The sequence below is a fragment of the Siniperca chuatsi genome, linkage group LG3, assembly GCF_020085105.1.
Source record: "Siniperca chuatsi isolate FFG_IHB_CAS linkage group LG3, ASM2008510v1, whole genome shotgun sequence".
NCBI lineage: Eukaryota > Metazoa > Chordata > Actinopteri > Centrarchiformes > Sinipercidae > Siniperca > Siniperca chuatsi.
The window spans coordinates 21,778,895-21,988,831 of NC_058044.1; the positions used below are offsets into that span (position 1 = coordinate 21,778,895).

Consider the following 209,937-nt stretch of genomic DNA (forward strand, 5'->3'; position numbering starts at 1 on the left):
AACATTACACGATGATATTTACCAAATGTATGGAATCAATGTGTTGAAGTTAACCTCCTGTACTTTGAGAAATGCTGTGTGTTTATAATCAATAAAAAACGATTTAAAGAAGCTTGTGTCTCATTGTTTGTTTTCAAAACCCTAGAGAGGGCAACCAGAAACATGGCTGAAAAACGTGTCATGAAAAAGTGTATTATAAGCCCTCACATCCTGGTAGTTTTTGGGAGTGGAGCGACTCACGCATGAGCCGTGCAGGATGAAATGGGGAAAAAAGTCAACGTAGAACGGGTCAAAGATTTTTATCGGAACAGGACTCGTATACTCTGCATAAACCGGCCAGGATACATTTTGTCAGAAATAGAGTGTTTGTACCACGGCCTCTAAATCAGTTCCAGGCAGACCTTTGTGATATGCAGGCCTTAACTGAACACAATGACGGGTACAATTATTTACTCACGGTCATCGATGTATTTCAAAACGGGCTTATGCCAGAGCTTTGAAGACAAAAACAGGGGCTGAGGTCTCTAAGGCCTTTGACTCTATCTTAAAAGAAAGTCGGATCCTGAAAAGTTACAAGCGGACGCGGGCAAAGAATTCTTTAACAAAAGCTTTGAGGGGTTGATGAAGAAACGAGGAATGAATCATTTTGCAACAGCCAGTGAACTGAAAGCGTCTGTTATTGAAAGATTTAACCGAGCGTTGAAAACACGAATGTGGAGGTATTTTTTCTGGCTACAAACACCCGTGAGGAAGTGCGTGGGCGTCTTACAGGAATTGCTTGACAGCTACAATAACAGTTATCATAAAAGTATAAAAATAGCGCCTATGCAGGCGACGTCAGAAAACGTCTCTCGAGTGTTTGAAAACCTGTATGGAACATTTCCCATACGCGACAAAAACAAATTAAAGATGCATTTTAAGGAAGGGGATTTGGTGAGAATATCCAAACTGAGAGGAGTGTTCGATAAAAAATATCAACAGAGTTTTACCGACGAATTGTTCACAGTAACCGAATGTATACCCCGCCAACCCCCTGTGTACAAACTGAAAGATTATGACGGAGAACCTATCCAAGGCTCGTTTTACGAAGCAGAGTTGCAAAAAGTCAAGGTCGGTAAAGACAAAGCGTTTCAAGTTGAAGAAATTCTGGACGAGCGTGTTTTCAGGGGTAAAAAACAAATGCTGGTGCGTTGGAAAAACTGGCCTGAGAAATTCAACAGCTGGGTCAAGGCAAGCGACCTGAAAAATGTATAAAATCAAATAGGTACGTCGAATCTGAATCATTAGAACATGGACCAAATCACAGGAGAAGGGTTCTACGTTGTCCTACCCTCCAACGCCAGTCGCAATGTATTTAAAAATAACACGAGCTCCAGCTACCACGTTGATTTAGCGCAGCATATTGATTTAGAAGGCCCGTGGGAGGTAGCTCTGACAGAGATTTCATACCCCCACACCTGGTTTAACATTTCTAGGGAGGATGCTTATTTTGAATGGAGGAATAAACCAAAAGATGATGATAATGATGCTTCAAAGAGTGAGGTGTTCACCCGTCAGGGTTTTAGGGCAGGTTATTATCACGATCTGGAGCAGCTCAAGACAGAGCTGAACGCCTTCCTTAGAAAAATTAACTCTGATATTTATTTAAGGTTTAGCTCCATTCAAAAGAGATTTGAATTTCAGGCAGGAGGTCAATATCATTTACGATTTTACCCCCTCTGGCTTACATCATGGGGTTAACCGGGAGAATGGGTTATTTTTAATGAAAGGATGTCTCCGTATCCGGCTGATATAAAGGGTGGATTTTACCATATGTATTGTTATAGTGATGTGGTACGACATCAGCTGGTTGGTGGCTACGCTCCGCTCTTGAGAGCGATCGCTATAGAAGGAGGCGTGCGGGGGCGTCATCACGCAGTATTTTAATCCGCCCTGCTACCTACCGGTGGTCAAGCAGCACATCGAAAACATCCACATTGAGATAAAGACGGATCAAAATAAACCTATAAATTTTACCTTTGGGAAGACTATCGTGAAACTCCATTTTAGACCTTCCAAAAAAATCCTCTGTGACAAAAACAAAATGATGCATCAGAGACACGATCCTCACCGCTTTGTGAGTTATTATGAGAATCAAGTAGGAGGCGCTCTCCCGGTTTTACGGGCGCCTGTTATGTACGGGAGGAATCGGTTCGATTTTTTCTAAAATATTTCGTTTTGTATCGCCGTTGATGAAAAAGGATTTGCCATTGCTAAGCCTCATCTTAAATCAGCCGCAAAAACATTGCCTCGGAGGTGATAGGCCACGCTGTTAGTAGAATAGGGGTCGATCGGACAACGGGCTCAAGAAGGATCCGGCGGTATGATGGTTTTAGCCAGACGACTGAGGAAGAGACCTCCGGGGCAATGTTTTTTGCGGCTGATTTAAGATGAGGCTTAGCAATGGCAAATCCTTTTTCATCAACGGCGATACAAAACGAAATATTTTAGAAAAAATCGAACCGATTCCTCTCCCAGACATAACAGGCGCCCAGAAAAACCGGGAGAGCGCTCCTACTTGATTCTCATAATAACTCACAAAACGGTGAGGATCGTGTCTCTGATGCATCATTTTGTTTTTGTCACAGAGGATTTTTTTGGAAGGTCTAAAATGGAGTTTCACGATAGTCTTCCCAAAGGTAAAATTTATAGGTTTATTTTGATCCGTCTTTATCTCAATGTGGATGTTTTCGATGTGCTGCTTGACCACCGGTAGGTAGCAGGGCGGATTAAAATACTGCGTGATGACGTCCCCGTACGTTCCTTCTATAGCGATCGTTCTCAAGAGCGGAGCGTAAGCGCCACCAACCAGCTGATGTCGTACCACATCACTATAACAATACATATGGTAAAATCCACCCTTTATATCAGCCGGATACGGAGACATCCTTTCATTAAAAATAACCCATTCTCCCGGTTAACCCCATGATGTAAGCCAGAGGGGGTAAAATCGTAAATGATATTGACCTCCTGCCTGAAATTCAAATCTCTTTTGAATGGAGCTAAACCTTAAATAAATATCAGAGTTAATTTTTCTAAGGAAGGCGCTCAGCTCTGTCTTGAGCTGCTCCAGATCGTGATAATAACCTGCCCTAAACCCTGACGGTGAACACCTCACTCTTTGAAGCATCATTATCATCATCTTTTGGTTTATTCCTCCATTCAAAATAAGCATCCTCCCTAGAAATGTTAAACCAGGTGTGGGGGTATGAAATCTCTGTCAGAGCTACCTCCCACGGGCCTTCTAAATCAATATGCTGCGCTAAATCAACGTGGTAGCTGGAGCTCGTGTTATTTTTAAATACATTGCGACTGGCGTTGGAGGGTAGGACAACGAGAACCCTTCTCCTGTGATTTGGTCCATGTTCTAATGATTCAGATTCGACGACATCTATTTGATTTTATACATTTTTCAGGTCGCTTGCCTTGACCCAGCTGTTGAATTTCTCAGGCCAGTTTTTCCAACGCACCAGCATTTGTTTTTTACCCTGAAAACACGCTCGTCCAGAATTTCTTCAACTTGAAACGCTTTGTCTTTACCGACCTTGACTTTTTGCAACTCTGCTTCAGTAAACGAGCCTTGGATAGGTTCTCCGTCATAATCTTTCAGTTTGTACACAGGGGTTGGCGGGTATACATCTGGTTACTGTGAACAATTGGTCGGTAAAACTCTGTTGATATTTTTATCGAACACTCCTCTCAGTTTGGATATTCTCACCAAATCCCTTCCTTAAAATGCATCTTTAATTTGTTTTTTTGTCGCGTATGGGAAATGTTCCATACAGGTTTTCAAACACTCGAGAGACGTTTTCTGACGCCGCCTGCATAGGCGTCATTTTTATACTTTTATGATAACTGTTATTGTAGCTGTCAAGCAATTCCTGTAAGACGCCCACGCACTTCTACGGGTGTTTGTAGCCGTAAAATACCTCCACATTCGTGTTTTCAACGCTCGTTAAATCTTTCAATAACAGACGCTTTCAGTTCACTGGCTGTTGCAAAATGATTCATTCCTCGTTTCTTCATCAACCCCTCAAAGCTTTTGTTAAAGAATTCTTTGCCCGCGCCCGCTTGTAACTTTTCAGGGATCCGACTTTCTTTAAGATAGAGTCAAAGGCCTTAGAGACCTCAGCCCCTGTTTTTGTCTTCAAAGCTCTGGCATAAGCCCGTTTTGAAAATACATCGATGACCGTGAGTAAATAATTGTACCCGTCATTGTGTTCAGTTAAGGCCTGCATATCACAAAGGTCTGCCTGGAACTGATTTAGAGGCCGTGGTACAAACACTCTATTTCTGACAAAATGTATCCTGGCCGGTTTATGCAGAGTATACGAGTCCTGTTCCGATAAAAATCTTTGACCCGTCTTCTCGTTGACTTTTTTTTCCCATTTCATCCTGCACGGTTTCTGCGAGTCGCTCCACTCCCCAAAACTACCAGGATGTGAGGGCTTATAATACACTTTTTTCATGACACGTTTTTCAGCCATGTTTCTGGTTGCCCTCTCTAGGGTTTTTGAAAACAAACAATGAGACACAAGCTTCTTTAAATCGTTTTTTATTGATTATAAACACACAGCATTTCTCAAAGTACAGGAGGTTAACTTCAACACATTGATTCCATACATTTGGTAAATATCATCGTGTAATGTTCTCAATTCATTCCAGGTATTCAGATACATGTTGTTTTGTACACAATAACTCATAACGTCTACAAATAAAGTGTAAAGAGTAAACAGATGAGACATTTTCATGCAAGAATCTTTAGTCATCTCTTTTATAATTTTACAAAAGGTATCAGATACAGAGCATTTGTTTACCGTTAGCAATGTGTCACTTACTATCTGTTCCCAATTTTCAACATTTGAACAACATCCAAAATCTTTTCTAGTCTTGCGACTTTCGTCTCTAAAGTAAAAACATTGTCATCCGCAACATGGGTGACTCTGTTTTTAATCACCTGATCTAAAACAATGATTAACTGGTTAACGATTACACGCGCCTCTACATAATTTAGAAATTTTCTGCAAAAGTTACCCATTTTTTTTTTTAATTACTCAATCCCCTTCCAAAAGTCCGCCACATTGTTCATCAGTTCAATCTTTTCTCGTCTTGACCGATCAGAGCGTCAGACATCTTCTCCAATTTCTCTCCGATGCGTCTTGTCTTTTGAGGTTATGAAGAAAGGCCTCGAAGCGCCATGGACTCTGTATGCAGACACGTGGATATGGCATGCCTGAAGCGCCCGTTGAATGGCTTTGATGAAACGATCCGTCCAAAGCCGCTTCGTCAACTCGTTATAGTGCCGATGGAAGAAATAATCTGGCATCTCAAACAGACATTCGTGTTGTAGCTGGCTCGGGTGATCAATTTGACAGCCGTTACAGATTTCAGATCTGTACACGGTCAGAACCTTGCTCAACAGGCGAACCACCACGGCTCTCACCGTGTTCAGAAATAGGTCAGAGAGCACCCCGTCATGCTTGTCCTCTTCCTTAGGAGAGGGGGGTGGTGAGGCGCTTGGAGTTGAGGATACCGAAGAAGAAGAAGAGGGCCAGTCAGGGGAGGGAGATGGTGTTGGAGGGGACAGAATCCAGTCAGGGGACCCCGGCGGTGATGGTGGGGGTGTCGTCTCAAGGGTAGGGCTCCCAACACGCTGTGGTGCTGTTGCTGTAGGGGTCCTGAAGGTATCCGGGCTCCCGGGTCGCAGGATACAAGGGAGAGACATGGCTTTTCTCAGAATCGGAGGTGATTCTATGCTTTCTGGTTATGTAGAAGAGGAACAGACATGATTTGAAGAGGAACAGACATGATTTGAAGTTGTAGGGGGTATCCGCTTTAAGCGGAATGAATTACAGGGCGGAGTCAGAGGAGGAGTTGGGGCGGAGTCAGAGGAGGAGTTGGGGCGGTGTCTTCTGTGAACAGAGTCTTTCTTATCATCAGAATGTCTCTCGATGTCTGACTTCTTAGGAAGAGATCCTTCAGTTTTTCTGCTTTTTCAATCATCATTTTCATCCACACTTGAGGGGCAGACGTAATGACGTCTGGAACACACCGCATTCGGTATTGAAATATTCCAAGACAAATTCGTCCGAGTGTTCATCTCCTTCGACCGCCTGATGGCTTGTGCGGTAGAACCATCTGCCGGAACCCGAGCTTTTTCGTCTCCCAAATGCTGCAGGTTACAATTTTTTCGGGCGAGTGCCGGTGGAAATTCCTGTTTAACCCGCACAAACGTTTGCGTCTGTTTGTCTTTTTCGTCGCAGGTTCCTTTCCTTCATTTGTTCTGAGGTTGTTTGACACCACCAGATTCAACACAGACCAGTCCACTGATGTAAGCGCTGCTTTTGGAGTGAGGGGTCCAAACGTTTCTCCTTTCTCCAGCTGGTAAAAACAAAGTTCGTTGACTTCATAATTGAACGCATATCCCCACACGCCTCCATTTTCTAAATCCCATTCCTCCTGAAGCGTGCTGGGGGAGGTGTCTGGATCCGAGCCAAATACAACACCTGTTTCTTGGGTGCGCCCTAGTGTCGCATTTTGATAATGCGTCACAGGCGTCTGGCTGATCATCTTCAGCAGTTTCATCTTGTTTGATGGTTCAGACCGGAAATATTCTGCTTTTATTTTATTTTTTTCACCGCAAGCTCCTCCTAACCTATTTTCCCATTGGCTAACCCTCCCTTTGGTTCACGCAAACTCCGCCTACCCTCCCACATCTTTCCAATTCATTCACACCTCACTCTGCACCGGACAGACAACAGAGAAGGACGTGTCTTTTGCTCCTGAAAGATTAGATTTTACAGATGGTAAATTTGTCAATTATTTTTATACTTTTGATACTATTGATTTCACTTAAATGATTGAATTATTTAATCATATTATTTAATTTCTAGGGTTTTTCATTCCCACGCCTACTTTACTCCCATTCGCTCCTGCTCACCACGCATGCTTCACGCTCATTGGCTCCTGCTAACCACGCCTGCCTCACGCTCATTGGTCCAATGATAAGGCCACACACTTCGGCATGACGCACTTCCGGCGTGACGCACTTTCGGAGGGAGTTCCCGGGGGTTAATCAAAGGTCAAAGGTCACCATCCATCATCCATCAATCAAAAAGTGACAGAAAGTATTGTTTATCTCTCTCTTCAAGCCAATCATGTGCTAATCAGGTACTTAACAGTGATGAGGGAGGCGCAGAAAAAACAATAGACCTGATTACTGGGCCATCATGGAAACAAAAGAAGGTCAGTTTCAGGTTAGACTAGGCAGGGTAAACAGCAGACACTCAGGAAGACTCCTCCCTGAGGGCAGGGCCTAAGAAACACAGAGTAGCTTAAATTTCTGAGTTCTCAGACCATTTTCACAATTGAAAATGACTTCCGGATGGGAGCCGAAATGTCTTGATTCTGAAAACAGTGTCCAGATGACTACGACTGAAACCTTTTCTACGAAGCCACAGGGATGAAGTTTCTGGTCGTGTCGGAGTACTGGGAGAGTACGGCCCGACTCCCACATCCGATGCATCAACCTCCACCAGGATTGGAGCAGAGACGAACAGGGCCTTAAGGTTGTCCAAGGCGGCCTCTGCTTCAGCATTCCAGGCAAAGGGCACCTTGGCAGAGGTGAGCTTGGTGAGTGGGGCCTCCATGCGGCTGTAATCGCGGATGAACCTCTGGTAGAAGTTGGCGAATCCCAGGAAGCATTGTAATTGCTTACGATTGGTGGGTGTGGGCCACTCTGAGACTGCCTTAACCTTGGCCGGGTCCGTCCTCATCTGACCACTCTCCAGGATGTATCCCAAGAAGCTTACTGAGTTCACATGAAATTCAAACTTCTCGGCTTCAACGAAGAGGCGGTTCTCCAGGAGTCATAGCAAGACCTGACGGTTGTGACGGATGTGACTAGCTGGGTCTCGGGAGAAGATGAGGATGTCATCAAGGTAGACAAACAAAACGGTTTAGGAAGTCCCAGAGGATGTCATTCACCAGGGCTTGGAACACTGCAGGTGCATTGGTGAGCCCAAATGGCATGACCAGGTACTCAAAGTGACCCAGGGGTGTGTTGAAGGCAGTCTTCCATTCATCCCCCTCACAAATCCGAACCAGGTGATAGGCGTTGAGTAGGTCCAATTTAGTGAAGTATATTATTTGCTATAACCATAATCTTTCCCTAACCTTAACCATACTGTGTGTAGCCACACACAAATATTGTAGAAAATGAGTTAAAAACTTTGGCATTGGATGTTAAAAAACGTTGGCATTGAACCCAGAGTTTTTCTGAATGTTCCAACATTGACATTCTTGCCTGGTAATATAGTGCGAAATGCACACATACAGTGAATACCATTGATCAAAAGTTGCTCATATTACAAAACTGCTGACATTCAGACTGCGTCTCTTCATCGTGTTCTCTTCTCTACCACTTTATTCACTTGAACCAGATGGACATTGACACAAACATATCATTAATACTTTTCAGATATCTACAATATTTGATATTTGAACTTAAAAGTTTAAAATAATTGATAATGTACTGTGTGATGTTTTGTGTAATACATTTTTGAAGAGCAAAAGAAAAATAGAAAAAAAGAGAGGCAAAGAAATAATTGTGATGCAGATTTTCTGAAATCATACTGGTAATGTCAGATTGTGTTGCTTAGAGACCATTTTTGATATCACTCAATAAAAATAAAATATATATTCAACATTTAGGTTCTCTCAGTTTTCAAACCATGACATTTTACTGCATTTTTAAGAGCAATAAGCCATTCAAGGCCAAGCTTTTACAGTTTTATTCTGTGTGGTCTACAATAACTTGTCGTTGCTCTTCTTAAATCACCGTACAACACTGTGTTGAGTGGTTTATTTCTTAAATATATGTTTGGATTTTTGCTCAGCCTTAAAATACACGCTCTAAGCCAAATATTCTCAGTCTTTCTCTATTTAGCTACTGTACGTGGTCAGCCAGTGTAGAGAGAAAGTGACTGACAGCTTTTGGCTATTTGCTCAGACTTCAGTTCTTACCCTGATTTCTCAATTCACATTTTTGGATTAGTGAATTCCTAACTTAAAAACTCAAGTAAGCTGGTTCTCTGCTGGTTTCTCTGAGAAATAAGGTTTATAAACTTTGTCAAGGAGGTCATGTTTGGTTTTGTCTGTCAGCCTGTCAGCAGAATCCTGTCAAAACCTAAAAGATTACAAATCACATTGTACGGTCAAATACGCCTTTGGGCTTAGACCAAGGATCAGTTGCTAATGTATTAGTGTATTTGTGATTTTGCAAAATATACCAGTGTTTTTTTACTTTTGTTCTGTTTTTTTTTCTGTTTTGTGCTTGTTGATTTCCTGATAATGTGGACATGCTTTAGGTGTCAGTCGGCCCTCTGTTGATTGCTGTGATTTGTAATATCTGTCCTAGTCAGCTGGAGAAGGCAGATTGACAAAACAGCGATCTTTGTAAGTTGAAATAAAATGCTTCTGAGTTACTAGTGTGCAGCTTTCCCATTCTCTTAATTTGAACAATGAATCTTCAAAATGTTTGTCGCGTTCATGTCATATAGGCGTTATTGTAATTACGAGTTTCTGACTTGTAGATAGCATTCACGTCAACATTCAAGCCATAATTTCTTAAGCTCGGATATATCTGAGCATTTGATAATACAAAAGTGCCTAAAAACCAAACAAATGTGGATACCTCACTTCAGCCAAAGATCATTATTCAATGTAATTAGAACCAAATTTAATGGTTGTGGTGTTTTAATGTCCATCCACAGTTTTTTAATCCCCACGCGACCAAGTCTGTAATCATACAACAGTCTTGATGACGTGAACACTCGCAAACTGTTAACATGGGAATCTTTTTCCTTTCTACCATCCATCTACCATCAATGTGCCATAAACAACCAAATATGTTGTTTGTCATTGCCTTCCAAAACAACAGCACAGTGAAAATAAAGTATGAAGAAGGGCCTGGGAAAGAGTACACAGAAATAGACAAAGTTCAGAAAGTAAGTAAAATACACTGGAGACATAGATGGAGAAAATAAGAGAGGGTGACACACAGACAGAGATACAGAGACAAAATGAATGCTATTAGAAGTTTAGAGAGGCAGACAGAATGAAACAATCCAGAAATGAGAATTTAATGAAGACATTTGGCACTTGTCATTTTTATCCTTCTGCATTTCACCCTCCCATTTCTATTTATCTCCCTTATCCCCATCACTCTGTTCACACACAAATGTGACAGCACACAAGCATGCATTCACTTGAAATACACACAGCACACTTAAATTATTCGCTTAAAAACACTGGAAATGCAAAATGGAAATAATTTGAACAGCATTCACTGACAGACAATGTACAAACACAAATAAACCTGTTTGTGTTTTTATCCTAACACATACAGTGCTCAAGCATACAAACACATATATTCATGGAAATGTTTTATTAGTAATGCAAATTAATCTACACACAATATGAATGTATGCAAGCTTTCACAGGCTTGCAATACACATGCAAACAACACAAATGGAGTTCTCAGAGAGGGAATGTTTTCAGTTTGACAACCACGAAGCTAAATTAGCTCAAAGTTTTTAAAATCATTCTAAAAAGTGCGATAATGAGATTATATCACACACACACAGAGAGAGAGAGAGAGAGAGAGAGAGAGAGAGAAACATCAACAGTTTTCATTCATTTCATCAGCCTCAGTGTTTTGGTGAGGTAATAAGAGCCTGTTTATGTGGAAAAAAACCCACAGAGATACAGTGGGTACGGAAAGTATTCAGACCCCTTAAAATGTTTCACTCTTTGTTTCATTGCAGCTGTGATGCCCACTAAAGTGTTATCACATTTGTAACACAGCCATTTGCTAAAATCAAAAAAGTTTGTTTTATTTCTCATTAATGTACACTCAGCACCCCATCTTTACAGAAAAAAACAGAAATGTAGAAATTTTTGCTAATTTATTAAAAAAGAAAAAATGAAATATCACATGGTCATAAGTATTCAGACACTTTGGTGTGACACTCATATTTAACTCACATGCTGTCCATTTCTTCTGATCCTCCTTGAGATGGTTCTACTCCTTCATTGGAGTCCAGCTGTGTTTAATTAAACTGATTGGACTTGATTAGGAAAGGCACACACACACTTAGAGCTCACAGTGCATGTCAGAGCAAATGAGAATCATGAGGTCGAAGGAACTGCCCAAGGAGCTCAGAGACAGAATTGTGGCAAGGCACGGCTCTGGCCAAGGTTACAAAAGAATTTCTGCAGCACTCAAGGTTCCTAAGAGCACAGTGGCCTCTATAATCCTTAAATGGAAGAAGTTTGGGACGACCAGAACTCTTCCTAGACCTGGCCGTCCAGCCAAACTGAGCAATCGTGTGAGAAGAGCCTTGGTGAGAGAGGTAAAGAAGAACCCAAAGATCACTGTGGCTGAGCTCCAGAGTTGCAGTAAGGAGATGGGAGAAAGTTCCAGAAAGTCAACTATCCCTGCAGCCCTCCACCAGTTGGGGCTTTATGGCAGAGTGGCCCGACGGAAGCCTCTCCTCAGTGCAAGACATACGAAATCCCGCATAGAGTTTGCCAAAAAACACATGAAGGACTCCCAGACTATGAGAAATAAGATCTTCTGGTCTGATGAGACCAAGATTGAACTTTTTGGCGTTAATTCTAAGCGGTATGTGTGGAGAAAACCAGGCACTGCTCATCACCTGCCCAATACAATCCCAACAGTGAAACATGGTAGTGGCAGCATCATGCTATGTGGGTGTTTTTCAGCTGCAGGGACAGGACGACTGGTTGCAATTGAAGGAAAGATGAATACAGCCAAGTACAGAGATATCCTGGAAGAAAACCTCTTCCAGATTGCTCAGGACCTCGGATTGGGCCGAAGGTTCACCTTCCAATAAGACAATGACCCTAAGCACACAGCTAAAATAACAAAGGAGTGACTTCAGAACAACTCTGTGACCATTCTTGACTGGCCCAGCCAGAGCCCTGACCTAAACCCAATTGAGCATCTCTGGAGAGACCTGAAAATGGCTGTCCACCAACGTTCACCATTCAACCTGACGGAACTGGAAAGGATCTGCAAGGAAGAATGGCAGAGGATCCCCAAATCCAGGTGTGAAAAACTTGTTGCATCATTCCCAAGAAGACTCATGGCTGTACTAGCTCAAAAGGGTGCTTCTACTCAATACTGCGCAAAGGGTCTGAATACTTATGACCATGTGATATTTCCGTTTTTCTTTTTTAATACATTTGCATAAATTTCTACATTTCTGTTTTTTTTTTTCTGTCAAGATGGGGTGCTGAGTGTACATTAATGAGAAATAAAATGAACTTTTTTGATTTTAGCAAATGGTTGCAATGAAACAAAGAGTGAAATTTAAAGGGGTCTGAATACTTTCCGTACCCACTGTACATTAACAGAACAATCTTTCACACATAAACAGGTGCACATAAACACATACTGTATATGAATATTGTTAACACACACACATTAAATACATGTTCTGCAGCAAAAATGTTCAAAAAGGTGTTTTGCTCCTGCTGAGATTTGTAACAAAGGGAACATGAATGTGAACACAGAGTCTCTGAGGGAGAGAGGGGGGCAAAATAAAAATCTAAGTTGGTGAAATAAGAATTGATTTCAAACTAAAATAAAAGACCATACACACTGGATTATTTATTTAATTTTTTTTGGTTCCCTGGAAACACATTTTTCAGCTTTTTTTTGACATGTCACAGTAGGAAACGCACAGGTGTAAATAATAAAATTAATGATGGTTGAATTCTATTTAGCTGCTTCAGTTTCAGGGTCCTGGTGTTTTGTATGTTGACTCACTGTCAGACTTGCTTACTGAGACACTTGAATAGAACAGAGCCATCATTAATGTTGTTAAAGTCCAAATATCTGCAGTGCAAAAGGCCTATTAGCATCAGGTGAAAGCACCTATGATACTGTATACTTCTGTTTCTGACCCTTTACAGTCATGACTGCTAAGCTGTCCTTATCTTATAGCTCAAAATGATTAAACAACTCGAGAAGCAGCATGTGATAATAGGGTTCAGTGTGTTGACCATATTATTGACAGTGTGAAAACCACAGCATTATCGATGGCTCTGTTAAGCACATGGCTCATTATTTGCCCTTCAGCACACTTGTAGTGTTACATTAATGAACCAATGTGCTTCACTAGAGGCCACCCTGCCAAAGTTTGGGATATTTCACTTGTTCTCTGTGCCAATTGTGCTGGTACGTGCAATTGTGTGTGCGTGTGTGTGTGTGCTGCCTGCAAAGGCAGCGAGAGTATGCTTCATGACCACCAGTACAGAGATAGTTATATTGCAGCAATGAGGAATTATTTTGAAAGCAGACTGAATGATTACAATTTGAGCTGGTGATGCAAGTATCCTTCTGGAGATTCAACCTGCTGTGAAAAACTATTTGAGAACCACACATATTGAGCAAGATTCATTGACATGTTTACATCAATATCTGCACAGCAAAGGATTGTTACTGTACAAGCATTATGGATTATGATGAAGTCAGAGATGTCCAACAGTTATACCTAGCAAGAGTTGTCTGGTGAATGCTCACCACAGTTTATAAGCTGCAATGACATATATTGAAGAGAAGATTACAGCTCACTAAGCTCCAATGATTTTATTGTATAACTGACAAGGAAGGACAATTCTTACCCTCCACTGTTCTTCCCCCGCATCTTCACCCTGTGGTGTCTTTGCTCCCTTTTTCCTGAATGTTGAATGTATCATTTTGAACAATGGCAACCTACTGGTATTATTACACAGCTGAGCAGTCAGCCTTGGAAGCCCAATAGTAGGAGTGGCACTGTTACCTCTCTGCTCCTGAGTTTTCATTCTTCATTCAGTTATCATGTTCTACAATAACCCCTTATGTCAGCACTAACCAATAATACGCTTTACTAACATACCAGTAGTCAAGCTGTGAAAGTAGGAACCACTTAAAAAAATAGTTTGACATGTCCCTTTTTTAATTTAAGCCTAAATATTGTCACGATGTAACCACACAGGTGTTTTCCCTTATTTTGCCTGATTAGAGCTATTCTCAGGACAGAGTGTATGTGTACAGGCTGTGACTGATTGACTGACATTTCCCTAACCCTCATGCTGGTTTTGTTACACCTGCTAAGGCAGGAAAACGTTCACTATTATGGGCCTTTTTTTAATGGCAGACATTTTTGATATGCCATAGCAGGAGCATTAATGACATTAATAATGGCTGCAGTCTGTTTAAGTGTTCCAGTTTCAGAGCCCTTATATTTTACATGCTAGCTCACTACTGGGCCAACTAAATGGAGCAGATCCATTGTTAATATAATTAATTACAACAACAACCATTACAATTATAATTATATATACAAACAATTAATGTGGATGAAGTCCATCTCTTTATTGTTCATCCCACCTTGACTTCATAGACCTTTATCACAGCAGATGTTTTGACACATCATAGCAGTAAAAGCAAAGTAATTAAATAACTAAGTCATTAATAACATTAATAATGACTGCAGTCTATTAGGTGTTCCAGTTCCAAGGCCCTGTTGTTGTGCATCCTGGCTCACTAGTATGGCTTAATGGGACACTGAAACGGAACACAGCCATCAGTTACACCTGTGCTTTTCCTCCTTGTCTGACATGAAAAAGCTCTGTTGCACTGTATCGCTGTTGTTGGCAATGGCATTTGTAAATATGTCTGCAATGTCAGAGTCAGTGTTTTTACAGGCCCTGCACACCCACCCAGGTGTTTTTTCAGTTAATCTGGCTGATTAGACCTCTGCTGGGAAGAGCTATGCTGGGAATTGTGTGATGTCACCAAACACAGTTTACCAATAGGAATGATAAAGTTTTAAGTTGTCCTATTTTAATGGGTACAACAGGAGGGTCATGGAGATGTCAATAAAGCACAGTCTGTACTAAGCGGCAACCACCGGGTCTGAAAAGTTCCTTAAACCTGCATTCTTTCTAATGTCCAGCAGGGGGCGACTCCACTGGTTGCAAAAAGAAGTCAGAAGAAGAAAGAGAAAATGAGCCTACTTCTCACTTGATTTATTACCTCAGTAAACACTTTCATAATGAGTTTATGGTCTCAATAACTAATTTCAAGTTTTCTTCAATACAGCACAATGTTCATTTTGTAAATTGTGGTCCCATTTAGAGTCAAATAGATGATAAAGCAGGTTATGCTTTAGGGCGTGGCTAACTTGTGATTGTCGTTACCACAGCGACCTGTCAATAGGATAGAGTCGATGCGTATCCACTGCATGTGTACATTTAGCTAGCCGTAAACTTGTTTTTGGGTGCTGTCCTTGTTTTCGTTTAAGACCTTTCACAGTGTGTTTCCAGTTCATGAAAGTTACTAACATTTTGGCTGCTAAAAAATGTCTTGTGCAGCATTTGGTTGTACTAAAAGACACTCTAAGGAGTCGGCTGTTATTTTTTTCCGGTAAGTACATTTTGTTTTAAGCATGTTAAGCCAAAATTAGCTAGCCAAAATTAGCAGCCCAATTAATATCACAGTTAACGTGAATTACGCATGCACCTTGCTAACCAAGCTAGCTAGCTCCACCCTCTCATCCAAATATGGTCACTTCTGGCTCCAAATAATCAAGATGGTGACAGCCAAAATGCCAAACTTGAGGCTTCAAAACGACAGTCCACAAACCAATGGGCGCATCACGGTGGATACGTCCACTCCTTTTATACAGTCTATAGTCTGTACAGACTAATCAGGCAAATTAAGTGAGAACACCTATGGGGGGTGATCATGGGTTTGTAGGTACAGTAGAAGCAAAGCACAAGTTCACTTAGTGTGCATTTTCCAGGAGCACCTCTTAAATGAAAAGGAAGACTGCTCAAAGTGAGCTCTAAGTGAAATACAGCCATCAGGATGTTGTATTAAAATGTGTCCAAAATAAATATTCTAACTAGCTAGCTAGCTAGTTTTCAGTTTTTTTTTTTTTTTTTTTTTTTTAATCTGTGTCTGTAATTAGTGACAGGCTAGCCTAATTTATATTAGTTGATAAAAAAGGAGGTTACCAGGAAGTTTGTTTTTGTGACGTTGGATGCTGGGCTCTCGGTGCACTCTGGGACAGACTTGGAGCGCTGAAACAAATCTTAATGAACCTCTGCCAGTGAGATTCAACAATTACCCATTAACTATAAGACATAACTCCAAACAACTACAATGTATTGACTCTAAACCTAAGTCAACCTTTACAACATGCCACCAAAGCCATGTAGCCCCATTCACTCACAAGTCACTTTTTACTAGTTTAGTGGTTTACGGTATTCATTATTTTATTTTATTTTGAGATTTGAAAGCTGTGGACCATTCTGTGAGATTTATGGTATATTATATGAATATACTAATTATAAATATATCATGTAATATAACTAAAACGATGTATATATTAAGGCTGCCCCCCTGAAAGCTGAAGATTCCAATCATCAGTCGGAGACCTCTCAGTCAACTGAGATTCTTCAGGTCGAGCAGTCATTATTTTTATTTATTTTTTGTCAGTTAGTCTGCAGTGTACTTATGAGGATATTTTTCCAGAAGTAACTGCAGAGTGTGCAGTCCTCTATTTCATGCTGCTCTCCGGGGTAAAATCATTCCACTATGTCAAGTCATCCCGTCCGCTCTGTGAAGCTGTCTGCGACAGGTACAGGCAGCTGCAGACCCGGACTCAGGGTGTTTCTGAGTGAGATGGAGGCAGTTGCCCGGAGGAAGAGAGGTCTTGACCAGTCAGACTCCAAAATAACGTTATCTTCTGACTTCTGCTTGTGGTGAATTTATAGCTCACAGCAAAGATTTAGTGATATAGTCTCTGGCTTTTGTTTGGTATCTAAAAAATTTTATATATTCTAGTACATAATGAGTAATATTCCACACTGGTTTACTGGTTCTGTCTGCTACCTGTGCCATATCAGCTGTTATTGTGCAGTAACAGGATGCAGTTCACTCACAAACAGTCTGAACATGTAGGCTATGAATGTCCAGAGAAAGCATGCAGCACACTGTTCCATTTGAATTTTATGTTAATCCTTTGCAGGAACCTTTCCTGTTGAATTATCTAAAAAAGTAATTTTGATATTACATACTACAATATGAGTCTAATGCATTCTACAGTACCAGTCGATTAGATTGTCTTTTTTGGTAAAGCAGGCCTGGCCCTTTGTGTCCAGGTTAGTTTTCTGTCATATAAGACATTCATTAAAAGCCCTCTCAGGTAGAAGTATCTTTTATTCCACTGCCATGTGACTCTGAATAATACATATTTGGTTTGTCAGGTGTGATTGTTTGCAAAACACGTGTGGGACTGTGCATGCGCAATTCACTAAAGATATGTCAATCAAAATATTCCTCAAATTTACATACTGAGATTAAAGCTGCAGGCGGTGAAAAACAAGCACATAAAATATTAATTCTTATGAAGCAAACAATGTCGGGCAGTTTGTGCGAACTATAAGTCATCACTGCAGATTTGATAGGGTGTACACTAGTTGTGAGTGGTGTTCGAGAGATGCCTAATAGACCAAGTGGCGTGCTGACATTGCAGCTCACAGAAAGTTTCAGTGCCATTTCCTCCCCTGCTGCTCACCTGAGCAGGCAAAGTATCTTAGCAACCGGCTCCAAAGAAAGGACAGCCCCAGCAAATTTGGTGTCAGCGGTAACATGACTTTTTTACATTTTCTTTTGCCTCTGATGCAAACAAAAGTCAAGTTTTACGAGATAGATACTGTGTACTGTATGGATTACAAACATTAATATATTTATAAATATCAATGATATTTAACCTTTTCAATTTAAATTCTAAATATCAGATTAATTCTTGTCTTGTCTTTTGCTGAAAAGTTCTTAAATGTAATGATAATACTGGTCTTATTCCATACATACCAGTACAGCTGATTGGATTTTGCTAAAATAGAAATCAATCATAATTCAGTGACAGAGGGAGATACAGATAAGTTAGAGGGGAAGACAGGAGGAGGTTGGACAGAGCTGCCCTGATGGTGATGCTTGATATCTGGGTTTGTGTTGCCACCTCATGGCCATGAGGGGTAAAACAACATGACAAGGCAAATGCGTCACAGGCGTTTGGGCTATTTGTGACTGGAAATGAGGGCAGAAAATAATGGGCTCAGAACATACAGTAACAAGCGCTGTGATCACCCAAATCACTTTAGGAGGAAGTCAAACAGAGAAGCACCGCTGTTGTTGTAGTTGGTGAAACGTGAACTGACCAAAATACCCACTGTTTTTTTGTTAAAACCACTGGTCTGTGCTTGCTTCATGCTGAAACAAGCACTGAAAGCCAATTAAAGAGCTTCAAAATAGTTCTACCTCTGCAAAACCACCACCTACAGAAAAACAAACAACAAAACCATTTCACTTTGGTGAAACCTCAAGTTGAACACATGGGACTGAGGTATTGTCTTTATCAGGTTGTACAAACACAAATTCACGCTTTCTACCATAATGTTTAAAGTAGCAGAGCCAACTGAAAGTTTGCTGTAGCAATAAAACATGAAATGTTCTATGAAAATCATCTCTAAAAAACACGACAATTCCAAAAATGACAGATCCTTGGGATGATTACACACTTAAATCGATGCACTCTAACAGCTGTTACAGACTCTTCTTCTTGGATTCCATTAGTCCTAGGCTTAATAGGGCTGAAGACCAGCTTTGCAGAGCTTTGTTGTTTGCTTTTGCTGTTCTTTTCAAGTGTAAAAGAGTAAAAACATTAGATAATTTATTTTAAGAATAAGCCATAAAATAGGTTTAACTGAACTCTTTCCGTGGTTCAGTTTATTAAAGAGCCCCTCCAGCCACGTTGCAAGATATACGGAAATACGGAATAATAACTTGTGTTTGTTTGTCCACAAAAAAATAAAATTAAGCAATTAACAATATTTAAAAGCATGTCTACTCCTTCTCCCTCAATGAAAAATCCAGAATATATGAATATGCAAATATTGTTTGTTTCAAAAGTTTAACTGCTGGACACAAGACTCCTGCTTCACTGTCAAGTCAATTCTCCATATATGTGCACTGGAGGTTTCTAGTTTCCACATCACACTTACATAAGTTGCATATTGGAGCACAATTGGCTTCCAAACTAGTTGTGAGAAAATGATCATACACGCCTTAAACTCAGATTTAAAGTGAGCATCCAGAAATGTTTTCCCTTCAGCAGATTAATGTGAAAACAGCCTTATAGTGTCAAACTCTGCACATACTGCACATGACTCTGCACAGTGATGCTCAAACATCCACATGAAATAACAATGAGAAAAAAAACACATTTTTGAGTGGAGGGGGACTTTAAAGTTAGCACTACCACTGACTTGAATAAAAGGGCAAAAAAGATTTTCCACTCACAATGATCCCCACATTTGACAACACTACACCATAGTGACTCATTCTGGACCCATCAAGGATGTGGACTGGGTGTGGACAGTTCTTCCATTTAGTAAATTGATGTCACATTTGCCAGCCTTGCAAGTACTGCGATAATGTTCATTCCCTCGCTTTCTCCCTCCACAGTTTCTACTGCATGTTTTAGATTTTTTCTGAGCTAAAAAGAGAGCCATCAGAGATAATGGAAAACCTGGACAGGATCAGTTTCTCCACCATTATGGGGTTTTTTTTATGATTAAGCAGATGAAAGTTGGATGGGGATGCTTTATGAGGAGACGTCAATCAAATAGACACTAAATTTGTGAAAGTTTGATCCAGACGCCTGAAATTTGCATAATGTTAACTCAAGCTCCACTTTCAACACTTCTTCCCCACTACTACACTTGCAAATTTTCAACACTTACCTTCTTTCGATCCTGCAGCGAATGTCTCTGTCTGCTGTCTGCTGTTTGTAATACTTACAGTAAAGAACCGACTTCATATGCTGCACATCAAAAGACATGTATCCACTGATGCTTACTATCTCTCCATAGCTTTATGCTACTTAGCCAGAAGAATTCCCATGGAGATTTAACTCAACCAATTAGCTCATTTCTGCATCTGGAACAGCTCCCTCCCCCTACAAAATTTTGCTGAAGTAAAACTCCACCTTGCTTTTTTAAAGATTAGGCTTATAAGGAAACTCATAATAAATGGACAGTAACAGCCTTTTAGCTCAAAGGTGGGACAGCTAATGCCCCCCCCTTCATAAAATAGCACACACACACACCAAGCAAACTGGATGGATAGACCATCAAAGTGGGGTTAGACTCTAAGGTGCTCAAAGTCCTTTGAGTCCTTAATTATTCCATAAACCTGCAATTTTATTACCGTGAAGGAGCACCAGGCTCACCAAGTCATTGTCCTTGTGCATGACAATGTACTCACTGTGACTTTGACTCTTAATACTGATGTATTTGTCCTTCTGTCTCCTGCCAATTAAATCTCTGCTGTGACAGTTTGGTAGGCAAAGTGTTGACACAGAGATAATAAAAACCTTAAAGGAACCCTCTTGTTCTGTGTTTTTTTGATGATTTTCTCTTATCTCTACACAGACACATCTATTCAACAGCCACACAAAAAGATGAGGAAAAAAATACATCTCACATGAGTATTAACATTTAAAATGTATGTCATGTCAGGTGGTCTGCGAGTTGGCCCAAGCTGTCAACACTAAGAAGAAGAAGGCTTCTTGCGATTTCAAGACCTGGCCAAAAGGACGAAGATCGCATTCATAAGGGATGAGATCAAGGAGAAAACCTGCTTTTTATATTGCAATCAAGGTTAAACTCTTTGCTTTTTTTTGCCAAGAGGAGTAGAGTTAATATATACAGTCTGCTGATTGATGTTCAGAAATAATCAAAGGGCCTGTCTGAAATGACTGACAGACTAACTTTAGCCCCCCTTCCCCGCCTCTTGAGTGTGATCAATGTTAGCCGTGTGTGATGAATATTTGCTGAGCCCCTCAAATCTTCTGCCTTTGTGATCTTGTAACGCTTCTGTAATTGCAGTGTTTGAAACTAGAATATTCAAAAACAACTTTTTTCACTTCATGTATTCCTCTTTCACTGTTCATAACCAACTGCCAGCGCCCCATGCCTGTCACACACACGCAAAGTGATGTCCCACTATTTGTGTGTTCTCCATGTGAATATGTTTGCCGCCTGCTATGAATAATTAGTTTTGCCTTCACACTGTGTTTGTCACACTGTGTTTTTGTGGGCCTCTGTTTGCGTGGGAGTGTTGTCGGAAAAGTTCATTTTCATTTCTTTATATAGAAACACATCAAGCAGACAGTTGGATATTTTAGAAAAAATATCTGATGTTCTGATTCAGCACAAAGTACTGATATAGATTGGAGTGTGTGTGTGTGTGTGTGTGTGTGTGTGTGTGTGTGTGTGTGTGTGTGTGTGTGTGTGTGTGTGTGTGTGTTTGTGTGAGTGAGAGAGATAGATAGTGTCTGTGTCCATAGTTGAATGTAGGGGACAGTTACATTTGTTCTGGCTTTCCCGTGGATATCATGGCATTTCAAACACACATAATAGTACACATGCACACACACACACACACTCTACACAAACACACACCCACCTGCCCGCACATACACACACACACACAATCAAATTCCCTTTTCTTCTTTCACTCCACTCCAAGTTCCACTTAACCACCTTTTGCATCTCGTTGGTAATTTAAAAAGCTAATTATCAACCTAATCAATAATTGATTGTCATTTCACTCCACAAAGAATATGACAGAAATAATCTCTCCCTCCTCTCAGGGCCTCATCTCAGGGCAAGAACGTGTCTTTGGAGGAGTGTCTTTATGGAGATAAATTATCCTGTACTAACTATTTAGACACATTATCAAATCCAGGACACAGGACCAATTCAATATTGGCCCTAGGCCACATTCAACTCAACTCTGCAAATGTCACCTTGATGAAGCCATCTTGAAGAACATTGGCTTTTTAACACAGCACCTGCTTTTGGGGGCAATGGAGATTGGCAGTAATGTCTTTAGCACAGATAGTGAGTGGTAAATGAAATCAAGAGAATGTAGCTTTTACATAAACTGTGAGACAATAATAGAGACTGATAATAATAATTTTTATTTGTAAAGCAGTTTTGTCAAAGCAGCACTAATTTGCCACTTTAAGTTTAGCCACTTGGGGCCAAAAATCCTCAAAAAGCTGAACATCACACACGTTTGACATATTATGGTCTCATAAAGTTGATATCACCAACGTGTTGTTGCAAACAATGGTCTATTCACACATCCAGCAGACATGGAGCGACATTAGCATTTATTTGGAGTTGTGAGAAATATAATTGCTCCACTATGTTCTCCAGCTAGGTGCTAACAGGGGTCTGTTGGTTGGTGCGGGCAGGTAGTTTATCGGAGCTTTTTCTCTGAGATCAGCTTTCTGTTTGTGAGAATAGTGAGTTCATAAAACAAGGCACCCCTCAACATATCGTGTATTGTATTTTATTGCAACACCATGGTATGTACAGATACTGAGTTAATGTTCTCTGTGGTGAGAATTAATATATTGTTGACTTTCATACTTTTTGTATGCTATTGTTTAGTTAACAAATTTTTTATTGTGCTCCAGTTTCGAACACAAAGGCATATTGCTTTATTGACAGTGACAATCGAGAAAGACAGGAAAGGCAGGGGAGAGAGAGGGGATAACTTGCAGCAAAGACCCTGGCCAGACTCGAACCTGAGTCGCTGTGGTAAGGACTCAACCTTGATAAGTGGTATGTGCTCTACCAGGTGAGCTACTGAGGCGCCCTCATAATGCATTTAAGACAGGTGTCGAGACAGTGTTGTTACCAATTTTCGCCACAAGAGGGAGTATACCCCAAGTGCTTCTGTCGGGAGTAAATCATGCAATACACACCTTGTGCTGCAGTGCTGAGACAGACAGAAATGTGTTAACAACAATGTGCTGATATGTGTGTGTAGTTTTGCAGGAAAGCAGGCATGAAATGTGTAATTAGAGGATCACGAATAATGTTGGCGAGTTGGCTGTTTATTCCTCATGAGAACATTTTGGCATAACTTAAGCTGTTGTTGTTAGCCACGTCAACTTAGCCGCTAAGCAAACTTTTGCTGTGTGTTTTCGGACCCTGTCGCAGTACATTTGATGATTATTATTTTTTTATTGTTTTGTGTAACAGTTAGCAAATAAATAGTTGAAAAGGGAAATTGTAAAAAGACATTTATACACACTTTGTACTGCAGTGCTGAGACAAAAGGCTGGGCAGAAACCTGTTAACAACAATGTGCTGTTATGTCTGTGTATTTTTTTTACAGAATGCACAGTAAAAGAAGAAAATCAAAATTTACATATTTTCATCCTTTATTCAAGTGTGCTGCAGAAGTTGCGGCCATAAAAACAAAACAATGAGAAACTAAAGCACTCCGTAGTAGGGAGATAATTCTCTGTGGGTTGGTCACTAGGATCAACTTTTTTTCTTATTACCAAGGGCGTAGGTTTGCATATTTTGGGAGGACAGAATTGCCCCAACCAATATTTGAGCGAACTTGTTGGCTTGACGCAGCTGTTTCTAGACACAATAATTAATAATTTGATTGCATGTGAAACTATGGCCACATGGCAGAACACACTGTAGAGCACACTAACTTCATTAACATTGCAGGAACATGCATCAACATGTGACTTAGGCCCATGAGTCCATCACCCAGTAAACCAGGAGGCTGATGTTACAATATGAACATATGCAAACAAACAGACCCCACAAAAGCCTGGTGGCCCATAATCAACAAAGGAAGCCTGTATGAAAACCAGCCCCACAGTGATTGTATGGGGTGCACTGGCACATACAGGTTTAACAACTCAAAATATATTTTTAAGCATAAGGTCATACAGTGCCTTGAAAATGTATCATTTACTGTACCAACTGTTTGAAAGGGTGGATGGATGAGGGCTCAAGAAAGAAAGAAAGAACAAACTATGTGGGATTTATTGGGCAGTAAACTCCATAAACTGTTCATTCATCATAAATTGATGGATTGCCTAACTTAGACATAGACAGGGACAGAAAGAGTGGGTGGTACATAAAATGTAGTGACAACCGATCAGAGACTATTAGCCCTGTGGGCTAGTTCAATAATTTCCTTAAAATTATATGCTGTTAGAGATGGTGGAGACAGGAATCAAGGGCAGTATAGAACTGAGACGAAGAAAGGAAAGAATGATAAGAAGGAAAAGTGACAAAAGGAACAAAAGAAGTAGATAAGTGTGAAAAGGAGGAGGTATGGGGAGATCACAGATTAAGAGGAGAAGGAAGGAAGACATATGGCGAGTTGAGGGGCAGGGAGAAGAAAGGAAGTCTTAAAAGAAGACAAGAGAGATGAAGGGGCATGAGTGAGACAATATTTAAGAAAAGGGGCAAAGAGACAAATGAGAGATGGAATGGAGAGGGTAAAAGGGGAAAGATGGATGAGAAGGTAAGGGGAAGAGAAGAAAGTTGGGGGGGGGGGATTTCATTATAGTATATTGTAGATGCCGGCACTCTGTGGCAATTACCGACATATAGTGTACGGGAGGGAGGTGAAGTTTACTGTGCCTCTCGGGGGGGTTGGCAGATAGCTGATGCTGTCGTCTTCCCCACTGCACCCCACCAACACCCACTGCATATTTGTGTGTGTGTCTGTCCGTGTGTGCACGCTAACAGAGTTTTACTGGACCGCTCTTTACAGCGCTGCTGTCAGCACTAATTGTCTAAAGTAGATGTAGTGTTGGAGAGTGTGCAAGAGTGATTGGAAGAAGAAAGAGTGCAGGGGGAAGAAAAAACAATTAAGAGACTGAGATAGATTAGGTGTTAAGTGCGTGTTAAGTGCGTGTGTGTGTGTGTGTGTGTGTCTTTGTGTGGTATCTTTATAAGCCCCAAATGGCCTCACACGGTTAGACAAATGAGGAAATCCCTCCAAAGAATCATATCGACAAGGTGCTTCTCAGCGTCAGGGTTCAGGAAAAGGGTGAAGGAAAGATGTTTTAGGTTTCACATATGCTCTATAGAAACTGGACAACAGGACTCACAATTAGGCTGCTAAATGTCATCAGCATATGCTGTAACAATAGGCTGCTGTCAGGTTGTTATATGGCATAGTCCCAATATTAATTATTTGTCCAATATCCCATTAGCTGGTGAATTAAAGAGTCAGAGAAGAAGAAGTCAGAGAGAGGTGCGATAATGGCTTTTAAAGGTTGCCACAAACAGATACAATTCAGACTCAACCTACTGAAAAATTTATTGACTTCAAATTTGAAATAAATTCTCAAGCTGAGAAACTGTGATTTGCCACAACTTATAATCTGAAGCAAAAACAGTTTTTATTTTGTTTAATTTATTTTAAAAATTAACATATCAGCCTCTGGGCCATTCAAAATGTGCAAATGTATATCTGTTAAATACAAGCAGTAACCTCCGGGGCTGAAAAATGAAGCCAACGCAAAGTGTCAAAAACTGCAGTTCATTGAATGGCCACTTGAGGCTAGCAAAAGCAAGTCAATCCACATTGACCCCCATATTAAAATGCCCAACTTTACAGCAGAAATAAACATGTTTACAGCCTGGTACAAAAAACGTTGTTGGTGTCTATAGCTAATTTCCTCCTTCATGGCAACTGTGAGGGGGGTGAATGTTTTTATAACCGCCGACTTTGAGCTTCACAATAGCTCATCGGAAACCAATGGGTGACGTCACAGATACTACGTCCATGTTTTATACAGTCTATGGTTAAATAGTATTAACCCTGCTGAATACAGGGAGAAATAAGGGTTTGTGTGTAGGGGCATGGCCAAAGAAAATACTTGTTTTTCTGTAGTCATTAAAACTGTATATCAAGACCTCTCAACATGTTTATGAGAAACAGATTTATCACTGTTCTAAACTGATGCTCATGAATAACTTACTGCATTTGACTGCAAGTAACCATGGCAACAATATTTATGCTTTAGGGTATGTTAAAGAGACCATAAAACTAACTAAAGGTTGTATCAGAGATAATTAGCAAATCAGCCAAAGTTAAGGAAATTGTGTGAACTTGTCCATTATTTTCTTATATCAGGTGTTGGGATTCAGGTAGGGCAGGTTTGTTATTAGCAAAAATATCACATATATTTGTGAATATTAATAAAAGTATTAATGTTATCAAAATTATTCATATGGATTAATAATTATGGGGCACCACCCTGGAATCAGGGACCAATAACCAAACATGAAAAACTGTCTCAAAGGTGGCTGTCCACCTAAAAATGTTGATATTTAAGGTACTATCTTACATTAAAAGGGGGACAGAGAAGGGTAAGATTCAAGCACTGACCGTTGTAACCAGCTGTTATCACAACACATACACACAATAACCACAGGCAACTGCTCTTAAAAAGATACAATAGCATTTATTTAACCTTAGCACTGATCAATAATCAATAACTTCTACTGTCTAGTCTAAAGACAATAAGCATACAACAATCAGCAAGCATATAAGATGTGTGTGTATGTGTGTTTGTGTGTGGGACAATAGAGCTAACACAGTTAAATGGCCCAAAGGCGTGGTACCGATACAAAATGGAACGTGCTAAACACAAAGAAAAACGCACAGCAATTAGGACACTGTGGTGCATTACTCTCCAAAATAAGCAAAGCTCAGTTCACAACAATGAAGCTCAGATGAAATAACACACAGTTATAAAATCTCTGCCCAGACACTAGCGGTTGTATGCGTTAGTCCATTTAGGTTATCCGGGGAAGTCTTCTCGAGCTCGGATGTTGACGGAGGTCCACACTATGGGCTCCAATGGCAAAACTATTCCTTCGAGTAGCAGCAAGGTGGACGTCGGTAGGGAGAGGGTCTCAGCGGCGATCTTGCTCTCCATAAAGAAAATGGTCAGTCCGTGTCTCTTCCTTCTGCAGGTACAGGATCGTTAAGGGGAATAAACGATCAGGATTTGAAAGTGTGTTCAGCAAACACAAAACAGTCTGTTGCTCGTCCAGCGAGTTAAGACTCTCTTAGGGGAAAAAAGTTCATACAGTGGAAAAGACGACGGGTAGTGTGTGGCGCTAGGCTTTATAGACATGATGTCGTCACAGCTGCGCGCAGAGATTTCATGCGCCATATTGCGCGTCTAGATTTGATTCAATTGATATCTCGCGCTGGCTTCCACCGGGATCTCGCGTCAGTCTTACACCTAGGTGTGAATTAAACGGCTATGGGGACTTGGCACTACTATCTGTCCTTTGTTTCTCAGTCGAGCCTCGTAGTGAAGGCTTCAGCTTTTCCAGGTAGGCCGTGTTTCACACGTGGTGAGGCAAGGTGAGGCCCAACACAGGATATATTATCCTTCATTATCAAATACTTAGCAGAGAGAGAGTTGCAGAGTAACAGTTTTTTGTATTTATTTTCTCAACATAAAGCAATCAGGAATATTTCCCCAAATGTTGTGTCCCCTATGTATCAATTCTGGTGGCATAAATGTGTTATATTATAAAGCAGCTGTATGCATGGAGGCTCTTGGTCCTCCCACTCTAGTCTTCATTTTAGACATTCCCCTCTGGTATGCATCTTAAAATGCTGCTGGCTAATAAAAACCTCCACGAGTCTCTTTGTTGTTCATCCTCCACTTTAACAACAAAGCTAAATGAACTGTAGTTGACCTCTGTGCTGTTTACATCTTGTCTAGATGTCTGCCTCTGTCAGTGACGTGCACAGACATTTTCGAGAGGCAATGGTTCAATTTAAAAAAATAAGTGATATTTTTTGGTCATATTACAAATAGATTGGGTTTTTTTTTTTCTCATAAGGGCTTTTTTCACTAACTATTGTTTTCATAATAGCACTGTACGACTTTTTTCTGTCCTATTCTCTTCTGTTTTCTGACCGAGGGATCAGAGTTAATAATAAACAGCAACAAAGGAGTGTGTGCAAGCAGAAAGAGAAAGGATATTAAATAAATCCAAGTTTATGTTCAATGTGCTGTACATAAAAGGGAAATGTAACGAGAAAACATTAAAGAGAGGAATGACAATATGAAGACGGTGAAATAGAGATGAAGTCCTAATGATAATGATGTTGTTTTCCAATGTTTTTTATTTATGCTGCTAAGACTCATCTGCTCTATACGCCTTCCACTCGAGAATTCTCGAGCCATATGGAACCATGCATATTAAAGAAAGAATATTCTCAGGGTATGAATATGAAAATCATAGTGCTAAATTTAGTGTTGTTTATCTGCATTATGTTTTCCACCGCTGTGACCAGTGATCCCTACACTTTGTGGGCTGCATTTTAAAATGTTGTAAAGTAAGTAAATATTTGACCATGCTATTTCATCTTTGTCTGACCAGGCCAGTCATGGATGACTTTTCTGGACAGTCAGAAATCCTAATGAAAATAACATATATTTATAGTGGGTAGGAGCAAAAACAGCACATTTAACTTCTGTTGGAGGATTTTTCCCCTATGACGAATCCCAACTGCATATTATGATTCACCCACATTTTAATTCCCATTACATTTCTGCTTCTGACAAATGAGAGCAAAATTTTAATTATTTTTCCAAAACTGCACTTGGGAACGAGTTAGAGAGAAACCTTCTTATTGCTGCAGGAACAAGAGTGATTTGAATTTTGGTTCCATCTGAAGTCTCAAGCCACCCAGTGAGAGTTTCTAGAGTTACCATTGCCATGTCATTTATTATGATTAAAAACATGCAGTGATGCTGGCTTACGATTTATGCTCCATCAAGGAGAAAGAGACAGAGAGAGACATAGACATGGAAGAATGAGAGTAAAAGGTCAAGTTAGGGGTCACCAATATCACCTTGAAGCAAGAGAAGCCTTGAGGGGAGAAGAACATGCTTAAAACAACAGTGTCAGTCAGGGCAAAGAGCCCTTCAGCGAGGCACTTTATCCAGACCAGCTCCCGGGGCAAAATGATTGGGTTTCCACACCCAGACAAACACAATGCTGCACAGCGTTTACCCTCAAGTTGGTCAAGTTCCAGCTTGAACACTTAAACTAATCTTGAAATGGCAACTCATTTTAAGTAAGCAGCATCTATAAAGCTGCCAAAGGGAAGAAACCAGCAATCACAGGCACTTTTCAAAAATCAGTATTTTTTAATCTATTAAAGTAAACCAGATATGCTCTTATCATAGTAGGAGACACCTGAATAAGGAACCAGAGATATTTCAGTATTGTCCAGGAGACTGATGCATGAAAACATGTGATCTCATTTACTGTTGGTTCTGACAATCTGTACTAGCTCATTTCTGTGTGGTATCACCACGGTAAAGTTACATGGCAGAGAGCCTATGTAACCTCACATCTCCTCCCTGCCAAAATCTAGATGAAATTGAAAAATTTCATATTTCGGTTGGTTCTCAATAAGTATTTAGGTTTGATACCCAGTCCTAGAGGTCAAGACTAGAAAACAGCTTCTGTCAGTGTTGTAATTAATAGCTTATTTTGCAGAGCTACACAATGACCACAGGTTTTAAGGCGTCAACCATCAACAAGGAACCTTTGCCGCAGATCTTTACTGTCAACTGTCTAATGAAGGCATAAAAAATGCCCCCTAAAATAGTTTATTTTGCAAGCTGAGTCACTAATGTTAATTAGCTGGTACTTGTGGAATATTTAATATGCCAAAATTAAAACAAAACAAAAATACAATACACATTGTCACATGTATTTAATTTTATGTGTGTATTTACTGTCAGAATTAAATTAAAATGTTAGTTAAAAGAATAATTATTTAGCTTTTTGTCTTTAATAACATGACAAATTGTGGCATGAATTTAAATTAAAATCAAATCACAACGCAGAAAACAAATCAAAGAGGCGTATTGCCTTTTAATGCTGTCCAGCAGAGGACAGCATAAACTTGGAAAACCATGGAAACGCAATCACAAATGAAAGACAACCATGTCCAGTTTTTTACTAAGCTACCTGCTATAGCTCAATAAACTCCCCACTGGAAGGGTTTCAGGACAAGCACGGCAGACACAACTCGAGCCACTTTTTTAGTTTTATTGTGCACACATACACAATCAGCATCCACAAGCTAGTTATGTGTAACATTTAGCTCATCAATTAACTAATCAATTAGGTTGCTAGGTTGTAAACCTGCAATGAAAACACAAAACAAACATCAGAATTAACCAATGAAATTACACCATCATGAGACATTAATTCTTATTCTGAATTACTAGCAATGCCAGTTTACAGACACTCACAAGCGTACCAGCCCTGATCAACAACAGAATGAAAAATTAACCGAGGTGGCGCTTGTGCACTGACTAACTTCGCATATACAGATAGACAATCTGGTGACTAGGAACGATAATAAAACATATCTTCTACTATCTTGATAACTACCTACTAATGACATACTACCGAGACGGCATATTAGTTGCTCTTTGTTATGCCATATTGCACCATTCATTCACCCCCAAGTTCGTAAAATATTGCAGTGGGAATGTAGGATAGAGCCGGGATGGACGAGCCCTGCATATTTCTGCAGGAGAGGAGAAAAGAGAAGACAGGAGTGGTGAGATAAGGTGAGAAAAAATATTTAAAACCTTCCTCTCTAAAGGTCCCTTTGACAGCTCAACCCAGAGGCAACCTCTCTCCTCGTCTTTCTCGCTGTCTCTCTCTCCCCCTCTCATAATCGACTTCATATCCAGGTCCTATGCAATGACTCAGGTTACATTTCTCTGCAGCAGCTTCAGGATATCTCCAGACAATCTGAGTGTCAGCCAGACTGACCAATAACACAATGTAGCCATCTGACTCACCGAGACATGCCTTTTTATTGTTGCCAAGTGGACATATATACTTTCTCTACACCCAGACACTAACACATACAGGTGCACACACAGTCATGCTCAGACATACACACGGCATGGAAATGCACATACAGGAGTGCCATCATGGCAGACAGGAAGCCAATGACCTTTGGGTGTTGCTAGTTGAGAAGGAAAGTCAAGCACATATACAGTACACACACTCTTGGTTTATCTGCCTGCAATAAGAAACTCATGGATACAGAAATGCAGAAACAAGGAAATACATATAAATCAGTGTTGGTCACGTCACTTGACAAATGTTAATTCAAGTATCATTTAAAATCAATAAATGCCCTTGGGGCACAGAGTGGAAAAGTCATTTTATAGAAAGAACTTACGGAAGAAGTTACGGAACCGGTCGAGTATGTGCTAAATGCACAAGAAAAAACATTCATTTGTTTATGTTCCTATTTTGGATTTGTTGCTGGAAATAAGTGAGATTCTTCAAACATTATAGAGATCCAATGAATGGTCATTATAGTTAACTTCAAGATGGTGAATAAAACAAACTTCTCACTGAGGAATTCGGCATAGCTCTTGGCTTATACATTGATGATTTTGAACTTTGTAATCTATTGGGGACTTCAAAAAAGAAAGTGTGTGGTATATATTGGGTGATAGCCAACTTACCCATAAGACTTAGATCAACATTATCATCAATTTATCTAGCTGTATTTTGCTAAACACATAAAACAATATGGTTTCTGCAAGGTTTTGGAGCCTCTGATTAGAGTGTTTTTGTACTCATTTGCTGGATTAGTAACTGTAAGGTAATTACTGAATTTCAAATTGTTATCCCTTACACAACACATTACTGAAAAAGTTATATTACTGTAATGTCTCACTGAGTAATGTGTTACTGCCCAACACTGATAGAAATATCAGTGTTGGGCAGTAACACAGGCAGCCAGCCACCAGGGGGGCGATACAGATGTTTTGGCTTCACTTCAAGGGAGCTGTCATGTCATCCATCTGTATACACAGTCTATGGTCAGTGCAGCTGTAGAAAGACACACAAAACGCACAGGGTGAAAACAACCTCAAGACACTGTGACGCAAAAGAGAAAGCAAAAGATTGAAAATGAACAAAATCTGAGATAAAGATAAATGACAGGAAAGAAAGAGAGAGCAATAAAAAGAAGAGAGGGAGAAGTGGCTGAGTGATAGAAAGAGAAAAGTAACTCCCGGCAGAGTTCGGCAATTAAGAGCACCTCGTTAAGGAAGCTCTCAGTGACTAATGGACGAGACACACAGGCACACACACACACACACACCGCAGGGGATGAGTGATGGGCAGATGCAGACATTTAACAGCTTCTGTAGTGCAATCTTTGCATCACTTCCTTTCTCCCCCCCTCCCCCCAGCTTACTTATAATAAAATCTGAAAAACATAACTTTCCCATACGCTTCTGTTTCCCTGCCTGTCGCTGATTAGTCTACACTTTTAACTGTCTATCTCTCCATCTCTTACAAACCTCCCTTGATATTATGGTTTGCACTTCATCCGTCCCAAGTGGCACTGAATGATAATTGGTTGGAAGTTTAGAAGGTCATCATCACTACCAAGAAATCCTGAATGATGATGTCAGTACATTAAATATCTTCCTCACAGTGTGCCACTGATGAAGGTGCAGCTTTTGTTGCTACTTGCATTTCATCACTTTTTGTGTGCAAAGAACATTGTTTGTTATTGGCCATGCTCGACATCAGAGTTTCATTTGGTTAAATAGGACTCTGCAGTGTCTCAATTAGCAGAAATGGGATGCTTTATTTCTGTGTGAAGCCCCACTTTGTGATTTAGGCAGATTAGATGAGTGTATTTTTACATAACAGTCTACTTCAGCATCACTGCAATGGTTGCATCTCCATTTCTGCTCTCTGTTTGTAATGTAGCAATACTGAACTGAAATGAATATAACATAAGTGTGTCTGGCTGAATTCCCCAAACAAATAATTCCCTGTCTTCTCAGCATCAAATCAAAGTAGGGTTCACGAAATGTTTGCTGCATGCTGCTGTCCAGCTCTGTCTGCTTTACCATCTGGCCGCTGAGTCCACCAGGAGCTGTCTCATGTTGTTAGAATCAATTCACTTGCACACACTGCACCATGGCTTGTAGTATCTATATTTATCCACAAGACCTGTGGCTCACAGCGAAGGCCAGACTGGACTGTTTGTAGTCTGGAGATTGGAAAAGCCGGCTTGTGATTGGAAGGTCACAAGTTCGAATCACAGTACAGGCCAGGAAGAAGTTGGTACTGGAAGTTCAAAGTGCTGTCAGTAAAATATGGCTTTAGTAACATCTAGTGGTAGCTGTTGGGAACTACGACAAAGAACCTTTGCCACAGGTCATCCTCCATGTCTCTCTCCCTTTATTTCCTGTCATCTCTTTACTGTCCCTGTCCAAGGCTGCCCTGAAGGCATAAAATATTAGCTAGCTAGCTCTTGTGGCTAACATTAGCTGCATTATAGGTAGCCCCAGTTTGTGTAAAATAGCATAAAGGCAAGACAAAGAGAGAACAAGAGAAGTAAGAAGTTAAACATTCTTTAATATCTTAATATCAATTGTGATTCTGAAGAAGGAAATACCTGAATAAATGTTTAAATTGTAAAAAATATTTCCAATGGGATATGGGATTTTCAATGACTGCAGTTCCTCCACCTTTCAAATGCTGCATGCATGTTTACTCAGGTTTTGGATAAATTAATCAAAGTGTAGAGCACACCATTGTTAGTTTAGGGGAGATTTTAGTATTTTCAGCTAATACAGAGCCGGACAGTTTACGCCTGTCAAGACAGCTTGGAATCTCAGCAGCCACTAACAGAGGAGTGACTGGCATTGATCAGCAGCACTCACTGATAAATTACAGTCACTGTGTGCAAAGGAATATTACAGATTGCACCTCTAGTTGGGTAACCTTCTCCCTGAACAACTTCTGAAGTGTTGATTATACCGAGCTGCCACCAGTGGTGATTGCAACTCCCAAGTGTGAAACGAAGCAAGCTTTTAAGAAGCTCACAAATCCTGTTTTGCAAAGGTAACCAAAGCTATTTCTTTCTGTTCAACCAATTTTGCTCTCATAAACCATATGATATGACTTTAAAATGTCTGTCATGTGTAGGGCTGGGTATTGGTACTTGATACCTTTAAGGTATCAACCGAAATAACCCAGTACTAAGTAGTATCAACAGGTCTCCAGTCAAACAATACTTCAAAATTAGAAAAATAACAGCTTCAATCCCTGAGGAGCTATGTTAGCATTAGTGACGGTTTCGTCCAGTTAGCTAATATTATAGTTCCCTCAAACTCAAATGTAACATTATAACGAAGATGCGTATCAGAGGGGATTTAGAAGTGGGCCAGGGTCCAAAATAACCGATGGCCCTGGGCGAGTACAAGTTTATGCAGGGCAAGTTGACTGACCAGTCACCGGTCCGTCTGGGCCGGTGACGGACTGGTCCCCTTATGAAAAGACAGTCGCTCTTCAAGAACGGAGTGGACGTGGGATCCCAGTATATTACCAATGTGTCATGTCGAAGGTAAATTAAAGTTCAGAACTACTGTAAATCTGCTCATTATACAACTGTTTTTTATAATCCGCTGTGGGATTTGTTTTCAGCAAGAAAACACTTCGACTAATGTTAGGTCAACACTATGCTAACACTAACGCTAGCTAACATCAACTTTTACTGTAGCTGTCTGTCTAATGTCGAGCGCTGTGGGTTTTAAAAGCATCCCTACAATGTACTGTTCTCTTTGACTGTCGGAAGGAACGGAGCCATAAGATCCAGCTACCTTCAAAGAGCCGAAATTCCCAATAGCACCTTTAACAGAGTTACAGAGCACCGCTGGCTTTGTGTTTGTTTTTTTGCAGTTGGTATGCTTGACTCAAACTGTTAACTCATAGTCCCTCAGAATTAACGTTTCCCATTACTCAGCAGTCTGATAAACAAGGCTGGTCTGTTGTGCTGGCTCTCTAACGTTACACTTATCTCATGCACACGAACACTTTCAAAATTAATTTGTGTAAAAATAATTTGGATGGGGAGGAGTGGTGGCATTTTACATAACTGAATGCTTCCATTCACAGGAATGGGTATCGAATGACGTACTCTGTTGGTATCAGTATAACTTTAAGGGTACTGGTATTAGTACTGGCATCGTACATTTTTAAACGTTACCCAGCCCCAGTCATGTGCCTGCCGATAGTGGCTGCCTAAAGAAAATGATAACAAATGATCTTGGAGAGACTGAGTTAAGTTACCTGGATTGGCATGAAAATGAGGAGTATAAAACACCCAGCCACTCTCCATATCCATTGCTAAGAACAGGCTATAATTTCTTTCATATCATTTTAGTTTTGATTTTGAAGTTTTGATTGAATCACTTTCTCATCTGGTGGTGCAATTACATTTTTAATGGGAAGCTAAATTGAGTTGAAATTGTTCCCTGCATTAAAAAACGAAAGGCCTGCCACTATGATTGAAGAATAAAGTCACATTTCCCTCGTCACATTTTCCCTCTCTTTTTCATGTTCACTCTACCTGTCTTTAGAGATTCATCTTATTTTGACGCTGGTGTTTATTTTCACACAATCCTTTGTCAACCATGGCAGCTTTTGAAGTGGCAGACTGAAATGAATGCATGCACATACCATGCCTAACTGATTAATAGCTTCATTTCTGTGTTTGTGCTGTCTGTAAAGTTTCACTTACTTTCTATACATCCAAGTTCTCATCATCAATAATGTTTGATATTGTTTCATAACTCCACTTTACTATATCTTTTTGAAACATGCTCATACGCCACACTCACAATTCACTACCAGCACCGCCTCCAGTGATGGATGGTGATGATATATCATGATAAGATAAATGATGATATCCTGCCTGAACAGACCAAACAGGAGACACACACAGAGAGAGAAAACTAAGGTAATAGTAGACAAAGGGAAAAAAGAATGGGTCTGAAAAAAATAATAAGAGGAAATCACAAAGAGAGAAAAGGGGAGAGTAACAAAAAATGCAGATCCTAAGATGAAGATTCTAAGATAAATCATTGCGCTTTAAAAAATATGATTATTATTATTATTAGGGGTCTTTTTCCCCCACTGTGCAGAAACAGTTTTTTGTGCCTCATGACTGCTTCGATTAATAGAAAATAGGTGAGCAGTATGTGCATCAATAAACGCTAATCATGCCTCCTAATAATTAATTTCCTGTTGTCCTGAGTTTGTATTCTGCTCCTTTTTAGTTTCTGAATATCCATCAGCTAATTCAATGAGACATTGCTGTAATTAGTTCTGTTTTAAAAAGGACTTAAATTCTTGAATTTTATTTTTATCTGACTCTGAAACAAGAAAGCGAGCAAGAGTTCTAGGATTAAGAAGTGAGGGAGTGTGGTAGACCAAATGAAGTGTGTGTGTTAGAGAGAGAGTTACACAGAAAATTAAGAGAGAGTGGTAATACCCTTGTGAGACCTCTGTATTTACTGCACTGTTAAACAGCATTCATTTATCTTGTGAAAAACCTGCCACACACAAACACACACACACACTTACTGTATATACACATATGGCCCAGTGAGGGCCTTCTCCCTAGACAGCTCCTCTAATTAGCTCCATTTAAATGAATGGGTTAAGCAGAGTTCTTTTTACAGTAAGTGCTGGTACTACTGCTGCAGCTTATTTAATTCTGTACTGCCACACACTTTCACAGATGAGTATATCTTTAAAGCACCATTTCCTCCATCTTTTATCAAAAAAATCCAAAAGAAGCATCCAGTTTACTTAATCTGGATTTCTAGGAAGTAGACGAAAAGCTGGCAGGGTTACAGAGATGGAGCTTCTGTTTTCTATTGGTAAGAAACACAAGATTTATTTTGCGTTAGAGAGCATTGTGGGTAAAAAAGTCCAAGCAAAACCTGTGAAAAGTTGCTAGACAGTGACATAAATACCATAGTTGTACATACATAAGAGAGGTAGAAGGAGAGAGTATGAGAGAAAGAAAAAGTGAGGAGCAACGAGGGAAACTTGAGTAAAGGAAGTAAAAAGAAGAAGGAGAGAGAAGAAAGGATGGGTAGACAGGAAGGAGAAGGGGGGAGATAAAGAGAGGGGGACGTTTAGGAGACAGGAAGAAGAGGTGCTGCATACTGCAGCAGTAAGACAAGAGCAAATAAGACAGTAAAAGAGGAAAGAGAGAAGATGGAGTAAGGAGGGAAAGAAAGAGGAGAGGGTAGAGAAAGCCAGGAAGAGGAAGAGAAGGGTGCTGAGAGAAAGAGACTGCAACCAGCTCCTAGTCTGCCACACTTTCACACACCCTAACACATGCATTCACACCAGATGTTAAGGATGTCCTTTTTTATATGTAATATTTGGAGAGAAATTCACATATACAGCGTTGTGAAAAAGTGTCTGCCCCCTTCCTGATTTCTTATTTTTTTGCATGTTTGTTTGCATGAAATCCCTTTTTCACACGGGGCCATGCAAGTTTGGATTTTATTTTCCCTTAATAATAACAACCTTCATTTAAAAACTGCATTTTGTGTTTACTTGTGTTATCTTTTACTAATATTTAAATTTGTTTGATGATCTGAAACATTTAAGTGTGACAAATATGTAAAAAAAAAAAAAGAAATCAGGAAGGGGGCAGACACTTTTTCACACCACTGTATATACCTCCTTCAGACCTTTTTTTTTGTTGTCCCTTTACGTTACATAGAAGTGTATTCTGGACATAGAACATAGACTTTGCTTTAATTTGAAGAGGGACCTTCTTCAGTTTGGTCAACTACACTTAACCACCAGCAAACATCTGGAAGAATTTGAAGTTACAGGGACATGAAAGGACAGTTTCTGTGTAGTCTGTATTTCAGGTATTTAAATTCCTATTTAACAACAAAACAATAATTTAAAAAATCATATAGAACAAGAAGAAACTCCCACAGCAACCGTTTCTTTATTCTCATACTCCCCCTGCTCTGGCACTGTAATAACTACCCATCTCCTGCAGTCACTCCTCTGTATTAAATTCAGTATGTTTTATTGCCATTTAAAGTGTCTTAACAGCTGCCCTGACCCTCACTAGAGTGACAAGAATACTGCTGACAAGACACAAACTTTATTCTTTCACATCTCTGGTTGTAAACTATATACCCATAGCCCTTGAAAGTGTTGAGGGGGACACACTCCTACAACATCCCACCCTTCAGAATTGCAAAATAGTAGCCTACAAAGGTCTTCAGACCCTTTATGAGTTATTTTAAAAGGCAGCATTCATCAGAGTGTCATGGTAAAACTTTAAGACCATTTAATTGCAACATCCCTGGTTCGATTCCAGCCAGGGACCTTTGTTGCATGTCATTCCCCTCTAGTCCTCCAGTGTTTCCTGTCTGTATCTCTACTGTCGCGATCCAATGGAGGAAACAATCTTGAGTGGCACAATAAACAGAAAAACTACCAAAATTCACTGCTAAGCTTCCTTGAATAGCATTAATGTTTTGAATGGCAATCCCAGTCAACTGTGAAAACTGCATTTGTCAGGTTTAGCAGGTAACTAGCCTAAAAACTGTTGAACATGATATTTCATGTCATATTCACCATGGCCTCATTTTGAGGCCAAAGCTACGTTAACCTGGGCACCTACTTATGAAGCCCCTACTGGAAAATATAATTGCAAGGAATAAAATTGCAGTCTATCAAAAAGCTAACACAAAAAGACAACCACTCACAGTCACACCAAGGCAATTTAAAATCTCCAACCTGCATGGCTTTGGACTGTGTAAGTAGTTTGGAGCTGGATTTGAACCCAGAACCTTCCAGGTGTAGAAAAAGATCAAAATCAGGAATATCAAGATCGTTCTATGATCATGAAAGAGTCTGAAACTACAGAAGCCCCGAGAGGCAAGTGAGAAAAAAAAATTCTTAGGTTTTACTCTGTTTTATACAGTATGGTTTTACTCCTAGTTGCTAGTAGCCTAATGCATCGCTACGGTTGCTTCAGAGCCATCTAGAGATAGAGTTGTGTAATCTCTGTTCAATTTCAATTTATGTGGCTTTATTGGCATGACTGTATACAAAACAACATTGCCAAAGCATATTAACACAAACTATACAATCATAATAAACAAAATAAACAATAAACAATTCAATGGACCTTTTTTTACAGCAATGGCGGATCATGGAACTCTGTACATGGCTCTGGTTTGCTCCCTGCTTCTGCTCTGGCAAACCAATCATTGCTGGTTGACCTAAAACGCATCATACCAGTGCACCAGTGCGGGAATGTTGCCACAGACACCAGATTTAAAAACTCCAGTATACTGTGAAATAAAAAGTTTTGCCAGGATAATTTTTCTAACTTTTCTTCATCTGTGAAAACAGGTTAAAAAAACAAAGGTGAAAAAAAGTGTTTGTTATTCTAATACCCATTTCTGCCACAAGAGGCTGAAGTGCACCACTACCCCTTGTTGTGAATAGGACTGAAAGCATTCATCTTTTCTTCTAGGTAAGTTTTGATTTCTCCATGCACTCTAAACACATGGTGCATATTGTAAATTGTGTGTTAGCAAGTTATGTAACATTACTGTCATGTCTTTCTCTTGGCTAGAAATGTATTTTAATCAGTGCTTCACCTGGAAGAAAACATGAATGTTTATAGTCCTATTTTAATCCTAAAAGAAATTTCACCTGCCAAAACTTTTTTTTTTAACCTGGCTTTTTTTGGAACCTGAGGAACCTAGAAAGGTTATCCTGGCAAAGCTTTTTTTCATTTGTTCTTAAGTCATAAACACAGGAGAGAAAACAGATACATTAAATAGATCACCAGAATTTGCCTGCCAGGCCTTCCATATAAAACAGTTCTGAAATGTCCTGGAAATTTTAAGCCAGAGGTGTGGGGAAAAGTTGGATACAAATAAATCATTAAGAAAAAACGATTCTAAGAATTCACCCTCTTAATTAAAGATTCCTTTGTTTATCCCAAATAAATAGAACAGATTTAAACACAAATTGGAAGTAAAACAAAAAAATCTGTAGAACTAACGCATAAAAGAAAGACTGGGAAAGAGACACATAAGATGAACTGTGTGTAAGAAAGACCTGAAATTCTGAGTGAAGTTTATTGCTGTTTATTGAAGTAACTTGAGGACCTGAGTTAACTCGTCAAAAACTTTTAAACAAACTCCATCTTAATGAGCACACTGGAACAAACATACACATAATTCACCGATTACAATTCTCCCCATCATAATGAGTGCAAATTTTTATTATCTCCTTCCATCATTCATCATTCAACATCCTTCTCTGTGGCATTAATAAGTCATGGACATGCTTTTTAAGCATAACACCTCCCAGTGCGGGGGCAGGGGAGGCGGGCTGGTGAGAGAATGTGTGTACCCCCTGAAATATTTAACAGCCCCGTGTTCAACAGCTGTTAACCTGCATGCACACTGTGTGGAGACATATGTGTGTGTGTGTGGGGGGTCTATAACCTGATTACAGCTCTGATTACCTGTTGGGATGCTATGAATATTTTAGATCCTCCCAAACCAGGTCTGAAAGTCAATGATGATGGAGATGATAGTGATGATGGAGGTGATAATGATGATGATGATGATGATGATATTTGTCTGATATAATCATCTAATTACTTATTCCATTTGTTCTCATTTCTTTTGAACTTTCTCAAAGTTTTGGCTGAATAAGACAGATTACTTACTTAAAAAAAAAAGATTAATTCAAGAAAAATGAATGAAACAAGTTGAGCTGTATGGTTCCAGATCCTAAATTGCTACCCACATCTTCCATTTTTTTGAGCAAAATTAATAATGAATCATCAGTGAAAATCGTTGAAGAATGAAGTGAAAATCAAATGGAAATTAAGTATGATTATGAGGCTAGATTTGTATTGAAAAGTAGCTGAAAGCTATGGCATATCAATAGCTAAAATAAATTGTCCAGATTAATATGTTTGTGCTACTGTTAGGCCTACATAGTTACCATCTAATGGTAATTATTATAGCTTTACCTGTTATATATATATATATATATATAAAAAAACTTTGTCCTTCACCCTCCGCGGGTGGTCTCATCCTTCGAGCTCGGGTCCTCTACCAGAGGCCTGGGAGCTTGAGGGTTCTGCGCAGTATCTTTGCTGTTCCCAGTACTGCACTCTTCTGGACCGAGATGTCTGGTGTTCTTCCAGGGATCTGCTGTAGCCACTCCTCCAGTTTGGGGGTCACTGCCCCGAGTGCTCCGATGACCACGGGCACCACTGTTGCCTTCACCTTCCAGGCCTTCTCCAGTTCTTCTTTAAGCCCTTGGTACTTCTCTAGTTTCTCATGTTCCTTTTTCCTGATGTTGCCATCGCTTGGTATCGCCACGTCAACCACAACGGCTTTCCTCTGCTGTTTGTCAACCACCACGATGTCAGGCTGGTTTGCCATTACCATTCTGTCAGTCTGGATCTGGAAGTCCCACAGGATCTTGGCTCGGTCATTCTCTACCACCTTTGGAGGTGTTTCCCACGTTGACCTCGGGGTTTCCAGTCCATACTCAGTGCAGATGTTCCTGTACACTATGCCAGCTACTTGGTTATGGCGCTCCATGTATGCTTTTCCTGCCAGCATCTTACACCCTGCAGTTATGTGCTTGATTGTCTCAGGGGCCTCTTTGCACAGCCTACACCTTGAGTCTTGTCTGGTGTGGTAGATCTGGGCCTCTGTTGCTCTGGTGCTCAGGGCCTGCTCCTGTGCAGCCATGATGAGTGCCTCTGTGCTGTCCTTCAATCCAGCCCGCTCTAGCCATTGGTAGGACTTCTTGATATCAGCCACTTCAGTTATGTTCGGTGGTACATCCCGTGTAGGGGTTTGTCCTCCCATGATGGTCCTTCCTCCAGCACGTCTTCCTCTGTTCCCCATTGCCTGAGACATTCCCTGAGCACGTCATCTGTTGGGGCCTTATCTTGGATGTACTTGTGGATCTTGGATGTTTCATCCTGGATAGTGGCTCTTACACTCACTAGTCCACGGCCGCCTTCCTTACAGCTAGCGTACAGTCTCAGGGTGCTGGATTTGGGATGGAACCCTCCGTGCATGGTGAGGAGCTTTCGCGTCTTAACGTCTGTGGTCTGTATCTCTTCCTTTGGCCACCTTATTATTCCCGCAGGGTATCTGATCACTGGCAGGGCGTAGCTGTTTATTGCCTGGGCCTTGTTCTTGCCATTGAGCTGACTTCTTAGGACTTGCCTTACTCGTTGGAGGTATTTGGCCATTGCCGTCTTCCTTGTTGCCTCTTCGAGGTTGCCATTTGCCTGTGGTATTCCAAGGTACTTGTAACCATCCTCAATGTCTGCTATTGTTCCTTCTGGGAGTGAGACCCCTTCTGTGTGGACTACCTTCCCTCTCTTTGTCACCATTCGACTGCACTTCTCAAGCCCGAATGACATCCCAATGTCAGAGCTGTAGATCCTGTTGGTGTGGATCAGTGAGTCGATGTCCCGCTCGCTCTTAGCATATAGCTTGATGTCATCCATGTAGAGGAGGTGACTGATGGTGGCCCCGTTCCTGACTCGGTATCCATAGCCAGTCTTGTTGATTATTTGGCTGAGGGGGTTCAGTCCTATGCAGAACAGCAGTGGGGACAGAGCATCTCCTTGGTATATGCCACATTTGATGGATACTTGTGCAAGTGGCTTGCCATTGGCCTCAAGGGTGGTTTTCCACAGCCTCATCGAGTTTGCAATGAAGTGTCTTAGAGTCCTGTTGATGTTGTACATCTCTAAGCATTCAGTGATCCATGTGTGCGGCATGTGTGATGCCTCCCTTTCCCATATACTTTTCCAGTACTGTTCCGTTTCCAGCCTTGGTGGGTCTGCTCTGCTGTTATTACCCTGCCATTGAGCGTACACTTTCGCAGGTTGAGTTGCGAACAGCCGGTTTATTCTTCTGGCTTCATTATCTCTCGTGTATCTCTTTAGGCGGCTGGCCAAGGCTTGGAGCCTTTGTTTGGCAGTTTCGAGTGCTTCAGGTATGGGCATCTGGTTGTACTTCTTGGGTACTTGCTTTCTCATTGCACCTCTCTCAGCCTCTGTCAGTTGGCTCACTTCTCTCCGGGCCTCCTTGATTTTTGCCTCCAACCTTCGTTTCCATGGTGGGTATTGTCTCTCATGGCTCCCATGGTTGCTCTTGCAGCCAAGCATCTCTAGGATCACTGCTGCTGAGGCGTATATCAGCTCATTGGTTTCAGTGATGGTTGTGGTAGGGATCGCTCTCAATCCTGCATTCACATCTTCTAGGAGACTTTCTGATGGTACTTCACTTATATATATATATATATATATATATATATATATATATATATATATATATATATATACATATATTTATTTATTTATTTTTTTTTTTCTATCAGGTGGCAACATTCAAAAGAACTTCCAGATGTGCAAAGCATAAGATTCAGGTATTGCGCTTGAAATCATACTTGTACACAGATACACAAATCTCATTTGCAGCTGAAATGGTGGGCCTCAGGTGAGTTCCAATAGTAGTAGTAGTAGTAGTAGAAATGTTATCAGTACAATTGTCACTTGTCAATATTTTCATGAGGAGTAAGGAGACATTCAAATGAGGTGTCTTGTCATGCTTTACACTAAGCAGTGTTCAATACAGCAAATCAGGCAAACCAGTGTGGACTACTGGATCGGCATTTGCCTTTGAATGAGTTTATTCTGATCAGCAGGAGGCATTTTATCATGACTGAGCTCATTAGTGGAATTCAATGCAAATTCAGTGTTAATCAATATTACAATCAACCCACTATTAAATGTCCTTGTGCAATGAAATGTGAGCAACTTAGGTCCCATTTATGCACCTGAACAAGAATTTCAGGTAAACAAAGGACCACAAACAAAAACCATAGGAAGAGTGCAAAAATATGCAAATGAAACATAAAATGGTTGTTAAAAGAGAGAATCTGACAAAAAAACCTCTGAAAGATCTCTTAAGTTCAAAGTCCAGCAGGTTCACAGGGTCAAAACCTATTTCAATCTAAAACTAAGTGCAAAGATATCAACTAATTAAGTGATTAAGATGTTCCTTTTTTATCATTTTAAGCTCACAATTTTCAGCTTTCAGTTATTTTCCACCAAGTTCAATCCATAAAGACACCTTTGCCTCAATCAGTTCTGACCTCAGGGACAGATAACAAAACCAATTCCTAAAACTACCACAGTCATTTCCACCATGTGATTGAGATATACAAAAACACAAATAACTAGGCAGCAAACGTTGAATGGACTTAAAGATAAAAACATAACAATAAATGAATAATAGCAACCTCTGTGTGGATGCAGCAGCCCGGTCACCCTGAACATACTGTACAAGATAGAATCACAAATAAGAGGTTTACGGTCAGATACATTTCAAAGCGCTATCAAACAGAGCTTCCAGGACAAAGAGACACTCACTGCATAGAAAACAAGTTTCTTTTAAGCTTCAAAATGAAAAACACAACTTGTTACTTGTCTTTGTAATTTGAGCACTGAAACTAAGTGAAATCTCATTTGTTGCAAAGTGAAATATTGCTTTGAAAGCAGGACGGGCAGCAAGAGAATGGAAGAAATTGAGTCAGAAGGCTTTATTTGTCTGTATGGGTGCATGTGTGTTTGGACATGCTTGTCTAACTCCTAAATCCTCCGCAAAGTCAGAGGAGTCTTTCATTCCCAAGATGAGTAAACACTGGCCCATGTTCTGTCATCACGACTGCTGCACCTTCAACCAAAAACAGCCTGTTTGTTTTGTTTTCCTCTCTTCCCCCATGCTAACAGTCGATAGACAGCAAGGGGAAATGACTGAGTGTTGCCAAAAAAGACTTTTTAAAAAATGTTGATATTGTTTCTCACCCATCGGCTTAATGAGAAAACTGAAGAAGAAGCAAGGAGATAACGCATATGGGCCATAATGTTCACCCTCCCTTACACACACACACACACACACACACACACACAGCCCTTGCTGGGATGCAAACCTCATGAATAATTCATGTTCCAGATGTAGTAATTATGAAAGCCGTGGTTATGATTTCTCGTATTCTTACCATTCATATGCAAAGTTGTTGTTTGGTTAGCTAGTGAGAGATTCTTTTTCATTTTCTGTTGCCTAGCAGGGTGAGATTTTCAGCATTTATCCAAATACGAGTTCATCACCCATCCTCCCTCTGTCTTATCTTCTCATTCACTCCCTATGGCACCCAGTGGAATCTGCTGCAATGCTGCTATCACATCAGGAAACACGTGCACCTTTTACGCAGCCAATGCAGATCCAGATACAGGAAGCCTTAGAGATTATGTGTCTCTCAATATACTTTAAATATCCTATCCCATCCTATCTACTTAGCTCTATCAAAGCTACACTGAAAGTTTATGGGACCTACAGCACAGTGTTATTCCTCATAACGTCATCTCAGCTTTCTACAGGTTTGCGGGCCACCAGAGCACAGGAGATACTGGGGTAGATATTGGCCTGCTGGAATGTCAGGGCAGTTGTTTGTCCATGAAACACAGCTTATGCTGCACCAGCTGTTTGGAGGAATTTGACAGAAATTTTGTGGAGCTGTAAAAAAATGGCTGTAATATACTAGAGGTTGCCTTGTATATAGAGGGCAATTTGAGAATCAAATAATGGCCCCATCATTTACCAAACCACTATCTTGTCCTCAAAATGTCATGCAAACACAACAAATACTGGTGTGCACCAATGATCATATCACTGTAATGCTTCAGCTATTAAATAGGCACATGAGTTGTTGTTGTCAAACATCATTACTACTGTTTTAGCTATTATTTCAAGGCTGGATTACCAACCAGGCAAAAGCTGTCCCAGAGCCCCGAACAGGGTGGGGCCCCAAAGGCCCGAGGTTCACTGTGTGGGAATTAGTTTGTGGTAATTGTATTAACTAATATAAGCTAAAATGGTAAGTGCCTTAAGGTGGCTCCTGCATTTTAACCTTATCCTGAATTTTTGTGGAGTGGCCCCGTGTCAACATCTAGTTTCAATATAGAAACATATTTTTTGATACAATTTTAATATGTAAAAATATGTGATAAAGGATGTTTTATTAACATTGGCATGAGCAATGCAATTTTTGCTCAGTTTGTTGTCACTACCACCAACACTTGTGGTTCGTTTTTTCTGACTATACGCTTATCATGTAGTTACCAACTGTGCAAAAAGCCTCTTTCTCTTTTCCACTAATTTAAAGTTGAAATGATTTTTTTTGTTTAATCAACTTGTAAGCTAGACAAGGGATGAGGGGTGGCGAATTTGGGCCCACAGATTTTTGTCTCAGGACCTCCAAGCAAGTTATTTATGGTACAATGGCTGTCTGCATTTTGGGTCCAAAACCTTGTGTTTCTCTTGCTACCTGCTTGACAAACCATTTTGTCAATTATGCCTGTTTTCAGCACAACATAGACTCTTCTTGCTCACAATATATGATTTACAAGTGACAATCCATGTCTGGACAAAGACAGGGTAACAATATCCATATATAGATAGTGTAGTTGTCAGTTGTTTTATTTTGTGTGTGTGTGTGCGGGCTCAGTTTCATGGTGAACGCATGTTTCTAACTTTACGCAGCCATCACATGAAACACTGACACGTGCTATTTATTTTTCCTGACATTAGTTCGCTGTCAACAGTGAAATAACAACATCTACAGTCAATATGGATATATCATTCCATATGGATTCATTACCACAAACAAATGTTGTTTGTCACATTAAACTTTTACATTAAATGAAACTGAATTTGGTTTAATGACCTAAACAATGTCTTGGTTATTATATTTGATAAAAAAATATATAATTTAAAGAGTAATTGTGGCTCTAAAACAGCTTTTGTCTGCTATAGATTTACTTTTAACTTTAATTATCCAGCAGTATGTTGCCAAGATGAAAAGGGTTGTTTATTTTTTTCAGGAATATGGTGTTTCACATTTACAGATCCACAAGCCTGGAACACCAAGTTCTTTTACTGTTGACTAATGAGCAGCAGGGCTGAGACGGGGGGACTTTGAGGGAACCATAACAGTACTGACAGTGTCACTCAAACAAATTCCCAAGCCCAACTGGCTCCAGTAATGGAGTTCAGACTGATGAATTTCCAATAGTGTTCTCCAAATCTGGTGTCAAGTCTTGGCTGCCAAAGTTATTGAAATGGGACAACATGCTCAGCTTTTTAATGCACAGTAATTGGGACATAGTTAAAAATTCCATTTGTCTTGTTAAAACCAATAACCGTGTTATTCCACCAACTTCTCATTCTGGTGTTTTTGTTGCTTAAACTGACAAACCTGTGACCGTTTTCAAAGGATGAAACAACACCACAATTTTACTAATTTTTCTCGTTACTGAGGAACTCGACTACATTTACTCATTGAAACGATTTTGCTCCTCAGCCTTTTCCCAAACTGCATATGTTAGTGACTCAAATCCATCCTTGGATATTCATGACCATGTTACAGTTATTTCACTAGAGGTCACTGTTATCTACCTGCCCCACATCTGCTGCACACTCTAAACACAGATATGCAATAAATGGAAAAGTTAAGAAAATCTCAAATGTCACAAAGTTATATTCTGCCCCATGCAGTTCATTCACATAAGAGAATCGTTATTTGGAAGTACGGTATTATTCAAAGTACTTCTAAAAAGTATAATTTGCATCTGCAGTGTCATAAAATTAAACTGACTGTTTTTCTACAGCTGTATGTCATAAACTAAAGACTTTGCACTTTAACCTTGTTTGTCACAATTGCTGTTTCAATTGTCTCATCCGATTTTTAAAAGCAGCATACAGAGAAGTGACTGAGACTAAATGTTCTGTTACTGTGTAAAAAATTTAAAATAAAATTTTCTCTTTGCATTTTGAAGAAGTTTAAGTGAGAGTGAAATCACCTCAGTTTGGCAAAATACTCAGTTGAACCAGGAGATGAGGGCCTCTGCTGAGAGGAAAGGACCTGAAAGCTGGGATGGTTGCGTCCTGGCTTTTCTTTGCTTTCCTCCTCCACACCTGGAACACAAAAACTGATACCAGGGCAGGTTTTTATATCCAATCTGATTTGGTTACTGTGGAGCTGACAACGTTTGAGTGAGCATCATCCAGGCAACAATAAGGTAAACAAAGCCATAAAAAGATAAGATATGAAGTACCAGCCATACCAGGAAGAAATTTGATGTGAGAGCACAGCGACGGACACGCCACGTAAATAGTAAGTGTACGCTTTTCCCTCTGCAAATTTAATGTGATGTTTTGATTATCATCTGTGGATTAAAATTTTCAAAGCACTCGACTTATTCTTCAATACTTTTTGCATGGCAGTCCATGCTTTGTATTTTATGTTTTGAACCAAGTCATGAAAATGAAACTAAAACAGAGACTGAAGCGCACAATAACACAATTAGTATGTATAAAGATTACAATGGATATTTTTAGTCAGTTCAAACTATCAGAAATTAGCTAATGCAATGGACTGTGCAGTCTTCTCTGTAACAGCATGATATGTACACTGTATTTGTAATTTATGACCTTTTTAAAGATATTGCATTTACAGTATGTGTGTCTGCAGGGCAAAATCATAGAAGCAAAACACTTCTGGGTATTTAATACAAAGGATTTTTTTTTTCATTTACAAATACCACAACATTGTTGGATTTTATTAGGCTGCATGCTAATGAGCAGATTGCATGTTAATAAGCAAAATAAGTAATACTCTTAATAATAGGTTGAACTAAATTTACGTTATTGAAATAATGTTTTACACATAAGTATTGTAATATGCACTGTATACCTCTGAGTATTAAATGTGGCCAGAATGCATTATGGATCAGTAAAGAAGGTTAAATTAATCTATACTCTCTGGTTACAAGTTCAAAGATAATCTTTCTGACTTGATTTAACTGTCTGAGAATAACAGCAATAGTCTTATAATTCTGCTCCAGTGACAAATCTTTTTTAAGTGATTAATGCACTACTGTTATCAATAATATAGGAATGATAATGCAAACAAATTTAAAGTAAATTTAAAGTATTTGTCTTTGCAATTACTTTTTACTTTGCTGATTTGTCTTTGTAGCTCTTGTCTTCTATGTGGCGCCTTTTCTGATTGGACTGCATTTTTTCATGTATTTTATATATTTTGTAATTTAATTCCCCACCTGGATCAATTTTTTCATTATATTTTTCCGCTCATTTTAAGTTACAGAGAGAAAGTGAAACATGCATTTACCTGTTAGCTTGTAGATTATCTTTTTTTGAAATTTGAAGTCTGCTTTGGATATTGACCTTTGACCAGGCAGCGATGAAGCTTGATTGACCTGGTACTGGAGCTGTTTCCATTATTAAATACGAAGGTCAATGTGTGTTATTTGTGAAGGGAATTGTGACACAAATAAAGTTTGTCCTTCCCTTTGTCTTTTCATTCTTCCTCCTCTCATGAGAGGATCTTTTTCAGTTCCCCGTTACCATGCTCCAGAAACCTGAGAGGCAGTGGTGGCAGCTCCTGGTCAAACGTGTCCCTGTGGGTTGCCTCATCATCAGTACGATTCTGCTCTACTCTCTTTCAACATTAAAGATTGACCTCAATCCACCAGAGTAAGACTCTCTTACAGCTTTACTCTTCACTTTTAGACAAAATGTCTCAAACTATAACAGCAACTTCAGAAAGTGTTAGAAAAATACAGCATATTGAACGTTTTTAGGAAGATAAGGCACCAGAAAAATAATTACCATAAGTACTGGCCAGTCTGCAGATGCATGCAGAATAACTGCAGAGATAAAAATGTGCAAAGAAATAACACACAATGCAAATGACCTTGTTATAAACTTTTTTGCTAATCTTCTCATATTGGTTTCAACCTTTTTGACATTTTATCTATAGCTTATAAGCTTTATCTTCTAACTTCAGCAGCTTACAACCAAATTATATACTTATTTATGATAATGTGCAGGTCCTTATCTATAGATAATACGAAACGCACACATACATTGGCCTAAATGTAGCCTGTAACAGACTTCTGGCGCCTGGAAATGTGGTGTTAAAACTCAGTGTCTGTGCCTCAATTATTGTTTTTTTCACTGTCTTTGTGAGCCTTCAACCAATATATTTACTTGTATTACAATAAATTTTAGCCCTTTTAATATTCATCACTATAGAACTACTACTTCAATATATTCGCTTAAGAGTTTGAATTTCATGACTCTCAAGTTGCGGTTTCATAAGTAGTCAAACATTACTCTCTGCCTGAACTTTCTTCAACATCATCCATCATTCTTATGAGGAAGGTTCCTCCCTTATGTAGCTGCATTTGGGAAAATAGTCAATAAAATCTGACCTGAAATTTGATTAAACCTCATTGAGAAGCTTTTTTATCTTTGGTAAACTGATTATTTATTGACAGTAATATAGCCTCAGGTTCATATGTGAAGAGGTCACCTAACCGAAAAGTTGAGCATTAGCTACTCATATTTTAATTGCTACTGAACTTTGTTTGCCAGTATAACACACAGTAGCTGTTGTAGCTTCATTTCAGCGTTTTCTGAAACAACAAACATGTCAGAAACATGTAAACTTTCAAAAAATAACTACAAAAGATTATAAAATGATTTCACCTCATGCATCATATTGGCAATGGTATTATATATGATAGACCATGGTATGATTCATAAACTTTGGAATCAAAGTCCAATATACTATTACGCTACTGTGACTATTTACTATAGATTTGAACCAACTCACAAAACTGTGGTCGTCCTGGAGCAATCTGAAGAGGAATCTTACTTCGTCCATGTGTTCCTCATGAGCTGAGTTCCTGAATATTTTATCTTTTTTCCTTATTTTATCTTTATTTATTTCTTCACCACTTATAAAGTGATCGCAAGTTCTGCAAATGCAAATAAAAAGGAGAATATTTGTGACTAGAAAATATTGTGTGGTATGTACAGTATGTGTTGTGTATGGCACCTAAAAGTTAGACAAAATGAACAGTGCTGGATAACAGTCAAAACAATATATCTTGGCATTCCATAATGTATTTACTACTTTTGAGCCATTCTCAATTACAAGCATTGGCACAATGACAGCATTTTTCACAGCATTTAAGTGCAACATGTATTAACTGTTGTAGTGACAGCTGATGCGGTGCGTAACACTGTTACGCGGTTAAACACCAGTACACATTATAGTTTTCACTGCAGAACTGCAAATGTGCTATGACATTCTGACATTTTCTAGGCTTCCAGTGCCTCATTCCTGTGCTCCCCAACCAGACCAGCACAGCACCCAGCCAACCACAAACAGCTCGAGGCAAGACAATAACATCTGTGTTCCTAAAGTGGATATCATGTTTATGAAGACCCATAAAACTGCCAGTAGCACCTTCCTCAACATCCTGTTCCGCTTTGGAGAGAAGCACAAACTCAAATTTGCCTTCCCCAGCGGCAGAAACGACTTCTTCTACCCCTCACCTTTTCAGCACACGCACGTTCAAGGCCACAAATCTGGAATGTGTTTTAACATCATGTGTAACCACATGCGATTCAATGCACCCGAGGTGGCCAAAGTGCTGCCTAGGGACACTTTCTACATCACAATCCTGCGAGATCCGGCAGAGCTCTTTGAGTCGTCCTTTCATTACTTTAGTCATGCTGTTCCTCTGACCTGGAGAATACCAGGTGAGGATAAGATGGCTGAGTTCCTGCGTGATCCTAATCAGTACTTCAGCCCAGATGGATTTAACTCCTTCTACCTGAAGAACCTACTGTTCTTTGACTTTGGGCAGGACAACACCCTGCATCCAGACGACCCGCGTGTAGAGGGGAGTATCAACGTCATTGCTGAGCGTTTTCACTTAGTCATGCTAATGGAGCACTTTGAGGAATCGCTCATCCTGCTTAAGGATGCTCTCTGTTGGGAGATGGATGACCTCCTCTTCTTCAAGCTAAACACCCGTATGGAATCCACTGTCTCTAAACTGACTCCTGAGCTGAGGGCGAAGGCCCTGCAGTGGAATGGCATTGACTGGAAGCTTTACAAACATTTTAACCAGACCTTTTGGGAGAAGGTGGAGGCTTATGGAAGAAAGCGTATGGCAGAGGATATCGCAGAGCTCAGGAGGAGAAACATAGAAATGGTGGAGATCTGCATTGAGGGAGGTCACGCCGTTGAGGCTGGAAGTATTCATGAGGCGGCCATGCAGCCATGGCAGCCCATCGGAGAGAAGTCAATCATGGGATACAATTTGAAAAAAAATTTGGACAAAGCCTATCAGAAGTTGTGCCGAAAAATGTTAACCCCAGAAATTCAGTATCTGACAGACTTGGGGGTTAACATGTGGCTCACTAAGCTGTGGGGACATGTGAGGAAAATCATTAACTGGTGATGAGATACATGACAGACAAGAGCTGAATGAGCTTTTGAGAGAATGACTGAAAATACATTTGAGAGAGATGTTTTCAGAATTTCTGTATGTACTTTTGCTCTATATTACCACACTGAAATTTCTATGACCTGACGTAAAAAGTGATTTTCTATTGCTATCCTTTTATATTGTATTTACTTCACTGATATGAAGCACCTGAAACCAGCCAATATCATCCAGTGCAGAGCTGCAGTGCCCTCAGTTTCAAGCCTCTTACAGTCCAACCTGTGGCACCTAGAAAAAGTAACAGCAGCAGTTTAGACCTTCAGATGGAGACATGCTGATGTGCATCATCTACAGGCAAGGACAGTAAAAAGTTGCGCCAGCGGAATCCTCTTTTTCATACTTCTTGAACTTTATCAGAACTCACTTTAAACAGGAAGGTTCAAATTTGGTCCTTTGCCTCTTACCAATTCAGTGTCAAACTAGGTGGCTCCTTCTTAATATGTGTAGGGTTTTTACATCTGAATAAAACTACTGGTGATTATAACTGGACCATGAGCATGGAATGATGTGCAAAGCTTGACATGCAAACTGCTTTTTGAGACTTTATTTTGAATACCAATTAAAAGTATGTATCTGCTTTAATAGACCTCTGACAATCGCTGATTTTAAAGAGAAATTATCAAAGAACAAAGAGACTGAGCTTCTGGTGTATCAGTCGCAAATTTGGCAAAGTAGCAAGGGAACGTGTTGCTTCTTTAATTACATTTATTTTCAATATCAAAACAGGTTCCCACAAATGTTTGAAAAACATATCACAGAGAAAAACAAACTTCCTTGAAAGTGTGCCATAACACAATAGCTGGCGGATGATAATTTCTTTGCTTAAAAAAGTTGACAAACAGCCCAATCTAAGGTATGCTTATGCATAAAATCCCACTAGATCAGTTTCAGCAGAAACATGTTTTGACTGGATCATATCACTGAAAACTGTGAAAGACAGTCCTGCACTCTTTATTATGAAGTCACTATAATCCCCTTTTCAACAAAGACCTACAAAGCCAAACAATAAAAAAAATACTACCCTTAAATGCAGTTTTACAGCCCCACCGTAGATATAATTAAAATTTTTACCACACCACAACCACATTCCAAAGAAACACTCCTCAATAACTATACCAAATTATATTCTTTGATATTAGAGACTGCTAATTATCAATTTGTGGGATGTTTATGTTATCACTAGACATATGACGAAAGAATTCAAGTATTTTGTATGGAAATTTGCATTTCCAAGGAAGAGCCCGATCATTACTGCTACCTGGAGGTAAAGAGAACTACTTCTGTTCTTCTCCTCCATAAAAGCAGAGTGATAACTGATCTAAATAACTACAACCTACCTCCACTATGTCTTTGCTTGGCAAAAGTTGCACACCATCAGTTGATCATTGACAGACCCTTGTAAATGATTGACTGATGGTGTATTCTATTCAAAGACTCATCAGTCTGGTTTTAGAATTTATCGTGTTGCATAGTTATTGCCATTTCTTTGGTCATTATTGAAACTATCTGCATTAAACAAAGAAAAAGCTTTCCACGACTCATTTTGCGGCTATCTTGTATAACTTTGCAGTTTTGTTTTTTTTTGCTACAGTGGATTCGACTCTTGGCCATCACTTGTCTGCCAGTGGTTTAAGATCTACCTCATATATATGAATGTAGAAATGTGCCATGTTCAATCTCATGGCCATGACAAAAGATCACTACCTACACTGTTTGTCTCTAAATGTGCTAATCTACATCTTTATGCTGTAGTTGTTGTTCTGCTGAGTCGATACAGTTAGCTGTTTGAGTGAAATCTGTCCTTCATGTACTTCCAAAATATTTTAACCTCAGAAACACAGACACATTTCTTTCTCTGTAGGTGATGTAACTGAGTCCTACATTTGTTCTGCAATATCCCTGCAATTAAGCCTGCAATATAAAGGCAATGTTGACACTGAGTGAATTAAGTCCTCTGTGTCATCATAGACTGAGCAATAAAGGCTTCACAAAGATAAGAGTTTTGCATGGTTGTTGTATTGGATGGCATTAGATAGCATGTGCACCTGATAAACTAGAGACGGTGTAAACACACATTTGTTTTCTTTAATCTCTTAAACTCTGTTAGACCTGATGGAGGGTCCATCTTTACAAACTCCAGCATTGTTCAATCTAAGTTCTAGTGAGTATCCCAAAGTTCACAAAAGTACCCAATATGTCAGCCTGAATGAGCATAGCAACATAATGATACACGTCATATATTTACAGTGTCTGTAATGGTGCAGCCAGTCATGATCGGTTTATGTATTTCACTCAGAGTGGGCACCATAGTTTTAATGAAGGGTTGCAGCAATATATCTGTGACATTTGGCATACATTTACAGAAACTGAGGGAATATTTAAGCAGAAAATTAAGATTTCAAGGTCAAATATTTCTGTAATTCTCAGCACCATCATGCGTCACTTCAACCTACATGCTGTCAGCTCAGCATGTCCACTGAAGCAACTGATGTAGAAACATCTGAATGGTAATAGTGAATGGGCAGAGCATTAAACATCCACTTTTCCCAATGTGATTTTCCCATATTTCAATCCAGTGGCCTTTCAATAACTGTCATTTTGGGTGTCATTGGCAAACAACTTATTGTGTCATTTAGGTATGAGGACCTGTTGCTTGAGGTATATGGGGAACCTTTATATATTGGAAGACATGTATGTAGTACACAAATTAAGTTGTAAAATGTCAAATAAATAAATGACAAAATAAGTAAAATGACAAAACCAGGTGTTTGTCTGTACATGTGCTTTTCCACAGGCAGTACAGTAGATGGCGCTGGAGTCCAGCTTTGCTGCTGCTGCTGCAAGGACAAGAGGATAAGTAGCTCCACAGATGCAGATCTACACTGTGACTTTGGTAAAACATGATTATGTAACAGCCATGGATACTGGCATATACACAAACACACACACACTTGGGTACACCCACAAATAAAATAAATCACAGACAGAGTGCTGGCACGCATAGAAGAACACACACTGAAACACATGCACAGCTGTATACACTGTAACATTGTCCTTCTCAGAGAGAGGACATAATGCTCCTCTGAGAGTGAAATGGCTCAGATAGGACAAGCCTAGACGAAGATAATGTGGCCTTCATACATAAACAGCAATGATGGGAAACGCTACCAGCGCAACATAACCGGGAATATGACGCTGTTAAAATTGGAAGCGCGGATAGAGAGAGAGAAGAAGAGATGAGATACAGAGAAAATGTTAAAATTGTTTTGTAAGAAATCATTCAAATTAGACTGGCCAGTCATAGTTCACTTCAAGTTTCACTTGTGTCAAGAATTTTATTAGAATTGGTTGATCATCCTACTGGCAGATTCAGTCTAACAGAAAATCAGTGCCAAAACTTGCTTGATTAGTTATGATGGATAGTTTAACTGTGCAGGTATATCCACATACTGTAGTATGGTGATGAAATAAAATGCAACAGTGAATCATCATCATCATCATCATCATCATCATCATCATCATCATGTGAAGTGAAAAACAGCCTTTATTTCTCCTCAAAAACTAGTGACAGCACTGTGAAGTTGGAAATAAAATCAAAAAGGCCTTTTTCACAGAAGATATTTTGACATGTCACAGCAGGAAAATCACAGGTGTCACACACACACACACACTGTCATGACTTACTGGGACACTTATACAGATCAGAGCCATCGTTCATGTTATTAGTAACCTGTGCTCCAACATGTCTGCGTGAAAAAGGACTATTAGATGCAATTAAAATGTCTTATGTCAAACAATGGATATAGCCACATTGTCAAAACATATAATTCAAAGAATATAGTGATTCAATTTTAAAAGTATAAGCAAAAGCAGTGTTACTAACCAAATTGCACATAGCAAGACTGTTTGCACTACATGGTAGAAAGAATGAAATACAAGGTGGATGTTTTTGTGGATGAGTGAGAGGCTTCCCTCTTTTTCTTTTAACATACAGATAGCTTTGATATACAGATAGCTGTGGTGAAAAATCCCATACAGGTCTCTCTCTCACACACACACGCAGAGACAAGCAGCTGACGACAACACGTGTTTCTTTCTAAGAAGTATCTGTGGTTACCTTGCTGATTCACATCTGGGCTCAAAACTGAATACTTGAAGAAATTCGGGATTTCTTCAATTTTCAGAAACCTTGTTCTTCTTAGAGGCTGGTCTTAAAAAGTAACTAAATGAGACATCGACCATTTCCTTGACGGCCTCCTCCCATAAAATAGCTGCTTGCATGACTACTGAGGTTATGAGTCATTGTAAGACTGCTGCTTACCACACAAGTTTTATCTCCAATTAGAGAACCATGTGGATTCAGTCTGGGTCACATTCCTAAACAAGATGCATTGTTTTGACTTCACTTTTGAACCCAACACATGAGAAGAGCATAATGTTGTCTTCTGGTCTGGACACACAGTATGCTGAATTTCATCCACGTCCTTTTTTAGTATAAACTACATGATGTGGATGGACTCTGCTCAAGGATGAATGGCCCCTCCGGGTTTTTTTGAGACTGAACGTGGCTGACTAAATGATGATGAATACTGTAGATTTCCACATTCCCCTGGCCAAAACCGTCATATAACAAGAAAATCACCAAACCAGCTTACTGTGGTTCTCAATAAAACCCTGAGTCCAAGAACGTGTATGTGTGTGTGTGTGTGTGTGTGTGTGTGTGTGTGTGTGTGTGTGTGCGCAACCCTCTTTACTGTGGGATTTTACTACACAAACCTGATCTCCTAAATGTTTATTTATTCTTACATTTTTTTAGGCAAAGTATATTTCAAAAACAGGAAAAGGGTAAACTTGCCAGTTTCCTTCTATCCCATTATCAATAACTTGTTAAATTAACTGTTTGTCTACATTTTTAATGATATTTCTTTATATTTCATGATGATATTCATTGTGTTTTTTCTTCTCTTATTGTAATTTATTTTTGTCTAATGTAAATGTTCAAATATGCTGTAAAGTTTTTTTTATACCACTACTACTCCTAATGATAAAAGCAACGACAATAATAAAAAAAAAATTTCACTTGCTATTAAGAAAATTACATTTTTCAACTAATTATTCAACCAAACAACTGGTGAAGCTGGGTTTTTTCATCAAAGGATGGAGCACAATTGCCATGCAGCGGTGTTCATCAGTCCTGATCCTCTTCCTTTTCCTTCTCCCAACTTCCCTGCCTCCTCCCTCGTTCCCCCTCTTCTCTCACGTGGATGCAGCGAGAGCAGCATGAGGGGAAATGAAAAAGAGGCTCATGTGTTCTTTATTGAGGCAGCTGTGCTGCTCTGCTGTCCTTTATTTTTCCCTCCTTTCTCACCTTTTCTGTACACCTCAGTGTGTCATGCTGTTCATGATCATTTTATTTCATCTCATCTTCTTTTCATCTTCCTGCTTTTTTGAGTTGCCTTCAAGGTCACTGGCAGAAAACTCATACACCTTTGGCTTTGTGCGTGCATGTGAATGCCCTTGTGGAGCTCTCATTGCCAGATATTTTCTTTCATCTCTGAGATTAATCGTTTCTCGAAGTAACCACCACAGTGACCAATAATAGATCCAGCTGTATAGTGCACTGCTGGTCAAAATTGAAGCCCTTTTTGCATTAAAATTGCAGAAGCTGTTGAAACATATTATTTTGCAAAACCAAAGGCTACAATAAAAACTGAATTCTGTGGTTCTGACAGTTGGACACTGTCTCCATAAAAATTACCAAAGCTCTTAAACTGACAGAGAGCTTTGACTTTGAACTATTGAAAAAAAAACATTTCATCCAAAATGGGACAAATGTTCATGAGCAGAGCGACATTTTGGGAAATTCGTTTTCATGGTGAGAGTTGGTGGAGCAGATTGATACCACATTTGTGTCTGTATGTTATATCCCATTTGTTTATTGTCATTTTTACACTTTTGTGTACATACTTTTTTGTACAGATTAAACAAACAAGATACAACAATAAGCTACAAATGTGTGAACAAGCATGTGAGTGGCAAATATTTTCTTGTGAAGCTCCTCGCAAAAAAGCAAGCACATGTATTTCCCAAAACGTTGAACTATTCCTTTAAAATTCTGATTAGTCTTGCCGTGTCATCATGCCAATGAAGATAATAATAATCCTGGCTCTCCTTCAGTCTAGAGAGGATCGCCTATGTTATTCAATCCCTTTCCTATAAACTCTCTCACTGAGTATTAAGTCCTCCACACGGCCAAAAATAGCCATGGGTTCTCCTTTGGGAACTACAGCAGAGCTTTACTGTAATAATCTGTGTGTGTGTGTGTGTGTGTGTGTGTGTGTGTGTGTGTGTGTGTGTGTGTGCAACAATCCATGTCTACAAGGACGAAGCTATGTTCATTAGCATGAATATATGTGCATGTGTTCTTCCTTCATATTTCATGTTTCAATGCGATGTTCAACCCGCTTCATTCCTCTTCTGTTGAAGTCCCCGTGCTTTAGTTTCAACATCTAGAGACATTTTCACACATTTGGCACATTAATCCTGTGAGAAACAACTGCCAGCAAAGTTTCACTAACTGCCGGATACGTTTCAGAGCTGCAACTATAACCTGTTAGGAAACTATTTATTTCATCACATTTAGATTTCCTAAATGCTCACATTGAGCTTCTCTGAGCATGTCCTCTTTTGTGTGTGTGTGTGTGTGTGTGTGTGTGTACATGAGTAACTTGCATAGGACATAAAATGTTGCTTAATCAGCAGAGCCAGATAGAGGCCCTGACAGGAGAAAACAACCACGGCAGCAGAAAGAGAGAAAGAAAAATATGGGACAACTATTCCAGAAGGTGGGGCGAGAGAGGCAGAAAACAGAGACAGAGTAATTGGACAAACACAACCCAGACCAGAGATTCCTAAAATGGTTTAAAGTCGACAGGCAGATTACAGATTAACATGATTTAATTTAAAGTCTGTTCAAAGACACACAGTGTACAGTTCAAAAATACTTCTAAGGCCTTGTATGCACACACACGGTTCCAGCCTTCTTCAGTCTCTGCCTGCAGGGAGCTGGAGGGCCATCAGAAAGAATTTGGTTTGCCCGTTACATTATATGGGCTAGTGTCAGTCAGCCAGTCTCTTGGTCTCTCCCACTATCATTTGGGTTTGTTTGTTTGGGTTGGTTCAGTTTTGTTTTTTGTTGCACTGTGCAACATTCCCACATTATCATCATCATCCCTACATTATTTCACTTTAATGTAGCTTTCCTTGTCTTTTAGCTGGCTACAAACACATACATGCACACATTTGTAATACACAAATAAACAGCAACAGCAACAACAACTCATACTGATATATACGTACGTTTGAGTTACAAATGAATTATGATGTTTTACATTGGGCTAAAATGTGGCTTTTCTTGGCATTTTGCTACACACGTATGACCCTTTTAGTTGGATTTGTGTTACACAGATTAGTTTTGACACACATCAAATAAAAGTTGTGAATTTGTTTTTATATAAAGTGATCGTCACAGCCCCCTACCCAATGTGGGAACTGAAGTAATCTAAATTTGAGTTTTCATAAATGCTCAAAACTGGCCTGTGAACATAATGTAACGGATTCACCAACATAACAGAAGGGTTCATTTTTTCTAAACTCTCGTTTCAGCAGGACTGAAAACCACGGCCGCTGTGATATTCTCTGGATAAGAATCTACCAAAGCCCCTGACTTTCCAAGTGTGGAAAACGCTTGATTAGATTCTGTGATATTCCTGCAAGCAGTAGGAGACCTAAACAATCAGACTGAGAAAGGAACTGCAGACAGACAGACAGATAGAGAGAGAATAGACAGAGGTCAGTGTGGCCGCCAGCTGTTTGAGATAAATAGACCATTATGTAGAACAGTGGGCGGCAGATGGCTAGTCAGCACACTGACACACACACACACACACACACACAGAGTACATTTTAGAAAGTGGTGGTTGACATGTGATCATTTGTAAGTAAGGACATTTTAATGTAAATAAATACCTGTTTGACTTTATCATTACTGCTAACAGCATGTCTTTACATTTTACAAGTGTTTACGTTTACATTGTCTGGTAGGTCTTACATAGGTAATAATGCTCAGCAAGCAATGCACTGTTTCTACATTTGCGATTTCTTTGGAATCAATACAAGAAGAATTGGACACCATTTGACTAACACGTGATCTCAAAAACAAATTAAGCGCACGGGTCATTTGCAATCACAAATGAGATGAGCGTTAAAAAAGATAAGACAAAATGAAAGCAGAACTTGTAGAGCGATGAGAACGATTTTAACAGAGAGAATAACCGTTTGTATTAAAGGATATAAAAAACTTGTTTACTTAATCTCTCAACACACACATGTATTTAGAAAAAAGATAAAATCACACTCATACACACAAAGATGTGAGTTGACGCAAACACACTCAACCTTAAATGTACTCAGATGTTCTACACACACACACACACAGTGGTCAGGTCAATTATAAGTACACGATGGTCGCCCACTGACAACACGGTATGAATGTATTATGCAACACACTGCATTCAACAAACAGCTTTCACCTACACTAAACTTTGCATTATATGCTGCAGTTACACGCTTCCCTTGAGTATTTCCGTATTAATTGGTCTGTTAAGTAGGTTTTTCACACAAAAACATCTTGAGGTCCACTGTAGCACACATGTGATAAGCTTGTTTGGTAATGCTCTTTAGAGCTAAACACAAATATGTTTCTGTTGAAAAGTTGCTGCGCATGTTATGATGTCTTGTTAGCACCGGCTGGCTTCACATTCACCTGGCCAGAACAAACACAGTCCTTTACTGCTGGCCACTGAGGAGCTGTGGGTTGGTGGTTGTACTGGCGAGTAATTTTGACATGACATCACATGACCCATCCATCATTAACATTTCCAACTTTTATTTCCTGGTAGTCTGGAAATTTGACACAACAGTGAGAAATGTCTTAACAATCATCACAGAATATAAATAAATAGCAAATAATTTGACCTTGGTAGAAGATTTTAAGGTTATACCTTTTTATGTTGTCCCTGTTACTTCCTATAGTGAATATATCTCCATTGATTAATCTTTATACTGCTTACATTCACATATATTAAATATATTAGCATAATGTATTTGTATATAATATATAATGTTACCCCAGCTTTTTTTATTGTACAGTATGTTCATAATTTTCGACTCAAACATTTTTCCTTGATATTCATAACTGTCAGTTGCGTTGTGTGTAAAACCCTCTTTTCCTATTAATTTCTTTGCTGTATCATGCAGTGACCCAGTAATCCCAGCGGGGATTAACAACCTTTTACACAGCAGATAATCTTGACATTTCATTGCAGGTACTTAATAACATTAACGAGGGCTGCATCCCATTTAGTCTTGCCAGTTTCAGGGCTGTGCTCTACTGGTAGCCACTGTTAATGATATTAGTTCCACCTGGGCTTTACCTGACAAGTCAAAATGTCTGCTGCTAAAATAGTCTATTAATGTTTTAACTAATCCAGTACTGTTATATAATTTTGATATTTATACCTTGAAACAATTTTAAAGGATAATGAAATGAAAACCTCTATTCCTTTAAGAAACGATTAACCTAATTCCTAAGTGTTAAAGGACTATGCTCACTTGGGCCTGTACTTGAGCATTAACCCACACCACATGACTCTCTCGGAGCAGAGACTTGTCACTTTGACACATATTGTTGAAGGAAAGAGGATGTTTGCTGATGTCAACTAAGCCCATGGTCAACACCTTGTAGACTCACTAAATGAGCACGAAATGCTCACACACGCACACATAATCTAATGACTCATGAGTCATACTGGCTGCCAGATGCAGGCAAGAGAAAGCAACATGTGAGTGTGTGTTTGAGGAAGGGAGAGTTAATATCAAAACAGTGTCAGGAACAGAACTGATGCATTCATTTAATTTGATGAATCTGACCGTAAAATTGAGCGTGTCTATAAAATATTGTGAAGACATGCCGAACAAGATCGTTTTATATATAGAGGCCTGGGTAATGTGATCTGCTATAGATATTATCTTCAAAGTCACACATGAAATAAAGAATGCATGCAAGAGGGAAAGTCCTGGACGTCCAAGACAAGAGGTCAGCAGTTAGGCTCAGCCAAGGGACAATTTTTTCAGCACTGTTCATGGGAGGTCAACACAGGTGTACAGGTGACACGGACCTCTATATTAAAATTTTTTTGTCTGTTTAAATGTTGTTTTTAAAATCACAGCGATTTGCTTTTATTCTTTTAAAAGCTAGACTGATGTTTGAATTCTTATTGCCCGCTTAGACCTAGGCCTACAGTACAAGACACTATCCATTTGATAGTTTAATTAGGTCTGCCATTAAAAGAGTACTCCACCAATTTAGCATTGCAGTCCTGTAACAGTATCAGACTCGCGATGGAAACTTAAAAAAAACCCAATCAAGCAGAACCAGAGATATCGTCTTTTTTATTCCACACATTCTTCTTCTTTGACAAAACCTGGCGCCTACATTACCCAAAATGCAACTCGACTGCCTACAGTTTGGTCAGATATTTGAGTGTGCTATGCTAGTAGCGGCTAATGTAGCCTCAAGCGACTAGCCTCAAGTAGAGACAAGGAGTGGGCCCCAGATTTTTTTCATTTCACTTCAGCCCCAACCAACGCTAAAGTGACATCACCTGAGGCAATTTATCAGATTTTGTGCAGCTCCTTCTGGAGCCACAAAGGGCTTTATACAACTTTTTTTCACAAATGCAGTGGTACTCACCGAGATCTGTAAACAGACTTTGATGTGTAAAATCGGTGGAGTTCCCCTTTAAGCTAAGCTATAGTCAAAGCCATCATCACTCATGTACCAATGGGGGACACAATATTAGATCTGCTGCGGAGGACCATTAGATGCAGTTAATATTGTTTTTTTGTCAAACTGTTGTTTCAGCAATCAGGAATGAACTTTCATGCACAACAACACCACCAACTATGGCCTCAAAATGACCTTTGATTCAGCACCTCTCTAACAAAGTGTGAAGAAAAATTGAATATTACAAACTTACACAATAAAGAGCATTTGTGTGTGTGTGTGTGTGTGTGTGTGTGTGTGTGTGTGTGTGTGTGTGTGTGTGTGTGTGTGTGAATGAATTCTTTTCAAGCAATACACAGAAAAATATATTCCAATTTCAAACCCAGTGCTGCAACAATGGCCTTATTCATTCATCTGTGCATAAGTAGGACACTTCTAGAGGAGCCAAGGAGCTTCATTACAGCTACATGGGAAATCATTATTCAATATGAGCATGTAGGTCACACAATTGGTGTATGCACAAACACACTATGTACAGATAATTTGTACATGTCTATGTCTCAGGCAACATGTATGTGTACAGTATGTGTATAGGACAAATACTAATTTATAAGAATGTGTCACTAATTGAGGAGTTGGGGAAATTAATAGCAAACTGTTGTTTATATCATACCATCAACAACACACACATATCTTATATCATGCAACAAGAATGCTGCACACAGCAACTGTGAATGATACAATCAGTGGCTCTACATTGGCCTGATTAGGCTCTACAGCGAGATTTTAAGGTTACTTACATTCTTATCTGATGACTTCTTCCATGAAAATGCAAAAAAGAAACTTATTATAATGCATAGAGATCACATTTTCTTTTGGATAGCATTCTGTAATAGCATCATGCATGCAAAAGCAATGCTCCTTTGTTGAGATAGAAATGCCACAGACCTCTGAGAATGCCTTGCCATGTCAAAGCTAATAGACACTGAGTTATTTCATATCCTATCCCTTTTGACCATGTCATTCAGTTCTGATGAGAAAAAAAAAAAACAAAGAGTGATATAATCCATCATTTACAGAAATTCATCGCTAAATTGTGTTAGAAATCGTGTTGGCAATCATTCAAACAGCGTCCCCAATGTCCCTGGATAACTCTCTTACTTGCTGACCTGATCCATCACCAAAAAACAAAAAAAGAGTTGCAGGAACTACCACTATTTATTATAGAATTATCTATAAATATACTGTAGATCCCTGTTATGAAGAATTATGAAGTCACTATGGATTACCAAAGACACAGTCAACATGTCAGTGTTTTTATGGTGATATTAGCCTATAGGGAGATTTAAAACTATCTGGTAGGTACAATGCACCCTTTAACTTCGTTGAAGGAATTTGTGAGGCACATTTAGACTATATTGTGCTGTTCATAGACATTCCTTTGGTAATAAACCTAAAATATTCTGCTTCTTCGCCGCTTTATTTCTGCCTAGTAACCATTTCCAGTGGCTCCGGTGTCTTCATTGTTCTCCTCAGTCGTCCTTAGCCAGGCAGTGACATCATTCCCCTTTCACCCAGTTCTCTGAAGGCTGCAGCACGAGGTAACGAGCGGTCAAACCACGATGGATTCACGCGCTCCTCCAAAAGCTCGTAAATCCAAGTTGCCAGGCTTAATGTAAGACTTGTAAGATAATTTTAATGGTTCTGGTCAGAATAAATAATGACAATAATCAACATATGATTAGACTATTTTATTACACACACAAAAAGTCACGCAGAGCGAGCTCTTAACTTGAATTAACTGTGATGTATTGGCGAATACACTGACTTCCATGTGCAACCACAAAACCTACAAATAAATGAATTATGTATGGAGAAAGCCAGTATTTGGAGATGAGAGGGAGATCGAGCAAGTAATTGAAATTGTATTGTACTACATTTATTTGAAAATAAAACTGCCTGACAACTGAAAGTCAAAAAGTGATCATCAGTGGTCAACAGAAAATGCCACACGATTAAAACACAGACCTAGCCTGCGGGCTAGTGAGTTCAAGTTAAGTATAACATGATGTTATTGTAATTAAGACCAGTGTTTTGTCCATTTTTTTCAATACGTGGCTGATTAATCCACTGTTTTCTTGATCAATTGTCGTTCATTTGCATCTGCAATATTTCCGACAGCACCTGAAGGCAACAAAAGTGCCGACGTTGCAAGCAGGATGAGAGACCCAAACCAATGTTTATCTAACACAGAATTCCTGCAGCCTATCATGTATCAGTGTCATGGCATCTTCGAGAAATGTTTCCCATCAGTTCATTCGATGCTCACTGCAACATTAATTACAGATTTTAAAAAATGAAATCGCGTGCTCTTTTTCCGCATACGCCTTCATCTGAAAAGCTGATGCGGCACTGGTTCCAAAAAACAGATGCATTTTGAGGACAACCAGCCATTTTTTTCAGTATACCAGACAGATGTGACACATTTTTGCAGTGCAGAGATAAATATAGGCAACCACCCCCCTCCTATACTGCTTTCCTTCATCACTCTGTGCTGGGGTTACTATCGGACAAACCTCTCCTCCTCCTTCATTCTCTGTGCTGGGGTTACAATCGGACAAACCTTCCATTCTCCTCCTCTTCTTCCTCTCATCCTGTTATAAACTATATAGGCATGTCTGCACCTGCATCATGCACATATGCCTGTTAGGTTGGTTTTTTTTTTTTTTTACCATAGTGTGGATGATATATCTATGCAGCACGCAGTTTTATGGGCTCGACAACGGACATCACAAGTGGAAAACTGAGACATGTTGCAGCTTAATTTATTCCTACAAAGAATACCGTTGTGAATCCTTCGCCGCAGTTCTGTCCGGGGTTACTATCGGTCAAAATGAAAATGAGGAAGCTGATACACCTTTTTTTCCGTTTGTGTTCCCGTTCTAAGAATGAAACCAGAAAATGATTCAGCCATTCAAGGCGAGCCACAGTAAATGCTTCCCTACAACAAAAAATTTAGGGTGGAGTGATCAATAGATATTTTCAGCTGAATAAGACAAGTGAATCAACAGGCTGTTATATTTCAGGGCAGAAATGTTTGTATTTACTCTGAGCCCTAATTCTAAAACTCAAAATACAAACTGTGTTGTCAATGAGCAAAGGTCATTATTGCTAAGATACTTAGAAGCCCTGTTTCTTCTAGAAAGAGTATACAGGTCCGTCACCGTACCCTCTCTGCTCATATAAGTCCCTCTGTGCACCATTTTCTCATATCCCTTATTGTACACAGACAAGTCTCTCAATAAAAAAAGACTTAGTCAGTGATTCTCAAGGGTCCTTTGAATTGGTTCCAATGGATCCTCCAGCAAAATGAGAATCAGAATCAGCTTTATTGGCCACATGTGAGTACACATACAAGGAATCTGACTCCGGTTTTTCATTGCTTTCAATGCATTTACACACAGTTCCAAGAACAGTTTACAGGAAGACAGATGTGCTAGTGTTACCTTTATTTATCCCCCTATAAGTGTTATAAAAACGTCATGACACAAACAGATTGCATGATTTGGTTTAGGTTCAAAATGAAAGTTATAGAAGTAAAAAGTCAAATGGCCATTTTGTTGCGCTTCTACTTTTCAGTTCATAGTATATACTGTACAATGACTCTGCCTTATGAAGAGATTCTGTAGGTATTACGGCCCTTTTTGAGCGGTAGGTAAAAGTTTCTTTGACTCAAAATAAGACGGTGTAGTCCCTCATTCGTCCAGGAGTGTTCTATCGTAGAAAAGGTTTCAGTCGTAGTCATCTGGACACTGTTTTCAGAAACAAGACGTTTCGGCTCCCATCCAGAAGTCATTCTCAATTGGTCACCAATTGAGAATGACTTCCGGATGGAAAACAGTGTCCAGATGACTACGACTGAAACCTTTTCTATGATTTCTTTGACTCGGTCAATACTAGACTGAATGCAGCAGACTCAAACACAGCAATTGGTCTTTCGGTCACATACATCAGATGTCTGGTTTGTAGCTTTTGGCCAAGCTTGGTTCTCTGTATAATTCAAAGATTTTGGAATTATGCAGAAGCTGAGAGCAGCCGTGGATGCTCAAAACTGTTTTTACATCTGTTTTCCTATGATCACACTCCATTTCATAATATGGAGATAAATTCATGTTTTTCGAGTGAACTATAGTATTGTATTCTGGCTACTTTTCAAAGGATGATCTACTGACCATCATTTTTTTTAGATTAAGGACAATCCAGTTTGGATAACAAGAACACAATGTTTGATCAAAATGACAATATCATCGCATGACAATACTGTTTATTGTTCTATCTTGTGATAAAATTAGTATATGCACAACAAAATTGTAATTTGTTATGTCAAAATCATGAAGCTGTTTAATGGTTGACGGCGTCTTGATAATTAGCACACATCGCAGCTCAGTGATCAAACATTCCCTTATTTCTTTTCTAACCTTTACACGTGATTGCAGTTGTGTTGATCCTTTTAAGTCTGATCTGAAATTATTCTTAGACTGATACATAACATGAATGTACAGCTGATATTGGTGAAAGACAATAATTGCTCATTGCTCACCACCTACTGACTGTATGTCCCTTACCCAAATCACCATGAGTTCCACATATCTTTAAATCTTTGAAACAGTCAAATTACACTATATACTTCACAAATCCTCCTTTAGGCAGTCACAGTTCCAGTTTCCTGCATTCTACTTAGTTCCTTTATGTGTACAAAAGGTGTTTCTTCTCCCTGAGAGTCATGCAGCCCACTTGGTGGAACTTACTCTAACGTTGCATGCTGCTGCACGTGTATCAATAAAGACGCTGAAGTTTTGAACACTCCAGTCTTCATTTTCATACCCTTGCAGCCACAACCCCAAAGGCATCCCAGGAGTGTTTTAACATCCTAAGTGGGTTATAGACTAGTGATCCCATCAGTCCTGAGCGTGTAAGCTACCTCACGCTGTGCCAGCCATAACAAACCATTGTTCTCTAGTCAGTGGGAATAACTGCACCTGACAGTTTACTACACATAATCACAATGAATGAGATGTGAACCGCTGAACTCTCTACAAAAGACAAGAGAGATTTTTGTCAATTTTCAACAAAACTGACTTTATTACCACACATTTTTCTCTATCCCTCCAGTATAATTTGATGAAAATGGATGATTGTTGCCTTCATTCCTCATGTCCAACTTTTGTCCTCAACTGGAACACCTTGTACTTGTACACAATGTTTGGAATCTGTCATTTGATTCTTGGTCAATTTCATTCTTGCAGTTTAGTGTCCTCAAATGTCCTAGAACAAGACAGTGATTTGCCTGTTAGCTCCTGCGAGCTGCTCTGTAGCTGACAGTGACCTCTGACCCTCTGAAAGGACAGGAGGTGGCAATAGGCAAAAGCTGTTTCCCTCTCCAGGAATCAATGAATTGTTACATTGTTCTAACTTTACTCTTAATCGTTTTTTTATTTTTAATCCATTTGAAAGGCATTCATTTATTTATCATGTAAATATATTAAATGGCACATTTCATGATTATTTCATCACTTTTTATTCCCTTTTGAATTGCATAATTTAAGAGCAAATGTAATCAGTCTCTTTGTAAATGGCTTTCTAAATTAACCAATTACCTAGCTGATTAGATTTAACCATTGAGGTCTATAAATGTTCTAAGAAACTCCAGGCTTCATAGAAAATAGCCTGGCCCTTAGAAATATTCTTTCACACTCACCAAACCCATGTAACCTCTCAGAAAAGTCCATAAACTCATACTTTAAATACTTTGTGAGTTTCATATTAGAATTCATTTATATGTCAGTCTTTGTAATATGTAGCCATTTCTACATCAGTAATTGTTTTGTCAAGCTCATTATTTTCAGTGGGTCATGACTACAATTCAACACTTTGAAAGTCACAGCAGCTTCACTTGTCCTCAGTTACCCTGAATTCTTCTTCTTCTTCTATTGTATAATTCAGTCATCTTGGATGATTATAATCCATCGTCATCCATGCAGACAGTTCTGGAGCTTCTTTGATGGATTAAATGACTAATCACTCTGATTGAGGATCCTGTTTTAATGAGACCCCATACTGGCAGACATCAAGGTACTCTATCCACAGTGGAGGAGAAAAGGTTTCTAAATGACCCATGTTTATCTTGTCCTACACTTTGTTTCATCTTATTTCAGCTGCCAGAGCCAGACAGGACCCCCTGTGCCAAAATCAGCTGAAACTTCAAAGAGTAATGACAGATTCTGCAGTTTACACCGTCAACACTCGTTGCAATGTATCAAAGAATATGTGCTCTATGGTATTTGAGCGGAACAATTAATACTCTTGTTTGATAATTTCAGGAAAATCTGACCATTCAACTTTCCTGAGGAAAGCAGGAAAATGTCTATGTTGAGAACATATATTAGAATAGACTACTACAATAGAGTGGAAGTGGTAGGATGTTTTAATTGCCATTCAATTTAAGCACCTTTCTTTTTCCATAATGTAAACTATCCCCACTTGTTATCTCCAGATTTAAGTGAAAAAGGAAAGGAAAAAGAACAATTTAGCTGTCCACCATCACCTGTGTTATATTTAACCTAATTGCACCCTTAAGCAAAGAGAACAGAATAAAAGGCAGAGGAGGCACACAAGGCCAGATAATCACTGCCAGATGGTTGTCATGTTCTTCGTACATTAGAAAGCCTGGACTGTACATCAGGCTCCTGCAGCTTTCCTCAAACATCAACAAACGCTAACCAGTAAACAAATGGTGTTAAGTGGAAACGCTGCTCTTTTAATTTTTTGTAAATGTGTTTCTCCTTACAATATGCAGTGCAGGGTCATAATGTAAGGTATATAAAATGGTGGAGAGGAGTATGTCATTCTTAAAGTGTAACACAAGGAATGTTAGTTATGCAGTTGTTCCCTCTCCATTGTTATGAAGGGAAAATGCTTCTTGTAAATTTATACTAACAAGATCCTTCTTCAGACCACCTTTCAGTTATGTTTAACCTGAACAGAATGTTGTTGGACGATAGAGCGGCCCAGTTACCCAGTGGCACATGCTAAAAGTCTTTGGCACACATTCAGTGAGCAGGCAACAAGACGGTGGATAACAGAGTGCATTTTAACTTTATACAGGAAAACACTTGTACTGCAATGCTGGTTATATGAATTCTTCTTAATTCTCTGAAAAGTTGCCGTGAATGTTCAAGTTTCATATAAAGCCTGGTGTTTCAGGGGGCTTTCATTTCATTCAAAGTGAATGTAATTGTCAAATTGAAGCACATTCACTCTCAACCTACTTATTGGTTTCTGACAAAATAAGAAATACTTTCATTTGACTTCAATTGATGAAATTAGTTGTTTAATCATACAGTCAATCAACAGAAGGGCACATGAAACATGAGTATTATGACTACAGGACTGACACTGAGTCACCGCAGCAGCAAGAACAAGAACATGAAGTGATGGGGGGTTAAAAATAACAGTGCTAAGTGCTAGTTCTAATCACATGTTTCAGTTGTATCAGTGAAGAAAGTTTTACAGTACAGTTATAGACATCAGTGACAACAAACATCACATCAATCTATTAGGGATTCTTGGGATAAAATTTTGGGGGTCTACTCTCTTACTACCTAGCTTTGCAAAAATCACTCTCGCCTTCACAAGAAATATTGTAAACAAACTGACTGTAAATCCACTGGAAAACTGTCCACTTGATAAGATACTTGCAGAGAGAAAATGTTACCTTTGAGTGCAAACAGCAGAAGAAACAGCAACTTTGAATTATTTTATTGCAACCACTGTAAAAGAAAATAATACAGTTTCTTATCCAAATCAGTGCATGTTGCAAATATGTATTGCTGAACTGTATGTACAGTGGTGTGAAAAAGTGTTTGCCCCCTTCCTGATTTCTTTGATATTTTGGCATGTTTGTCACACTTAAATGTTTCGGATCATCAAACAAATTTAAATATTAGTCAAAGATAACACAAGTAAACACAAAATGCAGTTTTTAAATGAAGGTTATTATTAAGGGAAAACAAAATCCAAACCTACATGGTTTACTGTTTCTGTGTAAAATAGTGATTACCCCCTAAACCTAATAAGTGGCTGCAATCAAGCATTTGCGATAACTTGCAATGAGTCTTTTACAGCGCTGTGGAGGCTTTTAGAGCATGAACTGCCTTTTTAAGGTCATGCCACAGCATCTTGCTGGTGTGTTTGGATCATTGTCCTGCTGCAGAACCCAAGTTCGCTTCAGCTTGAGGTCACGAACAGATGGCCGGACATTCTCCTTCAGGAGTTTTTGGTAGACAGCAGAATTCATGGTTCTATTTATCACAGCAAGTCTTCCAGGTCCTGAAGCAGCAAAACAACCCCAGACCATCACACTACCACCACCATATTTTACTGTTGGTATGATGTTCTTTTTCTGAAATCCGGTGTTACTTTTACACCAGATGTAATGGGACACACACCTTCCAAGAAGTTTAACTTTTGTCTCGTCAGTCCACAGAGTATTTTCCCAAAAGTCTTGGGGATCATCAAGATGTTTTCTGGCAAAAATTAGACGAGCATTAGTGTTCTTTTTGCTCAGCAGTGGTTTTCATCTTGGAACTCTCCCATGCAGGCCATTTTTGCCCAGTCTCTTTCTTATGGCGGAGTCATGAACACTGACCTTAACTGAGGTAAGTGAGGCCTGCAGTTCTTTGGATGTTGTTGTGGGGTCTTTTGTGACCTCTTGGATGAGTCGTCGCTGCGCTCTTGGGGTAATTTTGGTCGGTCGGCCGGCCACTCCTGGGAAGGTTCACCACTGTTCCATGTTTTCGCCATTTGTGGATAATGACTCTCACTGTGGTTTGCTGGAGTCCCAAAGCTTTAGAAATGGCTTCATAACCTTTTCCAGTCTGATAGATATCAGTTACTTTCTTTCTCATTTGTTCCTGAATTTCTTTGGATCTCGGCATGATGTCTGGCTTTTGAAGATCTTTTGATCTACTTCACTTTGTCAGGCAGGTCCTATTTAAGTGATTTCTTGATTGAGAACAGGTGTGACAGTAATCAGGCCTGGGTGTGGCTAGAGAAACTGAACTCAAGTGTGATAAACCACAATTAAGTTATGTTTTAACAGGTGGGGCAATCACTTTTTCACACAGGGCCATGTAGGTTTGGATTTTGTTTTCTCTTAATAATAACAACCTTCATTTAAAAACTGCATTTTGTGTTTACTTGTGTTATCTTTGACTAATATTTAAATTTGTTTGATGAACTGAAACATTTAAGTGTGACAAACATGCAAAAAATAAGAAATCAGGAAGGGGGCAAAGACTTTTTCACACCACTGTATATATTGTGGCAAGTGGCCTGCTTAACTTGCCCTGCTGTAGTCTGAGTCTAGGTTTGATGGATGAAAGCAGAAAGTGCAAATGAAGCAATTGCAAAAGTTTAACATCTATCCATCCATTTTCTAAGCCCCTTATCCTGTTCAGGGTCATGGAAGGCTGGAGAATATCCCATTGGATATGAGGCAGGGTACTCCAAGGTTGCCAGTCTGTCACAGGGCTAACGCACACATACAGATAGACAACCAGATTCACACTCACCTACGGCAAAGGGTTTTAGGAAGAAGAAAGAGGAGAAGGCTGTCAGCACGGTGACACTTGATTCCAGAGAGGTTTGCATAGAGACTTGGAGAGACAACAATGATGTGTGTAACAGTTTGCAGTCTGAAAACCCAGAAGTATTTCAGGAGATTACCATGCAAATTATTTAGGCTACTATATTCATAGTATTTTCAAGTTAAACAGAAACTATGTTCATTTCAACTATGTTCAACAATTCATTATTTTTTGCACTTACCTCTGTGTGTATGTGTGCGTGTGTGTGTACAGTTAACTCTATTTTAATATCCAGGGACAATCCTGCATCTGCACCCTACTTTACAGCATATAACATTTGTTGATTTCCACTACTACAGTATTTTATTGGGCATTATCATTGTACACTGTATATGTTAGAGAAAATGTAAAGATTATGATCAATTCTTTTAGGCTCTATTCTCAGCTTTTATTGTAGTTATTATCTCTCTATCTATCCTGAATATTTAAGTTTTCATATGGTTATAATGATAATGTTGGATATTGTTATATTAAGTAGTAGTAGTTCTAGTCTATTATTATTAGTAATTTAATATTTCGCTGCAACCTGCTTGAGCTTGACAATAATTGAAAAGCAGAACAGTGGATTGATGAGGTGTTGAGGTGTCGCTGGCCCTTTAAGAGATGTTTTGACTCCGCACGTGCTTGCCTTATATGGGAGCAGCATCAAACAGTGACCGTTAGTTACCTCCGCTGCTGCTCTCTTCTGCTCTGCTCCGCATCGAGCAGCGCTATAAAAGCCTGCTGGAGGAAAAAAAATAGGTTTTGTCAGAAACTGAGACACAGGAAAGCGGAGGCCCGCAACAGTAGAGGAGTAGCCTACCATTTATAACTTGGTCTGGAAGAGGGATTTCACTATATGAAAATAGAAAGAGTGGATATTCACACCGTTCAGGATCAAGGTCGGTGAGTTTGGAGTTTTTTGGGGGGGATTAATGAGTTTCTTTGTTGGATCAACAAAGGGATGAATGCCACCGTGTTACAGTTAAAACATCTTTTCACATCACTATTTCTGTTTCTATTGTCAGCTTAATTTTCTCTTTCTGGCTTTGAGTTATTAAACGTCAAAAACAAAAATAATTTTGGTCTTGAATGCTAATTGATACCTGATAATTATTAGCGGAGAGTGTTTTTTTTTTTCATTTTAACGTTGCAAAGTTAAACAAGAATAGCAATGTACTGAATTGACGTTATAAGTTTAAGGCAATGTAAGTGAAAAAAGGGACAAGTATTGTCATTGCTGGGTTTTTGATCTTTTATCAAGTAGTATCCTCTTCGACCGTCTGTGAATAGGACCAGTGTCAAGTTAGCTACAGTCAGACGCAGGGCTTCCGGTGAGCTATTTCAAAAATAAAAGCCCCTTTGTGGCAACGTCTTTATTTGATACAAAATATAAGAGAGTGAGAAGTAGAAAGTATATGTCCACTTTCTCTGTATCAATGTTCTTCAATTAAAATCCACGGCACAGTTATCTTTTAAGATTACAGAAGGGCATATCAGTACCTAATGGCAAGTATTTTTGTTGCAGTTTAATGCTGAAAGCACATTGATCGTACTTGTAGTCTCATTTTGGCCGGCTTGACGCTGCTTTGGGTCAGCATCGCGAAGCCGAATGACCGACAGTAACCTCATTTTAATAGAACAATGAAACACAAGCTGAAGAGTCAGTCAGTCATTCAGATGATAGATTTTGACACTCATAATGTTGACATTGAGTCGCAGTGAAAAATATGCCCTTTTATGACAATTAACAGTAACTTGTTTTTCGTTTCTTTCATTTTTCTTGTTGGTTTTTTTTTACAATGTGTTCGAGTCAGCGCAGGAATGTATTGTTTTTAGAGATTTTATTCATGTGCATGTCTGCAGTGATGGTGCAACGTCGACAAAATGCATTTGCTTTCTGTGTTCATTCGTGGTTTGAAGAAGCAAAAATGTTTCATTCTTGCATCGACGGTCTTATAGCGTCTTCTTCTTCGTCATTGAAAACATAAACTGTCTTTCTTTTGATATGTTTTCCATTTTGAATGATCTGTCAAGTGTTTTCGGAAAACAATGAAGATAATGGAGTTGAGAAAAAAAATCCTGTATGAGTGTGTTATAACACGTGAGCGAGGGTTGATGGTAAACAAGTATAAAAAATGAGATGTTTGTGTGTGCCACTAGAGGCGCCCTGGCTCTGCACCATTTGGGCTGATCAACACTCAGCGGAGAGCCCCTCTTCTCTCTGCACACGATGTGTTTTCACCACAGTGTTTACCAAAATCAGACAATTCATGGAGGGTAAACTCTTCAAAAACGACTCCAGATAGTATGATTAGAGAAAACATCAGTAGAATCAAGCTGATGCAAGTTAGATGAAAATGAGGTATTTTAATGGGTAATAAACTTGTAAACATGGTGTTCTGTCAAGGCTTCAATCCCCAAATGAAGGTGGGAGAGTTTTAGAGAAACTATTTCTTTCAGTAATGAAAATTGATAGCGAAAGGTTGCGCTATAATAAGGAGGAAAGAAGAAAACACATCCATTCAATGTGTGCTAAATGTGGCGAAGGTGTAAATTGTATACATTGTTCTCATCCACCCACACATACAGCAACATTGCAGACAACAATATGGGAATGTTAGGTGGTGTTTTTCCCCCCTCATAGGATTTGTGCTGTAGTGTAGTGCAATACATTCAGAGAAAAAAAAAACATTGCATAGCAAAGAAGATGTTAATCTGTGACTAAGGACAAGCCTGTGCTGATTTTTGTCTTTAAGCCCACAGCAATATAGGCATTAATGTTGTTTTTATAGTTGTTTAAGGATTTCATATCGTGTCTTTCTCAAATCAACTGATCTGCTTTTGCAATTATTTTTTTCAATCAAATGGTCAGTTGTGTTGTCAGTGAATATCTGTTTGTTTTAAATTATGTGTCTTTGAGTAAGTTTACAGGAGGTATTTTACATTGTTTCTTAATGAAACGGTTAAATATGTGCATTGAGTGCTGCTCTGCCAGTTAATCAAGTGACTCATAGAGGAAACCGATGTACCAATAGAGCAGATTTTGTACACTGGTCACTGTGTTGTTTGTTGATCCCAAAGTTCCTGTCCGGTTTTTATTGCAACATTTCATACATTCCAGTGGATTTACTTAATACAGCCAATTGCATGTAACTGTGGAAAAGTTGTGCGACACAGCTGAGTTGCTAGTATAAAAAGTATAATGTTGTTAACATCTGTATTGTATTTTATTTTGTGTTGATGCTTAACGTGTTGTCTTTTTGGCCATCCCCACTGGAAATTATTTAATGCTAGAAGGCAGTGATGTTTTAAATAAGTTTCACCCTGCAATTAAGTGGAGACTGCTGGGGAAGTGGTTAGGTGTGACTCCAGTGTGATTATGATTGCATTAGAGAAAATGTGGTGTAAAACCATCGAAAACTGGATTAATGATTTGATTAGGGCAAGGCGTTTTTCAGCCCATAAGCAAATGATCAGTGGAGACTATCATGTTTGAACATCACCGTGTCCTTGACATGGTTGTGCTGTCGTTCCACTCTCTATGACATCCAATCAGCTTTATCCTGTATAAAGGACATTCAACATAATAAACAGGATGGCCTTGATCCTTTCTCTGAAGTTTTCCAACTTCAACTCCAAGTTAACCATCAAACTTGAAGTAACAGCCACAAAAATGAGGCAGCAGCATTAATAATAGTAATACCCGTTGTAAAATATTGTATGGACTTTAGAGAGGGACTTACCCATTGTGCCTATAGAGTATTTATCGTAATTAGTTCTTTGTGAATATGAAAAATATTGTTAAAAGTTTGTTATTATACAAACAGAACAGAAGAGAAGTTCTCTTCTTTAAATTGCATAAATGCTGTATATTTAAGATCTGACCTATAGTTTCCTCATGGGCTCTAAACCACGATGACCTTAATACAGGAGTTAAGGGTCTCAGTCTTCAGTGGCTAGGTTTCTGTCTCAGAAAACAGGATTACAAAATTAGCTGGATAACTCCTGATAACTCCATGTCTCTGATTTGTGGTGCTTCCAGGTTTTACTTACTGTCCAGGTAGCAAAGTAATTCTTCTACGTGCAAAAAGAAACACAAAACCACAAAACTGCAATAAATATTTGGTGTGTTTTGGTTCTCTTCTTGGAGTTTGTTGTCTAAATGAGTTGGTAGTCTGATCCAAGCATGTTGCATAAAACAAGTCTGACACAAATCCAAGGACTTTTGAATCCGCAAATAGAATAAGCAAATAGGCATGAAGAAGTGTGTGCCCCACACACGTTTACATACAAGATGAATCACATGCCATTTCGGAAATCTGACAAAGCCCAAGTGTCTAGCAAAAAATAAATGTAAAAGTGTATCTTGTTTATTGAATTACTTTGAGTAAACCCACTAATGCTGTTTAATCAGTGGGTTGTTTTGTTTGGATTGAACAATGGGGATGGCGTGGGGCTAAAGTGATGTTGTCTTTTAACATTTACATCAAATGTAGCATTGTGTGTGTGATACCGAGGTGTTAAAAGGGTGAAAATTGTGACAATAAAAGAATTACCAACAACTTTCACCACATAAAAACTGCCCACCACCCACTCATCCTCCCAGTTTAACTGTAGCTCGACCTTTGGACAGATGAGTCTACATCAAGTGGATCTGAATCTGCAGTGGAAGCAGCCTTCTTCAGTCATCAGTCGACTTCATTTGCTGAGTGTTGCTGTACTTCTGGCTGGTCTGCGTGTCAGAGTGAAACAGTTTTGTTCAATAGGTGAATCTGTTGTCATGATTATTTCTGTCAGTGATGATTTTTTGTTTCTTATGGCAATTTACTGTATTTTTGTTTTAACAGTTATCATTTAGAATATGAGGATAATAAGCAGCCAGGTAAAACGTGTTGTGTTCCTATTTGCTTCTTTTCCCTTGATGATGTGGTGTTTTTATAACGAATAGTTCTCTCTCAGACTCTTCATTGCTTTTTATTCCCTATTGTGGCATGACCAACTGGAAATCACAGCCATATTTGGTACGGTCGCATGTCCCTGGTTATGGTTTACTGATGTCACGACTTTCTGTTCTGTTTTTACATCAGTGTTGTGCATCAATGTATGCGGGATTTCCGATTTTTTTTTGTACACCATGTCTTTTTCCAGAGGAACAAAGCTGGACTGTTGAGGGTTAGTTAGTTGACGGTGTTTAATCTGTGGCATTGTCACAGTGAGGAAAGTGTTGTTTGTTAACTTTGTGAGCACTAGTTTTGCCTGTTGTTCATGTACAAGTTTGCAGTGGTTGACCCTCTGTCTTCGTCTTTTGGGGTTCACACAGTGAGGAGCTGGAGTGTGCTCGGTGAGGTTGGGACGACATCAACATGGCAGTCTCCACTCAACTGGGTTTACTGCTTTGGAAGAACTTCACCTACCGACGGAGACAGACTGTAAGTAGGAGTGCTTCAAATGACTGACTCATAAGAATAATGGACTGGATGAGTACACAGTACAGTAAACAGTAAATTATTTGTTTGTTATCTGTTTTATCTATTTTATTATTCCTTTTTAAAGAAAATATTTTCCATTCCTTATGATTGTTTCTTAGAACAGAGGTTTTCACTCTTCCATGCTGTATTATTTTTGCTTATTTGATTTTAATTATGCTCCACAAAGAAAAAATATACCTTTTTTATGTTTCAGTTTTAATTTCACACATCTCAGTGTCACATACAGTATTCAGTTATGTATGCTGCTAGGCAGAGCCTTTGGCTTACATTGCATTGTCTTCTTGTTTGATGTTAGCTGTGCTAATAAGCACATTTCTAGGTCAGTCCACAAAATACAACAAAAAAGCAAAATGGAGGGGTGCCTGTTCTTTTGTATAATTTCCCCTGAATGCTTTGTCTCAGTCACATTTTCAATAGATCGACTTTGAATCAGAGTTGATTTTTCCAGTACCACATGACTTATCATAAGGGCATTACAAAGGCCTTCTAGATTATTTATTTATTTATGTTTCTGGTTCTAATGCATATGCAGCCCACAACAATGGAAATGATGTCATTCTCCTCCGAGCCACTTGGACTGAAAAGCATTACAGTTTACAGATTACTATGAGTCAGTCAAAGATGTGATGATGACACATTTACATGTCAGGTCCATTGTCCAGTTACCATCTTGTGCTGCTTAATGCCCACACACTCAAAGTTATGTAAATCAAATTCAGTTCCAAGCTGTAGGACAGTGCGTCTTTATATGTGAGGAGGCTCATCTGCATACAATTAAACCATCTGACCATCAAGCAGAAACCTCTCCTCAAAGTGACGGCTGTGGCCGCTTGACATTCAGTCCAGTTATTTCCAACAAAGTGATACAGTGCAGTGTCTTTATTCTTTATCCCCACGCTGCATGTCTGCCATGCTGGTTAAGGCTGAAACACAGGCAGCTGAAGTAGAGGGGCCATATGGAACAGATGGACAAACTCAGAGTCCTCTAAACCCTGCAGACCTCTCTCTCTGTCTCGCTCTGTGTCCCCTTATTAACCCATATACTTTACCCAGACTCATGGTGGGATTACTATTACAAAGGCCAACAGCTGACAGCCCCCTCCAAACACACACACGCACACACACACACACACACACACACACACACAACTTACGATGGGGTTTTTTTTTCTTCTAAAGCAGTAGAGATTACCTTAGTTGAACTGAAAATACACAAATACTGCAAAGCACAGAGGAAAACTCACTGTTTTGGGATGATTAACTCATTTGTTTCATGAATGTTTTATTTCCCAAGAATGTAAAGCCTTTTTGCTTGCTTGATTAACTTCTGTCATCATACTTTTTGTCTCCCTGTCTTAGATCCAGCTGCTGATTGAGATCATCTGGCCCCTTTTCATCTTTTTCATCCTGATCTCAGTCCGAATACATTATCCACCCTACGAGCAACATGAATGTAAGCAGACAGGGAGAGAGTGAGGGAGGGAGGGTGGTACTTGACAAAACATTTTTCATTATCTAATACAAGAATTCAGTTTTATTACTTTTTTGAGACTTTCAGGTTTCAACCAATTGAAGTGTAAAAGAAACTGCAGATGTTACATAAAAATAGTTGAATTCCTCAGAATAATAAAATTATACACAAAAATAGAGGAGTTACTTATGATTTTTCATGCAAAGTCTGAGAATTGTTAATTTATTGCCATTTTATTTTTACCGCAAACACAATAGAGTATAAGACACTGCCTATTTTTAGTGTTTGCCTCTTGATTCTTGGAATGATCACAATGTTTGTCATCCAAGGTTTCCTCCCTGTTATTGTCACAGAAGGATCTGTTGGATTTGTCAATATTGGTTTGCACTGTGTGAACGTGTGATAGGACGTTTAGCTCCTGGAAAAGGGAATTGCAGTTTAATTCGTCAGCAGAACTGGTTTCACAACTTTGACCACTTTTGAACTCAATAAGATTATTACTGGTCAAAAGCACTTTCAGGAAGGAAAACAGGTACCTGCAACAGAGTTTCCCAAGAGATATATTTTTTATTTATTGAAATCCTACAGGTATCTTCATGTTTATTTATTTTATTCAGATGGGTTTGATGCTTTTATTCTGTGCATGTGATTTCCTGGATGAGTTGCAGGTGAGTCAGTTCCACAGAAGGGATTTTAGAAAAGTTGGTGCAGGTCCGTGCTTGTACACATGCGCAGACTTACACACACCTACTTTTGAACAAATCAAGTGTAGTTATGTATTCATTATAAGCTTGCATCTAGTCATAGTCGTTTTGTTGACCACCAAACTAGTTCCCCTATTTGGAGCAAAATGACAGTCAATCCGAACCCAGTTAACCCAGTGAAGACCAAAGATGTGGGTCAACCTCCTGACCCCCCTCTCGCCCTCTATAATTATCTTTTCAGTATAATAGCTAGTTATTCTCAGCATATTGCAGCAGTTAAGTTAGCTTTTAAGAGTACAAACAATTGTAAAGATAATGTCAGTGCTTTCTAAAGCTGATTTGAAAGGCAGTTGTGCCGATGGTCTATATGTTATGGTTTGCATGGGTTATATTATAATTTTTTGAAATGTAACAACTCTTTCGGATGGTTCCTAGTTCTGCAAAAATGTCTCTTGACCTGGGTAATTACTACACACAGTGGAATACTTTTAGGGGTTAAGGTTTGTTTGTGGAAAACTAGCTACTGAGACAATGCTCTTAAAATGGAAGGATTAATCTGATTTGCAAGAATGACAAATACCCTACTGGTTATCAATATTCTCCAGTGAGGCCTAATGATGTCTGGAATTTTTTTCTGTTTTACTCATATTTAAGTCCAAATTTAAAACTAGTCATAAAAATGTTATGGCATGCCTTTCCTTTCCAGGCCATTTCCCTAACAAGGCCATGCCCTCAGCGGGTACCCTGCCCTGGGTACAAGGCATCATCTGTAACGCCAACAACCCCTGCTTCCGTAATCCTACTCCTGGCGAGAGCCCTGGGGTGGTGGGAAACTTCAACGATTCTATGTGAGTAACATGGCCCTCTTGCTGATTCATAGTTATACCAATGCACTGTTAATGCAACCTTAATATTATTCAATCTTTTATCAAGTTAAACATTTTGATTCATTCACAAAATGTATTCTTTAATAAAATTGACAAGAGATCCTCTCAGCCTTTGAATTCTCAAGGGATGTGAAGCAGCATGTCTAATCTGTGCCTCTTTCTTGTCCCTGCGAACATCACCAGAATCTCCCGTCTGTTCACTGATGCCAAGAAGATCCTGCTGTACACTCAGAATGATAAAAGCTACGAGGGCTACAGGGAACTGTTGAGGGCCCTCAAGAAGCTGCAGAAGAACACTGCTCGTAAGGACATATCTTTGATTTATTTTGTGTTATAATAATAATAATTTTTCAGTGACCAACTGATTGATCAGTTCAGTCACCCACTCATTCACATTGATCACCCATTCATCCAAAGGAACACTCCTACACAACTGCATATGCAGATATGATTCAACTATCAGTGACTCACACCTACAGTTTATTCACACATTTCTGTTAATGCTTCTGAGCTTCAGCTCTGGGAAATATTCAGGTTCAAGAAAACATATTGTTCCCCCAAAAAACAAGAAGTAGTTTTTGTCACAATATTGAATCTTGATGATTATCTTTTAATCCTTTATTGAAAACAAAGTATATTGTAGTTTGTTCAGTCTACTAACAATTCAGCTTCTTGAAATGGTAGTCTCACAAAATGGCCCTCTTTCTTTTCTAGTCTTGTCTTATATGTTGAAATATTCCAAGACATTATTTTTAAGTCTCCCCAAAAGCCCCATCTCTTTCAAAAATGACAACGTTAACAAGTTGCTAAGTGAAAGATACTTGTTTCCAATGTAGTTGTAATCTCTGTAAAGAGTGAGGCATGCCACTCACTTAGTACAAAGTGAATGGAGCTTGAATCATGCAGATCAATAAATTAACAACAAACAGATTAGAAAAGTGACTTGTCAAGGTCACTTTTGCTGCGTAGCAGCTGATGTTAGCTCAAAGTCTTGTTGAGAGTGTAACGTGTCCCTTCCTTATCACTACCCACCAGCTGCGGTGGGCCCATCTCCCAAAGGCCAGTGGGTGTTGGACTTCTCTGTTACTACATGTCAGTAGTGGTGGTGCAAGACAGGAAAACCACCCTGACAGTCACTGTACAATCACTGGTAGAAAAGGCTGAGTTTTTCCGACTGGAATGTTGCTACTTCCTGTCTGTGAGGACCAGGTCACAGACGGGATAAAGTCAAGCTGTTCTGCTGGCTCTGCTGTCAGTTTTACCGACGCATGAAATCCTTATCTTAAATTTTAGTACTGAGGTTGGTTGAGCAACATTTTGAAAGAGAAAGAGGGTGAGGTTCATCATCATGACCTTGGCTGTTGTCGAGCAGAGAAAGGTCATCTTTCTAAAATAGCTTGTTGAGCACTCACTGTGTTGAGTCGGTCAAAGCAACCTGAAAATAGGAAAGGGGGCTGTGTTGAACTCTGCACTTACTTTGCTTCACTTGAATAGAAGTTGCACAAACACATTAACTTTGCTCAGTAAAAAGGATTTTTTCATTTTAATTCAATACCCATTTCTCTGACATGGGAGGCATGCTGGGAGCATTTTCCCAGCCGGCTACTTGTACAAAGACAACAAGGACAAAAAGAAAACGGACAACGTGTAATGACGTTATGAAAAAACATTAATACTGTATAAAATGGGGGATAATAACACAAGAAAGGGCATTACAGGACAGAGTGTAGGAACAGTAAACAGCAATGACGTAACTACTGACCTGATGAAATGAATTGAAGCCGTAATGAGAAAGTCTAATAAGACTGGATGTCCTTTTGTTTGTTCCATTAGTGTTGCCTTGCTACAGCAATATTTCTCTGATACACATGTGGTAATCAGTCCATTTAGTTTCTATAAATAAAGGGGTATTAGCTTGGTTTCACATCAGACACTAATGTAAGGGTAAATTGAGTGTACCATCAAAAAATTATGCAACAAAGCAGAACAATCAAGGTTCTTGTTGTTTTGGCTGTTGTTCACTCTGTTAGCCCAGAGGTACCGTACGTTATGCAATGGCCCTACAGAGCATAGACTGGCCTGAAAAAGGAGCGAGATTACATGTCAGAGCAAATTAAAAGAAAATATGTTATATTTATTGTTAATGGTAAAAATGTCTCAGTTTTATTGTGTGGTATAGGATGTCCTCTTCTCTTTTTGTCTTTCCTGTCCATCTTGTTAGCAGTATACAGTAGAGCCCAGTAACAGATCTACTTTCTGTGGATCATTACATTTTAATTGGAATGAACAGAGTCAGGGGTCTGCATTGATTTTTCTTTTTTTATTCAGGCTTGTTTATTATTTTAACGAGGCTTCATAACATCTGTGCACTTGATCACTATTGATTTCTAAATGCACAGCAGTCTGATAGTGCTCATTCCCACATTCCACTCTGTATTTGTCTTTGTCCACATGAGGGAATGCACAGATGTAGCATGCAGACAGTCATGTATGATGCCGGAGAAAACAAACAGCTCTGCTAATGCCAAGCGGCGCTATAGGAATAACAGCATGGACCAAAAAGCTGAGTGGAGCCCCTCACGTGTCGGTTAATAATTCAGCTGACGGGGTCAGCGAATGAGATTTACACTGACAGGGAAGGGAGACTGTGAAGGGCCAGGAAGAGGGATGACCTTTTCCCCCCATAGTATAACTAGATAAATCAAACAGGACATACTTTCATTTCATCAGGTCTAATGCATTTCTGCCTTGTGAGATAGTTCAGAATGACTCTGACAGATAGATGAAAGGAAGAAAGTCAACAGACCTTTGAATATTTGAAGAAAAGAGTCACGCAGCATTTGAGAGGAGAAAGGTTTTCTTAATGCCAAATAGATAAATGGATGAGAGACATATACGGTCTGATTGTCAATGTTCAGCTCTTCCCACCTGTCTTCACAGTGAAGCTGAAAGTGGATTTGCATAATAGAGGAGAACATCTTACTTTTTTAGCCGTTCACCACCATCATATTTTATCCAGCTGGCTGCTATAAAAGACTCAATTTGTTTCAAATGCTTGGTGTGTCTGAGCCTGATGTTTTAAAATGGAGACTTCTGAATTTAACTGTGTTTCCGTTTCTCTTGAAGGTTCCTGATTTCGATGGTCTAAAAATCTGTGTCTCTCACAAACAGCTTACACACAGTCAAGTTATTTGTTTCTCCAACTCTCTACATCAAAACAGTACTTAACAGTCCACCCATTACACAGCCATTTTATGGGCTGATTTCACTGCTGTCAGAATGCAGCAGCCATCTTTTGTTGATCAGACTGCAAAGACACTTGGCATTCAGTAATTCTAAGTTATGCCTGTTAGCCAAGCTGTGGATGTGTAGATTTGGGAATATGTGGTTCCACAGAGATCACAGCCTGTTTATGGACTAGTTTGACCAGTGAAGACACTGGTTGCGAAGCGTGTGATGTCAGTGTTGTCTAATTTAAAACAGGATAAGCACCACCAGGAGCATGTGCAGACTTGTAAGTGTTTATGTAGGACTCGCCCTTATCCAGTATCCAGCACACACAAACATAAATAAGGTTAGTTACTTCTTACGTTGTCTTACTTCAAAAAACCTCTCTGTTCATGATAACCCAGGGGATTTAGACCACTTAGGCAGTGCAAATAAGGACAAACACACACAGATAAGATAAAGCAAGGAATAAAATACACACAGAGAAGCACGCAAGCAACTTTGCTGACTACACAAAGGACTGCTAGACTTTCCATTTTAACAAGGTTGCACCATCCAGTCTGGTCTGTCCTCTAGGGCCTTTGGATGCAATGCACCATGGGAGCTGTAATTTCCTACTGGGGCACCGATTAGACCTTATTAGCACTCCCTAGTTGTTCACCCCTGTGAGATGCTGTCACACACGTATACGCAGACACAGGTGCACGATTACACACACATGAACACACATGCACTGAGGCCCATGGAGAGCAGGAATGGTAACACACCTCAAACCCAAATAGCACACACTCTGGTGCACAGCCATGGAGGCAGTAGGGGAGAGCAACACTACACGTGTGCCCCCTCAACGCACAGAAACACACTGTTCTCTTTCATTTCCTCCCAAGGGATGTTCACTTAAAGCAAAATGTTTCCTGTTTGTGTGTGACATCTGATAGCAAGTAGATAAAGATTTACTGGATATGAAAGGAAGGGAAGAGAAGGGAAGATGGGGGGAAGATAGGAAGATCTTCTAAAATATGCAATAAAGATTCAGCTTAGCATTATTAAGTTGGGAACAGACTAGAGAGACACAATTGAGTGGAGCAGAGCAGTAATCATCCATTCTTTGTAAAATATATTTATCTTAATAACCCAGGGGAGTAGAAGAAATAATCAGTTTGATGCATAAAGCCATGCTAACATAAAAGTATACAGTTACACAACAGATCGAGACAGCGCTGTTAATAACCAAAATAACAGTCTGCTGTGCACTGGCATGCTGTGGGCTGCAGAAGCTATTCCTGATTCCTCTTAACTAGTTTCACCCAAAGTCTAGGACACCTAGTACAACTAGTGACTGGATGGTGAGAAAACGGGCAAAAAGTGGCTCAGAAAAATAGGTGAAGGGTCGAGACGGTGAAATTTAAGGAGAAAGAGAGAGGAAGCCTGGTAGGCAGTATCTGGACCAAAGTGGAATGCCCTGTAGTAACCTCGGCTAAGTACAAAACTAAGAGCTGAGGAGAAGAGGGCAGTGTGTGTGTGTGTGTGTGTGTGTGTGTGTGTGTCTGTGAGCGTGCGTGCAACCACACAGCTGACTCAGGCCAGTTTCAGAAATGGTTTGACTTCTTTGGAATGCAGCAGAAGTACAAAACACTCTCAGAGTGCACAGAGGACACACAGAGTGTGTGTCTGTGTTTGTGAAGTTATCAGTATTAAACATATTATTTGATTTGGAATCAATCGTTTCATTCAGTGAGCCCACTAATTATCGATGTATTAGATATTGTGAGAATTCAGTCATGGAGTTCTTGCACTTCCACTGGTTATACAGTTTCTGGAAGATTAAGGAATTTTAAGAGGTATACTCTGGAAAAGGAAAATCTGTGAATTTTGAGAAATTTGACCAGCAGTCACAGGAAGTAGTTTGCAGCCTTCAACTTCACAGTGGAAAATAAATGGAATTTTACTGTATATCACGCTGGGAACACTGCTGTGAGTCCTGGTACTGATATCAACCCCCAAATAAAGATGTCTTTTTTTATCAAAGAGGATTTTGTGTTTCATAGTTGGTTGATGCAATGCTTCTATGGTTTTTTTTCTAGGTTTCAAGCTGAAGGACTTTCTGCGAGACAATGAGACCCTTTCCCACTTCCTGCACCACAACGCCTCACTTCCTCATCACGCGCTGAAGCAGATAGTGGAGGCTGACGTCAATCTGGAGAAGGTAGAATATTTTTTTTGTTTTACTAAAATGCCCCTTTTAAATCCACATACCACACATTTAATAATAAACCCTCCTCTCTCATGCTTCAAAATTTCCTATTCAGTAAATTATAATAAGACACTGATTGGGTTTGAGAGTTTCTAAGACAAAAAATTGTGAATTAAATGCTTAAACCACATGTTACAGGCCTCCACTAGTACCAGCTGCCAAAGCAGACAACAGTACAGTATCATATTGTGTACAATCTTTTTGTTTAGTCTTTTTCACATATGAGATAATCACACTCCCCTGGCCACAGTGCTCGTGGATAAATCCAATGACCTTGGCTTGACAGTCTCTGTTGGGCCACAGCTAAGCCCTTAATACCCGGCAGAAAAATCACTGTGGGTGGTTCTGGAGGCTGTTGGACACCAAAAGCCACCCTCATGTCTGTCTCTTCCTTATATTTTTTCTCCCACAAAAAGAAAATCTAATTCTCTTTCAAATATAATATTTCTATTTTCCTTTCAACTCTATACTTTGATTCATTTTTTAGTCCCATCCCATTTTAATTTTCCTGGTTCCCATTATTCTCACTCAAGTCTTGGCCTTCTGAGTTATTGTTATCTCCTTCGCTCTTGATTTCATTCCTCTCTTCCTGTGCATCATTTTCTTTTCTAGCTGACATGATGATGTATTTCACAGCAACCCCAAAGACACATTAACACACACACACACACACACACACACACACACACACACACCAAATCCAGTTTATTTGTATAACCCAATATCACACACATATACATTGACTGATTCGGCTACCCTGGTCCACCTCAACAACAGCTCCCAACCCAGCCCATCACATCATCCCTGCTTTGCAATTGGAGGGCTGTTGTCACATGACCACTCCTCTTCCCCCCACCCCATTTCTCCTCACGTGCAGATATAGAGGCTGATTCACCATCTGATTCACCCTTCCCTTTCTCCCATCTATTGATCAGAGAAGATGACTATCCATTAGTCAAGAAAGGTCATTAGGTAGATTATTTAAGGAGAGGAGTGAAAATTAAGGGAAGCTTATTATTGCTGTGTCCCTTGTTATATGGAATGACAGTCATTTTATCAATTGTTTGACAGTTATTTTGCAGCAATGAGATGCACGAGAGCAAACACACAAATAAATAAACATAAACATAAAAACCTCTGAAGGGAAAAATAAGTTTTGAGTTCTCTATTGGATGATTAGTATGATTCCCAAAGTCACTGCTGTAAGCCCTAATGTTTTTCCACTGAAAAGATTACCAGCAGTGACTGTGTGTGTATGTGCGTGTACAGCTTCTAGTCTGATCGACATGAGGGCATAACATAGACTAGTCAAGGACATTTTTAGATAAGTCACTCACACACAAACACACACACAGTGGTATACACACATCTTGACTCTGTTACTCCACCCGTGCTCGGGCACAGCTGTGCTTCCTCTTCCAAATAATGTGTTAAAGCATTTTAGGGGAAGAAAAGCATTTATTTAAATGACAAAGGTCATTTTATGTAAAAAAAGCAAAATAATAATATAGCATTTTTTTTCACCAGAAATAGAGTTTTATTTGGATTACATTTCTTGCCAAAAACCGTTGCTGAAGATGTCCTTGGCATTGACATTCATGACATTTCTTTCCCTCGCGGTTGCTAAGTGATATCTTTGTGCGAGCATCATTGTTTTGTTCTCATGGTCATGTTTTAGGAATGTAACTTTTTTAGATTGATACATAACGATCTTTAAAGAGTCAAGAACAACCACCAAGGGGACGATGATGAAACACGAAACAATGTTGCTCACCACATATTACTGCAGTATTACTGTGCACCTGGAAGGGAAATAGAAATTATTGACTGGATTGTCTGTACTAATAATATTTATTGGCAGGACACTCTGCTCTTTTGTTGTTTGTTGTATGTTTAAAAGTAAAACATTTATTGTGTAGTGTTTATTTAAACTGAAGAGGGGCCATATAATGAATCAATCTTGACGGAGATCAGTCCCTTGTGCCACTATGTTGTCACAACTGGATATTTTCTCTCCTCCTCTGTCCTCTCATAGTATGTAGCAAACATGTGTTTTCATAATTCTCTACTCTTTCTGAACCGCTGTGCTCTCTTTTCTCTGCCCAGGTGCTGACTAAAGGTTTCGGCTTCCATCTCAGAGACCTCTGTAACACCACGCCACTGGAGGAGTTTGTTCACATTGCTGACCGTAATGTGTCCCGTCTGACGCAAGAAATTATCTGCAAGTCCTCCAGTGATTGGCTAAACAATGCCCAAAGCCACTTCCTGTCCAACTTAGACTTCTTCAAACCCATTCGGGTGAGTTTATGCGTTGAGTCAAACACACTAACCATTTGGAGCTTCACAATGGATTTGAATTTTAACACCACAATCAAAACCCCGGCTACTAAATTAAAAGATAATGAAATATTCTTAACATGGATCTTATTTTCATAGGTTCCTGTGTTGCTTCACCGCTAGATAGTTGGGTGTTCTCCAATGTCAGCAAGATTAGGTTGTATTAGTAAAGATATTCCCAGAAAGTGCAATATTCTTCTGTCAACTGGGAGTCATATATTGTTTGGGAACAACATATTGTCCCTTCCATTTTACAAGCAGAAATTTTTGGGAGCTATTGTTATTTTTTTGCTTTAAACACTGGTTTTCATTGGGTGTTTTCAGAATATGAGCTGGGACATCATGAACAAGTGCACACACTCACACACAGATAGATATACAAGAACAAATGCAATCACACATCCACATGGGAGATGGTTGCCTCTGCAGTTCCGAGACTTATTGTAATTGCTTTTTAAGGTCATTTTACTGTGACTGCTAAATGGAACCCATTGACTGTGACGCAAATATTGTGTGACAAGAGAAATCACGGTTTGTATAGGCCTAGCATGAAATCACCAATCAAAGCCAGATCCCCGTATTCATCCATGTATCCCTCGTCTTTTCTGCTTACTATGAAACTTTGTGCAGTCTGTATTCCCTTGTTTTCTTTACTCGTTTTACCTCCGCCTCTCTCCTCCCTTCCCTGTCCGGCGTCACCTCTGCTCTGCTTGTATCTTCCCGAACAGCCTGCCTCCCTCCCATAAAACCTGTGACCCTAAATGTGAGTCACAATGGTGAAGGATGGCAAGAGGTGAAACAAATATTGTGTTGTGTAGTACTGAGTTTTAGAGGGAGAAACAGACAAAGGAAGAGAGACAGTATGTCTTTCAAAAATCATCACTGTTAAAATAAATCAAGTCAGCAATGTTCAATATCCTAGAGCCTTGCTGTGTTTGTTTTGCTGTTAAAGAGATTAGGAAAGCTGCTCTCTTGTCTGTTGATATGAGAATGAAATCATTTTCTGGCTCACTGTGGACCTGATTCATCCAAAAACTCATGTTGTCCTTTATAGAAACTAAGTGTCCAAATGTTAATAAACTGATGCAAGAATGGAAATTCCTTTCCAAAAGTAACATAATTGTGTAAAAAGTGAGGGCAAGAACAGAACTCTTGCATAACCCCACTTTCTCCCTTTAGTTACTCTGTGTGGGTGTATGTGTGTGTTAGAGAGAGAGGGAGAGAAACCGTTAGGTAAAGAGAACACGAGACAGAGGAGTGAGCAAACGAGAGAGAGAGAACATACTAGAAAGCGACAGTGTCTTTCTCTCTTCCTTGACGTCTGTTCTGTCTTCAGTGACACCTGTGCTTCATCGAGTGTCAGACGTTCCAGCAGCTGACAGCTCAGTGTGATAGACGAGAACACACACACACACGCACACATGCAGCAGTTTGACTGACGGGAACATAGGAGGTCAAAGCCACGCTGACCTGTTGTCCTTTGACCCCAGTGTTTTTCCTTTTTCTTTCTCTCCAACCTCTCCTTTACCACAGTTTTCCTTCCCTTCTCACCTCACATCATGTCATATGAGAGAAAACACACAAAGGAAAACTGTAATGATACCTGTAGAGAAGTTTCAAAATACAATATTACATAGTAAATAACAAATAAGAACATAAATAAGATAATTAGAAATTTGCTAAATGGCAATGGATAGTAATGTATAATAAATTTAAAAATAATAATATAGAAGATGAAGACAATAACAAGTAACTGTCATAAATTATATGTTGTTTACTTAAAACACATGAATATTAGCATAAGTTACATTTATATTTTTCTATACCTGAATTTACTTCATTTAATCAGTTTAGTTTTATTGTATGTTTCATTGTATGTCTTTTCCCATCATGTATTAATTGTGCACACAAACTAAAAATGTAACAAGTGTAAAATCTCTGCAACACAGTAATGATGCCCTTTCTCTCTAACAGAAGGATGTGAGGTCGGACCCCAAAGTCGTTCAGGAAGTCTCAGCTGCAACTGACAATCTTCTGGAGAGCCTGGGAGCGCTGGTCGTGGAGGTAGATACACCACACACACACACACACACACACACACACACACACACACAGAGAAAGAGAACACAACCCACACATGTTATAACAATTACAGACAGGACTACTGATGTATTTCTTTCCAAAGTTTGGTCTTCAGTAGTAATATTTGTGAATAAAATCAATTATTACCAAGAATCAGCTCTCGGTTCATTTATTGTACACACAGGTCACATGTAGCAGTAGTGCAAGTTTGGGGAGTTGGGACAGGGCCATACTGACAATATTAACACATATAAGGGTACACTCACTGATTTCAGATCATTCAAAGCACATTCTGATAAAAACTTGACTTGGGAAGTGTTATGTGGTTTTAACAGGTGCAAACAGCAGCGCAGGTGCTCCTGAATAATGTCAATTAAAAGGAAAAAGGGAAGAGTAGAGCACAGAGTAGAGAATTATGGCACACTGCTTTATTGTAATAGAAAAGAGATTTGTGAAAGTTGGTTGCATGATTAAAAAAAGACTGACGCATTTTAACTGCACAGTGGTCCTCAAGGTCAGCTGAGTGTTAAGTGCCAATACAGGTCTTGTTTTTCAGCATTCAGCCATGTTAATAAGGGCTTTTTAACTTTGTTGTAGCATTTTAAAGCTTAGATGAGAACAACCAGGCTGTGTGAAATGTTCCTAGCACAAGAGCCTTACTCAGCCAACAACCAGGAGCTCTGTCTTCACTGTCTCGCATACAAACACAGTGTAGGATCCCATGCACACACACTCACGTGCCTGGTGCCTGGCCTAAGCTAATGTAACCCAGTGTGAGCTCTAGTGAGAAAGGAGTGGAGCAGCAGACAGTGGTGCAAACACACACACGCAACATGACCCTCTTTCTCTCAGGCTCCTGCTCTGCTGAGTTGGCAAAACATAAAGACCCAGCTGTGTGTGTGTGTGTGTGTGTGTGTGTGTGTGTACATTTACGGGTGTGGTAGCGCTTCCTGTCTAAGCAGCTGTAAAAACATCAATGACCTCTTTTTTTTTGTCCTCAACCACTAATGTTGCAACCTTCATCAATCCTTTTTATCCCCTTTCTACTAAATCAAGTTCTTTTTTGCTTTGCACTATATGAAAGGGCAGACAAACATGTCTCCATGTAAAAGACAAAAGTGGAACAATGTTAACCAAAATCATTCTTGCACAATTTCCTCCCAGGTCATGTTTTTGTTTGCTTCTGAACCAGCTCTTGTTGATCTTTTATATTCCTTATTTTACGCTGCTGGTACTTCAGGTACGACATGTCAACGCACAGTGGCATATTCACTGATTATTTTGTTGTTAACAGAAATCACTCCTCTTCCGGGTGTATTATTTAGTTTGAGGCAGATTATATGGGTTCACTTAGCTGGTTGGTAGATGAGGTATGAGGCTGGCAGAGTGGAGAAATTAACTCATGTAACCTCTCCTCCCTAACCAGTAATCATCTGCAGCCTGTTTTTCAATCCAGGGTTTATCACTGTTGGAAGGCAAAAGAACTACAGCGATAATGTATTTTCAAAATGTCTTTTCAGTCAGCGGTCAAGAAAACACTCCTTTTCACATTGTCAGCCATGTGTCAAGCCACATCAAAATTCTGACCGTGGAGCGAACTTTCCATGCACTTAGACAGCCCTATTTATGTAATTTTCTAGAATATCTTGAACGGGGGCAGAATAAATCCACATTTATCAGTACTAGTATCAAGGAAATGGCGGTCCAAGAAAGTCTGAAACAAGTGTAGTTGCACTTGTGGCAAAAAGTGGCAGATTTTCCTCCTTGCTCTTGCAAAGGTCCTCGCAAAATTTACGTAATCTTCATTAACAGAATGAAGTAAGTTGTGACCAATAGAATATACTTCTCTAATTTCTCAGTTAAAGTCAATAGTGTTCCAGGTTATTGAATTATTTTTGTTAAATCCTAATTAGTTGCTGTATTTTCTTTAAACCCTCTTCTCTGTTTGTAAGTAGATTATTTTGTTTAGCTCAGGAGGCTGGCAGTGCGGAGATTTGAACACTAATAATCTGGACTCCCACTCACTCAGGCAGTTACAACAATTTATGCTAAAGCCTTCATTATAATTGATGGTAATTAAGGAAAAACAGGTTATTCCTTTCCTCCCCTGACAACCCTGCCAAATGAATACTTTTAAAATGTATTAATTCTAATTTTATTCAACATGCTTCTCAGAGACATTAGTGACTTTTATCTTCTTTGTATTGTTTTTCCTAAGTAGCTTAAGCGGTTGCATAGCAAAGTGGTAGGGAGTGTGTGAATAAACTTTAGTAACCTCTCTGTTCCAAAACCTGATCACTGTCGCCATGGAGAAATCTATAACCTGATATCTGGTTGGATCAGTTTTTAAATTCAATTGAGCCAGATCAAAACTAATACATTTCTAACTAATTATTAGGATTATTAATTTATTATTATTAATTTTCCTTAAGGTTTTATACAGATGCTTGTCATCAATATTATTATAACGCCTATTTGCCTTTTTCTGCTTTACATTGAGCAGTGTATTATTATTATTTGTTTTGAGGAGGTTTACATCATTAGAGAGAGCAGGAGTGGACTCTAGTAACCTCAGGACAAACTAATTCCTTTCTAAAGTCTTATAATATTCAGGCAACAGCCTGGTATAGATGTAGCTAAAATGTTTTCATGTTACCAATTCATTTATGATTGGCCCCTGAGCTGCTCTGGTCTAAATACATGTGTGCTGGAGTGGAAATTTGAACTTTAGTAACCTCGTACAGGCTTTGCTACAGGTTACTCTGGGACAATCCTCTTCTGCTGCCTGCCTGTCTGTGTGTGTGTGTGTGTGTGTGTGTTTCTCACCTAGTCACCCAAGTTAACACAGGCATTATGCCTCAAGGGAAATGACACATATACTCAGTCACACAGACAAATTAATAATCACTTGCACAGACCAACACATGCTTAAAAATTTTTTTGGCAGGCAGAGTCGGTAGCACACATTCTCACACGCACACAGTAGTCAAAAAAACCTGCATTAGAAGATATCGTGTGTGTGCGGGCATTTGACACCAAAACAGGAGTAAAAAAAATGGTGGTTGAGATTTCTGTCAGTCATTGCTCTGTTTTTGCAGCTACTGTATCCTCTGGCAATACAGAAATAAAGACGCATATTTACCAGTACATAAGTAACCTACAAAAAGACACAGATATGCAACACACACGCACTTATTGTCCCACCCAGTTCTTTGCACAAGCAGAAAAGCATTTGACAGTTTGATGTGGCTGCAGGCTCAGCTGCAAAGCAGCCGCATACATCTGTGATGTGAGACGCAACCGTTCTCTCAGTCTTACTTTCTTTTTGTTGAATATCTTGTTGACGGGCAGAATGAGAATTGCAAGATTCTGAAACAGCCATGCATGTGCCTCATCCTGTTTTTTTTCCTGCATGAATGTGTGTTTGTATGTCAGTGAGTGTGTACTCAGTAACAATTGTCAGTATAATAGCACTCTACTTGTGGAGCCTGCGGAGGTTTGCCTATTAGGAGAACAACCGATAGTAACCTCTCATTGTTCTGCGCTCATTTCCACCTCCTGCTCTGCTGCAATACTCAACTCATATGATTTTTCTTTCTTTCTTTCTTTCTTTCTTTCTTTCTTTCTTTCTTTCTTTCTTTCCTTCTTTCACTGTCTAGCAGTTTCTGTCTTCTATCTCTGACCTCCTCACATATTCACCACAGGAAAAGGTCTGATTTCCTCAGCCTCCATCCATCACACACAGAGCTCAAGCTTTGCCTAAGCCCAAGTAACATCCTGTGGTTCACTCTTAGGAAACAAAAGCTCCCCTTTTCTTCGACACTTTCTTTGTTTTACTTGCACGAAAAACACAAAACCCCTCTTTTCATTCCTTCCCGATCACAAGTTGGTGACATAATTGCGTGAGCCATGACCGGTTTGGAGACATTAATGGGGAACTTGTGGCGACTTGTCTCTTGACCTTTAGTAACCCCCGTGTGAACCATAGTGAACTCCCTGCTCCCTTCAGCCTGATGTAACAGATAGCTGGAGTGATAGTTAATTTAGTATATACTATAGTAGTGATTGTAGTTGGTATTGATAGAATATCAAGGACAGTTTCTCTGAAGACTAGAGGAATATGACAAAGAGCCATATTTTGTAAACATGGCCACAGAATTTTATGTTATTAACTCAGCCCGGCATTAGCCTGGAGGGGATCATGCATTTGGTCTGCAGCTAATCTTGCATACTACTAGACTCATCAGCCTAATATTTGTATGTAAGTATGCTCAAGGACATCTCATAGTTGCGGTGTTTCACAATTTTTGAAAAACCTATTTTATTTACTGAGGCTATCATAAAGCTTAGACTTTCGTCTTTTGAGCAGTATTTGCCATTTTAAGATATGCGTTACGACATAGAAAAAGGCATTTCTGGCAATCGGCTAGGCTAAAAACAAGGCTTACCTAGGTTGATGCTGGCCACATTTTGGCCTTTGTCGTGTCACATAAACTCACATCCATCTGAAGTTTGGACTTATCGTCCCATTTATTGTTTAAGTTTATACAGTTAGGCAAACCCAGGAAGCTCAGTTACAATACCATTACACTATTCAATGCATCTTAAAGAAAACTGAGTCTATACTATACAAAAACACTTTCTCCCATTCATTCCACTACTCTCATGCATACACGCTGAACACACAGCCTACCCTACACTCCCTGTTCCCCACCCACATGCCCCTAGACATACCTGGCGGAGACTCTACTCTACTGAGTGCACTCTTCCAGTTTTTTCAGCCTTGAGCAATGAGAATTTTTTGACAAAGAAACCCCATGAACATACATCATCATAATTGCTTTCTATGTAAGAAACAGAATGATAACATGTGACACCCCACTCCTGTTATCAAGTTATCTGACCTCTCCTCTAGAGAGAAATGCAAAACCATGTGCATGCAGAGATGCAGAGAAGATAGGACTGGGAACAGCAGTCACATTTATCTCAGGCAGGCAGGCGGCTAAGTGCTAAGTGTCTCCACCCTTCAGTGCAAAACTTGACTTCCATGTCTAGAATAGCACTCATAGTGCGAATGATAACCTTTAATATCTTCAAACCTACAATATCTCACACTCCGACACACACCATGATTCATATAAGCTGCTTCTGTTTTGAGATAACCTTTAAAATGTTGACATATTATTTTCACTTCTCACACTGTGAGTTACAGTATATGAGACATGTGAGATTCCCTGAAAGAAGAACATTTGAACACATGTTGTGACACATGGAGCAATTGTACAGCAGTGGCTGCATGTCAGGGCATTTAGTGTGGCCAATGAACACATGAAATGCATAACAAACATTACAAAAATGAGTTTTGATTTTCCTGTTGAGCTATTGGTGTGGATCTTAATCCTGTTGTTTTGTCTGTTTTTTTAAACCTGGCTATTTTTTTCTTTCGGTGAAAAGACGATGCGAGATTTGTCTGTGTTTATTTGTCTCCCCTTGCTTATCAATATTTGGACTTGATATAAATGATATACTTACAGCTATCAGCCAGCCATCATCATGCTAACATTTCTGTGTGTGTGTGTGTGTGTGTGTGTGTGTGTGTGTGTGTGTGTGTCTCCTCCAGCTTTCCAGTATGAAGAGTTGGAAGGATATGCGTAAGGAGATCCTTTATCTAACTGAAAATGCCACAGGCTCTCCAAACCAAATGTACCAGGCTGTGTCACGTATTGTCTGCGGACACCCAGAGGGAGGAGGCCTCAAAATCAAATCTCTCAACTGGTATGAAGACAATAACTACAAAGCCCTGTTCGGAAACCATGGCAACGACAGCGACAGTGAACCTCTCTCTGCTTACGACAACTCTTCCAGTAAGTGTCCAAAGCTATCTATTTTTTTTTTTTTTTTTACTTTTATCAGATTTATTTTTCACAGAGTCCTTGCCAATCATTTATCATAGGAAACAGACAAGTTTCGTGACACGAAATGTCTCTGTGTTTATTTTCCAGCTCCCTATTGTAACAACATGATGCGGAGCCTGGAGTCCAGCCCCATTTCCAGGATGATCTGGAGAGCTCTGAAGCCTCTGCTCATGGGGAAGATCCTGTACACCCCAGATACTCCAGCAACACGGAGAATCATCCACGAGGTACAACAGGCCCCTTTCGTCTGTAAGACTCCCTTCAGAATCATAAATGAAGCCCCATTAAATGAGACTGAGTTTGTTTGTTTGTGTGTCGCAGGTTAATAAGACCTTCCAGGAGTTTGGCGTGCTGAGGGACCTTGGAGGGATGTGGGAGGAGATGAGGCCCAAAGTTTGGAACTTCATGGAGAATGGCGAGGAAATGGACTTGGTCAGGGTGAGTGGGATGACTAGACACACGTACACACATCAGAGCTGTGTTCTCAGTTTTCATCCTGTTTACAAGAGGGTTTTAAAGACAGTAATCTGTGCATCTCTGTGACCGAAGTATAATTATGTGTCTTGCAAAGAAAGGACCATACAACTTCTGAAGCTTCTGTAGTGGTCACCACCCAGACTACTTCAGTATGGGTCCATGTTGTGACTATATTAACAAAAGATCCGACTGACCATGAATGTCACAAAATGTGTTTATCCTCTTGTGGGTTCTTCATAGGATGATTAAAGTACTTGGACCTGTGCAGTTCATAACATGGATCTTAATGGCTAGAAACGTGTTGTGTTTTTCAGTTTTTTGCCACAACTCCACTTTTCCTATGTATAATGCATAAGCACCACTTCCACCTAGTGGTGAAAGGTGATACTGTAAAATAACTTGATATTTTTTGAGACCATTAACTGTATATAAAGAGTCCTGGACCTCTGAATAACAATTATATGCATTTTGAAAATGTGCAAAGAGAAAAAACTGAAATATCTGTTCCGGTCAGAGATGAACCACCCTTTAAGACAGGTTTCATATGAACACCATTTGTTTGAATTTGTTTGTTCTGCTGACAGGTTTTGAAAATAAAAGGGCTTAAATAATATTCAGTTTTGTATAGTATTTGATTAGATGGCTGTGTCTGCTATTTTAGCCTGTGTATGTCACAAAATAGTTTCTTTTTTTCCGTCTGGGAAACAGGAAATCGTGATAATAGAGATAATGGATTTAAGAAAAGCCTTGAAAAGCGATCTCAGAAAATCAAATGACAGTAAAATAGGTCACAAAATAGGCCACAAGCCACACAAAGACATGCACAAACACACACAGAGTGCAGCAGTAATAAAGGTCCCAAAACTAAACAAGTCTAAAGACATACAGTGATTATTCAACAGTTTATTTTTTCACTGTTGTTTGACATACATTTTACAGTGCAAGAGGAAGAAGGTTAATAAGAATTTTAAAGTCTTGTGACAATAAGAATCTGAGCAACTTGTAAATGTCAGGTTTTTGTCTTTATCTGTATCCTCTTTAACATTTTAGATTTTCTTTATTGTAACATACATTGTACATTGATTCTCTATGATAAACAATATGAATCTTCCTTTTTGCAGACCCTGCTCCAGAATAACGCCAGTGCCGCGTTCTTTAATGCCCAGCTCAGTGGGACTGAGTGGCGTGTGTCAGATATGTCGAACTTTCTGTCCAAGGCCTCAGAGGACCTAAGACCTGCAGGATCCGCCTATACCTGGAGAGACGTCTTCAACGAAACTGACCAGGCCATACAGACCATCTCACGCTTCATGGAGGTGAGTGTGTTAGCACAGGATGCATCACCAAAAACCAACACACATAACTAAAAAAAAAAAAGACAAAACAATATTCTCAAACTCTGAGCAATGAAATATGTGAAATGATGGATGTCCGTTTTTTTCAGCATGTTATGATGGTTTCACATGACTATTTCAGTCTGCATATGCAGATGTGTGAAATTATATTACTGTGTGGCTGTCCTTGTTTTCAGGGACATTGCCAATAAATGCGTATGGGTGTTAAGTTGTGTCTGTAAAATAGCTGTTATCCAATATCTTCCATTTAGGTCAGGATCCAAAGATAACCTAGTGGGGAAATTGGTTAAAGGGTAATTGCCCAAATAGGTCATCGCATTACAAAATCTTCCTGTATCTTTTTTGTTTTTTAATGCACTTTGAACTGCATTTAGATCCCGGCTCGGCTATTAAAAGTCTTGAAATCAAATGATCTTTCCCCTTCCTTCCCTCATCAAATCGAATCATTGCCATGCTGAGTGTATCACTGCTCCCTGTCTCTGCGTAGTCGGTCAGTATGCCAGAGCCACGCCTTAGCGATAAACAGTCACCCCTAAACTCCTGCCAAATGTTAATCAGAGTTCATGCCCTAGTGGATGGGCGATTGTTGTCTAATTTATCTGTGTCAGGGAATTTCTTGATTGAGATGCATATAAAATAAACATCAAGGTTCATTGGTACATGTGAACTAAAAGCCTTGTGATGTACCTCTAATAAATAATGATCAGATTAGCTAAGTAATAAATTATGTTTTCCATTCCACAGACTCATGAAGCAGACAATTGATGATAAAATTATGATGGGTTTGAATCCACCTTGTGACAACTCTGGTGTGGTTACCCAGTGTCTCCCCAAGGCGCATGAGTCTGAATAATAGTGTTCATTGTTGTTGTTATCAACTTCTGAACAACAGTCTGAGTTGATTAGTTTGTTGGGAGCTGTCACTATAAGTTTCTGGTAACGTTCCGATTAATTAGAAACATAAGTTTCCCATTAAGACCATTTCATATTAACATTTTCATTCAGAACAACTAAATAAATAAAAAAAACAGGAATAAGATAGTATGGGCATAACGCCTTGATCAAGGACATTTAGCTTATGAAAGATGTTATGACATGTGTGTTTTCTTTTTCTATCCTTCTTTAACTGGGTGACACAGACCTTCACACGCTATTTTTCATTCCTAATCAGACTCTCAGAGTAAAATATGCCATAACCCCACTCTCTTTTCCTCTCAGTGTGTGAACCTGGACAAGCTGGAGCCAGTAGCTAATGAGGAGAGACTGGTCAACAAGTCCATGGGTCTTCTGAACAACCAGAAGTTCTGGGCTGGAATCGTGTTTCCTGACATCAGCCATAGCAACAGCACTGACTTGCCTCCAAACGTCAACTATAAGATCCGCATGGACATTGATAATGTGGAGAGGACAAACAAAATTAAAGATGGGTAAGAGGCCGTGTCCAACTGTTATTTAATTGCAGATCCTTTGCAGATTTTTTATGTTCTATTTTATGAGCTTACTGATTTTCATCTTGCTTTGCAGCTATTGGGACCCCGGTCCCAGGGCAGACCCCTTCGAGGACCTTCGGTACATCTGGGGCGGATTTTCTTACCTGCAGGACGTCATCGAGCATGGAATCATCAGAGCCATCACTGGCACTAAGGAGAAGACAGGCATCTACATCCAGCAGATGCCCTACCCCTGCTATGTTGATGATGTGTAGGTGACCACTGTGCAAAGTAAGACACTAACTGGACCTTTCACTGTACAGTTACAGTAAACATTTTTTCTCCCTTTTTTCACAGTTTCCTGCGGGTGATGAGTCGGTCGATGCCTCTCTTCATGACCTTGGCATGGATGTACTCAGTAGCCATCATCATCAAGGGCGTGGTATATGAGAAGGAGGCACGGCTCAAGGAGACTATGAGGATCATGGGACTGAATAACGGCACCCTGTGGCTCAGCTGGTTCATCAGCAGTTTAATCCCGCTCCTGATCAGCGCCAGCTTGTTGGTGATATTATTGAAGGTTGGTGTTGCCACAGACACGCACACATACTGTACATGCATATACACTTTGTCATCAAGCAGAAATGTCAGCTAATTGCTAAGTTTATACTCAAATTTAACTTGATAGTCACTCTGTTTTTCCATGATCACAACACTTCAATGCCATCAAATTATGGAAAACAAGTGATATCATACTGCTGCTGCTACATTTTCTTTCTCTTTTTCTCTTTTTTCCCCTTCTCAGATGGGCAACCTGCTGCCTTATAGCGACCCAGGAGTGGTGTTTCTTTTCCTGGGATCCTTCGGCGTAGTAACCATCATGCAGTGTTTCCTCATCAGCACCCTGTTCTCTCGTGCCAACTTGGCAGCTGCCTGCGGTGGCATTATATACTTCACTCTCTACCTTCCCTATGTGCTTTGTGTCGCCTGGCAAGACTACGTGGGCTTTGGAGCAAAAATTTTAGTGGTGTGTGAAATTTAGTAATGCACAAATGAATACATAAATAAAATACTGAGTTGTTGAGATTTCACCCTTACATCTATGTCTAGAAATCACTTTTTTCCACTGTCAAATACTGGTCTCAAAAAAGGTTTCTAGTATTTTTTTCATAAATTTGTAAATAAATTGAATCCAAAAAATCACATCAATGCTCTACATCTACATATATCCTGTCTCCAGAGTTACTTTTTTTTTTCTCCGCTAATCTGTGGCTTCTCTGTTCTTCTCCCAGAGTCTGCTGTCTCCTGTAGCTTTTGGTTTTGGCTGTGAGTACTTTGCCCTGTTTGAGGAGCAAGGGGTGGGTATCCAGTGGTCAAACCTGCTGGCCAGCCCTCTCGAGGAGGATAGCTACAACCTGACCACCTCTATCTGCCTCATGCTGTTTGACGCTGTGCTCTACGGACTAATGACCTGGTACATCGAAGCTGTGTTCCCTGGTGAGTGGGATAAAGTTTAGGGTTGTGGTGTTTTTCCCTTAAATTGCAGAGTCAATGATGTACAGTTAAATAGTGCAGAATATTATGAGTTCTTTTGGGTTGTTTTGGTGGACTGTACCGAAAACAAAACAATTCACTCTATTCCAGGTCAGTATGGGATCCCCAGGCCTTGGTATTTCCCTTTCACAAAGACGTACTGGTGTGGAGAGAAAGAGAACAAGAACCTCTCCACCCCTCTGTCAAAGAAGGGCAACGCTGAAGGTACAAATCATAATCTTCATTATTACAGTTTATTTGTCTTTATGTTTAGGGAAGCATTTTCGTATATAGAATGATTAGTGAAATATTGTCATACGTTTAAAATGCAGATAGAGGATGCTTCCCTTTTATGTGTCTTTTCAAACCTTAGCTCATGTAATTTCTAAAATGCTACTGTCCTTGTCTTTATTTTATCCACAGCTGTGTGCATTGAGGAGGAGCCAGGCCACATCGAGCCAGGTGTTTACATCGAGAATCTGGTGAAGGTCTACAGCAATGGAAACAAGCTGGCTGTAGACGGACTGTCCCTGAGGTTCTATAACGGACAGATAACCTCCTTCCTCGGCCACAACGGAGCTGGCAAGACCACAACTATGTAAGATAATATAATACACAAAGTATCCGCAGTACAATACTGAGTGTCTGAAACTAGTTAGAAGATTTTGAAATCTACTCAGCTGAGATGGCGACTGACGGTTGCGTTCCTGCTTGATTTCTGATAGGTCAATCCTGACGGGGTTGTTTCCACCCACATCTGGTACAGCCTACATCCTGGGCAAGGACATCCGCACTGAACTCAGCACCATCCGACAGAATCTGGGCGTCTGTCCCCAGCACAACGTACTTTTCAGCATGTGCGTATACAGAATCAAGAGCTGCATTCTTTGCACACTCGTTGCCTCTTGCGTTTTGTTCATTGTGTGATTTGTTGGTATGCTGTAATCCAGGCTGACAGTGGAGGAGCACATCTGGTTCTACGCCCGTCTGAAGGGGTTGACGGAGGAGAAGGTGAAGGCTGAGATGGAACAAATTGTGAACGATGTTGGACTGCCTCACAAACGACAGGCCCGTACCAGCACGCTGTCCGGTCAGTTTGATTATTTAAAAATGCTTTACCTTCTAGTCCTTTCACAAGTAATATCGGAGGGGGGATTTCCATGTAGATAGTCATTTTAAAAACTGTTGTCTTTGTAGGAGGAATGCAGAGGAAGCTGTCAGTGGCCCTGGCTTTTGTTGGTGGCTCAAAGGTTGTGATCCTGGATGAACCTACTGCTGGGGTTGATCCCTATGCACGCAGGGGCATCTGGGACCTGCTGCTTAAATACAGACAAGGTAAATGCAACTGATAATTGGCTCTTGGTCATACATTAGTTGTTAATTATTTTCAATATTTGATGTATTTAATTCTGTAGTTTGTAAGCTGAATGTGTTTGTCCCTCTGTTCCTCTGTCAGGTCGCACCATCATCCTGTCCACTCATCACATGGATGAGGCTGACATCCTGGGTGACCGCATCGCCATCATTTCCCATGGCAAGCTGTGCTGCGTAGGCTCGTCGCTCTTCCTGAAGACCCATCTGGGCACGGGCTACTATCTAACCCTTGTCAAGAGAGACTACGACTTGACACTTCAGTCCTGCAGGAATTCTGCCAGCACCGTCTCCTACAGCAAGAAGACCGAGAAGGTAAGAGAGAAAATATGTTTTTAACAGATCCAGTGTTGTTAAAAAAATTATCTTTTGCTCTTTGTATTAGCTTAGAGGAAGATGTTTATTATCATTCTCTCTCGTATTTTTCTCAAAAGTAGGGATTTGCAGGTACACCAATAGATTTTTTTTCTTGTGAAAGATTTTAGAGTTTCATCAGTGATAAAGTCAGAGATGTTTATGCAGTTAAATTGAGCTACAGTTTCCTTAAGCAGGATAGAAAGTGACTTTCAGCTAACGAGAGTTCATTATCAGGAAGGAAAGAGATGATTTATTTAGTCTTGCTTTACTCAACTGTTTACCTTCTTTGTCTTTGGTTCAGGAGGACAGCGTATCAGAGAGCAGTTCAGATGCTGGTCTTGGCAGTGAACCAGAAAGTGAAACCACCACTATAGGTGAGAACTGACACTCAATTGGCCACTTTAAAGGTGGACAAGTTTATTCCTGTAAAATTAACTTTGCAAGGCATATAAGATGTTGCTGTTTTATTATCCCCTCTCACCAACCTCTCACTCTTTCTTCTGATTTCTTCCCTACAGATGTGTCCCTCATCTCCAACATGATATTCAAGCATGTCCCTGAGGCTCGCATGGTTGAGGACCTTGGCCACGAACTCACCTATGTCTTGCCCTACCAGTCAGCTAAAGACGGAGCCTTTGTAGAGCTCTTCCACGAGCTGGATGACCGACTCACCGACCTGGGAATATCCAGCTATGGAATATCTGATACCACCCTGGAGGAGGTAAAGAGCTGCAAAGAGCTTACACAACTTCTTGTCTGGTCTAAGTCGACCTTTTATAGTAAACATGCTCAAAATAGAATAAAACTGATAACTTTTGTGTGGATGGATTTTTAAAAAAAAATCTGTTTGATTCAGATTTTTTAATCGCGTGTCTTCCAACTCTGCAGATCTTCCTGAAAGTGGCTGAGGACAGTGGAGTGGATTCTGTTGAGCTTTCAGGTGAGATTTATGATGCATTTTCCAGTTCAACAATGTTTAAAGATTCAGCATTTACACACCTAACATCTGCATTAAAAAAACACTGTTACACCCAGTGTGTTTCCAGACATATATTAGCAGAATCAATAATTGCTTTTAGGTTATTGTGGAGGTCAGTCTGGATTGTTGCAGGAGTTATCTTTAACAAAACAGAAGACTTGAAACTCAGATAGTTTAAATTAACATGTTGACCTCTCCTGTGGCTGCAGATGGAGTCGTGCCAACCAGGACTCGTCGCCATCATGCGTTTGGAGACCACCAGAGCTGCCTGAAGCCCTTCACTGAGGACGACTTTGATTTTAACGACTCTGAAGGTGACCCAGGTAGAACTGCACTACCCAGCATGCAGTGCAATAATAGCAACAGTCTTGTTGCTATCATTACGTTTACTCTTTGTTTCTACCCAAAGGTGTATTTCACCAAAAATATACGTAGAAAATTAGGAATAATATGTCACATCTCGTTTTCTTTAAATGGAGAAAAGGTGCAGTTTCTCTTTGTTTGAAAAAAAAAACATATTTATGCTGCAAAGCAGAGAAATCAGTCACGTTGTGACAGTAAAATTTCAATTGCAGGCATTTAGTTCTTACAAGTTATGAGCAATATTACAAAATCAGGACACAGAAATTGCAAATTTGCTCATGTGTATCTTGGTGTCTGCGTCCAGAATCCCGTGAGACCGACTGGCTCAGTGGAACAGATGGCAAAGGTTCATACCAGGTCAAAGGCTGGAGTCTGAAGAGGCAGCAGTTTGTTGCACTACTCTGGAAACGATTCCTCTATGCCCGGCGTTCCAGGAAAGGCTTCTTTGCTCAGGTATACTGATGCTATTTTAATATACACATACTGTAAATAACAGGATTTTCATAACAATCTCATGCCTTTTAGAATGAAGCAATAGTTCTGATGTATGTCAGTAAAAATCGTAAATAAATTATGTTGTTTTTCAGATTGTTCTTCCTGCGGTGTTTGTGTGTATTGCCCTGGTGTTCAGTGTGATTGTTCCTCCATTCGGAAAGTACCCAAGTCTGGCTCTGGATCCCAACATGTATGGAGAACAGTTTAGCTTCATCAGGTGAGATGGCATTCTTTCTGTCTGGAAAAATTGCATTTTCCTCCTTTTCATCAATCAAATCACTTTCTTCTTCTGTCAAGAAAAAGAAACAAACAAGCACATTTTCTAAATAAATGCATTATTTCCATCTACAAAGTGTACAACCCATTAAAAATGTAAAAGGTTACCTGACTGTACAAAGGTTTGCATGTTTATGTAAACTCACTCAGGAATTTGTTATAACATAACTGTGAACCTCAATATACAAGTTTCAAAGAGTGGTGATGTCAGAAATGTATGATAAAACCAATTTAAATGTCCATTTATTATTAGTAGAAGGGTCCAGATGATTGTTAAACATCATAAGTTTGCGATGATTTGTTTGTGTATTTACACTTCAAGAGAATTCAGTAAATGTGATGTATTATTATAGTGTATATATATATATATATATATATATATATATATATATATATATATATATATATATATATATATATATATATATATATGTGTGTGTGTGTATTATTAAATTAAAGGCAATGGGTTCTCTGTGGGTTTGCAGTAATGATTTACCTGAGGATCCTCACATCAACAAACTACTGGGAGCTCTGACAGAAAACCCAGGATTTGGAACACGCTGCATGGAAGGAGAACCCATACCGTGAGTTTTGAGAAAAAACATTAACATACATTCACGAAAATAAAAATATATAGATCTACATGCAGTTTTAGTAAAAACACAAACATGGTAGTTACACATAAGCATAAAATGGAGATTTGGAGTTTAGTATAAACTTGTCTATCTCTGCGCTCCAGGGACACTCCCTGTACAGCTGTTGAGGATGAGTGGTCGGTCCCACAAGTCTCTCAAAGTGTGAAGGACATGTTTGACAAAGGCAACTGGTCCATGGAAAATCCATCTCCCCTGTGTGAGTGCAGCTGTGGAGGACGCAAGAGGATGCTACCAGAGTGTCCAGCTGGTGCTGGGGGACTTCCACCACCACAGGTTGGTGACACATAACCTTACAATGAGGACACTCTCTTAATTTTCCTCTCTTACACACACAAATTCAACTCAACTGATGATATTACACTGTTTTTTAACTGTTTGTGTATCCAGATGAAGATCAGTGACAAAGCCACTCTTCAGAACTTGACTAGCAGAAACGTCTCAGACTATCTGGTTAAAACCTACGCTCAGATCATTGGCAAGAGGTAACACTCATCTCACATTTGTGACACACTTATATTTGTGCTAATTCTTGCTGCATTGTATTTTTTCTCATTCAAAGATGTGATTACACATGTGAAGCACTGATTAATTTTTTTTGTTCTTCTCTTACAGCCTGAAGAACAAGATTTGGGTCAACGAGTTCAGGTACATTATCAAGCATGATTCATCTTGAGCTTATTTGCCAATAATATTGACCTGAGTGCCTCTCTGCTGTGTCCTTTGCTAATATTAAAACAATTGTGCTCCATACAGATATGGTGGATTCTCGTTGGGCGCCAGGAACTCTCAGTTTCTGTCCCACACAGATGAAATTGATGATGCGATCGTTCAGCTGAGGAGACGCTTCCGTCTGGAGAGAGTAAGAGATGTCATTATTATTTTAAATGCTGCACTAAACTAATACACAAGAAAAGCTTACTAATGTGGTAAATGTTACTACTGTGGTTTCAGTTTGTCAGGTTAAGACACTAACTGCTGTATACAGCGACTCATTTCTACATTTTTATGTTTTTATAATTATAGCTACAGTGGAAATAGACTAGATAGACTTATATTATTGCAGGTTTGAACAGTGCCAGTTTACCCATGTGCTAAAGAAGACTCTCTCCCTCTCCCACCCTATTACTCTCTCACCCTCCAGGGAACTGCAGCGGATCGTTTCTTTCACAGTCTCTCCAGTTTTATCCAAGGACTGGACACCGAGAATAATGTCAAGGTTAGCGTACGCGCACACACACACAGCACATGGCTCTGTTGGTCTCTCTCTTTTTGTTTTTTCTTTCTTATTAATTACCTGCACACACTGTTTATTTCTCTTCCTTTGTATCATTTGTGTCTTTGTTGAGGACAACGTTGATCACAAACCTTAATTTTGCATAATACATTTTCACATTTTAGGCATGTAGGTAATGCTTTTATCCAGAGCAAATAACTAAATAAGTCAGCTTCAAATCCTCAATTCCACCACAAAAACATAAAAGCAATCAAAAATGAATGAAAAGTTCCAAACCCAAGTGCTTTTGAAATATTCCTGTGAATTCAGAAAAGAAATAAATAAGAATGGCTAAAGAGGGAATCATATATTTACTTTACAAAGACATACTGTAATCTTCACTCTCTTGCAGACTTGTGGCACTCAGCTGATCACCAAACTACTAATTTACTTCCAGGCTGCTTTGAATGTCCTGAGGTTACAGAAACTAAAACGCCTCTCTATCTCTAGATCTGGTTCAACAACAAGGGCTGGCACAGCATCGGTTCTTTCCTCAATGTGATGAACAATGGCATCCTGCGGGCAAATCTGCAAGCCGGCAAAGACCCTGCAAAGTTTGGCATCACTGCCCACAATCACCCGCTCAACCTCACCAAGGAGCAGCTTTCACAGGTCGCATTGTGAGTATTACTGTTAATACATTTTAAAAAGTATAACATATCTTTGACCTTTTCTAAGAGACATGACTTCTCATTCTCATTGCTTCCTTCACTCTGTTCTCCGTCTCTCCAGGATGACGACATCAGTAGATGTGCTGGTTTCCATCTGCGTGATCTTCGCCATGTCCTTCGTCCCTGCCAGCTTTGTGGTCTTCCTCATCCAGGAGAGAGTGAACAAGGCCAAACACATGCAGTTCATCAGCGGAGTGCAGCCTTTCCTCTATTGGCTGGCCAACTTTGTCTGGGATATGGTAAGACATTTCAGTCGAGCTGGATCCTTGGCCTCACTGGCTTCTCTCCAAACTATATTAAATATGATGAAAATTATGAAAATATATCAGGACATAATGCAGTTATTGTCTTTGTATAATCTTCATAGAAATGCAGGATGATAAAATGTACTGAAGCCTCTTTTTCACCCTCCTTCTCTTCCTCTCTTGCAGTGTAACTACATCGTCCCAGCAACACTGGTCATCATTATCTTTATGTGTTTCCAACAAGACGCCTACGTCTCCTCCACCAATCTGCCTGTGCTGGCCCTGCTGCTGCTGCTCTACGGGTAAGTTGGACACACACTCAATTAGTTTTGCTCTTCTTTTCTTTATTTTTTCTATTTCTCTAACCTCTTCTCATCTAAAATGATCTTTGTATCTCTTCGCAGATGGTCAATCACCCCTCTGATGTACCCAGCCTCGTTCTTCTTTAAGATCCCCAGCACGGCCTACGTGGTTCTGACCAGCGTTAACATACTGATAGGAATCAACGGCAGCGTCTCCACATTTGTACTGGAGCTGTTTGGAAGCAATGTAAATAATGTCTCCAAGTCATTTTGATTCAGAGAGTTAGAGTAGAGTTAGTAGCAGTAGATTGATTGTTGATTAAAAAATGTGTAGAGGGAATGATCAAGAAATGATTAAGACGTGACTGAGATTGAATGCTTTACCCCTCATTGAATATTGACTGAATACTGACTTCATTCCTATTTTAGGAAATCGGTGGTATCAACGACATCCTGAAGAATGTGTTCCTCATCTTCCCTCACTTTTGTCTGGGCAGAGGACTGATTGACATGGTGAAGAATCAGGCAATGGCCGACGCTTTGGAGAGATTTGGTAATTACAGTAGACCTCTTTTACCAACTACTGCAAATCCATCCTAATTTGTTTTGACAAGGAAAGTAAAGAGACATTTTCTAAATGTGTTTAAATGTCTGTTCTCTGGTTCTGGTTGTGTCTCTGTAGGTGAAAACCGGTTCCGCTCCCCTCTGGCCTGGGACATGGTGGGAAAGAACCTGTTTGCAATGGCCATAGAGGGCGTGATCTTCTTCTCCATCACCGTCCTCATCCAGTACCACTTCTGCTTCAAGTCCAGGTAGGTGAAACCTTCGATACACGTGTGATCCGTCAGAATGTGACTCACTGAGTGCAACTTAAATGAGAAAAAACAAATAATCACCTCTCCAGAGTTTTCCTTAACTAAGACGTCATAACTTAAAACAATTAGGGGATTTGAATTCCCTCTGGGTGAAGTCCTATAAGTCTGTCTTGTATGTGACCTCTCCTCCCTTTTGTTGCCTGTGACCTTCCAGGTCATCCACCAGTCATCTGAAGCCTATTGGAGAAGAAGATGAAGACGTGGCCAGAGAGCGACAGAGGATCCTGAGCGGAGGAGGACAGTCGGACATCCTGGAGCTCAGACAGCTCACCAAGATTTACAAGCGGAAACAGAAGCCAGCAGTGGACCGGCTGTGTGTCGGCATCCCCCCTGGAGAGGTACGATACAGACAACATGCACCTGTTACTGTACACACGTGATTCTTAACGAGACCACCAGTGAAAGACAGTAAAAGTTATCAGCTGATACAATGAATGAAGATATAGTAATGTATATTCCTGTGAAATGAAACATAATGTTTCCTGATGTTGACTCACTTTTTCTGCAGTGCTTTGGTTTGCTTGGGGTGAATGGGGCAGGGAAAACCAGCACCTTTAAAATGCTGACAGGAGACTCGATGGTCACCAGTGGTGAGGCCTACCTGGCTGGCAAAAGGTAAGACACATCATACCTCAAAATATACAGTACATCCAATCATTTGTGATAGAATTAATATATTTTTCTAGTTTATTCAGCCTGTCTGACTGGCAAGAAGTAGTAGTCGCAATAATATATTCTTAGCATCAAATATATAATTAAGGTATGTAAAATAATACAGAATAAGATAATGACTTGAAGCTAATTCTTCAAACAAACTGTTATGCACTGGAAATTAAATTAGCTTTCTTTCATTTGTGAGAAAACATTCACTTTGCTGTTTATAAAACTTAATTATACTGTTCTTTGTGTGTTTATCTCACTCCAGTGTAACTACAGAGATAGATGAGGTGCATCAGAACATGGGCTACTGTCCTCAGTTTGATGCCATCAACGACCTGCTGACAGGCAGAGAACACCTCGAGTTTTACGCCATCCTGAGAGGAGTGCCCGAGAAGGAAGTCTGTGAGGTCAGCAATAAACAAACACATGAACATGAACACACATACATGGACCTTCTGTATTTACTATGACATATTGTATTAGACTTATTATATTGGTCTGTATGTGTAAATATAACTCTACCTTTCAAATAAACAAACAATCATTTATCAGTCATTATGATTCCAAAATGAACACTTTATCCTGTCCACTAGGTGGCAGAATGGGGCATCCGGAAGCTGGGCTTGGTCAAATATGTGGACAGGTCAGCGGGCAGTTACAGTGGAGGAAACATGAGGAAACTGTCTACTGCCATCGCTCTGATAGGAGGACCACCTGTAGTCTTTCTGGTCAGTGGAACATGTTCAAACGTACACAAATATTTCTGAATTTTTTTGCTTAAAGCAGGGCAACGTTCCTGAAGACAGCGGATTGTGTGTTCAACAGTACATTGTAGCAGCAGCTGAGTATCTGTTGTTTCCTGTTCACAGGATGAACCAACAACAGGCATGGACCCTAAAGCACGTCGTGCTCTGTGGAACGCAATCCTGAGCATCATCAAAGAGGGTCGATCTGTAGTCCTGACCTCTCACAGGTTAGACTGGCCGTCTGAATTACATCTATTCAGTTAGCTCAGCTATATAATTATATATCAACATGCCATGAACAATTTTTTGTTATTAAGTTATGTATTTACCCCCAACATGACTAACCTCATCCTGGTGTGTTTTTTGCAGCATGGAGGAGTGTGAAGCACTTTGCACCAGAATGGCCATCATGGTCAACGGCAGGTTCCGCTGTTTGGGCAGTGTGCAACATCTCAAAAACAGGTGACGATACGCGCCAGAAAAGCATTTCACAAAAGCTCACACACATGAAAAAATAAAATTAAAAAAACAAACACTTTTCCTCATATTGTCACTTAAACAATTCAGTTTAATGAAATGTGCTCCATCGTGTTCTTGTCAGGTTTGGTGATGGTTACACCATCATCCTGCGGGTGGCTGGCCCAGACCCAGACCTTCGGCCAGTGATGGAGTTCATCGAACTTGAGCTGCCTGGCAGCACACTGAAGGAGAAACACCGCAACATGCTGCAGTACCAGCTGCCCACCTCCCTCACCTCCCTCGCCCGCATCTTCTCCCTGCTCTCTAAAAACAAGGAGGCGCTCAGCATAGAGGACTACTCCGTCTCCCAGACAACCCTAGACCAAGTAAGCAAATGCACCCGAGACTCTGACTATAACTAGATTGTGACTTTAGTTTGGGCGAAGTCTAATTCCTCCTTCCTCTTCTTTTCCCTCCTGCAGGTGTTTGTAAATTTCGCCAAGGACCAAAGTGATGAGGACCATTTGAAAGACATCCATCTGAACAAGCGGGACGCTGTGGTAGTGGACATTTCCCAGCTAAACTCTTTCCTTGTGGACAGCAAGACAAGGGAGAGCTGCGTCTGATTCCACAACATACCATCAGTGGGAGTTGCTATACTTCACCCACCCTCCCCCAACCCAGGAACTATGGACCACTGACCTGCAGGGGAGCTGGACTGTGTTCATTTTTTTATTTCTATTTTTTAGTCTTTTTTAATTGTTATCATTTCTCAGTGGACCTGCACTTCAGCGCACAGCCTCTTGAAAAGGCAGAGACTGCAGGTATTGTGACAGACACTGAAACAATGAAAACTCAATGCAAATCAATGCAAGAAATATATATAAATATATTTAAGATGAGAAGATATTCATGTGAGGGTTGGAGACCGGTGCTTCTCCTTCACTAGAAAGAAAGAAAACACTCAGAACACTTGAAGTGACAGCAGGATTATAATGCTGTGTTAGACTGGAAAGCGTGTAGCCCTGCTACTCACTCAATGGACACAGCATCAGGGATGAAGGAAATATCTCTAGTTTTAATCCCCGTTCCTAAAAGTAGTTACCAGTAGTCAGTGGGTCCATGTAAGTGCTACTCTGTATCGTGAAATAACGACAAAAAACAAAGTTCTGATTATTCACTGCCAACTTCTAAAAGACAGATTGACTGCTTTTTTATTCAGGGTCAAACCTCTCTCGATCTTTGTCTTTTACCAAGTGTGTTTTATAATGCAAATGTTGGTGGAAAAGCATTTACAATCCAATTGATTTCAGTCACAAACATCCAATCTTGCAATGTATTAATTTTAAGTAATTCGATTTTTCAAGATAATTTAATTCTAATAGACAAAGTTTTTTTTTTCTTTGTTTGCATAACAATTAATATTGATAACCAAGTTGTCTTTTTTTATTTGTTGTTGTTGTTGGTGTCCTTGACATTGTCCAGCACAGTGCCTATACTGTATCATGGTGGAGAGAGAAATCTGAGCACTCCATTTAAAACTACAACGTATGTAGGCTGCCAAGGAATGTATAAGACAGATACCATCATGCATTCAAGCACAAAAAAGGAGCTTTTTGTGACGATGATGAACGAAACATGACTGTTTTTTTTTTATTTGTCCTTCATTCTCAAAAACAAAACAAAAAAATCTTGTGTTTGCATGATGTCTGTACATGAGGATGCAGTCTGCTAAACTGGCTTGTTTAAACTCGCCTTGCCCTCTTTAAATGGAACTGAAGGCTAATCAGAGTGGACACAAGATAAGAAATCGCAAACTGGCAGTTGCGACATCAAGAGAAAGCTGAAGTTTGCTGAAGAATTTGGACTGGTTGTTGAAAGTTCATTGGAAATATATACTGCATGCTTTCCACTGGGCCACACACCTGGACTATCACCATTTCTGTGTGTGTGCCAGAGCATGCCGCCAGTTCAGCGTGTAAAGGACTGGAGACAACTGAATTGTGCTTCACTGTTGTTGGATTACTGGCACATATATATATGTGGAGTCTAAATCTAAATTCAGTTGTAAAAAAGAAAAAAGGAGGAAAATCTATAACAAAATGTGATTTTAGCTATAAGATAAATCAGATGGAAATGTTCAAAGTTTAACTGTAGCTCCCACACATGGAGAAGACAGTTTCACAGCTACTCTGCTTGTGTGGGATTTAAAGATGGTAATTTTTCCAGTAACATGTGCTTTTATTACATGCCTGTGTGAGGGCACGGTGGGAGCTTTTTAGACCTGAGCCAGCACTCATGCGGATATTATGTACAGTGGCAATTTTGTGAAGTCGAGTCAAAAAAACGTTACCAGTGAACAAACATCTGTGCCAAATGGAACTGTGTATCGTTGATCAACCAGCATAATCTCGAGCAGGCAACTGGTCTGTAAAGTTTAAGTTGTGCTTTAATATTAGTTATTTGTCCATCCTCTCACTTACAGAAACCCTCCTCTCTCATTGTCAGCAGCTCGAAACAAAAAGCACATATTACGTATAATTTGTGCTTCCTCGTTCAGTCTCCATCAGACTGCAGGTTTTTTCTATCTTCTGGTGATGTTGCCAAATTCTAATATTTCTGTTTGTCCACATTAATAAACTGCCAGACTTAACTGTCAATCATTAGACATGAGGTTGAGATACTCAAACACAAAATTATGTTTCCAGAGCTAGTCAAAAGGCCAGACTACACATAAATAGGGACCACGAGTTGTGCTTGTAATGCTTTATAGTCCCAAAACCATATCCAGGGTTCAAATTACTGGTGCTCTGCGTCATTTATAATCTTGGAAGGGGTTTCAGTTATCTCAGAAATCTAATCAGTGCTGTGGGGCTGCAGACTTGCCCTCAGCCGAATGTGAGCACTTTATAGACTTCATAGCCTGTCGTGTCAAAGACGTAGAAGTAGGGATTTGGGTTTCGCAAATTAGACATTTACAAACAAATCTCTGCACTGGAACACAGTTTTAATTCAGACAAAATGAAGCTGCACCACTGGATTAAAACACTTGTTTGACACTTGAAATAGAGAAGGAAGGCTTACGTGTCATTGAGAGAAAGGAGTGAAATAGTGAAAAGCAGAGACAGTAGTGACATAAAGAGACAAATGCAGAACAGGTGGTGATTTTTCTCTTCTCATGCTCAATATTATTATTTGTTTACATTTTTAAGTATTAAACAGCTGTTTGGGTCTGTTATGTGTTGTATATAGTTACTCTTTGCATTAAGAAATAAAAAATTCATACATTTTGAGAAAAAAAAGACTCCTGATTTGATTATTTTTGCATTTCTTTTGCCATAGTACTGGTGTGTAATTGTGTAGTAGATACAAAAAAGCTAATGTGGGCTTTTCACATGGAAGTTTGTAGCTAATGACGGAACAAAAGATGTGTTTACTGTATGTGTGGGAGTGTGTGTTGATTTGTGCTGATGGCTGTAAGTTTCTAGAGCATGCATGTGTTTGTGTGTCTATGTTCACCTGCTGTGTTCCCACGCACCCCCCCCCAATAATATTGCTAGTAGAAACTGACACACACTCCGAGTTATTCATCCACAAACATAATGACTGGAAGAGTTGTTTTTCTGGGACTCCTGCTCATCTGTGTGGCTGCAGGTAACAAACACTTAGGTTTGTTATAGATTAACTATATAAGACTTATATATATTCTGAGAAATATACAAACATAAAATACAAAATACTTGTTTGCATGCTTTTTATAGGCACTGTATGGTAAAATCATATGTGTGTCAGTTTTACGTAGTCGGCACTCATACACTCCACCTGTATTTATAGTGTATTGACATAATTTAATAGATCAGAAATATCAGGGAGTATAATATTGACTTTTCTCATCCCATTATAAAATCATGCAATTCAAGTTTCTGGGTGCACAGTTTTGCATGCTAATGATATTTTTGTTTCAGTATCAGGTGGGTTGCTTATGTACTTGGGTTACTTAATTTATGAGGTATGGAGTCAGTCATTTATACATTTATGGTTTTATACAGATGCTGTGGAGAACTCTGGACTCCTGAGAAAGGTCTTTCTCTTTTTAATGGAAACATTTGACTGTGTGTGCATATGCTGTAGGAGGGTGTTCTGTGTGGACTGTGTGTATGTGCGTGTAAGAGAGAGAGAGAACAAAATTAAAAATGTCTGTGTCATTGAGGAAATTTTAAACATGCGTTATGGTGAATGAGCTTTCTGATGAGGTAATGAAAGTAATGAAAGTAAGTCACACCAGATCCTGTGTGTTTTGTTGATGTTTTTTTTCTTTCTGGCAGCCTTCCTGTCCTGACATGGAGGAGGTTGTGGCATGCCCTTTGAACCTGGCCCCTGTGTGTGGCAGCGATGGAAACACCTATGCCAACGAGTGTACCCTGTGTGCCCACAGACAGTGAGTACACACAGCTGCTCCAGTCTCAGGGCATTCACACATTAGTTCACCACATCATCCATGTTGACTTTATGGAGGATAAAGTCCCAGAGTCGCCCTCTGGTGGTGAATAAATGTAAAGACTGCAGTCACAATACTGATGTCTGATTGGCTGACAACAGCAGCAGATTCAAATGAGTAGAAGTTTTCCAGTTTAGTCTATTATTCATCTCTTGGCTAGTGGTCATCGGCCATTACTAGAAAATGATCAGATGAGTCATACCACTGGTGACCAAATCTTGAAAAAGCGAGAGATTAGTTTGTCTTTTGTCTGGGACAGCTCTCCAAATCACACAGAAGCTTAACGACAGGAAATATGTGTTGTCTTTTTTTGGGTGCAGTGACTCTTTTTAGAGAGTTTCTATTTGTTTCTATTTCTCTGTCTCTTAATATTCTATCTTTTAACCCTATAACACTCAACTTGCTGTATTAAAAATCCTCATTGATGGCTTTTAACACTTTATCTCCAACTATCTCTCCACTGTTGCTCGACTTCACTTCCACATTCAGACACAGTGAGTTTATATGAGGTGTGATCTCCCAGAAAATCTTTTGACTGGCCTCATTTTCACTCTAATCACCGACACTGATACAAATAAATCACACCGTGTCATGTTATGATCCTCTCTGCAGAACAACCAAGATGGACATTTTGATTGCCAAAGAGGAGAGCTGCTGACCTGCGCAACCGAACGTGGAACCTGCATGCAACCTGTGAAATGACGGATCCCATGTCCTAAATGTTTGTGTCATTGCAATGAGTAATAAATGTCATTCAGCAGTCCAGCTACTTTCTTGTTTTTATCTCACTAGCTCTAACATTAATAAGGAGTAATGTATATAAAAGCAGTAAAATTGAAATTTAAAAAACAAATCAAGAAAAGTAAGGCTTTTTGTAATGGAGGTGATACAAGGGACAGGAAACTGATGGAGGTAACATAATCTGAAAACATTCCTTTGTAAAGTGAAGGCAAGAGGTGAACGATCGGTTGGTTATCTCGGTGGGAGAGCCAAATATTTACACTCCTTATACTGAGAAACACAGTGGTCAATAATGTCAGGTGTGTGTGTGTGTGATAAAGACAAGCTGTGAGCAAATTAATTGGCAAAAGAAGAAAGAAAAGAAGTTGACAGAAACACAGAGCAACACACTGGGGCATAAAAAACGGAAAAATGTGAAGTGTTGAATCCTGAGGTCAAAGGTCAAATGTGTGAGTCACATGGTTGAAACCAGGAAATGGAGAAGTGATATCAGTGGTATCAGTCCAGTCGTTGCCTTAATCTTTACAGCAAAGCAGAAACAAAGCTTTCACGTATTCAATGAACCGACTTATCGATGATGAATAGAAACCAAGTGGAACATGTGTAAGTACAGACTGCAAATACTCTGCTCACTGCTGCTAGCGTTACGATACTTTGTTACTAACAGCTGTTAGTCAGTTATAGTACTGCTACGCAGAGTATGGGATCAACAACCTGATTCTAGCAGTTTTGAATCAAGACAGAGCAACAGTAAACCTGAATCCTGAACTTAATGATGCACTATGAACTTAAAATTGTGAAGTATTAATGATTTTTAACCTTGTTTAGTTTAGTCCATCCCATTAATTTCTGTTTAGTTTAACTTTGTTCCCCTCTATTCCATCCTGCATCCCTACAGTTGACATCAGTTAAATGTAACTATGTTACATCCTGTTTATGTTGTCATTGTTTCTCCAGGGTCTCCACAGTTCAGGACTGTCAATATGGAATCTCTTTGGACCGCTTCCTGCACATTTCACTACTACCAGCAGTGAGTTGTCCATCTATTTAACCTGGAATTTGAATATATGCCTGGAGTTGACATACTAATTTTTTATTTTTTATTTTATTTTTTCTATAATCTCCTACAAGTACAATGAATTTCTTTTTTTATGGTCGCTGGCCTGTGAAAACCATGTATCTCTTAAACATTAACTTTTCATGAGCCAACTAAAACAGCCCAGTTTTCAGCTTTGACGCAATGTATTTTTCAGATAATTCAATGGGTTTCATAAATTAAATGGCTTACTTAGTTTAAGAAGGAGAATTTCCTCAACCAGAAACACTTAATCCCTCAGTTTCACTGAAAAATTCAAATAAAAAAATTTGGAGATACATGATTTTCACAGGACAGCAAGGAAAACAGAATGTAGTGTAATGCCATATGCATATTTTTTTATACAACTCTAGGAAATTGCCTTTTTTATGTGTTCACCAAATATGCAAATGATAGAGGGTGTCTAGTAATACAGCATAACAAAATTACACTATACAACCACAACACAACGCAGCTAGTAGCAGAGGGCATACCTGCACTGCTACATCTACAATGAATGAGCAGGTATGTACCACTTGGATAGGACACTTGGAAGGCATGCACAAAGTGTGAGGATCAAATACGAGATAGAAATATGAGTATAAATCAACTTATTTCCACTTTCACACAGATGCAAACAAAGCATGTTCCAGTAAGTTTGTGTATGTGTTATGTATTGATTTCTTGTCTTCCAGGTGCTGATCGCAGGGGTGCTCTCATTCCTCCAGAAGAGAGCCCAGAGACTGGCCATCGACCACAGACTGCCCTTCCTGGGGCGACGTTTTGCCATTGTGGTGTAAGTCAACAGCAGCAACAATAACTATGAATGTCAAGAGAAAAAATAACAGCAAAATCTGTTTCAATATCGCAACTAAAGGGCCCTTAAGTATTTATAATTCAGTACAGCACTTGTTACAGGCAGCAGTCTGAATTATGTAACATCTATCCATACTTTTTTCAATATATATCAGGCTACTTTAAGCTCAGGACTATATAGTTGTTTGTGTTTCTGATATTTTCTCATTACTGTGTCCCAGACCTTTGGATACTATAGGTAACCTCAGTAATCGTTGGTCCTATGGGTTTGCATTTGGTGCGGTGTCCTCCAGCGTCCTGCTGCTCTTCTCTGAACGTTACATCCCCTTCACTGTCCCGCCCTGGGCCAGAGGTACTCCCACTGTTCACCACTGTTATCCAGGCATACATGTAGTCAAACCTGTTTACCTTGCAGATACAAGAAATAAACATGTTGACCGACGTGATGTTTCCTGATTAATCTCCTCAGCTATAGTGTATCTGGTTGGTGCTTTAGAGGTGGGCCTGGCCTTTTTCCCTTTCTTTGCCTGTCTGTCCACACCTTTCAGAGCGGCTGGGGCAGCAATGGGAATACTCTACTCTCTGTCCTGGTAAACATTCATTCATATTACATATAGTATATGTCTCAAAATGTGGATTGGTACAGCAGAAGGTTTCTTTTACTCGTTTGTGTTTTTTACACAACATTGTAAAAGCATGCAAAAACAAAATTACAAGATGGTTACTTCACAAAGTAACAAAAAAGCATTTCCAAAACATATATGGACAGATGAATGGGTTGCAATGTGGATGATCAAATTGTAATAGCCTTAGAAAATACATTACATGTCTCTGTGCTTGTTTGTAGGATCATCGTTACAGTCTGGGATACATTCACATGTCCCAATGGTAAGGTGGGTGAGTACTAAACCCATCATGAAGGCCAGTGTAAATGTAATGTGTGCCTGTTGCACTGTGGCTTCCAGCCCGCACCTAAATAAATAAAGGCTCTACAAAACATTCACTTACGAAGAGTTACCTCTTGGTATTTATTTGAAATATCATGAAAAAGTAAATGAATGAGTGCGTATGATTTTATTTTAGATTCTGGGTAAATACCAGAAGTTGATTATCCAGTGGCCCTGCATCCTCTCCCTCGTCTTCCTCTTGGGACGGTTTGTCTACATGCTGGTTAAAGCTGTTCGAATACATCTGCAACTGGAACAGGAGGTCAGCATGCCTAATGCATAAACTCACTGAAATTATTCTTGCTGTGTATTTTCCCTATGGGTAAAACCCAATGCTCTATAGACTACACAAGAATTTATTTCACATATATTAACAAATGTATATAAAACATTGTTTTCTGTTGCATTTTATTCTCCCTTTTTGCTTTTATTTGTCCTCATTATCTTGTTTTATTGTCTTTTTGTTGTAAACATCTGCACACCAAATTATGAAAAGTTGGCCGCTATTCCAGCAAATAACTCTTAGATTTTTAAATGATAGATTGGCAACTTGCTGTACAGCAGGGTCTACAGTGATTATATAACTGTTTTATTCTGAATGTTTTGAATAATAAACTGCATGAACATGCTGAATCTGCTGCCAGGACCCTGAAGAGCTGATTGAGCAACACCAGGTGCAGCATGTTAAGAGCCTGCTGAGGAAAACACCTACACACAGGTAGAATACACACTCAGGGACATGTGTACCAATGCTGCTTTCAGGTGTTCCTCGTACAGCTAGGGATTTTCAGCTCTATTTCTTATTAAGGGATTCAATATTTCTGCACGTCTTAACCAGTTTGCCAAAAAAAAACAAAAAACTGTGAGCACTTTATTTAACAAAAATATTCAAATCAACATGCAGAGTTGAACATTGAGATTTTCTGAGTGAGATGAGTATTACCCAATATATATATATTATAATTGTTTATTATATCTGTCAAATCATTTCTATTTATTGTCAAAGTTACGTTATTGTTGTGTGGCCGTGCAGTTCAATGCATAATGACTTGAAGTCCAGTCTGCTGGTAGGCTCCAGCATCCAAGATTTGGGAGTCAGCTTCATGAGTGTCAGAATTTGAAATTTGTAATCTCACATAGAAGATGCTATTCATGCAACAATAAGGATCCCTTTGCTGCCACAAAACGTTTAGTTATAGCACCAGTATTCAGATTTATTTATTCAGAGGTTTTGACCCTCCTCTCTGTGTTGCAGCAAGCCCCACAGCTGGTTCCAGAGCAGAGTGTATGAGTGGGACCCCTACTTCAAGTTCCCCAACAGGATCATCGGCACTGCCATTATATCCCTTATTGGCCTATATACAGTACAGCAAGACATCTCTTACCTTAAATTATGTAAAACCAAATGTCTCATCCATACACTTTGTTTTGGAATTGCATTACACAAACATTTTATCTGTGCATGTGCTGTAGGCATTAATTTGTCTTTTTGTCATTTCTCTAGATGACCCTGGCAGACTACAGTCTCAGTAATGTGGCTTTTGACAAAGTCGACAGGTGGAAGAATACACTAAAACAGCTGGTTACTTCTTGTAACCAGACTGAAGCTCTGGGAGCCATGATACCACAGCTGGAAGAATTCATCGACGTGGCTAGGAGTGAGTTGATCCATCATCCAAAGTCAATTATTTATGATGGTCAAGACTTCATCAAACATTAAGTAAAGTTAAATCAAGCCAGGTGTTGTTATTTCTTTTATTCCAGAGTCTTGGTTTACTACGACCATCTTTGCTAGTCTCAACTCTGTAGCCTACACCTTCCATGTCTTGGCATGTTACAGGTAAGAGACCATTTCAACATGTCAACTTAAAATGTTTGGAAGAATAATAAATGTCACTCAAGTAAATAAGCAGATTTAGTTTATGGGAAGTGGGATGAAATTTCCCAAGCAGTTATCACAAAACCCCCCATTGATGAGTGACATGGTGTCCTGTCGCCACAGAAAACACATGAAGAGACTGTGGAAAGGGCAGAAGGGTTTTCTTCCTGAGAAGTTTCACAACCCTAGGTCTGCTGTCAGCGTTGTAAGTAACACACACATACACACACATATACAGCAGATGGCAGATGTTTCTAAGACAAATCAGATTTCAGCTTATGACATTGATCCCAGTTTAACTTTGTTTCCAGGTCATGATGTGTGTGTCACAGTGTATGATCTACATTGTTTGGTCCAAATATTGGGAACCATAAGGCCACTACACCCCACCAGCTATGCACAAACACTTCATAATTATCACAATTTGGTTCTGGCTCTCAGCCGTCCTAATGAGGCTCTCATGAACAGCCTCTACCAAACACACACATTTGCGTCTGAAATATTTAATTGTGTGAGCATGTATTTGAGTGTTTCAGATATGTAGAGCATATGGGTACTCATTTTATTTGGCCTCTTATTTCATTGCATGCATTTAGTTCACACACACTTTTGATCAACAGACTTTATGAATGAAGTTATGAAGTTATGAAGTTTTTCTCATTGAATTTCAACAGGCTTCCATTGCAAGATACTCTGGTTGGCAAATAGCATTTACACTGTGGGGTAAGCTTTTCATCTTCTGAAAAACACAAAGAACATGCTTTCAAAACAAAAACAGCAGCTGAGCAGATGTACATCAGGAAATCCTGTGTTATGGGACTGACTGAACCCAAAATTACTTTTTCCTGCTGTTTCTCAAATGACGCCATTAAGTAAATTCAACCCATTTTAGTGTCAGTCTGTAAAACTTGTGGTAAAACCTGCCTCACCCCCCCAAACCTCCCTGAAAGAATCAGAGTCCCATGATGGTCTAAGTGGTGTTTCATATACTTTTCCACCCTGACAGAAAACAGTGGGGAGAAAAATCACACTTTAATTGTAACTGTTCTGATTCATTTGTCATAAAATGTGTCAAATATATGACAAATCCCAACATCCAGCTAAGATCCAGTAAAGTGTATCAAACCTCCAGAAACCCACATCCCAGCAAAACCTTAGACACCTTTTAGTGTAATACTACAAAATGTGTCTGCTGGGAAACGTTTTACTCAACCATTACATGTGTTGATAGTGGCCATGTTTAAATCTTTTTCGGCATATTTGTTATTGTCCTATCGCACAGAAAAGAATCGTTTTGAGAATGGAATAGAAAAAAGCTAAAACAACAGCAACCAGAAACAACAGCACAGCCCCATTACAAGAGTAGAATATTAAGATAAGCTACATGAATATAAAAGGATTATGTGAGATAACTGGGTGTCTCTTCTGTATTTTCTCTTTAGGCTACCTGATTGTCCATTTTGTCCACTTCCTGTTTGCTCTGATGTTTGTCTATATGCTGGTTCTTCCTATACTGCATGGGAAAGCACTGAGCATGCTCACCAACCTGGGAATTATACTGTAAGGCTGCTTCCCCTGTGGTTGAGGATTTATGAATGGATGGTTAGATTGACAGGAAGACATATTAGTAGATTTTTACCTTTCTATTGTGTCTCTCAGTCTGACCATCATTCTGGTGATCGCCCTGGTGATTCTCCAGATAGTTCTGGTTCACATCTTCTTCCTACAGGACAAAATATCTCCTACTGATAAACACAAACCTCTGGCTCTCAACAACAGGTAGGTATATTTCAATATTGATATACAGTATATTTGTAAGTGTGGACAATAAAAGCCATCAGGGGGATGTCACACTAAAACCCAGGTAGGTCCTCTATTTGCCAGCAAACACCTGACTGTTTGAGGACATGTGTTGGTGAAGCCATAAAACATGCACTTTCTCACTTACCCAATAGTGTGAAGTAGCTTCAGTGACATTCTGAAAAAGGAAGATGCAGAATATGTATGTGATGGTGTTTTACAGTGTGGGAAAACCCCTTATATGTCAAATGTGAAGTGAATATAATTCAAAGTAAATCTGCATAGCACAGTAACTTTCTCTTCCTCCTCTTCAGGAAGGCGTTCCACTGCTTCAATTACTTCTTCTTTTTCTACAACGTGGTGATGGGGATCGGCAACTGCATACTGAGGTTGCTGTGCAGCATTGTGGTGGGAACATGGCTGGTGTCTCGCATAGACCGGAGCATTATGCAGAGAGGATATGAAACCGTGGATGCAGGTAAGCTTAACTTCAACCAAGACACGTGTGTGAGACAAAAGTGGAATATAGTTTTAAGGATGATTTCCAGATATACCACCATAACATATCACAGTCAAACCTAACCTTACCTTACCTGGTTTGTTAGGGTCATTCGTCCTTGAGGATTCTAAGTGAAACCAGTGTTAGCCTGCCTGCGTCCACATCCTCCAGGAGATGGCAGCGTTTCGTAGAGGGGGGGGAGTTACTGTGTGTCTTAAGATCAGAGAAGTTAGTGTGATAACTGTGAAAAGAAATGTCCAGCAGATATGGATTTAATGCATTCATTTAAACTGGATTATTCAATTTAGAAATAAGTTTCAGTCTTGATGTTGATTACTACCACCAATTTTCATAAGATATTTTATGAGAGAAAGAAAGAAAAAAAGAAAGCTTGCAAGATTTGTTACAGCTGGGAACAGCTTTATCATCATCCATCCTGGGCAACAACTTATAACTTAAGTAACATCTTTTGTCAGAGACCTTTGAGAGAAACCTCCTAAAACCCAGCCAGCATTTTTGGCTGTAATGTCATATCATGTATGTACCAGGACTAACAACCTTAGTTCCATTTAGCATTTGTTCATCTTGACAAATAACCGCATGAAAAGCTTTAGTATGCAGCTATTCATATGCATAAACAAATTTATTTTTTCCTCTGTTTACATCCTCCTCAAACACTAATGTTAAAAACACTGTAAATGCAGTGCTGTTTCGCATACACAGTATGGTGTGTGGATCTAACAGTATTTCTCGCATGTTCCAGGCTACAGTACTTGGGTTGGGATGATCTTTGCTGACCACTATCATAACAGTCCAGTCATGGTGTGTTTCTGCCAGCTGCTGGTCTCCAACACGCTGGAGAGACACACTGCATCTGCATACTCCACATTCAGCAACACGCCATCTGGTCAGTAGTGTGTGTGTGTGTGTGTGTATGTTTGTAAATCTTACATGAACAATCATCCACTAAATGACTATTGCTTCCACCTGTCCGCTATCTAAGATACAGCAAGCTTGTGACCAATGACGAATGAGGGACTACACCGTCTTGTGACCAAACTTACATCTTCTTTTACATTATCTCTTAAAATGCACTTTATTATGCAGTTTTGTTTGATCCTGCCAATTTTCATCTTGCACAGATGTATATATGTATTTTTATTGTTTGTGTCATCATTAATTATTTCTTTCTTCAGTTCCTGTTTATTAACATTTAGCATTCTTTCTTTCAGAATCCCCTGTGAATAGCCAGGCCAGGAGGCGCTGGATGTTGTTTTATACCTTACTGAGGAACCCTCATCTGATCCTGCTCAGAAAGCATCACCTCTCCTCATCTTCATCATTGCAGACATCATCATATCCCCTGTCAGACACAGGGGTGCAGGCTTGGGTCATGGCATCTCAAACACAGAGCCGCCAAGCAGCGTCAATGTCCCCACCAGAGATCGTAGTCACACCAGCAGAAGACTGTTAAAGAAACATTTCCATAGATTCTGCTCTTGTAAAAATAAATTGATTGAAATCCAAAATGTGTCCTTTAGTGGTGGATCTCCATGCTATAGACACTGTGGTGTTTTCAATGAGTCTTTATCAAAGGCTGTCATTTCAAAAAGGAAAAGTCTAACACTAACATCTGACTGACTAGATATAATCTAGTTAAGGTGATCATTTATTAGGTTGCCACTTTAACAGCTCAGAGGGAGCTTCCATCCTTAGTAATTTACTCATGTGAGATCTGACTTAAAGAAACTATGAGAATCTGTAATGTATGCAATTTAAGGTGTTTCATATATGCTGTTGTCTGGAAAATGTAAGATTTTAATCACTCTTGTCTAGCGATTTCAGATGCCAGTTCATGCCCTGCCTGTCACTGAGTGGGTGGAACCAATAATTTAAGCCAATTTTGAACTGTTGTACAGTATATAGACACAGTTAAGGTTAACTGTAAACCTTTGTAGGCTACATAGTCACAATAACACCTCTGGCATCTATTCTACAAATGGATGTGGTGCACTACAGCTGATCATTTTTCTTTCTAACAGTATTAATTTTAATAAAACCATGTGAGCTACACTACACAGCTAATCTGCTTGTCATTCTAGGTTTGTGTTATAAAAATGTAACTGGTCACACATGTTTATGCATAGCTGTTGTATATTCTCAATAAACATTTGGTGGCACTTCATTGTGATCATGCAGCTTGTAGAGCTCTGCATTGTAAACAAAGAAAACAAGCTTGTGTAAGCTTCTACTTTGTATTTGACAGTTGTAAACATGGCTTTGCTGCACAAGCAAATACTTTCGGTTGGAAATAAAAACCAAATGGTAAAAGTTGCATTGGTGTGATTTACTTAACAGTATATTGTAAGTATGCCGCGCTCAACTTTGAAGACTGCAATTTCCGACAGCACTTAAAAGCAGCATATCCAACGATCGTTTTCTACAAAATTGACTAGTTGATCACCTAAAAAGTGATGCACAAAGCTAGCTAATTAGATACACTTAAGGAACACGTAAGTTCAACATAATACAACCATGCTAAATTCAGACTAAAATAACGACCTAACGCAAACAGGCAGACCTTTTGAACTTGTGGGCGTGAACGTGTGAGTAATTCTGAATACGGCGACAGAAGACCATCCATGCAGCAAACCCTACGGCAGTTTGGCAAGATAGTAAAAATTACAGGTAATTTAAACATGGAAACACCTTTATATGTCATTAATTTGAGCTAATGTAATTGCACATTGCAAATATTTTTGCTGGTTTGTAAAAGGGCAAGTATGGGCCGAAATAACAAACTTTATTTCAACGCTAGCTGCAAACCTTCAAACGAACAGTTAGCCGTTAGCTGACGTTAACGCCCACATTGTCCGTCTTTCAGCAGCCCAACAGCCAATGTAGCCATTGTCTCCGTGGAGATTGAATAGAGTTCGATAATGGATCTCCAAGGTTTCACGCTTCGCAGCGATAAGACCAACTTGATATTAAATGGGAAATAGACGCACACAACTTTGCCATGTGGTATTAAACACACTTCTGTGTCTCGTTGTATGCTGCCAAAATTCATAGATTTGTTGTTTGCGAATCAGAAATTTAGCTTGAGATGTCGTGGTCGTCGTGGCGGGTACAGACCTAGGTTAGCTAACTTAACGTTAGTTAGTTTGCCCACACCGCGTTTTGTTTTGCTAACTCGACAACGAACTCTGTCATTGTAAGTTAAACTTTCAAAATTAAAAATAAATAAATATTTATGTTTGGCAAACATGAATGTTTTGTTGTATATCATTAGTAAATCCACCAAACAGGATTCTCACACTTGAGAACTTTTTTTGTAGAGAAAATAAGGTGAAGACCAAAATCCATGGTTTTGGGTTCAATTGTTATATATTTTTTTTTAAAACTAGTGCTGAAAACACATTTTTCATGATCAGGTTTGACCATCACAGCTTGCATTGTGTCATAAATGCTGCCAGATTTTCCCTTTCTATATGCTTTGAAATTCGCTGAACAAAGTTAAACTCTCATTTTTATGTACAGATCCCTCCAAACTGTAAAGTGCCACCACAAACCCCCACAGAACGTGGAAGCACTTTACTGGATGACATGTTGCTTTTGTCTCTTGGTGTCTTCAAAAGTCAGGAGAAATGTAGCTCTTATAGGCTGGGCATAGCTTTGATTGGAATACAACAGAACCCAATGATGCTAAAACAATGACAGTGTTCTGGAGACACTTTTTAGGGGGTAAAAAGTATGACGCATCCCCTTTTGATTGATCAAGTCAGTTACTCTCTCCGATGTTTCTGATGTACTTGTGCGTTTGTAACCCCACAGATTTTTATTTCTGTGTTGTTTCTGTTTCAGTGTGTATTTACCATGATGTCGGACAACGAGTCCATAAAGAAAATGTTGCGGTCTGTACTCCAGTCCAGCAAGGCCGGCGTGTCTATTACCAGCCTCCAGTCAGAGTACCGGTCACTGTGCGGAGAGAGCATCCCGCTGAAGAAGCTGGGCTACTCAAAACTGGAGGACTTCCTCCGGAGCATCCCCTCTGTGGTCCGCCTGGAGTACCGGATGGGTGAGGTGAGGGCTGTTTTTTTTATTTTTTTATTTACCCAGGTAGTTTGAAATTTACTTAGTCTGACTTGGTGTGACATTGATATATTTTTGCATCCCTATCCTACTGCCTCAGGCCAGCTAGCATCCCCACAGAACTGAGAAACTCAAAAAAAGTTTTTTTTGTAGTTCATCAAATTTAGCTAAATCCTAAGAAGTGTGCAGACTTTTATATAGCACTTTTGTGAATTTATTGTGTAACAATAAATCTGCTCTGTAGTTGAAATGCTTTGCTGCAGTGTGTCAAGAGACAGCCCACATTGCTGAGTTAGTGGCCAAGCAGAAGAGCTCAAAGAAATCTGGTCGCTCCCAAGTCGTCAACTGCAGGATGAGATTCAAACCTTCCAACCCATACATGCTCAATGGTAGGAGACACAACAGCTTTGTTTCTTAAGTCAGGGCTCTATCTCTCCAAATGCCTTCATATTAAGAGAGTAGCAACTGATTTTAAAGAGTCTCCATCCTAGGATCAAAGTTTGTTTGTTTTCCACTTTATGAAGACTTTAAAACCTACTTAAAGGTACTGAAGGGATTCAGATTCATTGTGTTATATTGCCCTCCTCCCAATGTAGGTTAAATAGGATTAGGGTGAGGGGTGGGGACACAAACCTCCAAAATCCTCCTTGATGATTCCTCATCATTCATTAAACCTTTCTCCTTTTTTTGCACTCTAGCCTGACCCATTATCCCCCTTTCCATGCTTTTAGTGAGGCCGAGGTCCTCTCTCCGCCAACCCTCAGCTGGTGGTACCTCTAACTGGCCAGCAAACCGTTCTCGATCCCATGGCGGCTACAGAGGCTTCAGTGCCTCAGGAGACTACAGGTAAACGATATCTGCACTACAGTTTTCATCAAGAAATGATGAGCAGTAGCTGCACTTACAACTTGGTTGGACAACATTGTCTATAGAAATACTACCCCAGCCACCACACGGCAGTCTTATTATTCAGTTGTTGACAGGTTAAACCTTTTTTTTCCCTTCTATGTATCAGTTTGTGGAATCTCCAGTGGTGTTTACTTTCTGTAACTGAAATGTTCTGTCACTCTTGCTATGAGGAATCTAATGGAATTTCTTTTTTTTGTCTGTGCTTCATCTTAAGTGAATTCTAAAACAAATAAACCAAAGTTTTTTTCTTGTGTTCTCCCTGAACATCAGGAAGTCAGACCAAAGGTTAAGCTCCATCACCCCTGTTGAACACAGACAACCGGCTCCTCAACCAGCTGTAAAACAGTGTGTCATGCCTGACAGGTGAACATACACATGTGGACAAACCTTATGCCGCTAAACCTGGTTCTTCTATATACAGTATTTAATTTCAGGCATTGCAGTTTGAGTGTAGCATGCTAGCAGCACTTTTTAATAGTACTTAATTCTAAAATATTGCTCATGGGCAATTATTGTAATGTGTTAGCAATGGTGTAGTTCTTTAAGTCTCTGCCTGCTGCTCTCAAAACAGTTCATAGTTGAGTCTCAAAATATCAACATTGAGATTGTAGGATGTTTTGGATATGGAGCTGTTATATAAATATATATATGACATAAAACCAGCACAAAATGTTGAATGAACCAATAGACCAAACTTTCTTATCTTATTATTGTATCAAGAACAACAGCAGGACGTTTGTATTGAATGACAGCTTGTTGCTGTGAAAAGCACATCGTGCTTAAAAGGCTGCCATGTTGCCAACAGGGAAAAGAAGTGCTTGGCAAACTGCCGGAAGCCTAGAGGTATGTGGGACCTTCTTTGTGTGTGTGTGTGGGTCACATTATTTAAATGTAATTCTGAACTAGATATTTTACAATGTTTGACCCCTTTTTTTTATTTCAGATGTCCGTGTTTTTCACTCTTTGAGAATTTTGCAGATTTTTCAATTCCAGCGCAGTGGGGTTTTTCAACAGCTGGCAAACCCAGCATCACATAGGGTCACAATAAACAAAGGATCAGAAGTGAATCGTGCTTTATAGAGATGCACTAAATGCAATTTTCTTGGCTGATTCCAATTTTTCCAATTTTCTTTCTTATTAACAACTATAATTGCCAGCATACACAAACATTTTTGTAACTTTTCTATAATGGGATATTCTTTTTTTCATTAGGATCCCCATTAGCACCAGCATAAGCATTGGCTATTCTTCCTAGGGTCCATTCAATTGTATGTTCATAATAAAATATTGACTATCAAATAAGTTCTACATTTTCTCCCTGTCTGCTCTGTTGACTTTCTTTGTCAGCAGTATGTTTTATGAAGTCACCCAAAAAACACAACTCACATTTTGGATTTTCACCAGCTTTTGCGTTTTCACAACAGCAGGTGTGCCACGTGTGGACGAGGCTTGTTGACGTCGCCTATTATCAAAACCAATGTGGTACCGAATGACATCGGCACTGGTGTCTTCACTGTTGCTTTACCTGGTCCGTGCTTGTAAAATATCCACCGTCTCCGCATCTTCTAATGTAGGCCTAATACCAGATAATGTCTTTCTCCATGTTTCTCTGCAAAGTGCTAAAATGGGTCAGCAAATATACTTTGCCGGCCATTAATATACCTGGGCGGTCCACTCAAGTACAGTCTATGTGTGGGGAAACGCATAGATCGGCCCCGGTCACCAGTCATGGCCGATCAAGCTGAAAAATGGCAGATCGATCAGTGCATCTCTAGTGCTTTATATAGCTATATCAGTTTTAAAATGATTGGCTCCAATAATGATCCAGAATATCAGCTTAGTTGTCATGTCAGATTTTCTGAAGGGGAGTAAAAGACAAGGTTGAGACCTTTTGCACTTAGACTGGGGAAGTAATTGCAGACCAGTGTATGATATCAACATTGGCAAAACCAGATTAACTAACAATCTGCTGAATCAATCTGGTTTACTGATATCAGCACTTGCTAACCTTTCCTTCTTCCTTGGTACAAATTTTCAGAGAAGCCTCCTGAACAGGTCTCCAGACCCAACCAATCCCAGGTACAGAAAAAACGTTCTCTGTGCTTTTCTCATTTTTACTCAAAATGACTTGATAGCCTACATTTAAATTGCAGTGCATTGTATTTTGTCTTATCCTAATTACATCCCTAATTAAATGTGTGTGCAAATGGTTGGGACTAAATCAAAGGGTAAATCCAAATTGAATCACTTAGTCCTACTGCTTTGTTTGTGTATAACAAGGAACAGGCTCTACTTGTCGCCTTTTTATATTTAATCTCTTAAAACCCTTCAGGGTGCTACCAGCCAGGAGCAAAAGTTCACTGAATTTGCATATTAGATGAGCCCTCACAGATTTTCTTTTTCTAAAATAAAATGTTTAAAAAATATAAAGAAAATTGTTTGGCTTATATGTGAATTCTGTGTTTATGTATATAGCCCTTGTGCCACACCCCAATCAGTGATGTCACAGCAGTCCTTTTCCAGCAGCTCTTTTAATGGGTTTATTTTGTACATAGTACTTTATTTATTTTATGTATTTAAATTGTGATTAAAAAAAAAAAAAACTCAATCTAAACTCAATTTAAAAAAAGCACAGAGACATACTTGTAGTGATCAGTCATGTGAAATCTCCCCATATAGTCTTGTCTCTATGACATGGAGCTGGTGCAGAGCAGAGTAACTGAGCTCCTGGAGAAATACTGCAGTGGATTGTGGATGTCGAAACTATCAGGCGTCTACAGTCAAATGTTCAGTCAGGAGCTTCACCCTCAGGCGCTCATAGATCTGGAAAAATGGACACACGTCTGTATGGTGAGTCAGTAAATTATTTGTACATGTATATACACGGACAAATAATTATACTGCCATTAAAACAAAGTAGGTATTGTGAAGCCTTACGAGTCTAATGTTTAAGGCCTATACAGACTTACACATCTGGCTTTTGGGTGGGGGGTTTTCTGATATTTAAATACACAAGTTGTACCTCCCCCCCAATATATTGTTAGGGGAAACACTGCCTGTACCCCACCTTAACAGACCTCTCTTTCCTTCTCTCTCTCTCTCTCTCTCTCTCTCTCTCTCTCTCTCTCTCTCTCTCTCTCTCTCTCCTTCACAGGTGGAGAAACCTGCCAGCACCTACCGAGCTGATCGCCTGATCTACCCACCTCTGCCTTCTACTGTCTTTAGAAGTAGCACCACCAACACCCGTCCAGCGTCACCCACCGATTCATGCACTATCACCACATGCATTTCTTCACGTCCCTCAACACCTGAACAACCTTCCACCCCACTCCCTCCTTCCCCTGTTCCTAAACCTAGAGTTTCCCCCCAAAACCCCTTGGCTAAGCCCACCTTCATTTTTCCTCCACAACCTGTTGCTGCCTCTTCAGGCAAGCTGTTGTCTTCAGTCACATTGCGTAGCCCTGCCCGCAACCTATCTCTTGCTCCCCATCTGCCCCCCTGCGTCAATCTGGCAGTTAATGCCAGTGGTGGGTGTAAAGATAACTTAACCTCAACTACTCTCAACCACAACCAAAACACTCGGCCCTTAGCCCCTACGTGGACTTGCCCTGCATCAACCAACGCTCCTCCATTGGCTTCCTCCCTCCAACCCGGACCTGACATTTTACCTCTTTTGAAGGTCACCTTCTCCCCTACCTCCGATTCTGCCCCTTGTCCTCCCTCAAAATCTTCTGCTATTGTGTCAGCTCAGGTGCGTCAAAGAATAAAGGAGCTTCTGTCCATGTACAGTCATGGGCTGTGGGCCCAATCTTTGCCCAGACTTTTTATGGACACATACAAGACTCCATTCCCCAAACATATTCTGGACAACTTGTCTGTTTTGTTGGATATATGCACTGTGGAGTACCCCTTGCCACATGACAAGAAGAAGGTAAGTGAATGAGATGGCACTACGTGTACCAGTTAACACAATGTACCAAGTCTTCAAGAGTAGTGTGAAGTTACCTTGTCCTCACAGTTAATGCTAACTCACTTGCCAGTGACAAGTGAACCTTGCTCTCATGCAAGTGATAAGTTGGAATGATGATTGGTGTGTTATTACAGTTGTAATAATGATTTCTTTTCTACTGTCACCTTTTATTTCTTCATGGAGCTCAGGGACATCCTTCATGTTTACCTGGTTGTCATTAAATATATCTATTAATGTGTTCATCATTAATGTACTTTTCTGTGGTCAGGCCATCTTGTATAACTCCAGCAGAGCAGACATGGAAGCCACAGAAGTCACCAGAAGCCATCCCCCTCCCTCTGGTCTGGAGGTCCTGGGTCCTGTGGTACCTCCCTGTCTGGTTCTTCCCTCGGAGCAGTACCCCTCTGTGCTGATTACTGATGTCAAGAGCAGTAATGCTCTTACTATAAGGTGAGACACACATTAATGTAATTTATTGTCCCTGAAGCTAAAAACAGTATTGTTTTTAACATAGGTACAGACAACAGCAGAGTGGTTCACCTGCCAATGAAAATAAACTTTGTCAGGATTTTTTCATTGCAAAATTTTAACTTTTATGAGTGATAAAGGTGACATGTACATCATGTTTCAAACAATTGAGCTTCTTTGAGTGTAGGACCCTTGCTTACTCTAAACTATATTGTATTTGATTGTGCACTGTTGCAAAATTTTAGTGCCACACAGGATGTTTTTTGCTTAATTTTTAAAAAGAGTAACTAAACCCAAAAACCACAGCTGAAAACCAACCAATGTATATGGGTATTTAGTAGTGTTGTTGATGGATTCACATCCAAATTTTGACATTTTAGTGCAAAGTATTTGAATTCTACATATTGTGTTATAAATATGCATAGTGGCTCCTTTCTACTGATTGAAACCCGGCTATTGCAATTGAATTTAGCTATTGGCTGATCTGGTTTCAGGTGACGTATATGGTGGCAGGTTTTGTTACCAACCGCTCGCCCCCTCGTATAAAACGTCTCCTTACTCTGAAGACTGTGGAGAGGAGCTTGCGTGCCATCTGCGGAGGCCCGCTCCACGGTGTCTCGCACAAGTATAAAAAAAAAAAAAAAAAAAGGCTTTAGTGAAGAGTGGACTGAGCGAATTGCGTGGCTTGAGTAGTTAGATTGTACTATTAGCATAGATTATTTACTGACAAACAGTAAGGTTAACTGCGATAAACAGCATGGCTACGGCTATGTACTGCCACTCCCCCACAGAAACACACACCAGAGAGCCTCTCGTAGTAGAGCCACTAGCTCAGCTACAACACAGGTACCCACACAGTAACTCTCTCAAAGGGCCATAAATGTGTTTTCTCGTGATTGTCAAAGCTCCAGCAGACTCCCTGTCTTTCCAGCGAACAAAAGGAGTCTTGACAGTAGCTTCTCATGACTGACTACCACCTCTATGTAGCTGTCCATGCTACACTGAGCTCTGTGTACACCTGTGTACATCTACCAATGCACAGATTAAGAAAAGCTGAAAAAAGTTTGTCTCTCTGTTCAGGTATGTAGGTGAGAACTACTCCAATGCCCAGGAGGCCATGGAGGAGGCCATGCGCTCCTTCTACAGCCAAAGCTCTACCCACCATCCTCTGTCTAACACTGTTGTTGGCCAGCTGGTAGCAGTCAGAGGGGAGGACGAAGATGAGCTGGCCAGAGCTCAGGTCATGGAGGTTATGACCCCTAACAAGGTCAAGGTAACTCATTTAGTTAGTTGTTGGTAGTTAGTTGTCAAGTCGTTTTCACTTTAAAAAATATTTTTATGTTCATCGGCGTCAAAAAGCTTAATTTCATTCACTGTAACTCATAATTTTAAAACACAAAACCCAGGAAAATTTCAAGGGCTGTGAATACTTTTTTAGCTCTTCATGATGTATTTGGTTCAGAAATGTAGACTTTGGTGGATTCAGCCCCAGAGTTGAGACACAGCTTATAGTGATTTTCAGTGTGTTGGACGAAGACATTTGGTAGCTACAGAATGAGTCAGTGTTTCTGCAGCAAAAGAGCTTTTGTCTGTCTTGTTTTTCTGTTTGCCAGGTATATTATGTGGACTATGGCTTCTCTGTGGAAACCAGTGGGACTAATCTGCTGGAACTGCACCAGGACTTCCTCTCTCTACCGTTCCAGGCTACTAATGTTAGACTTGCAGGTACATAGGAGATTAAGAAATGTCTTTAGGACTTGTTTTTATGTAACTGATGTAGGTGAAAGTACACAGATCTCACAACAGAATGGACAAAACGTTTACATTTGGCGAATGAATGTACACATAGGTCAAGGGTAACTAATAGCCCTTCTTCTCATGTCCTTCCTCTTCCTCCTTCCTCTTCTTCCCATCCTTATTTATCTTCCTTCTCCCAGGTCTAGAGGCATTCAGCTCCCATCCACTGGTGCTGTCTTCCTTGGACAAGTTGGCAGTCGGAAAGATCCTGCTGATGGAGACATTAGAGCCGTGTCAACAGAATGAGATGCCTGTGGCAGTGCTGTATGACACTTCGCAGGATGATGATGTCAACATCAACTCCACCTGCCTGAAGGCTCTGCAGGACAAGACCATGAACAACCCTCTGACTGTAAGGATGGTGGTGCTAACTACATGTATAGTGTGTTGTATGAGATCAAGGAGAGCCCTCTGTAGAATAACAGTTTGTGTGTGTATTTAACAAACATTTGCATGTATAAAGCCAATGAAATAGCAGCAAAGGGCCAGTTTCTCATATTTTTCATTTCTCTTGACATCACAGCTCAGCTCGACCAGTGAGTGGTGCTGTTACCGTTCTTATATTAGTCTGTCTTGTCCAACAGTAGCCAGATGTGTGTTAAGGGAACTCAAGAATTTGCAAAATTAAAACCAGCAGCTTGTCAGCCATGATTGTGAGGTCATCAGTGTGATCTAACATTGATCTTTCTGTTGCCTGTAGGTAAATGCTACCTATCAGGACGTGTGTGTCACAAATGTGTGTGCAGATGGTATCATCTACTGCCAGCTGCCCTCCAGAGGAACCGCAAGACTCAACAAGTTACTGGAAGAAACAGAGGGCATTTTCACCTCCCAGGTAGACTTAAGAGTTCATGAATACCTCCATTTGCCTTAGCACTTAACAGTGTAGAACGATTCAAGTTGAACAGTGATAGCATATAGAATACCAGCAGTGTAGATTTCAGGTGTCTGTTCAGTGTGCTGCTTGACGTAGAGAGAGGCTGTTTCAAAGTTTGAATTTACTGTTTAGTCATAACTACAGTAAATTCACTTAACTACTGTATATAACATTTAGAACAATACTTCAAAGTGCTTTAAGAAAATAGACCTATAAGTTGGGATATACACCTTGTTTTTGAGAGAGCCGAGCTAGTGCCGACAGAGGCAGGCAAACAAGGTTTTACAGTCATTTGATGCGATAAAAGAAGGGATGACAATATCCAAATATTTAGAGCAAGACTAAACTCACACTGTATCACAAACTCAATACTGTTGCCACACTTCTCTGAAACCTTTAGAACATGTTGCAATTGATGCCACGTCCCAATCTGTGGTGTCAAAATAGGTATTTTGCCTTTGATAGCCGATGAAAAGCAGCTGCCAGCTGACATCCCTGATTGGGGTGTGGCTACATAAAAGTTTAAGCCATCCCTCTGATTTCTAACGTGAACGCCAAATGTATTACTTCATTGGCTCCTGGTGTGATACGCAATCAGCATTTGGTGTTCTTTTAACTGTATCTAGAATAAAATCCATAAAAATAAAATCTGGTGAGGGTGATCGAAAGGATGGTCTGGCATTGGATGTGGATGGCCTCCTTGATCTCTCACCGGGGCTGACTGCAGCCATTCTAGACAATGCTTGTGATTCCACCAGATGCACCACAGTATGTCCCAGAAGTGGTTCTCAGCTCCAAATACGCAGCGAGTCTATTTTTTACGGAAGCTGCATCAAGATGCACAGAGCAAATCAAACCAGGCAGGAAGTCAGACACAGAAACGGCATAGAGCATCCGGTCAGTTTTCAAAATATAACACCCTGTGCAGGCTCTTTATCGTATGTCAACAAAAAACCCGACTAAAACAGACAAAAAAAGAAACCATTTAACTATATAGCCTACTTACCCATGGTAGAAGCACTAAAGTCATGGAAAAAGGACCAAATCAACAAGTCAAAAACGCCAAATAGGCAAACGGCTCTGCTTCTGAAACACTCCTGGTGGGGTATGAAGCCACTTGGAGGACGGAACAAAACCGGCTCGCAGACGCGACGTTATAGAGCCATGCTCGGTGGAATTCGGGAGTTAATGGTACGCGCTCTACCATGTGAGCTACTGGGGTGCCCCACAGGTATTGTTTATTACAGGTTATTGGTTATTCAGTCTCTCTTTTTTTATTTTTAAGGTTTTTGCTGTTTCATAGATACAGTGTTCCACACAGCTGCTGCGTTTGATTTCTTACACAACTCCAAAAATCCTCTCTGGATATGTAGAAGGTCTTTATTATTGTCCTTGTAATTTTTCCTACCAGATGACGTCTGAGTCTCTGGTATCCAGACCGTTTAGTGGCAAGGTCTGTCTAGCCCGCTACAAAGGAAAGTGGTCCAGAGTAGAGGTAAGAACAGAATAATTTAAATGTATTTTCTTTAAAAGCATAAAATGAAAAAGCTTAAAATTATTTAGGACATTGAAAGTATTAGGATATTGTTGCAGTTTCAGGTCATATTTCTTTGGCACCCACTCACGTTTCGTTGCTCTTGTTTTCAGATCACCAACATGTACGGCAACAGAGTGATGGAGATCTTCTTCATTGACTTGGGTGTCCCAGCAACTGTAGAGGTCACTGATCTACGAGAGATCCCCCCTCTTTTCCTCAAAGACTTCCCCATCATCCCACCACAGGTCAGTTGTTTGTGTGTGCCTATTGTGGGAGTAGATACACCACAATTTTCAACCAATCCAATGGCTGGAGAAGCATTATTTCCTCTGTTCATTGATTTGAAGCTTCTGTCTATAGTACTTGAAGGCTCAATCAGGATTTTTTTTTTAACCCTTTTTCCAAAAAGGCGTGCTCTTTTTGATTTGTGGACAAAGAATTCAGGCAGACTGTCAGTGTGCTTGCAGTGATGTTTATTCAACCTGAATAAATTTGTGAAATTCAGCAGTGATAGAATTACACTGATTGGCTTCAGGGGACAATAAAACTGAGACTAAGGAAGCTAAGGATCTTTGATACACTATAAATGTGAATTGCTGTTTTGTGAAACAGGTCTGTCATTGGTTTGTACATCAGCAAACATTATTTCTAAAGATGCCATTGTTGTGAATCCTGTCTAAAAGTGGTTGTCTAATAAAGTAGTTGTTTGTTACACAAGTAAAGATTAGGGATGCTCAGATCAATCGCCGATTTGTTATTGGCCGATATTCAGTGAAAATATACGACCGAGGACACACATTGTATATGTTTACTAGCAAATCTTGATCTCGCCAATATGGCGACCGCGCAGACGCATAGCAACGACATTCAGCAGGCTCCCTTCCAGTCAAGATGGCGAATACGGTGATGTATTCATCTTGTATCGTGTCTAACTTTAGTCGATCATAACATATCGGGTATGGAATTAATCTGTAGATGCTCTGGTTCAAGTTGAGACCAAACGTTTCTATTCATAGTTTTCAGTCACATGACTGGCACGGAGCCCTGGAGAGCAAAGCATCATACCAGCATGGCTGCCAACAGTGGACACTCCATAGAACGGCAGCACAGACCTGTCAATTTTCCATCTCCTTCAAGCCAGGAATATTTAGATCATCTCTCAAAAAACAAAGATGTTCACAAACACCATGTTTTGGGCACATGCGATCCATATACAACACCCACCGCAGTATTTCAGTCACTAAAAACGGCGAAGTCCCTGCGTGAGCTCCTCTGGCGATCTTTATATATATCTTGTGGAGATATAAAACATATATAAAACAGAGCAGTCAAAAGCCAATCGCTATAAAGATAAATTTCCAGCTATGCTGTATTAAATTTACACTTCCCTGGCATATTAACTTTTCGGTAAAGGGCTCATCAAGGCGAGGAAGAAAGGAGATCCGGTGATACGTCACAATTTGAAAAAAAAATAAAAAGCTGAACGATTTCAGATTCTGAGCAGTTTAATTATAATGACTTGATGAACAAAACTAAGGTCAAAATATAAGAAAGCATTATGTGGTTTATTTGAATTTCAAGGACTTTTTAAGCACTTTTGTTAAAAAGAGGGCTATTTTCAAGGTATTCCAGTACTTGATTTTGTTTAGTACTGCTATACCAACTGCTGTAACAAAACAAAAAAACAATTGGTATCAGCCACTATGGCTCATAGATGATCATCGGCAGTTGTTATAGGCTGCACAAAAATGTGATCGGGGCATCCCCAGTAAAGATGCATAGTTCTTTTGTGTATTATTGCTCTCTTCAGGCTATCAAATGTCGCCTGGCTGACCTCACAGTTCCAGAGGGAGACTGGAGCCCAGAGGCCGTTCTGTGTGTGAAGGAGGCTCTCCTGGGTGCCAAAGACTGTAAAATGAAGGTAACATACTGTAACATCTGTTGCATAAAGTTTAACACATACCGAAGTTAAAATTAGATTTGTCCTGTATTTCCAATAATGATTGCTGCTGCAGGACAAACATGCAATAACTACGGCAGGAAACTACACTCAGTGGCCACATTATTAGGTACACTTGTATTCCTGCTCGTTAATGCAAATATCTAATCAGCCAATCATGTGGCAGCAACTCAATGCATAAAAGCATGCAGACATGATCAAGAGGTTTGTTTGTTGTTCAGACCAAACATCAGAATGGGGAAGAAATGTGATCTAAGTGACGTTGGCCATGGCATGATTGTTGGTGCCAGATGGGGTGGTTTGAGTATCTCAGAAGTCCATGTCACAAAGCTCACATCATCTCAAGCTGGTTCCACCAACATGATAATGAGTTCAGTGTACTCTAGTGGCCTCCACAGTCGCTAGATCACAATCTGATACAGCATGTGGGGATGTGTCAGAACAGGAGATTGGCAGCATGAATGTGCAGCAGACAAATCTGCATTACCTGGCTCATGCTGTCATGTCGACATGGAGCAGAATCTATAAGGAATGTTTCCAGGACCGTGTTGAATCCATGCCATGAAGAATTCAGGCTGCTCTGGGGGCAAAGGGGGGCCTTCCCAGTATTAGAAAGGTGTAATAAAGTGGCCACTGAGTGTATGTTGACCATAAAGGCTTGACTGCTTGAAGCACACTGACAGTGTATGGTGTAGGAGCAGAACTAGCTCCAAATATTCCAAATATAAACACTGTGCAAATCAAGCTTACAAGGCCTTGTTAGAGAACAGTGTGAAACAATCACAGTGACCACAAGGTCTCTCTAACTTTGTATATGTGTGTCTTTGTTTTTTGTTTTTTTTCTCCCTTTCTTCCTTCATTTAAGATCTTGAAATTAGACCAGCACAAAGGGGACTGGCTGGTCTATATGTACCTCTTCATTGGTGCTGACAGTCGTCAGGAGCTGGACAAGAGCATCAACTATCAGCTGGCCCAGTCAGAGTTGTGGCAGAAACTCACAACACAGAACAACACAATCACCAGCAATAACAGCAGCGTGGATACAGGTAATACTGCACAAGACAAGACATCAAACACAAAGTCCATTCTGGGTCTGGCACAGTTCCCACCAACAGTCAGCATTTGTATACATGAACAAGTCTGTTTAAACTAAGCATCTTTTTGAAAGAGTTTTTGTTTGTTCTCCAAACTGTTCTACCATGTGAAGTCAAGGTATTTGGACAATAAGACATTTTTTGTTGTTTTTAGATTTGTATTGATGCATTCTTTGCATGTACCTGCGTTTTTCCAAATTTCTAGGTCTCAGTGCTTTAGTGGAGAAGATGACTCTGAGCAACCCGTTCCCAAACCCCATTGTCAAGGCCTCAGCCCGACCTCTACACGGAGCAGAGGACGCTTCTCTTCCAGATACAACCACCAAAACTGGGATACAGCCACTTCCGATGCCTCCCCCACTGGAGCTTCCCCAGGTGTGTGGAGAGGGACAAACTTTCTCTACGGGCTCAGTATGTATGTCATGGGCTGCACAAAAGTGGAAAAAACAAATATTCAGCAAAGCCTTGTGGTAATATTCATGTTATCCTCTTCGTCCTTTCAGCCTGGTCAGAATATGGATGTGTTTGTGCCAGTGGCCTGCCATCCTGGTTACTTTGTGCTGCAACCATGGCAGGACCTGCATAAACTGGTGGTGTTGATGGGAGAGATGATCCTCTATTATAACCAGACATGGAAGACCAACACAGCCACACACATCCAGAAAGGAGAGGTCTACGCTGCCAAAATAGACAAGAAGTATGTGATTCATGTCATTATGGTGACCATAACAAGTCAAGAACAATACATGATAAAAAATCTCAAAGTTAAACCTCAAGGGGTCCTTAAATGGTAGATGATCTCATTAGATCTTGGAGCGCTTTGCTGGAAAAATGTTAACTGTGTAATGCCTTAGGGTATGGAGTTCATATTAATAGCAGTCCAATGTTATGAGGATAAATATATATTGACAAAACTATTTGTAAATTAATGCGTTATCTTGATTACAGCCCTTGTACTGGTTGTGTGTTTCTCAGAGATGATGGGAGATCAGCTGTCATTTTGTGCTGCCACAAGGAAGTGAAGAACAAAATGTAAAAACAGGTTGCTATTAACTGATGCATTCCTCTACCTAGTTGGCACCGCGTGCAGGTGAAGGGGATTCTGGCCAACGGGTTGGTTTCGGTCTACGAGTTGGACCACGGCAAACATGAGCTAGTTCGCAGTACTCTCCTCGGGCCTTTGATAGAGGAATTCAGACAGCTGCCTTTCCAGGCTATCACTGCACAACTGGCAGGTGAGTTAATACTATTTCAGTAGCTTTATTGGTTGATATGCATTAAAGCAATGCTATTTTATATCTAACAGGTAGTGTAATGAATTGCTATTTTAAGTTTAGCATCAGAATTAATTACTTTTTAGCCCTCAGATTAAAATTTTGGTTGCTCTGCGATCATTTTCCACCTCACTCAAAGCTTATTGTGTAATTTAATTCTTATTAATTTCTCAATATTAAACAAGGCAAGCAATCACTGGGTCATTCTGTGTTGGTTCCATACTCATTCCATGCTAGTTGTAATCATACATTGCTATAATGTTGATTAGGGCTGCAACTAATGATTTGTTTTCACAATCAATTAATCTGCCGGTTGTTTTCACAATTAATCGATTATCTACCTTGATAACACATTGTGGAGCAGCCTTCGTTGTCAGTCTAATTACTGATACCTCCTCCTGTTCGTCCTGCAGGTATGACACAGCACCAGTGGTCAGAGGAGGCCTCCATGTTATTCAGGAATCACGTGGAGGGTCGAGCGCTGGTAGCCCAGGTGGAGAGTGTGCAGGAGTTGTCTGAGGTTAAAGGTGAGCAGTGGGAACGCAGGTTGACAGTTTATCTGGTGGACACTGCGTTGGAGGACAGGGACCTCTGGATTCACAGCATCATGGCCGACATCGGCGATGAGCAGCTGTCTTCGGCAGCCTAGGATGTCTTCTCATGCATGTTGGGGAAATTAACCAGCACGCTGACTATGTGACTGGAAGTTTAACTCCCAAAATGTATTCTTGAACCAACAACTGGTCTTTTCCTGGTTCTTTTCATTTTCTAAAAATGGTGAAAGTGCAGTCAAAAGTCACTTTCTCTGCCCTTGGTTCATTTTCACCATTCTGGATCTTTCTCCCAATCAAGAAGCCCTTTAAATTTTTGGGTCATAGTTAAGGACCATGTCACATTAAGACTGAAGATGTTGTTTTGTTGAGGAGTTTATTTTTTCTGAATTTAAGGACTGGAAAACTTACATTTGTCTCAGAGGCACTATTTAGTGCAGTTATACTCAAAATTAATGAGCAAAACGATGGCAAACTTCATCAACACTTTTTTTTTTTCCTTCAAGTTTAGTCACCTGTGTGTTGCATGGTTTGTATGTTATTTATGACTATTCCCTCATCTCATTTGTTTTTTGTTAGCTGTGCCTTATGCATGCCATAGTGTGTCTCATTTTGCACTTAATTTTGTGTGTATTTATGTTTTTACTTTAATCCAATTTAAATGACTTAACTGCATTAATCTACATAGTTGTTAAAACTTCACTGATGGGAACACCTTGTTTAATATCCTGTGTTACTTGAAAAGAACAAGTTGTAATATTTCTAGTGTTATTTCAACATGAAAAGCTGTTCACAAGGATTTGTTCTATTAAATGTAGCCAAAGGATGGTGTACTTTGACTGAAAGCTTTAAAAAAGTTTTTGCCAGTGTTCTGGCAATGTGAGCTGCTACCTGGGGATGAACTGCAAGTGAAATTAAAGAGCTGTCATGTGTAGTATGTCATTCTTCTATGCCCGACCGGTGGATTCTGTCTGGTGGGTAAAACAGCTATCAAATGGCTTTAAAGTACTGTAGCTCTTTCTGTCAAGTAGGAAATACCAAATCAGTATGACCTGCCAGTAGTAAATGTGTTTATATACAGGTCTTTCAGGAAGGAATTATCTGTAAGAAGAGACTACCAACAGTGTAAATGTCCTTACAATTACGGTAGATACATTTTTGTTTTCATTACCTTTTTATATGACAGGTACCTGGCAGCATGAGCTGTCACTTGACGACCTTCTTTCTTTTTAAGCACATTTGTATTTCATTTGATATTTCCCACCTGGCAGGATAACAAAGGCTACCTCACCTCGAACACTTTATTTCACTGGTCACTCATCCTGAGAGCAGCTCAAATTTTCAGAAAGACTAAATGTGAAATCTAACTGGAGTATATCTCAATAAATTAGTTTCCCATCTTGTGGTAAAGATGTGGATGTGGGCTGCAGCATGAACATGGTTCAGAGCTGAAGAGCAGATATGGCTGGCTGGCTGCAGCTGTGGCACATTTGACCAGTGGAGGAAAATAACTAGATTTTCTTCAGCACTGTGCTAAAGTAAAGTGCAAGTAGGGCATACCTCAAAATTTAATATGAATACCCCCCCCCCATTCCACTACATTTCAGAGGGAAATATTGTACTAAACCAGTGGTTTCCAACATTTTTGGCTTGTGACCCCTTACATAAAAGTAGCATCTACTTGTCATGTTTCAGATGTCTTGAGTTGTTAGCAGTTCTACCAAAGAGAGATTGCAGCAGATTTTTCTATCTTCCTCCCCATTAATCATGTCATGACTCCCTAGACTGGGAACCACTGGACTTAACTACCTAACTTTACATAAAGCAGGTAAAACTAGTTCAGCCTTGACCAGTTACAACAGTAAAATGCTGCATGCACATCAGTATGAACAATCTGATGTCAATAATAATAGTCAAAGGGGACATTTTTCTGCCAAATTAGTATTTTTGATACTTTTTGATAATAGTTTGTTTTGGGATATATATATATGAGAGAGAGATCTTGTATGTAAAGTAATAGCGTCCATATGCATGTTATATATTAATACGCCAATTGCATCAGAAAAACTCTTAAAGGATTTATTTGCTTTCTAGCGGAGAGTTGGATTGAATAGATTGATACCGCTCACATATCTTAAGGCCACAGCCAGCAGCCGGTTAGCTTAGCACAAAGACTGTAAATGGGGAAACAGTTATTGTCCAGTACAGTTAGTGTAACTTACTGTCCAACAGTAACAAAACACAGCTAAAACTCACTAATGAACACATATCTCATTTAGCCTATTTAATTCGTTAAAAAAACATAAGTGTAAATAATTTGCCATTGTACTGAGGGGTTATGTGCCAGACTGGCTAGGCTGTCTGCTGGTTGCCTGGCAACTGATATGACCTGCCAGACTTGCTCTTTCCTCCAGTTTCAGTCTTTGTGCTAAGCTAAGCTAACCGGCTGCTGGCTGTAACTTAATATCTAATGGACAGATGTGAGAGTATCGATCTTCTGATCTAATGCTAAATCTCAGCCAGGGAGCAAATAAGCATATTTCCTAAAACTATTACTCTAAAAATTTTTTTTTTTTTTTTTTTTTTTTTTTACATTATCTGAGTACCTACCACTGCATTTAACAGTCTGTTCATGTGTCCCAACACGAACTGCTACCATAACAAGCAAGCTCGAGTGGGTCAAACTTACATTTAAGTAGGTGGAGAATCAAAACGTGTCGGATAATGGACACAGTTCCATTTTATGACATCACTGGAGTGACAGGGCAGCCGTGTTGGGGGGAGGGAGGAGGAGGAGGAGGATCTCTCACTCTCCATAAGTTTACTTTGCCCTTTGTGGGAGATGAGATTCAGCCTCCGCAAGCCCGCCGCGAGAGGACAAGGGACGGGGGAGGAAACTTTGCGAGCGCGCTGAAATCTGCTGAATTCAGGATTATCTGCGGGTCATGGACGGTTTCGTCTAGTGGAGTTTTTTTTGCGGATTCCCGGGTTGTGCGTCTGCAGCAGAGCGGACCGCGCAGTGCGACTCCAGGCGGCTCTGAAGGAAACCATATCTGGTCAAAGTATTCGTTGCTGTCACCCAGCGGGACCGTCCGGCTATAAATAGCGCTGGAGGAGGTACGGAAATAAATGCAAAAAGTATACTGTAGGCTGTAAAACAGTCAAATTAGTGAAGATCACATATCAAGATTAAAATAATGTACAGGACAACACTTTTAAAATTACTTGGAAAAACTAAGTTTCCATGAGGTCAGTGAGAATAAAGGGGGCTTTTCCAGGAAAACTGAGGAATAGTTTATTTTAATTTCACTGTTTTAGTTTTCCCTCCTGTGCAGAATGTTTTATTGGCTGTAGGGTTCCCTCTTAAAGTAATGGCATGCTGCAAGTCCTCACACTCAAGTCCAGCACAGAGGCATTCTAATAGTCTTTATCACATACAGCAGCTACTCGGGGGTCCTGAATACAACAAAACAACTTCATAGGGTTCACCTTACCTCTTAACCTCTTTGCACAAACTTAAGTTAGATTTAAGATCAATTTTACTGAAATAAATATTTAGAAAGGCTTGAGGTAAGTTGATTTTATGATATGATAAAAATCAGTAACATAATCAAATCAATAAATAATGCATTATCAGGATTTCACTCAGCAAGTGCTGTGAGATGCAACAGTTGTCTGCTGACATATTGGTTGTCAGTTCCTCTGTGACCTACATACATCACTATGGAGTAAATGGAGCCTTGTAAGCTTTGTTACTTATGGTCAAGTTATGGTTTAGCATAGCCCTGTGGTTAGACCTGAGACAAAACAGTCATATCTCTACAGGAGCTGCTTCTCACTCAACTTATTGTTGCACAGTGTTTCACCATCTAAAGAATGCATACGCTAACACACGTGACATTTTGACCTCTGCAGTATGCACAAATGGCCTGACCTCAGATCCAAGGCAAGGCTGGGCCCGTCATAATACAGTTCATCATGATATATGACTCCATACTGGTCCCCAAAGTGGAGACTAAGCAGCCATCACTGATGGGTTTAGTTTCCCCAGCACTAAAAGTTGGAGAGAATGAGAGAATGTCTAAAAGTGACTGTTTGATCGTGGCTTTTACTCTCTCTACTGTTATCTCAGCTCCACATATAACTGTAGAATAAACGGTAACAACTTTTATATGTAATACAAACTTTCTGTAGTGTGCTAATCTATTTTGGTAAGCATCTATGCATTGTATCAGTACTTAACCACTGCGTAAGTGGACATCCTTGTTACTGTCACAGCAGAAAACACACACTGTCCTGTAGCTTATCTCAGAGACCTGTGCAATTCTAACAACTGCAGTCTTGCAAAATAGTTTAGACAGATACCATACAAATGTCACAATAAAGCTTTAATTCCTATACCACATGAGATATATAGCATGAAGTGTGATGGAGTCTGTAAATACATTTATCCCTATAGGAATATTGTGGTTATTTTTTTGTTACCAGGAGATAAAAGCTTCTTATTTGAGCCATTGCCCAACTACAGATCCACATTCAAACCTGCAGTCAGCATCTGGTTAGTATTCTCAGGTTTACCAGATTAGGACATTTGTCAATTATATATATATTTTTAAACCTAGAGGGATCTGGAGTTTGTAGCCTTCATTATATTTTTATTCATATCTGAATCTATAAGCTGCTGTGGAGGAAAGTGTCAGGCCACCTAGTTCAAGCTTGTATGTTAACTGAGTTTGACATGAGCTTAGAGGTGGCAACAATATATCTTGGATTTACCAAGCTGAAGAAATCTTAAGTGAAATATTCACATGCCACTTACTGCATGTCATTTTTTTCATGTCAGTGTGAAGGAAGTCGTCTGCTGAAGCATCTAAAAGTCCACTGCGGTGCTCTCACTATGTTTTATGTGCTGATTTATTGGCTGTAAGAGTTTTTGGCCACTCTGAGAGCATGTGTGAGTTTTGCAGAGATTTATGTGTTTTTCACGGCTGAAAAACACATAGCTTCCCCAGCTTATGTTTAAAATCTATCTGAAAGATTTACAAAGAAATGGCTGTTAAAGCAGGCCATTATAGCACTTTGTTCTACAGGAGTAGCTGAATTGTGTAATTCAGGAGTAAAACAGATATTTCAATTGTCATACTCTTAATTTTAATTTTCACTGTGAGAAAGGCTGTGACCGGTTGCCATGTAATATCAGTTTGAAGGTTTTACACACATCTTACTTGATTAATGATCCTGTATCTGTGCTGCTATTCTTAGAGGCTTGAGGACTGGACAGACTTGGTTTAGAGGGCAAGGGTCAAGTCAAGTGTTTATGACTTTACGGGGTACATTCTGGCTCATGTTTTTAGTTGTCTTTCCTTTCTGCCCAGTGAATGTCCTCCAATGAAGCAGAAGCTTGAAGAAACGTTACAAATACAGGCACGGGTCTGTTTGATATCATCAGATAGGTTGGGCCCTCTTCCAGCAGACTTGCAGCGTTATTTGGAGGTCAGCCAGTTCTTCATCTTTGGTTTTGGAAACTTGTCTTGTCATGGAGTTTAGAGAGAGCAGAACAAAAGAACGGCATGCTTGACCCCACCTTTTAGGAGTAGGTTAGCTAAAACAAACTTGCTGACATACTTAAGATCAAAAAGAGATGTTTGCACTCACAGATGTTCTCCTTGAATGCAGACTTTTCTGCACTTTGGTTGAGTTTTGAAGCTACATCTCAACCCTTCTGCCTAATTTGAGAATATCCTCATCCTTTGATGCAGGCTCAGTAAAGTTATTATTAGTGTTGTCATGTGGACATCTATCAGCAGCAGCTCGCAACACATTTCAAACACTGACCCATAGTTTTAAGGAACCAGGGCTTAGAGATGCCAAGCATTTGGTGCGGTGACCCACAAATGTTCCGCTGCAGCTCGTCCATCACCAGTCATCTGGTCCCACAGCCAAGACTCTGTCTTGACATGTAGAGCGTTAGAGAGAGGAAAACAGTCTGTCCACACTGCCGGCGGAAAAACACATTTCCGGACAAGATATTTGGTTTATCCAGGGTTGACTTTTATACTTTTCTGCAGAGTGCTTTGAGAAAAAAGACAGAACAGCACTTCTGACAGTGATTCATGGCAGACGGGTCAGCTGCAGGATCTAATTCTGGGAGGAAATAGAGCACTAATTTAAAATACTTAGACAAAATGACAAGTCAGCAGTTGAAAACTTGTAGTGCTAGCTAAAGGCCTGTCTGCTGTTCAAATCACATAAAAGGGATTTGTCCATATACTTCAGTTACTGCAGCAAGTCACACTTTAGTTGAACTAAGTTGAATTAATGTCTTTCTTTTTCTGTTAGTGGCCTATCCATCTGTTGTTGATTTGTATAACATTGGCTGCTTACCTTTCTGTGAGGTACCTAGTTGCTACTTTCAGTGACTTCAGATATTTTAAGCCATTTTTTTCTTGTCAAACACATTTTCATGACAATCACACAGTCAGAACAGCCTCGTGTCCACTGTCTCTCTCCTGGAATACCTTTTCAAAATGAGTATGAGGCAAACATCAGACAACCAACACCATTTTTATTACAGCAAGAATCCAGTCAGTAAATACTGTTGTTATGGCATGTAATCCAGTTTTTATGCCTAAAAGCTAAGGCCACATGTACCTTGCCTGGTATCTCTGACTTTTTTTTCTTATTTTCTCAGGTTTCAAAATGCAAATCCAATTCACAAAATCAGTTTCTCTTTTATCTTAATTAAATGATCAGATTTTCAATCGTGCTCACAACAAATAAATGGCGAAAACTCTTGCAGAACCTTGATATTACCAAGTATTGCCATAAATTACACCATGTAGTAATTTATGGACCAATTCCAAAATATTACATCTCCAACAAAGAATTATAGCTTGACATTTTGGGAAATACGCTCATTTGTGATTCAGATGAGAGAATCAATACCACTCTCATATCACTATGTTAAATATGAAGCTACAAGTGTAAAAATAACAATTGGCTGTTTTACCGTGGCTTAAGTGGTGGACTATTTCTCGGCTGAGAGCAGTTGCCAGGCAACCAGCGCAGATTCCAGGAAGTACTGCTCGCAGCGCGTAGATGTGTATAATAAGACATGGGTACGGTGGCGCCACTCAGCCTTGCTTCCAATTCTGCCCAGTGGACACTCCCGGTATTGCAGTGAAAATTCCTTGCTGCCAAAAAAGTATTTTCCCCTTAGGCCACCATTATAATAAAGACGTCTATAAAACTATTGACAGGACACCTCAAACTGCAAATAAGGTCAATTATGACTTTCTATTGTGAATTTATGATCCACGGAGGCTTTATATTTGTAAAACTTTCCTCCAGCCAAGAAAAGCAATTTAAAAATCCGTGATGGGCTCCAGTGGCTCCAGCGGTTGCCATCTTGGCAGTGCCTGACTCTGGCTAATACAAAAATGAGCAAAGAGGTGGAGCTGAGGCAAGATTGAAGCCTGGTTGATGAAACCACCTAGCGGCAAGCCACCTGAGAGGGCGCCCACCTGTCACTCAAAGCGGCCTGCCCTTAATTATAATAATAATAATAATAATAAAACTTTATATATAGAGCACTTATCAAAACAAAGTACAGTGCTTCACAACAAGAGAAATAAAATATCACAGTGAATGACGAAATATAATGAAATAAAATACATAAAATGCACAAAAGCAATAAAATAAACAGCCAGTTCAGGTAAAATCAGGATTTGCTTTCAGATAAAAATGTGTTTTGAGAAGAGACTTAAATGAAGACACTGACTCAGACAACCTAATTTCTTTGGGCAAGTTGTTGCAGAGCCTCGGGGCCCGGAAAAAGCTCTGTCCCCCTTAGTTTTCATCCCGGACTCAGGAACAGACAGGAGACCCCTGCCCGAAGATCTCAAACTACTTGAAGGTTCATAAGGGATTAGAAAGTCTAAAATATAGTCTGGAGCCAGGCCATGAAGAGCCTTAAAAGTAATCAACTAGATCTTAAAATCAATCCTAAAACAAACAGGGAGCCAATGTAAAGAGGCTAAAACAGGTGTGATGTGGTCGTACTTCTTGGTCCTGGTTAACAGCCTAGCAGCTGAGTTTTGTACAGTCTGCAGTCGTGTCAAAGTTTTTTGATTAAGATAAATGATAATTAATTATCCAGAACTTTAAGCCTTAATATGATTTAAATGAGTGATTTATATAAAAATTCACCCCCTATACAGTTGTCATGAATGGGGAAATTAGCTAGAGACCAAAACTGTTTTTTTGTATCAGGCTATAAAGATGTTTATTTCTGCTGTGAAGTTGGGCTTTTTAACATGGGGGTTAATAGGGATTGACTTGCTGGAGTCAGCCTCAAGTGGCCATTCAAGGAACTGTAGTTTTTGGCACTTCAGCAGAGTTTGCTGCTTGATTCATAACCATAACTTTATTCAATGAACATATTACACTCAATCTTGAATCATGTGTTGCCATCAAGAAAAGAAAAGGATTACTGTCTAGAGCCAGTGTTTGGTTTGTCCATTCTGGGCTACAGTGGAAATATGGCAGTGCAACATGGGGACCTCCGCAGAAGGGGACCCGCTCCCTCTGTAGATAAAACCAGCTTATTCTAAGGTAACGAAAACACAACAATTCTTATTTTCAGGTGATTATTCAGTAATAAAAACATACTTAATATGTATACTTATATACTTAAACATTATATTCCATTTCTGCCAATAGCTCCTCCTAAATGTTACACACTGGACCTTTAAGTGATCAGATCTTTCCTCTTTTCTAATAAAGACCAACTAGAAAATTAATCCAATAAGTCACAGGCGAGGGAGCACCTAGGATCTCTATCATCCAGCATCCAACAGCTAGCATCCAATCACAAGGACGCATCGAACAAGTACAGTAGGGTGGGACGTGATGCAAAGCAGGTGGAAAAAAGATAACGCTGGCTGCTAGCTCCACCTGTTTTTCTGTAAAATTTTCTGCAAGTCCCGCTAGCAACGCAACCTTGAAAATAAATGGAATAAGTCAGAGGCAAGGGAGCACCTAGGATTTCTATAATCCTAGGGGAACAGCTGCGCTCACAGTTAGCGTCCAATCAGAAGGACTCGAAGTAATGAGTACTAGCCAATCACAGCACAGTAGGGCGGGATTCTGTTAACTTTGGACAGAGCCAGGCTAGCAGGTTCCCCCTGTTTCCAAGTCTTTATCCTAAGCTAATCTAACTGTCTGCTAGCTGTAGCTTCATATTAGCCCTACTAACATGAACAAATAAATGTTTGGTATTTCCCAATATGTCAAACTATTCCATAAGACCAGCTACCCTGAAGAAATCCAGCTAACAAATTCTGTGTGGTTAAAATGACACAAATTGCCTCATCAGGAAACTCATCTTCTACTAGCTAGCCAAACACTTCCACGTGCAATTTGAATAGTAGAGGAATGTGAAATGGAAAAAATCAATCTTCAGTGTATCTGCAGTGAAAACAGCATCAGCTGGCCTGTAAAGGTCACGTTCTTACACAAGTATTTCAGTTATGGTAGTTCAATGAGGATCTACTAAAAACAGCACAACAGTTTTAAGGACAATTGCATAAAAAACGAAGAGCACAGTTTAAAACAAGATTTTCTTTCCCAGCCTTCTAGCGACCCTGTCAGTTACTTTAGGAAGAAAAGGAGATAGCAAAATGAGAAGAAAAAGGAAAACAGGCAGTGGAATATGCTTAATTTCTTTCTCCATAGATGACTTAGTGTATCTATTGCTTTCTAACTTTGAGAGCTATTAATCTCTTTTCCCTCTGTGCTTCTGCCTTCTCCAGGTCTCTCCCTTTCCCAGGAGCGCTACGGCCACTTGGCTGCCTTTGCTGTTATTTTACCACTGGGGCTCATTGAGTTGAGTACATGACATTGACATTGACCATCAAAGTCAGCTTTGCTTCTGGTCCTTCAAACATAATGTTATTTCAACATTCATTTTATTAGTGCTTTCTCTGCTGTTTCCATCCACAGATTTTTTTTCTCAAACCCCAGGGTCTCGCAGGCTCCTGATCGCCTACATTTTGTCTCATTTGGAGGGGTTATTGAGGTGAGGGAACCATTTGAATACCTGGTTTGGTTTATTTGATAATTATATCACCTCTAGCAATTTTGAAGTACAAGAAATTTAAGTGTAAGATCGATATTGTAAGATACTGTGAAAACACTGTCATTGCGACAAATCAGAGGAAAGTATATATAGTTTCTTTCCAAATGTTAATTTTATTCTGTGGAATAAAATCATTAATTTGTCATGTAATCCTCACATAGGTTTTTTAATTTTCTGTATGAGCTCTTTTTTGTTTGTATGCATGTCATGTTAAAGTGACATTATCCCTGTTTCCAGGTGTGCCTTCCATCATGTCGGTGTTGAGGAAGGAGATGGAGAAGTACAGGGACATAGATGAGGACGAGCTGCTGAAGAAACTGTCAGAGGAGGAGCTACAGCGATTAGAGGATGAATTAGAGGAGCTGGATCCTGATGTAAGTTTATAATATAAATTCCATATGGAGGAGTTTCTGTCACTATGTTGGTGTCAGTGTAGAGTTATGTGGTCATACGGGCTTAATAGAGCCGTTTGATGTAATATACTGCATGATACTGTATATTGCTATAACTACATGTGTTTTCATCTGAATTTATGTCAGCTAATTTCTGTTTTTAGCCAGTCAAACTGTGTTAATTGCAAAACATTTGAATGGTTTTGAACGTACTCATGAGTAAATGGCTGTAATGTAAATAATGGTTTCCACAGTATTACTACAGTGGCAGCGGATGAGCTGTGCTTTGAATGCCGTGTAGACAAAATCAGCCAATCCAAAGTCTACTAACAGGCAGTCAGTGTTACTGCACAGTGTTACTGTGACCGTTAGGCTGAGTAACGTTTATATTCTCTGATTGACTGTAATCAAACTTAAGAGGATGTGTGAAATTTGTATGATGGCCCACAGTCACAGACCAACACCGGGTCAATTTTTAGCCTAGTGATTCTTAGTGTGTAGAATATTAACATAAAAGAATATAAATAGTTAGGGATTAATACAGTGCATACAGGTATATATATTTTAGTGCTAAAATGATTAGTTGATCATCATTGTAAATTGAATACATTTGGTTTTTGGACTGTTGCTCGGACAAAACAAACTGTTTGAAGACGTCATCTTTGGATCTGCGGAATGGTAATTAGCATTTTTTTGTTGTTGCTATTTTCTGACATTTTATAGAAAATTTATCAAAAAAATAATCAATTAATCCAGATTAATCCATAATGGAAATAACCACTAGTCAAATACATGCGTGAGGAAGTAGAGGAAACAGCGATGGTTATTTAGGCTAAAGTGAAACTGAACTTCTAGAAAATACTCTACCTTTATGTGACTAATTTTGTTACTGTTTAGTCGCCTTCTTCCCGATTATTTACAGTATTTCTCTATTTGTATTAAGTGCAGTGGGAAGCTGGGTGGTGAATCATGTTGTTAGTCACTGTGCTACAGTAGGTACAGTTATCAGTTATACTTGTGTTTAGTTTCTGTTGCTTCTTTATGATGTGTTTATTTCTGCATTTAATTGTCCACCGCCAGCTTCGTACCCTCAGTGATGTATCATGGGTCGAGGTGGTGACAGCAGCTGTAATAACTTTCTGATGAATGTTTAACTGCTCATAGAGAGACTGGATTCCCCCGCAATGCCAAGGGGATGACTGTAAGGGTATAATGTGCAGGACTCAGTGTGTGTGTGTGTGTGTGTTTCATGTTCTTATATCCCGGTGGGGACCTGAATGCACACTAACTCGTGGGGACTTGTGTCACCGGGGGACAGAAATTGAGGTCCCCATGGGTAGAGACTGCTTTTTGAGGGTTAAGACTTGGTTTTAGGGTACAGATTACAATTAGGTAAAGGTTAATTGTTAGGGTTAAGGTTAGGGTGAGGGGCTAGGGAAAGCATTATGTCAATGGCTGTTCCCCCTGGGGATAGTGAAACAAACGTGTGTGTGTTAGTGAGACTGATGCCAGCAGTGAGGGACCGGAGGGACTCCATGACGTAAACAGTGAGAGGCAGTGCGTGCGTGCGTGCGTACCTTGTTTGTGCCTGTTTATGAGGGTAACCCATTTCACAACAGTTAAGTGCCCATTTGCTTTGAAACACACTGAAACCTTCCCAGCAAGGCTTACCACTTCAGTTCCAGTAAGCCACTGAAAAAGCCTCATCATGTTGGACAAATAAATATGTCTTTCAGCTATACTGTGATTGTAGAAAGATTTACTGTCAATCATTGAGAACATTTTGTGTTTTTAGTACATCCAGTACCGCCTCACAGTCATACAGTGACACACTACAACTTGGACTGGTTCATACTGTTTACTTTTTCTAAGACACTGTGGTCTCATCCTTGTGGCTGTAACTTGAACTCAGTGACATCTTTGGATTAGAGCTCTAACATAAACATCTAAAATCTGGAATAGGTTAATCTCATGTACCTAGACTACTGGTAACATTTCTCAAATCATGGAACGTTCACCCTTAAATTTTTTTTTTCTTTCACTCACCTACATAAATTTAAGCTGCACTAATTAATATTTTTACTCAGCTCAATGTTTTGGTTTTATGTCCCGCAATGTTACTGTTTTGGTTAACTAACTTTTTTTCCAGCAGCAGCAGGTAGCTATTTTCTGCAAAAAAGCACTGATAAACCTACTGTACACTACCTGCTCACTAACAAAGTTAGTGAATAGCTGGTGAACATAGTGGAGCATTTAGCAGCTAAAGAGCCGCATGTTTTTCTCAAGAGCTGGTGGAGACCAAACCAAAGCTAAAAAGAGTGAATATGGGGCTTACATTCATCAGGTGGCCAGAAAACACGACTCTACATGAATGCTAATGTTTGCTAAGTTTGCCATATCAGCTTTTTAAGGTGATAATATGTCAATGATATGTTTACAGCTTGTTTCTGCTGCTCCCAAATAGCCAAAAAAAATCAGTTATTGCGGGTTTAAAAAGGAACATTTTGTCACTTTTTACTCAGCCTCAGCCTTCTCTTCATGGATGCGTGTAGTGTACATGTTACGTCCATGTGCTCATAGACGACTTCTGTGGCTGCTGAGAGGAAGAGAGAGACCAAATGAGTTAGGGGGTGGAATGACAGGGAAAAAGACCAGAGGAAAGTACAGTTAGGGACAGGAGAGAAAGACTGATATGAGTCTCATGCTGGTAAAAATAACATGCTGGGACTGGGAATGTGCCTGTTATCTGCAACTGAAAGAACGTGTGACATAAAAGGTTTGGCAGTGACAGTGTGATATACTCCTGGCTATACTATAAATACCGCTGTAAGTCACGTGAACATTTATGGACCACTGCTGGAAAGACTGAATGAGAGAAACAGAGAAGGAGAGCGATTACTTCCAAAGAGTGTATTTCAAACTAAACAATCATCAATAAATGTGTAAATTGTTTGGTATGTTTTTGAAAATTGTTTGCAGCTTTGGCAATATTATTCTTTGGTAGCTTTGAGAGAGATTGAAGGCAGAGGACTAAGGGTGAGAGGCGAAGAGAGTGAGAGAGACAGAGAGTTATGAGGAGAGAGGGGCCCCTGAGTGCAGAGAGGACGAATAAGATATGAAGCTATAAGTAGCACTTGTAAGAGCTTGGTTTTGAATGTTGCTTTAAGTTGAAAATAACACGATGAGCAGCAAAGCTCTGGGAAATTTCTTGGTCCTGTGTTGGGCTGGAGTAGAGATGGGTACTGATGTGGAAGTTACATTGACCAGAGCAAAGATACTGTACCACCATCTCTATATCTATCTCACTTTGCTTTAATGCTATAATACTTTTGTCGTATTTTGCTGTCTTCTTCCTAAAAAGAAATCCCCTGAAATTGTTAAAAAATGTTTTGATAGTTAATGAATACCTGCAAAATGTATGAAAAGTGAGTGTGTATTCTCCCACTGGGGTTTGTGTGCTTTTGTTCTTCTTTAAACAGGTTTATTTTAAACTTACTAATTACTAATGTACCCTGCATTTCTTTGTCTATTTTATTTATGTTGTGAGTTATTATCTTATTTATTCTTATTTTCATAGATAACTGGCAAAATGAAGACGACATATCGCATCATATCACATCGTGCCATTTTTAATGTATAGCTACAATAAGTTAAAGGTGTCCTCATTTTCAGGCATCTTTAACTGTTAATTCCTCAGAATAAAAGACTGAGGTTGAAGATTTACTCTGAGCAAGAAAGGTCTCCTCCATTTAAGTCACCATAAACCATGTAAAATCAAAGATCATGCAGTATTTGTTCCTCAGCCCTGACTGGAGTGCTGCTCAAAACTCAGTGGTACCACCGGTGCCTGAAAGACATATAATGGAGATTAGTGATTTATTCAGTAGTATTACTGTAGCAAGGAAGAAATCCTGGAGTAATTCATTCTTTGTTGCTCTGCACTGATGTTGCAAGGTATTGCAGGACTTAACTACTATGATAGGAAGAAAGAATTGAGACATTCAGAATAATGGAAGAAAAACATTTTTCTAATACCCAGCACCAGTCCTTTAAATTATGTAAATTCTCATTCTTTGTCTAGAATGCATTGTTGCCAGCTGGGATGCGGCAGAAGGACCAGACAAAGAAAGCTCCAACAGGAGACTTCCAGAGAGACAACCTGCTGGCCCATCTGGAAAAACAGGCCAAAGAGCATCCTGACAAAGAAGACCTGGTACCCTTCACAGGGGAGAAGAGAGGTAAGAAATTGTTTTCTCATGGTAAAGATGAAAAGGTGTGGCTCAAAGCACTGTTTTTATCAAGTTATTACAGATGATAAGAACACTAGGTGTCAACACTGTTTGGTTCCCAACATTTTGGAGAGAACGGGGTTATCCAAGCACATGGGCTGAGGAGAGGCTGGCCTATCCGAACTTGGAGATGTAGATCTGGGAAAAAAATTGGAAATGGATGAATAATGTACCTGCTTAAATACTATGCTCAACGCTGGAGAAGATTCAGATTAACTCTCAAATTAATCATGGCCTAAACTAAGCCACAAACCTTACAAGGTGTCTCAGGAACCCCTAAAGTCACAGAGGTCTGTCTTGGGAATCTTCTTTTTTTATTCCCTAAAGGGTGGTTCCACAAGACCACCCCTCACCAGGCCTTGTTAGGCCTATCAGCAAGCCAGCACCAGTGTAGTGTGGACACAGAGGAGTGTGATGGATGGTGACAGATACCAGACTTCTGAAACTCTAGGAGGTCTCCCTGCTGTCACTTTCGTCATGTTCTTCTTTGCACTTGTGTACTTAAAAGACACAGTGCATTTCAATTTAGGTTCACAGACCAGCCGTAAAACTGCAGGTGAGGGAAGTGAGAATGAGTAACAATCTCGCCTCCCTCAACAACTACAGTCAAGGTACCATTGAGCAAGCCAGTTAGCTGCGAAACAGAGCATGTGAGCAGAGTGGAGCGACAGCAGTTTCTGCACACTGTTCAAAGTTGTTCTGTCATCACTCCACTTTTGCTCACCCTTCACTCACATTGAGACAGAACCCACTACAGTTTTCTCCATAACCAGGCTTGAAATAGGTTGATTTGCACTTGTCACAACTTTTAACAGCGTGCTAAACAATATGGAAGGATGCAGCGGTATGGGAACGAGAGAGGACACAGGTGACTTTCAAAAAGTTGCTCAGCGCTCTTGGCAAAATCTCACCACTCCGCTGCCAGCAGCCTGTGTTTATGTGGGGGTCAAAAGATGTCTGGCTGAAACTCGAGGAGCTGACCACACACACAGACATAGCAGACCTACCAGTAAAGACACAAATCTCTGGGTCTTTACAGTCAGTCAGACACAGTGATGACTGTGGTCAGGTGTGACTTGATGAAGGGATACTCACCTCAGACGGCTCAGCTGTTATGTAAGAGAGCTGGTTTAGACAACAGGACTTGGGTCAGAGATCTCTTTGTGATACTTCACCTTAGTTTGACATTTACATTTGAAACACATAAAACTGTATTTCAATAAAGTTCTAACAAGTCTTCATTGTTTCTGTAATTCGTACTGACTTACTGAGGAAATATTTTTCTTCTGCCCGTATAAAGTTGAAAGGTCATGACAATGATTTATCTGTCATGGTTAGATATTTTTTCCATGTACCAAGTGAACTGTGTGAGTGTAGCATTGGTGCCCCGTTCATGTCATATCGGAGTTACTGTAATTACAAGTCTCTTTGCGATTTTTCTGAAAGGGCCGATATATCTGATTTGGAGCCTCAGTTTCAGGGTCCTGGTACTGTGCATGCTGGCTCACTGTCATGGTTACTGGGACAGTTTAATAGAGTGGCAGAATTGTTAATGTTATTAGTAACACCTGTGCTTTTCCTTCTGTGACAAGTCAAAATGTCTGCTGTGAAAAAGGCCATTTGGAAGTGTGTTGGAAAAACATTTGGAGAAAAAGATGCTTATAATCAGCAATGTGTCAAAAAATACTGTTTTATATATCACAAGTATCATTGTGTCACTGGTACTAAAGCTTTTATATGTCTATATAATATCTCAAGTGTCAAATGTAGAGCCGTCTTCTTTTTTGTCATCATGTTATGACATATTTAAAGGCCCTACACACCTATTGTCCACCACACAGCTGTTTTCACTTATTTGCCTGATTAGACTCCTCAGGACTGTCGCACCTGTTGGGGCAGGACACGTACACCTTATTATATTCTTATTATATTAGTACATGGACTTTGGTGACTTCATGTCATTCCCAGCAAGTCTCCACTTAACTTCAACCTGAGCAGAGTTCTAATTAGCCAATGTAAGTGAATACACCTCTGTGAGTGTGGAGGGGGACCTTGAATTCACAAAATATCATCAGCTAAGGGTTAGTGCGTATATGTCTTTCTATGAAATCTCTCCACTCATGTTGTAGGGAAAGCCTGGGTGCCTAAAAAGAGGGTGGACCCCATCATAGAGAGTGTGACTCTGGAGCCAGAGCTAGAAGAAGCCCTGGCTAGTGCTTCTGATGCTGAGCTCTGTGATATCGCAGGTAACATAATCACACCCACTCACACCTCCTCACAGTCACATGTACTATATGCATTAAGGCTTATTGGTTTCAGTTGTCTCTCATTTGTCACCAAATATACACAAAGATATTTTTAAGAAGTAGATCCGTTTAAATTGATTTTTACCTGGATTTTGTGTTCTTGCATCAAAAAGTTATTCTATTTCCTACTTTAAGAAGACACTACTTTTACCTCAGTTTTTTCTGTTAGTAGAGTTGTGGTGGTGAAGGCAGTTTAAAACATACTTCCAATAGTAGAGAATGAAGAGAAAAAATGGGGAGAATCTGAATTTCATCCAGAATTTTGCATTAATGTTTTGTTTCATCTGATTTTCACGTTTCTAATATTAAAAAATAGAGATAAATGTTTTTGATTTTCTTTGAAAACTAAAACTTACACATACACCCACATACATAGTTTACACCCACAAACTTACATAAAAGCATCTGAATGAATGAAATTCATAGACTGGATCTGATCTGTTGAATGTGCTCAGCTGCCTGATTATTCTTCATCTTCATCTTCCCCCACTAATCAGTGTAAACACCATCATGGCCTCAACTTCCCCTCATTCATTTACTTTTCCTTAATCCAAATCTTCTCCATTTCCTCTAGCGCTCCTTCCACCTTCCCTCCACCCTTCCCCTTCATCCCTCCATCAGTCCCTCTACCTCCTCCATCCCTGCTGGATATCTCTGTTCGCTAGCTGAACACCACCCAGGGTATCTGTGGACTGCATGCAATGATTGCATGGAACGATTCTGGTCCTCCTGTCATGTTCATGTCAGCTTGTGTTAAGGAGACATTTAGCAAAACCGTGCTGCATGACTCAGTGACACATTCAGACGTCTGTACTGTACATCCAGGCTGTGTAATTTATGGCAAATGTCATTACTGTGGCAACTGTTTTGCTGCATGTTCAAACTTTTAACACATTTGTTGTAAAGATGACTGAAAACATTAATTTTAAAGAGTAAATTCTGTATTTTCTGATGTAAAACATGTATTTTAACAAAAAAGTCCAGTATTTAGTAGTCATCGTTTTTCTTAAACCTGAATGATTCTACATATCACATATGAATAGTTTTAAGGCATTATAATACGACTTGTTTAAGGACATTGTTTTAGTATTTTGTTCCAGAAAATTACTGTATCCTTTGAAAGTTAATTAGCAGTAGAAAACAATTATTTTTATAAGATCTAAATACTACATTAAATCTCTTTGTGAGATGGATATATTACAGCATGTAAACACATTCAGTTTTAACCACTACCAGACTCACTACTACCTGCATTAGCATTTCAGAAATGTATTCTCAAACAATACTGCTGCATAGAGCAGAATTTGGAAATGAGAAATATTTTCGGAGCACAACAAGTCTCTGGAGTTGTTGAAGGTAACCACACTTCTACTAAGATCAGCTGGGTAGCTTGTGTTCCCTAACTGTTTATATCTTTGCAAACGGTTCTGTTCTCATGCTCTTGATCTCTCTGAGGTGATTATGTCTCTAAATAATGGATTTAAAAAGAAAAATATTTTCAGAGTAGCTGCTCAGTCAAGAAACATATTTCATATTAACTGCTGCCAGGACACAAGTAGGCTGCATCGAGTTCTTCACAGGCTAATACCTTGACATCCTTTATAGTCATGATGCAGCAGGTGGAGTATCACATTGATCTGTAGTCAGCCAACAGAGGGCAGGACTTCAGCTGTGGCTGCAGAAAAAAAAGCCAGTACATGTTACCAATGAAACTGCTGTTCCTGAAACCTTGTACATTGTACAGCATTACAATTTATTGATCGTTGAAACTGACAGTGTCAGGTTTGACTTGCTTGTGATGCTGCAAGTGCCGATGTGCTGTCTGTATTAGCATGGTGGTCCACTGTATGGCTGTAACTAGACTCTCTTGACTCTTTTTCAGCATTCCTCTTTCTCTCTCTCTGTTTCTTCCTCTGACCCTCTGTTCATTCCCTTCATTTTTTTCCATCCTCATTCAGTCTTCTTGCTGTCTTCCAGCCATCCTGGGTATGCACACCCTGATGAGTAACCAGCAGTACTATGAAGCCCTGGCCAGCAGCACCATAGTCAACAAGCAAGGCCTCAACAGTACGCACGCACACGCTTGCACACATGTACTAAAACTGACTCAGTTACACTGATTGTGTAACTGAGTCTTCATTTACAAAAATCTGCCAGTTGCATGACCTGTCTTCACTTGGTATCACAGATACATTTGGTGCAAGAAACAAGTAAAAGTGTCCTAAAGATAAAGCAGATCACTCAACTAGTTTGAAGAAAATATCACCTCATTCAAGAAAAATGTTGAGTTGACTTGGACTGGAGTCAAATGAAATGATCTCATGTTGGTAGAATGTTGGTATATTTTTCGAAAGATGATAGGATCAGTCTTTTTTGGCACTCCATGTATGCACAAATATAGTTACACAGATTTAAACTAAGTCAATAAGTAGATAAAAGTAATTGTATACAGGCACTCATACATTGTCCTATAGGTTCTCCAGAAAAAACACTGATGATTCATCTGTTCATCTTCCACTACACAGTGCAAACTATGGTATTCTGATATTACTTTTATGCCATCACACACACGCACGTTAATGAACCATTGTTTATCTTGCATGGTGGCTCATCCTACAGATTCTCCTCCAGCTCTAAACAGAGCTGATTTTATAATTTACTAAATCTCAAACGAACGTCATTTACTGATACATGATATTAAACAGACATTTATCGCTCCAGTAAGCCTAAACAATATGTATTTTTACGCATTTTGTAACTGCCAAGCATTTCCCAAACTATCCTGTTCTGTTTTGTCTTCATTTCTGCACTGCACTCAATAAATATCAAGGGACTTAAAACTTGCTAGAGTTACGTAATCCATCACACTCAACACACATCTGCTGCTGTGGTTATAAAAGTTCCAATATACTTGTGTGGCAAATAGCTACATGTGCTGATTAATTGAAAAGTCTGCTGCATTCTATGCAAAACCCCCATGTGCACTGGTACCTACATTAAGAAAATGTCTTGAAAACTTGTTCAAAAATGTATATTGGAACATTATTGGACACCGATTGCCTGCAAAGTGGGATAAAATAATTAATAAAATAATATATGCGATCGTATCCTTTAGAAAATTGTCAGCATATGTGAAATATACATGACTAAATGGGTTAAAATATTCAAAAACAAGAAACATCAGTGTCTTTCTCTTCAGTTAAGGATGACATGCTCCTCTGTAGACTTCTAAACCAGCAGAGAGCCCCATAATCAAGAGTAATATATAACGTGATCACTGACTGGTAAAATGTTCTACTTTCATAAACCATATAGGAGGCTATGCTTTGTTTGGCAAAGACTGGCCGGCTAATGCATCAACAGAGTCTTGAGCAATCAGCTGTCCAGATATTACTGTTACAGTTCTTAAGCTCTTAATGAAAACATGTGGGGAAAGGGCTAGAAACATGTTTTAAATGAGTGCTGTTCCCACAATAAGACTAATTTAATGAACTGTCCCAACTGTCTCCTGCTGTACATGAGTGTGTTCTGTAAATGTGTTGTAGGTGTGATCCAGTGCACCCAGTATAAACCAGTCCCTGATGAAGAGCCCAACTCCACTGATGTAGAAGAGACCCTGTTGAGAATAAAGAGGAACGACCCTGACCTGGTTGAAGTAAACCTCAACAATATCAGGGTAAGAGAGAGTGTGTGTTTCTGCTGAGGATAACAAGAGAGGATATGATATTTAATGCTGTATTTTCAAACTCAAAAGCAACAGGGTTTGATTTTGGATTTATTTTGGATTTGGACGGCCTGCTTTAACTGAAACTCTATTAGTTATAGTCATCTCTGATAGTATTTTCTAGTACTTACCACTGAAGAAAACTAAACGTTGTCACACAAAAACCACGCGTTTATGTTCCCAAAGCAGAAACAAACTAACCTCGGTGCACAACATATAGTCTTCACATTTTCATTTTTGCAGATAAAATTTAAAAAGCAAATTTTTAAGAAATAAATATATATTTAATATATATAATATTTATATTAAATAATATATTTTGTAAATATGCGATAAAATTAATTTCTTGGAACTAAATTTGTGAAAATTCATGTAAATAATAGTTTGAGTGACTGAAATGACGAAAACCTAATTGAATCTTTTTTTGGATCTGAGAACATTTTCTGAGCTGTAATGTTTTGGTGTTTTTCTGAACCCAGAACATCCCCATCAAGACTTTGAGGGCGTACGCTGAGGCTCTGATGAAGAACACTGTGGTGGAGAGGTTTAGTATTGTAGGAACCAGGAGCAACGACCCTGTAGCGTTTGTAAGTCACAACTGTAACATTAAACACAAAATGCTGCACAGAATCCATGTTACCTGGTTTATTGCGCCATTTCTCTGAAACCCAGGCCAAACAAGAAACAATGTAATGGTTTGGATTAGTTTGATTGATCTGTGGGTTATACTGTTCATAAAAAATGCACTGTTTGCCTTTTTTATAATATTATTCTATTAACCTTTTTTTGTTTTCAATCTTTTTTTGAGATTTAACCCAAGTAACTATTTTAATACAAATCCTCTTTTATGGAGGATAAACTTTTGTTTGCTCTTTTTCTGTCTTTTTTGCCTTTTAAATGTACCACTAACTGCCTTTGTTTGTTGTTGGTTATTATGATAATGGCACTAATAAAAACCAAACCTATATTGTATAGCTGATCATATTTTTATCAAGCTGCAGTGGGGTTTAGATCTTCCTAATGACTCATGCTGCATATCATCCATTTATCACTTTGTACTTTTTACTATCTAATAAGACATATGCATAAAGTAGCCTCACAAAGTCACTTTTGATGATGTATGCCTCATTGTGGCAACTAGTCATTGGAATAAAGAGCAAGTGAGTGCAAAGCAATGAGTGAATTAAGATACAGTATGTGCTCTGTGTTTCCTCTCAGGCGCTGGCAGAGATGTTGAAGGTGAACACGACGCTGAAGAGCCTGAACGTTGAGTCCAACTTCATTACTGGGACTGGAATCCTGGCCCTCATAGAGTCACTGCAGAATAACACCACACTACAGGAGCTCAAGATAGACAATCAGGTACCAACTGGCACACACACACACACACACACTCTACTCACTTGCAGAGAGTACATGCAGGCTCATACACACGTACCATGCATAAAAATGTGAGTGTGTGTGGGTATGTGTGTCAGGTAGTGTACACAGGCCATCTTTGCCACTTCAGTGTAATGCTCCCTGATTGCATGTGTGAGTCACTGCTCGCTCATTAGTTCAACTTGTTGAATGATTCATAGATTTCTTTTTTCTTTCCTGCATGTCCCATCTTTCTCCTGGCTTCCTTGGCCATTTAGCTCCATTGACTGACTGATTGATGGAAATGATATACAACCGAAAATGAAAAAGCAAAAATTACCCCCTGCCACTTCATCCTCTGTTGCCATGGAGATCACCACCTCATCTGTGGTGGCACTGGTGTTCAGTTTGTGGAGAGGATCGCAGTCATTTTGTGTACTCCTCCTCTTGTCAGTTTCTTCTTTTCCCATCTCGCCACCACGAATCCCCTTCTATTACCTGCTTTGAATTCATATCTTCTTGTATCTCCTCCTCGATCGCTCACTCCCCACTCTCTCTCTCCAAACTCCAGAGCCAGCCGTTAGGCAACAAGGTGGAGATGGAGATAGCCAGCATGCTGGAGAAAAACACCACGCTGTTGAAGTTTGGATATCATTTCACCCAGCAGGGCCCACGCCTCCGAGGCTCCAATGCCATGATGAACAACAACGACCTGGGTGGGTTACAGACACACACAGACATGGAAACAAACACATACAAACATACATTTTATACCTGCTCTGAGAAACTGATTTAGGAACATGACAAAAGCTAAACTGATAACTGTCTGTATTTGATGACTGATTTGCCCCTACAGTGCTTTAGTTATAGTAACTTGTACACAGTCTTTCAGTTGTATTGCATTTGGCAGCGTTGGTTGTTACGTGCGTCAGTGCTGACACTTTATCTTCACTATATCTCCTTGGGTTCTACTTTAATCAGACTCTAATAGAAGAATCAGAGTGATATCATCGGCCGGTAACTCAGTAGTACGGCCAGAAAGCCCCAGCCAATCATAACAGTGGCTTCCTGAGTTATGACATCAGCACTAAGAAAAGAGTCTGTGGCACAGACTCTTTTCTGTGCATGAGAGAGAGAACAAAATTAAACTGATGGAAGAAATCGTTCATACACTAATTATTAAGGTAAATATTGTATTTGCTCATTTCATTTTTAAATAAAAAAATTTCTACAGTGTGATAGAATCCCAAAAACGGTCTTTGTACCAAAGAGTTCAGTCAACTCCTCTCTGACAGTCTCAAAAAAAATGTAACCTTATAAGCTTCACAAAATTAGTACTTGTTCGGTTTGTGTGTGAGTGTGTTTGTTCTTGAACATAATCTGAGAAGCAGTTTTAGGTTTAGAGGGTGAGGGTAAGTGTGAAATGATGCCATCTTGGCTATCTTTACCTCCACCACATGTTAGTACAGGATTTAGGTTCAGAATTATGATTACATTTGGATACGGTTTATGGGATTTTGTGTATTATTAGTCTGCTTGTATTGTGTGACAAACCACCTGAAGTTAAGTGTATGTCTCATAATATTGTCATAACATTTTCTTCCCCTCCTCCCGTCGTCATTAAGCCCGAGTCGTCAGGTCAGAGTCGGACGGCTCCTTCACCCTCACTCTGTCTGTCCCCGAGCTGGAGAGGGCCTTCGGGAAAAAGTTCAAGTCCAAGACAAAGTAAAAAATTTAAAAAAACAGAAAGACACCGTTTGAGCGCTCATCCTTGCCTTTCTTCTGCCAACATCACCTGGTTCTTTTCCTGATCACCTGAAAGCTCTGCCGCCAACTGTCGTACTCCTCTGAGAGTTTCTGTTGCTTCTCCACAGCACCTATCATCACTTTGCTTCTTCTCATTTTCTAGTTATCTCTGGTTTGCAAAGACCACTGACACTGTCTCCCAAATTTAGCTGCTGTTGCTCTCCAGTCCCCAACCATAGTCAGAATAGATATTTTTGTTGCCACAATTTCTTTACATTTCCCGAAAAAGTGTATGAACCTCTGCCCAACAAAGCAACAAACTGGACAACATTGAAATCTGGAAGACTTGAAAAAACACTCAACTTTTGCTCAACAGAAATAAAAGAATGAAACGTAAACTTGACTATGAAATACTACTGAAGTCATTGCAAGGCTAACATATCCTGTACTTTTGAAATACAGATGAATAAACAGCAGATAAGATTAATTTACACAGGCTGTTTCTGTCATATGTCCTAACAAGAGCAAGACACTGATCCCCTTACTCACTGGACAACAACATCCACTGTATACCTCTTCTGTCTTTGAAATCTGATTGGACTAGATGAAACCGTCCCCTTCTATTGCTTGTTCCATCTTCTTTTGGTTGTACTGTGAAGCTGCAGAAACCTTCATGGTCTTCATCTGTTGTTTTCTGCATCACCTTCCTAGTAATAAAGTGGTGCTATAGTCTATTCTTTGGCCACTTTATTTGTTTCTCCTTGGCCTTTTTACTCATTTGATCATTCTCTTCTCCTGATCTGCTGTTCCTGCATTGTCTAGCAGCATCTGGCCTTCTCTGCTCAACCTCTGTCCTCTCTTCTACTCTTTTAAACACTGCTCTTATCCAAAGCTGGATTACAAACCTGGCAAAGTGGGCAACTGCCCTGAGGCCCCAAACCCTAAGTGGCCACGAAATCTCCAGGTGTTTGTGATGATGTAATACATTGCAGATTTGTTTTAATACTGTATGCACCACTAAATTACAGTATAAACTGAAATAGGGCCTTAAAGGGCAAGTGCACTTATTTTACACATCAAACTCTGTTTACAGGTCTTGAGTAGTACTACAGCATATGTGAATTATGTGAAAAAAGTTGTAGAAAGCCTGACGTTATTTACAGCGTCAGATGGCTACTATCATAAAGCACCCAAATCTCTGATCGAACTGTTAATGGCTGAGTTGCATTGTGAGTAATGTAGGCACCAGATTTTGACAAGGAAGAAGAATGCATGGAATAAAAGATGAGATCTCTGATTCTACTGCATTGATTGTGATATTTTTTCTTTTTTTACTCTCCTCCATGAATCGGACAATGTTATGGGGTGTAATTTTAAATCAGTGGAGTGCTCTTTTAAGGCAACACCTACTAGTTTTAATTTAGTTTTGGCCCTTATTGTTTCATTATATATTGTCATTACATAGTGCATTTTGCTAAATAAAAGTGTGTTCAATGAAGTTACCACACACTAATTACTGATGATCACTAACTAATACATATGCAATAGACAGAGTGGGAGAAAAGGAGGGGTCAGTAGGGGCTCACACCTTATTTTTGTCCCCGGGTCTCGTAGTGGGATAATCCAGCCCTGCTCTTACCAATGTCTTACCTTTTGTCTTGTTTTTATTTTTTTCCTTCAAGAGCTCATGCTTAAGCCACTTGAAGACAAAGTGCTGTCCTGCTTTTTGAAACCCATTACCTTCTTTCAGTTGCCTCTCTTTGCTTTCTCATGTAAAGCAAATACGGCAGGCCAACTTTGCTCTGCTTTTGCTTAAGTTGTCGTTGTTGATGATGAACCACCTCCTTGCATTCTGTTTTTGTAACTTTTCTTTCTCCTTGTTTCCATTCCTTCCTCCTTCCCTCTGATCCTTTCTCACCTCTTGTTGTCATTCTTTCTCTTCTTCCTTTGTCCCTCCCATCTTCTCTCCATCTACAGTAAGAAAGAGAAGGCTTGAGGGAGGACCCATCTTCCCCAAGTGTCGGACAAATGTGTAGAAACCACGGCTACCCTCATCCCTCTGTTCCCCTTCGACCCTTACCGTCTTCCCAAACCCTGCCTTGTAACCCTCCTCAGCCTCACACCCTCCGATGGCCTACCCAGAAGATCCATGCCCATTATGTCAAGTTCAATTGTTTGGGGTTTGGAGGCAATCTCTGAGCTCCTTCTGCTTTCAAGACTCTTTTAGTAGATATTAAAGGATCCAATGGGATTAATCAGCATTGTCTCTCTGAGCTTTCAGTGCATGCAAAAGGTGAGATTGTGTACTTGTTTTTTGTGCTCTGAAATTTGAATTTTGACTTGGGTTCCAGGTTTGAACATTTGTAGCTCTTTGTACGAACTAACCAGGCAAGGCTTACTTTGTCGTCTTGAATCCTTGAATATCTCAAGTGTCTGGATTCCTTAATAAAGGGGGCTGGAGGTCTGGTTTTGAATGATGAATCCCTGTTCCTATTGATGAGTTGAATGAATTCTAATTATTATTATTATGCTGTAAATTAGTTATGCTGTCATTACTGTTGTTCCCAGAAGTTTCTGATGTTGCTCCAAGGTGGTATTTTCTACCAATTATACACCAAAGCCAGTGTCCCATTTGAATTTGATATACCTAAACAAAAACAAACAAAAAAAAACTACTATAATATTGAATTTAGAATTTTGACCTGCTCGTGAAAATCTGATGTTATGGTCTTTTTCCTATTCGGTCTAAACAGTATTTCTATATATACAGAATCTTCAGTAATGGACAGATAGATTTAGAAAGCTGGCTACTGTGAGATTTGTTGCTATATACAGAGTATATTTATTTGTGACAGACCTGGGAAAGAGTCAGAAGCCATTCAAATACTTGACATAACTTTTGATTGATTGTGCTGGATGGTGCAATAACTTGTGTAAAAATGTTTCTGTAAATGAAAATGTATACTCTAATTACACTACATTGTTACATTATCCAGCATTTATAAATACCAGCCCCCGCAGAGCATTCCTGCTAGCTGGGAATGGCATCTGCCAATCCAAGTTTTATTTACTGAAATGAGAGATTCTATGAACCCACTGTAAAATATCCCACAAGCACCATCTTGTTATATAGACTTCATTGTCTACAACCCACAATGTAAGTCAGACCATAATAACCCAAAGTAACGGAGTTCTTGAATGGACTTCTGTTACACTTTCAACCAGGTTGGGTTTGTTGATTGTGTTTGTTTGTTTGTTATTTACTGGAGCAAAAACGTGTGGTTTAATATGAAATGGGTCGTACTGTTGACTTGACTGTTTATTACAGGTTTCACATTAATGCCTCACTCCAGGTTTGGAGTATTTCAATAATGAATGGTAGACACAGATTTAAAAACACAGGAAACCTCTCATGTCTTTACAGCTGTCAGATTACACAGCTCCATTTTATTTAAATAAAACAAATGTTAACAGACTATTTGCAGTTTCTAAAATGCTTGTTAGCAGTGACGGGTCTTAAATCGCCCACTGAACATCTGAAATATGGTATCACACTCTGATCCTGGACTGGTCCTTTAAGAGTTCACAATGGAAATGTTCTTCTCATCAAGGTCGGACTGTGAATACATGTTTATGTCCTTGTTGCCAATTCCAACCACACAACTACATCTTGTTAATGATAAACATCGCTGTTTATTTAGCAGCACTTAATGGGATTTCTTCTAACTTTACAGCACAATAAGAAAAAGAGGGGTTAGCTGCTATCTAACTGGGAACTAGAGCTAATGTGTTGCTGTCTGACAATAAAACAGCTCCAGTAAAAATCAGCAGAAATGGTCTGCACTCTTGTTACTTTTGAATGGCTCAAGAGGAAATGGGTCTGTATTGCCTGCTTAAAGAAAATGGGTAAAAACTACCAGTTGCTGACTAAAACTGACCCGACCATGTACCATCCATGTTCCCTTGATGTCAACAACTGTACCTGATACTGACACTCAGAGATAAAAATGGCCGCATGTTTAAGGGTTAAGATAACCCATTTAATGTTATTTAATATCACTGCTTTGTTACTTTATCCGTGCTGTGAGTGTTGTTCAGCAAATGGTAATTATGGATGTAAACATTGGTAAAACAATAAGTAACTGAATGCTAAAGGTAAAAGAGGACGAGGACTCCTGCCACTCAGTCATTGTGTGTCCTGTTCTTTTCTTCTGTCTGGTGTTTTCTGATATTTTAGTGCTTGACTGTTTTGTTAGATAGTTTACCTTTTTGGTTGAATTTTTGTTTATGAAATAAATAAAGCTTGAAAATAATGTCTTTGTTCTTTCATTGTATATGGTTGGATATATTACCCGGATATGTACGCTGCAGTATTCTCCCATATAAAGACAACAGTGACACTCTGTGGCAAAATGGAAGAAATACACCAAGTCTGTTCAGTGGGACTGTCCAGCTCTCCCTATATTGCCCTCTTAAGACCATCAATAGTGCTACACTTCTGCTAGCTGTAGTAAAGTTGCAAATGTCGTGATCAAGACTTAAAACACATTTACTTTTAATGGCTTCTGGTATTCAGATTCAATTTGCTTTTCAGTATGCAGAGAGCCTTTTACTCACAATAATCTGAATCTTGTTCCCAATGAAGAAAAATAGTTCAGCTCATTTACTGTGTGAAAATATGCAGAGGTACAAAACTTTTGACACAACAATCAGTCTGAAGTGCCACACAAATAAATAAATAAATAAATGAAAATATATGGAAGCAAAGAGTTGAAAATGCAGCTGTGATGTCAGAGTGTGTGAGTGTAAGGTGGGACACGCTACGGTATGAAGGGATAACAGTTCAGCTTTGTTGCAGTGTCATATTGGACTCCAAACCCATCCAACAATAACAATGGTCTCGCTTCCTCTATGAAAATTTGATTTTTTTTTTTTCAGTGTGACAATTTACAAACTCAATCTCACGTCCAGGTCACACTCAGAGGTCACACAAACATTTTTACATGTAGGTGTCTAACCAGAGAGAATATTACAGTATGTGTGATGTAAATAAAATTTTACATAACAGCCAGAATAAGGGAGGAAGTATGTTGGGTACTGTATCTTTCACCAGGGTCATTCCTATGTTGCCCAGATTTATGTGGCACATAATGTGATCATTACATTCCCATTATGTGCTATACAAATCTGGGGAACATAGATACGCTCCCCTTTCACCTGCCTTTTTCATGTCTGTTTTGAAGCCAACCTCACATCACAGAGAACAGAAGATGACACACGTTTTTAATGTCTGTGAACAAGGTTTTAAGTTTTTATTGAATCTCAGGCAGAAACATACATGATAATCCTTTATTGCTCATGGCATACCATGTCGCCCTCAGTGGCTCATTCTCGCATCTAAACCAACAATAAGTAGAACTGAATCAAGCATCACATCTTCTTTTAAAACACTTCTGGTTTTGCTGTGTAATCAGTAGCCAAACTGCAGTATTCACTTCACTGTGTGTGTGTGTGTGTGTATTGAGGGAGGATGGTCTCTTTCAAGTTGATACTGCCTATTATAGCTTAAAAATCATGAATACATATGTCTTATTTATTCAAACATATTCATTCAGTATTCTCTCCCTAGTAGTAGATCCTGATAGTAATAGTATATATATATACTGTAAGTTCTGGTTTTTATGGCTGAAAGCTTAAGGTTTTGGCTGTTGTATGAACGGCTACTCGGTCATTCGTCATCAAAACAATGACACAACAAAAAACAAAAACCCTGCAAACCTGTAAATTAAATTTCCTGAATGCATACATATCATTTTTTAAATGACTGATATTATTAACGGTTATATCGACATGGTAGTGAAAACACACTCAAACTTAGGAGTTATTGCCTTAATATTTTTTGCATGATAAAGAAGAGGATAAAAGGGGCGGGGGGTGACCTGGTACATATTCACACAACAAACTTACCAGACAAATGGCATGCAAGACATAGGAAGGAGACGCACTGAGCAGGGGAACAGAAACATTTTTAAACACTACACTACATGAATGTCATTACACTGATATTGGGCGTTGGGGGAGTGTGTAGGGGAGCTAGACAATAGGTCTGACAGAGAATGTGTAACACTGTGTGCAAAAAGTTTTACATAAATTTTAGACATGGTCGAACACAAAACAATAGCTTTAGGAGCACACAACAGTAGTCTTTAAATTTCCTTTTTAAAATATGGCTTATCAGGTTATCACATATTTTGTTTATTTTAGAGACAGACACACAGTTAGTATAATAATTTCATATAATATTTTATGATTGTTTGCCCACCTTGAGGCTTGTAATGTATTCATTTATTTATGTACAAATTGAGTGAGTGAACAGGGATATTATTTTTCAGTGCTGCGAGACAGCTCAGCAGCTATCGCAGAGGAGCGAAAAAGGAGTTTAAAATGTCTCAGACTAGAAGGATAAACCATCTAACATTGTGTTTTTAGCCCCTCTGCTTGCTGTTAGCTTCATTAGTGTAACATAGCTAACGTTAACATCGGTCAAGCTAACGTTCACCTGGCCGTTGGGTCAACCTAGCTTAGTCTAATGGCTACAATTCACACAGCTGGTTCACATCTGATTAATTTCCCCACCATAAAACCTTGATTTGTCCAAACACCAAAAGACCACACCGAATTAAACTTCTTTTTATGTACTTACAGAGCAGAGTTCATTTCTGTGAATAGAAAAAAACCCTGATTTAAGCCAACCTTGTGAATGTAGCCTATGAACTAAGCTAGATAACGTTAGTATTAACTAGCGAGCTAGCCTACTTCTTCAGCATGTCTTGCAGTGGGCCTGGCAGGTATTTCATCACTGTGTCCATGATGCTTTCCTCTTCCTCCTCGTCGCCGCAGCCGGCCGGCACGGCCTTCTTGGGTCGAGTCAAGCTGCCGGCTGCAGGCTCCTCCACAGCTGCTGCCTCAGCCTCGGCCTCCTCACGCTTTTTCAAGCCATACTGGTGGTCAAACACAGAAATACAAAATATTTGGAGGTTAGAAGAGTGAAGGATGCAAAGGAAATGCAGGTAAATAAAAATACCATAATTACAAGACTTTATATTGCAGAAAACATCTATTTTTGCAGCTTTAAGAATTGAGTTGCTGTCTTCCCTGAAAAGACAACAGCTTGCATCATAAGCATGGGATGTAATACATATTTGTGTGTGTGTGTGTGTGTGTGTGTGTGCTAATGCAGGGTTAAATACACTGTGAAATGACAATATAACACTACATCCATTAAATTTGGGTTTAATTATATTGAATAATGGTCTTCAGGTGATTTGCTTGGAAAACAGCCCCTTCCGTATTTTTAAGGGGCCAAGTTGGAAATATATATGGTTTCAGGAAGGTCAGAGTTTTCCAGTTGTAATAACCACTCAGATGGTGATGTGAACGCTATTTATAAGTTGGAAATTTGTTTTTACGATAACTCCAATACAACATGAGTGTGGCATAATGCACATATACTGCTACTCATCCATCCTATTGAACAATAACCTTCACCCATCCCATAGAGCCTTTCCCCGTTTTCGTGTTTTGAGCAGCTGGCAACCCTTCATCTTTCTCTTTACCTTGTTCCTGTCTGTGTCTTTCAGCTTGGAATATGTCAAAAACAGAGTAGATGTCTTGGGTGATGGTATTCAGTGCTCACACTGTGACAGTGCATGTCAAACATTTGCAATATGTATTTGTTTGACAAAGAAATATGACAAAAATCACACCAGCTTTAAAAACTGTTGCCACCAAACCTGCACTAAAAAAAGGTAGAATTGTGGAATTATCATTCCTCATTAACACAGAGAGAGAATATAAGACAGTGTGCTTTTCAAAATAATAAATCATCATTGTCAACTTGCATAAGGGAGTGTAGTGATAAAAAATGCTCTCCATGCTTATTCAGAAATTTCTGGTAACAATGTCATTTTCCCAACAACTGGATAAAACAGGCTTACACATGACACTATTTGCTCTGTCACCTGTCATACTCTAGCCTGAACATGCGTAAAGTTATAGACTTCAGCTATAATACGGACATTTCTCGCAGTATCTGGCACAACAGGATAAAGCTGTGGAGGAGGCTGACAGCAACCTTTCGGTAACGAGCACTTTGGGAGTTGTTCCTCGCTCTTTGTTCTCCTCTGGGAGAACTTAAGAAGAATAGAGGAGGTGAGGAGCCAGGGGAGGAATGACGCTTTTCATCCCGCTGATTCACAGTATTCCCCTTAGACCTGCTCCACCCACAGACTGCCTGTCTTTCACACTGTCTCTGCAGTGAAATTGCTACACTGCAGCCTTTCACAGCAGCCCCACAATTAAAGCAAACACTGTCTGAGTATGAACTTACACTAACTGTAGCTGTGCTCCAAGTAGACAATAAAATACACATTATACTAATGCTGATTCAGAATGCAAAAGTCATTACTGGATATTGCGTTTTAGACAGAAATACAAAGCATAAACATACAAAAATAATGTATAAACCTGGACAACGGCTTCATAATTCATAAATATCATATTGTACATTTAACAACCTGTTGTTACAGTTGTACCTAAAGCATTGGAACAGTTTACTGAGCATGAATTTCAGTCCTCTCTCTGACCCACCCAGTTCTGTCTAAAAATCCAAATGCATTCTTATTAATCATGGCTCCTCATTTTGTTGATCTACTGCTTTCTACTTCTCTCAGTTCTGTACAACTTCTTCCTGATGCTCCACTGATCTATTTTATAATTTCAGAAAAAGCTAACAATAGCATAAAAGCAAACAAAAATAGTGTGATAATAGGCTATTTCAAACACAGGGCTGTAAAAAGAGCGTCATGCTGTCATGCAGCCAAGATGTGAAGCCTTTAGAAGCTACTACTTAAATATCAAAAGACAGGACGGCATCCAAAATCAGCAAAACTTCTCACATGAATGTGACACAATTTTACTTTGATTTTTACTTTAGAGTGTCTGTTTTCTTTCACTCCATTTTAATTTTGGTGGCTGTTTTCCTGACAATGAGAGACTGACTGACATGGGTATTTCACTTCAGTCATTAGGTTATTAGACAGCATATTGCCTGCCGTTGTTATTATACCTTGTCCCTAATGCCTTGTCGCATGCTTTCCCTCTCAGCCTCCATCTTGGCATATTTGGCCTTCCTCTCCTCCTCCTGCTGCCTCAGCGCCTCCTGTCGCTCCTCCTCTTTCTTTGCTGCATCGGGGTCCTCCTCCTTCTCCTCCCCACCCAGCATCTTGCCCACATCAGGAGGACCTCCTGAGAAAGAGAGAGAGAAAAGAAATACATGAGACACAATGACAGCTCCAGCAGGCCACTAGGATTGAGATGTCAAACTATCAAATTAGTCTGTAAGACACAGTGAGAAAAACAAGTAAAGAAAGACTGAAGTCAGACAGACACTAGACTAGCTGCTGAAATCTGCAACAACCCAGTTTCCCTGTGAATCATTAAGTTGTAATTAAAGGACCACAATGAAAATAAGCCTTTGGGCTTTATTGTGTTTTTATCCGTTTGATGATTTGTGTATCTGGGGCATCTCTGGCTAGAGGGGCCACTTTTATATTAATGATCAATAAAGAAGTTCAATCATTTAGTCAGTCAATATAATCATCATCATATCATTTTTATTCATTTGGATTTGGATGCATTGGTAGAACTCCTCATTTGACATTCATTGTATGCACTGTGCTGTTTTGCTAATGTCTCTGCACAAGCCAAATAATTGCTGAACTCTGTCACTGATGACAGTACTCTTGGACTCTGCACTACTCTTAACATCTCCTGGCACATAATAACCATCTGTCATGGTATATTTTGCATACACTTTATATTTTATATATTCATTACTCTCAAAATTGTCTATTTTTATTTGGAAATTTGAAATATTTATACTTGTTTTTATAGTGTTCCCCTATAATGTTCTGCTACTTTATAGCTATACTGCCCTTATACTTCCTGTTAGACTCATTGTAAATCTTACCCATTTACTCATTGTTACATTTCATATTTACTCCTTTTTTACATCTGCTCCCTTTTAACTACTTCATTTTCATCTACTGGAGATGGTAACAAAGCATTTCACTGCACTTTCTACTCGTACGATTGAGTGCGTGACAGATAAAATTTGAATTTGATGTTAAATACAAATATCTGACTTAACATTTGTCGATTCCCCCACCCTGTTGACAGGCTGATTGGAGACACTCCATACTGGGTACATGCCCAGTGTCCCCTCCACTACCTGCATAGCACCAGACTGGCTTGGAAAATTGTGGCCTATTGCTGCTCTTTTGTTGTATAATTTTTAATGATCAGAACAAGCATCATGCACTGTTTCTACAATGCTTCTCTTACACTGAGAAACAGACAGAAAAGCAGACTGACTGGTGGAGACTTCCTGTATAATCAGTATGATGCAAGACGAAGGAATAAAGGAGGGTGAGAGAGTATACAGTATGAATATGACTTTTGCCTATTACACAACAAGGCATGAGCCCTGGAATATGTCTTACGCAAGCCATCCTTCTGTCCCTGTAGGAGTTATACATGCCATGAAATAATGCCTCGTGATGCTAAGGCAGAGAACTGCTGAGTGTGGCAAACAGGAATAAGAGAAAAGAGGGAAACCTGTCACGAAGCATCAACATAAAAGAAAAAGACGAAGAGAAAAGCCAGTGGCCTGAAGGATTTGGGCAAAGACAGGAACAGATAAGTAGTGAGGAGGAGGGGGAAGAAAGGAAAGAGGAAAGAAGGACAAGGGCGATAGGGAGTCAGTATACTGAGGAATATTGTGACAAAACAAGACATATTTAGGAAAACAAAGAGAGCATGAGGAGAGGGAGAGAATCTGTCAGAAACTATTGAGTTCAATTAGCTGAGCTGTTCCAGTTAGTGGGATTACCCAGTAGTTTCTGTGGGACCAGAGAGAGAGGAGGAGAGACTATGACAGTTGAAAAAATGGAGGGAGTGATAAGAAGAAAGTGACAAACTGAAGGGAGGGGAAAAGAAGGGGGAGAAGAAATTTAAGTGTAAAGAAAAGGATGAAAGGAAGAGTGACATTGGGAGGAGGAGGAGGGGAAGGTTGAGAGGCAGACAAGGGGCATCTGAGGAGAGAAAGCAAGCAACCAAAAAAGAAAGGACAGAGTACTCCTTCCGTCTGCAGCTGCCCCTGGTATCGTTAGTATTTTGATTCATCAGCATGAAAAAAAAACTGCAGCAAAATCCGGAGAGATAAAAGACAGGAGAGACAGAGGAGAGGAAAGGATGAAGTTAAGGGATGATTGCAAGAGTAATGAAGGAGAAAAAGGATGGGTAGGAAAGAAATAAAAACAGGTAAAACTGCAGTCTATAAAAAGAAAATGAGATTTGTACAATTACAAGTTCTCAATTTTGGTCCCCTTTTTTGTTATATATACTGTTGACTATGCAGCACTGTATGTCAGTGTGACCATCTGCCTATAAGTGCGTTTCCATCCACCTGTTTTTATGTGCATTTTCAATTTGTACACAAAAAAAACTGAGTGGAATGGTTGAAAATTAAAAAAAAACCTCAAAATATTGCACAACAGTTTTTAATATTGGCTGAAATAGAAAAGTTGTCGTTTTGATAAAAGCAAAATTCAACAGACACAGACTTAGCGACCACTAGGGAGTACCAGTGACAGGTGTACCGGATCTTCGTCGTCATGGTAACAATAAACACGTGGTTAATATTGTGAAATGGTCGCAGTTTGGTTAGGTTCCTGGTCACAGTAAGTCACGTCACGTTAGTAGGCTAAGTCATGTGACATAACTTAATAAGTCAACGTTGACTTTTGGTTTCACACGGGACACGAATAGTGGTCTCCTGTTAAAGTTCTGTGGGGTTTTCTTTTGTTTATTTTGTTGGTTTTTTATTATTATTTTGTTGGGCTTTTTTGCCTTTATTTGACAGACAGGAAAGGGGGAGAGAGAGAGAGGGAATGACATGCACCTTTCACCTTTGGTCACAAGCCAGGATCAAGGAACAACCAGCAGAGCTGCATCCACCAATCTCAGGGAACGCCCAGGCACATAGGGAGTCAATAAATCTTGTGTGTAATTTGGAACAAGGCCATTTAAGGCTTTAAACATAATCAGTAAAATTTTAAAATCAAGACAGAATAAAACAGGCAGCCAGTGTAAGTTGGCTATCACAGGAGTAACGTGATCGTATTTCTTGGTGCCTGTATAAGCTGGAGTGAGTGAAGGGAGCTCTGACTGATGCCAGTATAAAGTGTGTTACAGTAGTCTGATTTTGGAAATTTTCTTTAGCTGAAAGAAGAGACTGAACAACATTCTTAATATGACGTAGGTCTGAATCAAAGATGACTCCAAGATTTCTAGCAGCCTGCTAAATAATTTTATTCAGTGAACCAAGCTTACTATGAAGCAGGCTGGTGGAATGTGTTTGACCAAGGACTATGACCTCAGATTTATCATCATTCAGTTTTTAAAAGTTTTGGTACATCCAACATTTTATATCACTGAGGCAGGCAAAAAAATTATCTAAACTGCTGGAGTTACTAGATTGGAGAGGAACATAAAGCTGTGTGTCATCCGCATAACAGTTATGGGAAACAATGTGGTTCTGGATGATCTGGCTGAGAAGAAGCATGTATATTGAGAACAATAGAGGGCCAATAATGGACTCTTGAGGGAAGCCATTCAAAATCAGCAACAGTGGAACTGGCATTTGCTATAACAACGTAAAGGTTCTATTGGTCTTAAGAGAACAGCTTTACAACTCCTATGTTCATACCTGTCCAACTCAGGTTTCTAGACGGTGCAGGAGGACAGCGATAGTGTCAAACGCTGCGCTAAAATCTAAAAGCAAGAGGACAGAGCAGTCACCTAAATCAGCCGTCTGTGCTATGGCAGCCTCTAAAACCTGACTGAAAACTGCTAAAAATGTTGTTGTGCATAAAAGTGACTAATTGGTTTACTTTCTACAGCACCTTAGATAAAAAAGATAATTTAGAAATTGTATGTAATTATTGAGTGATAGAGGATCCAGATTTTTTTTTTCAGAAAGTTGAATAATTGCATGTTGAAACAGCTGTTAATAATCAATAAAATAAAAGGACCGACAGTGGGGAAAATCTTGGTTGGGATAATATCTGAAAGGTGGAGGATTTAATTTGATAGATTAATTTATTGAGTGCTGAGATGTGTAGTTTAAAACTGGTTGAGGGAAACAGGATTATTGTTGATGGGTAGATGCTGTGGATCAGGTGAATTCTTACAGAATGCTCTCCATCTTTCGAACAAAATGAGCAGCAAATTTCTCCGCCCAATCATTTCCAGGTTCCAGATCTGTGCTGGTTGGTCCACTGAGAAAAGAACTAACACTGAATAAGGTTTTGGAGTTATGATTGTCTTTGGATATTATGTCAGAAAAGTATGCTTACTGCTGTCTGAGTTTGCCATGAATTATTTGAGGGTGTTAAGAATGATTGGTGAGTCAGCTTCCGCTTGTGTTTATATTATCTTTATTTGTCATTTCAGGGATCAGGTGTGATCATTAAGCCAGGGGAGAGTGTCAACGTTGACTTTTGGTTTCACACAGGACATGAACAGCGGCCTCCTGGTTGAAAGTCATGTGTTTGACCCATCTACGCAGACAAAGAACTAACGGTATTATAGGATTAATTCAAAAATAGGGGGCACCATCATGAGACAAAAAAATGCTATTTAATTTCAGTTGGACTAATATGCACAAGCATTATGGTCACCAAATTAGGATGTGATAGAAACTTTTTCAGCACATACACTGGGTAAGCAGCTTTCATTTGAATGAGTGGGTCACAATCTTTGGACACTTAAATACTGTACATCCATAGCCACCAAAAGAGACTTAAAATGTATCAACAATCAGCGCTGTTTACACCACTGTCTCTGGGAATTGAACACAACACAAAGCAAATAGGGCTCAGCACCAAAGATGGAAACATCGTTTATCGGAAATAAAAAATAAATCAGTCAGTCACACTAATGAGTCACTTGGATTTAAGTGAAAGAGACAGAGACAGACTAGAAAAAAATTCAGAGAGAAAGAGAGAAATCCAAAGTAAATTGAGGTATAATTGCATCAGCATTTGATGAACAGCACAGAGAAGCTGACATTGCAACATCTGCCCGGCCATGATACACTATCTTTGCACCTTACATGTGTGAGAGAGAAACATAGTGAGCAAGAGAGGGATGAATAGAGCTAAAGTGCCCCTATATGCACATGTGGATATTAATAATTTCTTAGTTCCTGTGTAGGCTCTCATGCTTGAGCTCTTGTGTGAGCAAGGTTGAGCAATTACTTTTCATGTGTGTTCAAAAGCATGTGCATGTTTGAGTATGTGTGGATGCGCATTCTGCATGCAAAATATCTGGTGTGACTTTTCATTAATGATAACATTTACATGCAAACAGTATCTGAGATAGCGGCTCATATCCCAATTAAAGTGTTACTCTGGACTATTTAATGGCAACATTAATCACCACTCGCCCTGCATCCATACATACTGCATAGAGTCCATTTGATCTTAATTATGTTGCTAGGAAACAGCTTGCATCCAAGCTTATTTCCTGTCAGCTGCTGATATAAGCAAACACTGCAACAGGTATTAAAATTGGACCAATTAAGAATCAGTGTTTGCATCTGAGAAATTGTGTGTGATACTTTGATCTATGATTTAGTCAGCAAAGCAATGAGCTTGCACATAATGTGAAAATCTAAATTAAACTTCAATATCCTCAATAATGTCAAAATATCCCAGATGTATCCAGATTTCTCAGAGCCAAGGTAAGAGCTTATCTGACATACTGCAAAGGAGGATTCAGGATCAGCTTACGATCTGGGTACCTGAATATCTTCAACAGAGTCCTTGTAAACACTGCTATTGAATCCTGTAAGTGGCACAATGACTCACAACCAGCTAAGCCTCATTGTCAAAATATTCTCTTACCATACACAGCCCAGAAAAACCCCTCCAGTACCTCTTTTAACTGCACTGTGGCAAACCAAACAAACTTGGTCTGGTTTCACAAAATCTTATTAGCACATTCAGATCGTCTTTGTTCAAATGTAAAAAAGAGGATCCTGGGAGACAAAGCCCTGAGTTATATTGAGCTACATGATCCCCGGCTCCTGCTTTGTGAGCCATTTTATAGATACAGCAATTTCCTTTCAAACCAGAATAATTCTCTGGCTCTCTGGCATCACATAAGCTGTGTCAAGCTATGTTTTTGATTAAAGCGTCTCTACACTTTGTCCCAGCATACTGTATAAGGTTGTAGTAGTTGTCAAAATGACATTCAGTATATAAGCTGATAAAAGCCTGTAATGGAAAGCTGACAGGTTGGCCTTTAGCCTCCTTTCATCGTTTTTTTTATAACTCACATTACAATAGATGTATCAACATCAGCAAAGACAAAGAGCCACTTGGTAGAGAAATATCCCAATCCAAAACCGGTTTACACGTATTTTAGTATGGAATTGGACTTACAGACAAAATAAAATGCCAATGTTTAGGAGTTGACCCAGAGGTCCCACACATGAATACACGCCATGATAACGCCTCTGAATGAACAAACTGTCAAACATACAGATCAGCTGATCCCTGGGTTAAGGGATTTTGTCCAAAAGACTTATTCCTGCGGCAACAATCTCCTTCCAACTTTTCCGGCAGAGTTATACTATACAAAGTTATACTATGATTCGTTTCTTGGACATTGCTTCACTGCTTAGATAAAAGGTGTCATCTATCTAATTTCTTTACTTCTTTTAGTTCTTTGCAAAATCTTTGTTAAATCCAAAGTCTTGAGGGAAAGAAGGAAAGAAGACTAACCTTAGCTAACTCTCCCACTGCTTGAACTTTTGACGGCATCAGATAAACAGTACTTATCTACTCTTTTCCCCACTCAAGGTTCTCAGGCAAATCCCTCTCTAAATCCAAAGTGTGGTGGGAAAGCGGATGAGTATAAAGATCTAGGTTTGGCCTTCAGGACAAAAACCATTGTCTCAACACGGCTTACTTATCAGCAGGGGGAGAAATTGGCAGAGAAGGAGGGGAAAGTGTGCTCACTGTTGTTCCGCTGCATAATCGGTGGCAGTTGTGCTTTGAGTCTGCTTAAATTTCCCTCAGGTGGAGCAGCTTTGCACAATGTATCAAGCAGGACTTAAAGTGAGACAGTTGTTACACATATGTCTTTCATAGCTAATTTCATGTCTTCTAAAATAGATATTATGGTGTCAATTTTGAAAATCAATTTACTTAAAAAGATACTAAGACTTACTTAGTTTAAAGATACATGATACTCACAATTGTGAAGTTGTTGCTGTTATGCTAATATATCAGATTTAATTTGCAACAAAATTGAATCTTTGAGTTGTATAGTATGTCATGGACTGGACAAACCTAGCATTATCATCTGCATACTGCAGCTCCATCGTGGATGTTCTGGAAAGTTTGGTCTTGGATTTGAATATGTTGAGACCGAATCGACCTACCAGGTTGCAGGGTCTTGCAGCACAGCATAGCTGCTGACATGGGGTCATGAAGAGGTCTCGACAGCAGCCGTCAACACATGTCATTCCTCTGGTGATGTATAAAACACTGATTTCTGAGTGCCAGTTTTTTGCTTGTCTTCAACTTATTTTTCTACTGAAGAGGGTGATGGCATATTTGTGTTCGACACAGACAGTCGGGAGGAGCAGTATAGCCTGACCGGATCAGTTTGCCACTCGTTTCTTTCTTTGCAGTATTCAAACCCTATCTAGAGACTACTGAATACTGGCTACAGCCTGGTTTGATGGTAGTCTTGGTCATTTTTGCACTGCTAGTGGCTAGGTTTCAAGGTACCCTGTGGAGATTTTGACCATTAGTGGATGGAACAATATTTTTACGAGTGGGTCCCCATTTTGTTTGTATCGTGCATGCACACGAGGATGCACACGGACACGCACGGGAGACCTAATACACATTCTTGCTTGCTATTCCACTGATGAACAGTCAGTGGTGGTAATGCGCCAACAAAGACAGGAAAGAAATCGACTGCAAGCTAGTGAACATGGATGTAAACAATGCAGGTTGGTCCATCTGTACAACACATTTATCCTGATCCCCGTAGGATGGTCTGAAACGATTTGTGGTGACTCCCTAATATTTTGCTTTGTGTTGTGCCACATTCAGGTCAAAATTTCACTTGATAAAAATGTTGGTGCATAACAAGGATAAAGTATTTTAGTAAGTACTAGTGGCTGGATTTCCCTGAAATTAGATGCAGATCTTGATGTTTTTTGATGAACTAGGCAACCTTTGACGTCAAGATTTCCCATTATAGACAATGTTTTCCTCTTGCACCACGGATTGCAATGATGTTTGCTAAGTGAATTCATGCTTCCACCCATGGGGTTTTCTGTAGCATCGCTCTCAGGTTAAACTGTACACTTCAGCTCCATTACTGAAAAATATCTAACTAGCAAATTTGTCAATGTGTTGTTCATTCCATCCAACACTTTACTACTGTCGGGTTTTGCAACCTCTAGGGGCCGCTAATGAGGCTTTAGACTTTAGTCTTGTTTCTCACCAAACAAGTGAAAAATCAGCAAATGGAGTGAGATTGTTTGGAATTAAAGTCTAAATGTTACATGAAGGTGTATTCAGTCAAGTGTCATTTTCTTGTTCTACCTTGTGTCAATATAGACTACTGAGTATTGTTTATTAAAAGATAAACATCTAAAAAAGTGAACTGATCTCACGGCATTGAGATTCATTTTTCACCAATTTGAAGAATATGAAGTGATTAACTTAAGATGAGCTTGAGATGAGATGTCCTTTAATTGCAGTATGTGTTTAGCAGATACCAGAGCAGGTGGAACAAATGTATATATATTTAAAAGAAAACTTTCATATAAGGTCATAGACACCTGGTTTCTAATACAAACAGCCTTTCCACTCTCTGTCTTTCCCTGACTTTCTCTCTGCCTTTTTCTCTCTCTCACCATTCGTGACTTAGATTTTGCATTATTTATAGAATCTGGACATAATGTCAAACACACATGTGTAGACACACACACTTTGTACTGTAGGAGGAGCTCAAGGTCAATTTGATGAATAGAATTTGATTTGCTGAAGTAATGCAAGGGAAGATGGTGAAGTGTGTGTGTGTGTGTTTGTGTGTGTACCCTGTAGACCAATCAAGCGATGAAGACCTGATTCCCTTAGCCAATCATATTAGAGTGCTGCTAAATGTGATTATCTGTACTTTAAGGAGACGAGGTGAGGGAAAAACATCTCAAGGTGTCTTCTGTTTTCCTTTCACCTCAAATCACACAGTTTTGTGACTCTTAACCACTGGAAATGTCATCCATTAGTGGGAATTGATGTACTTGCTGACACATTGTTAAGCCATAGATTGTATAAAAGAAGTGGACATAGCCACCGTGATGTCAGCCAGACTAGACTAAGATATATCAGACTTTGGATAAACAGGTTTTAGTCTTTTCATGGGTTTTGATGACAATAAATAAATATACAGAATACCATCAGCCTTATTGTTTAATGTCCTGTCAAGAAGAACAGCTACCTTTCAGTATCACGACAAAGTAGCGTTAGCTTGTTTAATAATTCTGTAGAGCAGTTATTGAAAAATAATGCAAAACATTAAGCATGGTGTGGGTCTACTTTCGTTCACTTGTCTTTTCTGTCCTTTCCAAGTTGCAGCAGTGACAAGTTTTTCAAAAGCGCTTTTTACAAGCACATCATTTTTGCATCATTTTGCAAAACAAAAAGACATTGGCAATGGCAAGGGTTTGTATTGGGAAATTCTATTGTCAGTGTAGCCTCCAAAAGGATTAAAAATGAACAATATGTTTTGTTTTTCCTTTGAGTCTGCCACAAAGCTTTAGCCAGGACTAGGCCACTCTATAGCCATGAGCTATTTTAAGTATCCATAGCACAGTGCTAAGAAGCCATTAAGGGTATTATCCAGAGAGCCTATACATTTTACCACTTCTGGTGTAGAGAAAATTAGTCAATGATCCTATTCATATCTACATCTTCATTTAGCTGTTCAAAATAAGAACTGTCTCCTCTCTTTAATCAAGTCAAGTCAATTTGATTTACGTAGCGCAAAACAAAAATCACAAATTTGCCTCAAAGGGCTTTTACAGTGTGTACAACTCCCTCTATCCGTACACCCATGATATGGATAAGGAACCTCACAAAGAAACCCTTTTACAGGAAAACAGCATAATCAAAATAGCTACTTTTAAACATCATCAAATAATTGCCTGATTCAATGTTACACGTTAGTATAACTACCATGAATAACTACCAAGATGATTGATAGTCATCATCTCACACCAAAGCAATTGTTAATGTTAAAAAATTGCAACAGCGCAATCTTCCTGTTTGGTGCTGTAAATTAATCCTACAGATATCCTCCCAAACCAGACACAGTGCTACATAAATATAAAATTCTGTGCAAAGGCCAGCGGAAGCTTACAGTCTTCAGTGATTAAACATACTGGTATGTCTCCAAAATTAATCTGCTAATGATTTATTAATGTTAAAATGTGCATTTAAGTATAGTTACTGTTTGCAAGACATTGTAGCAGATTCTTTTCCACTTTGGCAAGCCACACATTTATAAATAAGACATAATACAAAATTAAACATTTGTTAATTTTGTAATTAAACCCTACCATTCACTTATTGGCTGTATAGTGCTGACGTTTCTGCTGATATAGTCAATGTTTGACTGCTGCCTGAGCCCTGTAGAGTTTGATTGAGGTCCACACCTTGGGACTATTGTCTACATCACTTAACAGCCCCCTATTCTGTCAAACTAACTTCAGCTTTGAGTTGGAAAGTGCAAAGTCAGCACCAAAGCACTCAGGAGCAGAAGCAATCAATGCACAAGGAAACCACAGTGGTTCCTGAATTTTAAGGTTAGGTGCAAAAGCTGTGTAAGGGCTTGTTTCATGGCTCCCAAACAACAACAGTGCTCGATTGATTGATAATAATCCCCATTGTAAAATGAAGCACAACTTAATCATCTTTGTTTCCAGGAAGATAAGTTTTAAAAGCCTGTGGGCTACAGTGGCGACTCACAAAATGTAACATAGGGAGCCAAAAGTACAGTATATTTTAATTAAAAAAAGCTTTCATCTACAAGTTAAGTCATCATTATTTAGTGGTTACATATAATTAGTTGTATCAGTAGTAATAAGTCTAGGTCCCTCTGTTTTTGTGGGCGGGACAGGATCTATTACAAAGGGCCCATTAGTGAGATATTGCTTACTATACCTGTTCAACTGTTCAAACAGTTAAAGTGTTAATGAAGAAAGCAAGGTGCACCATTATTTCTTATGTTAACATGTTAGAGCAGAGAAAAAATGTCACACAATGACAGAAATCAAACCACAGGGAAAATTACAAAAGTATCCTTCTGATCAAAATGTTGTGTGTATAAAAGGGCTAAGGAAGGCCAAAATTGGAGTCACATTTAGAAAAGGCCTCCTAAAGTGCACAGAAAAATATTTAATATTCATAACACAAAGTACAAATGGTGGTGATGGAAAATACACAGAGCTCTTCCTTCCAAACCATTTTGAATTCCCTCTTGATTTCAAATACATTCCTGAGATGTGGTGTGAAAGGTTCCTTAAGTCAGTTTAAAAGAATACATTTCAAATTCAGTCGATTTTAATGCATCCAGGTAAGAAGATGACTCCCATTTTGTGCTGACCTTGACACATTTATAATCAGATATAGCTGTAACTTTGTACTGTAACAAGGCAATGCAGCTGAACTCTGCAGATGTATGGCTCTGGATATGAGTCCTGCTGAGTCATCATCATAGCTAAACATCGCTCTGTTTTTCCCCCAAGTATCTGTAACCAAAGAATCCTTGGAGGATTAGTTAATGCATCCATGCAGCATCCTCTCTTTCACAGAGACTCATCCACACACTCATCACCTAACATACTCAGCAAAACACTCCAAACAAAGGCAAATCAATCACAGGATGGAAAAGAGCAAGGTAACAACAGGCCATAACATCTGATAACACTTTTTCTTACTCTTTTCTGCCCTCTCCATATCAGGTTCTCTAGACAATTTATAATGGCTCTAAATAAACTGCATTACCCAGGGGTCACTGGGGGAACTACGTGATGCTCACCTGTTCCCGTTCTTGCCTGCCTGCTTTTTTCTGTTGGTGGCTAGTCTAAGTAATGTTACATTAACCTTACAATAATGTTTGCCTGGCTCTAAATGGGCAACACAAAGAGAACACGAACAGTCATAAGATGACACAAGAGAGCTTCGAAAATCAAATCCTACTTTACTAAAATGCAGGCAGGGAGCAGCAAGCTAACGTTAGCACCACTCCTAGCGAAGAGCCTGTTGATGTAACGTTAGCATTGGCAAAACCACCTGTGGCTATCGCCACCGCTACTGCAGTTAACTACGACGTTAAAAATAACGTGAGTCAAGAAAAAACATTTATGTTCACAACATCAGCAATATCTCCTAGTATGATTTATTCACTGTTGAAATTTAGAATGTGATAATGATTTGCTAACACCAGCCAATACCAACAGCAACATGTACATAAGGGGAGTATTGGCACTTATTTTTTTCCACTTCAAGCACTGCCTAGTAGTTTCACAGTTAGAGTAACATAGCTTGTTATTGAGTTTCTAATGTCTCAAAAAGTTACCTATGTCTGCGGGTTGTATAAAATATTAATAGTTATTTCATTAAAGTTGTTTGAAGAGGTTCATTTTCAAAAACAGTTTTTCAATAAAACTAAAGGTGCGGAAAAGACAGGTATGGACACACATGCATTTCTGTTTATAGTACATTAGGTGGCAGATGTGTTCACATGTTGGGCAGAATTTACGGTCCGAACCCTCGCAGACACGGGCAGATGGCAAAATTCAGAGTCTACAGCCATGCTAGTGCTTCTATGAGGCTATAAATAGGTACAGTGATGCTTTGAGCTAAATGACAAAGCGAACTGAGTATAATAATAATAATAAAAATAATAATAATAAATTTGAGTTTACAAAGTGCTTTAACAGACGAAGCAAAGCAAAAGCAAGATACACAGAAGGCAATATAACAAGAGCAAGACAAAATTAAGGTAAAATTAAAACAAGAAGACAAAACACGCAAAAACAAAATAGAGAGAAGACAAATGATGATGAAAGATGAGAACGGTAAAAGAGATAAAAACAATAAAAAACGTGTCTATAAAAATAAAGAAAAAGAATAAAAGCAATAAAAGTAGTTAAAGCAATAAAAAGACGATATCACATAAAAGCAAGTCTATAAAGCGATTTAGAGGTCATTGATTCTGCAAGCCTTAACTCCTCAGGCAGGTCGTTCCACAGCCGAAGGGCCCTGATCGCAAAAGCGTGGTCACCTTTAGATTTAAGCCTCAACTTTGGAATGGCCAGAAAGGCCCCACCTGAGTATCTAAGGCTGCGAACTGGCTCATATGGGGTCAACATTTCCGCTATGTAGCTTGGGGAAAGACCCAGATCTAAAATCTTAAAATCAATTCTAAATCGAACAGGGAGATGGAGAGAAACCAGGATTGGGGTGATGTAATGTCATCTGTTAAAACCAGTAAGAAGCCTAGCCGCTGCATTTTGAACTAGTTGGAGGTGAGAGAGTGAGGGAGGGAGTTGAGTCTAGAGAAGATATAAATGTGTGAATGACTTTTTCCAGGTCAGAGTGTGAAAGAATTGGTATAATTCTGGAGATGGTTCTTATTTAAAGGAAGCAGGACTGGACATTTTGGACCAAGGCTACTCTCAAATAGACTGATTGGGTTTGGGGGATTGAATAATATGATTTCTGATTTTGAGTTATTGAGTTGAAGAAAATAGTGTGCCATCCAACAGTTGACATCACTGAGACAGTCTAAAACAGCAGCTAGGCTTTTTGGGTCACCAGGTTTCAGGGGAAGGTATATCTGTGTGTCATCTGCATAGCAATGAAAAGAGACGTTATGACATTGGATGATGTGGCCAAGTGGAAGCATGTAGATAGAAAATAAGATTGGATTTAAAATTTAACCTTGCGGTGCACCACAGCTAATTTGAGTTCTAGAGGTAAGAATAAAACCAACTAAGTGCAGTGTCTTTGATGCCAACCCAGGTTTTAAGATGGTCAATTAAAATGGCATGATCTTCTGTGTCAAATGCTGATCTTAGGTCTAAAAGAATTAAAATTGCGCTCTCCCCCCTGTCAGCTGCTAAAAGGAGGTCATTGGTTACCTTGAGGAGGGTAGTTTCTGTGCTTAACTCTAAAACCTGACCAAAACTTCTCAAAGATGTTATTATGACACATAAAAGCTCAAAGTTGGGCTGAAACTATTTTTTCTAAAACTTTTGAGAAAAACAGAAGTTTAGAAATTGGCCTAAAATTGTTAAGAACAGAAAGATCAAGGTTAGGTTTCTTTAAAAGAGGTTGGACCACAGCATTATTAAAAGAAGATGGAAAATGTATTTTCCAAAGGTGTTATTAATAATCAATATTAAGAATGTTTACCATGTTCACCATCTTAGTTTAACGTGTTAACATGCTAACATTTCCTAATTAGCACTAAACACAACACTGTTGAAGCTGATGGGAGTGTCATTAGTTTTGCAGAAATTATGCCCTGATAATGGTGCTAGATGAAATATCAGAGGATCAGATCACCAAAGTTATTACAATTCATCCTGAGGGGGACATGAATGTTTGAACCAAATTTCACAGAAATCCATCCAATAGTTGTTGAGATATTTCACTCAAAACCACAAATGTCAACTTCATGGTGGCGCAAGAGGAAAGGTCAGGGGATCAAAGTCAGTAAGATGTATCCTCTGAATAAAGAACATGAATGTCTGTGCAAAATTTCATGGTAATTCATCAAATAGTTATTACAGTCTGGACTGACCAACATTGCCACCCCTTGCTGCTAGCGTGGCTAATAAAAATGGTGGTATCTCTCTTTGCAAGTTAGAAGCAGGGGAACCATATGTTAATCTTTAGTTTTTTGCCTTTATTCAATAATTGACAGTGAAGCCAGACAGGAAATGTGGGAAGGGAAAGTCAGGGATGACATGCAACAAACCAGCCAGAATCAAACTGAGGACGTTGTGGTTACATGGTATGCAGCCTAGACCACTTAACCACAGGCACGCCCAATAATGCAGCTTAACTGATTAAAAAATATTTCACCAATATTGATGTATTGACTGACAGTCACTGGCCATCAGATTGATTTGTTTTAATTGATTTGTTTCATTATCTGATTCACCCCGCCCTCCTCCCCCAGGGAGCTTTAAAGATCCAGTGCGCTGTCAGCATTTTTGCAGACATTTCTATGGAAAGAGGTCACTGTGTCCCAGTCAGTAAACATGGACCAGATCCAAAGACAGCTAGGACTCCTACAACAATGGTTGAAATGCATTGACAGCAAAATAATCACACTGATAGACATACATATTGATTATTAGGCACACATTGCTGCACTTTCTCTTTCTTTCATCCTTACTCGCTCTCTCATCTTTCTCTCTCACACAAAAATCTATACCCTAAAGTAGGCCTGTACAGCCTCTATAATTCATTTCGCCTAAAGATGCAGTACACACACACTCTGTCCTATACAATATCTATAAAACATCTCTCCACCACAGTCAGAGTACAGACACACACACACACACACACACACACACAGGCAAACACCCACACAAAATCTATTCCCAAAGTCCACAGGCGGAGTGCAGCCCGACTTAATGCGGCGTAAATCCAGCATCCAATGCAATGCAGTTGATTTAAGAATTCATAGCGCAGACACAGCAGCTATGCAGAATGAGGCAGCAGCGGCATCCTCTGCATCCCAATGAGGAACAGGGGCTCAGCTCTAACTCCACATCCCAACTGTAACTGCCTAAAACCTCTGTAACCTAAACAACAACAGGCATCATGCATGACTGACCAGTATGTGTGCGACTGCTGCATTATAACTACTGGTGCCACTTTCCTGCCTTTCCCCGTGAAGCTATAGTGGACAAGGAGGATGAATTACAGGGCTATAATGAGGACTAATTAGGGGGCAAATAATAGCTAAGATAATATTCTAAAGGATAATACCTGAAGGCTTTAAAGGAGAAAAGTCTCATGAAAAAAAAATGTTAGTCATAGTTCTTGGCAAAATAGCCCTTCTCTATTTCTCTTGCCTCAAAAGACGCCAACAGTTGGCTTGAAAAGCACGGACTGTCTGGTTATTCAAGTCATGTGAAAAACTCTTAATTCTTAGGGAATTTTCATGTTATTACAACATTTTAAGGATTAGGAGAAAATTAAGCCTTCCTTGTGCTTAGAAACTCAAAATTCAACTGAGTGAACTCAAAGATGCATAAAGATCAAGCTAAAAATAAGGCTACTGCTGTCCTGAGAAGGTGACACTTTGGACATACAAGGTTTTCACTTGACAGGTACATTATTAGTATATGACTAGACCTACCACTGCTGCTGCTACTGTCCTATTTCATCTGCAGCAGTCCCAACCTCGTTTACAGAGACTTGATACGCTTTTCGGGAATCGATGGTCACAAAGACACTTTTTCAACAAAAGCAGAACAACAATGAATTAACAGGTTTCCATAATCCTGATCATGTCAGGTTATAACAGTCTGGCATTGTTAAGGACTTGACCTCCAGGATGTCATGAAAAGTCATGAGAGGTTTTTAAAAGATGGATGCAGAAAGATAGAGGGAATGGATAGCTGTTTAAAGTCAGGAGTTTGGAGCAGGATGGATTATCTCAGCCCAGCATCCTCATAACTACTGGGCCAGTACTACTGCTGCTGAACAGCCCTTTAAATCCTTTACACTGCAGTGCTGTTAAATCAACCTCTAGCCCGGCAGACTACTCACCTCCCATCGCAGCTTTCATTACAAAATTCATGATGAAGCAGTTCTGTGTTCTCTTCCTTCAGTGGTCACGTTATCAGGGACAGACCTGCAGCCAGGGGACAGAATACACAAGCTATGACTGCATGAATACCAGTGTTAGGACATGCAGTTTCACTCCAGTGGTTTTCATATACAAGACTTTGATGGGATGGGGGAGGAGGATGATGATGATGATGATAATGATGATGATGAGGCTCGATGCGGACAAGAAACAACCTCCAGACGGAGATCCTTGTTTGGCAAAGGTCCGCCAAAACCACCAAAAAGAAAAGCTCTTCTACTTTTTACAATAATCACAATATTTTTATATAGCATTCGATCTCTTTGATTATAGTATGAATTTACATCTTAAACAGCCTCAAAATGTGACCACCTCTATCCCAAGGAACAAAAAGGGTGATAAAACTGGGTTAAGATGGCTTTACCCTCCAGTACAACACTGTGTCCCGAGTTTTGTCGAGGCACCTGCGCCCTTGATTTACAACTAACACTCCATCTTGTGTGGATTTATGCTGACGCTGCCTGGCTGCAAACAAAGTCAGGGTCAAAAATGAGCAAGCGGGGGCATGATTTGTGTCAGTACATGGGCATTAGAGAGCGTCGCTTCACACAGTCTGCAAGAGCATTCGAAAAAAAGGACTCTTTTAAGATGCTTTCCTACTTACACTGCATCTATGGTTCTGATTTGTGAGTTTATATTTGTTTTGGCAATTAAAGTGCCTCGGGACAGCTCAATAGTTAATTTGTATTAACCTTATATGAAAATTGCCATGTTTCTATAATATTGCTGCTGGGACTTTGTGTCTGAGATACTCAATTGTGAGTTTACAAACCTTAGGATACTTTGTGGTCATTTAAAAAATCTCCTATGTTGTCATTATAATATTCCTATGATACTTCTATAGGAGTTGTAAAGCTCAAGACCGAGTTTATAGCGACTTTATTGTAGTACAATCTTTTTGCGACATAACCCCACGTAGTTTGCTGCATTTTACAACATCCCTCTGCCATTGCAGTACAGGCTAGCAGAAAAAAAATCCTCCTAAAAACTTGCGGCACTCATTATTAAATCGCTGTTTCATTTTCATTCGCCCAAAGTCGAAACTGCACCAGCTGAGCGTCTTTTAATCATTTCCTGGTTTCCTTCCTCTTCATCGTCATCTGCAGCAGCAGCAGCAGCAGCAGCAGTTTCTCCTCGCATGAACCCTTACAGTACTAACTCACAGCTCCTGGTGCGGTGCAGCATTTCGGCACATTTACAGTACTGTACAGTATGTACTCCCTGTTAAATGACTGCACCCGCAAGCTTTGATACCCACATACGGTCTCCAGAAGCCAATACGTTATACGCACAGTAGGCTGTGTTTGGAGGTGTAAGCACCAGCATCGTTTACCGAGTGCACGAACCTATCACCATCCGGTCCCGTACAGTAAAGCCACACTCAAACATCCCCTGTCTTTGGTTGTTCGGACGTCGTTTACCTTGTTTTGGTCCTCCTCCAAGTCTTTATCCCTCCAAAAAGCCTCGTCGCAGCGTTATAACCACCTTCCTTCTCCTTCAGCGGGGAGAAAGCAATCACAAGTTGTGCGTCTTCAAGGAGGGATTGTGATTCTCTGTGCGGCTCTCAGTTTGCAGACATGCCGGTTGTGTCAGAGTCAGGCTGCAGCGGCGGAGGAAGAGAGCCTATTCCTGCAGGACGAGATGAGAGCATGCAGAGGGAGGGGTGAGGGGGTACATGAATGTAATGTCACCCCAGTGAAGGTCCTATTTCATTTTCACAGTTTCAACAGGAAAGAAACATTAAAAAGTAATTTAAGTGTTCCAAGAGTGCCCTAATAAACTCATGCAACTACTCGGAATCATAACAGAAGACAAAAGATAAGCATCTAATCGGCATTTTCATAAATTTGCCTTCATGTCCTCACAGTTCTTAATTCATTCATTTCATCAAGCCATGGCTTTAGGGTTCAAGGTTGCTTTTATAGTCTCTTGAAAGAGAAATGTATCTTAGAGTAAGGGAATTGTTGCACAGATATATTTTTAACATTTTTTAATAAATAAAAAACACACTTGCAAACACTGTCCTAAACTAAAAAACAACAACAACACACACAGTATTCACAAAAATATGTGCAGTAAAAATGACATGCTATGGAGGTTTAAAGCAGCAGTATTTGGTTGTTTTGGCCACTTGAGGGCAGCAGAACAAGTTGTAAACACAGCACTGACATATTATGTAAAACTGTGTCAAAATGTTAGCAAACAGCTGCCTATTTACACATCCACCTCCTCCTGTGGGAAATATCTGACTCTTTAGCTGCTAAATGCTCCACAATGTTCTCAGAAAGTCGCTAACTGTGTCTGTCTGCTGTTTGGTGCTGGGCAGGTAGCGTACAGTGGGTTTATCAGAGCTTTTCTGCTGGAAACAAGGCTGAAGAGAGTGATGAGACCGAACCAAAACAGTAAAGTTGCAGGCTGTAAAACCAAAACAATGAGCTGAAAGATTCTAAAACGCTCTGTGGAGCTAAGACCAACTTCAGAGTCGGATGATAAATCTCTGGGTTCGTCCCTACGAGTGTGTGTCATATTACATGTAGTCATTTGATCTATTATTAATAAAAGAATATCAATTAGAGCAGCTTTAACAACTGATTGGGGGGAAAAAACGTCTCAGAGCAGCTGATATGATGTGCTTTGTTTTTCATTGTTTGCCACTAAAATCTTCATTCTCAATTTGTACATTTATTCTGTTCCACTTTTTGATTCAGTCCATGCTTTTCCATTTTGTTTTATGCATTGATAAAACAAGAATATATGGATAATTATGTCAGCCAGGGAATGACATTAAGTAAAAATAGCTCACTGATAGATTGTCACCTCTAGTCTAAAATCCTCTTCCTAAAATCCAAAGTGACAATGACATGGCTCTAAAATAGTTGTAATAACAAGAAGCTTGGGAAGATTCTGGCAGGTAAAATCAGATCCTTATTTGGAACTTTTTTCAAATGATGATCAACTGTGGTGTAAATGTCAGCTGTCTCGACAGTCCCTTGAAAATATTTTCTTGGCAGGCTGGGAAAGATTCTGCAGCAGCACATAATGTGATGCTATAGCTACCCACAAAAGGCAGTATTAGATTATCCTCATTTTTTACCCTAAATGGATTAATCACCTATGTTATTTTTATTTTTTTACAACTTGGGTTTTATTTTCGCAGTTTTGTCGATAATTCCTATCAATCATATTAACATATTACAAGCGACCACTTCATTTTGTTTCATGTAGAAATAAGTGATTTAGATGACATGGTTAAACTGGGAGTTATTTGTAATTTGTGTGATTATCTGATTGTTTGTGTCACTTACCATACTACTATCTACTATTGGCAATTCACTTGGTGAGTAAAATGTTTTCATAACCAATTATAATGATGGGAAAAACAACCAAAATGTTTGAAATTAATCGTTAAAGCTTGATTAACTGATTATTAACCTCTAGGGGGCAGAAATATTCCAAAACAACCTCACACCAATAAACTCCTGATATACCATGGAGCCGTTATAGCTAATGATATGGTGTTATGGTAGCAGGCAATTGCCTAGTTATACATCCAGCAGAAACAGGGCAACACAATCAGAGAGAGTACAAATATAAAGGACAAAGAATGTGATATTTATCACTTTAACCTGACCTTGTTTCTGAGACTCGACTAAACTGTCAGCTCTAAAATAAGCCTTTCCTGCCCTGCAAGTGGTTGTAATGTCCTTGCTTTTCCCCCCTCATAGTAACGTCGCCACCCTTTACACATATGGTGAGACAGACAAGCAGAGAGCACAGAGAGGACCACAGGAAGCTCAAACTGCTGTATCTCCCATCAATTAATCAAGACACAGGAGGCTGTGTCCAGTCAACACACTCTGGCACAAGCATCCATCACCGTGTTCATAGCCCAGAAACGCTTCGAAAAAACAACAATGCGCATGCTCACACACACACACGCACACACACTGCCGCTGTTGTCCTCTGACTGTCCACCAGCACTACTAGTAGTTTTGTATATTTTTTTATGTGCCTATGATTTATAGTCTCTTGGTTTTAAGGTCAGAAGTTGGACATTTTTGCTCTTGACCCATATCCACTGTACTATTGTTTGAAGGCTGTGTATGACAAAAAAATATTCTCCTCTAACACATCTTCACACCTTTCTCTGTCAGAATTGGCATGTTGTCTTACAGTTATCCCATGCAGACAGCACATGCATGGAACAAGCAATGAACAAGATGTCACAACATCAGGCACAATGCACTTAAATGCATGAGCACCCCAGAAAGCTTTTAAATAAGATTGTTGAGTTTTCCAAATCTGCATTATTGTAAACTATTATGATTTTAACTAGCATTTTACTCTGTGCTTCTGTGGACACTTTGCACTTTTAATAGCACAACATTCAAACAGCCAGATGGTAATCTGGTACTGTTATGTCTCTTTGCGTAATGTGATATGTGTATTTTATTGTTATTTGTTAAGTCTTCGTTAGTCTCCCAGCAGGAGTTCAAGTCGTTGTATTTTCCTAATTGTCTACATGTCAGCATGCGGCCTCTGTCCAGGTGAGTCACCATGAACATGTGCCAAAATAGAAAAAGTTACCAATATGCCTGAGCTACTGGAATGAACACACTGTGAAAACACTGAATACACTGATGCTGTGGCAGGCTATGAAACACACAAACAATTACAATGAATGCCATTTGAAAACTGCATTAGCATTTTATACCAAAATGTGTATGGCAGAGCTCCACAGGGACTGCATGCCATTCAAAAAAGGGCAAATTAACATAGCACTGCTGTCACATGAAAATACAGCTGTAGTGCTGTTTTTCTTGCTCTCTTCAAAAATACACTTAGTTATTTTGAATATTTTGACACAAATACATATTTATTTGAAAATTATAATTTATAGAAAGGATGAAGATTTTGGAGCTACACGCTTTCAGCCAGCAGCAACAAAAGTATGAAAACAGTATGGTGGGCAGCAGTGCAGCTTTTACACAGCAAATTGTACCAACAAATTGTACCATCAAATTTTGTGAACATAAAGAAAAAAATAAACCTAAGTATAGTTGATAACATGGAAAAGCAATATTTCTAGTTTCCCTCCCTCCCTATGTGCATATGGCCATTGTGGAAATACTTACCTGTATCTGATCTGCTGAAGCTGTTGCCCCGGGACAAAGAGGAGCTGATATTGAAATACAGCACAGAATTGGATGCTGAACTTCTGCCTGTCGGCACTGCTGCAGTCAAATGAAAAGGTGGATTATGTCACAGTACAGCACCTTAGTGCCGCTGTGCCATTTCTTGAGGCAGGATGTAGCAAAAAGGCAGCGATTTAGGTGCCTGCATCAGTAGATCCTCGGTGAATGGCCTTTTGAAATACTTTCAAGATCCTTTTGAATGCTTTCACTCATAGTTACCTGCCATTAGTAGCATAACATCAGACCTATTTGCTGGATTGGTACATCTGTGTGCTTATACTACCAGTGCTCAGCTAATATTAGTCTTGTTAATCTTATTTTCCCATAAACACAGGATAAAAAGAGCCTAAAATGTGTGGTTCATGCACGAGTTTCATTATTACAGTCTCATTTAGCAGTCACCTCTGTACATAAAGGACAGTTTTGCTGACAAAGAGCCAGGTGTCTCACCTCATGGCCCCTATACCGCCTCAATTCATGAAGTATCAACTACAGAGGCATGCGGGAGGATATATAAGGAACATGTATCAAATCCCATTCATTGAGCTTCACTATGCAAGCCAGCAGAATGTCAGTTGAACGCCACTGGGACACAGTCACTTTGAAGCTTTGAATTGTCTGAAGTACATCGAAGATTATTCAGATGAACCATGTATGCAACTATGTATGCAGTGGCAGCCAAAAACATCCTTTGAGGTCTGTTGATGGAAAAACCTTTAATCATACATGCATTAACACCCAGCTGACTAGCACACACTTGGGACCAGAAGTAGTATCTTTTCCGAAACATTTGTTTGTGGCGAAGTGCTGGATTTGGTCTTGCACATAAGAGAACTCCACATTAAACAGTTTATGTCAAGAGAATCATCCTATTTTATTGATGGAATGAAAGAAAACTGCAGATTTTAACTGCAACAGACATCATTTATCTTGCTTGTCGTCGCTGTACAGCAGTTTACTTCAGCATGTAAGTATCATCTGGCTCACACAGTTGCACACAAATGCAACCCAGGTGGGACTCAAACCAACAATCCCCAGCTCCAGAGGCTAATACCTTATCCATTATCCATCCACCTCAGCGCACAATGTAATGTTTTTCTGCTATCCGATGCTTGTCATGTGTCTTTCACATTATATTCTCCACATGTATTTGTTGCATTTTGTGCAAATATTATTTGCTTTTTGAGACATTATTTGAATAGTCAATAGCTGATAAGTTCTCAGCTGATGGATGAACGCACAGGGCTGTCATTGATCTTTGCTTCTTCACTTGTGAAGATAATTTCACAACTGTCCTTGAAACCAAGCTGACAGGGTTAAACTAACCACGCACAATCCTTGATAAACTTTATTACGTCCCTGCTCTCACCCTGTCCCCTTGCAGACCCAAGCAAGTATCTACATAGTTACTGTCCCAAAATAGCACAAAGGATTCATACATCACCTCCTGTGTGTTGTTAAAGGCACTTATAATGAGCTGCACGATGATAAAGGGCCAGTGTGATCAACTTCACTTCTTTGAAAGATCAGAAGCAACTTTTGAGGTTTGTGGCCTGAAAATGTGAATTAACAACATACATTTTGAAATGTATTTGGCGTAATGTGATGTTATATGAGTAATAGAGCTTTATTAATCCCTCCCTGTTTGACAATCACTGTTTGCACCTGTATGTATTAGTCAAACTGAAACTCCTCGTTGAATCAGTGCATTGTGTGTGGTAGTTTTGGTGTTATCACTTCCTGTTTTATTTTGGTAGTATTCTTCTTCCCTTGTGTGTCTTGTGTTTTTACTTCCTGTCTGTATTTTCCCACCAGTTTTGATTGTTGGTCCTCCCTTGATTGTTGGCACCTGTGTCTCGTTGTCTCACCTCCCCTAGGGTATTTAGTCTTGGTCTTTTCTTTGTTCTGTGTCGGATCATTGTTGTCGGTGTTGTTCCTTGCCAAGCCCTTCACTGAGTTTATCTTGGATTCTTTGTTCTCTGGTGAACCTTGTTTGGCTTTGGGATTTTTGGATTTTGGATTTTTTGGATTTTGGCTTTTGTCTGCTCATTACCTGTCTGCTCACCTCTGCCTGTTCTTGCTTGCATTCCACCCAACAATAAACACGGTAGTCATCCAGCTACTTCCGCTTCCTCGTCATCTGCTTTTGGGTCCACATACCTCCATACAGCACCCCCGCTTACGACATTGTGAGGTGAACAAATGTGATGTCTTTAGTGACTGCATGACTATAAACACATGTCTCTCTGTCTCTAATGCACAGGCCCAGTATTCATATTTTAAAGTACAGATTACAGTATTAATGATTTCACAGCGTATCCCTCCTTCCTTTTGTTCATGCTTTTAAGCCGTATCATCGCCAACGTTTCCTCTATACTGTAGTGGGTCATATTCCTCCATCTGAAGGGCACAGTGGCCTCTGTCAGGCTATTCTGTGAAGTCAGAGGGGAGGGGAGGCATCGTTAGCTTTTGATATTAGTCTGCTGTCCATCATCCCTGCTGCACTCTGAGGTCCCCAGAGACACTGAAAGAGCGAAAAGGAGGAGGCGAAAGAAGGAGGGAAAGGAGGCGGAGGGATTGGATGTGTGTTTGTGTGTGTGTGTGTGTGTGTGTCCATCAACCCGTAGAGGACCTCTGAAGTCCCAGACAGAGGGAGGTGTGTACTGCTGCAATGCGTAAAGGCATCACAGCTTCATGCAGTGAGCAGACTGACTGACTGACTGACTGACTGGTTGACTGACTGCCTCAGGGATTTACAGTATGCTATATAATGGCCTTATGAACCGAATAGCTTGCAGAATACCTGGCTGACTTTATAGGCTTTTCAGGTAAGTCACACATCTCCCGACCACCACACATGATGCTGTGTGCACAAAAAAAACTACACAACAACCAGGCATGGAGACTCCTATTTAAAAGTGAATCATCTGATGAGAATGATTTATTTCCACATTTATGTCACAGAAATCTGCCTCACCTTTAACTTCACAGTATCTTTATCGGTCCTGATTCTTCCACCTCAAAGCAATCCACAGCTTTTTTTACGTGCTACAGTAATTGTGCTTGTCACAAACTGTTTGACTGATTAAATAAATGTGATTCCAGTACTTCCTTTGATCTAACCCTCATACCTGCAAATTCACATGAAACACTGCGGTGTCCTAATACAAAACTGCACTCAGTGAAATTAAAGGTTAGTCTTTCCATTCTCCAAACGAAGGCCAAAACGTAACACCTCATTAATAGCTCCAGAAAAGATCAAACAAGGGACAGGAAGAGCTCTTTGCTATGTATACATGTCACAATTAGTGTCCATTTCTGTTATTGTTCCACCACCCTTCCCTTAAACAGTTACTTCCTATAGACAATATGGGCCGATATTGAGATCGCCTATCTACTCCTTGACTCCTGAAAATACTAATAAAATACTGTAAATGTAATTCTTATTTGCAATAAAATAAATAGAGGTATTTCTCATTATTGATCAATGAATTATAGTGATAAATGAGGTATCACTGAAACGTTTTGATAATAATCACTGGACACACAACTATCTATCTGTGCCTCATTTCCTGTACATTTCTTGTCCACAAATATTCTGATACATGAAGGCGCAGCATTAGAGAGCAAAAGGAATTAGGAAATCTTTAGCAGCACAATGACCCAGAAGAGACTGACTTCTCTCTCATACATGTGAATATATTTATTTTGGACATAGGCTGATACAATCCTTCATCACCACGAACCTCGTGCACTTTTGGAGTAGGCGATGACAGACAGCATGACTGCAGCAAAGTAGGCTTGTTTATTCAAAGCTGCTGCAGTGTAACTTTATTATAATGTTAGCTTAACTAGCCTATTTCCCAAAGTGAATATTTTTGCCATTGAAAATCTCAGAGCAGAAACTCCTAAACTACTAATTGATTCTATGTGCAAAGTTTTGGACATGTCACGTTTTGAAAGCATTTAGATTAATAGATAGTGAGCTCAGATTTTGAACGCAGTTGCTGCTTCTGTTCATGTGGTGTAACTCGTAGTTACTTGTTTTGAGTGTGTAGGTCAGGTGGGACACAGTCTATAGAAGGCTATAGTCAGGCCTTTCATGGCATTGACCAATCTTGCTTCGAGAGGCAGGCTATTTAACCAGAGCGACCCTCCTTATTATTGTCATTCTATATTGTTCTTAAATTATCTAAGAGGATTTGTATCATCCATATTACCATACTGGTAAGGCCAGTCATGTGTTCTTTGAAAGTGCAATCTGTACTCAAACACAATGTTGACTGATCTGAATAGAATGACAGGACTGTACTGTACGCAATATTTATTTTCCTAAGATGGCAAAGGCAAGACCGGCCCTACTCTGCTCTCTGATTGGCTAGTACCCGTTGACAGGGTAAGCCAATCAGAGGCAGAGTAGGGCGGGTCATGACTTCACCATCTTAGAAATTTTTTTTTTGGCATACTGTATGTGCCTAACTCATTACATCACATAATGTAATGTAGTTGTGCACGCAGAGCTGTTCAGCTCGGCTTGCGAGATTATGCCAACCTTTGTTCACAACACACCATACAACTAAGTAGTTTTAGCAATTTGTCACTTTAATTTAACATTTTAAGAAATATATATATTTAAGAAATTAAAAAAGACCCAGAAAAAATACAGAGGACATGACCTCTGTGTCCTCAGTGGTAGCTACGGGCCTGGTTATGACCAAAAGCTAACAGAGCTAATTGTTTTGTCCTACATCCTTTCACCAACTCAATTATTTTGGGTGAAAACTGAGAACTGTCATCACTCCCCAAATAGCCACCTGTATCTCCAAAGTTCTAACTCAAGAATTTGTTGAAATCTTTGTCTTTGAAAAGGTTGAATCCATCCAAGGTCTATAGATATTTTTGTAAACCTACACAGCGGCACTTAGACGTATTGTTCAATCCAACATTAAAATCACCAAAATTGGAGTTACAAGATTTTCGCTCAATGACATCAGAGCTTGCCATATTGTGGTGTCAAGAGATCATTCGCTCCCTGAGGTCCAACAGCAGGCCGAAGGAGTGGTGAAGGAAGCAGCTCAGTGTGATAAATGGAAACTCTCCAGTGAAAAGACGATGCTCGCTTGTGTTTAAAACATGAAGAACGTCACAAACAAGTATAAAACTATGAGGTTGCTATATATGTAAGTGTATTTCTTGACTTGGCCTTGATACGTGGGACAAAAGGAAAGGAAGGGTGCAGCTTAGAAACTGAGTCACAGCACGGGTACAGTGTAGCAGGTATCATTGTGCCGTCTGTCGATGGAAAAACGTGACCTCTCAAAATGCAGGTACTCCAGACTCAAAGCAAGTTTGCGTCCTTACTGTGCCCTGGTGGTACAATCACTGCACTGTGTTGTCCCACACACTTTGCCTGCAGGGTGTTAGCACTGCCAATTCTTTTGCTGCCGTCACTCTCCTCTCTATCTTCCCCTGTACCTGTCTGAAATAGGAATAAAATACTGCAGGAGGGTGGGCCCCCCACTCTCCTCTACAAAAACACTTGGAAAGCATCCAGAGCATAGCGCATCGTGCCCTAGAAAGCTAGTGCAGTAGAACTGTCACGGAGCAATGCAGGGAAGAGAGGAACGTGACAGGACGGTGGGAGCTGGATTCACGCCCACCACACAACCAAATATGAGCATGAAGGTAGTGCACTGGACAGCAGGAGCAGAGATTTGGCTTTCTCTGAGTAGATTCAAGATACAGTTTTTGTATAAAACCTGTAATAATGTCTTTAGCTTTGAAATACTGTTATGCAGATGGGACTGCCCTGTCCTAGTAACACTCAGGGGGTCAAAAGGAGCTACTGTGACCAAAACACATTAATCTTGTCTTCTATACCCATCTGAAGGAGGACTAAAGAATCATATTTTAAGAACTCAATCATGGCCAAGTGCAGCCACTCCCCAGATGCACTTATTTCCCTGAATATAACTCTAATCATTCTTTATGGCAGTTTTTATTGGACACCATAAAATGAAGAGTGAAAAATAGATGAGAACATGGTTCTCATCATCAATGGTTGGCCACTTTATCTCATCAGCTTTAAGCAACGTAGCTCAAATGATGTCTGAGGATGTATAAAAAATTTAAAATGGCATTGTGAATGCTTATATTAGCTTATTATCTTAAAGGGATACTCCAAGAGTAACAAAGGAAGCATTGAGAGTTGGATCGGGACCAAAGTGTCGTGTTCGGCAGAGAAGACAAGCTGCACTGGAGGCAGTTTCCTGCAGAGCACCCCTGACACATTGTCCCTGTCTAAACAGATGCTCCTTTGAGGTAAACAAGAGGAGGTGTATGTCTTTTGCTGTCAGACGTACTGCACTGCAATCATTTACACACAAGGAAGGTTGTCTGTACTTTTTTTAAAAACAACTTTGTACAATCAATGATAAAAGTCGAAAGTGTGGAAATAAGACACATGCCCTAACTGATATTTTACCAGGGTTTGACAGTAAAACTGTCCTGTTAGAGGGTAGGTATGGTGTTCTGTTAATTCTGTGGAGCAACTGGAAGCTTGGCAGCAAAAGAAAATATGACTTTTAGCTATTCAGCCCAAATCTAATCTTTTCATGGCTATTCAATGGAGAGAAATCAGACAGGACTTCAAAACACAGATTTTTTTGTACCTATATTATAAGCACACTTGAAGTGTCCAACCTGGTATTGTTTGAAATGATGGTAGAGCAGAAAAGCTGGACTGACTGCAGAGCAGAACAGACTTCTGATTCAGGTGAGAAAAGAAAACAAGGAGACAGCATGGAGAGTGATGCATGAGATATGAGACTCACCACCCCCAGCTTTTAGAGTGCCTACTCGTGTATGTGTTTGTGTGTGTGCATTTAAGCTTATGTGAATGTGTGTGTGCCCTCTTATGAGCATGGGAGCATCAAAGAGAGAGCAAACAAGTGAGAAAGAGCACAGAAAAGAGAAAGAGGAAAGTGTGTGTGCGTGTGTGCGTGTGTGCGTGTGTGTGTGTGTGTGTTTGTTGGCTGTTCTGTGAAGTCATCCTAATTAATAGCCGAGAGTGTCTGGCTGAAAGTGATGTTCCTTAAATTAGAAAACCCTCTGTTGTCCAACTTGGCAGGATAAACTAGCCACATTAGCAACCGTGTTCCTGAGAGTCATAATAATGATATGTTAAATATCTTTGCAGAGCGTTTTCCTAAACAAAATACTACAAAGTGATATTCATGAAAAGAATAAGCTACAATGAAAATGTTATCTATCTATCTATGCCTTCATTAACCGATTAAGCTGCAAGGTCTTTATGTAATAGTGAGAAGGAGACTGCATCAGCAATACACGGAATAGGTGCAGGTAACTGTGTGTGTGTGTGTGTGTGTGTGTGTGTGTGTGTGTGTGTGTGTGTTTGCATGCTGATTAAGATTAGACTGTAGACCTCGGTGCAGTGATCAATACTCCATGGGTCATAGTTAGTAGCTTTACGAGGTGCAGTCATCCTACCATCTTTTATTTTATGTCACCTAGTTTATTTTTTTCATTGATACTTAATAAGGTGTGGTGTAGCAAATCAACACAGACAGTATAACAATACAACACTTTGAATATTTTTTTTTGGCCACTTGGGGCCAGTGGGAACAAGTTGTGAAGGCAATATGGACATATCACCACCTGTCGAGTTGATATTTCGAACTTGTCAACAAACATTTGCTTATTTAAACATCATCATTCATTTGGAGTCGTGTTTTAGTCCAATAGTTACTCTCTTTTTATCTCTGTTTTTGGTCTGTACCAACTCCTGAGGGAAATATCTGGCTCTTTAGCTGTTAAATGCTCCACTGTGTTCACCAGCTAGTTGCTAACTGTGTCTGTCTGCTGTTTGGTGCTCGGCAGGTCATATACAGTGGGTTTATAAGAAGTTTTTGCTGAACACAGCTGCTGCTGTGGCTGAAAATGACGCAATGAAAGCAGTGAGAGTGAACCAAAAGTGCAAAGCAGCTGATTTGGGTGATAATTCTGGGTAGGTTCGTCACTACGAGCGACCCCTTTCACATTGTCACAGTGTTTCCACATTGTCATTTGATACATTGTTATTGTAAAACTATAAATTATAGCCACTTTAAGATTTTGAATACACGACTTTTATTTGCTGTGAAGTGTTTTTACCTTGTGTTCTTACTACTTTTACTTAAGGGATCTTTATACTTCCTCCACCGCTGGGGATGGCAGATGGTCAAATGTGGTGGTTGAATGTACTGATGGAAAAGTTTCTTTTTTACTTCTTCACACAGGATGCATAGGGAAATAGGAAGCAACAGGGTTTATGGGAAATGTGGGCTTAATTGTGACCAACAAACAAAATAACTCAAGCTGTGCTTTTATATGCTTACAGTAAAGTAGTAAGGTACAGCAATGTATAATTCAGAAAATAACCTTTTAATATTATTTTAACGCAAATGAGTTAAAAACACACTATTCCTGACAGATACAGAACATGCCTCCACCAGACTCTCTCCGTCTTTCCTTTGTAACTCCCTTCTTCCAGAAAACAATGAATCAGTGTTTATTGATTATGTGTTGTGTCTTGTCCTGGAGACACACACACACACACACAAACTGCTGATAGCGAGGTTTCCAGTGCAGCAGAGATCTATGAATGCATTATGTGTACACTTAGAGGGGGCATGCATTTTTGATGGATATAAAAAGGTAAGGCTGGGAGAGAGTTATGGTGGCTCTCTTGCTCATTCTCTAAGTACAACACACTTTCTACCTTAGAAAACTATGCTATCATTGTTCATTATAGCCAACAAACAGCACAGTGAGAATATTGTCATCAAGTAGTGGCCATTACATCCACCAGTCATCCAGCAAAGATGGTAAAAGAAAGTTATTCATTCATGCCAGTGTTAGATTTATTAAATGGAATTTGTTAAGGCTAAAAGCATTTTCTCCTCCTCCGTATTACTCTGGTTGCTCCAGCTGCAAACGCCCATACAGCCTCTTCCTGCTTTACATGTGACTTTGCAGATGTGATGTGTGCCCTTGAAAGAGACCTTGGGTTGCATTGTAGCCATGGCAATGAGAGCAGCACTCTGGTTACACTGCTGCCCCTTTGTGGACAATATGGAGAAATGCATTCAACTACAGCAGACCTTTGCATGGTGTGTTGGAACAGTTTGGTCATATGGGTGGAGGTAATTCCCTGAGTGATTATGTATAATATTCTAAATTGTAAATTATAAATCATTAGTTTTTTGCTCTATGTATGGTGGTATAGTATAGAAACTGTTTAAAATCTCCAATCTGCAATGAAAAAAACGGCTCTGAATGAGATAAACAAATGTTTTATCATAAAACAGATGCCATTTGTGTGATGCCATTTGTGTGACAAAAACAATGAAGAAGTGAAACACTATGTGTTGGAATCAGTTTTAAACACTTGTTTTAGACCAGTTTCATATCTTTGAAACTGTCCCAGTCTGATACATGAACTAAAACACTATGCTTCTTGGAGTTTTGCGATGTAAGCCTAAAAAATCATATGGAGCCAGTTGACTGGCTTGTTAGTAGTCTAGTCTTGCCCTGCATTACTGAAGCAGGGACGGACTACAAAATAATAACAGGACTCTGGGAGGACTTTTATAATGTATTGGTTGCATGATGGTTACAGTTGTTTTTGAAACACTTGAGGTGACAATATTTTTGTGCTGTATATTATTTAAATGGGACCATTTCCATGCCAAAATATTCTTCCCAAAATTAGCAGGATTTTGTATTTTTCATAGAATTGATTCTTGAAAAATTATGGCATCTGAAGCATCTCAACAGCAAAACTGTTTTTGTGTGTATCTTATTTGTGGTTGTCAAAATCCAACCCCACACTGTCCCAACATCATCTACCACTCAGTATAATGTGAGTGCACTTCCTGATGTCTATCTGAGTGAAAAAGATGGTGAGGAAGAAACAAAATCACCAATTCTTCTTTGAAAAACAAAGAAAAAGAGACTGTGTGAACTACATTTCCTTGTATTGACAATTCCTTTCAGTGAGTCTCCCCCTTTATTATCTCCTCATCAATAATGCAGCCGGAACAATGTTAAAAAGTGGTGACCAAAGAAAAGAGAAAAGGATAGTACATTAAAAGGAGGGCAGATAAAACAATGCTGAGCAGCAGCAATTGATAATCTGTGTCTGGATGGGATTTTGTTTATCCGCTGCGTTTGTTTGCTGTTGTCATTGTGCACCTGTTCAGGCAGGGAAATCCTGCACTCTCTCCTGGCTGTTATCCGGAAGAAAGAGAGATGCCTTGTGGGTATTCTGCATCACATGGGCACAAATGTACAGTAGGAAGGGGTGCTGGGTGCTGTTGCAGTTTATTTTTTACTTTGCATGAGTTGGGTGTGGTAAGATAAGGTATTTGATGTACCTTGTTCTACATGGGTTTAAATTTGATGTCAGAGTGTTTAGCATTGTAATGAAGAGTACAGAAAGTCAGCAGCAAACAAAGAGTAAGACATAAATCATACAGACATCTGCCAGGACTACCATGCCATGACAAAACCAGTCGTGCTTGTGAGGGTATATATACAGGTAATAATGCATTTGTCCTCACATAACATATGGGTGCTATTACTGTAATATGAACTTCTGTCTTAAAGAATTAGGGAGTGTTTAGGGAGGGGTGCTGGGTGCTGTTGCAGTATATTTTTACTTTGCATTAGTTGGGTGTGGTAAGATGAGCTATTTTATGTACCTTATTCTATATGGGTTTAAACTGGATGTTTTATCATTGTAATGAAGACTAAAGGTCAAGCAGACATGTCACACATGTCATATCATACTCAAATCATTGTGGAATTAAAAAAACATCTGAGAATGAATAAAAACTGATATAGTAAGGCAGAGGGGGAGATAAAGTAAGTGCATTTCAGTCTCTGTGCACGTCCTACTGCGTCTCACACACACACACACACACACTCTCTCTCCTTCACTGACTCATCCTCCGGGCCACCCCCCCTTACCCCATCTCTGCTCAACCTCCACACACACCAGATAATCAATCTGTCAACGCTGCTATCTGCTGCTCTCTTTCTTTCTTTCTTTCTTTCTTTCTTTCTTTCTTTCTTTCTTTCTTTCTTTCTTTCTTTCTTTCTTTCTTTTCTTTCTTTTTTTCTTTCTTTCTTTCCTTCACTGCTTCACTCTCCATCTAAGCCCTCAATTCTTCTAAAAACTTTGTTCATTCTTTCCTAACTTTGCTTTGCTTTTTTCTTCAGGCAAATCCCACCCAAGCATCCTCCACCCATCTCCCTCTCAGGGTTCTTCCAAACCACCATGATGCCTTCAGTTCTTGTGCAACCGCAGCCATGGTTGTGGGGGAAATAGCCCTGCAATGCAGCACAGTCATAAAATAGCAGCACCTGTTATGGGGGCTGCAGCTGAGACACAACACTGCCATTTCCACCACTGCTGTGCGGTGACTGCTCTGCACTGGTGCTGCTGTGAAACACCATTCATTTGTGAGTGCTTCTCTATGGCAGGCTGGGTTCATGCCCAAAAAGAAGAATGGGTGTTTTAAGTGCTTTTCTTCAAGGTCAAATCAGTGTAACCTGTTATAACATCTCCAAAATTGAGAACATCTGCTTACACATAATAATACAACATTTTAGACTCAACTAACAGAACCTGCAAATCTGTCCTGAACAAATGTGTTAATATACTGATTTGTTTGATTTGTTTTTCCTTTTGACATTTGACTATGCCTCAAGGTGTTCATTTACTGTCAGCTCTACAGTCAGCTACGTTATATATGTATATATGACATATCTGAGTAAAATAAAATAAAGTAGTACCACTTCCGTCCAGAGTTCAAGAAAATAAATGCTTGATGAATCTCTCCAAACTTTTAATACATTATCTCAAAAAGGAAGTTATGTAACATGCAGGGCTGGCAAAAAAGATTAAAAAACAAAACTTACATATGACAACGGTTTGCTTTCTCAGTGGTCCTCAAGACACAAGTCCTAGACCTCTGGTGGTTAATTCT

The 209,937-nt window shown here is 39.6% G+C and overlaps 7 protein-coding genes across 21 annotated transcripts; 6 read left to right on the forward strand and 1 right to left on the reverse strand.

Annotated features, from left to right (window-relative positions):
• The first annotated feature begins 47,995 nt into the window (after positions 1-47,995).
• LOC122873736 (galactosylceramide sulfotransferase-like) lies at positions 47,996-55,195 on the forward strand. 3 transcript variants are annotated; one of them, XM_044190857.1, is made up of 3 exons: positions 47,996-48,204; positions 49,433-49,586; positions 51,226-55,195. In XM_044190857.1, exons 2-3 carry the CDS (start codon positions 49,459-49,461, stop codon positions 52,370-52,372), a joined length of 1,275 nt encoding a protein of 424 aa, XP_044046792.1. In that variant the 5' UTR covers positions 47,996-48,204; positions 49,433-49,458; the 3' UTR covers positions 52,373-55,195. The 3 variants fall into 3 exon arrangements, with proteins under 3 accessions (XP_044046792.1, XP_044046794.1, XP_044046793.1); XM_044190859.1 differs by having other exon boundaries at positions 49,435-55,195; XM_044190858.1 differs by lacking the exons at positions 47,996-48,204; positions 49,433-49,586 and adding an exon at positions 50,815-51,068 and having other exon boundaries at positions 51,111-55,195.
• Positions 55,196-73,647: 18,452 nt separating this feature from the next.
• Positions 73,648-115,144, forward strand: LOC122874137 (phospholipid-transporting ATPase ABCA1-like). Of its 2 annotated transcripts, none has more exons than XM_044191759.1 (49): positions 73,648-73,851; positions 78,273-78,381; positions 79,801-79,894; positions 81,323-81,464; positions 81,687-81,805; positions 86,816-86,937; positions 89,092-89,283; positions 91,297-91,386; positions 97,025-97,268; positions 97,407-97,546; positions 97,641-97,757; positions 98,918-99,112; positions 100,370-100,578; positions 100,676-100,852; positions 100,939-101,161; positions 101,387-101,608; positions 101,874-102,078; positions 102,226-102,339; positions 102,538-102,712; positions 102,840-102,971; positions 103,065-103,204; positions 103,312-103,449; positions 103,571-103,800; positions 104,144-104,216; positions 104,361-104,563; positions 104,731-104,782; positions 105,031-105,144; positions 105,489-105,637; positions 105,772-105,896; positions 106,441-106,539; positions 106,695-106,884; positions 106,999-107,093; positions 107,224-107,256; positions 107,365-107,470; positions 107,753-107,827; positions 108,335-108,504; positions 108,617-108,794; positions 108,987-109,102; positions 109,205-109,349; positions 109,532-109,655; positions 109,785-109,914; positions 110,132-110,315; positions 110,486-110,592; positions 110,903-111,044; positions 111,231-111,365; positions 111,507-111,610; positions 111,753-111,845; positions 111,985-112,228; positions 112,325-115,144. In XM_044191759.1, the coding sequence occupies exons 2-49, from the start codon at positions 78,316-78,318 to the stop codon at positions 112,466-112,468; spliced, it is 6,816 nt and encodes a 2,271-aa protein (XP_044047694.1). In that variant the 5' UTR covers positions 73,648-73,851; positions 78,273-78,315; the 3' UTR covers positions 112,469-115,144. The 2 variants fall into 2 exon arrangements, with proteins under 2 accessions (XP_044047694.1, XP_044047695.1); XM_044191760.1 differs by having other exon boundaries at positions 105,031-105,135.
• Positions 115,145-115,369: 225 nt separating this feature from the next.
• spink4 (serine peptidase inhibitor, Kazal type 4) lies at positions 115,370-117,105 on the forward strand. Of its 2 annotated transcripts, none has more exons than XM_044191771.1 (4): positions 115,370-115,496; positions 115,892-115,923; positions 116,168-116,280; positions 116,953-117,105. In XM_044191771.1, the coding sequence occupies exons 1-4, from the start codon at positions 115,445-115,447 to the stop codon at positions 116,996-116,998; spliced, it is 243 nt and encodes an 80-aa protein (XP_044047706.1). In that variant the 5' UTR covers positions 115,370-115,444; the 3' UTR covers positions 116,999-117,105. The 2 variants fall into 2 exon arrangements, with proteins under 2 accessions (XP_044047706.1, XP_044047705.1); XM_044191770.1 differs by having other exon boundaries at positions 115,426-115,511.
• On the forward strand, positions 116,953-126,173 carry stra6l (STRA6-like). 3 transcript variants are annotated; one of them, XM_044191768.1, is made up of 18 exons: positions 116,953-117,061; positions 118,039-118,111; positions 118,852-118,952; positions 119,194-119,324; positions 119,442-119,562; positions 119,820-119,865; positions 120,056-120,181; positions 120,564-120,637; positions 121,175-121,283; positions 121,424-121,577; positions 121,660-121,759; positions 121,922-122,003; positions 122,473-122,521; positions 123,241-123,358; positions 123,458-123,577; positions 123,913-124,076; positions 124,861-125,004; positions 125,330-126,173. In XM_044191768.1, coding segments are annotated over exons 1-18 (1,956 nt in total). In that variant the 5' UTR covers positions 116,953-117,059; the 3' UTR covers positions 125,572-126,173. The 3 variants fall into 3 exon arrangements, with proteins under 3 accessions (XP_044047703.1, XP_044047701.1, XP_044047702.1); XM_044191766.1 differs by lacking the exon at positions 116,953-117,061 and adding an exon at positions 117,247-117,684; XM_044191767.1 differs by lacking the exon at positions 116,953-117,061 and adding an exon at positions 117,248-117,684 and having other exon boundaries at positions 121,684-121,759.
• A 335-nt stretch (positions 126,174-126,508) lies between these two features.
• Positions 126,509-144,024, forward strand: tdrd7a (tudor domain containing 7 a). Of its 5 annotated transcripts, none has more exons than XM_044191765.1 (22): positions 126,509-126,610; positions 127,962-128,180; positions 128,434-128,578; positions 128,921-129,035; positions 129,369-129,461; positions 129,904-129,941; positions 131,137-131,177; positions 131,778-131,948; positions 132,253-133,029; positions 133,337-133,518; positions 134,617-134,809; positions 135,150-135,261; positions 135,474-135,685; positions 136,034-136,168; positions 137,622-137,705; positions 137,858-137,992; positions 139,558-139,668; positions 140,573-140,753; positions 141,007-141,212; positions 141,305-141,498; positions 141,876-142,036; positions 142,489-144,024. In XM_044191765.1, exons 2-22 carry the CDS (start codon positions 127,974-127,976, stop codon positions 142,722-142,724), a joined length of 3,729 nt encoding a protein of 1,242 aa, XP_044047700.1. In that variant the 5' UTR covers positions 126,509-126,610; positions 127,962-127,973; the 3' UTR covers positions 142,725-144,024. The 5 variants fall into 5 exon arrangements, with proteins under 5 accessions (XP_044047700.1, XP_044047698.1, XP_044047696.1 ...); XM_044191763.1 differs by having other exon boundaries at positions 126,519-126,785; XM_044191761.1 differs by lacking the exon at positions 126,509-126,610 and adding an exon at positions 126,974-127,121.
• A 1,409-nt stretch (positions 144,025-145,433) lies between these two features.
• tmod1 (tropomodulin 1) lies at positions 145,434-170,893 on the forward strand. 5 transcript variants are annotated; one of them, XM_044190613.1, is made up of 13 exons: positions 145,438-145,743; positions 152,439-152,511; positions 152,629-152,704; positions 153,002-153,138; positions 157,238-157,394; positions 159,575-159,691; positions 161,729-161,818; positions 163,297-163,427; positions 163,955-164,062; positions 164,694-164,837; positions 165,406-165,550; positions 166,460-166,559; positions 168,558-170,893. In XM_044190613.1, exons 4-13 carry the CDS (start codon positions 153,016-153,018, stop codon positions 168,574-168,576), a joined length of 1,134 nt encoding a protein of 377 aa, XP_044046548.1. In that variant the 5' UTR covers positions 145,438-145,743; positions 152,439-152,511; positions 152,629-152,704; positions 153,002-153,015; the 3' UTR covers positions 168,577-170,893. The 5 variants fall into 5 exon arrangements, with proteins under 5 accessions (XP_044046551.1, XP_044046552.1, XP_044046548.1 ...); XM_044190616.1 differs by lacking the exon at positions 161,729-161,818 and having other exon boundaries at positions 145,434-145,743; XM_044190617.1 differs by lacking the exon at positions 159,575-159,691 and having other exon boundaries at positions 145,435-145,743.
• Positions 170,894-171,860: 967 nt separating this feature from the next.
• On the reverse strand, positions 171,861-194,324 carry cplx2l (complexin 2, like). The gene is made up of 4 exons (XM_044190874.1): positions 194,111-194,324; positions 192,590-192,674; positions 175,708-175,886; positions 171,861-173,581 (listed from the first exon to the last, which is right to left on the reverse strand). Exons 2-4 carry the CDS (start codon positions 192,618-192,620, stop codon positions 173,393-173,395), a joined length of 399 nt encoding a protein of 132 aa, XP_044046809.1. The 5' UTR covers positions 192,621-192,674; positions 194,111-194,324; the 3' UTR covers positions 171,861-173,392.
• Positions 194,325-209,937: the final 15,613 nt, after the last annotated feature.

Bases quoted from the DNA above. Each gene is read 5' to 3' on its own strand.
- LOC122873736 (XM_044190857.1), top strand. From the start codon at position 49,459: ATGCTCCAGAAACCTGAGAGGCAGTGGTGGCAGCTCCTGGTCAAACGT. The intron at 49,587-51,225 runs GTAAGACTCTCT...GACATTTTCTAG, and splicing joins ATTGACCTCAATCCACCAGA to GCTTCCAGTGCCTCATTCCT.
- LOC122874137 (XM_044191759.1), top strand. From the start codon at position 78,316: ATGGCAGTCTCCACTCAACTGGGTTTACTGCTTTGGAAGAACTTCACC. The intron at 105,638-105,771 runs GTATACTGATGC...GTTGTTTTTCAG, and splicing joins GGAAAGGCTTCTTTGCTCAG to ATTGTTCTTCCTGCGGTGTT. The intron at 107,828-108,334 runs GTTAGCGTACGC...CTCTATCTCTAG, and splicing joins ACACCGAGAATAATGTCAAG to ATCTGGTTCAACAACAAGGG.
- spink4 (XM_044191770.1), top strand. From the start codon at position 115,445: ATGACTGGAAGAGTTGTTTTTCTGGGACTCCTGCTCATCTGTGTGGCT. The intron at 115,512-115,891 runs GTTTGTTATAGA...GGTTTTATACAG, and splicing joins TGCAGGTAACAAACACTTAG to ATGCTGTGGAGAACTCTGGA. The intron at 116,281-116,952 runs GTGAGTACACAC...TCCTCTCTGCAG, and splicing joins ACCCTGTGTGCCCACAGACA to AACAACCAAGATGGACATTT.
- stra6l (XM_044191766.1), top strand. From the start codon at position 117,656: ATGATGAATAGAAACCAAGTGGAACATGT. The intron at 119,866-120,055 runs GTGGGTGAGTAC...ATTTTATTTTAG, and splicing joins TCACATGTCCCAATGGTAAG to ATTCTGGGTAAATACCAGAA. The intron at 121,578-121,659 runs GTGAGTTGATCC...AAATCAAGCCAG, and splicing joins ATTCATCGACGTGGCTAGGA to GTGTTGTTATTTCTTTTATT.
- tdrd7a (XM_044191761.1), top strand. From the start codon at position 127,089: ATGGGAAATAGACGCACACAACTTTGCCATGTG. The intron at 131,949-132,252 runs GTGAGTCAGTAA...TCTCCTTCACAG, and splicing joins AATGGACACACGTCTGTATG to GTGGAGAAACCTGCCAGCAC. The intron at 137,993-139,557 runs GTCAGTTGTTTG...TGCTCTCTTCAG, and splicing joins TCCCCATCATCCCACCACAG to GCTATCAAATGTCGCCTGGC.
- tmod1 (XM_044190613.1), top strand. From the start codon at position 153,016: ATGTCGGTGTTGAGGAAGGAGATGGAGAAGTACAGGGACATAGATGAG. The intron at 153,139-157,237 runs GTAAGTTTATAA...TTCTTTGTCTAG, and splicing joins TAGAGGAGCTGGATCCTGAT to AATGCATTGTTGCCAGCTGG. The intron at 161,819-163,296 runs GTACGCACGCAC...AATGTGTTGTAG, and splicing joins CAACAAGCAAGGCCTCAACA to GTGTGATCCAGTGCACCCAG.
- cplx2l (XM_044190874.1), bottom strand. From the start codon at position 192,620: ATGAATTTTGTAATGAAAGCTGCGATGGGAG. The intron at 175,887-192,589 runs GTGAGTAGTCTG...TCTCTTTCTCAG, and splicing joins AATGAAAGCTGCGATGGGAG to GAGGTCCTCCTGATGTGGGC. The intron at 173,582-175,707 runs GTATAATAACAA...TTTGACCACCAG, and splicing joins GACAAGGCATTAGGGACAAG to TATGGCTTGAAAAAGCGTGA.